The sequence below is a fragment of the Eleutherodactylus coqui genome, chromosome 10 (assembly GCF_035609145.1).
Source record: "Eleutherodactylus coqui strain aEleCoq1 chromosome 10, aEleCoq1.hap1, whole genome shotgun sequence".
Classification (NCBI taxonomy): domain Eukaryota; kingdom Metazoa; phylum Chordata; class Amphibia; order Anura; family Eleutherodactylidae; genus Eleutherodactylus; species Eleutherodactylus coqui.
In genome coordinates, this window is record NC_089846.1 from 56,167,753 (window position 1) to 56,437,002 (window position 269,250).

Genomic DNA, 269,250 nt, shown 5'->3' on the forward strand with positions numbered 1-269,250 from the left:
GCTCGGCCTGTGCCCACACCCTCACTTGGGCCTACGCGTCCTCGGCCGCGTCCACGTCCTCTAGGCCTACCCCTACCCCTCAGCATGCTGTATTACCAGTGATTTCCAAGCCAGGAAAGAAATTGGCGCAAGCCTGCAGCCAAAATAGAATTTTTTCCCTTGTTTTTCAAAAGGACAAGCCACACTGCGTGTATTCAATGAATACAACTAAGTTTAATAACTGTGTTGTGGCCCTGCAAATGTGTCAGAGAACTGCAGTGATGCAAAGTTATTCGCTACAGCACATCAGGGATTTCCCATGCAGGAAAGAAATTGGCGCAAGCCTGCAGCCAAAATAGAATTTTTTCCCTTGTTTTTCAAAGGACAAGCCACACTGCGTGTATTCAATGAATACTACTAAGTTTAATAACTGTGTTGTGGCCCTGCAAATGTGTCAGAGAACTGCAGTGATGCAAAGTTATTCGCTACAGCAGATCAGGGATTTCCCATGCAGGAAAAAAATTGGCGCAAGCCTGCAGTAAAACGTAGCTGGCTGCGTCTGATTTTTTTTAACGTTCTGCACGCAGCACACACGTACCCAGAGCCCTGAGGACTGTCAGAGGCAGGCGAAATAGAATTTTTTCCCTTGTTTTTCAAAAGGACAAGCCACACTGCGTGTATTCAATGAATACTACTAAGTGTAATAACTGTGTTGTGGCCCTGCAAATGTGTCAGAGAACTGCAGTGATGCAAAGTTATTCGCTACAGCAGATCAGGGATTTCCCATGCAGGAAAGAAATTGGCGCAAGCCTGCAGCCAAAATAGAATTTTTTCCCTTGTTTTTCAAAGGACAAGCCACACTGCGTGTATTCAATGAATTCTACTAAGTTTAATAACTGTGTTGTGGCCCTGCAAATGTGTCAGAGAACTGCAGTGATGCAAAGTTATTCGCTACAGCAGATCAGGGATTTCCCATGCAGGAAAAAAATTGGCGCAAGCCTGCAGTAAAACGTAGCTGGCTGCGTCTGATTTTTTTTAACGTTCTGCACGCAGCACACACGTACCCAGAGCCCTGAGGACTGTCAGAGGCAGGCGAAATAGAATTTTTTCCCTTGTTTTTCAAAAGGACAAGCCACACTGCGTGTATTCAATGAATACTACTAAGTGTAATAACTGTGTTGTGGCCCTGCAAATGTGTCAGAGAACTGCAGTGATGCAAAGTTATTCGCTACAGCAGATCAGGGATTTCCCATGCAGGAAAAAAATTGGCGCAAGCCTGCAGTAAAACGTAGCTGGCTGCGTCTGATTTTTTTTAACGTTCTGCACGCAGCACACACGTACCCAGAGCCCTGAGGACTGTCAGAGGCAGGCGAAATAGAATTTTTTCCCTTGTTTTTCAAAGGACAAGCCACACTGCGTCTATTCAATGAATAACGTATGTCTTCTGGCCCTGCCTACACAATTCTATCCCTGTAGTATTAATGCCGGGTGCAATGGTCTGCACAGCCGGTTTTGAGAAGAAAAAAAAAAAATGCAACACTGCTAACAGCAGCCTGGACAGTACTGCACACGGATAGATGTGGCCCTAGAAAGGACCGTTGGGGTTCTTGAAGCCTACACTCACTGCTAACACTCTCCCTGCCTAACCACCACTTCTGTCCCTATTGCAGGGCGCAATGCTCTGCAGATCCAGTTTTGAAGAAAAAAAAAATTACAGTGCTAACACAGTACTGCACACTATTAGATGTGGCCCTGAGAAGGACCGTTGGGCTTCTTGAAGCCTACACTAACTCCTAACGCTCTCCCTACAGCAGCTCCAGCACGATACCACTGTCCCTCAGCTAACTCACAAGGCATCTGAGCCGAGCCGCGGGAGGGGCCGACTTTTATACTCGGGTGACATCTGATCGCCCCAGCCACTCACAGCAGGGGGGTGGTATAGGGCTTGAACGTCACAGGGGGAAGTTGTAATGCCTTCCCTGTCTTTCAATTGGCCAGAAAAGCGCGCTAACGTCTCAGAGAGGAAACTGAAAGTAACCGGAACACCGCGTGGTACTCGTTACGAGTAACGAGCATCCCGAACACCATGATATTCGCACGAATATCAAGCTCGGACGAGTACGTTCGCTCATCTCTAATTGTAACATATAATGCACTGCAAAACTTTTTAAAAATTCTAAGTGGAGAGAAATGAAAAAAAAAACGTCTTGTTTCAACAGCGCACAAACTGCAACAAAAATGACAAGATAACTTTATTCTATGGGTCAGTATGATTACTATGATACCAGACATATATATATTTTTTTTGCTGTCATTGTGTGGCGTAAATGTTTTACTTTGATAGATCGGACTTTCATGGACGCAGCAATACCAAATATGTATTTTTGTTTTATTATTTAGATTTAAATAATCGGTGACAGCGCTCAGCCAATCACAGGCAGCGCTCAGCTGTCATTCAATGAATGGCTGAGCGCTGCCTGTGATTGGCTGAGTGCTCAGCCAATCAGACACAGCCCTTTCAGCAGGCGGCGATTTTAAATCCCCGCCTGCTGAAAGAGCTTCAGAGCAGTGCAGGGGGAACCAAGCGGCTAAACGCGCCGAGCCCCAACAGGTCGGAGAGGTGAGTATATATATATTTTTTTTACACATGCTAGGGATGATTTTCAGAGAAGGGCTTATATTTAAAGCCCTTCCCCGAAAATCACTGTGCGGGGGTGCCTGCAGCACATTGCTTTCAAAGCATTCAAAAGCATTTGGAATAGAGCTTTGTTAACGTGTTTTTCTGCACATCCATGCGCTTTGCGCAGCACGATGCGTGCAAAACAATGCTCGTGGGAAAGAGGCCTTACCTGAGTGTTAGTATGCATGCGGTGCAGATCTTTATTCTGTCAGTCTCCTTCTGGGTCTGCATGCATGCTTTTCAGTTTGGTTTCTGTCTGTATTTCTCTTGTCTTAATTCTGTCTGATGTTTTGTTTTGGTGTATGTCTGAATTCCGTTCTATGTATGATCCACCCGTCTGATGGTTGTCAGATGCCCGGTTCTTGTTTGTTTGTCCTACCCATCCGTTGGTGAGCAAACACCCAAGCCTTGTCCTCACCCCTTTGTTCATTGGTAGGCAAATACTAGCGCCTTGTTTTGTCTGTCTGTCTGTAGGATGCAAAAGAGAAGGCAGAAGCAGCTATGAGTTTTCTACTTGGGGTCCCCAACTGTATCCGACCGCTGCACACCCAACCTACTTTGGCTACATTGCAGGAGTAGGACCTTTAAACCTGCACTGTCTATTTACAGTGGTACAGGTTTAAAGCCCAGGACCAAGCCTGCATATTTATGGCACTTGGTTCTTATCGGGTCAGCTCCCCTAACAGAGTTATGGCGTACTGTAGAGCACTCTCCTAGTTACAGTTTTCAATATAGTTTCCTATAGGGACTGTTGATTAAACTGTGGTACAGTATAGAATCATCAGAGGGTCTCTGAGTCCCAAGTAGCAGACAGGGTAGGGATAGAGCTTTTACTTACATTTGATTAAGGGTTGAAAACCCGAATATCAGAAGAGCAAATACTAGAATTAAAAAACGCATAGATCAACAGAGGTCACAGAAAATTATGTTCCTTTCTGCTCAGGCTATAGCACCATCAAAGGAGCTAGAATATAGAGTGATGAGAGAGTGTGACATCACCAACAAGGGATATGAAACTCTATGCACTGGCCCTTTAAATCTAAGGAAACAATGGTGGACCGAGCATTGACATCAGAAGTGCAACAACAGCGGCTCTTAAACAAGCAAACACATGTAGACGCCAGCTTGCTTATTACACTTCTACATGCTCATTACTACACTTTATGCTAGTCTTGAGTTACACCAAATCCTGTTCCACAGGTACGTTCAGATCTGGATTCAGAAATATCAGAGCTGCCTCTTTGAATTAGTGGAGCTTGTGCTGCCATGCATGCCGATAACAGCTCACAATGCATTTCACTCTGTTACCTTTCCATTAATACTAGGTATGTTTTTCCATCAGATCAGTGGCCAATGAAAACACTTAAAGGGATTTTCCTAAGATTAAAGGGGTTGTTCATAGTCCACTGTCAGTGCATACAGAGACGGCAGTTGACAGCTCCTTACGCATTGCAGCAGCCTGGGTTGGTATTGAATCCCCCGGGACACTGCAATGTGTAAGGCATTGTCTGCTTCCGGCTCCGCACACTGACAACAGGCCAGATAAACTGATCGCTGGAGGTCCCGAGCGGTGGACTCCCAGCCGCTGATCAACTATCGATGCTCTATGCTGAGGATAGTTTGGACCCTGATAACTCCTTTCTGTCTCATGACACACATGTATGTCATGGAAGGGAAGGGGTTCCCATGAAATACCGTACATGTATGGTATATGGATAACGCAGGCTCAGGAGCTGATCCTAGGCAATCTGCAACAGCTGTGACTGACACCTGGGGTCCCACTGCAACAACAGGGATTGGAGGCATGTACAGAGTTAACAGAGGGAGGACCCTCTCTCTGTTATGTTAGCAGCCCTCTACTGTCCAATCATGGAGAGCCGATACGTTGCCATGGCTTTTAATGTAAATATATAGAGATAATACACTGCTGCCCCAAAGTACAGCAGTGTAATATCTGAGCGATCATAAATTCACAGGTTCAAGTCCTCAATATGGACGTAGACAAAGGTAAAAAAAGGTTAAATCAGTAACAAAAAATAGCCACATTAAAAAGATGTATAAAAAAAAAAATCTGTAATGACCTGTACAATAACTTCGGCACACTTTTTATCCCGCAGGGCAAACACTTCTAAAAAAAAAAAAAAGGGAAAAAATGGAGGCAAAATGCTTTCTTTGTTTACATTGTCTCCCAAAAAGGTAATAAAAGTGATCAAAAAAGTCCTATATACCCCAGAATTGTAGTATTAAAAACTACAGCTTGTCACGCAAAATACAAACCCTCACATACCTCTGTACATGGAAAAATAAAAAAAAGTTCTGGGTCTTTGACTGCAGTGATGCAAAACAAAAATATTTTCCAAAAATATTCCTCATGGATATTCCCTGAGGAATATTTTTGAAAAATATTTTTTTTAAATACTCCACCTCCAGCAAGAGATTACTGTGATTGGTTCAGGAATGCAGCCTCAGCCAATCAGAGCCGACGTTTGATGAACCAATTACAGCCATTCAATGATGTAATTCAATGAATGGCTGTGATTGGTTCATCGAGCACTGGCTCTGATTGGCTGAGGTGACGTTCCTGAATAATTCATCGCAATTTCTTGCTGGAGGTGGGGTATTTAAGCCCCGTTACCAGGAAGAGAATGCTCTCTTATCGCTGAGGACTACACGGAAGACTGCCAGAGGGCCGCAGCCCAGCCAGAGGGACATGAACGTCGCCTGCTAGGTGAGTATTGTTTTTTTTTCTATGTAGTGTAGCTAGGGCTTATTTTCATGGGAGGGCTTATATTTCAAGCCCCCCCTCCCCATCCCCTGAAAATGAGGGTAGGGCTTATTATCAGGTAGGGCTTTTTTAGATGGTTGGCATACAGGGCACCTATGTTCACAGCAGTCAGTTGTTTTATTTCACTAACAAGAACACCCTGTGTATCAGCTGCCTGCTGCAGCAAATAGCTGATTGTCTTCTGTGTGCTCAGATATACATACCTGTATTTCCTAATTAAATTGCGCCTCCTGTCTGCATGCTGCCAGGTGACGCCCTAGGTGAGTGCCTACACTTGCTTACCCTTTTCTAGCCCTGGTTCTTTGTAGCAACTTGTGACTATATAATGCAAGCTGCATAATAACTGACCAAGTGGTGAGGTGCGGAGTTCAAGGTGAGAGGAGGAGGACATGCCCTGTCCCTAGTGACCAAGCAAGAAATCCCAAAGTGGAGAAAGCTCCTGCGTTACTGAATATGCTTAGTAAAAAAGTATATAAATTTTAAAAGTAGAACTTACTTCACAGATGGGACTCGGATGCCACCAAGTCCCCCCAATCCGGCTTCGTAAATAAGAGATCACCTCTGGACGATGGGGATGACTTCCAGTATTTTCCCTCCCGCTTTCTTGAGTCTTGTCCATTCCTACATGGCCTGTCTACTCAGTCTCCTGCTGCATTATGTTTGCTATTGTGGGCAATGACTTGTGGTCACCTTGCTGCCATGGTCAATCCCAAACTCCAGCGGTTCCGTAGTCTTCCCCGTCCGGTCAGTAGAAGCAGCAGACAAGGTCCGGGGAAAGCAAATCCTTAGAAGGCCCGGAAGTTGATGGAGAGGTGCCCTTTCCTGGGCCAGTAGTGTCTCCTTGGCTTCTCCACCCAGGTGACCCTTCTCTTCCCACCTCAGCTTCTTACCGATGACTGGTTTTCCCTTCTCCCGGCCTCCGCCAACCAAACAGCCAGCAGCGCAGGAGCTTTCTCCACTTCATGATTTCCTACATTCTTTATGACTGAGGTCATATCGCACTGGTGTAACTATAGGGGTTGCAGGGGATGCGGTCACACCCGGGCCCAAGAGCCTTATGGGGCCCATAAGGCCTCTCTTCTCCATATATAAAGCCCAGTATAATGAATAAAACATTATAACTGGGGACCCTGATATAAGTTTTGCATTGGAGCCCAGGAGCTTCAAGTTATGCCTTTGCGTTAAGCTGTTAAGAGAAGTTTGGGCGCCCCAAGATAAACTTTTGCACCCTGGCCCATGAGCCTTTAGCTATGCCCCTGTCATATGTCCCTGGGTACCTCCGTTGCCACTCTCCCTGCTTTCTGACACCTGGCGGGATATTTGCTTGTGATGATCCTTGAAGGCTAACTTGGACCGTAGGTGTGGAGACCTGATATCCAACAGGCCGCACACCAGGTGAGTCCACCTCTACATTAATTGTATTCCACTCCTGTTAATACACTAACCCCTCCTCGGAGCGCAGACACTATTATTTATTTCTTAGTGACCAAGTGGTATGGAATCACATACGAGATGGTGGAGTTATTTGATTTGTGTATTCCAGATTATACAATGGTTTTACCTCCAACCTGATAATACAGTGTCTATTTTTAAAAGATTATGCATTACGTAAATCACCTAAAATACATCGAGTATAAGCATGCTACGATTTCTGAAGGACGATTGAATAATTGCCACCTTTTTATCACCTGCTATTTTCCCTTTTAGATGCTGAATAGAAAAAACGCTTCATAGAAATCAAATAATGTTCTGAAAAGTAAGGTCATCCTTGAAATTGTGTACTACTGAGAATTTCAAGCAATACAGGAGGACTCAAAACTGTGTCCTTCTGTCTCTTGTTTTCTGAACTTGCTGATCATGTCAGACAAGTCTCTAATGTTTTGTTAGGTGCACTGTTCAGACACTATTCTCTGCTTCTGTGTCTGGTAGACGTGGGCGTCGTCTCTGTTCACTGAGCATACATTTATTCTCTTCCAGCGCTCCTAGGGTTAATAGCTTCTGGGCCTCCTGCTCAGCTGATGCACCTATTCTAATCACCTCCCCATATAGCTGCCCTGGGTCTTTCAGACATTGCTGTAGTATTGTTGTGTGATTCGTGTCCATAACTCCATGTTTAGCTGCTGCTTCAGCAGTTTCCTTGCTACCTTGCCTTCTGCTCGTGTTCTGTTTCTTTCGTTCATGTATCCTGCTACCTGTTATCCTCATGAGTCTGTTTATCCTTGTCAGCCTGTACCTCTTTTGTTCCTGTACGCCCCGGTATTGTTCTGTCATTTGTTTTATAGTTGTTCTGTCCTGTCAGGGTCAGTCAGCGCCTAGAAGAAGAACATTGGGCCATTCTTATCGGGACGTGTGCTCCTCTTATAGACAAGGGTTTCCCTCTCCTGGTTATTAGTTCATTGCAAGATACTTTCCCTAGTTTCATCTGCATACTGGGTTCGTACATCCGGTATCTTACCTCACACGCTGGGGTCGGCTGTCAACCGTACTGGACTGGATAATCACCTGCCCGGTAGGTTGACACAGTGGTCCACATCCACAGTCGTTACATGTGTATAGAGGCAGCTTAACTTTCCCCGACAGATAATGTTGTGGCAAAGAAATTCAATACCCAATTCTTCTGTTTCCCAGGAAATAAGCCATCTCCAGAGCTGTTCGGCTGCGGCTTACCTCCCCAGACACATGAACTTTTGGACAAGCAGAAGATTTATGTGTATGGCGGAGACAGGGACATAAGCTGTCAGATGCACAATCGTTGATCTAAAGTTGTTGAAGTTGTATATACAGCTTTACTGCAGGTTAACCCAATCTATGACCAATCTGAAATGTGCACCAAGACTTGTACCCAATAAACTTTGACACCACTCATATATATAGTAGAATGTATAAACTGATCAGGGCATGACTCTCTGTGTAACTACAACCTCCGTATGTCTTCTCTCTTGCATAGGTGGCCACTCTCATTATTTCTACTCGACTCTAATCTACAATTCATCTCTCGTTTTATCTTCATTCAATTCAACAAGGACAATTGATGACATCACTCTGTTCCACTTTACTAGTGATGACGGAGTGGTAGAGCGTAGAGTTTCCTGGTTTAAAGCTGCTAATACATCTCTATGGGGTGCCAGTATTAATGAACACCGGTTTCGAAGAGTAATGCAAAACATTTTATATGCAGTCATGAATTATCTAAATGACACAGAGGGTAAGTGGCACATACTCAGAAGTGAAGACTAGTTCAACTAGATCAACTAGTTATATTTTTATAGTCCAGATAGATCATAAGTTAGAGGGGGGATGCTGTATAAATCAGCCCATGGTGCTGAAAACAAACAAAAGTGCGCCAAAATGTTTTTTAAATCCATGGAACATAAAGTGGTCTAAATATGAATTATGAAGGCTACAGGCTCAAACTGGAGTCTTGGCTGGTGGAAGCTCCAGCAAAATGAATAGGATTGCTCGATCCTTGCAGACAGGGCTTCTAGGTCTTGAAAAGGCCTCCATAGTACATCGGCATTCCACATTTTATTCCCATTTGGCAAACTACTATGTTCACATGAAAACTGATACATAAAGAGGTACAATAGTCTTCCACAGAAGTCATTGAGCACCATATTGAGGTAGTAGGGAGCCATTATACGTTCATGTGCATAAGGCTTCATTGTGCACAAAACATGGGTGTATACAGGAAGTGACAGGAATGGTGGAGTGCAAATGACGTGACCATTATGCTCCAACTTTAGCCAATATTACATGCATGGTTAGTAGTAGTATACCATATATAATGAGGCACATTTATCTAAAACTGGCATGCTAATCTTAAAGAAGTGCTGTTGTAAGTAAGATGCACCAAATATATTAATAGGCATAAGCTTCTTAATACATTTCTCACATCTTGGGTCACCCTTGCGCCTCCTCCTGAAATCTAGAGGTTTACTGCATGGACCTTTAAGCTAATAATTTTTAAAAAATTAACTTTTATTTAAATAACTAATTTTAAAAGAAGAAGAACGAAACACACATACATTAGATCAAATAAGGAATTATGATGCGAGAACACATGCCACTAATGTGTAATGACCAATGAAAGTTTGAATAGCACAATAAGACTCAGCTTATGTAAATCATTGGCCGTAAAACATGACTTAGTTAGTCCGATTTTGTCAAACATGTGTCAGAGCATAGAAACAATCTGGCACACAGACGGGTGTCATATCAATGGAAGAACTGACTCACGTTAGTTTTTTTGCGAAGGAAAAGGGGAGCGTTACCCTTTTCGCGAAGAAAAAAGAGCGTTACCCAACGCGTTTCCCCCACCTAGTGGGTTCCTCAGGGGTTGTGATACGCTAATCCCAGTGGTGTACTGGGTTGTGGCTAAAGAGATGGTTCTCACAGAGGCCTCTTAGGTATCCAAGGCTGGTGAACTCGGATCTGAAGGTCTCAAAATTAGATCTATCGGAATATAGAATTAATAAGATGCAGTCAAAAATTGCTTTCAAGTGCACTATATTCACGGACAGATCCAAACAGTGGCCCAGGTCGTGACAATGATAATCACAACTAGGGTCAATTTGAGAACATAACTATCCTCAAAATTCAAAATTTGGCCGGGATAATATAACCTAGTCCAATTTAGCCGTCTGATATAAACAAAGAATTCAGTCGCTAGGGTCCTATTTACTTTTCTATAGGTAAGTTAGCAGATAGATACTGCCTCAGGTAGTTATTTGATGAGCTAACCCCTGCAATAGGAACCTCAGATCAAAAACTGAAATCAAATAAAAGAAAAAAACGGCGGCATGTCAGTCCTAGTGCAGGGGTTAGCTCATCAAATAACTACCTGAGGCAGTATCTATCTGCTAACTTACCTATAGAAAAGTAAATAGGACCCTAGCGACTGAATTCTTTGTTTATATCAGACGGCTAAATTGGACTAGGTTATATTATCCCGGCCAAATTTTGAATTTTGAGGATAGTTATGTTCTCAAATTGACCCTAGTCGTGATGATCATTGTCACGATCTGGGCCACTGTTTGGATCTGTCCGTGAATATAGTGCACTTGAAAGCAATTTTTGACTGCATCTTATTAATTCTATATTCCGATAGATCTAATTTTGAGACCTTCAGATCCGAGTTCACCAGCCTTGGATACCTAAGAGGCCTCTGTGAGAACCATCTCTTTAGCCACAACCCAGTACACCACTGGGATTAGCGTATCACAACCCCTGAGGAACCCACTAGGTGGGGGAAACGCGTTGGGTAACGCTCTTTTTTCTTCGCGAAAAGGGTAACGCTCCCCTTTTCCTTCGCAAAAAAACTAACGTGAGTCAGTTCTTCCATTGATATGACACACGTCTGTGTGCCAGATTGTTTCTATGATCTGACACATGTTTGACAAAATCAGACTATCTAAGTCATGTTTTACGGCCAATGATTTACATAAGCTGAGTCTTATTGTGCTATTCAAACTTTCATTGGTCATTACACATTAGTGGCATGTGTTCTCGCATCATAATTCCTTATTTGATCTAATGTATGTGTGTTTCGTTCTTCTTCTTTTAAAATTAGTTATTTAAATAAAAGTTAATTTTTAAAAAATTATTAGCTTAAAGGTCCATGCAGTAAACCTCTTGAAGTCTGAACTTGGACTTATACTGCCTTTGTAAATTCCTCCTGAAATCTATGCCAGGAAAAACCTGGGGTATAGTGAACATAGGCTGGCACTTGTAACTGCAGGCACAGCTCCCATTGATTTCAATGAGAGCAGTGCCTGCAGTTACAAGCGCTGGCTACTACACAAAGGTTGGCGTGGAGGCTTCCACTTCGACCTCTGTGTATTTGTACCGCTGACAGTGTGCGCCCACTCAGCTGATCGGTCGGGGTCACGAGTAACGGACCCCAACTGGTCAACTAATGATGACCTATCCTGAGGATAGGTCATCAATAGTATTTCCCTGGAAAAACCCTTTAACATCAGACACCACTGTCCCTAAGTAACCTTCAGTTATCTCTCCTGACAAGTCCTGTCTGAAATACTGTCCCTGAGAACAAGAGGGCACTAGTACCCAGACAACAAGCCAAATGAGTAAGCTGAATAATAAACGAGGGCTAGGCAAATACAAACAGTGAATCAGCAGACAAAAAATAGAGACTGGGAAACAAGACTGGACTAGACAACCATACGAAGCTCAGTGACTAGTACAAACTAGATTGAACTAGACATGGCTATTGGAACAATACCACACTAGACTAGAACCGAAACTAGAATGTAAACAAGGAATCCTGAATTTAGACTCACATTGTTACTGCTATCACCAGCAACCACACCGCAGAATCCAGGGATACTAAAAGGGAGGCCATCGATGAGGAACTACTCCATAAATTATGCTGATCTGAGCTATGAGGTCAACTGACCCACTCCAATAGATCAACTGTGGGGACAGTTACATAGCAACTCACTCAACAACACACTAAAAGGCACGAGATAACGATCCAGCAGGAAAATTACTCTTGATTTTAAGAGGAATTTCGCATTGCTTCAACCTATGATGTCCTCGGGGGATAAAAAAAAATAAAGAGTTGTCAAAAGACAAATCCTTTAAAGAAGCTCTGTCAGTTCTCCTATGCCACCCTATATGAGGGCAGTATAGTATGGAGGGGGCAATGCTGTGCTTGGGGATATATAGTTTCCGAAGATTTGACTCACATCTCTGACTAACTTATCAGTCACACAAAGTTTATGTTTTTCCTGTTGCAAGGATATCACATACTTCAGAATATAGACGGATGTGCACTCCTTCCTAATGGCACAGTTCATCTGGTAAGGAAATACCATTATAATGGAAAACCTCTCATGGTTTTTGACTGGGAGACCAAAACATGGATAGCAGGATTGTCAGAGCATGAAAACATGGTGGAAGATTTATTTAGAAATATAACTATTGCTGAAGACGTAAAGAATATGTCATTGAATGAATGTATACCACACATCAAAGAACTGCTGGAACTGGGAAGATTCACATTTGATAAGAAAGGTGAGTACTATATGTGATAAAGTTTTTAAATGACACTATCTTATATATCTTGTGGTCATGGTGCTAGAAAGTACTGTAGCAAGGCTCAAGCAGGTTGGTGGTATGTGATGGTGATGGCAGACAGAGGCAGAGGCACCACCCGGTGCCACTATCAGTAAGAGGGTAGCCAGCAACTGCTCACCCAGTCTAACATCCCCCCCGCCCTCCCCCGCTTTAATATTGCCAATATTTTTTACCAGGTAGCATCACCTGTAAAGAAAAAGTAAGCCCTCAGACGTCTACCTCGATAGATAAATAAAACAGGGGGGAGTAAAAAAGGAAAATGGGGAAAAAAGGGCTGGTTTCACATAGTTAATAAAATCGTGCGATTTCCGCACAATGCGCAATTGAGTTAAAACGCATAATTATGAAACCAATGATTTTTAATGGTTTCCTTCACATTCGTGATGTTTTCACTCATGCAGTGTTGTGAGAGAAAGGAAATCGAGGCTTGTCCTATCTTTCTGCGATGTCCATTTTTTATACCTCCCGTGTTTCCTCATGGAGCCTTCTTTTTATTGCATCGTAATGCACGTGTGCGATGCAATGCGTTTTTAACATGAGAAAGTCCTACGGACTTTCGCGCAAAAAGAATGCGGCAAATCACATGAGAAAATCGCAAGCGGCAGCGATGTTTTTGTGAGAAAAAGCAGCGCTGGCGCTCAAAAAATCAAGGGAGAAATCGCCAGTATAAAAACACGATCGCCAGTATAAAAATGCCCTAAGGCTAACTTGCTAACTTCACACAGGCGAGCTCCATGTGGGGCTGTGAATCCCGCCCCCATGTGAAATCCCCAAGGATGCAAGGCGTTTTCATGTGAAAACAGCCTTGCATCACTGTGGGGATGCAGGGAATCCCCCGCTGTGGCTGTCACAACTGCGGCAGAGGATCGCAGAGTTCTTCCATTGCTTTCAGTGGGAGAACTTGCATTGCGTGCACCTAGCACGTGGTGCTATGCTGCCGCTGGCCCCATTGAAAATAATGGGGGCTGCGATGTGAGAGCACAACATGCCGCAATTTGTCTCCCGCATAGCATCGCATCGCATTGCTTATGTCTATGACTCCATTCAAAAGAATGGGGTTCATATTTGTGCCTCTCACGTGAATTTATCGGCCGCGTGAAGCTGGCCTAAGAGGTTAGTGACATGGCCCATTTTTTAGGACTCCACAAAGTATGAGCTTAGCACATTTAGGCCTTTTTCACACAGGCGATAAAATCGCATGATTTTCACGTCATGCGAGAGTGAGTGAGAACGCAGAATTATGAAACCAATGATTTTCAATGGTTTCACTCCCATTTGCAATGTTTTAACTCAAGCGATGTTGCGAGATTTAAAAATCGCTGCGTACCCTATCTTTCAGTGTTTTGCGATTTATTTCTTCATTTTTCCTTTTACCCTATGTTTCGCCATGGAGCCTGCTTTTTATTGCATGGTTTGAACTTGTGATTTTCGTGCGATGCAAAGTTTTTGTAAATATTAGAAACATGCGTTTTTAACATTAGAACGTTTTTGACTTTCATGTGAGAAAATGCGTGGTTTTTCACAAGAAAAAGCCTTGTTGATGCTCAAAAATTGCCTGAACAAAACTGTGATTTTTGCCACGTTTTTCCTGCAGCAATATCGCACTCGCCTGTGTGAAACTAGCCTAAGGCCCAATATCCATGAGCGCTTTGGATTCCGCATGCGGTAGCCCGCAGCAGAATCCGGCCCTGCCTGCGGCCGAGGACAGTGCTTACCCATTCAGGTCTTCTGCTTACTCATCTTCTATTTTGTGCACTATGGATGTGTGCAAAAGTGCCGGCCAGTGCACCGCCGCACATGCGCAGTGGAGATTTTTTTAACTCCTCCATTTTTTATGGAATCCGTGGCCCGTATGCAAATTAAATTGCGGACGGGGCCTCGGATTGGACAGCTTCCATTGACTTCAATGGAAGCTGTCCGTGTGGGAACCGCACTGAAATGGAGCGTGCTGTAATTTGTTTTCTGGACCAAAAGGTCTGCAAAACAAATCTGCATACTGTAATTCAGCTCCGGAATGCCATGTTTCTTTATGGGTGGCCTGAACTACAGCTTGTCCGCGCAGGTGCCCCGCACGGATTCCACATTTCAAGTTCACCCGTGGACATTGGGCCTAACTTGCAAATTTCAAGAGCTGATTTTTTAAATTTAAGGACCAATTCAATTCTGACGTGGATTTTAATAGCCTATGTATCAGAAAACCCCCATGAATCACACAATTTTAGAACCTGCGCCCCTCAAAGCGTTCAAAATGGTATTAAGGGCATGCATTAACCGTTTAGATGTTTCACAGGTATTACAGAACAGTGCATCAGAAATTAGAGCAGTTCATTCTTTTTTTTTTTTTTGCAGATTTCAATTTAAAACCATTTTTTTCTATTACACAGCAGAGAAACTAAACTCATAATTTATTACCCTGTTCTGCAGTTTTCCATATGTGGAGATAAACTGCTGTTTGGGCACACGGCCGGGCTCAGAAGGGAAGGAGTGCTATTTGGCTTTTGGAATGAATAATTTTCAGATGCCAAGTTATGTTTGTAGCCCCTGAGGTATCGGTACATTTGAAACCCCCAAGCAGTGACCCCATTTTGCAAACTACACCCCTCAGGGAATTCATCGAGGGTGGAGTGAGTTTTTTTTGACCCACAGGTGTTGTGAATTTTTTTTAACATTTGAATTTGAAAACAGGGTATAAGGGGTTTCCGACTCGCTTGATAATAAAGAAGATAATGTCAGAAAAGTTGGATCCTCCTCACTAGCTGAGTCTGATCCAGATGCAACAATTGCATAAGCTTCCACAGTGAACCTCCTGCAGGCGGTACTTTATATAAATGTATTACACACCCTAAAAAGCACCAAAAAAATTATTGCACCACAAGACACTTGAGGATCACTGGGAGAAGGTGACCACAGGACGGAATGCAGAACACAGCAGGAACCTTTTTGTTTTTTTTGGTTTGTCGCTTATTTTTTTTAACCCTAACAGATATTCTAACACTACATTGAGTAACGACATATTACACTACACTGATCATGGGATGGGTGACTATGAGACGGGATCATATCAGGAACCTTTTTTGTTTTTTTGTGGCTGTTTTTGTGTTTTTGTTTAAACACTGACGGATACACTGACTAACCGTGGCAGGACCGATGTTATTGGTCCCCCAATGGCAAGTCATGATTGACTGCTATCACTACAGTGTTACTGCTATTGCCACCATGGCAACACTTTAAACTCAGAACACTTTAAACTCAGGGATAATGCTATATAATACCGATAATGGTAAAGGTGGCCAAGATTCTATGGCAATCCAGGTCAATCTGAAAATGGTGACACTTTCTAGAGCGCAAAGCTCTTCTAATCGGGTTATTTGTGACTATTTTGTTTTTTTAAAAGGGAATGTATCACCTATATTTTTTTTTTACTAATTAAAACCAGATAGTGAAACATATACCAGTTTTCTAATCTGTTTTTATTTCTTGATTGTAGATTTTTATTCTATATTCTGTACATGATTATAGGGGCCGGCCATCTTCTCTGAGTGTCAGTTAACAGTATTTAGAGATATGCTTTACAGCAGTCTCAAGGGACATAGATACAATGGACAGGAGCTGATCCATTGCTTTCTATAGGAGAGTGTTGTGGGTATGCTGTGTTACTTGTGCAGGGAGCTGGAGGAGGTGAGCTGTGACCATCACCTATGGTAAATGGTGGATCCTGTGTTATCCATATATAGGTGTTTACCTTTTAGTGTAATCCTGCTTGTAATGATAATGAGATGACAGTCTGACATTTCCTAATCTGTAGAGAAAACTTTTCAGTTTAGGCTTAGTGGTCAGTTTGAAAATTGCAGGATTTCAGGATTTTTAAAATAGAGATTATGACATTGATAGTTTAAAAAAATAACCATCAAGGATTCTTTAAAAATATGTTTACACTAATACTTGATTTAACAATAGGCGATTTTCTGATGAAAAATAGAACCTTATCCATGCAGTTTACTCTGCGTTTTCCTCTTACAGAGGCACCAGTTGTGAGAGTGACACAAATCCCTATAGACAACGATGAGGTCAGGGTCAACTGCCTGGCATATGGACATTACCCAAAGAACATCTTCATGATGTGGTACAAGAATGGACAACAGATGTCGGAGGAGATGATGGAAAGGGTGATCCTGCCGATTCCCGGCTTGACATATCTCACTTCATTATCTTTCAGTGTCACATCTGTGGATGATGAGGTTTATACCTGCAGAGTCAACCACAGTATTATGCAGAGAGACTTTATCCAGCATTGGAGTAAGTGGAATAAACTGCACAGCACTACATTTAAAGGGGTTGTCCGGCCACACAGGGTAAAAATTTTTATAATGCTGCTGCTTCCCTTTCAGTAAGGATAGTAACACACAGCATACAGGGGCTCAAACCGGCCAGCAGATCAGCTGCAATGTCAGTTTATTACCTTAGAATCTGATCTTCACTGCAGCTTTCAAAGATGGCGCCTCTGTGCTGCCTTCTCACATGCTCTGCGCTCTCCCTCTTCTGTGTGTGCACTCCCGATGGCAGTAAGAGACATGAAAAGGCAGGATTTCATGGCCTCCCTCAGCTCACGTCCTAGCCCCGCCCACGACACGCCCACCTCTATTGAACTGCTCTACAGTCTCTCCCCGCCCAGGCCCCGCCCCCTGCTGCATACTATACTCAGAGGGGTTGTAGCCAGGGGACACTTATACACTCATGGTTCACAATAAAATCCTGGCATGAGTGTATAGTGAATGGAGAGGGGCTGGGGAGAGCCGAGAGAGAACTCTCCTGCAGCCCCCCACTGCAAGGCTACCTACTGCCCCCCCACCCTGCTAAAGTAAAGTAAAACAAAACATTTCCCCACACACACATGCCCTCATAGTGCCCCTCCCCCTTACAATGACCCCCCCCCCCACTTCTGTCAGCCGGGTCCCTGCACACACACACACATCACTGCACCCCCCCCCTTGCACACATCCATCCATCCATCCATTGATCTCTCCCTCTCCACCCCATTCCCCCTTCCCCCGGGACTTCTGACAGCCGGGTCTCCAGACACCACGAACACACACACACATCACTGCACCCCCCCCCCCTCCTTGCACACATCCATCCATCCATCCATCCATCCATCTCTCCCTCTCCACCCCCCCCCCCCTGCGAGAGCCCACCCCTCCACTAATTCTTACCTTGGAGATGAAGAGCCAGCAGCCACGCCTCCCCTGCAGGCAGAACTGAGCTTCCCAGCGGATGAAGTTCTTCTGCACATGCGCAGAGCTGTGCTGGAGAAGCGTGTCTCTGTCGTCCCGACAAGAAGAAGACAAGAGACTTGTCGGAACCCATGGCAACCGAGGAGCAACACAGGGGGGGCATCGTAAAAGGTAAGTGAATAACTTCTGTTTGCCTAATTTACAATGCACAATGTATATTACAAAGTGCATTGTAATGGGCAAACAGAAGTAATGAGACCTAATGTTTATGGCCGGACAACCCCTTTAAACTTCTCCTCACTGTGGTCAGGTAGATAGGAGGATTGAGTAGCTCAGGACCCCTGTTCAGAAGATTGTCATGGATCCCAGAGATTCCAATCCTGCTCCATCCCTAGGGCAGCAAAGGCTGTTTGCTTAAGGGCTTAACAAAATGCCTGCCAAATTACAATACACTGCAATACTGAAGTATTGCAGTATATTGTGTAAGCAATCAAATGAACGCCAATTCAAGTCCCTTATGGGGGTTAAAAAAAATGTACAAATAAGTTAAATAAAATGTTTTAATTATTACAAAAACAAAAAATGAAAAAAATTTATTCGGTGTTTCCACATCCATAAAAATCTAATCAATTAAAATAATGCATTATTTATACCACATGGTGAATGCTGTGAGAAAATAAGAACACACAATGCCAGAATTGCGCTTTTTTGGACATCCTGTCTCTAAAAAAGATTTTTTTTATAAAAAGCGACCAAAAAATCTTATCTACCCCTAAATTATTTTTAGCCGTTTTGTCATTTACAACCCTAAAGGCTCCTTCCCTCCATCCTTTCAGTTTTGCACCGCTTCTTTCAGTTGTGTGATATCCATTCCAGTATCAGCTTAGACAGTATCAGCTATCGTGTTCTTTGGCGGCCGGGTGTTCTTTTGCCACTGATCTGTCCAAGTATTATAGATCTTTCTAGTGACTCTGCTCGCATCACATGGCCAAAATACGTGAGTCTGGTCATCTTGCCCCCCAGTGATATATCGAGGCTTATACCATTCAGGACTTCTGTTTGTTACTTTTGCCATCTAGGGCATACGCAGCAGCTTTCGCTACAAATTAACCCTCAAAAATCAAGTTTTCACACAGCTTCATTGACCAAAAATAAAAAAGTTATAGTGCTCAGAACATGGTGATGGCAAGTTTTTTTTCTTAAAAACAAAGAGATTTTATGTTTTTAGAAGCAGTACAGAAAAATATAAGTTTGGTATCGCCGTAATTGCACTGACCAACAGAATAAAGTTAACAAGTCATTTTTGCTGCACAATGTGCACCGTAAAAGCAAGGTCCTCCACCCCAAAAAATTTTGCTACTACATTTTTTTCTATTTCACCCCACTTAGAAATGTTTTACAGTTTTTCAGTATAGTAAACAGTATAGTATACAGTATAGTAAATTGTACCATTGAAAAATACAACTTGCCTCCTAAAAAAAAAAATTAAAAAAACAACAAGCTCTCTCGACAGAAAAAAAGTTATAATTTTTTGAAAGCAGGGAGGAGAAAACAAAAATGAAAAACAAAAAATTGGCTAGGTCCTCAAGGGGTTAAAGTTATAAAATTGATTACCTGCCAGTCTACAGAGTAGAGATGGGTAATAAATGTTTACTATGTGAAGACCAAATAGCTTTAGTAATTACTAGTGCCTGCCAACGGCGGGCAGGGAGCTGTGGGGGAGAGCGGGGAGGAATGGAGGGGAGATCTCTCTCTCCCTCTCCCCCCCCCCCCCGCTCCCCACTGCTGACTGCCGCTACTCACCGCTCCCCGCGCCGCCACCCGAACCTTTTGTCTCAAGCGGGCAGGTACTCGCTAAGGGCAATGCTCGCTCGAGCAATTGCCATTAGCGAGTATACTCGCTCATCTCTAGTAATTACCCATCCAATATAGCACATTTCAGTTCCAAAATATTAATTTGTAGAAGCAGAATAGGAAAGTTACATTGTGCAGAGTGCAAACCCTTGTAGGAGTCTTTAACATTTAAAAGTCAAAATTACATGATGAGACCAAAGAACTTATGTTTGTACAGTACAGAACCCTAAACAGGTGGGGGGTAAGACATTTTGAACATGCAAACGGGCGAATTGGCAAACCATCAGCATGGCGCCAGCTATTTATGTTATTAAAGGGGCTGTGCCGAGATAGAAAGTTATCCCCTACCCACAAACGATAACTTTCTGTTTGGTGGTGGCCTGACAGCTCCTGAGAAAGCATGTTCTAGAGGTCCCTGCATGAATGGAGCTGCGGTTGTGTTTGTTCATTGTGACTCCATTTATTTCAGTGGGAGTGCCAGAGACTGCAGAGTGCTTGAACACTACTATTTCCACTACACTCACTGAAATGAATAGAGTACAGCACACATGGAGCTTTATTTATGCAAGCACTTTCATCTTTTCTGAGGAGCGGTAGGGACTTCCGACAGTTGGACAACCACCGGTTTGAAAGTGATCTACTGTCCTTTGGTTAGTGGAGATCTTTCTCTCTTGGCGAAACTCCTTATGGAAGCTACCATTATTTAATTAAAATGGGTTCAGTGTTTCTGTGACCATAGGGAAAGCAGCTTCTGGCCATAAGTTTCCTTTCCAGCAGTCTAGTAGCATTACATACACGGCCATTATGGAATAGCTCCCTTCGTAGAGAGCTGCAGGAGGCACCCCTCTATGCCCTAATAGGGCATGTCGTGGTGTTTTCATGAGACAACCCCAGTAAAACCCATATTGTGGTTTTAGTAGTAAATAATATTTTTTTCCTATGCAGGGGCTTATGAGAGAGCTTGTAGGAGAGACAAGATCTTTACCCCTCCAGTCCTATGACTACATGCCCTCCCTGTCACTTGATGTTTTGTATATACATTTAAGCACTCATTGGTCGATGCAGTTAACTTTTGACACACCTTGTAATACTTTGTGTTTTCTCTATGCAGGGATTTCAGGCGATTATGAAAATCTAAGCGGTCTGTCTTATATTCCATTTATTGGAGGGGTGATTGCTATCTGCCTGGCTGTCATCCTCATCGTAGCTCTCATAATGTTCGGTATAGTATCTTTTGCAAGGAACAAAAAGCAATGACAAAAGGGCGTAAATATCCAATGCCATGAGACTTATGGAGTGAGATGAAAGAATATATCGCAACCCCACTGAGCACTGGATGCGTGAAGCTCAGGATCAGCTCATCAAAGTGAAATTTCCTTCTGGGCAGCTAATGGCCCTCAGATACCTTTAAGGAGGATGTGCCATCAGAAAATGACCTACTACTATATATCATGATGTTATGTTAAACATATTATTTAAGAATATGCGGTGTTTTTTTTATTTCTTTACAATGACAACATCTTTATTTTAAAGAATCCTGAAATCCTGCAGTTTTCTCTCTAACGAATAAGCCTAATAATAGTCTGACAATTCCTGTTGTGTACAGAAAACCTCAGAGCAGTCACGTCATTATCATCACTGGCAGGAATAGGATGAGAGGTGACACCTGTATATAGAGTAAACAAGATTAACCATTTACAACAGGTGATGTCACAGCTCACCTTCTTTCCATCCCTGCACAGGTCATAGAGCATGCCCACAACACTCTCCCATAGAAGTCAAAGAATTAGCTCCTGTCTATTGTGTCTGTGGCCCATGAGGCTGCAATAAAGCATACTCTAAATGCTGCTAACTGCACCTCAGGCAATATGGCTGCCCCACAGTCATGTATAGAAAGTAGAACTACAATCAGAAAATAAAGAACAATTGGAAAATGGCAAATGTGTCACTGTCTGGTTTTAATTAGTAGGAAAGCTGTCCAAGATACATGTTTGCTCTAAAAATTACTCCCCCATGGCTGAAACATAACAGAGACTCACCTAGCTTACCGCCTGCACACAGTAGAGCCAGATTCTGCATGTGGAAGCCTGCAGTGGAATCCGGCTCTTACCCTGGCTGGCGACCCCGCATACCTGTCTTCTGTATTCTTCATCTGTATGGCAAATGGTCCGGACAGCGAGCCGTCGGACATGCACAGTGCAGATTTATTTTCCCAAATATTTATTTTTCCCATGCCATCGCTAGGCGATGATGCGGGCCCTGCGACCATTCCACGATGTCAACTGCGGAAGGGCCACAGGTAGAACGGCTTCCATTGACTTCAATGGGAGCCATCTGCACGGAATCCGCACAAAAGTAGAACATGCTGCGATTTTTTTTCCACGAGCAGAAATGTCAATTGATTTCCACTCGTGTGCAGGAAGCAGAGGTTCTTCATAGTATGTAACAAACGGTATTTGCTGTGGATTCGCAATGCAGATGCCGACCGCAGATTCCGCAATGCAAATCTGCCCGTCTGCAGGCGGCTTTATACTCGCCTCTCTCTGCTCCCTATAAGTCACCCTCTGGTGGCTCCAGGACCCCCGGGTGACATAATGTTTCCAGGTTGCAGTCAGCCTGTGACGTCCCATAAACCTGCTGCTGCCACCAATGACAGAGCTCAGTGATCATTGCTGAGCTCTGTCAGTGGCTGCAACTATCTGTTTATGTTATGACACAGACTGACAAGTTATGTCACCAGGGAGTCCCGGAGCCACCAACGAAGGACATGTAGGGAGCAGAGAGGTGAATATAAGTTCTTTGCTGTTTGTTGGCCATAAGGGAACCAAACGTTTATCTTGGACAACCTCTTTAAGAGAATTTGGTGGATCTGACGTGACAACAGTGACTCATCTCTCTGCATATTGCAACCAACCTATACATTATGTTATTATAAAGCTGTCAGATAATTGTGTGTTCTCCATTAGTAATGCAGCTTCCTTCTACCTTGGGAACCGAATACTAAAAAAGTGATGGAAAAGGGTGTTTTCTGAGTTGGGTGTAGCAACGTTTGAGTCTCTGAGAAGTCGACAGTATATAATCTGCTGCTGTTAGATTTATTATGCAGAATGAGTCACTATGACGAATATCTGAGGTAAAGCCAGTATACACACAAGCCAGCATGTGAGAATGTGCATTAATAAATATACAAAAATGCAAGATGTATGTACCATGTGTGTTTCACCAACAGCTTCATCTGGGGTGGATAGTGACTCGAAGTAAAAGCTATTAGTTGAACCCTATATGATGAATCACTGAAGTACAAATGTACATGGCCACTCCACAGCCCAAAAATGTGCCTTTTGCAGCGGTGTGCACGGTAAGCAAATGAATTGTAGCTGGTCCAATGTGTGCTTCAACTTGTCCGAGCTCTCTGTCCGATCATCAGCTCAAAATACGCCCCATAGCTCTTGTTTGATATCTCCAGCTCTCTTGAACTGGAGGCGCCATAAGTTGCACACACTGCGCATGCGTAATACTTCCACAATCACCGCATGTGATATCAGGAAGCCTGTTGAAATCTGGAATTGGCACATGCGCTTAGATGTTCTGTGCTGTGGCCATTGAGCTGGATGACATCATGCGCATGCACCGATCCTCAAAGTGTGGCGCATGCGCAGTGTGTGATATGCATGACGTCTCCAGCTCAAGTTAGCCGGAGATGTCAATCAAGTGCCAAGGGTGTGTTTTGAGCTGATGGAGGGGAAGAGAGCCCGAACCAGCCCTCCAACTGAAACAGGCATTGGACCAGCTGAAAATAATCTACATACCACATGCTATGTGAAAACGTCAATTCCAGTGCCATGAAATAAGTGAATCAGAAAATCTTACTGGTATTGATATTAATGAGAAATACATTGATAAATGAATCCCTATAATCTGTACACATATTGACTCCCAATCGTCATTATTATGTTGCGCCAAGTATTTTACACTTTTCAAACAGTATAAGCAGTCGTGACGTCAAATTGGCCTCTTCCAACTTTACAGCATATGGAATAGTCATCTCTTGGCTATATGTATCAGGCTGCTTTCACACGGGCAAGAAAATCACACAATTTTCTCGTGATGCGACAGTGCTACAAATCGCATGTATGTGACGCGCATGCTCTCCAATGGGTTCCTTCACATGAGCGATGCTTTGTAGGCTGCAACATTGCAGGAAACAAAATCGTGGCATGCTCCATACAGCCGTGATTTACGATATTTTGTAACCCATGTTTCCCTATGGAGCCTTCTGTTCTGTTGCATCACATGAAAACGTGTTTTTTGTGTGGTACGATGTAACTTTTACAATTGGAAATCCTACTGTTTGTTCCTAAAATAAATCCTAGGTGCATGAAACACACAAAAAAAGCAATACAACACCTAAGAGGCGCTGTCTGCTCCACCCCACTTCTCCTCTGCAGCTCCGGCTGTGAATTGGTTCATCAAGCGCTGCAGTGATTGGCTGAGCTGTGGCACTAGAGAACCAATCATAGGCAGCGCTTCCTGGGGGTGGAGTTTTGGAAACCCGTGACTTCGGAAGCGTTGGCTGTAGGCTACAAACAAGTGCCGGAGCTGCAGAGGAGACGTGCGCCAGAGAAGAAAATGCCTGTTAGGTGTATTGTTTTGGGGCTTTTTTTCAGGCAGCTAGGGCTTATTTTCAGGGAATGGCTTAAATTTCAAGCGCCCCTTCCCAAAAATCCCAACAAAAGAGCACTACAGAGTCACGTGACTTTGTAGCGAAACAAAATCGTGATATAGCACAGAACACAGATGCCATATTCCTGCGATTTTCTTGTGGCAATATCGCTGTTGCCCCTGTGAAAGAAGCCTTAGGCTAGTTTCACATGGGCAATCGCGATTTTGCTGTGAAAAAAACGGGGCAAAATTGTGTCTTTTTTCCAGAATTTTTGACCGGCAGTGCTGCTTTTTCTCGCAAAATCATTGCTGCTGCTCACGATTTTCTTACAAGTTTTTATCAAATGGGAGCTGTGCCTGCAGTTACAAGCACTGGCCACTACACGGAGGCTGGCGCGGAGGTTTCTGCTCCGCTCGCTGAGCTGATCGATCGAGGTCATCAATAGTATTTCCCTGGAAAACCCATTTAAATGCACTTTTCTTGGCTGGTTGTTGTATAGTCTATTGGGCAATGATCACTAGCTGCCCTCTTCTAATATGGCTCCAATATGCTCCAGCAGCCACTGGGCATGTTCATTGCTAATCAACGGGCCCACATGGACCCCTAAGTCCAGACTGAATTCATTAGAGTCCCTGATTGGTCAGTAATGCTCTCTGGCCCAACAAAGGATTACCTTCCATCACCTGGCTATATAACACCTGAGTGGGCCCAGCAGCTCATAGTTTCTTAGTACAGGTAAGTTGTGGAGTAGTGATGGTTTTGAGTAAAAGCTGGTACATGGGGGTTTTTAGATGGTCATGCATCCTTGTTAAGCATTTTTCCCCATTTGGTTTTATGTTCTGCAGGGAACTTGGAAACCCTCTTTTGTGGTGTTTTTGATTTTTCCATAGGCATCTCTATAGGAAGAAACATGTGCAATAAAAAGCTGTGTCATCCCCCCCCCCCCCAAAAAAAAAAGGCTGCAAAAATTGAATTGTATTCTACTGTCATTCTCCTGCTTCTCTATACTGTGGATGGTCTGCATGGCGCGCCATCGGACATGTGCAGTGCAGGGTCTTTTTTTAAAATTTACTTTATTTGTTTACACCATGCTTTTTGCGTGTTATCTGTGGATGGGCTGCGAGTTGGATAGCTTCCATTGACTTGAATGACACCACAGGACCATGCTGTGTTGTGTGTGGGTTTTTTTTTTGTCCTGGGTTGCCATTGCCTACAATTACTATGGTAAGCGATTAAGGCATTGCAGTACAGAAGTACTGCAATGCATCATAACTGTGTGATGACTGTTTTTTGTTTGTACTACGGCTATTTCAGGCGACCGTATATCGGCCTAGGGTGTCTCTCTCTGCAGGGGGGGGGGAGGCTGGAAGAGCCAGAAGCAGTGCACTGAGCTCCCGCCCCCTCTCTGCCTCCTCACTGCCCATCTACACTATTTGCAAGGAGAAGAGGTGGGATGGGGTGGGGGATAAGTTCTGTGAATTAGCCCCGCCCTGTCCTGCTTCTTCTCATTGCAAATAGTGCAGAGGGGCGGAGAGGAGTCAGAGAGGGGGCGGGAGCTCAGAGCACTGCTCCTGGCTCTTCCAGCCTCCTCCCCCTGCAGAGAGAGACGCCGTAAATCGGCCGGTGTGAATACCCGGTCGATATACGGTCATCTGAAATAGCCCTTAGTGTAACTTGTATAACATGTTGTGTAACATTGACTTGTCAAAGACCGCAGATAGCGACCAAAATGTTGTATGTGGATGCAATAAAGAAACCTGTCCTTTTTAGGATGTGCATATAGAACTTTCTTTGGCACCCCAGATGCTGCTCTAGATTTGCAGATATCATAACTGTTAGGCCGCCTGCACACGGGCGGAAATCCCGCGGCGGGATTTTCCGCGGGATTTCCGCCACTGAAAGCCTGCATGGGCGTGCATTACAATACGCACTCCTATGCAGACGCCCGCGTGAAATGTCGCGCGGCAAACAAACCGCGGCATGTCCTATTTCTGTGCGGGGCTCGCAGAGCCTCGCACAGAAACGTCACTCACCCGGCCGCCGGCTCCGGTCTGCGCATGCGCCGGCAGCCGGAACATGAAAGGGCCGGGGCCGTCGGGCGCGGGTGAGTACGCGCTCATCTCTGCAGGCGGTCGGGTCTTAAGGTTAAAGTCCCCCTACAGCTAATTTTTTTTATATTTCTTCTGCATAACAAAAAACCCTATTTGTATAAAAAATATTCCATGTATGTGGTATCATTTTAGCTATAACAACCTGTACAATAAGCTAAAGGCACTATTTATCCTCTACAGCTAAAAAAAAGTTTTGCCTCCCAAAAAAAATCACAAAAGTGAGCGAAAAGGTATCAATAAGTAAACTACAGCTCGTCACACAAAAGAACAAGCCGTCACAGAGCTCCATCCACTGAAAAATAAGTTATGGGACTCTGAATGCAACAATGTGAGGAAGAAAAGAAAATTCAAAAAATGGTTTTAATTCTACAAAAGTGGAAAAACCTAAAAAAACTAATTTGGTATAGTCGTCCTACCAGCCTGCCGGAAAAATATCATGATTAATGCTTTAAAGAGTGTCAGAATTTATATTCTCTCCCTGCTTTAAAAAAAATAAGCTTTACAATACATTATATGTACCCAAAAAAAGATGCCAATAAAAACTACAGTTCGCCACGTAAAAAAACCAGCTCACTTGCCTCAACACTAGTTGCTGCCTAAACACCCATGCAATCAGGTCTTTCTGGCATTTTCCCCAGACAGTGCTGATACCAAATGGGAGTCCTCGAGACACTTCTACTTCCTTCCAAGTAGGCCCATCCCAGAATCTGGCTGAATCTCCATATCTGACCGAGACTTATTAGTTAGGATAGTCAACATGATGTGTCTAAAGGATGTTGGGGCTGTGATATAGATATGAGCAGGGACTGTGACTGGAAGCTGGTGAACCAAAAGTACATCAAGTACCAAGGTCGAAATGGTGTGGGAGGAGAGGGAGACTCCCTTTCCGCCGTTTCCTGACCTAGAAGCAGAGTGGGTGTTGTAAAGTCCTGCGCAGCAGCTGCTGCATAAACGGAAGCGACTCACGGAGAGCCAAGATATGGTGAGTGGTCTTGTACGTTAATGAATCATGACAGCTGGTGTGTGCCACATGGACACTGGGGAGAAAATGAGACAAGCTGCTGTAAGATTAAACTAAACTGAAGTCTGGTGTGGAGTGCCAGTAACGGTTTAGTGCTCCTGTGTGTAGGACCAGAAGCAAGCTAAAGTTCAGTATGTGCAAGTGGAGGAGAGATGACCTGTGAAAGAAAGACTGACTGAGAGAATCGTTGGCTTACTGCTGTCAAACAATAAAGGGGCATGTTGAGAGAGAATGGCAGAGAACTAAGAGACTGTTGACTTGCCAATACCCTCTGGTCAGCCCATTAGAAATATATCCTTTTGGGCAACAAGCCCAGCTGTTGAAACTGCTCTGCAGTGCTAAACCTACATTACCAAGGGTACTGGTAGCTAGAGAATATTGAGAGAACTGTAATTGTCCTGTAAGCAATTAAACTTTTTCAGGATATACTGCGTAAAGGACCGTTGTAAGTTGTTCTGAGTTGGGGGAGCAAGTAGTGAAATGTAGTTTAAATATTCTGTCCTTCTATGGAAAGAAAAGCCAGACTCTATTAACTGGCTTGCAACATTTATGTATTTAACCCTCCTGTGGAGTACTGAAATGTAGCTAATAGCGTTTGTTTAGGAAGTCTTATTTTGCTACACTGTACCACTTCTCTCTCACCGTTACACTATTACACATCCTACTTCCTGTATCTTGTGCTGCAGCAGGGACCATGAGATTCTGTAGCGGCTAAGCAGGAACCTAGTTTTATAATGCCCAGTACCTGCTGAAGAACAGCTTTTTAAAGTCGAAGGGAGGCAGCACTTCATGTCAGTGGTTCTTACAGAAGAAGGGACAAATATGGCAGCTTCCACGGGCGTAAATTCTGTGAAAAATCCCGCCGCTGAATTTCCGCCCGTGTGCAGGGGGCCTAAGAGATAAGTGGTACCACTGAATGTGATGTTTCTGACTATTTCTTTTACCTAGTACAACCTTTCAGAATGTTGGTGTTATCCTTATTGGGATGATTATTGTTTTAGCATGGGTGTAAATTTCTCAAACTAACTAGTTCAAGGGAGGGCAGTCTGTTGATAATTTCTAACTAAATGTAATGTAAAACTTTTTTTTTTTCTTCTCTCAATTCAGGACTCTCTTTTTGGAAAGTTCTGCTTGGAAGAATATAATGGCAAAGCAACCAGTGAGTATTGCACAAAGTATCAGTTTATAATATATAAATGACTCTTCCTCTTGACACAAAATTAATCTTCCTCTTTATAGGTTCCACCACCCTCAAAGGGCCTCTCTCGTCAACGATCCACATGTTTTCTTCTAGAATCTCAACGTGTACAAGGCTCAGATTTTGTAGAGCTGCTTCGTCAGATTGATTACCCAAGCGCCAAAGATCTGAAGGGTGAAGACTTTGATTGGCTCTGTGAAGGCAATGAAGAACAAGAATTCCTTGGATGGCTTTGTGAGATGGTGGATCAACGCAATGTTCTAAGCGATGAACAGCTAGAGGCGTACAATGCCCTTTTAGAATCTGGGCAGCCAATCTTAGAAGCAGATGAGCTTGAAAACCTTTGCAAAGTGTGCGATAAGGGAGACCATGAATTGGAGACGGTAGAGTTGAGGAGTATTGATGAGCTTGAAGCAGAAGTTCAGAGTTTACAAGCTCTTAAAGCGCATAGAATTCAATCCCGCAACAAGTTGGAGTCCTTTGGTTTGACATTACTCCATAACCGTCTTGCCTTGGAGAAATATGAGAAGGAAATGGAAAAATCCTTCAATGACAAGGAGGAGGAACTGTTGACTCTAAACTCCAAGTGCAATTCGACTCTGCAGAGACTTGGAGATCTAATAACAGAACTTGGGCAATATCATTCAACCCAGTCTGTAGGTAAAATATTTCTTTCTTCCCTTGACTTGGACAGGTATACGAGTCTTGAAGATGCATGTTGGGAACAGGTGGAAGAGAATGGCAAAAAAATGTTGCCTGTTAATGAGGAAGATGTGGAAAAACAGAGAAAAGCCCAGGAGGAAATGGAGCGAGAAAGTGAGAGGATACGAAGAGCGTGGGCATCTCAGAGGATGCAGCTGAGCATTGCCTGTGGCACCTTGAATGGCAACAAAGAGGCCCTGGCCTGGCTTAACAGACTTTTTTCAGAGCAGGTAGGAGGCACATGGTCTCAGAATGGGTCAGAAAACTCATGTAGGACTCTTAGCCACTGGCAATACGATTTCCCTGCGATGCAAAAGTGAGTGAAAACACATGATAATGAAACCATTGATTTTTCAATGGTTTTATTCTCATTAGCAATGTTTTCACTGTAAACTAGCATCGCAAAGAAGGTGCGATATCGCCTATTGTTTTCAATGGGACTGCCAGCACCGCTGGCCCCATTGAAATCAATAGAGGAACGCAAAGCAGGCTAGGAATCCCCCAGAGGGGGGAGGCGGAGCTACTGGGGATCTCTGACATATCTTCCCATATTTGGGGAGATGGGAGGCGAGGCTAGTGGGTTTCCCCCGAGGATGGGACTAGAGGGGTTGTCATAGTAATCCCTCTCCAGCCAAGTAAGGGTGCCCCCTCAACTGGCTAGAGGGATTACTATAACCCCCCTAGCCCAACCTCACCAAATATGGGGAGATGTATCAGAGATCCCCTGTAGCTCTGCTCCACCCCCTCTTCCTAGCCAGCTTTGTGATCTTCTCCTACTGATTTCAATGGGGCCAACGCTGTTGCTGCCAGCTCCGTTAAAAACAATGGGCGATATAGCACACTCTTCTTTGCGATGCGAGGCTGCAGTGAAAACATCGCTAATGAGAATGAAATCATTGAAAATCATTGGTTTCATAATCATGTGTTTTCACTCGCATCACAGGGAAGTCGTATCGCCAGTTGGTAAGAACCCTTAGTTGGCCCATTGGAGTCTTAAACTAGTGACTTACCCAAAGTGCATTAACAACTCTCACCCCACATCCTACATATAATGTATGTTTCTACCTGTTGCCTATTAGACCATAGACCTATCACAAATATACATCAGTCTGCAATCAACTACTTCAGATTGTTTTAGGCTGAAACGAAAAATTTACAAATTTTGTTCTCGTGTAAAATTACTTTGTTTTGTTCTCAGGTTTGGGATTCTCCACCTTTGCGAATTACAGAGAGGGAAGTGCAGTGCTTGGAGATGGAGGTAAATACTCTCCAGAAACTGAGACTTCCTGTACTCGTGTGTGAAGCTTCAATTGGAGTGTCGTTGCCTGTACATCTGGGATGGGCACAAGCAGAAAAGCATAGACTATCGCAGCTGGTTCAAAACCAAATTCCAGTTACAGAAGCCGTCCTCGGTCAGTTTTCCCGTCTACAGATGGTAAAGATGTGCCTACAGGGAGAGATGCAAATACACCAATTTGTGGACCAGTCTTTTCAAAGACTAAAAGTAGCAATTGGTTGCCAATCATCTGATCTTGGAAGAAGGATCTTTAGACAGAGAGATCTGCGTTTTTCATCCCAGCGGCTGATACCTCTACGTGTGGACAGCAAAGACCACACAGCAGTCAGGTGAGGCTGTAGATCATCTAATCTCTACTGGATATTGTATCTTTAGTCAAATCTTCTGATAACTCAACTTTGTTAATGCAGTCATAGCCAAGGTTTTCAGACTGGCACAAACTCTGTTTTTCACAAAGTTCACTTAGTGTTTTTTTTTTTTTTCATTTTCTTTTATTAAAGATCTTAGATGTTTCTATGATATACTAAAGTATGACTCTAAACATGAGTTTCCAAACGTTTATTGACAAACATCAAGTTTGGGAAAAGACCCAATATCTACAGTGTTGACTTTGTTGTTTGGTTTTTTTTTCACCCAGCCACTTGGTTATCCCTCTTGCCTTATGGCAAGGTCACCCAACAATTCAGTAGAAAATCTCTTTCTAGCATGATGGAACTCAGTGTCACAAGGTAAAAGTGATAACCAAGTGGTTTGGCAAGCAAAACATTGAAACTTTGGGTTCATGGCCAGGAAATGCCCCAGATCTCAATCCCATTAAAAACCTACAGTCAATCCTCCAAAGCTGGTACACAAACACAGAAATTGTGATAAACTCCAAGCACTGATTGGCTAATGCTGGGTTACCATTAGTCAAGATTTGGCTCAGAAGCTAATATCCAAGAAGCCAGGGTGAATTGTGGAAGTCTATGGTATGGGGGGTAAAGGGTAAACTTAATATGTCTGTCAAGTGGAGTTTAAAAAAAACCAAACTTATGAAATGCATATAATTGTACTTCAGTATACCATAGAAACATCTGACACACAAATCCAAATCCTGAAGCAGCAAACTTTGTAAAAAACCAGAATGTATTACTCAAAACTTTTGGCCATGGCTGTGTAAAATCTTTTTAAAGGATAGGGAGTCGGCAAAGGAGCTTTTCTTACCATTCCCCAGTAGATTCCTGACTAACATGTCAAAAATCTTTGTTTTTCGTGTAGCTTCGGCCTCTGATCGTCCTCTGGTCTTTAGCATTACTTGAGTCCATGCATGGAATTCATTGCGTTAAGGTACCTTTTTTATACAGGATGGCTGTTGAACACAAGTGTCTGACGGCCATTCAACGGAGACTCGCTCCTGTTATTTCCACAGTAGCCATAGTAGTTCCAGTGAATAGCGGTGGAGCGGCCAGGGATTGTCCAAGCCACCCAACTACATTCACAGTCAACGGGAGTCAAGCGCTGAGCGGCTCCTGTTTTATATGACCCGACAGTCTTTTGGTTTTTAGTAGAGATGAGCGAATGTGCTCGGCCACGCCCCTTTTTCGCCCGAATACCGCGATTTTCGAGTACTTCACTACTCGGGTGAAAAATACTCGGGTGCGCCGGGGGGCGGGGAGAGGCGTGGCGGCGTGGGGGGTAGCAGCGGGGAACAGGGGGGAGCCCTCTCTCTCTCTCACTCTCCCCCACTCTCTCCCCCACTCTCTCCCCCACTCTCTCCCCCACTCTCTCCCCCACTCTCTCCCCCACTCTCTCCCCCACTCTCTCCCCCACTCTCTCCCCCACTCTCTCCCCCACTCCCCCGCTGCAACCCCCGCGCCGCCACGGCGACCCCCGAATTTTTTCGCCCGAGTACGGAAGTACTCGAAAATCGCGGTATTCGGGCGAAAAAGGGGCGTGGCCGAGCACGTTCGCTCATCTCTAGTTTTTAGTTCTGCTGAAAACTTATGGACTCCAATAGCAATTTCTCACTAGTGCTGTCGGCAGAGACATGTATATGGGATGATTATCCCTCGAATTCACTGCTTCCATTGAGAATTCAGTTGATGGTCGTCTGTGTAAGGTACCTTCTTTTAAGCAGAGCTCTACTCATTAAAAGTAGCATACTGGTTCTCCCTGGCCTGATAACAGGCCACTGGTCAAAATGGTCAGGTCTTGTTTCTCTCATACCTATTCATATTCATGGGATAACCTATGGGCACCACCCTGACTTGTAACACTCTACCAGTAAGATCCTTGTAACTGTATTGTTTGAGCTCAATGTTGTGGTCTGCTGGGGGCAGTCATAAAATGTTTGCTTTTTTTTTCATATAGATTTTTTTTTTCACCTTGCATTGTAATTTGTCTGAAATTTCCTATTGTGTAAAGTTGCATTTTCCTCTGGCTCCAAACTGCCTGGTCTTGGTCCCATGAGAATGGACCATAGCCTCTACACTGAGGTATGAAAAAAGGCTTCAGTGTTCTGTTAATGACTCTCAGTAAGCTCTGCTGCTCCTTTGTTCCTTTTCAGGGTGTTTGCTATTTTAATGTTCTAAAGTATTTCCTTAGGGCTCATGTCCACGGGCAAAATGTGATTTAAAATCCGCAGCGGATCTCCCGCGTGCGGATCCGCACCCCATAGGGATGCATTGACCACCCGCGGGTAGATAAATACCCGCGGATCGTCAATAAAAGGCATTTAAAAAAAAATGGAGCATGAAAAAATCTGGACCATGCTCCATTGTCATGCGGGTCTCCCGCGGGGACGGCTCCCGCGGGCTTCTATTGAAGCCTATGGAAGCCGTCCGGATCCGCGGGAGACCTAAAATAGGAATTAAAAGCATTTACTCACCCGCAGCGGACCGCGAAGCTCTGCTCTTCCTCACGGCCGCATCTCCCTTGCTTCGGCTCGGCGGATGTGCCCGGCGCATGCGCGCGGCACGTCGACGACGTGCCGGCGACGTGCCGCCGGCGTCAGGAATTCATCCGCCGGCCGAAAATGAAGATCCGGCCGTGAGGAACAGCTGACCTTCGCCGCCCGCTACGGAAAGGTAAATGCTTTTAAATTGCTATTTTCAGCGCTCATGTCCGCGGGGCAGGAGGGACCCGCTGCAGATTCTCCATGTAGAATCTGCAGCGGATCTGATTTTCCCCGTGGACATGAGGCCTTAGTGTTCCAGCATTTTTTGGATTCCTATGAAGTGCAGATTTTGGCTGGATTGATTCAGAAAAGGACGACTCATTATCCATATTTGTGTGACACAACTAGACATTATCCCTGAATTTCACTTCTGCAAATTCGGCCTCCAATACCAGATCTACGCTGACCACACCCAACTATACCCCTCTTCCCTTGAGATCCCTGAATCATTCCTCCAAAATATCACCGACTGTCTGTGTGCTGTCTCTAATACTATGTCCTTCCTTTTTCTCAAACTTAACCTCTCTAAAATGGACTTTCGCGTCTCTTTCAGTTTCCAATTGACCTCCCCTTAACCTCTCCATTTCAGTATCTGGCACCATCATAACCCCCATACAGCATGCCCACTGCCTTGGGGGGTCACACTGGACTATCTCCTTAACACCCTTCCAACACACACACACACTCTCTCTGGCCCGAGCATGCCACCTGCACCTCAGAAATATTGCTAAAATCTAGCTGTTCCTCACCACGAACACGCTAAAGACACTCGTTTTTGCCCTCATCCACTCCCAACTCGACTACTTCAACTTACTATTCATTGGGCTTCCCCGTAAAATCACAGGTAGGGTGCGACAAGGGCTGAGATACAGCAATGTGAATGGAGGCAAAGTACACAGCTTGTAATAAATCTAGTATTTTTATAAACTGCAAGAAATTCAGTTTAGAAGTTAACGAAGGCAATGTAACTGGAAATTTAACACATAACCCATAAATGGTGCAAATAACCCCCTTCTTGGCGAAGGCACTATTATGATCTGGTAAGAGCACCCTCTCCCCTTACTGTTCAGATAGATGCAGTAGTATTGTACTGAATACTGCTAGTAGCGTGATGCTTGTGTAGGAATAAAGTTCTGGAAAGCCACCACGTGTGTCCACCGATGATCAGAATGCTAGCACAGTCGTACTTACAGTTGGGGGTACCCCTTTCTCATCTCACAAGTGTAATGTCCTCACTGGAAGTTCCCAAAATGATCAGGCAGTGAATTCTGAAGTTAGCACTTTCTTCAACACTTAGTCTAGTGCAGATAGGTGCCTCTGCTGCTTCACAGTAAATGCCGGGTTAAGCTTTTTTTTCCCTTACAGATCTTAGCACAGTCCAGCACTCCGTATCAGAATCTCCGAATCTCCAGTCTTTATATCCCTTGTCAGGCTTGTCTAGCTTTCCAAGTGTGGTGATATGGTCACTTGTTCCTCATGGGGAGTTTCTATCTCTACGGCCCAAGCTCAGCACAGCACTCCAGAACACCACTCCAAAACTTCTTAAAACAGTAGAAAAACATGCCAAACAAAATGTCCCCTGAGCATGCTCAGTCCACTCTCTAGGAAGGCTGGGAATTAGTTTATAGTACATCAGGGAACTATGCATATAGTTCAGGTTTTCTTGTATCTCAAGCTACTAGTAAGGTGAGTCCCTTACACCTGCACCAGACTCTCACCTCTATAAACCATACTAAATGTGTCAGCTAGGCTCCTTTTTCTATCCAGCCGTTTGACACCTTTGCACTATGCCAGTCATTGCACTGGCTGCCCATCCACCGTAGAACTAAACTTAAACTCCTCACCCACAAAGCTCTCCATAGCACTGCGCTACTTTACATCACTTCTCTCTCCTGTCCGTACACCACCACGCCCGCACACGCCGATCGGCCCGCACACTCAGACTAAACACCCCTCTAATATGAAACTTGCATGCTCACCTCCCAGGACATCACCAGAACAGCACTCATCCTCTGGAACGTTCGGTATTAGTGTAGCTTGACACCACCGGAAGCTAGGGGTTTGACAGGAGAAACGCCCCTGTCACACCCCCCCCCCCCCCCAGCTCCCGATTGGCGGAATACTTAAAGGTCCTAGAAGCTGCTGCAGTGGATGAGGAGCAGAACCGGACTGTCATGTATGTGAGCCACAGACCCTGCTTTCCCTGTGGCTGTGCTGCAGCGCTGTTATCTATAAGCTTGTTCATGGATGAGGGGTAGAAGTGGAGTGCCATGTGAGTCAGCCGCGATTGTCCTGCGTCACACTGCGATCCCTCTTGTGCTCTTGAAGTGTGCAGCCGCCTGTCACGGTCTCTGTGGCCCCCGTGCTGTTGCCTCCCTGCTGGTGGGCGCTAGCTAAAAGTGATATTGGGAGGATGGTGGCCAGCTTCTGCTGTGCCGCCAGGAGGGGCTGGCCACCGCTGCTGCTTTCAGGGAGCCCAGCTCCCTGTGTGTTATCCGCGATGTGCTCCGGCGCCTACACACCGAGTGTCCCACGCTGCACTGGGATCCCTCCTGTACTCCAGCACTCTGCCTCCGCGGCTCTGTCTCTCTGCACCGGGCACTGTTGCCTCCCTGCTGCTGGCGGCTAGCTTACACTGACATCGGGAGTAGGGTGGCCAGCTTGTGGCCTGCCACGGGGAAGGGCTGCCGCAGTATTACTTTCTAAAACTTCTTTAGTGGCCTGCCGGGTCCTGCCTCCATACCACCTGTGCAGCCAATCACCTTCAGGGGTCGTCACCTCCTATCGATCTTGACTCCACCAGTACTTGCTGGTTGCATCAAGATACTAATACCGGAACCCTCTACCCCCCCCCCCCCCCTCCAAGGCATCCAGACAACTTCCGATGCACGAAATTTCAGATGCGTCTTAAAAACTCACCTCTTCAGGGAGGCATACCACACCCTCCACCCCTGCACCTCCTTACCACCCCCACCCCATTTGCTTCCTAATAACTGATTTTCTACATGTAATTTCCGTACTGCCGCTGTTCCCCCGTGCCTCATCTGCCCTCCCTGTACCTCCTGTATCACCCCCACATTGTTTCAAACTGATTGTATAGCGCATGTTGTATTGTCTGTGTTCTCCCATGCGTGAAAGCGCTGCAGAATAAGTTGGCGCTATACAAATAAAGATTATTTCTTCCAGAATTCAAATTGCACCACATTAAAGGGAATGTGTCCTAATGAACATGCTGTCCAAACTGCAAGCGGGAAGCGCTGAGCAGATTGATATTTAGTTTTATGGGAAATCATTCAGTATTGCTTGCACTTCATTTAGGTCTGCTCATTCTGAGTTGAATAATCAGGCACTTTTACGCCACGGAAATACGCCCCTGTGCACTGATGCATTATAAGCCAATGCATCAGAGGGGCAGCGTATATCGGCTGGGCGTGAAAACCGTCTTGATGTACGCCCGTGTGAATAAGCTGTATCCCAGTGAACAATTGTGAGAATATCCCCTGAAAGGGAACCTGCCACCAGGAATTAAACACCTAAACCACTGTAACATACATGTGTAGAGCATATTGAGAATGGGGTGCTCCTTCCTTCAGGTTTGAGGCACTCACCCATAGGTCTCCAGACACGAACACTGCCGACTGTGCCAAAACGAAACCTCGCTTTATCACCGAAGACAACCTGATTCAACTCCGTAGCCGTACAGTTTTGTCATTCATGACACCACCGTAATTAGTAGACATGGGTGTCCATCAGAGGCTATACACATAATGGGGGGGCCATCGGACCAAATGTCCTTCAGCCAAGTGCCTGGAAATGGTTCTGATAGACACAGGGGGGCCTGTAATGATGGCGCCACCTGTGTCTGGATAGCGGAAACCTAAATGGCTGGAGCTGCTTGTGCTTGTCGGAGGATCAGACTATCCTCTCGACTGATGGTCTGTCAAGGGTGTCTTGAGCCCGGTCGCAGTGTGTGCATCCAGAATGGCCCACAAGGCTCTCATGGCTAACAAGGCGCAGGAGACCTCATTCAAAATTATCTCTCAATGGTATCATGTGCCTGCAACTTTGCAGAGACTGTTGGAAACCAATGATGCAATGTGCTGGCGCTATGGGTGGGGCAACTGATACCATTTGGTTGGGCTACTAAGCCCTAAGTAGACTTTAATCCCAGGTTCTTGTGTTGACAGAAGAAATAACAGGAATCGATATCGAATACATCTGAAGCTATTTTAGTGGCCCCGAGTAAGTGCGAACCCTCCATAATGTTGTGTCTTGCGCCCTTGTCTTGGAAGTGTCTTATGTGTAGTATGCATTTGGATGATGTGTATTGCACCTCTGCAGGATTGAGTGGGTTATGTCTGGAAATGTATCATTGTGTAAGTCATGAGACTGTTTCAGTGTGTGCAAGGGTGAGAGTTCTTCTGCCGCCTTGCAAGAGTCGGTCTGTAGAGAGACTAGAGAAGCACTTCTGACAAGTTAGGTTAGCAAGTGAGAAGTTCTGAGTTAGCCACACAGATGGAGATTGGTCCGTGTGAGGAGAGAATGGAGGAAGCCAAGCAATTCCCTTCTACTTGGCCTGGGCCCAGTCAACCCAGGATATGACAGTGCTACCACTAAGCAAGAGAGAAGGACCACTGCTTGGCAAGAGAAGGGCACAAGTAACTTGAGTGTTGACCGGTAGAAAGCGAGTCACTATGAGCGTGATCACACAGATAACTTGGACTGTGGATCGTCCAGAATGGCCTAAGAATCCTTCCTATTGCACAACCTTATCTTGTTGTATTTGTGCCAAGCCGCTATTGTGAATTAGACTTTGATAAAATTACAGTAAACTGATACTACCGACCATTCCCAGTTTCCCTGTGTGTGGACTACCTTATTCTATTGTCAAGATTCACCGCAGAGGATGGAACTGTGGCGTCATGCGTGATATTTGGATTTCAGGTAACCTCTGGTTACTTTTCCCTGTGACCTCCCCCAGCAGTAACTTGGACGGGTCCCGAGCTACTCCCAGGGGAGGAGATGGTAGAGCCCCGTGACAAGGCCTTTATCTACCCAGCTAGCTGCTCGGACGCTGGAATGTTCTATTTGATTCCCACCAGCCTCCTTAAGCTTAAACACTCGCTCGTCAGCTTCTTTCTAAAGGCAGGAAAAAAGTACTCCCAGCCATTGCAAGATTTTAGAGCCCCCCCCCCCCCCTTCCTTATAGGAATTGCTAGCAGAAATCTCTATATCCTCAGTAGCATGGAGGATCTTATAGCAACAACCCCTCCCGTTCAAGATGGATATATCGCCATACGGAGGGCCAGGATGGATTTCTCTCACCTTAGTCCTATAGACAAAGTAAACTACACAGGTAGCCTCTTCTAGGCTGTCTTACTAACTGCCCCTGTGGTCTTGCCTTGTTTCGCTTGTATTGTATCTTGGAAGATTCAATAAACTTTGCCGTGTGTTTGTGGGGGAGGGGGTCTCAGTATGTCCCACCCACATGGTATGAAAGTTTGTGCCTAAATCCCGTTGACAGGTTTTGTTTTAAAGCTGGTAGCTTTGCCATTTATGTCAGAATTGGACTTTGACTGATCGTGTTTCCTAGGTTAACCTTTCTAACTTTAACATTGTCTTCGTATTCTGCAAAGTTATTCCTTTGTGCACTCTTCGCTTTCCTGCTCTATAGCCTTACCTCTCCATCCTCTTACTTCCCAGGCTCTTTGCAATGTTGGAGAAACCATCAAAGAAAAAAGAACTGTTCCCAAAGTATGATGTCCTACAGCACCTGGCAATATCTCTAGTGCAGGAAATTAAGTCACTGAGCGGCATCTGTCATGTGCCACTGCCACAAACTGTAGGTCTAGAGTATGACTGTGAAGCTCTTCGCCAGAGCTTGTGTCGTGGAACACCAACCATCCAGCTGCGAGATCCGGTAGGTATACATGGCTAAAATCTCCGTACAGGGAATATCTGGAAGGTGGGCCAGTTCTTCTAGGAGCAGCACCACTCTTGGCTGTGGGCTTTCTGGTATTAGTTTAGTCCAACTCAATTGAGGAGAGGAAATCTAAATTGGCATGGAATGTGTCTTATTGGACATTAAGTAGAAGTCTTGCAATGAAGAGCTTGTTGCACAAACTAACTGACCTGGGAGGACTGTTGCTGTTACTTGGCCTGTACGGCAGCATCATTAGCAGTTTTTGATCAGTAGATGGCACTATTTCAGCAGTGTGTTGGTTGCTGGTCTGCAAGGTCACATAAATGCTGTTGTACTGTAGAGGTTGCAAAATGCCATTGATCTTCTTGGCTGGAGGTAGGTAGTCCCCTGGTACTTGGCAGACTGTTTTTGTGGAGTGGTTTGCCATTGCCTTCCCCAGGGATTTTTTTTATATATATTATGTATGTTCTTAGGTTACCTTCACACTGGCGAGCGCGATGTAGGGCCATGAATCCCGTCCCCAGATCGCTCTCCCCACCATATGAATTCCCTGAAATTGCGAGGAATTTTCATGTCAAAACTGCCCCGCATCACTTCGGTGATTAAGCAATCCTCCTGCCACGGCTGTCAGGATCACGGAATTCCTTCCATTATTTTCAATGGGAGGCCTCACAATGATGCTGCCGCCGGTCCTGTTGAAAATGGGCATTGCGATGCGAGGGCATGCAGAAAGATAGAAAATGCTGCAATTGTTTTCTGCATCACATCGTGGTGCATGCAAGAAAACCTTACTCATGTGCGTGACTCCATCCAAAATAATGGGATTCAAATTGCAATGGACAAATCTCACATGATTTGCCGTCTGTGTGAAGGCAGCCTTACACTAACTATGTACTGTGGGAACTGGGTAGTCTGAAGATTGCATTGGCCATCTTAGACTGCAGCAAATGGGCATGGAACTGATGGATTGGAAGGACAGCAGACAAGAAAGGCAAGTAACATATCCACCTTGGTACCAGGACAGAATCTTGTCCTGAAACCAGAATGTTGCTTTAAATCCTAATTGGGTTAAAGGTGTTATCGCATTTAAAGACCTTTTATTCCCTAAGCCGCCTGCAGACGGCCAGGTCAGATCCTGCTGCGAGAATTCTCGCAGCAGGACGCGACCTGCCCCCTTGCAGGGACCAGTGCGGTTCTCGCCTTCCCCCGTGGCTCCGGCTCTCTGACGTGCCAGCTGCCGGCCAGCCAGCGCATGCACACAGTGGAGCCGGCGGCCCTGCGAGACCCACACAGAAGTAGAGCGTGCCGCGATTTGTTTGCCGCACGTGATTTCACACGGACAAATCGTGGCCGTCTGCCTAGGATTGCGTTTTATAATGCAATCCTATGGCAGCTTCCACAGGTGGGAATTTCCGCACGTGAGCAGGGGGCCCTATGCAGAGATCAATGTCTGATTGTTGGAAACTCCTGTGACTCCTCAAACTGGCACACTCAAATGTCCCCATGAGAATGCAATGGCAGTGTGCATGCTTGAAATAAAAGTATATGTACAGCTCACCTGTAACCCATCTGTAAATGGATGCACGGATTTTGGGTAGCACCATTTAAAAAATGAGAAATCGCTAAAGGATCCAGCATCCATTAAAAACTTTAGTTTTTTTTTTTTTCTTTAATAAAGCTGAAATCTCAGCAAGAGCAGGTGTCCCATATTCGTCTCGAGCTCTGAGGCCACCTTTGTGCTGCGTTTGTACTGAACGATTATTGTTCAGAAACTCGTTCAAACGAGTGAAACTGAAGATTAATTGTTCAGTTTAAGTGGAAGCCAACGACTGAATTACAAACAAGAATTGTGCGGTTCTCATTCTCACACATACGATCAGAAAATGCAGCTTGAAATCGCAGCGTTTTCGAGCGCATGTCACAGCGTTTGACAGTGCTTTTTATTATGCCCCATCAATGCAATGGGTGACTGAGGTGCGCTTAAAAAGACAGTGCTCAAAAATCTAATGCCATGTTAGAGCGCAGGTCTGCGAGGCCCCATTGATATCAATGGGAGCGTCCTACTGTGACTAAGCGTGGTACTTGGGACGCTGCATTAATTGTAGTAAAAAGCAGCTGGTGTGAACAGCCTTATACTATGACTAATGATCCTTTTTACATAAGCTGAGAATCTCATGACTCATGTATGCCCGAGCTGGTGACGCCATTACCAGCTTGTTCACGCTTGGGCAGGCTGTTAAGACTCCAGGTCTTCATAGAAATGTGAATGAGAATCGTGTAATGATCAGCGTGTAGACTGCCCCATGGGTGAACGATCAGGCACCAATTTTTATGACAGCTGAAACTGGATGAATTGCACAGCACTTTCCTCCTGTCCCGTACAACTGAATGGTGCAGCAGCCAAGTATGTGCTCCATTCCCATGAGGCATTCTGCTATGCCGGTTATTGGGACTGCTGAAGTTTTCAAGTGGTCGGACTTCAGCACTCAGACATTTATTCTCTATGCTGTTGAAGGAGTAAATCTTTAGCAAAACAACCTTAAGGTTCAGAGAAGTGAATGGTGTATTCTCCACTAATGATTCCAAAGAGGGTACTTGGTGAGGATTGGTCCTGAGTTAATAAAAGGTGCAAAAAAAGAGCCTGGTACATCTGGAATGGCCTGACTCTTTTTTTTTTTTTTTAATTTCCTCTTGCATTGGTCATGAGCTGCTGTTTGCATCACTAATACAGTGTATGGATTTTCATTCTTTACCCTTCATGGAGTATAGGAGTACAAATATTGCTCTTCAAAGTTTTGGAGATGTTGTAATTTTAGAAGCAACTAGTTAATGAGAAGTAACTTGAATGTGTTCTGTTCTGAATCCTATATAGGTGATGTCAATTTTGCCTAAACACCTTCTGTTTTAGCATCCATTGAGTATTTTCTCCTTGCCTTCTTTAGAACCTGGCTCGTGCTCTTGAAGCCCTCTTGGCCAGCAGCTCCAAATTCGCCGTCTGGTTTTTGGAATTTTACCGAGACTTGGAGCGCAAGAAGCTGTCCAGTCAGACATCTTATGTGGAATTGGCGAGGCGGCTCTATGTACTCTTCTTCCAGGACCCTTCTCTTATGATCCGTGCAGTGGAGGATCTTGAGCAACGAGTCAAGGATCCTTCTTGAAGCTATGCTATATTTTGTACGAAAATAATAAACTGAACATTTGCATACATTTGAAAGTATCTTTATACCTAATGTTCCAGCAACTACCCTGTGGAGCCACCACTGTAGGCTATTCAGTTTTTCAGAGGGGATTTGAAAGATGGCCTCACAATCTCTGTATTGCTAAATACTTTTATCTTAACCCTAGATCTACAGTTTGCCAAAAAAAGTATGCTCTGGTCTTAGTTGACTGCATTTCTGGGCTGGCTTGGTGACAAGCGATATAGCTGTCACTCAAGCTCTTAACCGCTGTGTAGTAAATCTGTCTTGCCATGCGCAATGTCAATATAAGGTACTTCCTGATCCTTCTGCACAAGGCTGAGCGGCTTTAGCTACTTCAACCATCTTGGCCACAGGCTTCTCCCATTCTTGATGACACAAGCCATGTCATGCTGAGCTCCATCCCTTTCCAGTGATGCATTACTCAGTAAGTCTTCAACATGGCTAGCCTCATCAGTGACTTCTAAAGGAGTTGTCCCACTCCTAGCTGTTGTACTAAAGATGGCGGGCAGCTTCATCCGTTGTACAGTGGCCTGGGTTGACACTGCAAGCAGAGTTCTATTCAAGTGAATGGGACTTGGCGTGCAGTGCCAACGTGGGCCACTGCAACGAATGGAGCTGTTCATCGGTTGCAGTGGCCCAGGTTGGCCCATTCACCTCAATAAAACTTTGCCTGCTGTGTCAACCTGATCCGCATGTGCAATGTACAGAGCTGTCTGCTTCCTGCAATAAAACGGCAAGCAGTGAGACAACCCCATTAAGTAGGAGGAGCCCAGTATATGAAGCTTCCAGTGGCCATCTTGGACCAGTGCACGTGCCACAGCTTAAGCTGAAAAGTGGTGGTAAAGGCTGTTGTGAGGATGCCCCTCCTCCCTGTGGGTGCAGATTATGTCTTTTTGCATGGGCTAAAGAGAGGGACCCAAAACTGCAAGTACAACATGAAAGTGTGGGGCCTAAGTAACTGTTGGAACCTAGGAGAGCAGGTCCATATAAGATCCAAGTGAAATGGGTTGTGTGTAGAATAAAACAGCCTTAGGGAGAGACTTTATACCCGTTAACTTGAACAAAAAAGTGACACTAAAAGTACAATAAATGTGGCAACAACTTATAACCGTATTATATGGGTACGGTGCAAACTGCTTTCTAGTGTTCAACTAACGCGATAACTCCATCCATTCCCCATGAATAGGGTGCCTTTACTACTGTGTACACAATATAGAACCCATCAGTTAATAAAGGCTTTACCTTGGCCAGGCATCTGAAGATGGTGGGGATTGAAGGATCTCAGTCCTGCAGGAACTTCACGTAGCAAATGACTAAATGTACCAATTGAAACATGCAGTCACTGGTCCCTGACCAAATTATTAGCACATTACCTTTTTTGAGGAGGCTGTAGAGTGTTGAAGTTAAAACAGTCAGTTTTATGGATTGAGAGCCTGGGCGGTAGTACTGCCGATTACACACCACCAAAACTTGAATATCCAGCTACTGACTGTCGGTCTCTCTGCTCTCTGGTGTCTCTCCTGGCAACAGTTTTGCATTTTGCAGCCAGTATCTGCAGCGGTTTCTCGAATCATGGACAGACCTACTCTAGCATTTGTTGCAGCATAACTGGGTAGTACCACTCCAGGAACATTAATTGCACCCTCTAGTACATGAAAAGCCAGCTCTCTAGTAGCACTGGGGGACTCACTCCTTACAAGGCTCTCTGCAAAAAAAAAACAAGAAAGTGATAACTCAGACTGTCCCTTTATACATGGTCCATTAGCTAATCAATGGGCAGCTCACGCCTAACCTTGCTGGTGGGGGAGGGAGAAATGGAACGTATTATGTCAGATGCATAGTATACAGTCATCTAGGGTGGGTAAGTATGTGCTGTCATGGTGGGCTTATAGAAAAAGAATTAACAGTAATATTAATTCTAGTTTTACCATACCATCCATCCTGACAGCACACATCAAGGCAATACCAGTTTACAACGGTACCACAGCCTGGAGGACCTTCTGCCCAAAGGCCAGCTGCCTACTAGAATGGAGATCCAAGCGATAATGCTTAGACATCATGTGAACGTTAGATCAGTTGCGGATTTGCAAATTTGCTCTGAGGCTTTGCTGCGTGGCAGCCCATGAGGTGGCGAGAGCCCTCGCTGAGTGGGATCGTATGCCCTTGGTGGGGGGGCAGGTCTATGGCTTTATATGCCTCCATGAATTGATGTTTTGATCCATTTAGCGATTGTTTTTTGAAGCTGCTTTCCCTTTATTTTGGCCTCGAAACTGAAGAAATCGGTTACCAGATCTTCTAAAGGTAAGTAGGTTAGAACGGCAAGTCTAACGTCTAGGTCATGTAGGCACCATTTCTTGTCATTTTTTATGTTTCAACGGGTTTTATTGAATTTAAATATTAAAGTTGGCAACACTCTGCTGCAATTACCCCACACAGGGGGAAATAATATGGTCTTTTCTTTGGAGAACAGAGAAACCATTTTTTCTTTAAACTATAACAAATAAAAGTAGATGAAAAAAGGGGTAAAATTTCTAGTTGTAAGTAGTAAAAATGCATCAAATTATTATGCATCTCCTATAATAAAAGGGGGGAAACAGATCTCGATCTCCTCGGCACCCAGCCTATTATAGATAGTGTGGAGCATAAGAGTTTAATGTTATTTAGGTGTCTTATTTGAACTCTTGATATGTTCTTGCGAAGTCTTCCATTTATAGTCTAATAAAATTGTATAGGTTGGGGATATTGGTGTAGGTTATCCAGGGACTCCATATTTTCTCAAATTGTAAAGTTTTATCTTGGCATATAGCTATGAGTTTTTTACATTCAGTAGGGTTCTGTTTATGCGGGATATGTGGGGCTCAAAAGGGAGTGTGGGCTTCCGCCACTGCTGTGCTATTAAAATTCGAGCTGCCATAGTGATATGTTGGAGTAGCTTGAAGGGGGAATTGCGTATCCCTGTGGGTTTATTACCTAGCAATAGAATAAATGGAAGAATAAGTCCAAGGCTTATCCCAGTCACAGAGGCTATGAGGTGAGAGACCCTTTTCCAGAAAGCCTGTGCTCCTTGTCATTTTTATAGTCCTGACAGAAGGAAGGCAGAATTATTTCCTGTTCTATGTAAAATGCTGATACCACTTTAGGAAAAAAGGAGGGATCAAGTCTCATGACTATTATATCATCAAGCACTTTTAAATGGGGTTCTCTGCAGGACAATGCCTAGATCTCCCCAATCTGTCTAGCAGTTGTAATTGCTACCAAAAAAAAAAAAAACACTCTGGTCAGGGTCTTTAGCAATATTGATTTATATGGGCTCAAAGGGAGGTTTGCAGAGACTAACACTAGGCTAAGGTCCCAGGAGGGGACAGATTTCCTAATGAATGGTTTGGATCTTTCTACTCCCCTGAGAAATCTGTGGACCCACTTGTTCTCTATTAGCTGGGTCTCAAAGAAAATACAAAGGGCCACAACCTGTACTTTCAAAGTTGTAGGGCTTGGTCCTTTTATCTAGGCCGCCATGTAGAAAATCTAGGATTTTTGTAAAGTCCGGGCTGCTCAGATCTGGTCTATCTGATCCGCACCAGCTACGGAATTTTTCTTATACCCTGGAGTATATAGTGGAGGTAGAACCCTTTTCGGCTCTATGAGAGCGGTTATTACCTGGGATAACTGTCCTTAGTCTCAATCTCTGCCTTTCAGCAGCCAAGCCGTCAACTTCATTCTTCACTTCATCTTTTGACAGAACACTGGACCGTGGGACAGAAGGTCCTGCCTGAGAAGGCGGCAGGATCCAGGTCTGAACAGTCAGTGAGGACAACAATGGGAACCAGGGTCTTTTTGTTCACACTGGGGCAGTGAAGATTACCTTGGTTTGGCAGTTCTGAATATTTTGTAGGGCTTGGGAGAGAGGGAAAACCATATGCAAAGTCCATGGCCCATTCTTGGGACAGTCTGTCCAGTGCCAAGGGCTTGTCTGCTGGGTGTAGCGAGATGAACCCCATGGCACATTGTTTCCTCCTTGAGGCAAAGGGGTCTATCTGGAGTTGACCCCACTGAGACGTTAACTGATTGAAAACTTCTGTGTTCAGAGACCATTCCCTTGGGTCTAGTTTGTCGGTTTAGAAAGTCTTATGTTTTGGGAGCCTTTTAGATGAATGGCCTTTACTTTGCCTTCCACCCAGAAGAATATTCTTCATGGCAGATGTTGATGTGGATGTCTGATGCTGCTCTAATGGCAAATAAAAGACACTGTTGAAATATCGGAAAATATTTGAACATGTTTTCCATGTATTATGTCCTCTTTTTCATCAGCATCTCCCATACTGCTCTAAGCTCTCTAGTATTTGAGGATTGAGAGCAGTTGTGGGAAGAACCAGGCCAGGAACCCTGAAATTTCCTATCTGCCACCTGCGCTCCCCCAAGCAGACTGGCTAGCATCGGCGGTTACTGAAATGAATGGGGATAGGGACCATTGAATTCCTTTTTAAGGTTTTGGGGTGACAGCCACCATTTCAGGCTTGAAAAGGACTATCTGGGTCGAAACGTTGCCTGTTTCTTTTAGGACATGGAGCAATAAAACTACTTTTATATTGAATGCACCACTGATGCTGCCACTTATTGCAAGCCACCATTCTAAGAATCTTTTCAATTGGGTGAATAATTTAAGCTTTTTGTTTAATGATTGTCTCCTATCCTATCCCATGTCTACAGGATTTTCTGCTGGCGGAGCCTAGAGTAAAATTGTGCTTAGTGGACCATCTGCAGACAGGTGGTCATCTGGCCCAGTACCCTCATAGCTTCTCTTATGGAGACAGTCTTTCTCCTTAAATCTTCTTCTGAGATCTTTTTGGTATGTCGGGTGGATGGGAATATCGTAGTATGCATGTTTGAGGTCAATCGTGCACAGATGCAGCCCTGATTAATCACGGGAATCGTAGATCTTACAGTCTGCATTTTAAACTTAAAGTCCCTAAATACATGTCTGAGTTTAAGTATGGTTTAAAAAGAACTGTGAAGTTTGGTAACTAGAAACGAGGCGAAATAACCAAAAAAAACTGTTACTTTAAAAGAAGTGGGATAACTGCTCCCAATTGTATTAAATCCTGAACTTCCTGCTCCAATCTCTCTTGGAGTAGAGGGAACTGGTCGGGCATAACTAAAATATTTTTAGGGAAAGGGACGAGAATTCTATTCTGCACCCCAAAGCATTCTGCAGTACACAGGGAGTCACATATCTGGTTCAATCTGCACAAGAATTGAGAGCGCCTACCCCCATGGGCCTCTACCTTTTATCTGGATTCAGGCTGTCTTGAGGTAAAGAGGGAGCTCTTACCCCCTTTAAGGTAGGACCATCTACCCATTTTGTCCTTGGCTTTCTGCTCCCTAGGCCGCTACGCCTACTTGCGAAAGGAAGGATTCCTCTTAGGTTTCCCAACTGATTAATTACCATTCTTATTCCCAGCTTTCTCCAGAATCTTATCTAGTTATGGCCTGAATAAATACTCTCCCTGGAAGGGAATGGAGTAAAGCTCATTTTTTGAGACCGTCTCTTGTCTAGGCCTTAAGCCATAAAGCACGCCTGTCGGAGTTTCCCAGCACCACGTTTTTGACTGAAAAGAGTATGCATCCTGCCAGGAATCTGGTGGCCATTTTAAACAACGGCACACACTTAATTTCCTCTCTGGAGGTCCTCTGCTTTAGATGGTTCTCCAGTGTGAGAGCAACAGGTACATTGGGCGTGCCACAGAGATGGCTGCTATGTTTGTTTCTAAAAGAGTAGATGTGGTCTCCCACAATTTTTGGAGAAAGTCTGCCTTTTTATCCATGGGGTCTTTCAACTGGGAGGAATCCTTGAACGGCAAGCAGGTCTTCTTAATTACTTTGGCTGCTTGAATATCTACTTTGGGCACTCCACGCTAGAGTTTTGTATCTTCTGGTGCGAAAAAAGCCTCTTTTTCTCTGCATTCTCCCATTTGTCTCTTATGATGTGGTGTAGCCTCTCGTTCACTGGGAAGACTATTTTATGTGACCATGACACCTAAGGAGGAGACTTATAAGACCATTCATGCTCCTCTGCGCAATATGCAAGTGGAAAGATGAAACCCTGCCTCTACTTGTAGGAATGCTGCCTTACAATAGGTGGCACTGTTCCATTTGCATATTTCCTAGAGGAGCATGGCTGGCCTTAAGTCTCCTCACACCTAGGTGCCCCCGCTAAAGGAGAAACCATACCCTTCACGACCAATGTCTATGGGCCTCTCACTAGCCAAGCGAGAAACCTACTGCATCTTCTAGGTTCTCTCTCAGGAGAAATGATACTCTTCCTGACCCAAGTCATGTGTTGTATTGTGCGACTGTACACAGAAACAAACTCTCAAATCACTACTGCTAGGCAGATATGGCAGGCAAGAGTCTAGGAAACTAGGTGCCAATTATGGTGGGAATAGTAATAGCCAACTTTTACAAGAACAGATATAGATGGGGAAGTGGCTGAAGAAACTTAAGTTGAGGCTTTTGCCCTTTATATGGGAGCTCTGCACATAATTGATAGAAAGGAATGCTGTAGGCATAGGTATAGGTAGACATGACAAGGTAAACTGGGAGGGAAAGGGTTAATCGAAAGAGGAGGAGCTGGGGGAGATAGGAGCAGGAAAATAATAAGAGGTGCAAGACTGGATCGGTGCAAAGGAGGAAGAAAGAAGGTGGTCGTGCTACAGGAGCAGAAGAGTCATGAATCACTTCTCCAAACAATGTGAGACATTTTACACCTCACTCCATCATTAGAGGAAGTTGCTGCTTTGCAAGTAATTTGGAATAATGTGCAGCAGTAATATTTCTGAAATAACCGACAAGAGCTAAAGAATTCCTGCATTTCTCCTATATTTAGCAAACTTATTTCACCCCCTCATTTGAAGTGAAAATCTGCAATGCTCCTGATCCAAGTGAACATGCGCTTAAAGCAATTCTGCAATCCTTGGATGTAATTTGTCTGAGGTCGGAGGCTGTTCAGCATATGTATGTTACGTATGTTACAGTATACAAGGCAGTGCTCTGATGTTGCAGGCTGTTTTCTCTATCCCTGACGGAGCGCTGTCCTGTATAATGTAGCATACATATGCAGAACAGCCTCTGACATTGGAGCACTGTCCTGCATACTGTTAAAAACATGTCGACCCTCATTCAACATCGGAGCTACGCAGGGAAATCTTAATGTCGGATGAGAGCCAACACTGGATTGGAAAAGGACCAACTCACTGAGAGGGAAGTTAACACTTAGAGTGCTGTCTGCATACTGGTGCACATCTTAAACATTAATATACATTATGTACTGGACACAGCAACACAGTATACCATGCACTTGATTTTCAGAAGACATCCACTGGTGGGGGGTGTACCACAACTGAGATATCCATGTTTGTACCGAAGTACATCAGACGCCATAGATGTGCATCTATAATCACAGGAAGGATAAAGAATGTCAGTTCATACACAGGATCATATATATTGGCCAACGCATAGATGGCCCAATGTAGAATGCATTTACTTAATCAGGTATGTTGGGGATCACACTTGATATCAGCAGTATCTATGCACGACGGGAACATTGAGGTTCTAGACTACAATCACCATAGTGTGTACATGTTATTAAAGTAGTATCAAATAATATATACACTATGGGAAATCCTATAGAGGGCCTACATAAAGGAACAATACTTAGTGAAACACATAATCATGTCCAATGAAGAAGAAAGAAGAGTGATAATAGGTGATGAATTGGACGATTGATTGAAAAGGTCGATATGTCAGAAAATCAGAATGGCTTTGGCATTGATCAGAAATGAATAAATTAAAGGGGTTGTCTCACGCCGAAACGTTTTTTTTTTTTATTCAATAGGCCCCCCGTTCGGCGCGAGACAAACCCAAGGGATGGGTTAAAAAAAAACAAAACGTTTATTACTTACCCGAATCCCCGCGCTGCGGCGACTTCTTTCTTCCTTTACCAAGATGGCCGCCGGGATCTTCACCCACGATGCACCGCGGGTCTTCTCCCATGGTGCACCGTGGGCTCTGTGCGGTCCATTGCCGATTCCAGCCTCCTGATTGGCTGGAATCGGCAGACGTGACGGGGCGGAGCTACGAGGACCAGCTCTCCGGCACGAGCGGCCCCATTCACCAGGGAGAAGACCGGACTGCGCAAGCGCGTCTAAAAACACCAGAAGACAGCGAATTTAGACGGATCCATGGCGACAGGGATGCTAGCAACGGAGCAGGTAAGTGAATAACTTCTGTATGGCTCATAATTAATGCAGGATGTATATTACAAAGTGCATTAATATGGCCATACAGAAGTGTATAACCCCACTTGATTTCACGAGACAACCCCTTTAATACCCATAACCTGTATGCACACTGGTGCTCCGACAGCATTACTATGTGATGTTGTACCAAGTATTTTACACTTTTCTAACAGTATAGGCAGTCCTGACATGGAATTGCCCACTTCCAAGATGTCTCGGACATCACAGCACATGTCTACTCATCTCTTGGCTCTGTGCATTAAATACCCTTTACTACTATGGCTGCAGTAGGCTCCATTGGGCATGCTCACTAACTGCCCTTTTCCAAGATGGCTGCAATACCCTCCAGGAGCCACTGGGCATGCTCCTTGGTCAGATGATCCCTAAGTCCACATAGAATTCACTAGAGTCCCTGATTGATCACCGATGGTCTCAGCCCCCAACACATGATTGGCTGGATGACCATCCCCTGGATATATAAGACCTGAGTGAAAGGACCGAGACATATGATAGTTGATGATACTTTATTAGGTAAGTTTTGAAGGGAAGAAATTAGTTTTCGTTTCTCTTTTAAACTGAAGCAGAGAGTTTTTGGGTGGCCTTTTTAGTCACGCAAATTTTGTAATGCATTTTCTTCTATGTCCTTTACTGAAATATATAGGAAACACAAGAAAAAAAATCCTCATTAAAGTTGTAATTTCATTATGTAGCCTTTACTTGGTTGATTTGTGTACAGCACTTTGTACAAGTCATTCATTTCCTCAGTAGTTTTAGTGTTCAGTGGAGATATAATGATTCCCTGTTGGGGTCACCATGCAGGCTCACTCTAGTATATCCACCCATAGGTCTGGCTTGTATGCAAACTTTTTTTCTTCTGTTTTTGCGGGTGGTTGGTAGTGGGGTTCAGGTCATGTATTGTAGTGACCTCTACTGGTGGTTGTCTGGCAATGTCCTTTTGATCTTATCTTAAGTGGTTTTTAAAGTTAGGTGTGTCTTGGTATTTACGGTATGTGTGAAACTTTAAGATTATCTGTTGGGTATGCCTCTATTGGTGTGATGCAGGATATTTTTTTTTTAAATACTGCGTCTCTTCAGTACTTGATGTTTTGTCACAAATTTTGCAATGCATCTAACTGCCTGTTTAGATGGACTGTCATCACCTACCATGCACAAACAAACTAAAGTAATGGGCTCACAGGTGATGTGGCTATGAGTCCGGGGATGCCTTCCTCACCTATTCGGATGAGATTCCCTTAACGTCTTAATGCTCCAGGATGTACAGTTAAGTCAGAGGTTTGGGTTTCTATGGAGGGGCTCAAGAGCTGATCCCACTCAATACACTGCAGCTGCATATTAGGCATCCATTATAGTCTCTGTTTAATAGTGGGGCCCCATTGACATGCTTGGAACGTTCCCAGCATACATGCTAAGTAAACCCATCCTTACTAGGAAGATTGCTGTCTGATCATGGGGTGTAAATCTCTTAAGTCAACTAGTTTTATGAAGGTTGGGGGAAGAGGGCCTGTTCACACAACTTCTAACTAAACCTAATGCATCTTATACACTCACAGCACTCTTTGAAAAAAAATATTATTTTTTTTTGGGGGGGGGGGGGTGTAACGTAATCAGTGCCAGTGCGTCTATGGCCCCCACCCTGGCTAGGGATTTAATATTACACTGCACTGGAAGAATTACTATACTCCTGCAGACACTGATCTGAGACCAAGGTGCTGTACTTTACTTCAGGCCCATAGTCATCAGGGCCCTCTAGTCTGGTTTTTGTCATGTGCTTTTGGCATAAGGTCATCAGGGTGCTCTTAGTCCTCCAGTCCCTCATCCTCACTAGGTCCACGTGCTATGCATGTCAGGCCCTCTCCTGGCAGATTCTTCGCCTGGGGGTGCTGCCTGCTCTGCTGCTCCAGAGTAGAAAGGCAGCAACCTTTTGTTTTTTTTTTTGTTTTTTTTAAATGGGTGGCTGCATTACCCACTATTGCATCTCTCTACTGTGTGCTGCTCCACTCTCAGTCCTAAGGCACTGTTTGGTACTGCTCTAATTTTCTTTTGTGGGTTACATTACTGTGCCTAGTGTCCCAGCATGTCTAAACCGCTTGCTAGTGGCTGTAAGCTGCTACTATCTGTAAGGGGGAGTGCAGGGCAGTGCATTCCCTTTTACATTTCATTCAGTGCATCTGTTCTGCTTATTACAGGACTCCGCTTCTTCCGCCTTGTCTGCTCAACTGCAAGCCAGCTCTTCACCCCAACACTCTGAACTAGCCCTAGTCTATCTGACCCAGACCGTTGATGACCCAGACCCAGACTGATGATGACTTGTCCCAGAACACACTCTTCATTCTTCTGCTACCCTGGGGCTTTACTCAACAGAGAATCTGTGCCCAAACAGTACAGATTTTGGTGCCAAATTTACGACTTCAAATCAGGATGTGAAATCCACATCAAAATTTGTGTTATGTGGATTTTTAGATGGATCTGTCCCAAAACCTGAAGTGAAAATCTGCTGTGGATTTTGGTGTGGCCATGCAGCAAAAAAAAATCCTCCTGTATGAACATAGTGTAATGCTCCACTCCATGCAGTCATCGTTATAGGTGCCTTCACACAATCCCTCTGTTCTTCCACTGTTCCCATCACAAAAATACCTGCTTCTGCTCCTCAGTAGTCCTCTGCCTGTTTCTCCTTGACCACCTTGTTTTAGGCTCCATTCTGATTTGTGTCATTCTTTGTTTAGTCTTGAATACATTGTTGCACACGTGACATGCCGGTCGTGCACATCCACGATCCTACTCCCCTGTACCACACTCTGGCACCTCAACCAGATAGAATAGCAAGGGCACAGGACTATGGATGCAAACTACCGGGATGTCGTGCATCATCACTAGAGTGACAGCATTAGAACAAGGCTAATTAAACACAGCAGACTGCTTTTTGCGCTCTCCTCCATCCTACAGAGGACACAAACACAATTGAGAGTAGCACCGCTGGCTGCTGTCGAGGGGGTGTGCTAGGTGCAAGTCCACCACCATTTGTCTTATGGTTAAAGCGACCCGGTGTAGGTTGTTACTCAGCTTTCGAATAGATGGGGGAACCATTGTAGAAAGTTTTTAAAAGTTTGAGGACTTTGTCAACCCTTTGGAAGTGGAAGTTTACATAGAAAGGGCAAAGTTAAAGGGGTTGTCCCGCGCCGAAACGTTTTTTTTTTTTTTTTTTAACACACCCCCCCCCCCCCCCCCGTTCGGCGCGAGACAACCCCGATGCAGGGGTTAAAAAAACAAACCGGGTAGTACTTACCCGAATCCCGGTGGTCCGGCGTCTTCATACTCACCTGCTGAAGATGGCCGCCGGGATCCTCTCTCTCTGTGGACCGCAGGGCTTATGTGCGGTCCATTGCCGATTCCAGCCTCCTGATTGGCTGGAATCGGCACGTGACGGGGCGGAGCTACACGGAGCCGGCATTCTGCACGAGCGGCCCCATTGAAGACAGCAGAAAACCCGGACTGCGCAAGCGCGGCTAATTTGGCCATTAGAGGCCGAAAATTAGTCGGCACCATGGGAACGAGGACGCTAGCAACGGAGCAGGTAAGTATAAAACTTTTGATAACTTCTGTATGGCTCATAATTAATGCACAATGTACATTACAAAGTGCATTAATATGGCCATACAGAAGTGTATAGACGCACTTGCTGCCGCGGGACAACCCCTTTAAATGTCTTCTCATACATGAGACATTTTACACCTCACGCCGATATTGTAGGTTTCTTGGAGCAAACTAAATTAACAGTAGGTCTAATGATCCACGGACAAAGCTTGCTGCATTAAAACTGATCAGATGGGTAACAAATGGGCAGTAGCGATATTTCTGAACTACCTGACTAGAGCTAAGTTTCCTACGTTTCCCATCATAAATGAAATATCTAGCACACTAATATTTCCCCTCACATCCCACCCCCTCCTGCTGGCTCGGTTCTCAGGCTCTCCCTATTGTCTGCAGTCAGGAAGTTAACAGGGTGCAGTTTGTCCTATAATGATATAGGATGGGGGGGGGGGGCACTTTCCTGCATCTGACCTCACTCATTCTCTTATTGTATGATGGGGAAGGAGTTGTGTGGAGCTGGGAGACGTAGTGGGATGCCCACATGTTGGTGAGAACCTTCCTGCCTTGGGATATAGGTCAAGCTGGAATGGGCACCCTTTGGATGCTTTTAGCGCTGCCTTTTCTAACGATCTGCAAAGGTAAGTCATGACGCATACTGGGCAGAAAGGTGAAGTGGCACAACCATGGGCAAGATGTCACTGGTGCAGTAATAGTCACACATTGCATTAGTAGGGAGAGCATTGGCAGAATGGAGGATTGTTAGTAGCATAGGAAAACAAGTAGCAGGATGAAGAGGTGATGGGTCAGGACAGGAATAGCAGAATGTGAATGCAGTTCGGAGGAGATGGCGGAAGAGGTGTTGAAAAGTTTTCAAGAGCAGGGTATTCAGGACCAGGAATATAGCATTATCCAAAGGTCAGATCTGTTCTAGTTCAAAGTAGAGATCTTGTGATGTGACTGTACTGACGTCCACGCTGAATCACCTCTGTGCCATTCTCATAGTCTAGGCTTTGAGAGAAGTCTTACTGTGCTATTATACAAACGCCATCCTATGGCGGCGTATTTCTGAAGCTTCACTGATTTATAAGTGTGCAGATGACTATTGAGAACACGGCTCCACGCAATCACTACTCTTAGGCTGCGCCCACATGGGGCTGATTTCCTGCGGAATGTCCACAGCAGATCAGCCACCTTCAAACCCATTTGGTGCGGGTTTGAAGTGGGTGTCATCGCGAATTCCTGTGCGAATTCATTAACAGCGGGTGAATTGCGCAGTGGAGACGGCGACATAATTGACATGTTGCGAATTTGAGATCCAAGCCACATGTCAGTTTCCGCACAGGTTTTTGCAAATTATGTCTGCAGCATGTGGACGAGGTTTTCATAATCTCATCCACTTTCCTGCTACTGCAAATGCAGCCGAATTTCTGTGCAGAGGGTCCGCACGGAATTTCGGTGGCAAATCAACCCCCAGCCTACATTCACAAGGGCATATGCTATTTCGGTGCGTGAAAATCGTACCCACTTCACTGCGCGTATGTGCATTTTAAGTGCGCATGCCTTTTTTTTTTTTTTGTACACGTGCGTTACATCTGTATTCGTTGCGTTTTTCATGCAAGCAACAAAAAAAAACCACGTGTAAGAAGGCCTCATTGATGTCACTATATTTTACCGACTGTCTTGGCAGCATGTATAAAAACACAGTGAATACGCATGCAACTCTGTTTTTGCTGAATTTTTACACGATCCTATAGATTTTAACCCTTTCCAATCCACTGTCTGACCTCTGAAGACATTATGATTTAAGGCTGTGCAGTTTCGATGTTGGAAGACATCCGTCGGGGTTCTCTTACTGTATATTACCAGCCTCTCTGCTGTCGGAGCCTATCCAACGTGTCACCTCATGCAGTACTTGCTTTAGCCAGCATATAGCGCCATTGTATAACGGCAGAAAAAGAGTAAGCCCCCTAGGAAAACCAGGATACAAATTGGATTGGAAAGGGTTAATGGCCGATATCGGTCCGTGATCAAATGTGCTGTTTTTTTCGTTTTGTTTTTTATTTTTTTATGGACCTAAGAAATGCACATCTGAATATTCTAATGCAAATCAGTTGGGTTAATGCTATCCATATTACACCCGTAAAAACTATGGACAGGAAATATGCCTGTGTGAATATGCCCTTATATTTTGATCATGGCAAATCTCCCAATTAACATGACATGTAGTATCACTTTGTATGTTGTATTAGCTGATCACTTTAGGAGGTTATAACGTAGCACTTGCATCGGGCCCTGGAGCCCAAAGACCATTCTACTGCGTAAGACCTCAGTATTCTAAATGGCACATCTGGTACGGACTTTGTATTGGGGGCCAGGAGATTGAAGTTCAACCTCTCTTCTGTATGACCGCCTTCTCTTGTAAATCCAAATGCCTGATCAATAGTGGCGCTAAACGCTGCATGATTGATATGTCTACCGGTCTTCTTCTGTTGATGCTGTAGATGAATTCAAAGTTTGACTTTTCTAGGCAGCTGCTATCTGTTCAGTGCAAAGTACCACTTTTATTATACAGCTCTTCTTTCACTATGGACATAGTAGCTGTTCCCTACCCAGTACCACTTCTCTTACTATACACCTTCAGGCTTTATTCACACAGGCGTTGGGATTTTCAGCCGCCTGCATCACAGCAGAAAATCGCATGAACGAGAGAAAGTCGCGGCTAAATCTCATGTTTTCTCACTAATTCACATGGCCAGGTGCAGGGCCAATACACCTCCCCCTGCCTTCGCCGGCTGATCGTGGCAATAGAAGCTCCCATAGAAGCCTATGGGAGCTGCTGGCAAAGAGAAGGAGCTTAGTAGCTCTGGTCATGCTAAACTCCCTCCCCTTGCCAGCAGCTCCTATAGGCTTCTAAGGTAGCTGCTGGCTGATCAGAGCCAAAACATAGGGCAAGACCTATCTTTTCCAACCGCATGTAAAAGCGGCCAGCCAGCAGCCTATGTGCTATCTTTTCCAGCTGGCCGGAAAATCGCATATCTAAACTAATGCATTAGAATCCAATGCTTCAGATGGCCATGAGATTAGGCCAACGTTTTATGACAGACTAAATCTAGTGTTTACTGCACTGTGTAATGGCCAAATGTAAGAGGGTAAACCCATTTGCTGTGCCTGCCTAGACATGAGTAGACTTCTATATGATCAAGGACCTTCAGAGACAGAGGTCACATGATTATGTACAGTGATTCCTGTGGAGTGAAAAGGAATCATTAGCCTCACCCCTTCCAGAAAGGTCTTGAAACTCACTTGGACTCCCTCCGTGCTGATATTGTGAATGAGGACTAAGGGCTCACTCACCTGAGTATTGTCATTGCATATAATGCAGTACACAGCAAATACACATATAACGTGCATTTGCTGCTTATATTAAATACCCCATAGACTCTATTGGTGCATGTTAAGCACCAAATAGCACTTGCTGCATTTTTTGTTCACGTGTGAAATAAATGCAGGTGCGAGTGACCGAAGAGAAATCAATGGTCTTTTAGCACTGCGTATTACTCGTGTGAAAAAATACACGCGTAAGACACAATGGCAATGCATCCGTGTTTGTGAGCCCTAAGCCCTGCTTCTGGGTGTTTTGATGGTGGCCATCTTGACCATATAAGTGATTCTAGTTGCATTCCAAGAGGACACAGAGCAGCAGCATATGAGAGCCTGCAGCATGTATGAGCAGTAGCAATGCCAAGAAGGGGACCAACCTCAGGAGCAGCAGCAGATATTGAGGCCTACTAGTGACGTGACGGCAGCCAAACAGCGGGAGCTAAAAGTTGTGTGCTGCCAGCGAGAGGGTCCTGATGATCTGGGGGCTGAAAACAACATCATGACATGTGGAGATAGAGGGTGTCTCCCTTCCCTAAGGGACTCGGTCCCAGTCTCTATTCATCCTAGTCCCTAGTGTGCACACACTAATGGACTGGCCTTATACATCCTGCAGCTTTGCTGCATCTGGGTCCACAACACCGTTGTCGAGTCCCCTTCTCTTACTATGCACCTGGTGTTCAGTGTATAGCCCACTTCTAGGATGAAATTGCTGCAGAATTTCCTCAGCAACTTCTGCATGAAAAACATGGATGGGAATGGACCCTTAATCAGGTGTATGTTCACTGCATAGTAGCACTTCTCTTGCTTTGCATTCACTTTGCATTATTGTGCACAGGTGCACCTACAGTACATGTGAGAATAACGGAGCTGCTGCGTAAATAATGTGGCCGGAGTACACAGGAACTGCAGACAGGACAGAGCAGGATGTAGCTGCAGAACATTGCGGCTATCCAGAAATAGTACAAAGCAAGCTGACAATAAATCAAGTGTAAGAAATGGCAGGAGGAAGTCATCACACGGAAGGTGCGGAGAAAAGCAAACGGGGATGAGCAGGAGCCAATCAAGAAAAAGATGGAAATCTATAAACCAAAAACTTAAAGGGAGAGATTTATTAAACTAACTAAAAGAAAAACTGTCTTTGTTGCCCATAGCAACCAATCACCAAGCAGCTTTCATTTCTTGTAATGCTCTTGAAAAATTAAAGTTACTGTGTGATTTGGTTGCTATGGGCAAGAAAGATAGTTTAACTTTTAGGCCGTTTCCTAAATCTGCCACTTAGGCCTCATGTCCACGGGATAATTATTTAAAATCCGCAGCGTTTTTCCCGAACGCGGATCCGCGCCCCATAGGAATGCATTGGACACCCGCAGGTAGTTAAATACCAGCGGATGTCATTTTCCCTTCAGGCGCGGATTGCGTGTTTGGGAATAAAAACGCGACCTGCTCCATTTTCATGCCGGTCTCCCGCTCGGACGGCTCGCGCAGGCTTCTATTGAAGCCTATGGAAGCCGTCCGGATCCACGGTACACCCACGCCTGAACTTCTGCTCTCCCGCGCTGCCGGCGTGCCAAGCACATCCGCCGGGCCGAAGAAAGAAGATCCGGCGGCGATGGAGGGCAGGTCCGCAGCGTCCGGATAGGTAAGTAAATCATCTTTTTTTAGCAACATGTCCGCGGGAAAGCAGGGACCCGCTGCGGGATTCTGCATGAACAATCCGCGGTGGGCCTCATTTTCTCTGGACATGAGGCCTTAGTCTTCCTATTTGATTTAGCTGGGTGGCAAGCATGGCGGTCACCCACCTTTCCTAAAGCCTCGAATGGTGACTCTGCTGGGTCATGAAGCCAAACGGTACTTTTATACGTCATGTGGCATTACATTCCCCATCATGCATTTTTTTTGTTTTAAAATTAAAGTGTTAAAAAAATTCACAAAACCCCTGTGGGGTGAAAATGCTCACTACACACCTCAATGAATTCTCTGAGGGGCCTATGAAAATAGCACATGGCAAAAAGCCACCTAGTGGAAGATGACTTCTCTATAAGTCAATGTCCGACCTTCTAATAGGCCTTGTAACATGACTAAGGATATATGCCAGAAGGAGAAGGAAAAGATAATCAACTACAGGCAGGCTGGTGCGGAGTTCATATTGCAGCGTCCCCTAGGGTGACCCCAGACACGGCATATGTTGAGGAGCTTGGAAGGAAAGATGGCAGCTTGTCACAGTGGCACTTACTACGCTTCCTCCCAGAGGGACGCATGTAGCCTCAGCCAGGGCAGCGCTGGGCCTATTTCGGACACCCCTTGGAGAGGGATGCCCAATAAACTTGTGAACAGGTATAGGGGTTGTCATGGGTGATGCCACCTTTCTGTTACCCACCGAAAAGACCCTCAGCGATAAATAAATGAACCGTAGACTTGTATAACGTACCTCAGGTCCCTGAGAACAGTCAGCGCCTGGCAAAACTTTACTTCTCGTCAAACACTGAGTGAAAGGCAGAAATAACATAGGACAGATGTGCAGGACAACAAGAATCTTCTTTAGTACCTCTACACGGTGATGCCAGGGTGCAGGACAGCCTTGTAGGATAGCTGAATTTTAGTATGTCTATGCGGTGATCCCAAAGTACAGGACGGCTGGGTAGGAAAACAGCACAAGAGTACCACTGCACAGGGGCTGGGCTTTCACTCACCATCAACACACTCACACTCTCTCTCTTTTGGGACTCACACAGTGACTCTCCACAGTCGCTGGCACACAGAAGATCAGGAACCGCCATTCTTCACCACATGGGAGTTGAAGGTACCCCCATGTTGCTGGTCCTCTCTCTCAGGAACCCAGAAGAATAGAGCCAAAGAACTCATCAACAACAACCAAAACACTCATATTTATAATCTCAATCATACCATGTGACAGGACATAAACGATACATTTGCAAGCATCTCCCAGGCTCATGCAACACCTAACCTCTCACTTGCTGCAGCTGTGCAATACACATAACAAAATGACTAGACATTTTTGCACAGTGCATCTACAAAAAACATTACATGTATTATATTATGGAGGGGGCCAGAAATAGATGTACTGGGCCACTAAAGTTCCCCCCTACTTAAAAATAAAACGACTCCGGCACCTCCAAAACAGAGTGTAATATCCGGAGTCAGACTACATTCAGTATATATTCAGTGTCCCAATTCATCTGTGAGGACTCTACGTAGTCACGGAGTGTGCAAGGCAAAACCTATAAACACAACTCCTAGCCCCTGGTTACCTATGTGTAGGACTAACCCACTCCCGGTGTACTGAGACTATCTGGTAGTGTCACTTTCTAAATCTAGCTTGGGTTTATGACAACATGTAAGAAATATGAGGTTTTCTATTAGGCTAAACAGAATTCAGGATTCACTAGTATAGCTATGGAGCACATACATAACTCTTCTCTCCACAGACAAAAGGAATGAGACAAGTGGAATGAACATCACTTTCTCGACTAAAGAACTGAAACACACTGTTGCTAAACTTCAAAAATAGAGAAGGACGTGTGGGGGGTCAAAACACAGACCGTTGAGCTAATGCTGTCTGCCTCCAAATTGGTTTCAGGGTTGAGTACTCAGACGACACAAATGGTCAGCCACATGCACAATGGGAATGCCATGAGTGAAGTGACAGTTTATTCAAAGTTACAGATGATATAGGAAAGGTTTGCTGACGTATTGATTTGATTACTGCGCATGCCCCAGGCATGCATAACATCTGCAGATTTTTAATTAGCATTACACATCTTTCAAAGGAGTCTCCTACATGAACAATGCATCAATGTCCGGTGACACCTGTAATAAAAACAAAACATTCCTGGACGCTTCTACTAGAAAGGAGTGAACTTTCTCAAGGGAAAGGAGGCATGAGAGAGAGAAAGCCGATAAGGATTCAAAGTCATTATTATAATTGGGTCTAACATTTTCTAGGTAAAAGGTGAAATTAATACAGATACATGATTGAAGCAAAACAAGCAAAGAGATACAAAATGGAGTCGCTGTAGTCTATTATTAAGCGTCGGCCCTTACATGTATAAGCTTAGACCTTTAGCAGAAGAAGACGCAAATTATAAACACATAAGTATTCTGTGAAATACACTTATCAATTTAAAAGGCATAAACGTGAATTAACCCCTCACAGACGACTAGCAGGAAAAACTGAAGAGACGAGTCGAAAAATCATCACTCTCCCGAAGAAAAGTAGTAGTCTATGGTACAGACAGTAGCTTACGTTAATACCACTGTCCGTGACTAAAGAAAAGGTAAAAGGAGGGCCCCGCCTACTGGGACAGACCTCCCGTGGCGTAAATTTGCAGAAAATAGAACATGCCGCAATTTATTTCCTGCTGCGTAAATCCACGATAAACTTCTGCGTGTCGGCATTGGCAGGCAGGAAAGCTATTAGGTTCAATAGAACCTAATAGCTGCGGAATTCCGCTGTGGAAAACGTGGCAGAAATCCGGCCGTGTGCATTAGCCCTTAGGCCTCATGTCCACGGGGAAAATCAGGCCCGCTACGGATTCTCCATGGAGAATCCACAGCGGGTCCCTCCTGCCCGCGGACATGATGGCTGAAAATAAGAATAAACTCACCTGCTGCGGTCCGTGCGTGTCTTCCTTCGCGGCCGGATCTTCTGTCTTCAGCCCGGCGAATGTGCTCGGCACGCTGTCTGTGTGCTGCACGCATGCACCGGGCACATCCGCCAGGCCGAAGAAAGAAGTTTCCGGCCGCGAAGGAAGGAAGACCTGCATCGCCCGGAGCAGGTGAGTTTAATTCAGGCGCGGGTCTCCTGCGGATCCGGACGGCTTCCATAGGCTTCAATAGAAGCCTGTGGGAGCCGTCCCCCCGGGAGACCCGCACTTAAATGGAGCATGTCCGGATTTTTTCCTGCACGCGGGACCCGCGCCTGCAGGGAAACATGACATCCGCAGGTATTTAACTACCTGCAGGTGTATAAACATGCATAAAAGTGGTGTGACGAAGGATTCACGGGTGGACAGGAGAAACCATAGTCCAGTTATCTGTGGGTCATGATCCTGACAACACACTCTCTTCTCTCCAACTCTCTACCAGTTGACACTCACATTTGGAAAAAGGGATGCACTGTATGGCGGCTCCTCATTTTCTCTCTCTCCTAGCATCGAAGGGATACTTTCATATCTTGGTACAGCAAGCCCAGGGCAGGCTGTAGATTCCTTTCAGCCTCTTCCATTCTGGGCCACACAGGCTGAAGGTGCCTGCATGGTCCTCTTGCAGCACTTCCAACACTCCTCTCTCTTACAAGCCCAGAACAGAAATCTTTTGCACACACCTTGCAATCACATATAAGAAGCATGGTCAGGTGACCACCAACTCACAACATAAAACAATGCATTTCCAGACAGACATCTCACATACTAGACAGTTAACTTTTTCAGTGCTGCAGCTATGTAATGCACATCAATCATTCAACAGAGAAGACACTGACATTACAGTTGACAAACGCATACACACTGTTATGGAGGGGCGCAATTGTTCTGGGCCATTACACTACCATGAAGGAAAGCCCCCCCGCACTTATCATCGCCCCACGGCTGCTTCACCAGGGATGTGATACGTGCGTGGGGGCTTTCCTTTAATAGGGAAAGTGTGTAGAGCAATTTTTGTATGCTCTTTGTGCTATTCTTTCGCATTGTGCACTTTGCACAGACTGTATGGTCACGGAATATGTCATCTGATTGATTAATTTTATTGTTTTACTCCAACAGGAAATAGTGTTGTATATTTTCCATTTGATCCTTGTCTATTTCTGTTGGCCTCTGACTGGATAGCATCCATGAGACTACTATGGGGATCACTATTACTACTGGGACCACTATGGGGGCACTGTTACTACTGCAGCCTCTATGAGGGTCATTATCACTATTGGGGCTACTATGGGGGTACTGTTAATACTGCGGCCACTGTAAACGTCACTATTAGGGCTCGTTCACACAGGTGTAAGTGCATTTCAGTGCTAAAAATACACTGCATATTTGCTTACACCCGCGTTTTTTGTGCGCTGCAATGTATTTTTATGTATGCAAATACACTGTATCTTTGCCAACGCAAAAAAACAAAACACTGCCAAGTTTATTAGAATGGTGCGCAAATGCACAGTGAATACACAGGTTTCCTGTGTATTCACTACGTATTTGCACCCGTCCAGTCACTTCTATTCCGCTGCCATGCTACATATTTTTTACCGTGATTGCCCATTGTGTGAAAAAATAAGCTCATGTGAACCAAGCCAGTGCAATCAATGAGTTCTCTTCACTGCATATTATGCGCATAATACGCTGCACAAATACGATCATGTGAAGGACTCCTTACTATACAATTACAGTTGGCCCTTTAAAGGCAACCATAAGGCTGATGTGGCCCCCGGTGAACATGATCTAGAACATCTGTTTCTATAGATCCTCTGTAGATCCATAGATACGTATAGCCACAGATCCTCCATAGATTGCCTGTATAGTCATAGATCCTCCATAGGTCACCGGTATCTGTTTATTAAGTTCCCTCACAAAAAAGGAAAACAACAGGAAGGTCTCCACCCTCCACATCCCTCCACATCCACCTCTCTTCTTGTCTTGTGCGCAGATCCCGGATTACATGTGCTTGCGTCATCATAGCACATCACTCACTAGTCACTCAGCTCTATCTTCTGATTATCTGTATCATCCAACTTTGCAAACTTTCTTCTAGGAGGATCTTTATGTCCCTCCATCCATCTGATATAGAGTAATGCAGAAACAGTATCTGGTCGAAGTGCAGCCTCTTATACATGACCAACCCGAAAATATACCTCACCTTAGGGCAAAAACTCATGGACGTGTTTATCTCCCCTTATACGTCCGTGATAATCACAGGACAAAACCAAACCACTGATTTTAATAGTTCAGTGGTTTCGTTTTCACTATTGAGATGTCTCTGACGTGAATACTACGGCCGAGAAAAAATATGACCCGCCCTATCTCCCCCGCACGATGTATTCACTAAGATCGGGCAGCACCTACCTTTCTGCAGTTATTTTCAAACTCCTGCGCTCTAGTGCAGAGTTTGAACTGCCAGCGAAGGGGAAGAAATTTCTATACCGGCGAGCGTAGTTGCGCCTATGGCAGTGTGTTTTCGCCCTGAGGTGCTATTACACCTCACGATTTATCATTTGGATGAGCGGATGATTTCTGACTTCACTCGGACAGCCTGTTTATACAGGCAGATACATCGCTGTTCGTTCATACAAGAAATCGTTCCGTCGTTCACATTTGCAGTATAAATGAATGAGACGGACCGAAAGACTATTTAAATGATTTTTTGAGGGACTTTACATGCATCACCTCATTAGCGCCTATTTGTTATTATGTGTTTGACAAAATGTAGATTACATATCTCGGCATACGAAGTCACATACCGTAGCAAAAATCTGAATACGGAAAAATATAAATCTGTTACGGACAGCTCCGTACTAGTCAGCAGAAGAGTATTGGGATCGCTACGATGAAATCAGTGATCTCAGGAATTTTTAAAGTTGGTATGCAAGGCCGAAAATGACATCCATCCAATTGAGCGTATTATCCCCAAATGTTGATCCAGAGGAAGGCAAGAAAACCCCAATGAGGTAGGAGCTAATTTTCCTCATTTTAGGAATAGAATTTCTTCCCAACTCCAATCTAGTAGTCAGAATAATCCCCGGATCACGGAGCCATCTGAAGGAATCACTGACTATAACCTGTAGTATCGTAACGCTCAAGAAATGTGTCCAGGCCTCCCTTGTACTTTTTTATCGAGTTCGCCATCACCACGTCCTCAGGCAGAGAGTTCCATAGTCTCACTGCTCTTACAGTAAAGAACCCCCTTCTATGTTGGTGATGAAACCTTCTTCCCACTAGATGTAGAGGATGCCCCTTGTTACAGTCACAGTCGTGGGTATAAACAGATCATGGGAGAGATCTCTGTATTGTCCCCTGATATATTTATACATAGTTATTAGCTCGCCCCTCGGTTGTCTTCTTTTCTAAATTACATAACTCTAATCTTGATAACCTCACTGAAACGCTGATTGACTGCACAAATTAAAAAGCGGTTTTCCAGACAGCGCCGCCGGGATTGACCCGGGTTGGAGTGGAAGCCACCGCTCTAACCTCCGTGTAGTGGTCTGCGCTCGTAATTGCAGGCGCAGCACTCACTGAAATCAATGGGAGCTGAGCTTATAATGGCAGGCTTGGGCTCCAATCCGACCCCAGTGTATGCCTGTGGTGCTGCCTGAAAATCTCACTGCTTGTTGTAAGCAGTATCTCCCCAATCCCAGCTCCGTTTTCTCCTTTCTAATCTACTAAGGCTAGATTGACACAAACGTATTTGCACAGCAATTTGCTCGCACAAGACGCATTGAATAGAACCCTTTGATTTCAATGGATTAGTTCACATTAGTGTATTTTGCACGCATTTTGTTTGTGCAAAAAAACATGCAGCATGCTCTATTTTCCTGCGCCGAGAAAGAGCACATATTGAGCTAATGGGGGCACACTATTACTACTGCAGCCACTATGGTGGACACTATTACTACTGCAGCCACTATGGTGGACACTATTACTACTGCAGCCACTATGGTGGACACTATTGCTACTGCAGCCACTACTGGAGTCACTATTAGGGTTTGTTTACATGGGCATAAGCGTATTTCAGTTGCGCAAATACGTCACATATTTGCATGACCAAAATTCGCCTATGTGTGCATTTTTTGGGCGCTCCGGCATGTTTTTGTGTGCCCAAATACACTGCATATTTCCAGACAAACAAGAGAATGCAGTTGGTCCAATTGAAATGGTGCACAAATACACAGGTTTCCTACGTATTTGCGCTGGCCCATTAACTTCAATGGCTTATTGTGATGCGTAATACGATCGTAAACGCTCATGTGAATGAACCCAGTGAAATCAATGGGTTGTATTCACAGTGTATTACCGCACCAATGCGCTCATGTTAAGAAGCTCTTACTATACAGTCTGAGGGCTTATTTACGCTGCCATAGGTGCAACTACGCTCGGCAGCACAAAGCATAGGTGCACCTGAAGGAGGGAGAATTCTTCTCCCTTTGCCGGCAATTCAAACTTTACACCAGAGCGTGGGAGTATAAAAAAAGAGGCGGGTAGATGGCGGCTGCCGATCCCATAGAGATCAGTGATTATATATTTTATTATATATATCCCATATAAGGGGATAAAAGTAAGTTTGTGTGAAATAAGCCACACAAAAACAATGGGCCCCTTGGAGGCAGCCAAAAGGTTGATGTGGCCCTTGGTGAAAATGAGTTTGGCACCTGATGTACGAGGTCATTAATAAACATATTTAAAATAACAACAAGGCTGCAGCTTTTATTTCTTATACTGCTGAGGTAAAATGAAAGCTGTGCTGTGATTGGTTGCTATTTCTTATACTGCTGAGGTAAAATGAAAGCTGTGCTGTGATTGGCTGCTATTTCTTATACTGCTGAGGTAAAATGAAACCTGTGCTGTGATTGGTTGCTATTTCTTATACTGCTGAGGTAAAATGAAAGCTGTGCTGTGATTGGTTGCTATTTCTTCTACTGCTGAGGTAAAATGAAAGCTGCGCTGTGATTGGCTGCTATTTCTTATACTTCTGAGGCAAAATTAAAGCTGTGCTGTGATTGGCTGCTATTTCTTATACTTCTAAGGCAAAATTAAAGCTCTGCTGTGATTGGTTACCATTTCTTATACTTCTGAGGCAAAATGAAAGTTGCGCTGTGATTGGTTACTATTTCTTCTACTGCTGAGGCAAAATTAAAGCTGCGTTGTGATTGGTTGCTATTTCTTATACTTCTGAGGCAAAATGAAAGCTGCGCTGTGATTGGTTGGTATTTCTTCTACTGCTGAGGCAAAATTAACGCTGCGTTGTGATTGGCTGCTATTTCTTATACTTCTGAGGCAAAATGAAAGCTGCGCTGTGATTGGTTGCTATCGGCAACAACAACAGATTTTCTTTTAGAGTGTTTCCATAAGGGTGTGGTGCCGGCCTACTTTTCCGTGGTGCACCCTGCATCCCTTACCCACACTTTCCAGCAGACCAACTATTTCATTTTCCAACCCTTCATGCGGCGCAGTACCTTCCCATGATCTTTGCTACAACCAGATCATACAAGAGACACTTCTAGGAGACGCCGATCCCTGGTGGAAGCTGAAGTCATGAATATTTCCTTTATGCATCTATAAAAAATCCTCCAGATTTGGCTGCCACAATAGGAAGTAAGCACAATTGTCAAAAGTTGCTGGCAGCGCGTCCGTATCCGGAGCTAGAGACATACAATGATGGGGAACAAAAGAGCTGTGTAGGTCCTCTGAGGCTCATGTAGTCTGCGCAGTGCCGCCATATTATATAACCGCTCTGCAGGTGCTTTATATACAGAAAGCTTCTGCTGCGCGGGGGGCTTATTGTATTTTTTGTGCCCACAAGACACGTTCATTTGCACACAACAAACAAAAACACACCAATTTAAAGGGCTAATTAGTCTAATGAGTTCCAGAATTTCCAGCAGAACTACACGGTGTATCACGCATCTCCTCCATATCACATGCATGCATTTTCGCACCCCTATTGGCTCCTATGGGGATCTTTGGTATACAAATGCGCAGGAAAATAGAGCACGCTGCGTTTTTTCTGCAACCACAATGTGCAGGAAAAATACATACATGTGAACAAACCCATCAAAATAAATGGGTTCTATTCTCTGCGTATTACATGCATAAATTGTGCACGCGCAAATATGTCTTACCCAGCAGGTTTTGATTAATTCAGGACTATTGTAAAGGATTCTGGGTAATTAGGCCTCCACCAATCGTTATTAATTTTCGCAAATAATTTCAAATTCCCTTTTCTAGAATTCTCTTTTTTGGATTACTTGTTGCACGCTTCTCTCTTATTTCAGCTTCACAGTACAAAAACGTACAAGAACCTTGCCTTAATGGAGGAAGAGCCACAACTCTACAGAACGGAACCCAATACTGCAGGTGAGTGGATGTGTAATATAGATCTTATCACATCATACAGCCTGGACTTTACCCCATAGATGTGTACTTCAGCCTCGGCACATGCCGCAGCGTAAGAATATGTTCTAGTTGACCAGCTTCAAGCATGACCTCCATTTCTGGGTTCCATACCCATAATTGGAGAGGTACTGATTGAGGGCATGTGGGGAGTGATGTGTCGGACGACTGCTGCTAGCCACATTGCTCTGTACTGTCTGCTTGAGAATGGCGGGATCAGAACTCCTGCTGTCACTTTCAATCAATGGCAGTGAAGCCGTTTATTACACTTCCGGCTCTGACCACCAAGGATACGTCCTTAGGCTGCATTCCCACGAACGTGTATCAGCTCGGTTTTAATGCCGAGCCGATATACGTCGTCCTCATGTGCAGGGGGGGGGGATGGAAGAGCCAGGAGCAGGAACTGAGCTCCCGCCCCCTCTCTGCCTCCTCTCCGCCCCTCTGCACTTTTTGCAATGGGGAGAGGCGGGGCAGGGGCGGGGCTAATGCACAGAATTTAGCCCCCGTCCCGCCTCCTTTCATTGCAAATAGTGCAGAGGGGCAGAGAGGAGGCAGAGAGCGGGCGGGAGCTCAGTTCCTGCTTCTGGCTCTTCCATCTTTCCCCACGCTGCACATGAGGATTACATATATCGGCTCGGCGTGAAAACCGAGCCGATATACGTTCGTGGGAATGCAGCCTTAGGCCTCATGTCCACGGGGGAAAATCAGATCCGCTGCAGATTCTACATGGAGAATCTGCAGCGGGTCCCTCCTGCCCCGCGGACATGAGCGCTGAAAATAGGAATTTAAAAGAATTTACCCATGCGTAGCGGTCGGGGAAAGCCTTCTCTTCCTCACGGCCGGATCTTCTTTTTCGGCCGGCGGATGAATTCGTCACACCGGCGGCACGTCGCCGACGTGCCGCGCGCATGCGCCGGGCACATCCGCCGAGCCGAAGCAAGAAAGATCCGGCCGTGAGGAAGAGAAGACCTTCCCCGCCCGCGCCGGATGAGTAAATTCTTTTAAATTCCTATTTTAGGTCTCCTGCGGATCCGGACGGCTTCCATAGGCCTCAATAGAAGCCTGCGGGAGACCCGCACGAAAATGGAGCATGGTCCAGATTTTTTCATGCTCCATTTTTTTTTTAAATCCCTTTTATTGACCATCCGCGGGTATTTATCTACCCGCGGGTGGTCAATGCATCCCTATGGGGTGCGGATCCGCGGGCAGAAAAAGAGTTAAAATCTGCTGCGGATTTTAATTCTTATTTTGCCCGTGGACATGAGCCCTTAATAGTAAATGCCCAGAATCCCCATTAATAATACAAACACATGACGCTTATACTAGACAGTCTTAAAATATGCTGAATATGTTTAGATTGTCGTGTCTAACTTTTTACCACCTATCAGTTGGCATAGTTTTTGACAAAAGTTGCAACAAAATTTTGGCTCAAATTTAGAACATTTTTTGGCATTTTTAGGCCAAGCTCCTTTCACAGGCCACCATTTGTTAAAAAAGTTGTAAAATGTGTCACACAGTTTCTAAAACACATTATAAATGTGATGCAAACCATGTAAGACAGGTTTCTAGTGCAATTTACAACAGAAAACTGGCAAATTTTCAACAGTAAATCTGCTCCACCACTTTCTCCCTGCATGTGTTTATACGGCCACACAAGTCATATATCTGCGCAGAAACAATCGGGTAAGCTGAGAATTGCCGAGGTACTTTGTACACTTGCTCAGAGGCCATATAGTTCTAACAAAACCAGGCTTCACAGTAGAGCTTGTTCCATTCACCAAGGAAGTCAATGGGCCCCAATGCAGCAATCAGCAGCATAACTGGATGAGGTCCTAGAAATACATATATATAATTTGAGCATAATAAAATAACTTTCTGCTGTAGTTTGTCAGTTAAGGTTACAGTAAAACATTTCTACTTTATCACAGGTGTCCAGAGGGTTTTTTGGGTGACCACTGTCAGCTCGCTGGACCACCTTGTTCACCATTTATCTGCCAAAATGGAGGTACTTGCTCACGTCTGTCTGCCACAGAGTATCGCTGCACGTGTGGGCCTGGATGGACAGGTGAGGGCGTAATCATCATGAAACTGTAGAATTTACTGAACTGAATGTTTGGACATAGTAACGTAGTATTTGGGGCTGAATAAAGAGCTGTGTCCATCCAATTCAGCCTTTTTTCCTGCATTGCTGATCCCGAAGAAGGCAAACATCCCAATGAGGTAGGAACCAGTTTTCCTCTTCGTAGGGAAGAAAATCCTTCCTGACTCCAATCTGGCAATCAGAATGAATCCCTGGATCACCGACCCTTCTGAAGGAATTAGTGACTATAATATGTAATATTGCTATACTCAAGAAAGACGTCCAGGCCCCTCTTGCACTCTTCTAGTGAGTTCTCCATCACCACATCCTCAGGCAGAGCGCACCATAGTCTCACTGCTCTTACAGTAAAGAACACCCTTCTATGTCACTGTAGAAACCTTTTTTCCTCTAGATGTAGAGGACGCCCCCTTGTTGCAGTCACAGTCCTGGGTATAACTAGATCATGGGAGAGATCTCTGTATTGTCCCCTGATATATTTAAACGTAGATAATAGGTCACCCCTCAGCCATCTTTTTTCTAACTAAATAACACCAATGTTGATAACCTCTCTGGGTATTGTAGTCCACCCATTCCATGTATTACTTGAGTTGCCCGTCTTTGTACCCACTCAAGCTCTGATATGTCCTCCTTGAGTACCGCTGCCCAAAGCTGTCCACATATTCCATGTGTGATCTGACCGGTGACTTGTAAAGAGGAAGAACAATGTTCTCAAAGTTCTACTGCCATTTTCCTTGAGGTCCTCCAGGATAGCATTTCTTAGAGACCCTTCAAACATTTTACCCAAAATAGAAGGAAGACTTACCGGCCCGTAATTTTCCAAGTTCACTTTTTGACCCCTTTTTGAATATCAACATTAGCTATGCACCAATCCAGTGGAACAGACCCCGTCACTTGGCTTCTGTTATATTTGGTGATCTATGGAAAACCCTTATGAGGATTTTATTATTGTTTTCCCACCATGTATCTCTACCCATAGAGACTCCACATGTTCATCTCCCTCAAGGTCCAGATAGTATCCTCAGCAAGTTCTATCAGCGTTAGATTTAGACCAGCCCTTGAGTCAGCCCAAGTTGTGACCCTTTTGAAGCTGATTTTAACCCCTCATTTGCTACCGCAGACAAATCTTGTTGGTTTTGCTCACAAATGACCCATGAGAATTTACTGTTGATACGACTTGTGTGTACAATCATAATATAATTAAGATGTGTGTCATAAAAAGTGGAAGTGCAGACATTCTGTAAAGACTAAGGGAGGAATGGCTTCATCTGGTGGAGACGTGGCCCATTATTCTCCTCAGTCCCATCCATAAGGACTCTTGTCTATGTCCTTACAGCTCAGATGCAGACAATGGATTACCTAAATTAGACAGCAGCTCTGTTCCTTCTTCCCTTCAGTGATCGTAGATATTACCACAGGATCTAGAACATGCATGTAAGCTATGTGACTGGCACTGTGTGGCTGGCATTGTTTTGGGGGCACTGTATTACTGGCATTATCACATGATCGCTTGCAACCCCTGGCTTATCCGAGCACCAGGGTCTTAGCAGACCACAGCCCAGTTCTTCCAGTGACAACTGTCACTATAGGGGTGTTTTCCCTTGTAACTGAGGCTCTTATGGATGCCACAGCTACAGCAGGAAACTGTGAAATTAAAAACAATGACAGTGTGAATGTCCTCCAGAAGTCTTGAATGACATCATGGGGGATATAGATATTAAGAAAGTTACAAAAATAAGTTTAAAAACTATGGAATAAAATACAAATAAATAAAAAATGAAAACGACCCTTCACCCCTGCCAACATAAAGCACTGCAATGTCCTCCTTGTAATCCAAGACTATGCAAATTATGTATCAAATAGTTTAAAACAAAGTGAATTCATTCTTGTACTTTATTTTAGTGTAAATATAATAATTAAAAAAATAAAGAACTATTAATTTAAAAAAGGTTCTTTTGTACTTTTTGTCCACATTAGCCATAAAAAAACAAACAAACAAACAAAAAATTTCAATGGAAAAAGAGAATTAAAAAGTAGTCACATTATGATGAAGATAGGACCCATCCATCGGTCATGAGAATGGCAGTGTTAAACAATACTAAGCTTACCTGCTTTTTTCTTCTTCTCTCTTTCTTGGCAGCCAAGAAAAATAAATAGGGCCATAAGACCACCACATGCATTTAGTCACTAAAAAGTGTCTGGTCTTTAGCGGGTTAAAAGGGAACTGTCACTTTGTACATGGTGTCCTATATGCATGGTATAGAGTTGGAGACATTGAGCAGATTGCTATAAGATTCAGTAAAACATGTGTTTTAGACATTTATAGCCTTGTTATTTCTATGTTTAGGAGTCTGGTGGGTGGTTCTATCAGTGACTGGTCCTGTATCACTGCATACAGTGGTAGTTGACAGATAGGACCACCCACTGGACTCCTAAGCATTCCCTGTGAATTTTATTTAATCCTTTAAAAACTGCTCTGTCTCATCCAGTAGAAAGACTTTCGGCTCTGACAATCTGTAGAGCAGAAGTTCCATTTTCCCTTTATTGAGAACTGCAGAGGCATTTTCATAATTTAACTATTCAAATGGTTTCCAAGAAAGACACAAATCAGACCAAACCCGACCCTATTTTTTCTGGCCAGTCATGTAATTCCTCTGCGTTACAACTTTATAAGGAAGTGCTATTGTTCTGTATTCCAGTAACGCTGTAATCGTTTTATTAATTGAAATTTGTCATCAGTCATCATTGTCTCTGGTTCATCCCTCAGACATTCCATTTTTCCTTACAGTTGCAATCAAAATAATTCAACCCCCACTGCAAATTAGGTTTAATTGCCAAATTTACAAACTTCCAAATTTAAAACAATCAAACAAGAACAATTTAAATAGCTCAACACAACTAATATAACAAGTGTCTTTTCCAAATTCACCACAAAATTCCACTTTTAATGACTATTGCAGTCTCAGGATTATTCGCCTCTTCATGAGAAGTGTCTTTAGTAGTTAGTAAAAAAATCTTTTGCTGTTATATCCTGCTGCAAACATGATACATAGCCAGACTTCAGCTTCTGACAGCAGTCCTGAGGAATCTTATCCCATTCTTCATGGCCTCCAGGTCACTAGTTTTCTTGGTTTTGCGTGCTACTGCGGCACGTCACAGGCCGGCAAGAGCAAGGGCAGTGGCTCTGCTACTCCTACTGTCCCAAACTGTGCAGTGCGAATGGTGTTCTAGTTTGGCAGTGGGTGCTACCTGTGAAGTTGGGCAGGGTAAGGTGGTGATTGTCACGTTTGTGACGCCAGGCTGTATGTAGACCGAAACCTACTCTGGTCAAAATAAGTAAAATGTAAAAATAAAAAGGGAAATTGTCCTATCTTCCTGGAGAGTAGTGTGGTACCTCAGTGCAGATGGTTTGGTGGTGGGAAGGGACTCCAGGAGACATAATTAAATGGTAAAACAACAGAACATTTTATTTGCAAAGAGAGATCTTCACTTGGGGGCAGTTACACAATTTGCATTACGCTTAGTTAAGGTAAATGATTACAGTTGAACGATTGGAATACTCCTTGATCCACATTGATTTATATTCCAGCTTTTCTCTCTAGGGGTTGTCTATAGAGTTCTTCTTCACTCTCTCTCTCTCTCCCTTTTTTAATTTTCCTGATTGTTAGATTATTCTTTCTATCTTCTCCTTTACTCAACCTTTCTCACTTGTTGTCTTCCTATACTCTCAACAATAACAAGTACTCACACTTTTCTTTCCTCTTTCCCATCGCACTGGCTTTCTATTGATTTTGCTTCCTCTTCCTTGACTTCCTTGATTCTTCTCAACTCCCTAACTTCTCTCCCAGACTTCATCACATCTAACCTTTTATCTGCCTCCTCTCACCCAACCTGTGCGGAGAGCTTTTCCTCCAATCATAGGCTCCCTACCAACTAGCTCGCTGGCTAGCCAATGCCTAGGCTATGTTGGGGTGATTGATACACATAACAGCAGGCTAGGGTGGATTACCAGTATAATGCAGGGTTATAAATATAACAAACAACTGAACATTTAAAGGCATATACACATTTCCATATGAAGTGACCACATAAGTGCTAAAGTGACCCTAATCCAGGACACTACACTGCAGCCACCTTCTTCACATTTTCAGGTGACTATGATGGACATACAAGAATTTTCCAGGACTTCTTCTGAAACCAAGCCTTGGTGAACCTTTAGGTATCCTTCGGATCATTGTACTTTTGGAAGCTTCAGCTTCCTAACAGAAGGCATGATGTTTTCTCCTAGTATTTTCCGATACTTGTTGAATCCATCTTGCCCTCCACACACTTCAAGTTTCCAGTGCTGAAGGAAACAAAGCAGCCCCATAGCAACACAAAGCCACCACCATGCTTCACTGTACACAGGGTGTTCTTTTCAGCCCATACTTCATTCTTGCTCCTCTAGACATACCACTGATCTATAGACCCCAAAAGATCTATTTATTTATATGATTTTGAGCATGTTAAAGCTGACATTTCTTTGCTTTTGGCTCAGTAGAGGTGTATGTCTTGGAGTTTGGTAATGAAGACCTTCAGCATTTAGTATGCGTCTTACTGTGTAAATGAAAGCCTCAGTGCTGCTACCACCAAATCTTGCTGCAGGTCATCTTTTGCAGTCACTCTAGGGTTTTTGGCCATCTGCCTCCTCAGGAACCTGGTGGCATCCAGTGATGGCTTTCTCTTTCTGCCATGTCCAGATAGTGTAGCCAATGTTTCTTTAGCTATGAATTTGCAAACTCTTCTTCAGGGCTTAGTCAGACGGGCGTTTTTTGCCGCGATTTGCGGATCGCATGACGGATGCGCATCCGCAAATCGCGTGACCGGTGCACGCAAGTCGCCCGCAAATCGCCCAAAAATCTGCTCCTAGCCACGTTTCATTAGAAACGGGCCGGAGCTGTCCAGCGCATTGCATTCAATGGAGACGGCAATACAGCCGTCTCCATTGAAAGCAATGCGCTGCGGGCGAGCCCGGGATGAATTGTCGGTAAGGGCTTAAATATATAAGCCCTTACCTGCAATTCATCCTAAAATGTGTTAAAATAAAAAAAAATTGCATACTCACATTCTGCCGGCAGCTCCGAGCGGCCGTCCTGCAGTGGGTGTGAAGGGGGTGTGAGTCAGACCTGCCCCCTGATTGGCTCAGCGCTGAGCCAATCAGAGGCATGCCTCACTCACAGCCATTCATGAATTCATGAATGGATGTGAGTCAGACCTGCCCCTGATTGGCTCAGCGCTGAGAGGCAGCAGTCACTCACCCATTCATGAATTCATGAATGGGTGTGTGAGTGAAACCGGCCTCTGATTGGTCAGGCTGTGACCAATCAGAGGCAGATCATTCAGCAGGCGGGGATTTTAAAGCCCCGCCGGCTGAATAGTGCCGAGAAGCAGTTCAGGAGAACTGACAGCGGCCGCGGCTGGACTCCGGCTGCAGCGGAAAGGTGAGTATACAATTTTTTTTTATTTTAACACATTTTAGGATGAATTGCAGGGAAGGGTTTATATATTTAACCCCTTCCCGACAATTCACCCCGCGCACGCCGGCAGCCCATTGCTTTCAATGGAGCGGCTGTATTGCCGCTCCATTGAATTCAATGGGCAAACATCGTTCTTCTCTGCACAGCTGTTACAGCTGTGGCAGAGAAGAATGATTTGTCTTCTATATGTTCTCAATGGGGTCGGCGCTGCTGCCGCCGGCCCCATTGAGCGCATATACAGAAGCGAACAGGAATCGCAGATCGCAGATAGGTGCGATCTGCGATTTTTTGTTCTATAATTTATCGGACGAGCGCATAAAAAGCGCTCATGTGTCCGATACCATTGCAAAGCAATGGTTTTAAAAAATCGCCGGACGCATGCGCATGCGCAAATCGCGGCAAAAAACGCCCGTCTGACTAAGCCCTCAAACTGTATCTCCAGGAACATTCAGTGCCTTTGTTATCTTTTGTATTATTTTCCTTGCTTGTACAAGGCAAAGATCTCTTCTTTTAACTTTTTGGAACAGTCTCATGACTTAACCGTATTTCTAACATGCAATTATACTTTACAGTCAACAACTAGCCAGTTCAGGTATTTGATATGTTTTATCTCAAGCACACCTGATGCAACTAATGCAGCACTTAAATAGATACATTATATGTACTTGAGACAATATGTGATTTGCAACTGTAAATTGTAGATCAGTCACTCAATTGTAAGATTAAAATGTCATAAATATCACAAATTTTGCCATTAGTTGCCGCCATAAAGCTATCAATAAAGCAACAACATTTTTGAGTAACATTTATAAGCCATATTATATAATTCTTGTAGGCAAGAACTGCATAGACCTGGACCATTGTACGACCAATCGCTGCATGAACAATGGAAAGTGTGTCAATAAGCCACCAGGATTTGAGTGCCAGTGCCAACTTGGCTTTGATGGAGAGGCTTGTGAGAAGGACATTGATGAATGCCTAGAAGCTGGGACCTGCAGAAATGGTGGAAAATGTATGAACTTCATAGGTTCCTTTGGATGTGAGTGCCTGGACATGTATGATGGCATCCACTGTGAAAGGAGACGAGGGAGGTGCTCCTCAAACAGCTGCTTTAATGCAGGAACGTGCCATCAAATAGACTCTACCTCATACCAGTGCGCATGCCCTCCAGGTTAGTGCATGGCTTCCATCTGTGTCATATGGCCTATGAATATTTTTGTGATCTTGGATCATTAATGCTTATCCACAATGATCTGGGCTCATTAGGGATTGCTGTTTGTTTGGTGTTGCTTATCTATGACTTGTTTTGTATTTTATATTAGGGTATACAGGTTCTCAATGTGAGGAGAACATTGATGACTGCATTAACCACAAATGTCAGAATGGTGGCACCTGTGTGGATGAACTTGAAAAATATACCTGTAAATGCCCACCTACATGGGAAGGTAAAGTCACAACCCTTCAATGCTCTATATCTAATCATACCCTCTTGTGTTGCTTGAACTTCCATGCCACGCTTCATTGCAATTCTCTTATCCATCAAGTTCTTATCATCACATGCACTGTTACCTAGACCTGAGAGAATAGATATATGGAAGTACGTAAGAGTGTATAAAACCATTACGGTCCAAGTGATTGACTTTTGGTTAAGTTAATTGGTCATGTCCACCTGGATCACTGTGGGAAACTCCAATCTGCCAAAACAGTAAAACCAATGACAAGTGGCAATCAGGGTAAAGTGGCCTCTATCGAAGGTTGAGATATCTTAGGCAGCAAGAGTCATTCCTTGAAGTTAATTTGTTCAAGGCAAGAAAAATGAACAAGTGTAAGGATGTGAGCGACTGTGATGAGCGGAAATATGATGTATCAGAGTATCTCCAAAATAGTAGGCCTTATGGGGTGTTTTCATATGCAGTTGTTAGTACCAACCAAAAGTGGTCAAAAGAAGGACAAATTGTCATGTGTAGTTGGCTGGGTCAGAGCATCTCCAAAATAGCAGGTCTTGTGGGGTGTTTCCAGTATGCAGTGGTTAGTACCTACCAAAAATAGTCTAAAGAAGGACAACTGGTGAACTAGCCACAGGGTATGAGTGCTCAAGACTCATTGATGTGCATTGTGAGTGAAGACTAGTATGTCCGATACAATCCCACAGAAGAGCAACTGTAGAACAGATTGTCTTCTAGCAATGATAGAAAGGTGAGACTGGTCCAAGGGAGGTCAACCAGTGAACCAGCGACAGGATCATAGGAGCCCAAGACTCACTGACATGTGTAGGGAGGGAAGGCTACTGTCTCTTGTCCGACGCCTTGCTTAAAGAGTTCCATGCGGGTGATGATAGAAAGGTGTTAGATCACATAGGACATCACAGCTTGCTGTATATGGAGCTGCGTAGTACTGTATACAATATTAGGCAGGTTGTTTTACTGTTATGGCAGAACGGTGCAATTAAGATCTATTTGGAGATGCATTTCACATTGTTGTAACGATTTGCAGATTATTGTTTTGCTGTGTTGTAACAGGAGCCTCGTGCGCTCGAGATGTGGATGAGTGCCAGTCTCCTGGCATATGTAAGAATGGAGGAACCTGTCAGAATATGCCTGGTGAATACAAGTGCGTGTGCGTCAACGGCTGGGATGGTGATAACTGTGAACACAACATCGATGATTGTGCCACTGCCACATGTGCAGAAGGAGCTACATGCATTGACCAGGTGGGGACGTACAACTGCCAGTGCCCACCAGGGAGGATTGGTGAGTTCTTGGGGACTATCAGCCAGACTATATGGATAGGTGTAATGCACAAATCTCGTACAAGGATCTCAGCTGTGTGAAACTGGCCTAACTGTTGTCATATTTCTGGACTATTGAGCCATGGGCGCTGCATGTGCTGCTGTAACGTTCCTCCTTGTAGTACTGAGCAAATATTAGAACACGCCTCTTAATAAATTTGGCATGTCTTATTCCAGCGCATTGTATATTAAAGACGTTGTCCCTAGATATCAACTTCTCCCCTATGTGTCCCATTTATGGGATAGCCAGACATTGTTGAGCGCTGTACTCTACTTCTCTTTGGTAGTCCCATAGAGATGAATGGAGTGGTATTTTTCTGTCGGTAGGGGTCCTGTGAATAAGTTGATATCCTGGGAAACCACCGTTCTTAATAAATCTGGGTCAATGTCTATAATATTCCTTATGTGGGTATTACATATAGTGTGTATCCATCTATGTGCACGGATCTCATCTGAATGTGTTCTTGAATCTTATCCATTCTTCAGGTCTTTTATGCCATATGGAGGACGGCTGTCTAAAAAATCAATGTCATCCAAATGCCACGTGTGACACTCACCCCTCATCTCACAGGGTATTCTGCCGCTGTCAGGCTGGCTATACCGGACCTACATGTTACGAAGACCTGAATGAATGTCAACTAGGTGAGAATAGTTACTTATTGTGTGCTTCATATGCCAATTCCCTAAAAAACACTAACCTCATCGACTCCTGCATCTTCTGCTCTCCTTACCAGTCCTTTATATATTCCATAAACTGATAATATGGCTCTCTCTCCAGGCCCGTCTCCTTGCGAACATGGTGGAGAATGTGTGAACACCGATGGCTCCTTCTTGTGCCGTTGTATACATGGCTACACTGGTACCCGCTGTGAAACAAAACGGAATGAATGCCAACCAAATCCCTGCCACAATGAAGGCACCTGCATTGACTTCTTAGGCAATTTCCAGTGCGTGTGTTCTTTAGGTAAGACTTGGCTAAGCAGCAAAAATGAGCTAAATATGAGCTAAATTAGACAATTCTCCTGACACTCAGTGGAAATGGGGTCAGTCTAAAACCTCTACATTTATCCATTCATCTCCAGGATATACAGGAAGTGTTTGCGAACTGGAGATAGATGAATGTTCAAGTTCTCCTTGCCAAAATGAAGCAAACTGCACAGATCTGCTAAATGGTGTTCGCTGTACATGTCCTCCAGGTGAGATAGATCTGTCATCACCCTATATGAAAACCCACCGCTAAACGCACTCCTAGATGATCTTAGCTATGCTAATACAGGCTTACATGATACACATCTGTGCCTACATGAGATCATCGTTACCTTATACAGTCACCTAAATAAGCTACAAACAATACATATATATACTCATCAGGAGGATGAGTTGTGAACTCCTCTATTATAATTGTGTGTCAGGAGCTGTATGATCATTATCAGTAACTATGACAGGAGTGTTTGTGTCCCCTTCTAGGCAGTTTCTGTGGTATGATTCATGCAACATCATTTCACAAACTGAGAATCTGACTAGAAACTGAATACATAAGCCCAAGTAAATATAAGCTAGTCAGGATTAAGATCACATGACCATCTGAAGAGAAAGAGGCCAGGAGCCTCAGACAGAAAAGAATAACTAAACAAGGTAACACTAGCTTACTTATAAACACTAGGGCAATAGCTACATAATGAATGGGGAAAAAAATCACAGAAATGGGCCTTTATGTGCAGATGCATGTAAGCCATAACTGCAACAAATACAGTAACAGAAGCACATGCCTCAGCATTAATATCTGAATAAAAATGTATAACTGCTTCATATATTATATAAATATATTTATTTATTTATATATATCCTCATAAAAGTGCAAAGGGTTTCTAACTCTAACTCACCTCTCTTTGGGCTTAGGCCTCCAAATGGATTTAGGGAAGGCCGGATACATGTCATAATGAATTGCTGCAGTTCTGAAGCACAGAAGACGACCAGCAAGCTACTACATTGGGGGCTCTAATAAAGTGGCCATTCAGTATATACGTCTATTTACTGGATCCACTTCTATTTTTGACTTTAAAAAACTGCATCACAAGCTGCTGTGGCATTTTTCCAAAAAAAGCTCTGTTTGTGTGAAGCTATCTTCATCGGTGCAAATAAAAACAAATAAAAAATCTTGTTATTTGTATAGCACCAACCTATTCCACAGCATTTTTAGGTAATTTATTTATTACCCCACCAAGCTGGGTACTCATTTTACCGACCTTGGAAGAATGGAAGGCTGAGTCAACCTTGAGCGGGCTACCGGAACCATGCAGGGATTGAACTCACAACCGTCAGGCTGTGAGCGAGAGTTTAAGACTGCATTTCTGCTGTCTTAGCACTCTACACCACACGAGGCTCATTAATGCAGATGAATGTCACTGGTGCCATAGGCATGGAAGATTTTTAAGTCTATTTACGAGGTGAACTGGCCATTTGAGCATTAGGACAGTGCCTTTGACCCGTGACCAAAAAGGGCCCACAACACGAGTCATATAAACCCCGAAAGACAAATGCTTCTTAAGGGCAACATCCTAACCGGGCTCAAGTAGACTATAGCTAGGGTGGTTTTACGAGACCTCTGACCGTTACTCCCTGTGGACCCAACACTATATGTTCTCATATTTTTTCATGTCGCTATCTCCTGATCCTCTGATTTTCTTTATGCAGGTTTTGAAGGCCAGCATTGCGAGTTAGATGTGAAGGAATGCTCCAGCTCCCCTTGTCACTTTGGTCACTGTGTAGACCACCCGGGTTTCTTCACTTGCGAATGTTTTGAAGGTTACACCGGCCTATGGTGTGAGCAGGATATTGATGAATGCCTAAGCCAGCCGTGCCACAACGGTGCCAAGTGTCTGGACCGGCAAAATGGTTATGAATGTTTATGTGAGCCGGGGATGACAGGTAACGCTGTGTTCCTCTTCCGCTGCCATTAGCTTCTAACACCTCTTGTTCTTTTTATCACCTGATGTTTTCAGTTCTTTTTCCAGCGGTTCTTTATCCCAAGACAAAGTCTGTAATGGAAGAGTGTGTTATTGCCTGCTATTACCATCTGTTCTTCTTTTGTAGGTCTCACCTGCGATGCCAATATTAATGAGTGTGCTAGTAACCCGTGTGTACGAGGACACTGCGTCGACCTTGTGAATGATTTCCAATGTCAGTGTGATTCGGGTTTCTCAGGTGACTTAAAGCATATGGAGATAAAAGTGTTCTCTTGTATTAAAAACTACTGATAAAAACTATTCTGAATTATATACATAGAGACGGAATGGCAACCTTATTAGAGCTCCTGCCTTTTCACAATTGGAGCTTCTCTATATAGAAATTCTCCCCGTGACCGCGAAGTGCAGCATAAAATCATCTGACAAGTTTTCGGTGGATCACTTTCAGTGTGAATCCTCATGAGATGGAAAACTCCAGTGAACTGAGTGACTTCCAACGAGGGCGGGTCATCGGTGCTAGACTAGTCGGGGCCGAAATTTCACTGCTAACCTTATGGGGTTTTCTTGGGCAACAGTGTGGAGAAGTATGGCAAGAATGGTGCAATCAAGGAAAGCATCCAGCGAAAGGGAATTCTGTGGTGGAAATAAGTCACTGATGAAAGGGATCAGAGGAGGATGTTAGGAATCGTTCTGATGAACAGGTGCTGCACAGTCAGGAGTAGCTGAGTACAACGCTGGTGCTCCAACTAATGTGTTCTAGCACACAACTCATCATATCCCAGCACTGATAAGATATAACAGCAGATGACCAGTTCTAGCTCCATTGTGTCTATGAGAAACAGAAAAGCAACTCTCCAGTAGGGGAAATAGAGCAAAAATGTAATCTTTGAGCAGTGGAAAAAACATTGCTTGGATAGATGGATCCAGATTTCTGTTGCACCATGTTGATGGGAGGTGCAAAATTTTGCGCAAGCAGCATGAGTCGATGACCCCTTCCTGTCAGCTGATCAGAACATGTGAGTGCCTCCTTCTAATCTGCAGCAACTACAAGAAACTTCCTGTCCGCAGAGGCCAATATTCTTGTAGAATGATTTAATCACCTAGTGGAATGTATGCTCATAATGAACTGCTGCAGTTCTAAAGGCCAGAGGAAGTCAAACGCACTACTAGGTGGGGGGCTCTTATAAAGTGGCCATTTAGTGCATGTGTCTATCTATATATATATATATATATATATATATATATATATATATATAAACAGAAATGGAGATCCCTGTCCTATAAACAGTGGAGTCATTGGGGAATTTCTCCTTCTCTCTGGTCCTTGAATTAATTCCTGTTCACTGATGAATGTATGATGGATGGAAGAAAGCTCTTATACTAATTTCATCGCAAAAACAGACACAGCGCTAAATTGATACAATGTGTCCTGTGTTTCATCTATAACTTGCTCTGAATCTCTTCTCCCTCTCAGGACTTCTATGTGACGTTGACATTGACGAATGTATGAGCAATCCTTGCCAAAATGAAGGGACTTGCATAAATGTAGACGGTGGCTTCCTGTGCAGCTGCCCATCGGGGACTGTCCTCCCTTTTTGCACTACTCAGAATATAACCTGCAGTAATGTTACCTGTCTTCATGGGAACTGTCGGGACAATAGGTGCGTTTTTGCTCTCTATATAGTAGCGAAATGGTTAATGTAAATGTATTGTCAGACTTGACCTGCTCATGTAGAATTTATTCCATAGAGGAGATGAAAAGTTGTTTTTTTCTTATGAGGATGTGATACCCATAATACGTAGAATTGGAATGTTTTTGATTTACCTAATTCCTTTCCAAAAAAGCTCCTCTTTATTCTGGAGCAACACCATTCATGCATCCCAACTTATCGGTGCCAGGTACTAGTCTTTAGCTAGAACTGCATCTTTTTTGCAAAAGGGCTTTCAGAAGGACAAACCTATCATTTGCTCGATGGATGATGGCGTATGTCACGGATGATGACTTATGTTTTCTGCTCTCCTTTGTAGTTCTCAGTGTAACTGTGACGATGGATGGATGGGACACACCTGTGACTCTCCCATTAATGACTGTGTGACCAATCAGTGCGAGAACGGGGGGACCTGCCAGCCACATCAAGATGGGTTTAACTGCAGTTGTGCTGCTGGATATACAGGTACCAAGCCTAACACAGAGAAGCATAGGTGTAGTATTCAAAAATATTTCCAAAAAATATCCACATATACAGCATTTATATATGTACAATAAAGCACAATTTTGGGTAGAAATGTCTATAATTGGATAATGCCTTTATTTATTCATTCTGCCATCAGCTGGTAACAAGATGTAGAGTTACTTTTACTACTAATCACAGCCAAAGACAAAATATACTGTCCTACCAAAAGTATTTGGACCCCGCTGTCAGTAGAATGGATTGTGTCTTATTAGCATGTCCTACACCATGCTATATAAGATGCAGACCCCCGGAAGTGTCAGCCATAGTGTTTGATGGGAACTGCACGCCATTAGATATACAGGTTATGCCGCTGTACACAAGCCATCCATTACAAAGCACAATGTATTGGCTGTCTACAATGGTGCGAGGAGCATTATCATTGGACAGTCGTGCAATGGAAGAACGTTCTATGGAGTGACGAATCATCCTACTCGATCTTCACATCAGATGGACGTACCTGGCTGTGGAGGATGCTGGGATACACCTTTTGCCTAGTGTGTTGTGTCAACTGTTAAGTACAACGGAGGTTCTATTACGGTCTGAGCATGTTTTACGTGGCATGGTCTGAGTCCGTTGGTTGTAGTGGCAAGAACCATGAACATGGAGGTGTACCATAACATTCTAGACAATAATGTGCTGCCGACAATGTGGCAATACTCTGGGAATGGTCAGCAATATGTCTAACAAGATAACGAGCCCTATCATAAATCCAATGATATTTTACGTTGGTTTGATGTTATGGATGTTCCACGATTGGACTGGCATGCAGAGTCCCAACCTGAATCCTATTGATTATCTTTGGGACAATGTGAAACAATGGGTTGGGAAATATGAACAGTGTCCATCTTCTTTGGAAGAACTCACCAGATGTTTGCAGGATGAAAGGAGGGAAATACCAGCTGAATTGTATCAGACGTTAATAGAAAGTATCCGATGTCACGTAGAGTGTCCGATGTCATTAGGGCCAAAGGAGCCCCCCTAAGTATTAACATATGGAAATAAATACTAATTTTGATTCTTGCTCAGACGTCCAATTACTTTGGTAGGATAGTGTATTCTAGCCATATAACACAATCACATTTCTACACATTGAAGACACTTATTTTTCATCTTCTTCTCTTAGGAATATATTGTGAGACCACCATATCACTCTGCCATTCAGACAGCTGTGAACACGGGGGAATCTGCTATGTGCACCCCAACCTTACTGTCCACTCCTGTCTCTGCCCTAAAGGGTGGAGCGGTAAGTGAAGTTATGGAACCATTCATCATTTTCATGTTCTTTCATTCTTATGTTCTTGGGTCACAATTCTTTTCTTGAAATGTATTACTTCCCCAATTTACTTTAGCGGGACCTGTAAACAGCAAAATTGGACACTTGGTCCCATCTGGTCCACAAGCCATGACGTTTATCTGGAAGATCTTTTTGGTTCTTTGTACCCTTCAGCGAATCTCTTACAAGACGTGCCCCTCTTTGATAAGATTGCTTCCTTATTCATCCCATCATGGTGACCTTTTGGTTAATTTGTCTTTTTCATAGACTGGAGCCTTTCCATTGTCACAAATATTTGGGACTTTTTGGTGCCATTAACTCTTTTGTTTTACGGGTCTGTAGCGGTTGGTCTTGCTTTGGAGCAAATGTTACCAATGGTTGCCAAGCAAGTTTACGTTCTATTATCTCATTGCAGGGTCCTCTTGCGAAGTTGATGTAGATGAATGTTTGGAAGATTCCTGTAAGAATGCGGGAAATTGTGTTAATAGTCCTGGGAATTACAGTTGTGTCTGTTCCCCGGGATACACAGGGCTACAGTGCGAGACAACACTTGACCACTGTTCAACAGGTAACGTAGACATATTATACTAGTGTTATAGGGACTTCCTGAATCTCGCCAATGTAGATGGGACGTCACAATCATTGAATTCATGGGTTGTTCCTCTAAGTAACAGGAAACATGCTCCTGGCTGATACCAGGGAATGAGTCGTGTATTCTTAGTCAGTAGTCCCTTCTCCAATCCTCAATTACCTCCAACAGGTCATGTTTTCAGGATTTCCTTAGCATAGCACAGGTTGTGTAATTATTGTCAGTACCAATGAGATTTCCACAGGTGTGCTCTCCATTGGATATCCTCAAAGTATGACCTGATGGGGGAGTTGAAGACTTAAAGGGGTGGTCTCGCGAAACAAAGTGGGGTTATACACTTCCGTATGGCCATATTAATGCACTTTGTAATATACATCGTGCATTAAATATGAGCCATACAGAAGTTATTCCACTTACCTGCTCCGTTGCTAGCGTCCTCGTCTCCATGGTTGCGTCTAAATTCGCCGGCAGCTTGCTTTTTTAGACGCGCTTGCGCAGTCCGGTCTTCTCCATTCAGCACGAGCCGCTTCAGTGTGCTCCCCGCTACAGCTCTTCTGCGCATGCGCAGACGAGCTGTCACTGCTCGGGAGCGCGCTGGAGCGGCCATTCTGTACCTTCCTCTGTTAGAGGAAGGTTCAGAGCTGCCGAGCTGTCCGGAGAAGCCGCCCAGCTGTCCCGCCGTCCAGCTGTCCTGGTAAGTGATGGGCCGGGGGGGGCTGCCGCTGCGCCGGGCTGCGCCGGGGGGGGGCTGTCGCTAGGCCGGGGGGGCTGCCGCTGTGATGGGGGGGCTGTCGCTGCGCCGGGGGAACTAGCGCTGGGCCGGGGGGGCTGCCGCTGCGCCAGGGGAACTAGCGCTGGGCCGGGGGGGGGCTGTCGCTGGGCCGGGGGGGGCTGTCGCTGCGCCGGGGGAACTAGCGCTGGGCCGGGGGGGGCTGTCGCTGGGTCGGGGGGGGCTGTCGCTGGGTCGGGGGGGCTGCCGCTGTGATGGGGGAACTAGCGCTGGGCCGGGGGGGGCTGTCGCTGGGCCGGGGGGGCTGCCGCTGTGATGGGGGGGGCTGTCGCTGCGCCGGGGGAACTAGCGCTGGGCCGGGGGGGGCTGTCGCTGGGTCGGGGGGGCTGCCGCTGTGATGGGGGAACTAGCGCTGGGCCAGGGGGGGCTGTCACTGGGCCGGGGGGGCTGCCGCTGTGATGGGGGGGGCTGTCGCTGCGCTGGGGGAACTAGCGCTGGGCCGGGGGGGGCTGTCGCTGGGTCGGGGGGGCTGCCGCTGTGATGGGGGAACTAGCGCTGGGCCGAGGGGGCTGCCGCTGCGCCGGGGGAACTAGCGCTGGGCCGGGGGGGGGCTGTCGCTGGGCCGGGGGGGCTGCCGCTGTGATGGGGGGGGCTGTCGCTGCGCCGGGGGAACTAGCGCTGGGCCGGGGGGGGCTGTCGCTGGGTCGGGGGGGGGCTGTCGCTGGGTCGGGGGGGCTGCCGCTGTGATGGGGGAACTAGCGCTGGGCCGGGGGGGGCTGTCGCTGGGCCGGGGGGGCTGCCGCTGTGATGGGGGGGGCTGTCGCTGCGCCGGGGGAACTAGCGCTGGGCCGGGGGGGGCTGTCGCTGGGTCGGGGGGGCTGCCGCTGTGATGGGGGAACTAGCGCTGGGCCAGGGGGGGCTGTCACTGGGCCGGGGGGGCTGCCGCTGTGATGGGGGGGCTGTCGCTGCGCCGGGGGAACTAGCGCTGGGCCGGGGGGGCTGTCGCTGGGTCGGGGGGGCTGCCGCTGTGATGGGGGAACTAGCGCTGGGCCGGGGGGGCTGCCGCTGCGCCGGGGGAACTAGCGCTGGGCCGGGGGGGGGGGCTGTCGCTGGGCCGGGGGGGCTGCCGCTGTGATGGGGGGGGCTGTCGCTGCGCCGGGGGAACTAGCGCTGGGCCGGGGGGGGCTGTCGCTGGGTCGGGGGGGCTGCCGCTGTGATGGGGGAACTAGCGCTGGGCCGGGGGGGGCTGTCGCTGGGTCGGGGGGGGGCTGCCGCTGTGATGGGGGAACTAGCGCTGGGCCAGGGGGGGCTGTCACTGGGCCGGGGGGGCTGCCGCTGTGATGGGGGGGGCTGTCGCTGCGCCGGGGGAACTAGCGCTGGGCCGGGGGGGGCTGTCGCTGGGTCGGGGGGGCTGCCGCTGTGATGGGGGAACTAGCGCTGGGCCGGGGGGGCTGCCGCTGCGCCGTGGGAACTAGCGCTGGGCCGGGGGGGGGCTGTCGCTGGGCCGAGGGGGCTGCCGCTGTGATGGGGGGGGCTGTCGCTGCGCCGGGGGAACTAGCGCTGGGCCGGGGGGGGCTGTCGCTGGGCCGGGGGGGCTGCCGCTGTGATGGGGGGGGCTGCCGCTGTGATGGGGGAACTAGCGCTGGGCCGGGGGGGGGCTGTCGCTGGGCCGGGGGGGCTGCCGCTGTGATGGGGGGGGGGGCTGCGCCGGTTACCTTCTGCCTGGCGGTGGGTGACAGGTCGGCCGTGTTCACTCCAGGGGTCCGGGCGGCGGCTGCGGGGCGTCTGGTTGCCATGGAGACACAGCTGGTAGCGTCTCGGGAGCGCGCACGTCGGGCTACAGCAAGCGATGCGAAAAGAGCTGGCGGCCATCTTGGGAAAAAGTTTTATAAGTTGCTGAAACGCTGGAATGGTAAGTAGAAACCAGCTAGGAAAGTAATTTACAGGGGTAATTAGTAATGTATGTTTAATTAGGGGGACTGGGCAAAAAAAAAATTCACTGCTTCCTCGAGACATCTCCTTTAATTTTGAAAAAAATACTACTTCAGTATATATGGACTGGACCCTAATATAATTGAAATCCTCATTGTCAAACAGACTGAGTGACATGTGGCTATAGTAAAAGCACATATAATAAACCCTAATGCAAAAACATTGCTAGAATTTTCATCACCTAGGGCAAGGGTTAAAAGGATGGGTGCCCATATGATATCTGATTCAAGCTGCACCCAAGGTATCAACGCTACATATTTTGCGAATTATACCAGTGTGGCTTTTTATTACTATATTTTGAACGTATCTCGATGACCTGCCATTAACTTATTGTTTCACACATTGGGGCTTATTTACTAATACTGTCTAAAAGTTAGACAGTGCAAACTTAGACAAGACAGTCTTAAAATGCGCCACTGAATGATAAATCTGTTGAATTTTTGGACTTTCTAGTCTAAGTTTAGAGCACCTATTAGTTGGCTACGTTTATGCCAAAAAACTGTCTGAAAGTGTCTGAAAACACATGATAAATGTGGCACAGGTATGTCATTTTGAATAGTGAATAAGCCCCGTTGTTTTTTCTTCCCCATAGACAGTTGCCAAAATGGAGGAACATGCACAAGTTTGATTGATTCATTCATGTGTGCTTGTCCACCCGGATACATGGGGAAGTTGTGTGAAGACAATGTGGACAGTTGTAAAAGTTTACCCTGCCAAAATGGAGGGACCTGCAGAAAGCAAAACAACTCGTACAAATGTGATTGTGCCAGAGGCTATGATGGAATAAACTGTGAGGTCAATACTCAGGACTGCACCAACAGGTAAGAGAGCCGTCAAGTACACAGGAGGCGAGTCGTTAAAGAGGTCCTGTCATGGCAGCATGGCTTTCCTGCACCCGGGGCAAAGATTCAGCTTGCCCCCCTCCACACACATACACATATATGAAGTTTGCTGTACCCCTCCCCAGCACCCCACCTTAATGACCAACTGATTTTTTTTATTTTTTTTTTAATTTTCATTGTCTCATTCCTAGAGCCACAGCTTGTTTAATTTTTCTGTTGACATAGCCTTAGGAGTTATTTTTTGCGGAACAAGTTAGATTTTTTTAATGGTATCAATGTATTGTTTAAATTGAATTCATTTTGGGGGGGATTGGGAAAAATAAAATTCACCATTTTTTTTTTATTTCATTTTAACGGGGCTCAGCATGCAGAATACATTTTTAAAGACTTGCATTTGTGTTGCCGCATTCCAAAACACTTTTATTTTTCCATCGACGGAGCTATATGACGGTTTGTATTTTGTTTGACGGGCTATACTCTTCATTCATCCCATTTTTGGGAAAATATAATGTTTTGGTCACTTTTTATTCCATTTTTTTGGGAGGCAAAGCTTTTTTACAGCGTTCACAATGCGGTATAAATAATACATTCATTTAATTCTATGGCTCAGTACAATTACCTTAATAACAAATGTATATAGCTTCTTCTTTTTGCAACTTTTACACACTTTTTAAAAAAAATTTTAAATATATGTTTTTCTATTTTTTATCACCGCATTCAAAGAGCCCCAACTTTTTTTTCCGTCAACAGCATTATGGGAGGGTTGTTGTTTTGTTTGCTGGATGAATTGTACTTTTTTAATGGTACCTTTTGATGTTCTGTATAATTTTTTGATCGCTTTCTGTTCCATTTTCTGTGAGGACATGCATAATTAGCTGTTTTTGCCATGTCTTTTTTTCACCATGTATGACCCATGTAGGTTAGCTAATATTCTAACTTTTTAATGTAAGTCATACGAACGCGGTGATACCAAATCTGTGGTGATTTTTTTTAGTGTTTGCTGGAGCTTTAATCTCATGGCTTATTTTTACTATGGCGTAGAATTGAAGCACAGGACCAAGCGCCATATATATACACTACTTGGTCCTTATCGGATTAAAGGGGCGACCCTCTATGCTGGGGACTGGAGAGCAGCATTATTTAAAGGGGTTGTCAAGTTAAAAATTAACTTTTTAAAAATAGATCCAAATGATTTAAAACAGCCAGTACTTACTTTTCTAAGCCCCAGCGATCCAACTCTGCCGCTCCACAATTCTACTGGTCTTTGTTGACTTATGAGACGCAGAGTGTTAAGGCAGCAGGAATACAGTCCTAAGCCCTCGATCACAACCTGAAGGTTGCAGGTTCAATCTTCGCTTGGTTCAGGTAGCCGTCTCAAGGTTGACTCCGTTGCCTTCCATCCTTCCGAGGTCGGTAAAATGAGTACCCAGCTTGCTGGGTGGTAAAAAGATGACTAGCAAACCACCCTGCAAAAACAGTCTGCCTAGAAAATGTCACGATGTGACATTACCCAAAGAGTCCTTCATGAGTCAGTGTTTGCACCAAGGGACTTTACCTTACCTAGTTGACAGCAGAAGCCAGGTGACCGCTACCTGCCAAACTGAGGCTGCAGCATTACTGCCCTTTCTCCTGGCATTAGCACTCACATCCTGGAGTTCAGAACAGTGATGCTCTGGCCTGTAATTGGCAGGCAGTGGTCACCTGACTTCCACTGTCAATACAAACCGGAAGGATCGCCGTGGCTGATCAGGGTAAGTACCCATTTGTTTTATTGTTTTAAATTATTTGGATGTAATTTTAAAAAGTTAGTTTTTAACTAGGCAGCCCCCTTAAAGTTGAAGGTATATAAATTTGGTACTTTTATAAACTTTATATATTTACATTTAGTTCCTGCCTTAATGGAGGTACCTGCGTCGATGGCATTGCCTCCTTCACTTGTCTGTGCCCAGAGAGATTCACCGGCAGCCAGTGTCAAGAGCAAGTGACATTTTGCAAACCAGAACCGTGCAAGAATGGGGGCACCTGCGATGATGTCCCTGCAGGGTACATCTGCTCCTGTCCTGAGATGTACACAGGGGACAACTGTGAGGTTAGTATAATCAATATTAGGCCAGGTGTTAAAAAATGGGGTCAACAAATAATTCTAAAGTCCACAGAGCAGGTCCATCAGAGAACATCTATGGCTTACAGTATATATCGTAGTAAGTCTGTTGAGCCTCATGCACACAGCCTGTATGGTACTACATGAAATCCCTACATCTCTGTCTTATGGACCCATAGTGCCTACATACAGTTATATATTCTTCTTTAGAAGCAACACTTCTAAGGGACGATACATCTATAAAACATTGAGATGATGCTATACATGGTCTTTTTAAACCCACATTTGCTTCTAATTTTGTCCAAGTGTTCGGGTTTCTTCAGCTATGCAAGAATGTTCTTCACACCAAGTTTCTTAGCAAACAAAACCCTCATAAATCCCCTAGCTGAAAAGCACTGAACATCTATATCACACCAATAGAAAGGTATAACCTATCTATAGGTAGATAGGAATGGCCTATCCATGGTCCCAAGTCATTGCTCTGCATTCGACAAGCCCAGGTTATCTACATTGCCTGATAACAGTTTCCTGTGTATCCAGAACACCGTAGATTTCTGTGCTCGTAAACCATGCGAAAATGGCGGCTCCTGCTCTCAGAAAGGGACCAACTACCATTGTTTTTGTACTCTTGGATGGGGTGGAAGTCACTGTGAGATCGCTCTTCTGACCTGCATGGCCACAGCCTCCAGAGGTATCAAGTGAAAAGTATAATTTAATATAGACCACAAACTATTGTACATACATGTATGCCTAAACTCTTGAAGGAGCTCTAGAAATGAATGTAAAAGTAAATAAGAAAGTTTTGCCCTCACTTTTTATCAGAAATAGTCTTGCAGAGAACACAAGGGATGTTGATATGCTGCTGATCTGCTCCATTTTCTACTGTTGGTTGATTGGGAATTTGGGGTTTTACCAAGGGGCAGAGCTTCTTCCTGTTGCAGATAGGACACAGGGGAGGCTCCTGCTGCAGCCAGTTCTCAGACACAGGACTGTAAAGGTCCATTTACACCAGCCAATGATCGCTCAAACGACAGTTTGAGTGACAGCTTTGAGTGATCATTTTCATAAACTATTAAGTGGCTACTCAGCTACTTAAGAGCAATTAAGTGTGCAAATAAAGCCTTCCCTGAATGCAGTTAATAGCCCAAGGCTACTATCTGTCCTCTAATCCTTTGTTCTCCACAGGGAAACAATGCTATCAGAACTCCCTGTGGAGAACTGCTGATAAGGCTGAATGCCGATTATTAGGATGGACTGAATTTAACCATCAGCAAGCAGTGCCCGAAAAGCGCATGACGGGCGCGCATTTAGATTCCCCGAACATCGCTAAAACGATCGCCTTTTAGCGATTTTTTTTTTTTTTAGCGATCATCGGCTGGTGTAAAAGGAGGAGGAGGGAGATATGGCTGATCTCTTGAGACACACAGAAAATTTCTTAAAACATTTCTCAATTTTCATTGTAATATGAGACAAATAGTATTGTTTAATGTTCCATTCCACTAATCTCCACTCTCAAAGGAATAAACCCAGATTCACTATGTAACGGACATGGACACTGTGTGGACTCTGGTGCATCGTATGTGTGTCACTGTTTTCCTGGTTATTCTGGTGCTCTTTGCCAAGAGAAGATTGATCCATGCCAACCAAACCCTTGTAAAAATGGTGGCCGATGCCGGGAACTTTCTGGGTCACCTTCCTGCCAGGTAAAATAATATTCCTATAAAATGCACAGATAAAAAGAAATGTACTCGTCTATTAGACACATAAAAATAAAAAATATTTTTCCATTACTCTTTGCTCTGCAGCAGGTGAATGAACTCTATTTTCCTTGTTATCAGCTTTCCAGCTGTAGTGTTCTTGTTTTAATGCCATGACTATCAGGGAGCTCAAGCAGTGTCTGCCACCATGATGCTCCAAAATCTAATATATCTTTAAATGAACTGTTGGAAAAAATGAATATGACAATGATACCCTGTTTCCCCAAAAATTATCCCTACACTGATACATTACATTACCTAGCAGGCTAGGTCCGGGTCCTCCCGCTACTCTCCGGAGCTCCAGCGTGCTTGCTGCAGTCATTGGCCGCACACAGAAGATCACTTCCTGGTTATGGGATTCAAAAATACCCGCTTCCAGGAAGTGATGGCTGTGGTTGGTCCTTGAGTGCTGCTAAGCCAATCAGTGCAGCAATCGATGAACCAATGCAATGGCTGTAATTGGTTCATCGAGCGCTGCATTGATTGGCTGAGCAGCGCTCGAGAACCAATCACAGCCATCATGTTGTGGAGGCGGGATTTATGAATTAGCCAATCAATGCCGCAGCTCAGCCAATTCATAAATCCCACCTCCACAACACGATGGCTGTGATTGGTTCTTGAGCACTGCTCAGCCAATCAATGGAGCGCTCTGTGAACCAATCACAGTCATTGCTTCCTGGAGGTGGAATTTATTAATCCCGTAACCAAGAAATTATCTTTTGTGGGTGGCCAAGGACTGCAGCAAGCGTGCTGGAGTTCCGGAGAGCAGCAGGAGGGCCAGGATCTAGCCTGCTAGGTCAGTATAATAAGACATCCCCCAAAAATAAAACTCAGTGCCTCTTTTGGGGCAAAAATTTATATAAGACCGGGTGTTAGTTTTGGGGAAACATGGCTTAAACAGGCTGGACTAGATGGACAAACAGGCTGGACTAGATGGACACTGTCTTCATTCGGCTTTACAAACTATGTTACTATGTTACTATGTTACTATGGTAGATACAAAACCTTTTAGAGGATATGTAAGGAAAGTCTCTAAGTTCACCAGGACTTTCCATTTTTTTTCAATCTTCTACTTAGCCTGTTGCAACATCATCACATAGGAACCAGTACAGCAATGAAGGAAACATTGTATCATCATACTGATGCTAGGCTGTCAGCACTTACAATTTTCCTTCATTCATTCATTCAATATTAATTCATGTTCATTTTCCCCTTTTAGTGCCCCCTCGGTTACTTAGGAAAAACCTGCACAGAAAGAGACCCATGCCAACCACAACCGTGCCAACAGAATGGAGTGTGTGTGCCCCAAGGCAGCAGCTATCACTGTGTATGTCCTTTAGGAACCCAAGGTAAGGGCAGACATTCCTTTAATTCACTAATTTTTGGATTAAGGGCCATAAAGAGTGCAAAGAAGGAGCAGTAAACTTTATTGAGAATGACCAGCTTAAGCCAAATCCCTATACATTGTCATATACTCAAATCAGGCAGAGTAGGAACTGAGGCAGCACCCATAAGTTTCTACGACTAAACTAGCCACAGACCTTAGTCATATTCTGAAAATATTGGTGGAACATGCTCGTAATAAGATACTCATGGGGACATCAATTGACTTACAGGGTAGCTATCTATAGGTGGCACTAGAGGGACAGTTTTCTGGAGAACAGCTATTTTGCATACTATGTCCCAGGGTACATTGCACTAAAGACTACCTACCAGCTGAGGTGTCTCTAAAATATGAATCCGTACCTATATACTCTATAGCATATGAGACTTGTCACTATTATTTTTGCATTTTCAACTCAAAATAAATATAAAGAGGAAACGTAAGTAAATATTTTTGCCCCCCACCCATGCTGTGATCTGTTCTGTTTTTTGCAAAACATACATGCGAGAACACAGAAACCAAAGATGGTCATATAAGTGAGCCCAGTATCTCTGTGGATGCCTACATTTGTTTCTCAGCCCTGGGTGAATGTGACAAAAACAACTTAAAATGGTTTTCTGTAACTGTAATATTGATGATGATGACCTATCCTTAGGATCATTAATATCTGATTGGTGGAGTTTTTCCATGCGGGACCCCACAACCTTCCCGATCAGCTGCTTGCAGAGTCTTGTGGCCTTTTCACATTGCCGTACATTTTGTAGTGGCTATTCCTGGTATAGCAGTTCAGTCTCATTCACTTAAATGAGCTGCTCTTAGGCTGTGTGACAAATGAACATGACATTACTGGCTTGAGAAGGGGGCCACAGCACTCACTTCAGCACTGCAGTCTGTTCAAATGGCTGATCGGTAGAGGTCTCCAAGTGCGGATCCACACCAATCAGATATTAATGATCTATCCTGATAGACTATAAATATTGGGGTCCCAGAACACCCTTTTAAGTGTCAGGCACAGTACCCACTTATTAGTGGCATCCTATGTGCCCCCCAGCCCCCCCCCCCCCCAAAAAAAAGTGGCAACTTTTCTGCACATCACAAATGTGAACAATGCTTTAAATAAGGGTAGCTTCAAATAAGCGTAAGTGCAAAAATGCAAGTTTTTTTGCGCCATGAACGTCACGCTATAACGCACATATCTGTGCATTTTGCTGTACTCTTTGCGCTTTCGGTGACCGTTGATTTTCTGCAAAATTGCTCAAACCCCCGTAGACTCTTAGGGAGCCTTTGGTGCACAAATGCACACTAAGATAGACCATGCTGTGTGTTTTCTTGCGCGTGGGAGATGAGGATGAACCCATTGTAAATAATGTGTTCTATTCTCTGCGTATTGCGCTCAGTTTTGCGCACAAAAACACGCTCTTGTGAGTCCGGCCTAAGAGGATGTTAAAACATAATAAGCTTGAAGATGTAAGGAGACGAGTGTCAGCTCTGCGGTTCATATATTCCTTCTCTTTTATCAGGAGCTCGGTGTGAAATCAACATTGATGACTGTGCCACCCACAAACCTCGGTGTTTTCATGGGGGCACTTGTGTGGATGAGGTGGGTGGTTTCACTTGCCTGTGTCCTCAAGGCTATGTAGGAGACCGCTGTGAAGGGGATGTGAATGAGTGTCTCTTCAACCCATGTGACCCTCGAGGAACACTGACCTGCGTCGAGGTGGCCAATGGCTTCCATTGCCAATGCCATCAAAATTACACAGGTAAAGCCTTGTCACATTTCATTTCCACCAGCTGATTCTGTGTTCTCCGTGTAATGGTGGGCGGCATTTTATCAGTTTTCCCTTTCTTGGGTATATGAAAGGTTTACATACTAAGAAAGAGAGACGACTGTAAAGTTGTGCCACTACAATGGATATACTATTTATTTATGGTGCTCCGTGTGCCAATTTCTCCCCCAGTGCAACATCTCCCAGATTGATTTATAGGGGCTTTCCAAAATTTTTTAAGCCGCGGTCAGACGAGCGGTTTTCTTTTTGCGCGCCTATGTGTGCAAAACAAATTGCATCTATTAGAACCATTGGTTTCCTATGCAGTGTTCACATGTCCATTTTTTTTTAGTGGCGCAAAATACTCGCACCAGCAAAAGATAGGACATGCGTGCCTATAATGCACACTGGTACGGTCCTTTCTGCGCATAAAGAAATCGTGGGGCCGGCGCTGCTGCCATTCAATTTATTTCTGAGCGCTGTCTCTGATTGGCTGAGCTCTGTGACCAATCACAGCCATTCAATAAAAGGCTGAGCACTGCCTCAGATTGGTTACAGTGTTTAGCCAATCAGAGGCAGCGCTTCCTGAAGGTGGGGATTTTTCAATCCCTGGCCACCAGAATACAGATGAAGACTATCGGGGAGGGGAGAGGAGCCGGACAGCGCTTTTAGGTGAGTTAATTTTTTTTTTTTTAACAGCTACGGATGATTTTTGGGGGAGGGCTAATATTTCAAGCCACCCCCCTGAAAATCCTCGCTACAGCGGTTGCCTTTTTCCTCCCATTGCCTTCAATGGGGCGGCAGCAGCGCCGGCCCTATTGAAAGCAATGGACTAGCATCGCGGTCCTCTGTAACAGCAGTGGCAGTGGATTCTTTCGTCCGTGCTGCAGTCCCCTCATTACTGAACACCGTGACAGTGCTGTCACGGTGTTCAGTGATGAGGGGACCTTCATGGAGCAGATGCACATCTACAAGCACAGCTGCTCCAGTAGCACAGAGCTTCGTTCATGTGAGTTTTGCACATCCATGGGGAGTATTTTTTTTGCGCACATAGGTGCGCAAAAAAAGGACGCTCGTCTGACCGAGGCCTTAGGATGTTCACAGATGCAGGCTTTGTTTAGGTTTGCTGATGTGGTTTGTAAAGCCAAAATTAGGTGAGGATCATAAAAGGAGAGAATAAATAAAAGGCAGAAACAATTTCTTCTCTTTTTTGGATCACCTTCTACTTTTGGCTTCAAAAACTGCATTAAAAAACCTGAACCAAAACAGTATGTGGGAACACACCCTTAGGGCTCGTTCATACGAGGGACCTAATCGTGCAAAAAATTTGCGGCTAACTGTGCAAAAAATTGCGTGAATAGACGATTTTCCTTGATTGAGTCCTGAGTGTCATTATCGTGAAAATAGCACATTAAAGCAATTGGAAGCTGCATGTTGCAGAAAAAAGCGCTGCTGTTCGGAATTCCCTCGATTGATAGAAATCCTCCTAATGACTTACATACAGGAACCCATCTTCTTTTCCGGCCATTGGACGCAGCTAAACGCCTGTCTATTGACATTTCTGTGTTTTGCGCCTCAAAGATAGGCCAAGACCTATATTTTCGTGCAGCAGAGAATTTTAGTTGCTAAATTTCAGTCACTGATGTCCTATTTTTTTTAGGTGTGATTTTTTAAAAATGTATTTATTTTTTTTGTGAGCCTAAAATTCCTTTGTCTGATTGTTTCTATATGAAACCATTGTTTCTAATAGTTGCAATTTTTTGGCTAATTTAGCTGCGCAAATTCCCTTGTGTGAAGGAGCCCTTATTAATCACCTATTCTAAGCTTACTGGGAACAACCAATCTTTTACCACACTCTGTATCGGACTTTCATCCTGAAGAACTTTCCTAATAATTTCCATTGTTTCAATTGACAACCCTCTTCTTGGGACCATAGTTGCTTTTAATTAGTCCCAGTCCAACAGCTCGTTAAAGGCCACATTTACTCCCTTGGGGCTCTGGCAGACGAGCATTTTTTTTTCTCGCAACTATCTGCGCAAAAAAAGTGTGCTGCACAGATGTGCAAAATTGAATGCCAGCTGAGCGCTGCCTCTGATTGGTCACAGCGCTCAGTTAATCAGAGGCAGTGCTTTCTGGAGGCAGGGATTTTTAAATCCCTGGTCAGAACAAAATGCTGAAGAACACTGCCGGTGACTTAGAGAGAAGAAGCACTAGAGCCCCGACAGCGCCGGTAGGTGATGTATTAATTTTTAAAAATGTTTTCATTCAGCTAGCACTTACTTTCAGGGAAGGGCTTATATTTCAAGCCCTTCCCCGAAAATCACTTGCCTGCATCCCATTGCTTTTAATTGGGCGGCAGCAGCTGTTGGTTATTGATGTCCATGTAGTTTACCTAAAAATACATAATCATGAAAAATCATGCCAGTTAAGGGCGCCCACCCACTGGCGTTTGCGATTTTCGTGCGCGAAAAACGCAGCGTTTTTGGCGCGTTTTCCGCGTGTTTTTCGCGGCTTTTTCGTGGCATTTTCGCGGCTTTTTGCGTTAATTTACATTGACATTCATGGGTGCATTAAGAGAAAAATAAGGACACATATGCAACTGACAGTTCCTATGTTAAAAATTGCAACGGACTGAAAAAAAAAACGCCAGTGGACAGGAGTACATTCAAAACTAATTGCTCTTGAGAAAAAACGCAAAACGCAAAGGAAAAAAAATCGCCAGTGGGTGGGCGCCCTAACACTCAATTCATGTGCAAGACGCATTTGCATGACTGTAGGGCTCTTGGCCACAACCCCTACCCAAACTGCAGGGTAGTTTGCAATTATACAATTGTTCAAGTGAACCAGGTTGGAGGATGGGCCTTTTGGGTGATTTGCAGAAACTAGGCCAGCAATATTGGCGTCTATCTTGGGCAGGAACACCATCTGGGAGACGGTCTATCAAATTTCTTGGAGCAGCGGTGAACAGGTAGGAGATGCTGTGGAGGCAGATTTCGAGGGCATCCGTACCAAATTCAGTAGCAGAACAACTGAATTTGGTACGGAAACCTGGTAGACCAAAATCCATGCCAATCAGAAGGCCAGTGCCGTCTTTACAAATATCTCATTCAGTAGCAACTTTGAACCATGGCAACATTTTCTACACTGACCTGGCTGAACACTAAAGCCTAGACAGACTCTCTCTGCACACCAACCTTTACTTGTGCGTCATAGCTACTCATACCTCAGCAGTATCTTATATAGCATCTTCTTTTCTTTTTGACTGCCCAATGACAGCCCCTCCTACTACACCAAGTGAGAGCGCTCTCCCATTCAAAAAACCATGGCTACTGCCTTAACACAATAACTTATTTAACTATTTAAAACATAGCAATAAAGGTGGAGCGGTTAGTCACCCATGTTACACTGGTACTGGTTTTAGAAATGTGAATTGCAATGTAATTACATCATTTTTTCCTGGTCTGGAATAAGATATTCCATTAATTAAAATAATTTACATTCATTGATTTGAGATATATTTCATAAAGCTGCAGTTGCTATGAGCTCAACCCATAGTTGCTACAGGTAAAATGGCCATCCTCTAAATATGGTGATCCCACCATTTTTGCCAAGGGTTGTAAATGGAGCAAGGTAGTGTGGGATTGTTTCCTGTTCGTCTGAATCTCCCTTTTCTATGTTCAGTTTTCTTATTATTATACCTCATGCACATTTTGTACTCTCCCTAGGTCAGAGGTGTGAAAATATAATCAATGTTTGTGACAATAACCCATGTGAGAATGGCGGAGTCTGTGCATTGGCCATAAACACTCGTCTTGGATTTACATGCACTTGTCCAAAGGTAATTAATTATCAATAATTAAGAACTAGAGATGAGCGAACGTACTCGGTAAGGCCGATTTCGCAATCGAGCACCGCGATTTTCGAGTACTTCACTACTCGGGTGAAAAGTACTCGGGGGCGCTGTGGGGTGGGGCGTGGCGTGGTGGAGCGGGGGGTAGCAGCGCGGAACAGGTGGGAGCTCTCTCTCCCTCTCCCCCCCCCCACTCCCCTCTGCAACCCCCCGCTCACCCACAGCGCCCCCGAGTACTTTTCACCCGAGTAGTGAAGTACTCGAAAATCACGGTGCTCGATTGCGAAATCGGCCTTACCGAGTGCATTTGCTCATCTCTATTAAGAACATGTTAAGAGGAAGAACACTGATCTAAGCAAATGTATTTGACGAAAGCAATGTTTTTGCCTTCTTGACCAAATAGAACTACCAGCATCCCATTAGGTGATTGGTAAATGTTAATGTCACTTATTGTTTTATCATTGATCATCTTTGCTTACATTGGGCAACCACCATCCATAACTGCAAGTCACTTGGAATAAAGGTTTCGAGAATATCAATGGGATTGTCCAATCATCTAATGTACATGAGTAGAGTCAACAGTCTCCCGACAACAGAAGTAGAGTGATAGGCCACCAACAAGGCCAAAACGTTGCTTTCCCCGGAAACGAGCCACCGTTGGAGTCTACAAGCTGCTTATTCGCCGTTCTCTATAGAAATAAGCACACACTCATGTTAAGCCAAGCATGTTTATGGACATCTGCAGAGATAACTGTAAATTATTGTTATCTATAAAGCTGCAACCAGCAGAGCATTTCCATTGCAGTAGCAACAACAGAGAAAATGTATCACACAGTGGCCATTTAGATGAATGGTCCTATATGGACAGCTCAAGTCTGCTACAATGGGAGCCACTCTCATAGAGCAACTATTCTAGCTTATAGATGGGTTGGTTACATCCATTAAATCCAAATGAGACAACTTTTTTAATGCTAATTTTAAATTCTGGCAAAAATAAGCTAAAAGGAAAAAAAAGTGATGGTATATTGCATAATTACTGTAAATTTAGCCTTGCGGTACATTGAGATTCCTGGGTCAGTGTCTGACCCCATTACGGTACCTATGGTTCTTTATGTTGTATTTTCCTCTTGTTTTGTTTTTTTTTTGCTCAGGGATATTTGGGACCCACCTGCAGCACCAACATGTGCTCCTCATTCACTTGCTACTCAGGAGGAACTTGTGTCTTGGGAGTGGATGGGAAACCACGTTGTAATTGTTCACATGGTTTTACTGGACCAAGGTGCCAACAGTATGTGGGACCAACCTCCTCACCTCCCCAAGGGCCTTGGAAACAATGTCCACATGCTGATTGTCGGAGAAACTTCCGAAATGGAATCTGTGATAAATATTGTAACAACAAGGCATGTCTGTATGATGGATTTGACTGCAACACTACGGGAATCTGCAAGTAAGTCATAAAGATTGAAGGATCTCTTGGTACAAAGTACCTAAAAGGGGATGTACCAGAATTCACTGATCGATGGGAATCTCATTGCTGAGACCTCTACTGATCCCGGGAACAGAGGTCCTATGCTCCCCCTTCCTCAATAAGGACTTACTGCACACCCCACAGTGAAAAGGAAATTGACTGGAATGGCAGTCATGTATGCATGGTGCCGCTCCATTCATTTTCAATAGGACTGCTGGAGATAGCGGAGCACAAACATTTGGTTATTTCCATCAGCCCTATCAAAATGAATGGAGTGACAGCTGTGTATGCGCAAACACAGTTCCATTCAATCTGACATCACTGTAGGTGGGAGACGTGACCCTGTAGTGACAAGAAGAGGGGGACACAGGACCCTGTTCTCAGGATCAGTAGGGATCTCAGTGGTGAGAGCCCCACTAATCAGACTTTTACATCCTTTTCTCTCTCCCCACAGTCTTCACTATGACAAGTATTGCCTTGATCATTTCGCCAATGGTCACTGTGAGAAGGGATGTGATAATGCAGAGTGTGGCTGGGATGGAGGTGACTGCTCAGGACACGAAAGCCCCAGGGGAATACTGATCCTGGTGCTGAGTTACAATGCCTCTGTACTCCACCGCTACGATGTCAGTAAACTATTGCGCTTTCTGTCCGTGCACCTTCACGCAAGGTTACGACTAGCAAAAGACAACAATGGAGATAAGTTGTTCAGGTTGTGTAAAGGAAATGATCCTGAAAACCTGGTTGCAGAGACGTTGGAAAGGTGGAAGTACGAAATAGCCACTGACACAAGGGAGGAACATGGGGAAAAGGAAACTATTGGGTAAGTGGGATGACAAGGAACTGAGATGAAGATGAAGAGCAAAACTAAACCATTGAGTGCAATGCCTTCTGTCTCCCAGGTGTGTCCTGCACATAGAGATACTTGGCTCCAACTGTCCATTTTCTTCATGTATTGACACCTCGGAAGAGGCAGCAAACTTCTTGGAAGCTCTGAATGAGACAGAGAAGCAATATACTTTTTGGGGAGTTAGTCCTATGGGTCCAAGTAAGTACATACCAGATGATGATTTAGCAAAGATTGTTCCAAAAGTTGCTCAGATAATAACTTTGCAGGGCCGCAGCTAATTTTCAAACTCTGCACTGTTGGCCACCTCAGTAGTAAATAGAAACCATGTTTAGCAAATTTTAGGCAGCTATTTGGAGAAGCTTAAAGAAGCCATCACATTGGATTGTGAGGAGTCTATAGACAGAATGAAATAATGATGATATGACAGATGTTTTTCTGGATCTCTTGCCACTGGTCCCATTAAAGAACACTATTGGTGGTCTGTGCCAAGACTTAAACGGCTCATAAAAGGGAACAATGGATTGTATGCAGAGAAGGAAGACCTAACGTTTATTGCCCCTAGACTAGGCACTATAGGTGGCCATAAAGTAGATTGATGGTTGAACAACCATTGAATGAATGATCATTATGTCAATACAAATATACATATTTTGGCTGTTACAGTTGTTCAAACTGTAAGTGACAATGACAAGTTCAACGGCAACAGATGATGGACGAACAATCTTTCTGGGAATGTCTATTCAAGGAAAGATCATACATGAATGAAAGAGCCTTCATTCTAACATCGGATAGAAATTTTGTCTCTGCCTGACTTCCTTCTAGATGAGAATCGCCTGTTATCAGTTGGTTAAAATGATTGTTACATTTTATTTGGCGAACGATCGTTTTGGTTAAAAATGTTTGTTTTCATCAACTTTGGTCTAAAGTGTTTGGGCACTTTTACTTCAAAAGCTGAAATACTTGTCAACTATTAACCACATCCATCTCTCCCACTTTTAATATCCTTCCTTTTAATATCCACCTCCTGGTAAGTCCTTCCATTAAAAGGACAGTCTTTGGGGGAAAAAAATAATTTTGAAACCTGCTCAGCACTGCATAGAAGTCATACTCACCTTAGAGATGAGCGGGCTTTTCACAAGTTCATTTGGTTCACTGAATTAGTTTGGATTGAACCGGAAGTTCAATAAACCCTCAAAACAAATACTGAACATGGCAGCGGTGGTTGTTTCCTCAATGGATCTAGTTGAATACTGAGGTACTAAGTTCAAATCTGGACTACATCTGCATGGAGTTTTCCAATTCAATGCAGATGTTGCCTTTGGTCACATTTGAACCAAAGACCTCCGCACTTCAAAGCAATAGTGCCAACCACTAAGTTGCATCCATTCCACCACCACCAGTTACCTCATCTGATCTCCTGGAGCCAAAGGAATTGTGTAAAGAGAGACCAGACACCTTTGGAATGAGAGCTGCGTGGATCGGGTGAGGGGAATGTGACTTTGTTATGTTATATAGCACTGAGCAGATTTCAAAGTCCCCAAGAATACCCTTTTAAGGTGCCCTAACAAAAAAAAGAAACCTGTTATTCTTATTTTTCTCTGGTTCCCAATAGACTTGAAAGTAGTCTGGGCATGCATGTTTTTAAATGGAAAAAGGGAATAAGCTGTTATTAGACACTTCTAGCAGTGGCTTATGTTCCAGAAAACCAAAGTATCAGGCATTTTTAAATCCAACATGTCCAATCCTTCCTTGATATCTGCCATCAGGAAAGAGTTGGGTAACCCCCATGCACATTATATCTATGGGCTCAGCTAACATATCACATATTTTGGAGTGCTGCCTCATCTTTTTAATATGTTGGACTTGTAAGGTGTAAAAGGACCAATCTGTTAGAAAACACGCGCTCCTTCACTTATATCCTCTGTTATAAAAAAAGTTGTCTGAACTTCAAGCTAGGAATGCCCCAGGTTTAGGCTCTGGAAGCAGTAATCTGCATTATAGTTCTACCCAACAGTTGGTCAAAACTATGAGAACCAGATAAAACTATGAGATGTCTATGGTCATTATCATGTCCTAATCCTCCAAATTTCTTCCTGATCTCCTTATAATTATATTTTTATATTAGATGTAAACCCCAGCTCTTCCCCAAGCACTCCAATCCCAGTTCACCAGGCACCGTGGTTTTTGCCAGTAAGTGTTGTATTTGCAATGATTGTGATAGCCATGGTAATCATCGGGGTGAAAGTCAGCAGGAAGCGTCAGCATGGCACCTTATGGCTACCGTCCGGCTTCAACCGTCATCGAGCACAAGAGGGGAATAGGAGGCGAGAACCTGTGGGAGAAGATTCTGTTCGTCTTAAGTAAGTATATTTGCCATTTTGTTGGTTTCTCTGGCTCAATAATCTATGTATTTGCAGCAAATAATAAACAGTATTTAGACATGCTGAAGCAAAAATGAATTTATAATATTATAGATGGCAAAAAACAAATATTTGTATGGGCCAAGGAGCCCATGTTACGGTATACTACCCTTGATACGCCAGCCCGGGTGTCCTAGATCTCACCCACAACCCCTGTCCCTGCCTACTTGCCTCCACTCCTGGCTAACCCCAGGCGGGCAACTGGGCAGCAGTCCCTACTCTCCCTAGGGACCGAAAAGGGACACTGGCGTACCAGGATGGAAAGGGTAGAATACCGACAAAAAAGGCAGATGTAAATAACCAACACGAACAATACTAAGCAGAACTGAGGCAGATTGAAAAACCTGGCGGATAATAGCAAGGTATAGCAGACAAGATGACAGAGGCAGGAGACCAACAGAGGAAGACTATCTAGCACACTGAGGAAAACCAATAACTGGCAGTGATTGCAAGTCTCTGCCCGACCTTTAAACGAAAGCCTCTGCCCAGGGGCGGAGAGAGGGAGACAGCCAACTCCCAACAGAACACAACAAAAAGGGAGCTCGTGCATGGCACTCACAGGTGCGCACGCGCCACCAGCACCATGCTGCCCACGCCGACCAGGCACCCGCGCCCTCAACAGCCAGACAACAAGCCGGGGGACGTGCTCCGACCGTGAGACCCCGCACACCACCACCCCGAGAGGACCAGCAACTGCCACATGGTAACAGCCCACTTCTAAAATTAAAATACGTCCACTTTCCCTCTTGTGCTGGTTTATACACCACCCCTGAGTGGTGTTGTTTCCTTAAAGGGGTTATTCCAAGATTTTAACTTATTCCCCATCCACAGGGAAAATCAATGTTAGGTCAGTGGGGGTCCTACCGTTGGAACACACAAATAATAAGATCAAGGGTCCCATGTTCCCCAATAAGAAAGGTGTAGAAGTCAAGCATGCAAACTGGTGCTCCATTCATCTCGATGGAACTGATGGAGAGAGAGTATTGATCGGCAACCCCTAGCAGATCCAGAGATCAATGGAGCAGTAATACACTTGCTCAACTGCTGCTCCATTTATCCAAGACACAAGATCCCTCTTTCTTGTGATTGGTGCAGGTTCCAGTGGTCGGATCCCCACCAATGAGACATTATGAATACTAATGAGTATAGCATTTATCACCAACCACCAGGAAAAATAATACTGCTTCACAGTCTCCCACTTCTCCTCTCCCACAGCAAGCACAGCAGGAAGTTGCAGCTTCATCCTCCTTCCAGTCTATAACTTAGGCTCCTTTTACATTGAATAATTATCGTTCAATTAATTGTTGGATTGTGCAAAACTCAATGATAATCATTCAGTGTAAATACGGCCAGCAATCGAATGATAAATGATAATTCATTGACTTACCATTTGTCGTTCTTTTCATTCTTGCAAAAAAACCAAATGATAATTGGCCCATGTAAACAGGCACACTGCTCCTCCATTTAGTGAGTGATTATCGCTCTTGTGTGAAAACATAGGAGTGATAATCTTTGGGATGACTGTTGCGCACTAAAGTACCTGACTGTCATCCTGTGTAAAAGGATCCTTACTCTATAAGTACAGATAGATTTGTGTCTATAGATCCTAAAGGAGATATAGGGGTCTATAGGCTGCTTGAAGGTGAGGAAGATGTCGTAAAAGGAGGATTTGGTTGGGCAATGTACTTTTCTACAGTGTTCTTTAATCACCCCATTTTCTAACTCTCTTTTAGACCAATGAAACATGATTCAGGTTATGATGATTCAGGCCCAGACAAAGAAATCGTGCCAGCTAAATCTCGAAGACTAAAAGTAAGACAACAATCAGTTCACTTCTCCCCGGTTCAGCCCTATGACATTTCCTGTTTTCAGTCGGCTGTCAACGACTCAACTTCTTTGTTTTGCTTTTCCAGCTGAATACAGACCCAAGCATTCTTGATCATCGACAGTGGAGTCAACAACATATTGATGCTGGAGTTCGTTTCCCACAATGCATTGCTTTAACTCCACCACAGGAGGACCCTGACGGCAGAGATATTGATGTGAGAGGTCCAGGTGTGTTGAGGATTTTTTTTTCTCAAAACTCATTTATTTAACTTTTCTCACCCCAACATGTTGTTAGGCGTAGTTAAAAGTGCTCCCATCCACTGGTACAAGTGGTCTAAGTTTTAGTCATTTTCAAATATCTTCTATTCTATTACAGATGGAGTGACTCCACTAATGTCAGCTATTTGTGCGGGAGGAGGACTGGAACCTGTTGGAGGTGGTGTAGATCCACCGGAGGTTGAAAGTTCAGCAAGTGTCATTGCAGACCTAATAGTCCAGGGTGCCAGTCTCAATGCCCAGACTGATTCTACTGGAGAGACAGCTCTTCACCTAGCTGCTCGTTTTTCCAGACAAGATGCTATTAAGTGTATGTTGGATGCAGGAGCGGATACCAATGTTCAGGATAGGCTAGGAAGGACCGCACTTCATACAGCTATTGCTGCTGACGCTTTGGGTGTTTTCCAGGTAACTTGACGGTCACAGATATTACAGACTGTAGACAAATAGCCATGGTACATTAGATTGTTTCATGACCGTTATGGGAGATTTTTACTCAATAAATTGTCTTCTTTCATCCTCTGCAAGACCCTCCTTAGATGTCGTCAGACAGATATTGACGCTCGAATGCATGATGGCTGTACACCTCTAATCTTGGCTTCTCGTCTCCCTGTACAAAGTATGGTGGAAGAGCTTGTTGCATGTGGTGCAGACATTGGAGCAACTGATAATAAAGGTATGTTCTTGCACATTCCTGCTATATGAGTGTGGCTAAGGATAATGTAGACTCAGTGCTGGGCTTTACAATAATGGTAAATGATGATAGTAGCCATATTGTTTCCTTTTACAAACTCTTCTCTTGGTTGATCTCCGCATCCATTTTTGTCTTTACTACTTGCTCTTTCTATAGGTAAATCTGCACTTCATTGGGCTGCAGCAGTGAATAACGTCCCAGCAATGAAAACGCTTTTGAGCAATGGAGCAAACAAGGACCTTCAAGACAAAAGGGTAAGAAAGCCGAGAAAGGCAAATACATCTAGGGTTTATTGTTTTTGTACAATAATCCTTGTGCACAGAAGAACTTTACTTGATTACATCATTTAACGTCATAATCCGGCATTGTTGGCCCATTTTCATCTACTATGTTAGTAAGTTAGTTCTAACTAGTAGAAGACTAGAAATCCCAGTGTTACCATCATGCACGTGCTGTATACAGGTTTTCAGATTTTCTTCTCATGTTTAAAAATAAAAATTGAGCAAAAGGGTCCAAAATAATACTCAGTTTTTCTTTTCTTACAAATGATAAAATAGGATCAAACCTCCCTATTTCTTGCTGCACGTGAAGGAAGTTATGAAGCTGTTCGACTACTCCTGGAACACCAGGCTAATCGTGACCTATCGGATCATGTAGGTCATCAACCTCGACATGCAGCTAGAGATCGTGGCCATAGAGATATCTTACGACTTCTGGAAGAAAGCAGCCAATTGCTGAATAGGAGCACACCTGCTGTCCCAAACACTGGAGCTCCTCAGCTAAAAAAGACTCCCAGACCTCGACCCAAGGAACCTGTCAAACCACCTCCTTTACCTCACATAGACCTGAGCACTTCTTGTTATCATAATGCTCCACCTAGTTCGGCTCCCCCTTATCTACCCGGAACGCAATCAGAAACCAACTGCTGTCAGTCACATCTTGCTATGGTAAATTATGGAGGAAATTGCCAACCGTATCCCCGAAGCGGCTCATTCTCCTCAGGTGTGGCACAGTGCCAGTGGGGTGGTCATAGAGGTTGGAAGGTTCATTTTTGTCCAACAGGTTGTACAGTGCCAGAAGCTTCATATTCAGGTAGAGGACAGCAGATGTCTCCTCATGCCCACTGGCTACCAGAAGCTCATTATCCTAAATCACCAAACTGCCAAAATACTGTGTCCGGCTATTGTTCTACCCCACATATGGAAAATCCACCTAACAAAGATGTATCTAGTCCTCATACCGACCAGGTTGGGCATAACGTATATTTAACCCCTCCTTCATCTCAGTATGGTTACCCTTCTCCTGCCAGTCCGGAAGAAACACAGTCAGCACAAAAGACTTGTATGCATCACCATCCATTTCTTACTCCCTCCCCTGAGTCCAGGAACCCCTGGGGTATTGCTTCACCGTAAGGTTGATCTGGAATTTTAGTGAACAGAAGGGACGAACCTACAGGCACTTACTGAAAAACGGTATTTTTATACTCTGAATGCTTATGAGCCAAAATATCTCATTTCCTGTTCTGGGCTTACATAGAGGCAGTACTTTTCTTAGAAACTGGAGCTGCAAGTTTCAGCTAAGACTCAACTTTTAAGATGAATGGGACTAGACCAAAACAAGTGTGGAAGGTTACACAAATGTTCCAAGATTAAGATTTTGTAATGTACAGTATGTGCAAGTTTAGTGAAGGGTATACATACCATGTGACTGCTACGGGTATCGTTGGAGAGAGAAGGCCCAGCCTTGGTTGGTCCCATTCCCTTTGCTTTTGGGTAGCAAAAACTCGTGACGGACCCCCCATCTTAAGAGGAACCGAGGCAGGAATTGGGTGAAGAGCACAGAAATTGCACAAAGGGAAAACAAACACCAGAACCTTCTGCACTGAGCGGCAAAATGCAAAACCACAATGGAGTTTGTGCAAGGAGATAAAAAATGTGGAACACCCCTTGAGAGGGTTTGGATGCAGGCCTCAAATGTGTGGTGATCTGTTGGTGCAAGAGAGTTCAGATGGAATAATGGAGGACGCTCCCAGCCCAGAAGAACACCTTACTAGGGAGGTGGGCGTGATGAAAGCTGAGATACACAAAACACTCAGGTTACCAAGCAAACTTTTAAACTAAAAATTATGAATCCTCTTTTATTAACCCCTTACGGCCTCCTTCACATGGGCATATTTCTCATTAGTATTTTGTAAGCCAAAACCAGAAGTGGAATGTATAGAGAGAAAGTATAATTGAAAGATTTGCATTTCTTCCGTATTTTGGAACCGCTCCTGGTTTTGGCTCACAAAATACTGATTAAAAAATATGCCCGTGTGCAGAAGCCCTGAGGATGTGGGTCTTTTTTTCCCCATTTTTGTTTTTCCTCCTCACATTCCAAAACTCTTATTTTTCTATTGATGGGCTTGTTTTTTGCAGAACGAGTTGTATTTTTTAAGGTGCTATTTAATGTACCATATAATGTACAGAAAAACATTAAAACATTTTTAAGTGGTGTGAAATGGAAAAAAATTGCAATTCCGACAACTTTGGAGGGGGGAGTCTTGTTTTCACGGCATACACATTGCCGCAAAAATGACATGATAACTTTATTATATGAATCAGTATGATTACAACAATACCAAATTATATAGTTTTAGTTTTGCTGTAGTATTTTTTAAAAAATAAACTATCTTTGGAAAAAAATGTAAATTATTTTCTGCCACTATTTTCTAATAGCCATAACTTTTTTATTTTTATATCGACACAGTTTTGTGCAGGCTAGTTTTTTGTGGGGTGTCCTGTAGTTTCTATTGGTATCATTTTCAAGTTAATTCTTTCTTTTAATGGGGCCCGCACTGCTGCCACCCCATTGAAAGCCATGCGATGAAGGCAACCCCTGCAGCGATGATTTTTGGGAGGGGGGGGATTGAAATATAAGCCCCACCCCAAAATCATCCATAGCTTTGGAAAAAAAAAGTTAACTCACCTAGAAGCGCTGTCTGGCTATTCTCCCCAGTCCCCAGCAACCTTCTGTCTTTCTGGTGGCCAGGTATTGAAAAATCCCCGCCTCCTGAAAGCGTTGCCTCTGATCGGCTGAGCGCTGTAACCAATCAGAGGCAGCGCTCAGCTGTCATTCAATGAATGGCTGAGCACTGCCAATGCAGTATTTTTTCCAGTAATTAATAAAACTCTTTCACAGACAGCTGGCCACCAGCCTTGTATTTAGCAGGATCGGCTCGCGATCTCGCTCCGTATAAACCCTGCACACCCAGGACATTACTGTACATCCTGTGGCGTTCAGGGCTTAAAGATAATACCAGCACAATAGAAGCATTTCGAGACAACAAGCCTCCTCCTCAGTGCACCTCTGCGGCCCCAGAGAAGCTGAAACGTGCGCCAGATTTGTTCCTCTTCAGTGATGCATCTCCAGCACCACTGAGGATGAGGCTTGTTGCCTCGAAACGCGTCTGTTGTGCTGGTTTTACCTTTAATAAAAGAGAAGTCAGGTTTAATTTCTGACTCCATGTTCATTTCAGACGTTTAGGCTGTAATTCCAGTATTTTTTCCTTTTTGCATTTTTTAGCACCACAATGGGTGGCTTTTTTGATCTTTGTTATAGGGGCCCAAAGGAACTTTTTTTTCTGTGTACACCCCTGGGCCTAGTCCTATATATCGGGGATATCCTTTGCAATCAGTTGGTTCCGTATCTTGACACCTGTTTGATTCCATTAAACTTGACTGCTTTTCAACATATTACATTGTAATTAAAATAAAGGCCTCTGTATATATGTATCTGTAGAGCAGACAGAAATGTGTGTAACCTATAGATTTTGTGGTCTATTTTCTTCCCTCTATACGTTTCCTCTCCATACCTAATGGGCAGTTCTTCCTGGTGTGATGATGCCAGAGCTATGCTTGGTGCCCAAGTCAATCCTATCTCTCACGCCAGCTGCTGCCAATACAATCACTTTTTATGTTGTGTCATTGAAGCACTAAGTGAATAACTGCAGCTGCATCTCCCTCCTCCCTTTCTTTCTTCTTACGACTTTAGACTACATGGATTTTTTGTGGACCGAGGAGGCTTCTGAACATTTACAAAAAGCCAACAGGCAGGGAAATAGGATGCTGGAAGCTGAGGATGACGCCACTTCCCCCAAATAAGATATTCACCAGTATTGTTGGTCTATGCAAAGAATTGTAGTGATAGATAACAATACGTCTGTAAGGATTCCGGTGCCCAGAGTTTTTGGGAATGACAGACAATAAGGATAGCACTTAGATATAAGCCACTTGCACTTTTCTTTGCAGGCAGCCATTTGAAAACTTCTTGTTGTTCTAATTAATGTGGTTTTTTTATTAAAACAATGAGAAATTCTGTATAATTTTGCCGTGTTAGGACCAATGTGTAACACTAAACCAAAAAAGTCAATCTGTAGACGACCTGACGTACATTGTGCCTTGGTAGTTTCACATTGTACACTTCTCTGATTGGCCAGCACTACTCATGTGGACAGCCCCGACCAATCAGAAAGCAGCATGCCAAGGGTTATTATTAATGCTTTGTGCATCGGGTAGTCTAAAAAGAAGAAGAACCATCTTGGATCACCAAGATGGGGCCACAGGTGACGGTGGATCAGCAGCTGTGAATAAATAAAGGTGGGCACCAGATAATATAAACCCTAGTCCCTGTGGTCCCGGGACAGACCAGAGGGTCACTTTAAGGGCTCGTTCAGATATGCGCTGTTTTTGCGCTGTTAGCAGTGCACAGAACACGTCTAATAAGAACCAATAGGTTCCTATAGAAGCGATCACATGAGAGAATGTTAGGCGCGCTGAATAGGACATGCGAGTGCAAAGTTGCATGTAGGCTCCGAGGTGTGGGAAAGATAGAACATGTCCTATCTTTGTGGTGTGCTTTCCATAGGCTCCTACATGGAGTACCTATGGCCCCGCAGTATATGCATGTGCCTTTACCCTGATAATCTGAGTGGCGCACAAAGCTATAATAAAAGATAATGAAGCACAGAATGTGATCACATAACATATTAAAACGTTTGCGTTTATTCATAAGACTTTATAGCAGATACAAAACGGCACGTTAGAAAGATGGTGTCATTTGTTGTGAATTATTAATGACAAGTCCTTAGCTCATTTACTTACAGCAATTACTGATACCCCTGAAAACAACCACAAGGGATATGGATGAGAAATGGAACCAGCTGCGGCCTTCATGCAACTGTCTGTATAGCAATAGGAAACCTTATAGTCGCTCCTAGTGCAGAAGTGAAATGGGCCCCCTTATGTACAGAGGGGTTGTTCGCTTAGACCACCCTTATTCTATGACCGTTGGGCCGTATTTCTGTGTATTTCAGTAGGCTGACACAAATACAAAAAAATCAATTTTTTTTCATTTTAGGTTTCTTCACATTTGCACAATAAAAAAAACTTTTTGTAGGATTTTTTTTTACATCATTGCATTCAATGTCCTATAACTTTTATTTTTCCAAGGATCTAAGCTCTATGAGGGCTTGTTTTTTGCATCACGAACGTTGTTTTTACCAACAAATGTTTTTATTGGTATCATTTTGGTTCTTGTGATCACTTTTATTGCGTTTTTTTGGGAGGCAAAATGAATAAAATAAGCATTTTGCCTTAGTTTTTTTATGGTTTTCTTTTACGGTTTTTCCATGCACGATAAACAGTGTGTTGATTTTACGGTATTGATCGTTATAGATATGTTGATACTAAATATGTAGGTTTTTTCATACAAATGTGGGAAAGTGCACAAAAAAGATTTTTTTCTTCTTTTCGTTTTCTTATACTATTTTTATTTTATTTTGCATTTTTTAATGTCCCTGTAAGAGACTTGAACCATGAAAGCTAAGATCACTATGATAATAGGTTGCAGTATCTGCCATCTGGTAGCCATGGCAGCCAAATGGCCCTCCACCACTGGCGTAACTATAGGGGATGCAGTTGTACGCAGGCCCAAGGAGCCCCAGGGGGCCCAAAAGGCCTCTCTTCTCCATATAGGGAGCCCAGTACTATGAATAAAGCATTATAGTTGGGGGCCCTGTTACAGGTTTTGCACTGGGGCCCAGGAGCTTCAAGCTACGCCTCTGCCCTCCATGATTACATCACAGAGGGCCAATGACATCACAGAGGGAGCATGGTCCCACTATGACCCCTTTACATGCCGCAATATACATTGATTGCAGCATATAAGGGGTTATCAGTGGGGATCAGTGTTCTCATCGATCCCCGTTGTTTTAGTGTGAGGTCAGCTATTAGTCACAGTCTGCTTCCACTTCTGAGCAAGTGCCATCCAGAGGACGTAAATTTATGTCCTGTTGCGTTAAGTGCCCCCCAGCCAGGACGTAAACTTACACCCGCTGGTGTAAATAACAGCTGAGCCAGATTAAAAGGACACCTCCTCTTTGGTGGATGAGTTTTGTTCTAATGAGTAGTTTGTACCGGACTCACTAGTCACTCATTGCAAAAACTATTAAAATATGAGGTTATGGTTATATTTCTCCCTTGACTGACTGTCATCACTGGAATGGAAAGGAAGTCAGTAAAGTGATGGCTACAGGTGGTGGTCCACTGCTATATATGATACCACTAAACATCTCTGTCCTCTCTGATTAGGACAACGGATCATATTAACATCAAAATCATGAATATCTTCAAGGGAATTTAAGTAGGTTTCATTTTTATGTTTAGGACTCTCGACTTAAAGGGACTTTTACTGTTGACAACATATTCTCAGGATAGATCATCAATAGCTGATCAGTGGGGATCCCACTGAATTCAATGAGAGCTTGGCCTGTAGTGCCAAACTGGACCACTGCAATATGAACAGCGTCATCTACTTCCGGCGCTGTCCGCAGCGGTAGCAGCCTGGTGATCAGCTGATCGTACAGGATCCCAAATGGCAAACCCCATCAATCAACTATTCATGACCTTTCCTGAGTATAGGTCTTCAATAGAAAAGTTCTGAACAACCCCTTTAGGTTGGTTTAGTACCACAATTCATATCTAGAAGATGTACAAAAAGTGCGTTCAATTTAGAAAATCTCGTAATGCTATATTAATCAGATTTCAGTAAAAGTATATATTTAGGTAGAAACTTTTATAGGCTAAGGTTGAAAATGCAACTTTCAGAATGAGTTAGGTGTGATGAAGCCTCACCAAGAAATCTGCCATGTTTCCATTACTTCCATTTTCAATCTATTCCCACCAATAGGTAAGGTTATGTTCACATGTGCATTCTGATTTCCATTCCCTCCACACTAGGCCATAACCATTGTATGAAGGATCTCAGCAGTGCAGTGCCCGATGGACCCCATTGACTTATAATTTGGGTTCAATCACAGTTTCTACTGCTCACCTTCTTTCCGTCAAACCTGACAAAAGTGCTGACCAAGCCTCTAATGCTAATTTGAAAATAGCCTAGGTTTGCTACATGTAAGCTGGCGCTAACTGATATATCCTAGCAGCATATTTGAGATTCTATGGTGCACTGCATTCTAGGCAATATTTTTCTTCTACGTTAACTGCTACAAAAACTACAGCCCCCTGCACATAAAGGAGGCTGGTGGGGGATAGGAGACCAGCAGAATTCTGAAAGAGAGAAGAGGCCGGGACCCTCGTCAAGTATACTGCCAGCCGGCAAAGCAAAATTTTAGTTCAGTGCAAAAAGAAGATATATTGATTTATGTAGCTAGACGTAGTGGTCAAAAAGTAAGAAGGAGTGGTTGATTTGAGAAGAACATAAAGATAATGTGTAAAATTTGCTATCGTAGGATTATTAATATTGTCTCATGTCGTGAAAATCATTTTACAGTAGTCTCATACAACATACGAATAGCAAAGCCTGTGCAGCAAAGAAGGCAGTGTACTATGCATCAGATTGAATATCACGTGACCATGTATAGGTCAATGGTGGCCATATGGTGATCACAAGACATAACTTGAAGTAATACAGATTGCAGAATACACCTAGAGTATGCTCCTCAAATACATGTTATTAACTCTATAGTTTAGAGGCCCATGGCCTTTAATGCCTAGGATCCCAGATCGCTTTTATCCTGCACATGGTCTAGGGCCAAAAAACATTTAGAGCGAGACTTAAAATGGCCCTCTCCATTCTTTTATGGCAGACTCATAATCCTCCATAAACAAGAAAAAATTAGCAACCAAAATGTAAAACGTTTACTGCCCTCTAATATTGCCGCCTTGGGCACTTGCCTCGTTTGCCTACATGATCAAGAAAACTCTATAAGCTGCAAGCCAATTAATTTATGTTTCTTGATGGTTGGGTTAGGATGTCTCCTCTCTGGACACCATGGTAGATCTTCTTCGGAAGATCCAAGGCAGATATAAGGCTTTTCCTCATCAGGTCATCGTATATTGAGGTTTAGCTCAGCTCTACCAAATGTCTCCTAAAGATAAAGATGTCACGTGAAACTAATTTTGACCCCAATTGGAAAAAAATATATTTTTGCCCATCAAAAAATTGGTTCAATTCCCTTTTGGCTTCCACTTCGCACTTGTATGGTCTTTTGTAGCAGTCAAAATAAAGGAAACCGTCTTCTGTTCGTTAAAAGACAACTTTGTGGTGTAGACGTTGGATACAATGCGGACTGATAATAATCATTTCACAAGATAGTGGAGTAGACCCTTCACCTCATTTCTTTAAGAGCACGCTCCCCCCAGTGCCTCAGGCAGTTCCACTCTTTGTTCATCCAACCGATTTCCCTGAAGGCGAAATAAGATCTCAAATAGATCCGCAGCAGCTTGAGGAATTGGTGGAGAGCTGCGTTGGTCATTCATACGCTGAGACTGTAAAGGAACCAGAATACCAAAAGATTTAAAAGTGTACACTACATTAATTACATTACTTTCCATTTATGCTCCCTGATGTTTTTGGATATTTGCAACCACTTTTATTGCTCCAAATGCATTCAAAGTGACTAAATGAAGTGATATTACAGGCAGTCTTGAATAAATGATTCCTATTGTTTTGTGTATACAGCCCCCATTACCATCTATGTATCTCCATGGTTACAGACAGGTGAATAGGCCATGTATTCCATCAAGAAACGGCCAGCTCTGTGTGTAATGAACTGCAGTGGTCAAGACGCCCAGCACATCACACTCTCCACCACTGCCGGAGAGAGGAATGAGCATGAGTCAAAGGCAGAGCAGTAAGCTCTTTCTTCTCCCTCTGTCCACTGTATCAACGAGCCTCATTGTCTAGTGGAGTAGCATTCAGTTTGCTGCTGCACCACTCATAATAGAGCACTCCTGTCACATGGCGCCCCGCATAGGAGGCCTAACTGGGAGCAGAGAATAGAGCGGGAGCTTGCCCCTTGCATTGTCGCTCCCACTGATGTCTGGATGCATCTTCAATATTTGGGGCATTTAGTAGACTGTATATGTATGCGAAATGTATATATGTACGTAAAAGGGCCACTATGTGTGTGTATGTATGCTTAAGACTGTGCCTATGTGTATGAGGATAGCTTCACACATAGCGCAAATGGTGTCGATTTTGCACAGTGGGAAATCCACGCCAAAATCTGCATCACAAACCCGTGTAAACATTCACACCATTGGTGCGGAATATGTTGCGGATCTGTAGCAGGTTTCATGCCTTTGATTGAAATGCCTAAAATACAGAGCTATACCTGATACCAGCTTGAATGTGTTACCTGCAGTGGCACCATATTATACTGTATGACCTTCACCACAGCATATTCCGTAATCTATAGCATCCGCCAGTGTAGACCCGACCCTTGATACAGTCTACTTTTATCATTTTTTGGAGTGAAAAAGTTAACAAACTTTTTCAGACATAAACAGTGCTGGTAAATTCCTTGTTCATTACCTCTATCCTCGATCTCTGTATCAGCCACCTCTTTACCCCTCCCTCACTAACCTCGGATTTGGCTGGGAAATTGGAATTCCAAATACAAAAAAATTGTCGTTTCCTGTAGTACTTCCTGGAAATGATTTCAATTGAATTTTGCACTAAAAACCTCACCCATGACCTAATTATTAAAGAATCCAGTCATTGACCCTCTAATATACAGAAATCCAGCTTCAGACCCTGCATTTCATAATGGATCTACCTGATTATAATATAACTTATCACAGAATGGGCACTTTATTAGAGACCCAATTTAGTAGTGCGTTGGACCTCATTTGCTACCTCCCGCTTCTATGTCTACTGGAATACATGTACTTAATACATGGTTCCTCTTTACTATGCGGAAGTGCAGCTCTACAGCTAAACAAACTCCAACTGCTCAGATTCCCGGGTGCCTTCCATGAGTTTCTGGGCAGAGCTTAATGAAGCAACTCCTTGATAATAGTAAGAACTGTGCAGCTCTTAATGGTGTATTTGTATCCTGGCCAAACATGTCCATGATTGAATCACTGCTCTGTATGAGGTGGCCGGGAGGATGGAAATAGACAAGCTGGGCTATGCTGTTTCCGTAACTCCCATAGAAGTCAAGGAGAATTACGTAAACAACGTAGCACAGCAATTTACCCAATTTCTGTAACTCAAGAGTCATGGAAATAGTGTCACTCCCATGGAGTTCTCTGGGACTTACTGAAACACCATAGTGAAGCCTGCTCAGCTCTTTCCATAATCCTAACCCTTTCCCGCCCCATCAACTTGTAGAGCCAGGCCCGTGGATATGGCATAAAAGTCTGAGATAGGAATACACCTTTAAATCACAGCTGTACTGTCCTCTATTCTCTCTTTAATCAGTGCAAAGGAGTGAGTGAAAGCAATTTCCCTGGTAGATTAGGATGGTGAAGGTATCATCCTGGTGGAATAGGACAATGAAAAGATTATTGACAGTATTTCTCGTGGTCTAAGGCAGAAAAAAGTTAACACTTCTAATACCCTAGACCACCGGGGATGCTAACAAGACCTTTTCATTGTCCTAGACCACCAAGTATACTCTCACTAATCCTTTCGTAGCCCTTGAGCACCAGGGAATCTGACATTAATCTCGTTACCCTTCACAACAAAAAAATGCAAAAATTATTTCAGATTGCTCTACATGTAAAAGAAAGGTAGGGCTGTTAAACCGCCACATTCAGAGGCGCCATAAGTAAAAACTTCTATAGACATAATATTGCACTGATGAGCAGTCTGTGTTCCGCTTGTGAAGCCAGATAACAGCATACCCGCACCAGAACAGCTCAATGAGTAAATTATGTACTAGAACCAAGCTCATAACATAAGCACAGCACCAGAAGCAAGCTCTTTCTATGGAATAGCGAAGTCTTCTCCATTGTTCCATACAATAAAAAAGGTATATTGAAGTATACTGACCTGATGTGGGCCAAGAGGTCATCATACTTCCAGCTCTGTCTCCTCCCCTCTGCTGTTACAAGGCATCAAAGGGGAGGAGATAGAGCCAGGGGGAGGATGTAGCTTTGCAGGACGATCATCTGGCCGGATAGAACTAAGGGAGGTGATCACTTCCAACATAAATCTGCCGGTGCCCCCTAGAAGCTGGTGTTCTGTTTGACCACATAGGTTGCACATAGCTAAGACCAGCCATGGCCAAGTTCACCAAATCCCATTAGTCATTTAGGACTAGAGTACTCTGATCACTAAGGAGTTAATATCAGTTTGCAGTGGAATTATATGGTAAATGTTTAAATTAGACCATATAGTATCAGTTTATAATTCAGTATGGTTGGAAGGTGCAAAGCAGCCTGTACCTGATGGCCTAGAATGGTGGTGTACAGCTCCTCCTGGGCGGGTATCTTGATTGATGGAGGTTTCTTCCTGCGACTCCGCCCAGCCCAAGATGACCTCCTTCTGCGCTGCAGTTCTGTGAGGATTCCTTTGTCATCAGATGGGAGAGAAAACTGACGGTAATTGGGCACCGAAAAGTGTCTCTTGGGTGGAATGATATGTTCAGGCAACAGCGCTCTCTGCTCGTCCAGACGCCTGGTCGTGGCAGTAGAAAGCAGCTCGAGAAATTCTTCTGTGTGTAATGAGAGGACAGAGGCGGAAAGACCTGGAATGGAAATAGACTGAGATTAAAAGGCGTAATATAACTGAATTCAGAGTTAGCAGTCACAACCGGCTCTGGAGGGGTCTCTATGCCCCTTGAAAGACCCCATTATTATAAATGCTATATGTTGGGGCCCTGTTACAGATTTTGAATTGGAGCCTAGAAGCTTCAGATTAACAATGTGATATGATATATCATAAATTACTTATGTGTGGGGCTCTGACCACTGAACGTTCATGTGATTGTGCTCCCCCACCACACTCCATCCCCCATCCGCCATGCACTTTCGTCACTGTTGGTCTTACATCCCCCGTTCACAAAGGGAGATGTACTGCCCTAAACGATGATTTTTCCAGCTGCACGAAAAATGCATCAGCCAATGAGTGTTTCCTTCTTGTTGGTTGATCGCCCCCTGTTGACACAAGGCAATGATAGGGTGGATGAACTTTCTAACGAATGTTTGATCACGACTATTAGCCTCTGTAAAAAGACCTTAACCACCACAGTTACAATAAAATAGGAAAAACCCTCCTGAAGAGGTCACTTTATTTTTTATTGTAGATTTTGAACTTATGTCTCATGGTGCAGAACTCATTTGTCGGAAGTTTATTTTTAACGCCTTGGTGACATAACTCATTTTAGCCTTCAGAATTAGTAAAAGGGGCGTCCAGAGAGGGTGGATTTGCCACTAAATTTTCGTGCGGACCCTCTGCAATAAAACCTGCTTCAAAATCAGCACCAAATGATGAGGATTTGGAGGCAGGCATTCCATGGCTGATCTGCTGCAGATCATCCCCCATGTGGACCCACCCTAAGAGGTTTCTCTTTTGTGTTCCAGCAATCATAACTTGTTTATTTTTTGGCAGTGTAGCTGCAGGACATCTTGTATTTTGCAGGACAAGTTCTAGTTTTTATAGAAACCAACTTAGGGCTCCTGTCCACCGGCGTAGAGATATCCCGCGGCAGATCGCTGACAGATAGGCTCATCGCAGCATGCTGCGATTTAAATCCTGCGAGCGGAGAATGGCTATGATTCTCCGCTCGTGGACAGCAGGGTTGCGCTTTCCATAGTAAGTCTCTGGAAAGCGTTCACTGCGTTCCCCGCGGTCGGATTATCGGGAACGCAGTGAATATTCGCCCGTGTACAGGAGGCCTTAGGGGACATATAATGTATTATTATTTTCTACAGAATTTACCATGATGGATAAGTAATGGTACGGGTTGTTTTGGATGTGGTGATACCAATAACATTATGTGTAGTTTTTTTATTTGTTCTTTTCATTTATTTTTGATATTTAAAAAATCATTTTTTCAGTAAAACCACTTGGATGCCACGATCAGCATTGACTGCGGCATCAGAGGGGTTAAAAGGCGTAGAGGACTGATTAGATGGGCAAGTGCTCATCTTGTCACTGTTTTTCTGGGAATAAATGTCCCCATATGTAGCAAGCACATTCTCTGATTGATGACTGAGTGATAACATAAAAAAAGGCCACGTTACGCCTTCCATGGGACAGGCAAACAGCCAGGAGAATGACAAATCTTCTGTGATGCCTGTTCATCCCCTGCTGTCCTCCTACCCCATTCTGCAAACAGAATGATAGAACAGCTGTAAATTCATTAATCCCAACCCCACTTCACACAGCTGTACTTCCAGTTCTAGACTTTAAACTAAGACCACATGCATCTGTAGCTCCAATAGAACTGGAGCTACAGTTGTTTGAATTAGAATGAGCTCTCTTCATCCAAGCCTGTAATCTTCTCTACCTATTGAATGAACAGAGCTCGGGGGAATCAGTAGGGGGTTTAAGCCAGCAACTTTGGCTGCCAACTGTCTTTATTTTCATAGCCTCCCCCAATATGCCCATTGGTTGTAGCAGGCTATATATGCCACTAGATGGCAGCACAGCAGCACTAATACACGGCACAAAGTCCCCTTCACTTAATAATATGCCGTTACATATCATCATGCAAAACTGATACAATTCCCCTTTTCTGCTATTTTTATTGCGCTGTAAATAGCAGTTCCTCTGTGCATGAGTACAGCATCTGTAAAACAATGAGAGGCGACAGCGGGATTTGCGCCACTCCCCAGGGACTCTACACAAGTTAATTGTCGTTTTGTTTCATGTGCGATAACATTTATTGAACTGTGGTTCCAAAATCTCATGTTATCTTCTAGTATCTAATTATAAATAGTTTCCATGGATTAGTGGAAAGAGGAAGTGAGCGTTCTGCCGAACTGTAATATCTATAAAGCGGGATGTGTCAGTGAAGTCAATCATATAGATCTCTGGATGAGCCTCAATTGCAAGCAACTTCTATGAAGCATTCAATGATCTATGGTCCAAGGAAAGTCGGGTGACAACAGCATTGCCAACATTACAGCTGACAGTTGTCACTCTTTTCCAGATCACTAAATAGCAAATCAGCGTAGTTAAAGGATTTTCCAGGGAAATACTAGAGATGACGTATCCTCAGGATAGGCCATCAATACCCTGGTTCCTTTGAAAATAAGCCCTCCCCTGATTTTTCAGGATTTTCAGAGAGGCTTGAAATATAAGCCCTTCCCTGAAAATAAGCCCTAGCTGCCTTACATTAAAAAAAAGAAATACTTACCTAGTAGGCTCAGTCTGGATCCTCCTGCTGCTGTCTGGAGCTCCGCCATGCCTCCTGCAGTCCTCGTTCACCCACAGCAGATCACTTCCTGGTTACGGGATTCATAAATCCCACCACCAGGAAGCGATGGCTCTGATTGGTTCTCGGATGCAGCTCAGCCAATCAATGCAGCGCTCTATGAACTAAAGCGAAGGCTGTGATTGGATCATTAAGCGCTGCATTGATTGAATGAGCAGCCCTCGAAGACCCAATGACAACCATCGAATTGTGGAGGCGGGATTTATGAATTGACCAATCAATACCATGGATTAACAGCTGGGAGCTCCGGAGAGCTGCGGGAGAGACCTGGACTGAGCCTGCTAGATAAGTATTATAAGACATCCCCTGAAAATAAGACCTAGCGCCTCTTTTTGGGCAAAAATTAATTTGCTGATTTTAATGAGAGTGTGCCTGCAGTTACAAGTGCTGGCCACTACAGAGGGGTTAGAGCAGCAGCTTCCACTCTGTACTGTCGTGTATAGCAGCAATGACAGCGGACGCCCGCTCAGCTGATATTTCTGGATCCCGAGCGACGGACCCCAGGCAAACAACTATTGATGATCTATCCTGAGGACAGGTCAGCAATAGTATTTCCCTGGTAAACTAATTTAACCCCTTCTTTCCTTCAGCCATTTTTTGTTTTTTACAGTTTCATTTTTCCTCCCCACTTTTTAAAAAAATCATAAGTTTTCTTTTCCAGTTACATGGCTATATGAGGGCTTGTCTTTTGCAGGACAAGTTGTACTTTTCAATCATACCATTTAAGGTACCATATAATGTATTGGAAAACTTCCAAAAATGTTCAAAAGTGTAAATGCAAAATTAAGAAAAAAAACAGAGTTGCGCCATTTTTTTTTAGGGAAAGTTTTTTTATGGCATTCACAATGCAGTACAAAATGAAATGTTATGTTTATTCTGTGGGTCAGTGTGATTACAGTGATGCCAGATTTATATAGTTTTTTATGTAGTACTACTTTTATTCTAATGTTTTCTTGGACAAAGGGTGACCAAAAATGCGCAATTTTGGCATTGCAGGTATGTTTCTGCTGGTGTTCACCATGAGGGATTGATATTGCGATATTTTAATAAGCTGAACTATCATAGATACAAATCCGAGCAAAATACTTTTTTTTATGCCCCATCATCAACTATAATGGGGTCCATTAAGTTTCCAATCGGCTATCTGGCATTTTCCCAGAAAAAAATGTCCGGCATTCAGGACTTTTTCAGCTGGTATTTCATGCTGGATCTGCGATAGAGCTTTTAAACGGAGGATCCAAATGCTGATGTGCACACAGCCTTAAGTCATATTATGGTGCTGCATTATACTGTATTTTCACCAGCAGGCATACATGGCAGCCTGGGGCTCTACAGAAGGCCCCAGGCTTCCATGATATTCGGAGGGCAGTCTGCGATCTTATCGCGGGGGGTCACTAGGACCTTCTCAGTCCTGATTGGAATATTAAAATGCTGCTGTCAGAATTAACAGCAGTATTTAGAGGGTTAACAGCTGCAATTGAGTTATCTCTGATTGTGGCTGTTGTGGGCTGGTGTCAGCTGTCAAGGATGGCTGACACCCGCCGTGTATGGAGCAAGTTCAGCTCCCAAATGTGCTCCAAATAATGACACCTGATGTGTGCTATACATGCCAGGAAGGGGCTAAAGGGGTTGTTACCACCAAGGCCAGTTAACCCCTATCCATGGGAAGGGAATAACTTGCTGACTGCTGGGACCCAGATTGCTAGGACACCCACCTATCCCGAGAATGATGAGTCCTAGTGGTCAAACCTCCACCAATCGGCAAGGTATCCGCTATCTTGTGGATATCCTGTGATTAGCGGATAACTTGCTTTGGTAGGACAACCCCCCTAAACTGTGATGTATTATTGTACTAGACAGATCTGCCATTCAGAGAGAGCTGCGCAGTGGGCTATATAGGGTCAGGGTTGTAGATGATAATAAGGGTCACCTTACCTCTCCTTTCACATGATGGAGATGGTGGAGCAGATCTCCATGGCCTCTGACCATCTCCTACAATCTCTGTAGATGCGCTTGCGTTATCTAAGAAAACGCTCTCCATTTCCTCGAATTGTGGAGACATTGGGGGAGACTGGAAGAGATAGGAGGTCAGTGTTGTCATCATTAGCACTGAATTAAGACTAAAGTACTACGGTAACTTTTTAAAACGGGGGTTATTACAAACCAGACCTTATAATTAACATTTTGCAAACACAAATATAGAAAAGGTAGCAAGTGATTAACCATAAACTAAAGTCTTAAAGGGGGTCTATCACCTACTTTTAGCCCTATAAACTAGGCTTTGGGCTGAAAGTAGGTGACCTATGGAGTCCGGGGTTATAAATTTTATGCTTGCCTTCCCTATCGTTCCCCTGGTGTGAGCGCTGAAAGCTGCTACTAAATGCATTGAGCGGTGCTGCTAAGTAGTTTGCCCGTTCTGATTTTATAATAGGACAACTTAACAGCGCCGCTCAATGTACCACAGCGACTTTCAGTGCTCACACCAGGGGAACGACGGGGAGGTAAGTGTAATGTAGTGGCCCAGAGCTAACGGGGCCCCTCCATAAGTATGAGTTTGTCTTCTGCATCTGTATTGTCAGTGTCTTCTATGTGAGTGAATTTGATGTGTATTGCACCTCTGCAGCACTGACTGGGTTATGTCTGAAAAATGTATCTTGTTGAGTGTCACATATGTTTTATATATTTGTATGCAAGGATGTGAGGTGAAGAGAGTTAGTCAGTGCTTCTTCTTGCAAAGGTTAGTCTGCAAGTTGGCTGGAGTATGAAGAGCTGAAATACTTCTAGTGAGTGGGAGAACGTGCTTTGTCCTACGACGAGCCCCAGGATGGAAGAGGCTGAGCCCTTACTGCAGGAAGAAGACCGTACTTCAAGACGGATGTCTCTCTGCAGCGCCGGTGGAAAGAACATGTGACCGGCTTCATTGCCGGTCATGTGTTCTTTCTTCAGCGCTGCGGGGAGTCGTCCGTCTTCTTCCTGCAGCGAGGACTCAGTCACACTGGCGCATCGGCGCCCCTGTACGGGTGCCAATGCGCCCGTGTGACTAAGCCCTAAGGGTGAATGCACACAGGCGAATTTGAATTTCGAAATCCGGAGCAGGCGACCACCTCTGGATTCCGCAGCAAATACCGTCCATAGCATGTGATGCAAAAGTGATTCTTCATGCATACGAGCAGAAACCAATTGCGGTTTCTGCTCATGGATGAAAAATCGCAGTATGCTCCATGTGCGTGCGGGGCCCACACGGAAGGCTTCCATTGAAGTCAATGGAAGCCGTCCAACTCGCAGCCATTACGGAATGTCAATTCCGGATTGGTCGTGGGACCTGCGTCATCGCCTAGCGACGGCGCAGGGAAATCTGTAATGCACATGTGCACTGGCGCGACGGCCAGACCATCTGCAGTACAGATTTTAGAAGAAAAAGACAGGTACACAGGGTCACCCGCTACGGTCAGTGCCGGATTGCGCTGTGGGATTCTGTTGCAAGAAATCAGGAACTGTCGTGTGCATGCGGCCTAAAGCTGAGAAAACTTAGTGGATGAAACACTGATCAGGTATCCAGTCTAATGAGCATAAAAGCCTACAATCTATGAGGAAAAGGGGTGACACATGAGGAACAAGTACTAGTTCTGTATGATCGTCTATGTGAGCTGGTCACCAGCCAATGCCTAGGTATGTTTCATATATATGGGATGACGTTAGGGCTACCTCCTGGACAGTGACCCACCGTCCCAGTCGGTAATTTACTCTGGAGACAAGTGCCAATATTTATTTTTTACCAGCCATATTAAAGGCCGGTAAAAAATAATTACCAGGAGAACCACCGGATAAGCAGTAGCCTTGTTATCAGGCACTATAACTCACACTCTAAAGCTCTGGTTAGGATGTCACTGCACAGAAGATCCTCCACTGGGTTCTGCGTTGCCCTATTACTACTGGTCCATTAAGAGGGGGCACTATTACCATTGGGGCTAGTAAAGGATCTCTAATACTACTGGACCCCCATTAAAGGGGCCACCATTAGTACTGGTGCAACTAAATAAGACACGAGTACTACTGGGGCCACTAAGAGGGGGCGCTATGACCACTGGAGTGACTAAAGGGTCCCTATTAATACAGGGATCCACTGAAGGGGCCACTGTTACTACTGGAACATCTCAAAGGGACACTATTACTACTGGAGCAACTAAAGGGGCCACTATTACTACTGGGGGTCAGTGAGAAGGAAGACTATTACTACTGGTCCACTAGAATAATGGAGGTAAAAACACATGTAGTGATAAGCCACGCTCCTAACCACCCCACTAAACCACACACCCCTTTTACATTAGCCGATAATTGTGTGGCGACAAAGGTGGTAACCCTAGGTGAAGGGGTTAATGTGATCAAGTTTGGACAGAGAGGGCAGAAATAGGATAGATGGAGAAGAGTTAGATTACAGTATGTGATAGATCTCCTTAAATAAATTTCAGGGCTCGATTAAAATTATGGATATTGAGGATAAACCTAATAGTCTAGGGTAGTGCATTCAAGAGAACTGGAGAAGCTCAGGAAAAACCTAGGAGATGGGAGGTTTGGACTACAATGGAATCTTTAAACAGTATGTGCCCATAATCCCATACAAGAAGAGCGGTCAGACGTTGTCACAGGAAGTCCTACATATGGAGATGCAGTTAAACAGAACCAGATGTAGTCAGAAGTAAACAGATACAGCCATACATTAGAAGCTGCAGTCATACATGAGCGGATGCAGTTACAGACGAGCAGATGTTTTACTGACAATAACGGTTGATGAAACCAGTGTCCAACCTCAAACCCAGAAGCCCCCAACGCTCTGCCCGTACAGATATAAAGCCCAGGTGCAATTTTCATTTTCCTTCCCTCTTTTGCATTGTCTGCTCACCTCAGTTTGAGGGTCACCGTGTATTTGTTTGTCTGTAACCAGCTCCGTCTCTGCCATCTTTCTTCACAATTACGTTCTGTATCTTCTCTTATCTACATACGTCTTCTCTCTCCTGGAATGTTCTGCAAGTGCAGATCCTCTTTATGCTTATTCTTTGTCTCTCTCATGCAGAAGCTTTCAATCTGTAGAAGAAGTGAAAGGATGAGCTACCATGTCTCGGACAATACGTGACCTTTAGGACTTATGCATACAGTACAAAGCACCATGTAGACTGCAGTAAACCCATATTGCAGTCTCTTGGATTCCATGTTGTACCTCTGTGCAGAGCGCCATAATATTCTGGAAAACCGAGAATAAGCTAACAAAGCTATATGAGAATTGTGAGACCACCTCCACAAATCTGGTACCCATAATGTGTGACATTATATTTTTTAGAAAGGCATCACGGTCCTTCTTGAATTTGTCCGATGAATCAATCATTACAACATCTTGTGAAAGAGAGTTCTATAGCCTTACTGCTCTTACAGTAAAGAATCTCCATCTATAATGACGCTAACATCTTTTTTCCTCTAGATGTAGAAGCTGCCCCCTTGTAATCGCTAGAGGCTTAGGAGTAAAAGTTCCATAAACCCTTTGCAATCCTTCTACACTAGGCCTCCACTGTCCAGTAGAAGCTCTGCAGGGGTGGGGTTTGATGTGAGCATGGGTGTTGGCTTGTCTCAGATCTGTAAGTGGTTTACATTGATAGCTATCCATATTTTGAGTTCAGTTTTTGAGTTTACTGATTTTGAAATATTTGGTGGCAGAAGGTGGCTTCCTCTTACTAGGCAATGTATTACACAATGACTTTCCGTAATGATGACTACTTTGTTTACAGTTGGTCTCATCAGTGTCACTCGTGACCAAGCAGTATCAACCAAAGTACAAATATCCTAGCCTGAGATTGCAAGATGCATGTAGTTCAGGAGGAGGTTCTCAGATGTGCACAAGGGCATTTTGGATATGAGAGCTATTTCTGATTTGTTGGGCTGTTAATGGAGCATGTTGATTGCTGGTAATGACACTGAAAATACATTTTTTCGCAGTGATGGCAGTCTAAGGTCACTTTCACTCAAAAGGTTAATAAGGATGCATTTTTAAGGCTCTTTGGTACGGGTGGAATTGTCCACCAGGATGCAGCAAAGTTTGCCGTTTCAGAAAACCACACCAAAATCTGCATGGCTAAATGTGTATTTTGATGGGGAATTGCAGGCAAATTTGAGCCACAGGGCTGTAAATTCCACCACATCTGTTACTTTCATGCAGAATGCAAGTATGGCACCCAAGACCTAATCAATGTCCATATAAATTATATCACCAAAACACGGAGAACACAAAATAGGGCAAATAATGGGGACAGAAATAAGATATGGGAACACTACCCCTAACCAACTTTACTGTGGCTGACCCTGCTTAGAAGCAGGGTGATCACACTCAGAGGGGTGGCCCCACGCCAAGGACATAGGAGGTCTGGTCTGTCCCTAGACGCAGGATAGGGAAGATGTGTAATGCAGATGGAAAGAGCATTTTATGGAAAACAGTATAAGGTAGAAGAGAATAAGCCTACACACAATAAATAACTACAGGTACTTAGCACACCGGAGTCCGCTGCCTCACCAAACAACTCAGACAGGACAATAACTGGCGCCCATGTAGAGGCGGACCCACAATAAACACACTTCCTTTATGGCTGATTGGCCAGCTAGGGAAAATGCCTCCCTGTCAGCCAATTAGTCCCTGCACCGCAGGAGATGATGGAGCAGGATTGTGAAAAAGGCAACATTATACACTGAGCACACTGAGGGATGTCCAATGGACGGCTCCTCAAGAACCTTCTGCAGTGACAAGAAAAAGACATTCATCAGCATCCAGCGCCGATTGAGAAGACACATGCGCCAAAGGTGTGGTCACATGGGCCGAGGCTGACATGCCAACATCACCCCTCTTCCACTTCTGCACCACAACAACGTTCTGGCAGAATAATTCCGTCTGTGTGAAAACCCCTTAATATGGCCTCCAAACTCGTATTTCTACCGATCGATCAAAGCACATTTTTTGCAGTGGTTTTCTCTAAATCGCGACCTAACATGGTGGTTTTCAAAAATTGTGACAAAAAACACAATAGCATGTGAATATACCCTAAATAATACATTTAGCCACACAGGTGATGATTGAATTTCAAACATATATTGTATAGATTCATCAACATCCGGCAAAGTTCAATGTGCAACCAAATAAAAATAAAATAAAGCAAAATTGGACACAACATGCATTAAAAATCTCAATCCATTTTCAGTTACGTTTCTCCATGGTTACGGACTACCAGAAAACCTTGTCACATCCTGCAGTCATATGTTCCTCTACACTTTTTTCTACTTCCTGTAGGTTAGCAAAAAAAGAGGGGGCGGAAACACAGAACTGCATAAGGCAGATTTCACACAGGACGGGATTGTCCAAAGGACGCAGCGCAGATATGGATTTTGTCAATTAGTGAGGATTTTGTTGTGCTTTTAACTGTGGAATGCGTTCTGCGGAATTTCTAGCGCTTTTTTGCATATATTCTTTATTCTTCAATTTTGGTAGGGAGAGAGAGGTTACAACAAAGGTAGAGGTGAATCGATGGATAATCACACTGCAAATCGTTCAACCCTGTAAACCACAAGGAACAGTGACAGCGCTGTGGAATTTCTAACGTTTTTTTACACAGACTATAATTGTGGAATTATGCTGCACGATATGCCGCAGGATACTATATGGAACCTGTCTGCCTCCATGCCCGCCAGTATCACATCTTATATCCAAGCTAGAAGTGGTACAACAGGGTACTAGAGCCTCCATGCCCACCTGTATCACATCTTGTATCCAAGCTAAAGAAGGTACAACAGAGTACTAGAGCTTCCATGCCGCCTGTATCACATCTTGTATCCAAGCTAGAGGTGGTACAACAGGGTACTAGAGCCTCCATGCCTGCCCGTATCACATCTTGTATCCAAGCTAGAGGCAGTACAACAGGGTACTAGAGCCTCCATGCCCACCTGTATCACATCTTGTATCCAAGCTAAAGAAGGTACAACAGAGTACTAGAGCTTCCATGCCGCCTGTATCACATCTTGTATCCAAGCTAGAGGCGGTACAACAGGGTACTAGAGCCTCCATGCCTGCCCGTATCACATTTTGTATCCAAGCTAGAGGCGGTACAACAGGGTACTAGAACCTCCATGCCCGCCCGTATCACATCTTGTATCCAAGCTAGAGGCGGTACAACAGGGTACTAGAGCCTCCATGCCTGCCCGTATCACATCTTGTATCCAAGCTAGAGGCGGTACAACAGGGTACTAGAACCTCCATGCCCGCCCGTATCACATCTTGTATCTAAGCTAGAGGCAGTACAACAGGGTACTAGAACCTCCATGCCCGCCCGTATCACATCTTGTATCCAAGCTAGAGGCAGTACAACAGGGTACTAGAGCCTCCATGCCTGCCCATATCACATCTTGTATCCAAGCTAGAGGCGGTAGGTAGAACAGGGTACTAGAGCCTCCATGCCCGCCCGTATAACATCTTGTATCCAAGCTAGAGGCGGTAGGTAGAACAGGGTACTAGAGCCTCCATGCCCACCCGTATCACATCTTGTATCCAAGCTAGAGGCTGTACAACAGGGTACTAGAGCCTCCATGCCCACCCGTATCACATCTTGTATCCAAGCTAGGGGCGGGACAACAGGGTACTAGAACCTCCCTTAAAGGGGTCAGTTTTCTGCAATATAGTTTCCTTCTTCTCCGATACAGTAATCACTTATATCAATGTTACAATAAAACAGAGAAAGTTTAATTTGATTGCAACAACGTCTAGGTGCTTGTTTTTTTACAATGTGTGTATTACAGCAACCAATGGTGTAGCTTTACATAGTAGCATAGTATGTAAGGCCAAATGAAGGCAATGTCCATCTAGTTCAGCCTGTTTAACCTCCTTGTTGATCCAGAGGAAGCCAAAAAACCCCAAGAGGCAGAAGCCAATTAGCCCTTTCGGGGAGAAAATTCCTTCCCGACTCCCTAATGGCAGTCAGAATAATCGCTGGATCTGTAGCTTTTAATAATCCCTGGATCAACCTCCAATAGTTCCTATTTGTCTGTAAGACCCTGATCAACAACCCACAGGTCGTTTAAAATTAATTTACTGTAATATACTTCCGCTCTAGAAAGACGTCTAGTCCCCTCTTAATCTCCTCTATGGATTTTGCCATCACCAGATCCTCAGGCAGAGAGTTCCACAGTCTCACTGCTCTTACAGTAAAGAACCCTTTTCTGTGTTGGCGATGAAACTTGCTTTCTTCTAGACGGTGTAAATGTTTAGGGTGTAAATGTTGCAGTCTGATCCGAGCGTCTGAGGAGCCCAGAACCCTTTGTTACATAACAAACAGCAGTATTATAGATCCTTAAGACCTATTTCACATTGGGTAAAGCAGCTGTAAGCTTCACCCCCCTACCAGCCCTACTACACAAACTGCTTACAGAACTTCTCTTCCAGACGTGTTGCATAAAACTGGTTACTGCGAACCACATTATACAAATCATATTGCACAAAGCCACATTGCACCACCACAAACAGAAATTATTAATCTTTATAGCCAAGCATTTCCTCAGATCCCTCTGCACTTCTATATAACGCTTGCTATATGTGGCAACCATGTGCTCCTAACACATGGGAACGAGAATGGCTTAAAGGGAATGTTCATTCTTGATCATGATTTCACCATTTTGTTATAGTAATCTAAAAAGGTCCAAAATTCGGTGACCAATAATTTTATGATTCACCTTTATAGCAGTCAGTTATTTTTAAGGTACAGAGCATCAAATTCTACATAGAGTTACAGATAAAATGCTGTTTGCTGGCAGCCACTGCTAGGGGGAGCTCAGGAGCCGAATGTATACTGAGTATGTGTTAGTAAATATAACAATAATGCCATTTATGTTCTGTGCCATTGTTGTTTGTTTGTATTGCATTGTCACAGCCATGGCATCTGCACATTTATGTCGTTTTTAGGAAGTGCTGACTAAATTTGGCTTTTTTTTTTGTTGCATCAGCAATATCAGACACAACCCATAGACAGTTTTGAAGTTGCTTCTGGCTATAAACAGTCATGTCTTCCTTACCCCTGGACAACCCCTTTGAGGTCACCATAGATGTACTAATAAGGAGCGAGCAATCAGAGGTGTTATTGCTGCATCTATGGTGACAAATCAATTACTGAATCTCTAATATTCTTTAAAATCTTGGACCTACTTAAAAATTACCCAATGTTATGGCCAGCCTTAGCTGCATGCAACCTGGGTGGTCGCACAGGGTGCTGGCCAACATCTGCTGGGGAAGGGGCACAAGGCAGATGTAGGCTGTAGGTGATCTTCCCCATTAGGTTCGCCTGGGCAGATGATCTTCCTCCACGCGGCAGCAACTTTTGGAGCTACATAAATTATCCTCCTCTTGGCTCTGTCTCCCTCCGGGCTCTTTTACACGTCCACTAGCGTTTTTACGTGCACCCGCCGGCGCTATAAAAAGGTGTGAACGGGCACACAAATCTAATGTTTGTTCACCCGTTCAAACGGCACTGGCCCAGCGCATATATGCCAAGCCCACAATAGCGTCGGGCTGGGGGAGACAGTTTAGCTCTGCTAAGCTGTTCTCCCCCTCACCGTCTCTCTGCAAGGGGAGGAGACTGGGCGGGAGCTAGTGTGCTTAGCTCCACCCCTTGTCAGCAGCTGGCAATGGGAGGGGCGGAGCTAAGAGAAGAGAAGGGGAGGGAGTTTAACAGTCATGCTTCTAAACTCCCTCCCACCTTCCTTTTCCCCTCCGCTGTCATTGGCTCCCATTGGAGTCTGTGGCAGTGGCCATATTCTGTCTGGGAAAGATAGTTCTAAGACTATCTTTCCTGCCCAGCGTAAAAGCGCCCAGTGCTATATTGCCCAGCCGGGCGCTTTTACACCGCGGTAATACACCTATGGGATCTGATGCGTTGGAACCCAATGCATCAGATGGTAACGTATATTGGCCAGCCGTGAAAATGGTGCCTGATATACACCAGTGTGAATAAGCACTCCCTCTGATGTTTCAAGGCACCACTTCAGCCCATCAACACCCCTGCAACACAATTGCTTAGTTCTGCTGCACTATTTTTGTTCTGAGCTTCATTCTGGTGCTGTATTTATGGTCTGAGCTTGGTTTTGGTGCTTTATGTATTTCTGAGCTTGGTTCTGGTGCCATATGTATTTTATGAGCTTGGTTCTGGGGCTGTATTTATATGCTGAGCTTGATTCTGTAAATAATTTATTCACTGATCTTTTCTGGTTCGGGTATGCTGCTGTTTGGCTGCTTTCTGCACAAGCAGAATACCGGCAGACTGCTCATCAGTGCAATATAGTCTTTTTCTTATGACAGGGGGGCACATTATGCCATCTAATCTAAGCCGAGCATTGCCCAGGGTCACACTGTTATAACATTTAGAGTAGGAGTTCCCCCATGGTAATAGGTTTGAAAATCACTATTTTAGAGGGGTATTCCTATCTCGAGAATCCTACTTCAATGTTCAAAATTACAAAACAATGCACTCACCCAGAAGATGCTTATTCCCAAAATGCTCCGTTCCCCAATATGTTGCAGCTGTTGATTCTTCTGTCCTCTGGTTGTTTACTGCTCATTGCCAGGGAGACAGACCCTCTATTCTATGGAAAGAAATAGCAGAGTACAGCGGTAGCTGGTGGCCGAGCCCTGCGCTCCTGAGATTCCAGCCGACAGATTAAGATAAAAGAAATGCGCAAGCGCCCGCCTCCTCTGCCATTTCGTTCTATAAAAAAGTGGTCTGTTTCCCTGGCAACAAACTGTAAATAACCAGAGGAATCAATAGCTATAATATCTGGAGAACGGAGCATTTTGGTAATAAACATCTTATGTGTGAATGCACTGTTTTGCAATTTCAAACACATTGAAATAGGATTCTTCAGATGAGACTACCCCTTTAACCCTTTGCAATCCAATTTTGGATTCAAGGTTTCCTAGGTAGGGGGCTTTCTCTTTCTACCATTATACAATGGCGCCATCTGATGGCTAGAGCCAGTACTGCGGTATGGGACATGCTGGAGAGGCCCCCGACAACAGAGCGACCAGTAATATACAGCAAGGATACCCTGCCGGACGTCTTCCGACATCGGAGCTGTACAGCCTTCAATCAGAAAGTCTTCAGACATCAGACAGTGGATTGGAAAGGGTTAAGGGGTGAATTAGGCTGGCGATAAGCAGAATGCAGCCACTACTCCTTAACCCCTTCCTGCTGCAGGGCGTAAGTTTACGTCCTGGCAGCCTGGTACTTCCAGCAACAGGGCGTAAACTTACGTCCTGGAGATAGCACGGATCACATATGATCTCGTGCTATCCCGCAGCTGGAGCCGGCTGTCAGTTACAGCCGGCGTCCCGCTGCTACAGTGGGGGGGCATCGGAGTTGCGCCCCCGCTGTTAACCCCTTCCCTGCCGCGATCTAAGTAGATCGCGGCAGGGAAAGAGTTCACAGAGGGAGCGGACTCCCTCTGTGTCTCCGGCCGGAACTCACGATGTCATCGCGAGAGCCCGGCCTGTCACCATGGCAACAGGACGCCAGACACTGGCGTCCTGTATTGCCTATGCCTAGGATCGCTGTATAAGCGATAAGGCATGGGAGAGCAGTAGCTCTGCCATGCCTTATAACAGCGATCATCAGGGCAGTGATTAAAGTCCCTCAGAGGGACTCAAATAGTGTAAAAAAAACAAAGATTAAAAAAATGAATTAAAAAAATGTAAAAAAAGAGTAAGAAAAAACATTTTTTTATGCTTTTTCTCAGATTAGCATAAAAAAAGGTAAAAAAAAAAATAAAATCCCACATATTTGGTATTGTCGCGTCCATAACGACGCATACAATAAGTTGCACATGCTTTTGACTGTGCACGGAAAAAAACGCTAAAAAAAACACTAAAAAACTGAGGCAAAATGCTAATTCTTAGCATTTTGCCTCACTAAAAACACAATAAAAGTGATCAAAAAGACATATGTACCCCAAAATGGTACCAATAAAATCTACAGCTTGTCTCGCAAAAAATAAGCCCTCATAGAGCTCTGTACATCAAAAAATAAAAAAGTTACAGGACTTTGAATGCAGCGATTTAGAAAAAAAAAAGATTTCCAAGAAAAAGGGTTTTTATTGCAGAAAAGTGGGAAAACCTAAAAAAAATGTAAGAATTTTGGTATCGTTGTAACCGTACCGACCCGCAGAAAGAATGGAATGTCTCATTTATGCTGCATGATTAACGCTGTAAAAAAAAAAAAAAAAATCTATGGCAGAATTGATGCGTTTTCTCTCCCTGCTATCATTACCTTACAATATAGTCTATGTACAGAAAAGTGGCACCGATAAAAACTACAGTTCGCCACGCAAAAAACAAGCCCTCATACGGCCGCGTCGACGGAAAAATAAAAAAGTTATGACTTTTGATAAACGGAGAAGAAAATCCGCCAAAAATTGTTGCGTCCTTAAGCTCAAAATAGGCCATGTCATGAAGGGGTTAAAGAGCTGGTCGGATCTGTAGGTCTCTGGAGTCTGTTGGTCTCATGACGTTTGCACTTTGTGGGATTCGCAGCTGTCTGGGGCAAGTGAGAAAACAACATTTGGGTCATGTGGAAAGTTGCTTTTCTTTATGGCTTATGGTAAAGGAAGCCTGAATAATCCAACAACAGCAAAAAAGACCAAAACAAGAGTCGTGCCTGCCGCTCCATAGGACTTACAGTCATACACTACGTAATGTTTATGACCTGCAGGGCAACGAAAAGGAAGTTGATATCCCTAAAAGCCTACTAATAAATCATCATTGCATTTACTCAAAAACCTAATGGGACAAATTTACTAATACAGTCTAATAGACAGTGCAAACTTAGACGGGACTGTCTTAAAGTGAGTCAGTTTATCACTGTAGCTCTGCTGAATGATAACTCTACTGAATCATTAGAGGGTCTCGGCTTACATGATACAACCTGTTTGTTAGCTTAGTTTATGTCAAGCACAATCTTTGGTACACAATGATCAGGAGATAACTGCTGAACAGTTTTCTCTACAGAACAGGAAGTTTCAAACTATTATTAGGCTTAAGGTACTTTTACACAGTATGACAATTAGGCACATAAGCAATAGTCGTTCAAGAGAGCAGGCCAGGGATCACTGGAAGCAGGCAGCCCCTCATAGACGGAACGACTCCTACTCAGCAGTCGTTCCTTTTCAGTGAAGACGGAGCGACTCCTACTCAGCAGTCGTTCCTTTTCAGTGAGCTGAAATGGAACGGTTAGTAACGACTAAGCGACTTCTCGCTCAGTGCCCTGTCGCTAGCCATATGTATGGGGGCTCACAATTGCCCAAAATCGCTCAAGTACCTTAAGTAGTCACTGCAGGATTTTAGGATTCTTGTAAGATACACATTATGACATCAAATATGTAAAAAAAAAAATACAAAAATGTGTCAAAAATATGTTTAACCCTTTCCGATCCAATTTGTATCCTGGTTTTCCTAGGGGGCCTACTCTTTTTCTGCCATTATACAGCCACGCTATCTGCTGGCTAAAGCCAGTACTGCATGAGTTGACATGTTGAATAGGCTCCGACGACAGAGAGGCTGGTAATTTACAGTAAGAGAAACCAAACGGACGTCTTCCAACATCAGAGCTGTACAGCCTTAAATCATAATGTCTTAAGACGTCAGACAGCGGATTGGAAAGGGTTAACATAAAAACTTGATTTATACAATAGGCCATTTCCGGCCATGCATCATAGAATGTGAACACCTTGGCTCCTTCTTTACGTAGGAGCTCTGCTTATTCAGATTGGCTGCTGTGTGTTAGAGCAAGCCCACCGCCACAACTCAAAAGAAAACCAGTACAGAAAGAGCTGATTGCTATTATAGCAAGAACAAACATATTGTAACCCATCAGTGAGAAAATGAAGATTATCAGATGACTGCCACATCTGGACTGTTAATGGGCATACAGTTCACCTGGAAAACCACGCAATCATTAACCCTATCCAATCCACTGTCTGACGTCTTCCTACATTCTGATTGAAGCTTGTACAGCTCCAATGTCAGAAAACGTTGACAGGGTATTCTTACCGTCTATTGTTGGAGCCTCTCTGGCACACACACTCTGGCTTTTGCGAGCAGATGGCACCATTGTATAACAGCAAAAAAAAAAAAGCCTTTTAGGAAACCCTGAATCCAAAACTGGATTGGAAAGGGTTAAAAATCAATTTAAAGACTATTCTGTTTGTGATAAAATCGCATGTCAGTGCATTTTTCATCCATGCTGTGGTTGTTGTGTTTGATCTCTCCCCTTACAGGATATGCCATAAATGCCACCTCTGGGGTCTGCACCTATCAGGTTAACAGAAGCCTACCAATTCCCGCCCAGTGCATTCTCTATACACTTCAATGCAAATAGGGCATTTACGATACCGTACGTGTACTATGGGTCCTCAGGAGGAATTTTACTGGTGGGCACTAAGTATCCGAGTCCGACACTATTCGCTATAATTAACAACTGACTACTAATTACATTTCCATGTGACTGATGACATGTGGTAATGATACTGTGCTGATGAAAGTTACTTCCCTTTGACATTTGCTGGCCGTGGTGCCAAATGTTACATGACTACAGCCCAGGTGCCAAGTGATAAATATAGTCCATAGCCTGGCACCTATGACATCCCTAATGATGTTGGTGCACATCACTATCTGCCATCAACTAGGAAACCACATTTATGGGCTTGATAAGCATCGTGTAACACACTAGTTGGAGAAAAAAGTTATTTACAGGGTACCACAAAAATAAGTTAGCCAGTAAAGAAAGTTTTAAGGGTACTTTCACACGTTGCTGATTTGCTGCGGATTTTGGTGCAGATCTGCAGCAGATTTTAATTGATGGAATTCTAGGGAGATTTTGATTGATGGAGGTCCAGCTCTCTGCACTCCCAACTAGTGACCTGAATGATGGTGCTGAAATGATGAGGATGATTGCTGGGACTCACACCACCATGGGTCAAATATGGATGCTGCTACTTTTGAGGGGGGCTTAGCTCCAAAAATGCTCTACCACAAGTTTACAGCTTTAGTTTTAATACAAATATAGATTTTGCTGATCAAAGAAACAAAAATTCCATCAGTTTTGAGTCTGAGGGCCACAGAGTCAGCTGTGATAGTCACAAGCATGGAAAGACAAGCGCCCGGGCTTCAGTGATATCTTGTTACATTGTCGATTTTAGCTACGTGTGACCCATACGAGGAAACACCAGGAGGGTGGAGGCTGCGGGTGATCGCCTCCACCCCTTGAGTCCACTAGGCCAAAAGCTCTTCTTCCACTGTGTGGCAGTGTCCTGTGGAGCTACATAAATCATCCTCCTCCTGGCTCTATCTCCTCCTCTCTGATCTTCCACGGCACTGCTGTAAGCCCATTGGTGCCACAGCAACACAATCGCTTAATTTTCCTAGTATATTTAGGATATAAGCTTGGTTCTGAGGCTGTATTTATGTACTGAGCTTGATTCTGGTGCTTAATTTATATACAGAGCTTGGTACTATGTTTTAGGACTATATTTTTCTTATGAGCTTGGTTATGGTATTGTAACTATATATTGCTGTTGGTTTGTGCTGTATTTGTGTTAGGAGGTTGGTTTGTGCTGTATTTATATACCGAGCTTGGTTCTGGTGCTGTATTTGTGTTATGATCTTGGCTCTAGCACAGTGTTTTTTCACTGAGCTGTTCTGTTGTGGGTGTGCTGCTATCTGCAGAATACAGGCAGACTGCAATATACTGTATATAATTTTTTTCTTATGACGACAAAAAAAATTCCACAAAGGTGTTTTCTAACCTAAAGCTGGCACCGTCTTGTCATAAATCCTTGAAATGAGCACGTGGCAGGCTATACACATTCTGTATACTTAATTATCTAATAGTATAATTCAATAAAGAAAGAAAACTGGTGAGAAGATTCTATTTGCCTTTTGGAGGTTTTTCAGTACCTTTGATGCTGCTCTGCTATTACAATTATACTTTATGGACAGTGGATGACGGGTCCTCATCTATTTTGAGCTTGCATCATTGCCCATGAGTGTCCCCTACTATTGAAGGTGGATTGATTGAGTGCTGCAACCATATATCTTTTAATTATCTGATAGGACTCCTATGACTATATTGTATATGTACAAATGTCTACTTCTTTATCTTCTTGCCTGTGTCAAAATATCCCATGATAAGTGGAGCAAGTAAAGGCCCATTTAGACACAACGATTATCGCTCAAAATTCGATCAAAAGCCATCTTTTGAGCAATAATTGTGTCTAACTGCACTGACATCATACAGTTTTCGTTAATGAATCGCTGATCGTTTAACAGCTGAGCGCTCCGAGAAGAGAACAGCTGAATGCAGTAGACAAGCGGCCCCGTTTGTCTTCTGCATTACCCGCTCGAAGCGCAAAGTGATCGCTCAAAACTGTCAATCGAACTGCGGTTTGAGCGATCACCTTGTCCTCTAAATGCACACAATGATTATCGCTCAAAAGTCTATCAAAAGACATCTTTTCAGTGATAATTGTTGCATCTAAACCAGGCGTAACACAATTTATTTTTTTCAGATCTGGTCATCTCGCACCACTTATCTCAGGATATCATGAACTTGAGTAAAAAGGGTAAAGGTACCTTCCGATTATAACAAGTCAACAGCCAATGACCCTTCTACTCTTATGAACCAGTGCACTAATTAATCCCCTAGTTAACCAGCGACTGATATGATCTTAGATGTTGGTGTAGATGAGGAGGTTGTATACGTCAGTCTCCAGCTCTACATCCACAGATAAGTAGATAAGTTCTTGCTGTGGTTACATGGGACACTACACTATACAGTAACTGCATTGCTTTCGGCTTTGTAAATATGAAATTCGCTCACCTCTTTACATGCATCGCCCAAGCCAGGAGCAGTCTCCCCCGTGTCTCTGCTTCTTACTAAGCTGTGACTTCCCCTCAACGCCTCTTCTTCCGTTCATTCTCTTCCTCTTTTCTTCCTGTCTTCCTCTCTCTGCTTCTCTTTCTCTCTAAATTCGCTCATTAACCTTCCCCAGCTTCTTTTCAGCTTTGTTGTCAAGTCCACATATAGACCGATCCCATCATAAAAACCCTTTAACCCCATGAAATGCACCCTCATATGTTTGTCCCCCCAACTTTATACAGCCCCCAGCTCTGCTCACCAATGTCAGCGGCTCCTCTGATCCCGCAGTGGCTGCTTACAGGAGGTCTCCTGCAGCCTGTCTAGACCTCTGGCGGTCTCTGAGGTTGTTCTGTAGAGCTTGTATAATGAATTAGCCACTTCCTGTGTAGTCTGCACAGAGCCCTATACACAATAGGTGTGTGTGTGGCTCTATGTTGATTCCCACACACTCTCACACAGTTTATTGCAGATACATTATGGCATGTCATTTTTTTTTTTTAAAGGTGAAGCTTCTTATAACATAGCATGTACGGCCAAGAAAAGACATATGCCCATCCAGTTCAGCCTGTTACCCTCCAATGTTAATCCAGAGGAAAGCAAAAAAAAACAGTGAGGTAGAAGCCAATTTTCCCCATTTAAGGGAAATAAATTCCTTCTTGACTCAAATTCGAATAATCCCAAAATCACCAACCCTTTTGAAGTAATTAATGATTATAACATATACCATTGTATCTTTACTCTTTTATAGAAATTGTCATCACTACATCATCAAGCAGAGAGTTCCAAAGTTTCACTGCTTTTACAGTAAAGAACCCCTTCTATGTTAGTGTAGAAACCTTCTTTCCTCTAGATGTAGAGGATGCCCCCATGTTACAGTCACAGTCCTGGGTATAAACAAATGATTAGAGAGATCTCTGTATTGTCCCCTGATATATTTATACATAGTTATTAGGTCGCCCCTCAGCTATCTGTTTTCTAAACTAAATAACCCCAATTTTGATAACCTCTTTTGATGACCCCCCCAGCCCCCCCCCCCCCCCCCCCCCCCGATGATCCAATTTGCCTTGGCAGCAGCTGCCTGACACTGGTTGCTCCGGTTAAGCTTACAGTTAATTGAAATTCCCAAGTTCTTTTCCATGTATTCCCCTGCCCATGTGCATAACCTTAGATTTATCAGTCTTAAACCTCATTTCCTACTTTTCTGCCCCCAACTTATCCAAATCCTCTTGTCTTGTGTCCTTTCTTGTGTTAATTACTTTACAAAGTAAGGGTGCCTGTCCAGGGGCGTGATTTCGCCGGTGGTAAACCGCCGGCGAATCATGCCAGCCGAAGCTTTCCATAGCGTTGCTATGAAAAGCATCATCCCCGTGTCCACGAGTGGAGAATCATTGCGATTCTCCGCTCGCGGACGGCAATTTGCAGCATGCTGCGAATTGCCCCGATTCTCCGTGGTCAGCCTATCTATCATATTAGGCTGACCGGAGGAGATTCATGCGCGGCTCCTCCTCCCGGGGGGCAGCTCTCGCGGCGGAGATCTACCACGGGACTTCACAACGCCCGTGGACAGGGGGCCTTATGTGCCATCTGCAAATATTGATATTTTACTATTTATTCTTTCTACTAGGTTATTAATAAATATTATTGTATATTAAAAAAATAAGGTCCAAAACCGACCCCTGTGGTATCCCACTAGTAACGGCAACCCAATCAGAGGATGAACCATTAATAACAACCCTCTGCTCTCTATCATTGAGCCGATTACTAACCCACTTACACACATTCTTGCCCAGACCAAGCATTCTCATTTTATATACCAACCTTTTATGTGGCACAGTAATAAATGCTTTGGAAAAGTCCAGATATACGAGATCTAATGAATCTCCCCGATCCAGTCTAGAACTTATCTGCTCGTAGAAGCTGATCAGGTTGGTTTGACAGGAGCGATCTCTCACAAACCCTTGCTGATATGGAGTTACACAGCTATTTTTCTTGAGGTACTCCAGGATAGCATCTCTTAGCAACCCTTCAAACATTTACCCACAATAGAAGTAAGACTTAAGCCTTTTTACACACAAAGATGATCGCTCAAAATTCGTTCAAAAGAATGGGAGAATGACAGTTTGAGCAATCATTTTGAATAAGCTGATAAGCTACTAATGAGCATTAGTGCCCATTATTAGCTTCATTTGCATGTAAATGAGCCTCCCTTTGTTGTATGCAGATAACAGTAGGTGGTCTGTTATCTGCATACAGCCCCTTTGTTCTGCCATGGGACTGCAGCTGATGTTATCAGCTCTCCCATGGAGAAAGAATCACAGCGTTCGATCCCTGCTTTTAGCTGGATGGATTTTAAACTCAACATAAAATCATTGTTTGGACGAAAAGCAAACGATGGTAGCATATACACACAACGATTATCACTCAAAAGACATTGTTTGAGCGAATTATGAGCGGTAATCATCCCGTGTAAATGGTGCTTTACCTGTAGGTTCACTTTTTGGCCCCTTTTTGAATATTGGCACCACATTAGCTATGTGCGAATCCACTGGAACAGACCCTGTCACTATAGAGTCTTTAAATATCAGAAACAATGGTCTGTCTGTCACATTACTTAATTCCCTGAGAATCCGGGGGTGTATATAGGACCTGGTGATTTATGCATTTTAATCCTTTTAAGATGGCTCTGCACTTCTTCCTGGGTTAGTGACATTTAGTGTAGAGTTCACTTTATTACTCTGCATCCTATCTGACATTTCTTTTTCTTCTGCTATTTAATAGATTTTCTTTCTCCTCATCAGCCTCTACAATTTCTCCTACATTATTTATTAAAGGGACAACACTTTCAGTTTTAATCTTTTTACTATTTATATAGTTGAAGAACAGTTTAGGATTAGTTTTACTCTCTTTGGCAATACGTCTCTCTGTCTCCATCTTTGCTGCTTTTATTTACTTTTTACATAATTAATTTTTTTCCTTATATGTTGTTTGCGCTTCTTCGCTGCCTTCTTGTTTTAGTAGTTTAAACACTTTCTTTTTGCTGTTTACTGCCCCCTTTATATCTTTATTGAACCCCATTGGTTTTCCCCTATTACTAAGGCTGAATGCAAATGGGCATAAATTCACGCAGAATTTCCACCGTTGCACACTGCTAAAGGATTGCATTACTTTATGCAATCCTATGCAGACAGCCACGATTTGGCTGCATGAAAACTTGCACGGTAACTAAATCGCAGCATGGCCTATTTCAGTTCAAGCCTTGCAGAGGCTTGCACTTTTGCATCATCGCTGACACGCCGGATCTACACTATGCATGTGCGGCTGTGTGCCAACCAGCATATTCGCAGAGCAGAGCAAAGACGCCGGACAGGTTAGCCGGGGGTCACTGCAGAGGGAATGGGTCACATGCCGCTGAGAGAATTCTCACAGTCAGAATCCAACCCGCCCATCTGCATTCACCCTAAGTCTTTTATTCCTGTAAGGTATGAACCACTCACAGTAAGTGATTAGGATGTTTTTAAACATTTCCCACTTATAGTTTGTACTCTTATTTTTGAGGACATTATTCCAGTCAATTCATCATTAAGCTGATTGAACTTGGCCTTCCTAAAGTTTAGTATTTCCATAGCTCCCCTATAAAACTTTCTCTCTTGAAAGACAAGTTGAAATGTATTATATTATGGTCCCTATTTACCAGGTGCCCCCCAACCTGCACCCCTGTTATTCTGTCAGGTCTGTTGGTTAATATTAAGTCCAAAATGGCTGTTCCCCTAGTTGGGTCCTGTACAAGTTGGGTAAGGTAATTATTATCTTTAGTAATCTACAGAAAGTCGTTACCCTTCTGAGATCTGCAGGTTTCGGCTTCCCAGTTTATATCCGGATAGTTAAAGTCTCCCATAATGATTACCTGATTGCTATTTCCTGCTTCATCTATTTGGTTCAATAATAGATTTTCAGTGGCTTCTGTTATATTTAGTTGGCTTATAGAAAACACCTATTAGGATTTTAATTGTAGTTTTCCCCTCTATGTATCTCCACTCATAGAGACTCCACCTGTTCATCTCCCTTACATATATCTTCCCGTAATGTGAGCTTTAAACAGGATTTTACATAAAGACACCCCCCCTTTCTGTTTTTTCCAATCTCTTCTGAATAGACTGTAACCCTGTAAGTTCAGTGCCCAGTCACAGCTCTTATCCAACCAGGTCTCTGTTATTCCCGCTATGTTGTAGTTTTCCTTTGACATTATTACTTCCAGTTTGTCTACTTTATTGGTCAGACTTCTAGCATGAGTCACCATACAGATTACAAGGTTGTGCTTATTTTTTATTTTAAGTGTATCCCTATTAAATATTCTGCCAGTTCTAACTATACTAACCCCTCCCACCGCTCCACCCCCTATTACTTATTCCCAGGACACTGTCCATCCAAATTTCCTGCTGAATGTGCAAGACTAGAACTACACTGCTCCACATCAGATTCATACTTTCATGAAACATCAACATCTTCTCAAAAAATGTAACATGCAAACTGTGAAAAGTGTTAAAAAGTTGCAAAAAGTGAGGTGAGCTGCAATATATTTAACTACCAGAAGGTGGTGCTGCAGCACTGTGTGTATTGAAATTTTACCTTTTATATGCACCTATGGATGTCTATAATATGTGCCTAAGTAGAATTGCAAAAAAAAAGTAAGTGAACCTTTTGAAATGATCTGAATTTCTGCATTGAATACTAGTAATATGTGATCTGATTGTTATCAGAGTCAGCATTGTAGACAAATACAAAGTAATTACACACAAACAGTATAGGGAGAGCTCCCCCCTGTTTCCCGCTCCACCCCGGCGCCCCCCCCCCCCCGAATCTTTCCGTCTGAGTAGGCAGTTACTCGAAAAAAGCGATGCTCGATCGAGTAATTGTCCTAAACGAGCACGTTCGCTCATCTATACCAGAGAATCATCTTGGCACTATATGTGCAGATTATTCCGGATTTTTGTAATAGTGGAAAAGTTGACACAATAAGAAGTGGAGAAAACAATTGTTGCTAATGCATGAATTAGACAAATAGACAAATAATTAATTTCCAGATCTGCTATCTGTAATGAATTTAGCCCTATTGATAATCTCCTTGGAAAATCCCCAAACGCAGATTAAATAAATTGTGATTCCGCTTAATTACCCTGTACAAGGGAACAAGCCCTTCTGGCTCTAACAAAACCCACCCACAGGTAGGTTCACAAGTAGTGTGGCAACTGGTGGCAAACCATAACATATTGCCAGCGCTGTGTCCTATTTAACCCAGATTCAACATTGCCTTTGTCAATATTACCTGTAAACCAAATATCCTACAAAAAGGGGTGGATCCCTTATGCTGTTTCAGGGAACAATGAAATTGTCATCATTAATATAGTTATTGAAATCCGATATAGATGGTGAGCGCCAGATTAGGAGGAGGTCATCTATATACCTCCCATACCACCCAATATGGGTCAAAATGAGATATGGCAGGTATATAGATAACACTCCTCCCACCAGTTGGCTAACGAAGGGGACAAGGACAAGCCCATCGGGCAGCTGCAGACCTGCAAATAAAAACCATTTTTGAATGAATCCATTGAAGGAATATATTCCTTCAGATGAGCAGAATAATTACTGCTTTATCATGAGGTATCATGGAATATAATGACTGCACGTCATATGTTACCCTGAAAAATCTCTGGACCACCTGATTTTATCCATAGTTTGTAACAAGGGCTCGGTGCCCTCTATATACCCTGGTACAAGGGGCTGCAGTAGTCCACCCAACCAACTGGAGAGTCTCTCCCACAGAGATCCACGGCTGGCAATGATTCATTTGAAAACAGGGGGAGAGGGGGGAGAACCAAAAATTTTTATGAAATTTGGGCAGAGCCTTGAAAATAGGAAACACTGGAAACATTATTCATCTGCTTGCCAGTAATTACACCCAATGCACATCCTTGCTGCAGTAACCGACATAATAGATATTTTAAAAGTATCTGTGGGGTTATTATTTAGTGGTCTGTAGGTGGTAGTATCAGACAACATCCGAACAATCAAATTACATAAAGTAATTCATCTGGCACCACTATTGAACCTCCCTTGTCTGCTGAACGTATAATAATGTTTGGATGCAAAGACAGTGCATTGAGAGCTCCTCTCTCCATAGGAAAGATTAGAATGTATAGGAGATTGTTCCTCCTCTACCTGGATTTGGAACTGGTCCATGACTTCAACATGAGAGTAATATTTGCAGTTGTAGTAACTGGTGTAGAATTACATAACGATTCACTGTGGAGATCGATGAATGGAAACGGTAGAATACTGGTCATAAAAAAGCATGTCAGATGGGACAACTGCTGACAAAGCTACTAGTTGAGAGTTATTGGCATGGAGAAGGTGCTTAGTCCCATTCGAGGTGGCAGTTGGTTCCATAAACGTCTCGCCAGAATAGAATTTGGGATCTGAAAACTAGTTTCAAGATTTCCAAAAGTTCTCAGTTCTAGACCTGACCTTATGTATTTTCACTGATTCGATTAGGTGAACATGCAGGTATTTTGCAATTTGCATATTTTGGGGAGGTGCACATTTCTATTCACTTGCGTCATATCCTTGTCTGTCTATTATTGTCTGTATCTGATATAATGATGTAGGCTCTGAGTAAAGCCCTATTGACACGGAACAATTATGACACAAAATAAGCTCAAACTATGTCTTTTGAGCGATAATCGTTGCATGTAAATGCTACTGTTTGCTTTTCAGCCGAACGATGATTTTATGTTAAGTTTAAAATACATTGTTTGGCCAGCCAGCTGATAGCAGGGATCGCATGCTGTGATTCTCCACGCCAGCGCTGATAACATTGTTTTCAGCTGCAGTCCCATGGACGAACAAATGGGATGTATGCAGATAACAGACCACCTGCTGTTATCTGCATACAGCAAAGGGAGGCTCTTTTACATACAAATGAAGCTAATAAGCTACTAATGGGCATGAGTGCCCATTCGCAGCTTATGCAAAATGATTGCTCAAACTGTCATTCTCCCTATTTTTTGAACAAATTTTGAGCAATCATCTTTGCATATAAATGGGGCTTAACCCCTTCCCGCTCCTGGACGTACCTGGTACGTCATGGCAGCCTGGTACTTCCCGCAACATGACGTACCTGGTACGTCCTGGAGATAGCACGGGATCACATGTGATCCCGCGCTATCCCGCAGCGGGAGCCGGCTGTCAGTCACAGCCGGCGTCCCGCTCCAACAGCGGGGGGGCATCGGAGATGCGCCCGCCGCTGTTAACCCCTTCCCTGCCGCGATCTAAGTAGATCGCGGCAGGGAAAGAGTTCACAGAGGGATCGCGATCCCTGTGTGTCTCCGGCCGGAACTCGCGATGTTATCGCGAGAGCCCGGCCTGTCACCATGGCAACAGGACGCCAGACACTGGCGTCCTGTATTGCCTGTGCCTATTATCGCTGTACAAGCGATAAGGCATGGCAGAGCAGTAGCTCTGCCATGCCTTATGACAGCGATCATAGGCACAGTGATGTAAGTCCCTCAGAGGGACTCAAATAGTATTAAAAAAAAGAAAAGAAAAGTGTAAAAAAAATAAAAATGTAAAAAAAAAAATGTAAAAAACCCCTTTTTTATGCTTTTTCTAATATTAGCATAAAAAAAGGGAAAAAAAACTAAAACCCCACATATTGGGTATTGACGCGTCCGTAACGACGTGTACAAAAAGTTGAACACGCTTTTTATTTTGTACGACAAAAAGCGTAAAAAAAAACGCTAAAAAACAGAGGCAAAATGCTAATATTTAGCATTTTGCCTCACAAAAAATGCAATAAAAGTGATCAAAAAAGCCATACATTTCCCAAAATGGTACCAATAAAAACTACAGCGCGTTTCGCAAAAAATAAGCCCTCATAGAGCTCCGTACATAGAAAAATAAAAAAGTTACAGGACTTTGAATGCAGCTATAGAGAAAAAAAAAAGATTTCCAAAAAAAGGGGGTTTTATTGCAAAAAAGTGTAAAAACCTAAAAAAAATATAACAATTTTGGTATCGTTGTTACCGTACCGACCCGCAGAAAAATTTTAGTGTGTCATTTATGCTGCATGATTAACGCTGTAAAAAAAAAAAAATCTATGGCAGAATTGATGCGTTTTCTCTCCCTGTTATCATTAAAAAAAAAAAAAAAAAAAATTTACGATATTGTCTATATACCCAAAAGTGGCACCGATAAAAACTACAGATCGCCACGCAAAAAACAAGCCCTTACACGGCCGCGTGCACGGAAAAATAAAAAAGTTATGGCTTTTGAAAAATGGAGATGGAAAAATACCAAAAAATCGCTTGGTCCTCAACGCCAAAATAGGCCATGTCATTAAGGGGTTAAAGGGGTTTTCCCGCGCCGAAACGTTTTTTTTTTTTGCATAGGCCCCCCGTTCAGCACAGGACAAACCCAAGGGAAGTGATGAAATTAAAAAAAAATGTTACTTACCCGATTCCCCTGTCTGCAGCTTCTTCATTCTTTTCATCCAAGATGGCCGCCGGGATCTTCACCCAAAATGCACCGCGGGTCTTCTCCCATGGTGCACCGTGGGCTCTGTGCGGTCCATTGCCGATTCCAGCCTCCTGATTGGCTGGAATCGGCACACATGATGGGGCGGAGCTACGCGATGACACGTAGAAGGGGGCGGAGCCAGAACACCGCTCGTGCCCGGACCGACCAGAAGGGAGAAGACCCTTCTGCGCAAGCACGTCTAATCGGGCGATTAGACGCTGAAATTAGACAGAGCCATGGAGACGAGGACGGCAGCAACGGAGGGGGTAAGTGTATAACTTCTGTATGGCTCATATTTAATGCACGATGTATATTACAAAGTGCATTAATATGGCCATACAGAAGTACTTAACCCCACTTGCTTTCGCGGGACAACCCCTTTAAGGCTCTGTGCTAACAAAACGCATTGGCCTTATTTTTAATTTCTAGTCATGTGCACATTGGACTTTTTGTGCAGTTTCCATTAAAGGATTGATTTTCAAAGAAATACCTGTATATTATATTACTGTTGGATGTCATTTACTACTGCTCTTCTTCAATATCGGGACCTGGCTCAGCACATATGCTTCCATGCACCTCTTGAATATACAAGTGAGAGCTCATTTTGGCTTTCTCAACTACTGGTGAATGCAGAACGGTGAGCTGTATTTAGTTTTGTTTTTTACTAGTGTGAACCAAAAGAAACAACTTTAAGAAGACCTCAGAAGACATGTTTTAGAGCCGCATGAAGTTGGAAAAGGTTACAAAAGCTACAAACTTACGTGCACATCAATCAACAGTTAGACAAATGGAGAACATTCAGGGCTGTTCTACTACCCCTAAGTGTGTCTGTGTATATAACTCCAAGAGCACAACAACCAATGCTGAAGGAGGTGATAAAGAACCCAAGGATAACACCAAAAGACCTACAAAAGACTCAACAAACTGCAGAAACACTGACCAAGAATGGTTTTCATGGAAGGACACCAAGAAGAAAGACCCTGCTGTCTAAAATAAACACTGCAGCTCGTCTCAAGTCTTCCCAAGACGACCTGAATATTTCAGAATTCTTCTGGGAAATGTTCTATGGACAGACAAGACAAAAGTGGAACATTTCAGCAGAAATGTAGCATGTAATAAGTCACCTATACAAGATCTCCTGCACATCTGTATATCTCCAGTTTCATGCCATGCTCCATCAAATGCTGTATTATTGAGATATTATCCCCTCTGCATGAAGACCTACTTTTTCTCTAGATTTGCAGAATATAGATGGTTCCTTTTAATCAAGCCTCTGAGATCTATGCCATCCAGTCTCGACCAAACTTCGCAGATCATGACATCTCAATAGCCGTAGATGAGACCACCCACCTGCCACCCCAATCACATTTCTATCAAATGACACATCTACATATGGTAACACTTTTTCCATAAATAGCAATTTTGCATGTCTAAAAATGACCCACAGCCCCACTCCTAAATGATGAAGCCCTCAAGATTACGGCGTATAGTTTTACAAGCACTGATGGATGTGGAGACCTCCAGGAATTCTGTTATTTTATGTCATTTAACGTTCTAAAGGCTCAAAACCCATGAAATGTTGTAATATAACCAATTATAGTGATAGCCTTCACATGGGTCATTAAAATGAACTGCTGAGCCATCAGCTAAAGCTGGCCTCATATATTGTACTTTGTACAAGGGTGGAAATGTTGTATTTTGAAAGATGGGATTGTATCTTGTGTATCATTGTAATTGATATTTTTCAGTTACACTGGAGAACATTTAGCATTGTCACAGCTATAGATAGCATAAACTCTGCATGTGTATCGGGATTCAGTTGAAATTTGAATCTTCAACGCCCCCACCTACTATAATAATTATATAATGTCATCTTGTTTGAACAAAGGCCTTAGCACCCTGGCCCTGTTCAATAAATTTAGGATCTGCAAGAGTAATCTTGCTGCATCGTTGTTTCCTGCCAAGTTGTTGCTTGGGCAGTTCCTATGACCCATTGTGGGGGACCAATGGACCACGCTGCTCAGCTTTGTTACAGAGAAGTGTATCTGATTGGTTCTCCGCTCCATAAATACTTTTTATTTCTGCAGTGTGGTGCAGTTGATAGTTGTAGTAATGTGTTTTATCCAGTATTCTTTGTTTTAGATCAAAGTACCTTGTTTTAGTACAGTCTTGTCTAGTCTGGCCAGTCAGTGTGTCTTGCTTTTTGGTTTTCTAGTCTAGTCTGTGTTTCCTAGTTTGTGGTTTCATAATTCCTCCTTTGTCTGAGTAAAACACCATTCCTAAGAATAGAAAGGCACTGGGGCCCAGACAGAAGGCTAAATAAGCAAATATTGAATAACCAAACAGACAGAAACAAACAAGGAAAGATTAAACAAACCACAAACTAGGAAACAGATGGGACTAGAAAACTGACTGGGCAGATGACACAAGACTGGTATGGAACTATCTTTAAGTTGTCCTTATAGATAACCTTGTCTAAAACACTATTCCTGAGAACAGGAGGGCACTAGGACTCAGACATGAGGCTGAAAAGCAAACATTGGCACGACCCAGGACAGACAGAAACAAACAAAGAAAGTTTAGACAAACCACAAACTAGGAAACACAGACTGGACTAGAAAACCAAAGAGCAACATATAATGACTAGAGATCGCCATTTGGGTGTCATGGCAGCCAGGGGCCAGTTTGCCTATTAAGACATGCCTGTGGCTGTATACTTGTCAAAATACAGTATACTGCCATGCTATAGTATGGCAGTGTACTGTATAAACAATTAAGCAAACGGACATTCAAGTCCTGACTAAAAAAAGAGTAAAAATAAGGGGGGAAAGTTTTTTGTTTTTTTTTATTATAAAAAATACTAAATATTAAAAAAACATTTTAAAGTCTGATATATTAAAATAACAGTTATTTATACCACATGGTGAACACTCTCCATGAAAGCGCCTTTTTGGACTGCAATCACTGACCGTCAGATGCCATATTTCGGTCGGCTGCAGAGGGTCTTACACTTGTTCAAAATGGACACCAATTAAATCTAATTTTATACTTTTTAGATGGATGCGATAAACGGATCAATTGCGAAACGCATACATCTGACATGGGTGATGACATAACCTTATACATGCAGATTCATATTTTCTTCAGCACTTCACATTATATTGGACCTTTAATACATAATATTTGAGAGCCTGGAAGAAAAGGTGAAGGATAAAGGAAGGAGAATTGGCATGAAACGGGCACAAGGCATAAGAGAGACATGAGAACAGGCGCACAGGCGGCTCTGGATGGAGCGATAGAGGAGAGGATTGTCTCCATTTATCTTTGGATAATTAGAACCTAATTACCCGCCTGCTCCGTTTAATTAGAGCCGCAGAGATGGAGCCCTCCCCTCCCTTCTGCTAATTAATATCCATGCTTAAACGAGCAGGCTAATGAAGTGTGTGAGGGGGAAAGAGCGAAGGGGTTAATGGAGCAGAGCTTCATAATCTCTGGCAGATGAGAGGTTAATGGGGCAATATACTGCTGGGTCTGCCTAGCAGGGAAAAGGTTAATGGAGCGGGTGTTGTTGTGAGTTTGTGCCAGAGGGTAGGGCTAATCATGCAACAGTTTGAAAGAGTTCATTGGCAAGGTAGAGGTTAATAGTGCAGCTTTTTGTGGGGGTCCGCTTAGATTTCATACAGAACAAGTTAAACAGGCAGCACAGAAGCAACAAGCAGAAGTTCAGACCAGAAATGGGCGAGATACTGGAGGCTGCTAATGATCAGAAGTCCTTAGGCTGCGTTCACACTTGGCACTTTTGGTGCATTTTTAGCATTTTTCAGCAAAATAAAAAAAACATTAACACACATACGTTTTTTGAAAACAGCATTTGTTTTTTTATGCTTTTTTCCTGCAGCTCAGAAACGCATTAAAAACGCCAAGTGTGAATGCAGCCTTAGGCCAGATTTACTCGAGCGTATGCATATTTGTGTGAGCATTTGCGTTACGTTTTTGCACATCGGGTGTTGCGTATTTGCGCACGCAGCTGTGTTTTTTTCTGTATAGTTTGTGCCAAATTTTGCAGCAAATTTTTGCACAGCAGACGCTAGTGAATAGGTGAGGCTGTGCTAAGAAAAGGGCAATTTCTGTGTTAAGCTAGAGGCGCTGCCTTAGAGTCACTGGAGACTGCAGGGAGCAGCAGAGGATAAAGTGACCGCACTATTACCCAAATCCAAAGAGGACAACCCAATTAACACTCCTTCCCTGAGGCACCCTGGGTTAGTTTAACAGTAAGTGAGGCCTGAACTCCAATACTAGGTGTGCACACCGTAGGGACATAGCAAACCAAATGGCCCGTTGTGTAAAACAGCGTTATGCCAAAGGAGCGGGACTAGTCAACAAAGTGCATTGCGGACTGAGCTAGTGATACAGGAGTGCAAGTCCATATATAAGAAACCTGGTGATTGGAGTTCGGACGTTGTGTTTATAATTGACTGCCTGGATAATAGCAGAGTGTTAAAGGGGTTGTCCCGCGAAACAAAGTGGGGTTATACACTTCTGTATGGCCATATTAATGCACTTTGTAATGTACATTGTGCATTAATTATGAGCCATACAGAAGTTATTCACTTACCTGTTCCGTTGCTAGCGTCCTCGTCTCCATGGTGCCGTCTAATTATCAGCGTCTAATCGCCCGATTAGACGCGCTTGCGCAGTCCGGTCTTCTTCCTTTCTGAATGGGGCCCCTCGTGCCGGAGAGCGGCTCCTCGTAGCTCCGCCCCGCCACGTGTGCCGATTCCAGCCAATCAGGAGGCTGCACCGTGGGTGAAGATCCCGGCGGCCATCTTACTTAGGTAAGTAAGAAGTCGCCGGAGCGCGGGGATTCGGGTAAGTACTGGCCGTTTTTTTTTTTTTATTCCTGCATCGGGTTTGTCTCTTGCCGAACGGGGGGGCTATTGAAAAAAAAAAAAAACCCGTTTCGGCGCGGGACAGCCCCTTTAACTCTTTGTAAGATGAACTCTGCATTACGTTATGTGACATATTTCTGTCTTACAGGATTAATCTTTGTACAGTGTTATTGATAACGATCTGACGGCCTTATTCTGCCTTATGCACAAAGTATTAATAACCCTAGGATATAGTTAGCCGTAGCTAGTGTTAGGTAAATCTATGGTAAAAGTTGATTGTTTACTGGTTAATAAACCAGATTCTAGCTCCCCCACTGCATTGTCCTATGATGGCCTGCAGTTCTCCCACACCCAATAGATCGGACGACAGGCGCGGCAGAGGAATAAGCATCATCCTCTCGCCAAACTGTATCTTCCAGGTCATTCCCTCGGCTTCCTCGCTTACCTTCCAGTCGTTCGAAGTCCACACCCTACGACTTTTCTGCCCACTGTCCCTGCGTGTCGCAGTTATTTACCAGCCTGCAGGTCCCACCCACCTGTTCTTAGACCACTTTGCCGCCTGGCTCCCTCACTTCCTATCCTGTGAAATCCCAACCCTCGTCCTTGGCGATTTCAACTAATGACCCCAGCTCCTCATCTTCCTCCCGGCTTTTAACGCTTACCTCCCTCTTTGGCTTTTCACAACTCTCAAACTCCCCTACTCATAGTAATGGCAACACTCTTGATTTAATCTTCCTCTGTCTCTGCCCTGCCTCTCGCTTTACTAACTCCCCCCTTCCAGTCTCAGCTCACAACCTCCTCTCATCTCCATCATGCACCCTAGCATTTCCCTTGACCCTCCTATCTATCGCACCTTTAGGAAACTCCAGTCCATCCACACCCAACAGTTTGCTGAGACCATTCAGTCCTCCCTGTCCCCTATCTCTCTCCTCCCCTGCCCAAACCTGACAACCGAACACTACCACACCACCCTCAGCCATGCCCTGGATGAAGCGGCACCGCCCGTAACTCGAGCCGTCAACCGCAGACCACGGCAACCCAGGCTCACGTCCCAAACATGCTTCATCTGGCGGTGCTCTAGGTGCGCCGAGCGGCAGTGGAGAAAATCAAAGCTGCCCGCTGACTTCCTCCACTTCAAATTCATGCTTAAAACTTATAACCTAGCCCTTCACCATGCCAAACAAGTTTATTTCACCTTCACCTCCCTTGTCTCCTCACTATCCCACAACCCCAAACGACTCTTCAACACCTTCCACTCCCTCCTCAGCCCCAAAGAACAGGCCCCCATGATGGATCTCAGTGCTGGAGAACTAGCCGCCTATTTCAAAGAAAAAAATCAACATCTGAAAAGTGATTTCCAAATACTGCACGGCTAGCCCCGATCCCGGTCTCCTCAGCACTGCATCCAGCAGCTACTCACTCTCTATGTTAGAACCAACGACAGAGGAAGAAGTCTCCAAGCTGCTTTTCGCTGCCCGCCCCACCACCTGCGCTAGCGACCCTCTCACTTCCTCCGGTCCCTTTCCCCAGCTCTCATTACTCACCTCACCACAATCTGCAACCTCTCCCTAACCTCTGGCACTTTCCCCTCCTCATTTAAACACTCCATCATATCACCTCTGCTTAAAAAACCAACCCTTGACCCGACTGATACTGCCAACTACCGATCCGTCTCAAACCTCCCCTTCATCTCCAAATTACTAGAACGCCTGGTCTACTCCCGCCTCACATGATTTCTCTCTGACAGCTCTCTCTCCTCGACCCCCTCCAGTCCGGTTTCCGTTCTCTACACTCAACCGAAACTGCCCTCACAAAAGTATCAAATGACTTGATGACAGCAAAGTCGAGAGTCGACTACTCTCTACTAATCCTCCTTGACCTGTCTGCTGCATTTGACACTGTCGACCATGATCTCCTTCTCTCTATGCTCAGCTCTATTGGCCTGAAGGACATTGCTATCTACTGGTTCCCCTCCTACCTCTCTGACTGCTCTTTCAGCATCTTCTTTACTGGCTGTATCTCCTATCCACTTCCTCTCGCTGTCAGGGTCTTGGTCCCTTTGTCTTCTCTATCTACACAGCCCCAATTGGACAAACCATCCTCAAATTCGGCCTCCAATACCATCTCTACGCTGACGATGTCCAACTGTATACCTCTTCCCGTGAGATCTCTGAACCATTCCTCCAAAATATCACCGACTGTCTGTCCACTGTCTCTAATACTATGTCCTCCCTTTTTTTCAACCTTAACCTCTCTAAAACTGACCTCATCTTTCCACCTTCCAACCGACCTACGCTTAACATCTCCATCCCAGTGTCTGGCACCATCATAACCCCCAGACAGCATGCCCGCTGCCTTGGGGGTCACACTGGACTCTAACCTCTCCTTAACCCCCCCCCCCCACATCCAATCTCTGTCCCTAACATGCCACATGCACTTCAGAAATATTGCTAAAATCCGTCCGTTCCTCACCACAAACACACTAAAGACACTCGTTGTTGCCCTCATCCACTCCCGACTCAACTACTGCAACTCACTATTCATTGGCCTCCCCCGCACCAGACTTGCTCCACTCCATTACATACTAAATGCGACAGCTAGGCTCATTTTTCTATCCAGCCATTACTCAATGCCTCTGCACTATGCCAGTCATTGCACTGGCTGCCCATCCACCACAGAATTAAATTTAAACTTCTCACCCACAAAGCTCTCCATGGCGCCGTGCCACCATACATCGCCTCCCTCCTGACTGTACACCACCCAGCCCACACAATCCGATCCGCTAACTCACTCAGAATAAATACCCCTCCAATACGAACCTCACATGCTCGCCTACAGGACTTCACCAGAGCCGCACCCATCCTCTGGAATGCTCTACACCAAAACATCTGGAGAATTCCCGATGCACGAAATTTCAGACGTGCCTTAAAAATTCACCTCTTCAGGAAAGCATACCACATCCCCTGACCTAGTCCCCCTGGCCATTGCTATGGCTCTCCACATCTTCCACCCTGCCTATAGCATACGCCCTGTACCCTTGCATCTCCTTACTGCCCTCACCCCGTTTGCTTCCTAATAACTGATTTGCACATGTAATTCCCATACTGCCTGTGTTCCCTCATGCCTCATCCCCCCCTTGTACCTCCTGTACCACCCCAACCCCATTTATTTCAAACTGAATGTATATCACATGTAATTGTTGTATCGTCTGTGTTTTCTCCCAAGCGTGAAAGCACTGCGGAATAAGTTGGCGCTATACAAATAAAGATTATTATTATCTACTTGCATTTCTATGTTCCTAAATAAATATTACGTAATTTTGGTACTCCTCCTGCTTCATCGCGTTCTGAATCTGCATTGCAACACTACCACCGGCAACACCGGCAATAATTAGCTGCGAGGATGAGCACACCAACCCAATGAACAGCTGATTGGCACATAAGGGGGATGAAAACGTTAGCCTTGTATAGTCGGGTAAATGCTATAGCTACTGAAGTTTATTGCGCAATTGCTACTGTTTATCCACGCATAACAATAGACAATGAAGAAATTTAATCAGTCCAAGATTTCACTTTCCTTGGATCCAAGATCAACCGCAGTGGCAAATTGGGCCTGAAATCAAATGAAGAAACAACCTTGGCCGTAGTGCAATGCAAGAAATGGCGAAGATATGGAAGAGCAAAGACATCAGCATTACAACAAAGATCTAAATAATCAATGCAATAATTTTCCTAATAACTACATATGCAGCGAAAGCTGGACACTCAAGAAAGTACACAGAAGAAGGATGGAGGCCTTTGAGCTGTGGTGCTGGTGGCATATGCTGCACATACCATGGGCAGAGATGGTCACAAATAAGGCGAAAGTATCACAAGAAAGCAAAATCACCAAGTAACGGCTTTCATGCTTTGGTCGTGTCATACGAGCCAATTCTCTGGAAACAAAATTAATGCTCATCACAGTCAGTGGGTCAAGAAGAAGAGGACGCCAAAGAACATGCTGGCAAGACACAACCAAGGTTGACATGAACATGACTGCGGAAAATCTGAAGGAAGCGGCCAAAGACAAGGAAGCATGGCGTATGCTGATCACAAGGTGACCGAAAGTCGGCAACAACTGGATAGATTAGTCATGCTCCTGCAAGTGTGCAAGACGATTGTTGTTACAGGTGCTGTTGTAGCCCTCTTGTGGACATTGTGAGGGTGGTCTTGATCCCAGGCCGGTGACCATTCTAGGGCTTGCATAACCAGTTACCATGCTGGCTGGGTCATGTGAGTGAATGGTAGGGTACTACTGACCTCACAGGGATGTGCCGATTAGTGGTATAAATGGTGGGGCGTGGCATACGCGTCTGAATGCAATGTGCAACAGTGTAATTGGCCACTGCAGTGAAATGCACCACAGAAGTGAACTTAACTGCTAAGGTCAAGTGAGCCGCTGCTGAAAAAGTGAGCTGCTGAGTCGGATGGGCTGTTGCAGAACAAGTCACAGTTGTAAAGTGAGGACAGAAGTAACACAGGTCTGAAAGAAGCTGGTTGCTGCCAAAGAGTATGAGCTGTGGGGGAACCCTGTAGTCTCCAGGCCGTACAAGCAGAGCCTGCAACGGTCTGTCACCTGCTGAAACCAGAGACTGAGTGTATATTACCCACCGGCTGTACGTTCATGTCCCCGGAGCCACAACATGCCTGCTGCATGCTAAGAGAGACTGTAACTTGATCACCTGTGGACCAATAGACCGTTACTGTGTTACCAAGTTCTAAAGACATTGTTGCCAAGCTCGAAAGATTGTACTGGCACTTTGTAAAGAATGTTACTGTTCACTGCATTGTGTGTTCATTGTCTCTTTATCTACCTACCTGTAGGAGTCCTATAGGTGGGTATCTGAGGCAGTGGACCCCCAACGATCTACTATGGATAGTAAAAGGCTGGACAACACCTGTAAGACCTTAGACAGAGCCGTAAGCGTGGAACCTGTATTTAAGTACATGGAGCCAGATACTGGAACAGTAGAGCCCCATAGATTTCTATAGGTGCCGTGTTACTACTCCATACAACTTGGTGAGTGTACAGAATCATTGGTAGTGTGCACGAGCCCTAAGACTATGGCCAGACAAATCAGCCATTTCAGACTTCGCAGTGCATCGGGCAAACTCTTCAGCAAATCCGTGATAATGGTATAGCTAGAACTCAAGGTTTGCATGAGAATGACTTGCTAGAATGGGACACTGGACAATGAAGTCCTAGTGAACTACTGTGTTAAAGGAACGGTGGTCTGAAAGAAGTCTCAGGAAGGCGATGGGTTAATTAAAATGATTACCTCCAGACTGGACAATCATGTTACGCTCTGCAGAACTCGCTGTTACCTTCTCCTGTCTGTAATAACATAACCTAATCCTGATAAACCCCCTTACATTACTCTTTGTTGTTCTAGCCCCCCTCTCCTCCTATCCCCTTATCCATATTAAATCCGGCTTCTAACCCCTCCTCTTCTCATTACCTCTTTGTATAATATACCCCTCTCCCCTCCCCCAGTCCTTAGGGGATTCTCCATCTAGAGTGGGGGTCTAAAAGTGCAGAATGGAGTGAATTACATATGTAATTGCTGTATATTGTAACATATATATATATATATATATATATACACACACACACACACACATATACATACACATACACACACACACACACACTGCATATATGCAATAGTAGTATCATTGGTTCTCTGGCGTGAACATTATAAGGTTTAAGAAATCACTGATGATCAAATACATCATTTTTGGGATCTCCATAATACACTGTGGTGGATCTGTAACTATTAGTGATGCGGAAAGTAAGAAATCAGTTCACTTTCTCCCACACTTTCAAATCTGCATTTGTTTCTAAATTCTAGAATGCACAATTTTTATTTCCAATGGAAGGCCAAATATACAATGGTAAGCTGCAAACGAATACAATAAATCTACTTGGGGGTCCCTGAAAGAAACTTACCTGGACCAGAAAGAAACTTTCAAACTCCATGTACATTTTAACTGGAACAGAGTTGTCTTCTAGTCCCCTATAAAGTGTAAGAAGCATATACTGTACATATTGATGTTTATTATGCGATATAAGCAGAGTCTGTCTTGCTTCAGAGGACCCAGCATGTCTATGCATTGCACTGACTTCAACTGATTTGTTGAATTCAATGAGAGTATTGCTTAATTGCTCCTGTGCTGGTGCTGCAAGGAAATAAGAAACTTGCAGTCATATTCCTCCATAGGTTACAGTATTGGGGCACCTTCTGATCAGCTTATTGTTAAATGACCCTTTCAAGATTGCATGGAGAACCTCTTTAAAGATCCAACTATAGACTAAGACTGGTTACAACTGATGAAACTTTGATCCAGTGTAGAAATTTTGATATGATTACAATTAAGAAGTTCAAATGCAGAATATAATTCATCTTCATAAAAATTGGGGCTATAAAAAAACCCCACTACAAAATGTAAGAAAGCCATAATTTTACAGTTAATTGCTGAAAAATCCACCATATGGGCATCATTGGGTTTTACCACCCATATATAAAAATAACTGCTATAACTGCCCCCCCATATACAGGACTATAACTGCTATAACATTGCCCTCCTATGCAAAAGAGTATAAGTACTATAATACTGCCACCTATGTACCAAGAATATAACTACTATAATACTACCCCCTATGTACAAGAATATAACTACTATAATACTGCCCCCTATGTACAAGAATATAACCACTATAATACGACCCCCTATATACAAGAATATAACTATTATAATACTGCCACCCATGTACAATAATATAACTATTATAATACTGCCTCCTATGTACAATATTATAACTACTATAATACTGCCTCCCATGTACAAGAATATAACAACTATAATACTGCTCCCTATGTACAAGAATATAACTACTATAATACTGTCCCCTATGTACAAGAATATAACTACTATAATACTGTCCCCTATGTACAAGAATATAACTACTATAATACTGCCTCCTATGTACAAGAATTTAACTATTATAATACAGCCCCTATGTACAAGAATATAAATACTATGATATTGCCCTCCTATATACAAGACTATAACTACTACAATACTGCAGCCTATGTACAAGAATATAACTACTATAATACTGCCCTCCTGTATGCAAGAATATAACTACTATAATGCTGACCACTATATAGAAGAATATAACTACTATAATACTGCTCCCTATGTATAACAATATAACTACTATAATGCTGGCCCCTATGTACAAGAATATAACTACTATAATACTGGCTCCTATGTACAAGAATATAACTACTATAATACTGCCCTCCTATATGCAATAATATAACTCTTATAATACTACCTTCTATGTACAAGAATATAACTACTATAATACTGACCCCTATGGACAATACTATAACTACTATAATACTGCCCCTATGTACAAGAATATAACTACTATAATACTGCCCCCTATGTACAAGAATATAACTACTATAATACTGCCTCCTATGTACAAGAATATAACTACTATAATACTGCCCTCCTATATGCAAGAATATAACTCTTATAATACTACCTTCTATGTACAAGAATATAACTACTATAATACTGCCCCTATGTATAAGAATATAACTACTATAATACTGGCCCCTGTGTACAAGAATATAACTACTATAATACTACCCTCATAGTATAAGAATATAACTACTATAACACTGCCTCCTATGTACAAGACTATAACTACTATAATACTGGCCCCTATGTACAAGAATATAACTACTATAATACTGCCCCCTATGTACAAGAATATAACTACTATAATACTGCCCCCTATGTACAAGAATATAACTACTATAATACTGCCCCTCATGTACAAGAATATAACTACTATAATACTTCCCTCCTATATGCATGAATATAACTCTTATAATACTACCTTCTATGTACAAGAATATAACTACTATAATACTGACCCCTATGGACAATACTATAACTACTATAATACTGCCCCTATGTACAAGAATATAACTACTATAATACTGCTCCCCTATGTACAAGAATATAACTACTATAATACTACCCTCATAGTATAAGAATATAACTACTATAACACTGCCTCCTATGTACAAGACTATAACTACTATAATAATGCCCCTATGTACAAGAATATAACTACTACAATACTGCTCCTATGTACAAGAATATCACTACTACAATACCGCCCCTTATGCACAAGAACATAACTATAATATTGCCTCTTATGTACAAGACTATAACTACTATAATACTGCCTGCTATGTACAAGACTATAACTGCTATAATACTGCCCTCCTATGTACAAGAATATAACTACTATAATACTTTCCCTAGCCTACCATCTGGGCTATGGACACCAACTTTTGTTATTTTCATCTTGTATCCATCCTTTTCTTCTGTCAATTCTGACACTCTGGGAAAAGAAACTCGGGCGGGTTCTGTTAGATAAGCTCCTACACGTAACAGGCTAGTAAATCACTAGTCTGTTTATGTGATAGCTAAAGAAGCAGCAGATTGGTGAACGGGGTGTTCTCTATAGAGAAGCAGGGGGCTAGTGCTTCTCTCCTTTTCCTCACCTGGGGATATGTGTCCTGAATAAGCACAGGCACAAAAACCCTTGCGATACCGGCTTAGCGTCCCAGTATGCATATTGCATAGGACGAACCGGCTATCCAATCTCTGGACAGAGACGGATTGCTCCAATACTACTTTACTCACAGCATAATACTGCATCCCTATGGTATGTTTCTGTGAGTAGTAGCAGCTTGAACATTCCCGTATCAGTCCTGAACACCCCACGCCAGACATTCGCATTCAAGGCTGATTTGGGTCATTAGGATACACTATCACTGGCAAATCTCAAATTATTGCTTTTGTCAATAAGAGAAATTTGAGTATCGAACTTTCTACCCAGGCTAGACCCGATCCTTTGAGAAACCTGCTGCATGAACAGGCCCTCCAAAAATTAAGATATTCGTTTCTTTATCAATTGGTCTATTGGTGACCTCATGATATCATCTATACTGTCTCTACTCAATCCCGATTTATAATGCTCCTGATGATCCACGAGAATTGAAGTGGTGAAACGCGTAGAGCAATTAAATACGAGAATCAGCATACTAAAAAGGGAAATTCGAATACGCTTGGGTCAAGTATTTACACTACGACCCTTATCTATAGAGGCGAGGCCGTCCTATACTAACCGGGAGACTCTCTCTGGAGGTTGGCATCATACATATCTAGCAACCTCGGGAGATGATCCCTACGGCCAAGGCCAATTCCGACTATCCATTTAGGAATTGGTCAGGTACCTCTACCCTCCTTTGAAAAAAAGGGGGGGGGGGGCAAAAAAGAATTGTGAAGAAACGAACGTTCAAATCACTAAAAATTGCATCCATCTACGGTGTGTGGGCTTTATAAATAAAAAAGACCAAAACAACTGGGGATAATCTTACAAACCCCAAGTACCAATATACCCCTGCCTCATACATTACCGGCTTTAAGCAGGACAAAAAAACTTCGTGGTCGCCGGTGACCAGATCACACAAACACCCACACACACAGCACAATTGGATGCCCATCTTTAGTGACGGTGTGGTTGGATGGTATTTACCACGCCCCTTACTTACTTTTTTTGTTTTTGTTGTTTTATGTGTTGTGCCCCTATATGTGCATTTTTAAAAAGTTCAAAATAAAAATTATATTTTTTAATTCAAGTCACCACTGTGAAAGGGCTACTCAAGTTAAATTTGGAGACTTTTTGCTCTGCCTACTCTGTGAAATATTGTTGACCCCTATGGACAATACTATAACTACTATAATACTGCCCCTATGTACAAGAATATAACTACTATAATACTGCTCCCCTATGTACAAGAATATAACTACTATAATACTACCCTCATAGTATAAGAATATAACTACTATAACACTGCCTCCTATGTACAAGACTATAACTACTATAATAATGCCCCTATGTACAAGAATATAACTACTACAATACTGCTCCTATGTACAAGAATATCACTACTACAATACCGCCCCTTATGCACAAGAACATAACTATAATATTGCCTCTTATGTACAAGACTATAACTACTATAATACTGCCTGCTATGTACAAGACTATAACTGCTATAATACTGCCCTCCTATGTACAAGAATATAACTACTATAATACTGCCCCCTATGTACAAGACTATAACTACTATAATACTGCCTGCTATGTACAAGACTATAACTGCTATAATACTGCCCTCCTATGTACAAGAATATAACTACTATAATAATGCCTCATATGTACAAGATTATAACTACTATAGTAATGCCGCTTATGTACAAGAATATAACTACTATAATACTGCCTCTTATGTACAAGAATATAACTACTATAATACTGCCTTCTATGTACAAGAATATAACTTCTGTAATACTGCCCCATACGTACAAGAATATAACTACGATAATACTAACTCCTGTGTACAAGAATATAACTACTATAATACTACCCTCTGTGTATAATAATATAACTGCTATAATACTGCCCTCTGTGTATAAGAATATAACTACTATAATGTAGCGGCTTGTTAATCGCGACAGTGTCGTGGCATGGTGGCCTCGGAGCAGGTCAAGACTTGTCGCCTTGTTATGCATAATACGGGCTAATGCTCCATGTGCAAAGACTGCTGGTGCTGTCTCTCTTTGCTGCATGATGCATGCTGGGTTAGTCATGCCTGGGAGAAGGTTGGAGGTATACTTCTCAAATTGCTGTGCTAGTCCTCAGGTGTGGAGTAGCTTTATATTCTCATCCCTCCTTGTGCTCAGTGCTGCTTATTCAGCTCCATAGAGGAGTATTAGAATTTGGAGTTCCTCTGTGTTGGGTGTACTGCTACGATCACTTTTCAGTTGTATTTCTGTTTTGCTTTGCTGTTCAGTTTGTTTCTCCAGGGATCTCTCTGGGGAGAGTCAGGGCCCTGGAAGAAGACTGTGGGGCTGCCTCTATTGAGGTGATTGCTCTTCTTCTAGGCAGGGACCCTTCACCCCCCTGCTAGGTTAGAACCAGGCTTCCTTCTCCCTGGAGTGGTGCTACTGTTCAGCATAGTGTGGTGTGCACTGTTCTACAGTGCATGGTATATTCAACTGTATTCAACTGCAGTGGTTGTGAACGTCACCCTGCGTCCGTGGTAAACATGGTGCTTTTGTGCCACACGGACGTGACATATAATACTGCCTCCTACATACTAGACTATAACTTCTGTAATACTGCTTCCTATGTACAAGAATATAACTACTATATTACTGTCCTCCATGTACAAGAATATAACTACTATTATACTGCCCGTCATGTACAAGAATATGACAACTATAATACTGCCCCCTATGTACAAGAATATAACTACTCTAATACTGCATCCTATGGACAAGAATATAACTACTATAATACTGCCCCCCATGTACAAGAATATAACTGCTATAATACTGCCCCCTATGTACAAGAATATAACTACTATAATGCTATCCCCTATATACAAGAATATAACCACTATAATACTGCCCCCTATGTACAAGAATATAACTACTATAATACTGCCACCTATGTACAAGAATATAACTGCTATAATACAGCCCCCTATGTACATTAATATAACTGCTATAATACTGATTCCTATGTACAAGAATATAACTGCTATAATACTGCCCCCTATGTACAAGAATATAACTGCTATAATGCTACCCCCTATGTACAAGAATATAACCACTATAATACTGCCCCCTGTGTACAAGAATATAACCACTATAATACTGCTCCTATCTACAAGAATATAACTACTATAATACTGTCCCCTATGTACAAGAATATAACTACTATAATACTGTCCCCTATGTACAAGAATATAACCACTATAATACTGCTCCTATGTACAAGAATATAACTACTATAATACTTCCCCCTATGTACAAGAGTATAACTACTATAATAATGTAGTCTATGTACAAGAATATAACTACTATAATACTGCCTGCTATGTACAAGACTATAACTGCTATAATACTGCCCCCTATGTACAAGAATATAACTACTATAATAATGCCTCATATGTACAAGATTATAACTACTATAATAATGCCGCTTATGTACAAGAATATAACTACTATAATACTGCCTTCTATGTACAAGAATATAACTTCTGTAATACTGCCCCATACGTACAAGATTATAACTACGATAATACTAACTCCTGTGTACAAGAATATAACTACTATAATACTGCCCTCTATGTACAAGACTATAACTACTATAATACTGCTCCTATGTACAAGAATATAACTACTATAATACTGCCCCCTATGTACAAGAATATAACTGCTATAATACTGCTACTATGCACAAGAATATAACTGCTATAATACTGCCGCTATGTACAACAATATAACTACTATAATACTGCCCCTTATGTACAAGAATATAACTACTGTAATACTGCTCTATTAATTTAACAGTACACACTAAATTTTATATACTCTTAAAAGAAGGAACAATGAGAATTTTTTTCTCTTTTGCCCTTGATGCTGTTTTTCATCTTGGAGGTGGATTTTCTCTCTGTATAGATACTTATTGTACATTTCGTGTCCTACGGGTGGACGTTGTAAGAATCTCTCTCTGTGGCATATAATAATATTCTGCATTGTGCCCCATCCAGTGTCAGCCTCCTTATCACCTTCCTCCATTCTCTGGCCCTATAAAGACCTCTCTATCTGCACTACCCCAGGTGCTCTCTGCCGCTCCCCCCATACATTGTGCCCTCTATCTGGCGGAGACATCACCTTTTAATATTCTAATGTCCCCTGAATCCTGCATTATATGGCGGGAGGAGAAAGCAGTCATATTCTCCTTTGTAGGACCTGGGGTGCAGCTGTTTATCTCTAAAATTCCCCAGATAATACAGACCCTGCGCCCTCCTCCCCAGCCCCCTCCAGGTTATTTCAAGTGTAAATGGACGGTCGCTGAGGGTCTCTTCCCCTTTTCACACAACCGATAATTAAACTAACAGCTTGAAAAGCAAAGGAAAATAAATGAGCAGATAATGGGATTTGGAGGGAGAAGGTATCTGCCCCCTCCACCCATAGAGATAGAGGAGGCCTCATATCAGCAGCAGATCATTATCGCTGAGCTCTGATTGTCTTCCACTTCTCCAATTCATTTATTGTACAGTATCATGTACTGCATCAGGGTAAAGGTCATATGCAAAACAGTCATTTATAACAACACGAGAGGCGATCATTAAAAAGTATCATTATGTATTTGGGACTAAAGCGGATAATTCAGCTCAATGCCAGTCTGCTCCTTCAGGCTTGTCATTGCAGATATTTTGTTGTGCATGTGCCTTTAAAAACTAGGGCAGACGTTAGTAATAAAACTGCACCCCCAATCATAGAGTGTAAGCTGATTCTAGGATTGGGTATTCATGTCGAAACGGAATTACTATATAATGGTCATTGTGGTTGCTATAGCCAGGGGTTCCTTATTACAGGGCACCAAAATATATGAGTTGAATGTATTCAGGCAGTTGCTTAACAATGGATTTAAGAAAAAAAGTGATGTCCATTAATACGCGCCACCAAACATATGAATATGACTGATAGTCCCCTACATAGATAACTTTAAGAGCAACCCTCCCATTTCAGGCAAAATTCTGTCCTGGGACCGAAGGTTGCCTTTGCATTTTTCTAATTAGGTAAAGCAAGCTGTGCATTGGCCTCTAATTGGCCAGTGCTGATCACATGAGCAGTTCTGGCCAATCAGAGAGCAGGTAGAATGCATTGCACTCCCATTGCACTGTGAGGATTAGGTAGTCTGAAGATTGCGTTGGCCAATTGGACAGTGGAAAAGAAGACCTAAAACTGACAGGTCAGAGGGGCAGCAGAGAAGAATAACTGCAGGTAATATACCCCTCTTCCCCTCTGGTCATGGGACAGAATTTTGCTCTGAAACTGCAGGGTCGCATTAATGGATCTGGGAGCACTAGCAGGTGAAATTCTGGTCCTACCGCTAAAGTACATCTCTATACGAGGGGCTGCTGAGAAGTCTTTGGCCTTACCCAGAAAGAAACGAGATAGGAAGATGAAAATTTACATTTATTCCACATACTCTCCACTGATGTCAACACACTTCTTACATCGGTATTCCAAGTTCTGTAAGCCTTGCAAAATAAAGGATTTCAGTTGTGCCTCAAACCAGTCATCCGTAGCAGCCATGGCATCAGAAATGGTGTGAAATTTGGTACCCTTGAGGTGTTTTTTCAGGTTTGGAAACAGATGATAGTCGAAGGGAGCTAGATCTGGTGAATAAGGTGGGTGGTCAACCAGCTGGAAGCCTAGCTCCAGCAGTTTTGCCGTGGTCGATTGAGCAGTGTGAGCGGAGGCGTTGTCTTGAAGGAACAAGATTCCATTGGACAGCTTGCCGCACCTTTTGGCCTTCAGAGCTGCCTTCAATTGGTCCCAAAGTTCAATGTAATACCTTGCATTGATGGTGGAACCATTGTGAAGGTAGTCCACTAGCAGCACGCCCTCCTTATCCCAAAACACAGATGCCATCACCTTAGTGGCTGATTTTTGCACCCTGAACTTCTTTGGGCGAGGAGAACCACTGTGCCGCCCCTCTTTTGACTGCTCCTTGGTTTTAGGGTCATACAAATAAATCCAGGTCTCATCCATAGTGACCAGTCGATCCAGGAAGTTCTTATCAGTCCGGAAACGCTGACAAATGGACCGGGAAGTTTTCACTCGCATGCTTTTCTGATCTGTTGTCAAACATTTGGGGACCCACTTTGCAGATAGCTTCTTCATGTTCAAATGTTCATGGATAATGACACAAACACGTCCACAAGAAATCCCCATGATGTCTGCTATTCCTTTAGCTGAAATTCGCCGATTCTCCAGTATGAGGTTGTGCACAGCATCGACAATCTCCGGAAGAACAACCTCTCTCAGTCGTCCAGGACGTTCCTCATCATTGGTGCTGAAGTGGCCCATTTTAAATTTGTCAACCCAGTTCGTAACTGTATAATATGAAGGGCATTGATCCCCTCGAATATGGTATTTCTATGACTAGTAAGAAATGACTTCATCGATTTCCCCCTTCAATTTGAATTTGATTGAAATGGTGAAATCTGCAGCAGATGTGCACCAATATCTGCGACAAAATCAGCAGCATGTGAACGCACCCGTAAAGAACGGATCCATAAAGTAACAATGTCAATTTGTATGCATTTACTCGTTTGTTGAGTGATTAGCGGAACCATCACACGTCTCAACGATTGGGCAAACAAACGCTCCTAGGAATGTCCTTGCCCCATCACCCGTGCCGTGTAAAAGGCCCTTAGCATTGTCATGTAGGGCACCTTGGTCACAGCAGTTCTGAGTGACCGGCGGTGTTCTGTACTGGACCCTCTTTCTCTTCTATGAACACTAGAAGGAATGTCACAACATATCAATGCCATGATCTAAACCATGATCCGATTCCCACAATCCATAGAGAAAAGAAAGCGTCAGAGCCAAAAATCCGCTACGGTCCTTTCAGATGTTCGGGGATTGTGTCATGTGGCCTAATATGACATCATCAATGTAACATTATGTACAGCAAAACAAATTAGAGAACCAATTTTATAGAGTTAAATGCTATCCCAGAGCAGTTACAGCGTAATTGTCTGCTAATGAGGAGGTTTATTGCGGCACAACATTTGATTATAACCAGGAAGGTAAAAGTTCAGCTTCTTTACCTGAAACACACATCATATCCCGGATACTATGTATATGATTATACACGGTGGGCCACGGAAAAGTAGCCCAGCATTACACTCTTATGAAAGCTGTCTAAGGGCCCTTTCACACGGCTGCAAGCGTTTTTTCGTTTTCTCTGCAGCGCTGTTAAATTGCATGAACGACTGTTTTTCCGCACTCACGGATAAAACTTTCTCACCCATTCACATGACTGGGAGCAACGTTTTCTAGCAAAAAAATACGTTGCACCCCAGAAAACCCTCGCTCTGTCAAAATCCTTGGGGTACCTTCCAAAGCCTATATAGAGGCACCAGTAAGCTTTTTGAACGCTGCTAAAATGCCTACCCCTCTCTTTCTTTGTCCAGCTCTCATAGAAGTCTATAGGAGCCGCCGCCGTATATTGGGCAAAAGATAGTTCCAGAACTATCTTTTTGCCCACCGTATATGCGTCGGCGCGTATTTCGTTCGCATATGTTCCATTTTCCACGGTCCAACGTATTTACGCGCCTTATATTCACCCGTGTGAACTGATGCATTGGATGCAATGCCTCAGATGGTCACGTATATCGGTCGGTCATAAAAACACACCGTTTATGCGCTCGTGTGAAGGAGCCCTAAAAGAAAATCTGTCTATAAATGCTGACCACATCTTCTGGTCTCAATGTGGCAACATTTTAACATCTGCACTGAATATAGTAAAACCATATTGTGATCCAAGTTCGATTTACATGGGGTCTTGGTGGTAAAATCTGGCAATATCGCCGCACTGTGACACTAGTCTATGGCCTCATGCACTCCATATATGACCCTGTATGGTGGCACACAGACTCTCAGGAATATAATACAGGTCCATAGTTACTCCATGTGCCACCATATAATGCCTTCACATGGCATTGTGTTCTCTCCCAAATGTAATGCTTCCACTGCTGGTTAAATTGCACCCTGTGTGGAATGTCATTTGGCACCCCCCGGGTAGGGGGTATCATAAGAACAAAACAGAATATTTTAGAATGATAGGTATTCTGCTTGGGCAGAAAGCAGCAAGATAGCAGCATACCCAGCAGGACAGCTCAGAAAAAAAATATTTTACCAGAACCAACACGATATGCACAAAATTGAATTGTAGTTCCAGCTCACATAAATGCAGCATAAACTAACTTTAGTACATAAATACATTACCAGAACCAAGCTTATAACATAATTACAGCCCCAGAACCAAGTTCAGTAAATAACACAATTTCAGAACTAAGTGATTTTGTTGCAGGGGTGCAATGGGCTGACATCAGTGCCTCAGAACATCAGAGGGGAGGAGACAGAGCCAGGAGGAGGATGATTCATGCAGCGCCACCACCTGGTTCCACACAGAGAAAGATCTGGCCAGGCAGGTCTAAGGTGGGTGGTCACCCCAGTCTACAACTGTAGTACCCCAGAGTTGGGGTCACTTCATTAGCTACTTCATGTAGTGTATGTCTGTCTGTGTCTTAGTGTTTTGTTGTGTGTATTGGCCTTGTCCGGGTCACTAAGAGTTCATGTCTAGTTGTCTTTTCAAGGTAACCCTGCATGACTGTGCATAGTTCAACCTAACCCAGTCTGTTCACTGTCAATCACCCCTAACTAGGACTGGGATTTGGTAGGAGATTTCCCCTTAGCCCAGGATTGGTTAGTGGGGAGGATATAAAAGACAGAGCGTGGGTGGGGTTGAGCAATTTAGTCTGGGAGTGGAGTCTGAGAGTAGACAGAGAGAGATCAAGAATGAGAAGGAAGAGTCTAGTTTAGGCTGGCCTGGCCGTTAATGCATGCTGGACCTGTTTCGGGGAAGAGGAGCTCAGTGATGGAGGGAGCCTGACAGTAGAGCCAACAGGAGGGGAGTGCAGGATGCAGAGAGGAGTCTTTTTCCACTCTGCCAGCAGGAATATGAGACAGGGCAGATCCCGTGGAGGTTGGCAAGAAGACGAACACCGTAACAGTGAGTTATCCTGTCCCTGCAAGGTCAGAAGTCAGTGTGTCACTGGAGAGCCAGCACTATTCCCTCAATTCCTCCACAAATAACCCTACAGTCCAGCGCCCACCTCAACCCAGCCGGGCAGGTTCATTCCTCAGGGAAACTTAAGGGAAGGAGTGTACGTTATCTTGCCTGCACCAGAAGTTAAAGGTGAACTTACTGTCTCTAGTTCGGAAGATTTATGACTGTTATTCTTGTTTGGAATTCTAGAAAACTGTGTGCCTTCAGTTTTACTGATGCTTCAGTGGACTGGTCTCTTCATTTCATTGCTATGACACCCAATGTTCAAAGGCAATGGCGTCACATGAACATTACACCAATTGCTAATAGTTATCGCCAAGAGCCCTGTTGCAATCCACCTGCTGCACGAGCCATCATTCTAGGAAGAGAAGCAACCACTGTGACAAAGTTAGAGTTAAAGGGGTTGTCCCGCGCCGAAACGTTTTTTTTTTTTTTTTTTTTTTTTAACCCCCCCCCCCCCGTTCGGCGCGAGACAACCGCGATGCAGGGGTTAAAAAAACAAACCGCTCAGCGCTTACCTGAATCCCGGCGGTCCGGCGTCTTCATACTTACCTGCTGAAGATGGCCGCCGGGGTCTGCTCCCTCCGTGGACCGCAGCTCTTCTGTGCGGTCCATTGCCGATTCCAGCCTCCTGATTGGCTGGAATCGGCACGTGACGGGGCGGAGCTACACGGAGCCGGCATTCTGCACGAGCGGCTCCATTGAAGAGAGCAGAAGACCCGGACTGCGCAAGCGCGGCTAATTTGGCCATCGGAGGGCGAAAATTAGTCGGCTCCATGGGAACGAGGACGCCAGCAACGGAGCAGGTAAGTATAAAACTTTTTATAACTTCTGTATGGCTCATAATTAATGCACAATGTACATTACAAAGTGCATTAATTTGGCCATACAGAAGTGTATAGACCCACTTGCTGCCGCGGGACAACCCCTTTAACACAACCACTCGAGCTACTCTCGCTGACTTCTGCTCACTGCACATCTGTCTCATGCCCTCCCCTTTCCCCTCCTACAAACTGGAGGTTGGCATCCTGTGTGAGCACATAGCTAAGGTCCGCCATAAATGCTTGCAGATGGGAATAATCACAATGTAATTCATGCACCTTTGTAAAAATTGAAGGTACATTGAGGTATAGTGTAAGAGGGGAGAGACATGCTATGCCCCACCACTTGCAGGGGAAGCCACTGGGGAGACAGAGAAGAGGCGCTTCAAGTGCCAGCACAGTAGATGAGCAGGAGAAGAGGGGAGAGAGAGAGACTGGCACTGTAAAGCACTGAAGAGGAGGCTCTGCCCCTCAACAATGTCAGCATGGCTAGCATGATTAACCAGCCCTACATAGGGCATAGTCTCGTGGGCATAAGGCCCGCCCCCATAAGTGAAGCGGCCAGCACGTCAGAAGGGGGATATAAAAGCAGCAGCCATGTTGGAGGGGTTGTTGTGACACAGCTTTCAATTGTAAAGCAGAAGTAGTAGCGGAGGGCAGCCACTCCAGCAAATAGAGCCTGGAGTAAGCCACAGGTGAGCAGTTCTGTAGAAGGGTCTTGGATGCCATTAGCGAGAGACGTGTGTGGTGCAGCCATAGAGGAGACATGACGGGGAGCAAATATGAGACCCCTGCTTTAAATAAGTCAGAACAAAAACCCATATAGCACCTGCTGTACAAAAGAAGATGACATGCTACGTGGAAGAAGAGGGAGACTCCCTTCCCACACGGAAGTTGGCCTCAGAAGCAATGACAGCACCATGAACCTGGACAAGGATCAAGCATCGGGACATGTGAGACCGGTCTCCACCAATTCAGTGTGCACACTATAAGGAAAATGGTGGACAGGCAGACATGGGCTGGGGGAGTACCCCCCCCCCCCCCCAAAAAAAAATAGACTGCAGTAAAGCGGGGATTTCAGCGCACTGTTTATGGTTACCTGAGTTAGTAAGAGAGGCCTTGTGCAGATATTTTGTAATGGGTGACAAGTCGCTTTGTATCGGTGTTATGCGCCGATAAGAACGTACGTGAGACGGCAGTGATGATCTGCACTCTGAGTTATACTTTTGCACCTACTGTGTTCGAGTCCACAATGTCGGTATGACGCTACAGATCTCTGAAAATACATTGAGCCGACTTATGGAAAACGATGATGGTTAGCCACCAGTAACGTCCGATAAACATGGTGCCTTGTTGTTGTGATATAGATATGTATGTATGTTAATTGCTATTAAAACTAGAAAGTTTAAATAACATACACCCTCCTAGGGAGTGAAGCAAAACCATGAGACATGTTAAGAAAGTTAGGAAAGTTTATGAAAAAAATACTGTGTGTCTGAGAGCCGCTGCGTCATCACGTAACCTGCAACTCGGCACCAAACCCCCGACCCGTTTCATACAATATAGACCTATAGTATAGCGGATATATAGTACGCCCTAGGGTTATGCCGCACTAATGACAGAAGTGATTGCACTTTCTGTATTTCTGTCTTCCTCCATTAACAATGGCTGACGCCCCAAAAAAAAGACACGATTTATTTTTATAAATGGCGCATAGTAGGTGTGGGTCTCATCATAGATTTTGCACTGGGGCTTCACCTTACACCTCAGATACAAAGTAACAGAAATGTAATGAAATGTCAGTCCAACAATAAACATACACATTTGTTATCATCGAGGATGTTTGTTGTTTGAACTTATAGATAGAAGGTGACTGATGAGGTGGGAGATAGCCAAAAGGAAACATGAGATAAGGGAGAGAGGGGTTAGAAGGTGTGCCGGTGGGGGGCACGCCACCCAGAGGGGAGAGCACCAGGAAACAGAAAAGTCTACAATATATATATACTGCTCATCAGCAGCCAATCAAAACATCTTATATTCCAGCACCTTGAAGCAGAAGGCCATGGGATCGAGAAGTTTTTGGAGAACCTCTTTTTATACAGTGGGATCCCCCAAAATATCCTGATCACCACAGGTTTAGCAGTATACTTGCCTACTTTTAAGAGAGTACTCATGCTCCACTTCTTAAAAGTTAAACCACACCCCAAATACCATCAACCTAATGCCCTCGAACACATAGTGCCATATAGCCATTGTGCCTCCAAGCTATCCTAGGGTGGCTTTACACTAATGTTGCTCGTCTTGATCAGCCGGGTGATAAAATCGTCCTGATTTTCGCCAAATTGGTAAGTCCGAATCAGTTTTTCCATAATACCTGCTATATAGGTCAGCATGGAGCCAAGGCACATTGATGTCACCAAATGTGTCCTCCATCTTGCATATGGGTGGCAGTTTCATTGGACACTTGTATCACACGATCTAGCCATATATAACATAGGCATAGTGTAACCAGCAGCCATTTTACCGCTGAGCACAGGACAGAGAAGCTGTATCATGTTTATATGGCAATATAACACATGGTCTGTTGTTACTAGGGCAAATATTCTACAGAGGATATATTGCTGCTGGTGTGTAAGCTCGCATACCAGCAGGGAATTTGAACAGGGTTCTATTGGAGGGAGCAGAGAAAGTTCCTGTATCATGTTTATATACCTATACAAAACATGGTTTGTACATTGGGAGAGGATATATTTCTGCTGCTGTCAACGTATATAGCAGCAAAACAGACCAATAATCCACGCTTTGGGGAATATTACACATCTCGGTTTATGGCCTCAGACATCGTTCAAAGTCGCAGTCCAGCCACTACAAATTATTTGCAGGCATTATGCAGCTAACAGTTGCAGTGAGCAGAGGTCAGCAGGGGGAGTTCGAGTGGGTGTGCCACCTCTGCCTGGGTCACGGTGGTAGCTACTCTGTTTAAGATGGTAGGTTGTGCGGCAGGTGGGATTTCAAAGGGATTCTTAGCAAGAGCAATTGGTAATTTGTGTAAGTTCGTTGTGACGCCAGTGCCTTTGAATGTATGCGCAGTGGTGATAAAATGAAGAGACAAGTCTATAGAAGTATTAGTAGAACCGAAGGCACACAGTTTACTTAAACTTGAGGACTGAAAACAATGTTCATACGTTTCAGCTAGCAGGCAATAAAATCTTCCATAACTTCTTGAGCATAACAAATTACATACATTTAATCCATTAACTCTTCCTGAAGAAGGGGATGAACTGCCACACTAAGTTAGTGGTTACTGAGCTAGAAGGTTATTTATAGAGGAATGATGGAAAAAGTGCAGGCTCTCCTGAGGACACACAAATCCCAGACTGTGTAGGGAGCAATTGAAATCACAATTGTGGTGGCTGATCTCATTCCACTGTCTCAGTCCCACTTGGATAAGTACTCACACTTTGTGCTATTCATCACCTCCAAACTAAGACTTTACCCATCCAATCTTCAGACTACTGTCCTCTTTCTCTTTTTCTTCCTCATCTTTACACATTTTCTCACATTCACTTTAGGACTCCCTCCATGGCTGGGCTCCAGGACTAGACTAAACTACTCCTCCACCCCACCCACTCCCTCTCTTTTATACCCTCTCCACTAACCAACCCTGTGCTAAGGGGAATCTCCCTACTCAATCCCAATACTAGTTAGGGATGACTGACAGGTGTGACAGCAGGTTAAGGTGTACCGTGCTGAATCATATAGTGTTAGGTGGTGGAAACATCAGACATTAACTATAATAAAATAATTTTATATATATATATATATATATATATATATATATATATACACACACACACTTTACAGCGGACAGCGGGTAGCTTTAAAAGTGCTGTAGGACCCCAACTCTGGGTTACTACAAAGTGGGTTTGGGAATTCAATTACGCTGCGCCAAACAGGGACAGTGCACAAATATTCAAGCTGTACTATGCGGCCTTCTGTTCTCACATATCATACCTTCCAGGGGTTCCAGCTTAAGGCCCATTTACAAGCAACAATTATCACTCTAAATTTGTTAAAACTATGGCATATGAGCGATAACCATTGTGTTTAAATGCTCCTATTGTTTACTCTTCTGCTGAAGGATGATTTTAAGGTGAGCTTAAAATTCATCATTCAGCCGGAGAGTAGATAACATCGACTGCATGCTGTGTTCTCCACAGGAGTGGCTGATTACATTGTATTCATGCTGCCAGCCCATGACAGCCCATGTGAGAACAAAGGAGCTGATTGCAGAGCTCAGACCACCTGCTGAGTTCTGCAAGCAGCTCCTGGAGGCTCATTGCACCCAAATGAAGCTGATAAAGTGCTAATGTGCATTAGTGCCCATAAAGGCCCATTTACATGCAACGATAAACGTTCAAAAGATAGTTTTTTTTAGCAATTGTTTTGCATAAACTGCTAATGGACACTGATGTCCATTAGCAGCGTATCCCCTTCATCTGCATGTAAGTGGGCCTCTGGGACCTGTATGCAGAGAACAGCAAGTGGTCTGTTCTCTGCATTCAGCTCCTTTGCTACGCCATGGGCTGCTGCAGGCTTTTTGCAGAATACAATATAATCAGCGCTCCCATGAAGAATACAGCACCATGGACAGCAAACACAGTATGAGGTCTGTGTTATCTTCTCTCTGGCTAAACGATGGATTTTATGCTCCCCTAAAAATCATCGTTCAGCCGAAGACTGAAAGATGAAAGCATTTACACACAACCATTATTGCTCAAACAATGGCTTTTGTGCGAATTTTGAACAATAATTTTTGCATGTAAATGGGCCTTTAGTATTTTATGCAAAATGAACACTAAAACTGTCAATCTTTCAATCATTTGATAGATTGTCTCTGCGTGTAAATGAGCCTTTAGTTTATAGTGATATTTTGTGTTAACATAAAACAAAAAGAAAACCAAATAGGAAAACAGCAAATACACACAGTGCGCATCAGCATCCTCAGGCATTGTTCAGTCACGAGTCAGACCACTACAAATTATTTGCTGGCCTTAAGCAGCTAGCAGTGGTTTTCTGCAAAAATCAAAGTTAGCTGAAAAGTTATATAAAACTACACTAAAAACTAAATTAAAAAAGGACTAAGTGAAACAATTAATAAAAAGAAAACAGGAAGAAAGCAAGGGGTAGGGGATGTGTCAGTGGTGGTTCTGCTGATCGTCTTCTCCTGCTTCCACCATGTTTACTTCTCCTAATTCTCACCAAATGAAAACTATGTCAATTTGGAAATATAGAGCGACAACACTCATGTTTCCACAAGGAGAACACTCTGCCCTCAAGGTACTGTTGCTGGTGTTGGTTGAACTGCTGTTGCTCTCTTTCTCATACCTCCACCATGTTTCCTCCTCGTCCTTTTAAAAAAATTTCTAAAGTACAGGAAACAGCTGTAGTTCTACAGCTTTTCCTTGGAGAAGGCCCGTGCTTGGCTGTTCATTCCACTTGGTAGAATTTATTGTTTGCAAAATTTATGACATTGCTTTTAAACCAAGCAGCCCGCCTGCTATCTTCTGTGGCTCTTTCTGTGATCCAGAAGACCCTATGTGGGCCTTGTATTGTTTTCAGTGACACCCTTGTGCTACAATTAACCTTTACCAACTTTCACAGCCATGAATCAATCTGGTGAAAGTTGCTAGAATAATGTTTTTTGATTCTTCTGCCTCAGTGAATTTGTTTACAATTGACCCTTACACTACTGTACACTATTTTGACCAATTTTTGGGGAGGAGTGCAGTGTTCCCCAGTTGTGTGGCTGTGTCCCCACGCAATTTGGGGGCCTTTGGCTGCATTGGGGATCTTCTGGAGGGCAAATTAGTGAACCTGATTTTTACTCCCACTGACCTTAATGGGAGTCGGAACCGGCTGTCCCGATTCACAATGATTTTCATTAAAATAATCTGATACCGATATGAACCGATTATTTCACTAATCGCTCATCACTATACAGGACGACTATCATCCGAATAATTGCTCGCAAGAGCAAATGCAAACAGTTTTTCCTTGGCAATTTAATAGATTATATGAACACTATCTCCCTAGGCACATCCACATTGGAATAGAATTAACTGAGGACATGCGCTTGCTTCTATGTCTAACCAATCTGGCAGGAAGCTGGTAACCTGCCCAGGGAGACTGCCCAGCATAGCAGTGGTTCCTAAGGGTTCCTTTATGGCTTTTACTAATGTTATAGCCTATCCCTATAGCATAACCATATCAGGTGAGATTATATGATTCAGATTGTATTCCCAAGTTGGGCTGTAATCACCCTATGTGGCGCTATTTTTCTCTATTTTCAAGAGCCATACTTTGGATTGTAGCAGCAACATAGTATATACATAAGGCTCTGTTCACATTTTGCAAGATGCGACTGGGACCACACCACATGCAAGTTGGCATGGTCTTCTAATTCAGCGCAGCTACAAGCAGTTTGATAGTAAATGGTCGCACAGTATGGCGGGTGTAAGCAACATTAACACATGGACATTTTCAATCAAACTAATGTTAGCTGCTCTCCAATAAAAGATCACGCCAACCTACATGTGGCGCTATTTATGACACACTGACTGCAAAGTGTGAACATAGCCTAATGGGAAGCAAATAGACAGGGCTGTATTTTAAATGGTCTGAAAATGTAGTAAGTTTTGAGATGACAACATAGCCCAAGAGTTGGAATAGATATTGAGATGCGGTGTAGCTGAGCACCAGACGCATTATAGATGTCAGATGAACGACTTCACTAACGGCACTTTATACCCGCTTCATTTTCATCAACGGAAAATGATAATTTAGTGCATAGACTGGACTATAATCGTTACAATCACTTGGAAACCAATGAATTATTGTGTGTAAATGGGCCTTTACCAGGATACCAGGAGCAGGAGGATCAGGGTTTCTGAGTAATTAACACCAAAATTGCCCGAAGGGCATGAACCCCCACCCCCCTTCCCCCTGGTTGAATACTGTCATCAAAATCTAACTTTTATTGGACTAAATTCCTAGTACCTGTAGAATATCTCAAGCAGGTCACGGCCGCAGACTAATGACACTGCCTACATAATATCGCCAGGTCTGCGTGTTTGAGCTAGAGGAAACATAGAACCCCCAACATGATTCATCAATGTACTGGCGTCCTCAGGGGTCTGGGGTTACTAGAAGCGCACCCACCTAAATCACAGCTGTTATATAACATGAGGGAGGGACTCTGCCAATTGACTGACCAGTGAGAAACACTGCATGCTGAGTGGCCAATGAAGAGGAAGCTGACGATGCAGGACAGATCCTTAAGCCAATCATACAGAGCGCCTCCCTCATACATGGCCGATCCAGATGTGTGATGATGTCATCAGCCCAGCGAAGGGCAGTTCAGCCATTCTGAGCATGCTCAGTGTGTCCCTTCTAGGACTTTCATACTTTTTCACTTCACTTTGTAGTGCATGCTCAGTATATGAAAGCTCATACTAAGGGCTCATTCCTATGGGTGTATGAATAAAATGTTGCATGGGGTCACGCAGCTTTTTATCACCCAGGGAGCCGGCTATCACTGTGTATGGCAGCGTATCTCATGCAGTGTTTTGTGCATATCCATACGTATACTTGTGCACCTCCATAGACAGTGGGGACCTGTGGTGCACAAAAATAGTGTCTGTCACTTTTTTACACACAAGCAAAATGTGGGTGCAAAAAAGAATTAACATAGTAACATAGTATGTAAGGCCAAATGAAGACAATGTCCATCTAGTTCAGCCTGTTAACCTCCTTGTTGATCCAGAAGAAGGCAAAAAACCCCAATAGGTAGAAGCCAATTAGCCCTTTTGGGGGAAAAATTCCTTCCTGACTCCCTAATGGCAGTCAGACTAATCCCTGGATCAATCTCTAATAGTTCCTACCTGTAGTTCACCTAAATTGTGAGAAGGAACCCATTGAAATCAATGGATTTTATTTCCTGCGTATTGTGCGCAAAAATTTCGCACACAAATAGACCCGTGTGCGGCGAACCTTATAGAGAATGTCAGTTTGCAGGAGTCCACACTTTAAAAAACTTTCTTGTGGCCTCAGTGCTATAAAAAGGGATTCTACAATGCTCACCATCTATGGAGTGCCGTGTGTTACTGATTGGATATTCAAGGCGTTGAATCAATAGATGAAGTTCTTATATTAAGTTAAAAGGAGAGAGGTATGTTACACCAATACATATATATTTTTTCCAAATGTGAGTATAAACTGTCCAAAATATACCTATGACTAAAAATGATGTCAGTATGTACCAACGGTGCTGCGGGGGGGAAGGGGCACCAACATTAATGTAGCAATCTCTGAAGGTATCCTGTAATATAATGCATCTTCCAATCTTAACTGTTACTCATGTAGCAAAATTCAATATAGCTTAAAGGGGTTGTCCCACGCCGAAACGGGTTTTTTTTTTTTCAATAGGCCCCTCGTTCGGCGCGAGACAAACCCGATGCAGGGGTAAAAAAACAAACAGATAGTACTTACCCGAATCCCCGCGCTGCGGCGACTTCTTACTTACCTTGCTAAGATGGCCACCGGGATCTTCACCCACGGTGGACCGCAGGTCTTCTCCCATGGTGCACCGTGGGCTCTGTGCGTTCCATTGCTGGTTCCAGCCTCCTGATTGGCTGGAATCAGCACACGTGACGGGGCGGAGCTACGAGGACCAGCTCTCCGGCACGAGCGGCCCCATTCAACACGGAGAAGACCGGACTGCGCAAGCGCGTCTAATCGGGAGATTAGACGCTGAAATTAGACGGCACCATGGAGACGGGGACGCTAGCAACGGAACAGGTAAGTGAATAACTTCTGTATGGCTCATAATTAATGCACGATGTACATTACAAAGTGCATTAATATGGCCATACAGAAGTGTATAGACCCACTTGCTTTCGTGGGACAACCCCTTTAAGCCTGTGGGGTATTTCTGCTGCTACCCACAAGCACCTACATGCATCCCAATAATTAACTCCCTAGAAGCCACAGTCAATAGTGACCACAGCATCTAGGTGGTTAGACAAAGGGAGGGGCTCCTTCTTACCCTATTGAATCCACAAATGCAATTGCATGATGCCAATAGGCAACCATGGCAGCCTGAGGCCTAGAAAAGGCCTCTGGGCATGTCATAGCTGTATGCCTATTATACATCAACCTAGCTTGAGAGGTTGCTTTGTAGGTTTAGACTCACAGGGAATAATTCTTTACTATACTGAGTCTACAAAGCATTAACACAGTGATCAAATGATCACATTGAGAGGTCCCTAAATATAGAACAGAATAAATGTTAATAAAGTTTAATATGAAATGTAAAAGCGCTCCGGAATAAATTGGCGCTATACAAATAAAGATTTATAGTATTATTACTGTTAAAAAATGTTTTATTTTGTAAAAGTGGAAAAAAACACACACAATATCTCTTCAATCAGGGCCCATATAATTCCCTGCATGCTGTGTCTGTACAAAAACCACAATACCAAGACTAACTTTACCAGTAATAACACTATATAAGGGCTAAGTAATACCACCACACCATGACCATATATTACCACCGCATAGTGATTACAAAGATCAATATTACTAACAGTAACATTATGTGAGGACTAAACTGTACCGCCACACCATGATCACATAATACAACATAGTGATGGAATAATACTACCGTACTGTCACTGAATAAAGACCTCTTCAAAGATCAACATTACCAATAACTCTGAACGAGGACCGAACTGTGACCAAATAATACCTCCATTGTGTTACTGAAAAAAGCAATATGCAAAGACCAGAATTTCCCCCATACAGTAACCATACAGTGGTAGATACCAGTTTACCCAAGCCCCCAACTTACCCAGATCCATTTGCAACTGACTGTTAATGGACAAACAGTTTTGTGGGTAAAACTGATGTTCACCTGGAAAACCCCACAACCATTACAAATCAATTTTAAAATAATTCTGTTTTGCATTAAAACCGCATGTCAGTGCACTTTTAAGCCATAGTGTGGTTGTTGTGTTTGATCTCTCGCCTTACAGGATGTGCCATAAATGCCACTCTGGGATCTACACCTATCGGGTAAACTGGAGTCTACCAATTCCCGCCCAGTGCATTCTGCATGCGGATAGGGCCAAGACTAGATAATTTTTGTATGTACAGTACTGTACCTTTACTATGGGTCCCCAGAAGGAAGTTTACTGGTTGGCCCTAAGTATCCGACACTGCCCCTGCCTACATTTACAGCCAACAGGCAGTCTTCAATTGATGAACGCCTGCCTGTTTATACTGTGTGAGAACTTGCTCATCAGTCATTTCATTTCAGTGAGCTGAAGCAGAACAGCTAGTGACTTCTCGCTGAGTACCCTGTCAGGTGCCATGTTTACACTCACCTGAGCAATTATTTGGATGACTATTGCTCTGTGTAAAAGTACCTTTAGACTTGGTCATTAGCAGAGCAGAGAGCACAGGTAGGGTGGTAGACAGAGATGAGGGAGGAGATATAGGGCGGTGCAGCACTGGGGAGAGCTTTATGGATAAGAGTGATGAGTTTAAAATGTATTCTATAGTGAATGGGCAAGCAGTATAGTTCAGGATTCATTTGCTTCTATTCCGTCAGGTTTCTGTTCAGAATCAGAGCACATGGAAGCCTTTCCATTTGCTTTCCATTTTTTTTTAAACCCTATTGAAATCAGAAGGGAAAAAAATTAAATATTTTTTTCAGTTTCTCTCTTCCAAAAATGGAGCAGAGAGATGGAAACCCTGAATTCCTGAACTGGGCCCTAAGGGCTTATTTAGACATGTGTGAGCGCAACTATGCTCAGCAGCATAGAGCGTAGTTGTACCTGAACGAGGGCAGACCCTTCCCCTTCACTGGCTTTTCAAACTCCAGGCCAGAGCGCAGGAGTTTCAAAATAACCGCGGGAAGATAGGTGCTGCCCAATATGTCCTGCATGTAGTATTCACTATATGCAGGAAAGATATGGCAGGTCCTATTTTTTTCTTGTCCGTACAATTAACGGCCGCGAAAAGAGCTAGTGAAAACGAAACCACTAAAATCAATTGAAATCAGTGGCTTTGTTTTGTCTGAATCCACCCTAATGGCTAATTTCACACAGGATGCGTGATATCAGGCCGTAAAACTTGGCCTGATATCACGCTCCTGCAATGTCCCTGTGGATGCGGGGCATTTTTGTGTCAAAACGCTTCCCATTACTCCAGTAGTTGAGTTCCTCCAGTGTGGCTGAAAGCTGTGTCGGAGGATTAGCAAGTGTTTCCCATTGGTTTCAATGCAAAACCTCGCATTGCATGCGCAAGCATGTCGCACGCTATGCGATGTGTTTTCCAGCCCTATTGAAACAACGTTCAAGGCATTCTGAGGGAACACCCAAAGATAGCACATTCCAAAATTTTATTCTCTCATGTAGATGAAAAAAAATTAGGTTCATATTCATGTGTCATATGCGAGTCTCGTATCGCACAAATCTCACGCATATTTCATGGCCATGTGAAAGCGGTCTAACACAGATGTGAAGGCAGTCACATTCTTAGATATGCAGGAGGGGGTGATGTGTGAATGGATACAGTGTAGCTGGAGATATGTAATAAGTTCTTGCTGGGGTAGAAGAAGGTGAGAGGTGGATGCAATGTAGCAGCAGGGATGTGACAAGTTCAGGAGAGAGTGATATATTGATCCAATTTAGCTGGAGATATGTAATAAGTTCTTGCTTGATTTAGGAGAAGCTGATGGGTTGATACAATGTAGCAGTAGAGTTGTAGTTATTTCTTACATGATACAATATTGTTTTCAGTTCTAAGTTGATACAAGGTAGTAGTAGAAATGTAACACCTTCTTAGATGTCCAGGAGGGGATGACTTGTGGATACAATGAATCTGAAGATAAGTAATAGTTCTTCATTGGGGTAGGAGGTGGGTGATGTGTGGATACAATGTAGCAGTGGGACTGCAGTAAGTTCTTCCTTGGTGTAAAAGGTGACATGGGGATACAATGTAGCAGCTAGGGATGCGTCAACTTCTTAGATATGCAGGAGAAGGTGATATAGTGATACACTGTATCTGAAGATATGTAATAAGCTCTTGCTTGGAGCAGGAGAGGGTGATAGGTGGATGGAATGTAGCAGTATAGTTGCAATTATTTCTCAGACGATATAATACAGCAGGAGAGATGTTTTTGGTTCTGAGTCGCTACATTGGAGCAGCAGGGATGTGACAAGTTCTTAGTTGTGCAAGAGAGGAGGTTATATTGATACAGTGTAGCTGGAGATCTGAAATAAGTTCTTTATTGGAGCAGGAGAGGGTGATAGGTGGATACAATGTAGCAGAAGAGTTGCAATAATTTCTGAGATTATACAATGTAGCAGGAGAAATGCTTTCAGTTTTGACTTAATGCAATGTAGCAGGAGAGATGTTCTTGTTTGGTCCAGGAGAGGGTGATAGGTTGATACAATGTAGAAGCAGCATGAATGGCAGGCAGTGAGGGTATCACATGAGGTAACATTGTAGCCACTAGGGCTGTGAGTGAATGAAGGTGCCTCCTGCAGAGAGGGAGCTCAGAGGGAGGAATGTGACAGTCAGGAGGCAGCAGAGAGCTGTGAATCCTGCATGAGGGGAGAGGCACCAGGGCCACATTCCTCCCTCCTCCTCCTCCTCCTCCTCCTCTCTCCTCCCCCCTTTCCCCAGCTATTCACCATTTTACACTCCTCTCTTCCCAGCCTGGAACATCGCTGCTGGATCCTGGGTGACCCATTAATAAAGAAGGAAGAAAGAAAGAAGAGAGGGGTGATCATCCCCCTCCTGTACAAGTCGCCGGGTGTGCGCCCCCCAGCAGGAGCGATCAAGATCTGTGCAAGAAGCAGAGAAGAAGATCGGAGCAGAGGACGAGCCCCACCACCCCAGAGCCGGTTATAAATAGCAGCCAGGGGCCCCCCGGAGCCCCCAAGGATCAACTGTCCATAGTGAGAGTTCCAGGAGGAGGGAGAGACTTGGAAAACAAGGAGAAGGAGGAGAACCAGAAGAAGAAGAAGGAGTTGTGTGAAGGACAGTAGTGACTTCTACAAGGCAAAGAAGCTGGAAGGAAGAAGAAAACAGATCAATACCTAGGAAGAGAGCCATTACATCCAAGACATCTTAAGACAGAGATGGATGAACAAGGAAGGCTTCTCCAGACCAGGGGGGTGGGCATTCCAGGGCTCCCTATCCATGGGGGACCCCAAACCCTGACCCCCCATCCCATGCACGACACCCCAGCAGACAATGGGGAGCCCAGGAAGCAGGACATTGGCGATATATTGCAACAGATCATGACTATCACTGACCAGAGCCTGGATGAGGCCCAAGCAAAGTGAGTGCAAAAAAGGGGAGGGAAGGGGGGTATTGGTGATGGGGTGGGGGGAAGAGGCCTGTGTGTGTACATAGGATCCAGTATTGTGTGTTCACCTTATACAGGAGCCTACAATATGCTATTAACCCTATAAACCCATCACAGCCTCTTTTCCATAATCCTAAACACAAGTCACCCACTCAGTCCCTTCATCAGGTTATAACATGACACAAAGGAACCTTATTGCCCTTGTAAAGGTCTCATTACATCTAGACAGCATGATTCTAATAGGCTGCATTACATTGTGAATGGCTTTTATGATGTTTATTTGCCCTTCTAAACTTGCAGAAGGCATCTGTTTACCCAATGAAAGTGTTAAAAGTTTGTAAACCCCAGCCAAGAAGAAGAAGAAGAGCCACACAGTCCCATTGCCTACATATAATTATAGCAATTAGCATTTTAAATTAATCCATACAACTCCCAAAGGAAATCATAAGAACCAAATTAGTTTTGTATTAATTTATCAAAATGGAACAATGCACAGTTTTGTACCTTTGTTACTAGAGTTCTGTTTTTGCTGCATCATATTTTTAGGCATTTTTTTTACTATAGGGTTACTTTTATTTTGCCTCTGCTGGCTGTCTATATTTTGGATATATACTGGATTAGGATACATATTGTTTTCTGTTTACACTAGATTGTCACATTATGTCACAATAAGTATAAACCGTAAATAACAAAAGCTCTGATACCTGCCTATATTTTATGTGACTATAAAGCACGTGGCCCGTGTTGTTCAGGCTGTTTTCATTACACTTCTGGGTTTTTGGGACTATATAGTAGTACATTCTAGTCCTCAGCATTATTTTAATATCATTATTATTAGTAATAGTTATTATTATTATTAGGCCAATTTCAGACGACCTTATAAAAACATCTGTATCAAAATAGATCATGCTGCGTTTTCGAAAAACGGATGTAAAAGATATGGACATGTGATTAGCCCTATAAATTCACTTTAGGTCCGGATCATGATTGTCTGAACATAGACCTAATATGGAGCAAAAATACACTCGGTCTGAAAGTGGCCTTACAGTGTAAACCAGGCCTACATACAGTTAGAAAAAAAAAATTAAAATTTTTGTTATGGCTTACATCTAAACAATGACTAAAGTACGTTTTTATTATTACTATATAAACCAATATGATTTTTTTTACTCCCCCCCCCCCCCCCACACACACACACACTTTTTTACTCCAATTTCAGTTTATCAGCTGTCCTGTAGGTCTCATTTCTCAAATACCAAAATGTAACTCACTAGTACTATAGTATAAAACACTGGGGCACATTTATTACTGTTGTTGCACCAAAGAAAGTGTGCAGAAAAAGGGGATGAATGGGGTCTATACGAACTTAAGGGGTTACTCCGGTTGCTGGACAGTTTTTTAATTATAGGTGTAAATGTGTCAGGGTGCTTTCACATGGGCGGATTTTTTTTTTCACAAGAATGTTGCCGAATTTGCATTCTTGCAGAATATTCAGCACCACAATCTATACTGCTAACATGTGGATGGTGATGCAGAATGAAAAATGGCAGAACTCTGCCACAATTCCGCATTAAAAATCCACATTAAACGTATTTTGGTGTAGAACTCTACAATGTCAAATTCCGCAACGTTCATGCGAAATAATCCCATCCATGTAAAAGCACACTTAAAATAACAAAATCAGGGGTACTTACCCACCATGTGCCCCAATGATCCAGCGCTACAGTCCTGCGGTCCTCCTGGTCTTTGTTGTGAAATGGCTACCACCTAACCGCTGCAGCCAACCAGAGGCCACAGTGGTCAAGTGCCATTCTCCTAGTATCATGGCTCCCAGCATCTGATGCCAAAAGAATAGCACCTGACCACTACGGCCTCTGATTGGCTGCATCGGTCAGTTAGTAGCTGTTGCACAGCAAAGACCACGGGGCTGCAGCGCTGTATCACCAGGGTATCGTTACTTATTTTAACACATTTGCACTTATAGTTAAACAAAATCGTCCACCACTGGACTAAGAATTGCAACTTTTTAAAAAGTCGTAAAACTTGTCGCAATCTCACTCTGGTAGTTGGGTGGTGTACAAAGTGACTCCACATCTCTAGACATATTTAAACTAGTGACAAATTTATCAACATTGTGTGATATTCGATAATTTGGTCACAATTTAAACTGGATAATTAAAAATAGTTACCAGAAAACTGGAGTCAAAGCTTCCCCTGATGATCAGTTCTCCCCATTGTGTGTAAGTAAACTTCTAAAATTAAGTTTGCGGTGCAGAATAGTGCAGCTCCTGGTTCTTGGGGACAATAGTTCTTTGTGTATCCCTTTAAATCCCTGAAATAATAAAACCGCATACTTTAACCCCTAACCTTTATATAGCACTGGGCTCGGGCCGACTGGTGCTCCAGGTATTTAGTTGCATAATTATTGACATTTAATTCACCCTATAAAAGGCCTCCTGATGACAACACTGCTAATCCCATAAAACCGTGTTGTTCTAAGCGCCCAGGCAGACCTCGGGTTTCCATCCCTCGTGGAGCATGGAGATTCATTTACCCTATAAACCTCAGAATTTGCGTTGATCCTCCTCACACGTCTCTGGAACCACCAGTGGTTTGCTATTTATAGCGGAATGCATGTCATATATTTTAATATCATTTATTGCAATCTCTTAGTGAGCATGTTGAGTACTAGGAATTTATGGTATCTCCTGGGATGTGTGGATTTGTAATGCTTGTGCAATGTTTAGGAAGAGTTTCTATGTAGACAGTACTTGGGGGAGGGAATGAGCGTACATAAGACTTTCCTCTGCTTTTGGGAATCATGGGTGGGCATCTAGGGCATGTGTACAGATACGAGGCTCGTGGCGTGGTTTGGAGGAGGCCACCCTAGGTTGGTCTCATTGCATATGAGGTGTTGGGAAATGGAACCCCAACAAGTGATTATGGAGGGCAGCTAAGTGTTTCAGGTTCAGGGTGGTTGCTATCAAGTAGTAATGGTATTCCGCTCCTCTGTACAGCGCCCTGATGTGCAAACATCATATTGAAGACCACTTTATCTTTTAGGCCTGGATCATCTGCAAACCTCACATGTATATTAGCAAGTGTGTATGGGGACATCCCTTAAGTGATGCAGTAAACCCTAATTGCTTGCTGCACACATGTCCTCAGAGAGGCATCTCATTTGCATGTATAGGCTCAGTACTCTGTGGGTCGGCATACATTAAGGGCATTTATGAAACCTGGTGCACAACAAAAGCTGCTATAAGGGCACATTCACTTGAACAGATTTTCCGTCCAATTTTTCTGTCCATAAAAATTGGACCGAAATTGGATGGAAATAAAGCATATCATTTTATAGGGCTATATTCACACATGCGATGTTTTAATCAGACGAACAGAGCAAAAAAAATTGCAGCAAGTCCTATTTTGTTGCGAATCGCCCATTCATGTCTATGGGGGCATTAAAAAAAAACAGATTGCACTTGTGTAATGTGATTGTGATCCGCTTTTATCGCATGTGACCATGGTAATCTTAAAAAAAAAGTGCGCAGAACACATCATGCGTCATCTTTACGCATATAAAAATCAGATGTAAAATGGATAATCACGCAGAAAAAAAAAAAATCACACAGTAAAATCATTCCAAATTTTCAGGACTAAAAAAAAATCACCCATGTGAATATACACTAAGGCCGGGTACGAGATTCTTGCGTGCCATCCGTGCCCATGCATGGATAGTGATCTCAGTGTCTATGCGCCAAGATTTGTGCATCATGTGATTTTTTTCATGTGAGTAATACGTGCACGAAAGAAAGGCGCAGGTGTAAGTGGCCCAATAGAAGTCAGTGGGCTATTGGTGTCGCGTGTCATATGTGGGGAACTTGCGAACACAAGGTGTAATGACAATACACCCATGTGGGAGCGCCCTAAGACAAAATGAGGGACAGTTGTCTCATAGAAGCACCTTCTGTGGCCATTGAGGGGCAGTTCCAATATTAAGGAGGTCACTTGGTTGTACTTTGCTGCTACTAAGTTGACTTTTTTTATTGATGCAAGTCAGTGACTTGGAAGGTGCCATAGTCTTTAATATCAGTCTTGAGCAAACATCTGCACACATGACTAGTCAGAGCTCTTACGACATTTACAACATGACGATAATTAATAGGGGATAACAAGTCCGATGAATAATTTGTAGTGTTGTGCGGATTGCCTTCACAAGGCTTCCTCATATTATTTACCATGTGGCCACTAGGGGTGCAATTCCATTTGGTGTCTATTTGGAAGCTCCATATTATTTTATTCTAATTAATGCAAATTATGTAGAAATGCAGTTCTGCGCCTACAATAACAGGCACCCGTATGCTAAACGTTCAGGGTACAGAAGAAACGTCTCCTTTAAATGCCCAGGAACAATTCCAGTATCTATTGTGATAAGAGTAATTGCACTGAGTTTATTGACTCCATAAAACCTTCTTTATAAGTGTAGTGTGATGCTCATTAAAGGCCTATTTGTAGCACGCCGGGGTGAGAAATCCCAGCCATATAATATTACCATGTATAATTCTGCAGTGTCATTAATAGAAAGTTTCTGGACGGGGGTTGGCGTGGTAGTTGGCGCGGTAGTTGGCACTGCTGCCTTGCAATGAGTCCAGGGTTTAACATCATCTGGCTGATGTTCTCCATGTGATGTGTGGGTGTCTAACCATAGTCCAGTACCAGAGCTGTAGTTTAAGTGGTCTTCTGTGTCATTGTCAGTGTGGGGGCAAGTTCATGTGTCTGGCAGCTTTGATTGTAAGCTCCTGGTAGTCGTTGCCATCCTAGGGAATCACATTTCACAGCGGATCAGTCATTCATTAAAGGGGGATCCACTCTCAGCAGGTAGAGATTAACGGACGGAGTATCTCTAGTTTCTGAGTTATGGATATAGGGGACTGTAATTGTCTACCGTGTGCAAGCGGTTTTTAAGGCGCTTTTAGGCAGAACGATTATTGTTCAAAAAATCGTTCAAACGAGTGAAAGTAGACGCTAATCATTCAGTCTAAACGCAAGCCAACGGCAAAGATAATCGCTCACTTTTCATTAGTCGGGCATAAAAATCATCATTGGCTCATTCACTTCCGCTTTCACACAGACTACAAAATCGCACAATTTTCCAGCGATTCAACAGAGCTACAAAATGTATGTTGGCGAAACCCATGGTTTCCTTCACAATAGTGATGTTTTCACTGATGTGAGCTAGCGGTGACATCACACGCTTGTTCAAATGATAATTATCGACTTTTCCAAAAGGACCCTTACCCTATAATGTCTTTCTTATGTCCCTGCGTGACTCTTGAGTTTTTTTCTCCCGTTGTCCATACATGACCTGGACATGGAGGTTTGGAGAAGCAGATAATGGCAATTTACGGATATGAAATTTGAACAGCGCCACTTTCTTGCATAGGCTGTGTTAGGTACTGCAGCTCATCCCCCTTAAAATAATCACACATGTAATGTAGACTAAAGGCCCTTTTATACAGTCCCATATTCAAGCACAAACTTTTCATATTCCGGAAAAATCATTGTTGACTGGGCGCACATCTTCGCGGGTGAAGAGGTGATGTGCTGTCAAAGGCAATAATTCCCTATGCAGGATGAACGATCACATAAACGATATATACACAGGCGATTTCCTCGCACGCGCTCCATCTCATTGCAATATGGACTGAACTCACACAAGAAAATGACCCGCCCCCACGGGCGATATTTCTCTCAAACTGATATCACCCATTATTTTGTATGGGGCAAAAAAAACCTGTCATGATTTTCATTCGAGTGCGATGCAACGCGTTTTTCTCCCAAATCATATCGCAATCGCAGCTGCATATCTGTATAATGGATTTTATCGTGGATCAGCACGCGGTTTTTGCCCTATCGCCAGAATAAAGCTATGTGTGACTTTCCAAGATGATTTTGCACTGATTCACATGAATAAGTGACGTCACTTTTTCAAGTAAATCTGCACAGAATCGTAAAGTGACGTCACTAATTCATATGGATCCATGCAATATCATCTCAGAAACCCGCAAGCGAATTCTGCCCATTGACAGAGCTAAAACCGTGTGCAGATCTGCGATAATATAAGCCCTAACACAGGTGTGAATGCAGTCTTAGGGCTTATTCAGACGACCATATTTACGCAGGTGTCAAATATTTACCATATTTGTTCGGCGTGTCAAAAAAAATAAGAAAATCGCTCATAAAACGTGACTCTTCTGGCGACCGTTTTTTTTTGCAGCGTAATCTAATCCCGCCAGGAAAAATAGCACCTACGCAACCATTTTCGGTCGCCAGTTATAAGCACCGCGTGAAAATATGGGGAGGGGGATGGCGTCACCCTGCGTACAACGCTGGAACAAGAAGACAGCTGGCCCTAATTACCCATTAATTGTCATTCCGTGCATTTTCTTTGGATCGTTGCTTACCATCGCTTCTGCGTATTTTTTTATATTCACCCAGCAGTTTGAAATATGTAAATAAAGATCGAGACTCGATTGCGTCAAATCTTCATTCATACAATTATGTGGTGCGTACAGGCGAACATAAAAACGCGTATGGTCGTTTGAAGGAGGCCTTAGCCATTGATTCCTGCCGCCGCTTTACAGACCGGAACTATGCTGAAAAATCTTTGTTGGCTTCCACTGTGTGGACATATTGTAAGGGCTCTTTCACACGGGCTCTGCGATTTTCGGCCGCCCATATCACGGGTGAAAATCGCATGTACAAGAGGCAGCCGTGACCAAGTCGCGGCTGCATCTCCTGTTTCCTCGCCCATTCAGAGGGCCGGGCTGCGGCTTAAATAAGCTGCAGCCCGAAATACTGTCGGCAGCGGGAGAGACTGCCGGCAAAGGGAGGAGGTAAGAGCTTAGCAGAGCTAGTGCGCTAAACTCCCTCCCCCTCTCTGCCCCAGCCTATAACAGCTGCCGGCAAGGGGAGGGGAGGAACTTTAGCAATGCGAGCCATTGCTAAACTCCCTCCCCCTTCCCTTTTCTGATGGCTTTCATAGGCTCCCATATGAGTCTATGGGAACGGCCGGCGTATTCCCGCACCATATGTGCCATCTTTCCTGGATGGACTATTTTACGCGCCAGAAAATCGCCTATCTGAATCCAATGCTTCAGATGGTCACGATTTTCAGCCGGCAAACTAGCCGCGATAAAATGCTCATGTGAAACTAGCTTAAAGGTGGCTATGCAGTTTAGATAGCTGTTAGCTTTCCGACCCAATTCCCCATTTACATGTATGCTCAGCTTGGATGAGCATGTATGCGGTCTCAATAGGAAGAGGGAAGTAAGCCGCTGTCAGACAACACTGGCAGTAGCTTATCTCTATTAAGACCATGATTGCTCATGTTGAAATCTGCTGAAATCCAACATGTCCAATCCATTTTTCCCGATATCTGCCATTGGAGAGAGTCACCATACACAATTGGTGGTTGGCCAGTCCCACCAAATCGGCAGATTCAGCAAAAAGTCATCTAGTATGTATGACCCCCTTTCGGACAAGGTTCTGATTCTATTTTTTGAATTGTATTATAGATCAAAATGTGTGACACCCTTGTGTCCCGGCACATTAGATAGTAGTTGACCATAATGACCAATTTTGACCAGTCCAGCCAGTAGTTGAAAGAGAATTTTGCTGAGAAGATCGTTCCTGATGCTGGTCATATCTGATGAACATTTGGTTGGACGGGTTGGATTTTTGTCATGGTGCCATGTTACGTTTATGGCGGCAGAATCAGACAGAATGGCGCTGTTGTGTAATATTAGAATTGCCACAAAAGTTGGTACATGCATGCGCCAATTGTCTCATGTAACAACCAATACCCTCTGACATGGCCGGTGGTTCATTTCCATTGGTTGATGGTCTATCTTTCGTATTTTAGTGTTGATGGCCACCTACATGTCGGACTTCAGTTCTCATTGGACGCACACAAAATGTCCGCCTATGCTGCGAGTAGGAGATGGCTTTACTTGAATTTGCTTTTTTTTTTATCGTGAACCGGTCCATACAGGATTGATGTAATAGCTCAAGACTAGAATGAAAATGGAGATTATTGATCAGTACGAAATGGGATGAGCTTTCTGCACAGAGAAAACTGATGACAGAGCGGGATGAAGCGGCACCAATTCACTCAATGTAGAATCTCATGTAAGGAGGGGAGTAATGAGGACGGCGGCGCCCGCAGAATAATGTCATGGTAAAGAGGGGGTAGTGTATAAAGCAAGTGCTATCAATATACTACATGTCCCAGCCAACAGGTGCATGGAGTGAAGAGCATCTCTATTGTTTGCTGTTATTAGCTGGAAAGAGGCTGACTGTAGACTTCTTCAATGAGAGGAGTTCTAGAAAAATATCTGCCCCCTTCCCCTCCATCACTGCTTTATCTCGTATCCTTAGTTTGAGATATATATCGCACATTCATATGTGTGAATGATAACTGGAAAGGCCAAAATCATGGCCGGCCTTAGCTAAGTGTGATGCATGTGGCCAGCCACCAGTATGCAGGGGTAAAACCAAGCAGATGTAAGCTGGGGGCAATTGTTCTTCCTTAGGTGTACCTGGCCAGATGATCCTCTTCCTGCATGTGGAACTACATGAATCATCCTCCTCCTAGCTCTACCACCTCCCCTCTAAAGTTCTGAGGTACCGTTGTCAGCCCATCGGTGCCCATGTAACACAGTCACTCAGTTCTGCTACTATGTTTATGTACTGAGCTTGGTTCTGGTATTGTATCTGGTATTTATGTTATCAGCTTGGTTGTGGTATCGTATCTTATGTACTGAGGTTGTTCATGCTTTGCTTATTTTATTAGCTTGGTTCTGTTGTTGCATTTATATGATGAGCTTGGTTCTGGCGCTGTATGTATGTACTGAACTTGGTTATGGAGCTGCATGTATGTACTGAGCTTGGCTCTGGGACTGTATTTACCTTATGATCTTGGTTCTAGTATTGTATCTATGTACTGAGGTTGGTTTATGCTGTAATTATATTATGAGCTTGGTTCTGGTACGGTATTTATTCACTGAGCTGTTCTGGTGTGGGTATGTTGCTATCTTCCTACTTTGTTTATAAGTAGAATACAGGCAGAGTGTCTATCAGGGCCATAAATCATATCTTATGATGAGGAGGGCACCAAAAGAAATTCAGCACACAGTGCCATCTAACCTGAGGCCAACACTGGCCAGACCTTTCATACTGCAATCCTCTAGAATATGGGAATATGCTTATCCCCGCCCAATCATATTAATATTACCTTTTATGCACATTGAAGGGGGGTGAGCTGAGGTTTCTGGCCAATCACAAGCCAATACATGTATTTACTAGCCACAGGCCTTGGTGTCACGCTGTATAGAAATGATGACAATTGCAGTGGCTTTATCTGGACATGTGATTAGATGTTAAAGGAAGCACCAGGTAAAACATAGAAACGCATAGGCCTTATTTATCAAACCTAGGCCCAATGCACATGGCCGGGTCCGATTCTGCATGCGGAATCGCACAGCGGAATCAAACCCTGAGCCGTACCTCTCTGTGCTGTGAATATGCCGGCTGGCGTTCTGGTGCAAATACGCAGTGCAGAGAATGCCGGGCTGGCAATGACGCGGTTCCGCAGCAGTTTCGACATTGACATTTCTGAATCGCTGTGGGTCGGCCAGCTTCCATTGGCTGCAATGGAAGCCGTCCGTGCAAGTCCTGCACAAAAATAGAGCATGCTACAATTCTTCCTCTACGAGCAGAAATCGCAAGTTATTTCCACTCGTGTGCGTGGAAGAATCATTTTACATTGCATGCTATGGGCGGACATTGCTGCGGAATCCACGGCCAGATGCCCACTGCGGATTCCACAGCAAAAATCCCCAAAGTGTGCATTGGACCTTAACAGTAAGACGGTCCTTGTTGCCCTTCGCAACCAATCAGAACGCAGCTTTCATGTTTTTCAGAGCAGTTTAAGAAATTTAAGCTGAGCTCTGATTGTTCTATATGGGCAACAAGGACAGTCTTAGGCTGGCTCAATATGCAGAGAATAGAACCCATTGATTTCAATGGATCCGTTCAAATTTTCGTATTTTACTCCCCCCCCCCCCAAAAAAAACAAACAAACTATGCAACATGCTTTATTTTTTTCTACGTATTTGCGCACCGTAGGTCCCCATAGAAGTCAATGGGAGGTGCAGAACCTCAGGGGACGGTGCAGGAAACAGTGCTCTTCTCATTGGTTATCTTGAAACCAATCGTGTTCCGCTGCCCTTGGGCCCCGCACTAAGCCTGTTTTGCTCCTTTAACCCTTTCTGAAGAAAATGTTTCATCTCAATCTGCATTCAAAGTAGAGCCTTCCCCATCCGGAAGCTCTGTCCAAGGACGCTGACCTAATTATACATTGCTACAAATGCCGTCCTAAATAAACCTCGTTTCCCATAGTACTCTGCTTATGGCAGCGGTTTTCAATCCTCAAGGTAGTCCTGACAACCCGAGAATCATCAGCAGTCAACATCATGGTTATATAGATACGGAGAGATAATTATCTTCACAGCTGCTGGAATAGATTTATTAGTCATTGAGGGGCGATGCATACGGAGCGCAGCGCATAATGTGTTACGTCTATAGTATGGGGTCTGCTGCGCGCACTGTATAGGGGGGGTCATGGGTCAATATGGTGGCTCTCAGCTCATCCTTCTTGGGACCCACTGATAATCTCATCAGCATAGAGGCTACCAGACATTCCCCAACTTCTACCGGGGAGCGGTGGGTCCCAGGACCCTGGATTCTTCTCCGTCCAATCATTTGCCACCGAAGCTGCCGTACAACCTCATAATACACACCAAAGTTATTGCAGAACACCATCATGAACACCTCAGCTGCTGCAGAACCTCATAGAACACCTCAGAGCAGTTGGTGCAGAACCTCGTAATAGACCTCATATGCTGCAGACCTTTTTTTTTTTACAGGTGAGGACATTTCTTAGCAATTAAACCCCCTTCACACGGTCGTATTTGCGCGCTCAATACACAGAGAATAGAAATGGGTTCTTGTACATATTGCGGCCACGCAAAAATAAAAGCAGGATGTTCTATTTTTGCTATGTATTTGCGCACCCAAAGCCTCCATAGAAGTCAACGGGGATGCGCAAATGTATGCGCTATGGAATGCATGAAACACTGCGGAATTGTGCAGGAAAAAGGAACACATTAGATTAATCAGCAATTTCAATTGGTGCGCATTTTCTTTCCTTGCCTTATGGGCGCAAAAAGGACAGTAAAATACGCTGATGGTCACACACACAAAAGCATCGTTCATTCTGCAAATACGCAGCACTCTGGCATGCGAAAAACGCATAGGCTCAAGTGAAGGGGGTCTTAATGATGAACAAGAATTACTTTAGCAGCACTGAGTCGTCATCATAAGGAATATTCCCTTATATGGTTTATACTCCAGTAACGTCCTCTGTCTTTTCCCTCCGTACAGGAAACATGCCTTAAACTGCCATCGGATGAAACCGGCGCTCTTCAGTGTACTATGTGAGATAAAGGAGAAGACAGGTGAGACCCACAGCCTCCTCCAGCAGCTCTACTAAACTACTAGCATCGTGTACGGTGGTCGTAGGCCAGTCACATGTTTCTTGGGTTCCATTCACACTGGGCCGTAGGGTTGCACTAAAAACGGCCCCAAAAAGTGCATTTGCAAAACTGCAAACGTGTTTCACCACATTTTACGTCAAGCATAGTAAAAGCTCACATGGTTTCACCAATGCACTTTTTGGTGCGGTTCTTATTGCAATTGAACTGCCCCGTGTGAAAGGAGCCTTAAGGGCATTTAGGCGGAACGGTGATCCTTAAAAAAAAAAACGCTCAAACAAGCAAAATCGAATGATAATCGTTTGGTCTAAACGCGAGCCAACGACTGAACGCCAAATGAGAATCATTCGCTTTTCGTTTGTCGTTCCTTTCATGCAGGCTTGAAGACCATCGTTGGCTCATTCGCTTTAAACAGCAATCATTCATTCCTTCTCATTTGCCTGTAGAGGGACTGAATGATTCTCGCTTGAACGAGCCAACGATGCATTATGCCTGTCTAAACAGAGTGTGAACGAGTTAGCGGTGACGTCATTCGCTCGTTTGAACAAGAATCAGCTCATCTGAAAGGACCCTTAGTTAAATCTATTGATGGGAAAGTCGAGTCCAATATGGCAATAGGTGTGGCTTTAAAGAGATCTGTGTGGTTGATTTGAGGGGCACTACCTGTTCCTATTGAAGGGATCCATTGGTCCTGATGACCTGGGCATACTCGGATGCACGCTAAGAAGCCAAAACTGCAGAAAGGAATCTACCCAGGATGCAGCTACATTCCCAGGTTTATTGATTGGGCAGTGTTATTTGGACACTGCATGAGTGTGTTATTTTGGCACGGTATGCGCCGTAGCGGCACGGTATCAGTGTGTTATTTGGACACTGCATGAGTGCGTTATTTGAGAACTGTTAGACTATTACTTGGGCTCTGTACGACTGTGATTTTGGCACTGCATCAGTGTTATTTGGACATTGAACAGTGGTATTATTATGGCACTGCACGGGTATGTTATTCTGGCACTGTATGAAGTGTATTTTTTGGACACTGTATGAGTGTATTATTTGAGCATTGTATGAGTGCTTTTTAGGAACTGTACAACTGCTTTTTAGGGAACTGTGTTTTATTTGGACACTGCATCAGGTCTCTTTCACACGAGCGTGTTTGCACAGCTAAGTTACAAACGCAAAAAAATTACAACTGTTAGAACCAACGGATTCATGTGGAAACGTTCAGACGAAAGAATTTGAAGTGTGTAGAAATATTGCACCTAAAATAATAGGACATGCATGAATGAAATCCCTTAACTGGAATTCCCCGTTGTGCGAAAAGATAGGACCTGACCTATCTTTGGTGCGCGCTGCGCAGCAGTTTCCGTTGACTACTACGGGAGCTGGATAACATGTAACACACAACTCCTGATCGTGTGAATGGGCAATTTCACCACTAATTAAGCTCATGGCTTGATTATGGGAGATTGCTTGTTCACGCTATTTTTCCGCGGGTAACTCCAGCGTAATTTTTACGCTCGTGTAAAAGAGCCCTCAGTGTGTTAGGCCGGTTTCACATCTGTGTTGAACTTCTGAACGGAGATTCTGTCGCAGATCTGGCAGAAAATACCAGGAGAAAAAGTGCTGCGTGCAATGCTTTTTCTTTTGTCCAAAAGCTGGGCAACTGAGTGGAAACCAAACGGACCCCATTTTAGTTAGTGGGGTCCGTTCGATGGTGTTTGGTTCCATCCCGAAACTGAGTCGTTCTACCGCGGGGATTACAATTTCCTGCTCCCTGAATTGAGCGGGAGAGCAGAACCCCGGGCACAGATGTGAAACCACCCTTATTTGGACACTATGTGAATCTGTTATTTGGACACGGTATGACAGTAATATTTGCGCACTGCATGAGTTTAATATTTAGGTGCTAGACAGAACACCATAAGAGGGGGGTATTAATAATTGGTGCTCCATAGGGTACCAACCAACTAAAGGCCACCCCTACTCTGTATGACCACCATTAAAGCCCCCTCCAGCTTTTTCTGGTACCCTGAATAGCCAGTCTGCCTGGTTCTTTTACGTGACGAGGTGGAGAATATATATAATTTATGACTTGATAAATGTACCACTCAGGAATCTGGGAAAGCTGGGTGACCGGACAAAAGTCCATCCAGCACCTAGGATAAAACAGTATAAACTTTATTAGATTCACTTTAAAACTTGATTCCAGGTGCAAAAGAGTAAAACTCCTTAGACACTGAACGAGAATGAAGCTATTCTCATTCACTGTTCAGCCATTGGCTACATTTAAACTGAAGGATGATCATGGAGTTTTGCTCATTTGAACAATTTCATGAACGATCATCGTTCCGTCTAGACGTAGCGTAAGAGACAACCGCTGACATGTTTTGAGCACAGGACACACTCTTGTGACACCCATGAACGTTTCATAGCTGATGGCCGAGTGTCTATGTGTTTTGCGGAGAAAGCTGTAGCCAGACACCTCAGACAGCGGTGGCTTACCTCCAGGGTAAACTAAAGGATCAGCGTTGACATTCAGCATGCCCAATTCTTCTCCCCCCCCCCCCCCCCCCTCCTTGCCAAACATCATCTGTAAGGAGGAAGTTCAGAGTTCCCCATAGACATTCGACAATCGTCTGGTCCCGTTAAAATTGGTGGGTTAGGACAAATAAAGTCTGATGTGTATAGGGGCCTTACATTCTAGCAAAGCAGGACGGCAACCTCAGTAGAAGCCGCAATGGCCACCAGAGTAGAAGGGAGAATTGCTCTATTTCTAGACAGATACCCCATAAACATAGGATCGGTTTGTGATGTCCGCCAGCTTCAGTATTTGCCCTTTGGAACTAGCCGGTGATGGTTGTCCATTGTAGCTCTTCGAGGACTTAGCACCTCTCCTCCCTTCCCCGGTATTGGCATTTCTTCAGCTAGTGTTCCATGGCAGGCAGGGGACTTGGGGTGCAAGCACGTTGCCCTCTACTGTTGGCTACCATGGTAACCGAGGCGACAGGCCTGCGCCCTGTGAAGAGCGGAGCGCTGAGCCAGTTAGTGGCTATTAAAGACTACACTGGAGATGGCCAATATTATAAGATCATGAGGTCTCATCTATTAAACATTATGGCTACCAGTATATAGAATAGGAGAGACCCCTATGATAAGTTCTTTTTACATGGAGCTGTTAATTGTTAGAACGAGCTAACGGGCAAACGGTGACCAAGGCATTTGCTTTCACACTATATCTGTTTACACACACAAATAATCGCTTACATTTATTCATCATTTTACTCGTTCAGTCAATCACTGGCCGTCTCGGGCCTGCATGCGAGTGCGATGCAAGGTTTCCCATTGAAATCAATGATAAACACATCCAATCCGCTATTGCGTGTGAATCTCGCACGAGAGGATTGGAATTTCACAGAAGTGATGTGAAGTGTTTTTGCCTGAAAATCACCTTGTATCTACGGGTATGACACACGTTGCCGAAAGTGATATCGGGCCAAGTTTTCTGGCCCAATATCACTCTCACCTGTGTGAAGGTAGCCTTAGGCCTCATGTCCACGGGCCCACACGGTTTTTCTGTGCAGAATCCCGCAGCGGATTCCACCCGGCCCGCAGACATGAGGCCAAAAAATATATTTTACTCACCTGTCTGGACGCTGCAGGGCTCTCCTCCATTGCGGCAGGATCTTCTTTCTTTTGCACTGCGGATGTGCTCGAGACACCGGCGACGTGCCGCGCGCATGTGCCATGCCTTCTTTTAGTTTTTTTAAACTCCCACTTTATTGCGGATCCGCGACACAGCCACAGTGTCAACCGCGGCTGTGTCGTGGTTTGGACGTCTTCCATTGATTTCAATGGAAGCCGCATCTGCCATCCGTGTGAGAAAACCGCATAAAAATGGAGCATGCTGCGGTTGTTTTCCTGTGTGTGCAGATTTTGTAAATCAATTTATGCCATGGATACTGACGGGCAAGGAGGCTCTAATACCCTGTTGTACCACCTCTAGCTTGGATAACAGATGTCATATGGGTGGGCATGGAGGCTCTAGTACCCTGTTGTACCGCCTGTAGCTTGGATACAAGACGTGAAGTAGGTGGGCATGGAGGCTCCAGTACCCTGTTGTGCGACCTCTAGCTTGGATACAAGATGTGATATAGGCAAGCATGGAGGCTCTCATACTCTGTTGTACCGCCTCTAGCTTGGATACAAGATATGATGTAGGCAAGCATGGAGGCTCTCATACTCTGTTGTACCGCCTCTAGCTTGGATACAAGATGTGATACGGGTGGGCACGTAGGCTCTAGTGCCCTGTTGTACCACCTGTAGCTTGGATATAAGATGCAATACGGGTAGGCATGGAGGCTCTAGTACTCTGTTGTACCGCTTCTAGCTTGGATACAAGATGTGATACAGGCAGGCATGGAGGCATACAGGTTCTGTATGGTATCCTGCTACATATCGCTCCACATTTGCTGTAACTGAGCCTCTAGATCCTGCAAATTCATAGGTTGTTGAAGTTGGTGTCCCAGATGGTCCCATACATGTTCTATTGGTGATAAATCTGGCAATGGAAGCGTGACAATGTTGTGGGGACATTCCTGTGACCCCCTTGTGTGTGCGGCCGAGCATTATCCTGCTGGGAAATGCCTCTTGGAAGCCGCTATTAGAGGAACACATGTGGCTGCAGGATGTCCTGATCATATCGCTAAGCTGTCATTGTCCTCATACAACTACTAGGAAGGACTGACAGTTATATGTGATGGCCCTCCGACCACGACACCAGCAGTGGGGACAGTGTGCCACTCCACAGCGAAGGCAGGATTGGGTCGCTCACCCTGAGGTCTCTAGACACGAACATGGTCGTCATCAGCGCCCAAACTAAACCTGGATTTGTTGCTAAAGACAACCCGGTTCCACTCCGTAGCATCCAGTTTCGTCGTTCACAACACCACTGCAAGAGGAGGCGATGGTGGGTGTCAAAAGCCGTACATGTAATGGGCACCGTGAGACCAAATGTCCTTCAGCCAAGTGCCTGGAAATGGTTTCGACAGACAGAGGGGCCTGTAATAATGGCGCTACCTGTCTCTGGATCGCGGACAACGGAACAGTTGGAGCTGCTATTGCTTGTCAGGCGATCAGATGATCCTCTCTACTGGTGGTCTGTTGAGGTCACGGTTTGTGTTCCTACTCTCACGCATCCACTGGTTCCAACACCTCCAACACCTCCTAACAGTCTGGTCAGAACGGCCCAGGTGGCGGCAAATGTCGATATGACCATCCAGCTTCTCACATGCCAATAATGCGCCCCCTCTCAGACTCTAGTAACTAGATAAAATCTCTTTGATTAGGTTGTAGAGGCTTCTAGTGGTCAACAAGCTCCAACCAGGAGGAAAAAGAGGTCACTACAGAAGGAGCCTCTGGAAACCCTTTTGGGGTACTTTCACACAGTGCAGAATTATTCCATAAGACACAGAAAATTCTGTCCAAAATCTGCATGTATAAATGTGGGAAATGGAGCAGAAATCTGCACATTAACATGCGTCTTGCGGTATAATTCTGCACTGTATGAAAGCACCCTTTAAGGCCAAGGGTGGAACAACTTTTAGGACCTCAGCTGCAGAACCATTCAACTAATTACGCCTCAACTCCTTCTAGGTGCTTGTTTTTTTTTAACGAAGAATACACATACACACATATATATCCCTCGCTCTCCATTATGAGGCACACATGTGTTTACGTACGTGCAGGAGGCCTCTCATGATGAACAGGGGGCGGCTTATAATTTGTATAACAATAGAGGATCATGGCCTCCAGATCTCCCCTCCTCCCCCTCTTCGCCTATTTAATGAGTGCCCCCCCCCCCCCCCCAGGTTGGTAATGGAGCGGGGGAGGGCAGGAACAGATCAAATGTCTGACAGTGCACACATATAATCTTGTGCGGCCTCCATTTCCATCTCCCCTGCCCCGTCCCTCGCCTCCATTGTCTGCAGCTCCCTCTCTCTCATTATAATAGAGACATGTATTATATGTATTGATATATTATCCAGTTTCTCGCCATGAACTTTACTTCAGGACGTTGGATACTGTAGGGTGAACGTAACCAAATCTCATTACTGGTAAAGGACTATAAATATGCCCTGCCGCAGCACCCACGGATTTGGGTTCCACATCGCACCCCTATTTATAAATGTGTGACCTATAGATAGAATGAAATGCATGTCTTCTACTGGACTGAGCCGCTCTCTCCAGAGACCCCAGAGCAGCGGCACGGTCTTCCTCTATAGTACGAACTGTCTTGGTCGCCCTTCTATTCAGTTACCCCTGTTTGTAAAGCCAATGATGCTTAGAATAGTCACATTAGGTAATTGCTACTTAAAGGAATTCTCCACTTCTCAGCTTTCGTCAGTCCTTATTTGTTAGAAGAATTCCTTATAAAAAAACAAATCAGAATGTGTGTCCCTGCTTGGACCTCCATCAATCAGCTATGGGGAAACATGGTAGTAAGGCCGGGCTCACACGAATGGATTTGAATTGCGAATTCCGCTACCGGCGTCCGCATGAAGAATCCATGGCACAACGCAAGCATTGAAAGACATGTATTTTTAAATTTGCGTTCACATTCACGGGCCGAATTGCGTATTCCGCAAGCGGAATAAAAAGAATTGCAGCATGCTCTATTTTAGCGCGTATTCTACGTGGACGGCCTTCACTGAAGTCAATGGATGCAAGGGTTCTGTCACCCATACGCAATTAACATTGCATATGAGCAGTGGAAACGCTCGCAACTACATAAGAAAATAGATAAAAAAGGCGGAATGCAGGGGAGAGAGAAATCTTTCCTCCGTGCGGACAATACACTGTACATACACATACATCCGTGTGGAAAAAAAACACTTGTATCCATGATCTTCCACGACCATTCATAATTACTGTCTCAGGATGTGAATACAGTTAAAAATTGATGCCACTGCCAGGTAGCCTGGCGCTACCAGTGGGCCTGATGCGCCATTTGCCCTATGGTCACTATGGTTAAAGCAGCCCTGTATTTGTCACTCAGAGCTCTTTACAATCATTAGGCCATGTAAAAGGGCCCTTTCTGTTACATTGTCGGAGAAGATAAGCCCATGGGGCAAATCTAGAGAATGTGACATCAGCGCACCGCGTACAAGTGATCTCACTGACTGTGGAACGCTCGTCTCCTCTAACAGACAGGAAATATGTGGGTTGCCTGGTGCCATTATCTGTGTGGGTCAGAAGTGGTTCCCCCTCAGCTGCCGGACCCTCAGACCCTACTAAAGTGTCCCTCCAAGACGAAATGAAATCTTTAATGACCAGACATGTATGGATATACCGGGGGACAATAGAGACGGGGGGGTAAGAACCCTCTCACTACAGTCTGCTAAAATAGAACTTGGCAGGCAGCGCGCAGTGCTGTTATGATGGGCGTAAACACAATTAGTTTCTCGGTTGATAGGACAATAATCCAAGCGGTTCTTGGAATAATTTCTAGTGTATCTGTGTAATGAGCAATTACAAACAAGGGTTTCTGGGCTTAAAAAAAAATCAGTTGAACTGGTAAGAAAAAAAAAAGAAACTGCAGCCTGCGGAATAATAACATATCTGGAGCCACGTGTAAAAGGGATTAGGAAAGTTAACCTACAGTCAGATATATAAGATACTTGCTATACTTACTAGGGTTTATGGCCCTTTTACACACAAGAACTGCACGATTCTCGTTTGCATGAGTGAATGAGCTGGTGACATCATCACCAAACCGTACGCGCTCGTGCACCCTGTTTAGACAGGCAGATCACTGTTGAGAAGCATGAACTTCTCATTTAGCCTAGGGTCACACGGGGCGGATTGCCGTTGGAAATCTCGCGGTTTGGCCGCAGCAAAAACCGCGAGATCTCCGCCGGCAGAGCCGCCGCGGTTTAAGCCGCGGCGGCTTTGAAGCGGTCCGGCCGCTTGCTCTTCCATTGCGGCCAGCGCTCCCATAGAGGAGAGCGCGGCCGCAGCGGAATGCAAAAAAGAATGAGCATGCTGCTTCTTTTGAAACCGCGGCTGCGGCCGCCGCAGCCGCGGTTTCAACCGGATTTACCGCAGCGGATTAGCCGTCCCGTGTGGATGAGATTTCTGAGAAACCTCGTCCACATGGCTGGCTAATCCCGGGCTTAGCGGCCGCGGGCGGTTTTGCCGCGGGCGGATCTGCTGCGGCAAAACCGCGGCAAATCCGCCCTGTGTGACCCCAGCCTAATTATTGTTTCACATTCCTATGTGAAAGACTGAATGATCGCTGTTTAAATGCAACGAGAAGCCAATGAGCCGATGATGATTTTTATGCTGGTTAAGGGCTCTTTCCCACGAGTGTATATCGGCCCGCCATTTTCACGGTCGGCCGAAATACGCTATGATCTGGTGCATTGGATTCCAATGCATCAGATCACATGCCCATATTCCTGCAACGTAAAAGTGCCCGGCCAGGCCAATATAGCGCCGGTCCTGGAACTATCTTTTGGGCTGGAATACGTCGGCCGCAGCATGGGCTCCTATGCGAGCCAATGACAGCGGCCCGAGAAGGGAGGTGTGAGAGAGTTTAGTAGCGTGACTGCTAAACTCCCTCCCTCTTCTCTCCTCCCCTCCGTCTGATTGTAATTGGAGGGGCGGAGCTAAGCACCGCTCCATCCCACCTCTTCCCATTGCTGGCTGCAAACAAGGGGAGGTAGTGGGAGTTTAGCCCCACCCCCTTCCCATTGCATACAGCGAGCGGGGAGAAGAGCGGAGGAGAGCCAACGAGGGGGTGGGAAGAGGCAACAGCATGGCGGCCTCAGCCTATATGTGCCGGGGCCCATGCCGCATGAACGAGTGCACAAATTTAGATTTGTGCACCCCATCACAAGTTTTTACACCTTAGATCATAGCGTAAATCGGCCGGCTGTGAAAACAGACGCTGATATGTGCTCATGTGAATAAAGCCTGAAACTGAGGGCTCATTCACATGGGCTACAAAAACACACAGAAGCTAACTGCGCAAAAAAATCACAGCTAACACTGCAGACAATCGCAGGAATGGACGATTTCCCACCTACCAGCCCCGAGCTTAATTAGTGGTGAAATTGCCCATTCACACTATTGGGAGCTGCGTGTCGCTGAAAAAAAAGTGCTGCAGCCCTGGGAGAAGAGAGATGAAGGACAGCCCCGGGGGAACCCCCTTCTCCCCAGGGCTTCCCTTTATCTCAGCAGGGATGGAGGAATATCCCCAGCAACCAGGACAGAGGGGTTCCCCTGCAGGGGAGAAGAAAGAATTCCCCTGCAGTGGGGAGAGAGGGGGGGAGACCTCTCTCTCCCCGCTGCTGGGGAATTCCTTCTTCTCCGCTGTAGGAGAAGCCCTCTCTCACCGCTACAGGGGAATTCCTTCTTCTTCCCTGCAGGGGAACCCCTCTCTCCCCACTACGGGGGAATTCCTTCTTCTCTCCTGCATGGTAACCCCTCTCTCACTGCTACAGGGGGATTCCTTCTTCTCCCCTGCACAGGAGCACCCTCTCTCTTCGCTATGGAGGAATTCCTTCTTCTCCCCTGAAGGGGAATCCCTCTCTTCCCGCTAGGGAGAATTCCTTCTTCTTCCCTGCGGAGGAAACCCAGCATCTGCACTGCTGGGGAATTAATCACCCTTTGCCGGCCGCCTCGCATAGTCTCCCATAGGAGTCTATGGAGGCTTCTGCGATTTTTTTTTGCAACAAGATAGGTCAATACAAATTCTACAATACAATTCTACAAATCGTTCATCTGAAGGCTTCCATAGGAAACTATTGGTTCTATTAGACGCGATTTTTTGACGCATGTAACTTTGCTGCAGAAAATCGCCCATGTGAAGGAGGCCTCAACGACGAACAAGAAATGAACAATTTTCTTTCCTTGTTGGCTCATATTTAAACTGAATGATTATCATTCACTTTAGTTCATTTTAACGAATTTTGAACCATAATTGTTCTGTCTAAAAGCATTTTTTGCTAGAGAGATTGTTTAGGATGCTGCTAATTACTAGAAGCATGTTATTAATACTCGTGTATATTTCGGTTGTGGTTGTTGTGTGTATATATACTGATGCTTAGTAGGAGAAATGCTATAATGATTGATAATTAGTACATAACTGACGGGGATATTATACATTATTAATGCGTATTATGCAACTGCTAATTGCGTGTAACTGTGCCGTTGGCTTATTGAAACAGTCTCTGATAATGTGACCTCCGTGGGTGGTTCCGATCCCAGATGGTGGCCGTTGGAGGGGGTACTTCACCAGACCACCATAATGGGAGGGACATGTGTATCTGATGGACAAGTGAGAGGACAGGTCATGACCCACGGGGTGGTCCTAGTTTAGGTATAAAAGCCGAGGTGTGGCACGCACCTTGGTTGTTTTGTTGCCACATTGGTGGAGTGAGCAACAAGTACATGAAGGCATGGAAAGCTTGGGTATGGCCTGAACCAAGAGGAAAGCCCTGAGAAACCTGCGTGAAGAGGTTGGGTATAGCTGGAACAAAGATACCGCCCGTATGTCACAATGCGTTTTGGTCAGAGCAGTAAGTGGTCAGTCAATCGGATCATTGTTGATGTGCCAGCTCATTATCCCACTGTATTGCTTAGAGTATGGAAGACCACCATTAAAGAGACCCTCAGTTTCAGGACAAAATTCTGCCCTGGGAACACGGGGTATAGTACCAACAGTTGTTCTTCTCTACCATCCCTCCGATCCACCAGTTCTAGGTCCCATTGGCTGCCGTCCAAGATGGCAAACACAATTTTCAGACTACCTAATCCCCTCAGGGCATTGGTAGTGTTAGACTACCAATACACTGTATCTGCTCTCTAATTGGCTCATGTGATCAGCACTGGAAAATCAGAGAGCAGTTCACAGTGTGCATTAGGTAGTTGGAATATTGCTGCAGCCATCATGGATGGCTGAAAATGGGACATGGAACTGATGGATCGGAAGTGCCGAAGAACACTTCGGTAATATACGCCCCTCTTTGTCCTATCCCAGGATAGAGTTTTGTACCAAAACTGGAGGGTTGTTCTAAGAGACTGTGAGTGTAACAAAAAAAAGGTGTGTTGAGTGTCCATGGAGTTGCGCCAAGTCTACGTAATAGTCTAAAGACTGTAAGTAGCCAAAAGGCCAATGACTATGGGACTGTGTAGCTTAGAAATAGTCTGTAAATCTACAGAGACTGCACTTGCAAAGAGTCTGCTGTGTAGAAGAGAAACTGAACTTGATTCTGTCGTGGCCAGCAACAGTGTTGCCAAGATTCTAGAGTCAGTATTGTTGAGTACTGCTGATTGCTCTGCCAAACTATTTGAAACTGTTTTGCAACATTCTGAAACGGTGTGCCAAGTAAGGCAACTCTCACACACAGCGTTTTGATGCTACTTTACCACTTTTTAACGCACCCCATCATTGTGATGGGTCATGAGGTGCATTAAAAAGAGCGAAAACGCTGCAAAATAGAGCAGACAGCGCTCGAAAGCCGCATGTGGCTAAGGCAGCAGAAGTGCAGTCCTAAGCTCTCTCTCACGACCTGAAGGTTGCAAATTCAATCTCTGCATGGCTCAGGTAGCTGGCTCAAGATTGACTCAGGCTTCCAGTACCCAGCTTGGTGTGTGTGTATGTGTGTGTGTGTGTGTGTGCGCGGGGGGGGGGGGGGGGGGGGAGGGGGGGGGGAATACATAAATCACTTGAAAGCGCTGCGGAATAAGTTGGAGCTATACAAATGACATCATCTATTTTAATTATTTTTTAGGTCTGCAAGGCCCCATTGAAATCAAAGGGAGCGTTCTAGCGCGATTACCGCAGCGTTCAAAGTGCTGCAGTAAAAAGCGCATGTGTGAGAGTGGCCTTAAAGTGACTGTACTGCTAATTCAGCTGCCAATTAAAGACTGTTATTGTTTACCACAATATGTACTCCATCTCTCAACTAGCCTACACATGAGGGGGGGTCCTATTCATTGTGGCCACTATTTCTAATTGGGGCCACAGAAAGGGATTCCTATTACTAAGGAGAACTTATTCCTAATTAAGGCCACAGGCGAGCTCTTATTACCAAGTGGGGCCATACTGGGGGCAGTAATACTTGGTGGAGCCACAGTGGGGGCATTATCACTTAGTGGGGCAACAGCGGGCATACTGCTACTCAGTGGGGTTACAGCAGAGGCACTATTACTTAAAAGGATGGCTCAAGTTATATTTTTCCATTACAAGTCTGTTTCCCATACAATAAAAAAACTAACCAACATATACTTACCTCTCCTGGCTCCTGCTGTGCCCCATGGTGCTGTGTGATCCTCAGCTGTTTGTTTACGGGCTGCAGTACCGCCCGGTTTACAGGACATTACAGGCGCTAGGCATTACCAGTGGCTGTAGCGCCTACGTCGTCCTGTAAACAAGCTGGGGCAGCCTGTAAAGGTGACTTCAAAGGGGAGACCCAGAGTAGCACTGCAGGGCATCGGGGAGAGGTGAGTATATGCCAGTTAGTTATTTTACTGCATGGGAAATGGACTTAAAATAGAAAAATTGAACTCGGACCACCCCTCTAATAGGACCACAGCAGCTACATTATTACAACGGAGGGCACTGTTAAGTTATTAGGGCTTTTGTCAATAGGATAGGAAGGTGTGCAGAAGCGAGTCATGGCTAGAAGAAATTTTAGAGGCAGTCTGGACCAAGAGAGAAGAAAAGTGAATACAGATGACTTCAAACAGATACCTGCACTGTAATCACTATCACTGTGTAGAGCCAGAATTTGAGTGCATTATATATAGGGAGGGAGCACATTTTGAGCTTTGCTATTGGGCCCCATGATATAGAGCTCTATCATACTATGAGTTTGAGTCAGTAGACCTTTGGTTGGGTTGGTATACTCATCTGGAAAAAGCATCCCTAATATGCTCATCTGAAACCGGCCATAGCAAGAAGAAATATAGTTCCATTTATAGCATCACCTTGGTTCTAGTGCTGTATGTATGTTATGTGTTTGGTTCTTATTCTGTATGTTATTACTCTGATTCTCGTATTATAGTTATGTTATCAGTCTAGTTCTTTTACTGTGTTTCTATACAGAGTTTTTATGTACCGAACTTGGATCTAGTATTATATTTAATTTATGAGCAAGGTTCTGGAACTGTATTTATGTATTGAACTTGGCTCTAGTGCTGTATTCATCTACTGAGGTTGGTTCTGCTACTGTATTTCTCTGTTGAGCTTGATTCTGGTGCTGTATTTATCTTGTGAGCTTAGTTTATGCTGTATTTATGTTATAAGCTTGGTTTTGGTTCTATATTATTGTACTAAGGTTCCGGTGCTGTATTTTTGTTAAATAGCTCAACTTAAAGATGAAAGGACATGGTGTGGCTAGCCGCACACAGCCAGATCATGCCCATTTGTGGCAGTCAATGTTCACACAATTTTGCCAATACTTATGTGGCCATGGTTTTACTGGGTGTGTGCAACTGCACCATGTGTTTAAACCATTAGGGTGGGCCGCTACTTATGTATCAGTGCTGGGTGCTTGCCCCACAGGCTAAAATTTGCTAGCAAGCCCTTGGTCTTCCTCTATCTTGTAGCATCTTGTGGAGCTACATGAATCATTCTTGTCCTGGCTGTGTCTCATTCCCTCAGATGCCCTGAGGCACCACTGTCAGCCCATGATGGCCTGGCAACACAACTGTGGTTTGAACTAGGTTTTGTGGCTGTATTTATGTTACGAGCTTGGTTTGCGTGTTGTATTTATGTTATGAGCTGGGATCTGGTATTGTATCTACATACTGAGGTTGATTTGCCCTGTATTTATTTTATGCGCTTGGTTCTGCTGCTGTATTTATGTACTGAGCTTGGTTCTGGGGTGGGATTTATGGTATGAACTTGATTCTGGTGCTGTATTTAATGTTATGCTGTTGTGGTACTGCAGTTCCTTCCGGTACAATATTTATTCCCTGAACTGTTCTGGTGTGAGTATGCTGCTATCTTGCTGCCTTCTGCACAAACAAAATATAGACAGACTTCCTATCAGTTCCCTAACTTCCTCTGTTTACTTATCTTCATTTAAAGATTCAGTTAGGAAACTGGTCCTCCTGATCTATAAATCTCAACTGAATTACTTACCATGTCATAAAGGTAGGGTTAGGTTCCCTGTTGGGGTCGCCCTTTTTGGGGTTGTTACTCTGCTTTTCCATCTATATACTAGTTTTTGGGATGGTTTAGGGTGCAATCAAGTTTTTTATATTCTAATCAAGAAACGTTATATATTAATTTATGATACAGCACACTTTTCTGTGAACCTTTGTTGTTATTGTGTCTGTAATTGGTAGCTTTTTGACAGAACGCAGCTTGCATTCCTGGTAATTCTGTGAGATTTTTGCCTTCTGCACAAACAAAATACAGGCAGACTTCCTATCAGTGCATTATATATATAATTTTTTTTCCTATGATGGGGAAGGATGCCAAAAAAAGTTCCGCTCAGGGTGCCATCTAACCAGCACCGGAGATAAGCAGCTGTCAGACACATAAGGCACCGCCTATAGCTATGTGAACTAAGAACTAGATGGGTAATATCCAACAATTCCTACTCTTGTGTCTTTTGATGAGAGATGTCAGGCTGTCCCCATAGATTCGAGTGTATTAGTGGATCCCAGGGGCAGGATCTGCATCATGTCTACGGGCAGCTGCAGTGTTGGTTGTTCTGTGCGGTGCATCAGCCAGCATGTTATTTACTTATGATAATAACGTCCTGTTTATATCTGAAGAGCAGCCAGTAATAATACAAGTTCTGCTAAGTTAGAAAGCCGTGAGGTAGTTGGTGAATTTAGACGTCTGCTCAGGAAAATTTTCAGTTGCTCCAGGTTTGGTGATTATTATGGAGGTCTTGAATTTATTTGGTTTCTGCCCGGTAGAAATGGGGCAGGGATAGGTAGAAGTGTAGACATGAAACTTACATCATAGTTTGTGCTTCACAGCTGTCTTCATACTGCTGTGTATATCAGTAATCCATCTGGCGACTCCATTGAAGCTGATTTTAATGGTTCCCCAGACCTGCTCGGGCTTTGGAAGTGAATTTAGAACTATGACCTATAGAATACCTCAGGCCAGACTGTATTATAAAGTTGGTACAAGAGCCACAAGCCCTGGGAGCCTCCACCACCCATCTTCCCTGCCTAGGCTAGATCTTCTAATGTAGTTCTTAAAGAGGTTGTCCCACTTCTAGCTATGTTGCTGCAGGAAGCAGACAGCTCTGAACATTGTACAGTGGCCCAGGTTGGTACTGCAGGATGGGTCCCATTCATTTTAATAGGACTCTGCTTGCAGTACCAACCCAGGCCACTACACAATTTACAGAGCTGTCTGCTTCTTGCAGCAAAACAGATAGAAGTGGGATAATCCATTAAGATCAAGAGCAAATCAGGAGAGCATATTCTACAACATGTGGATGGGATAGTTGGGTTAGATGTCCCAGTGGTGGTATAAGCCCCCCCCCCCCCAATGATAATTTTGCCAAACAGTGTCCACCAACCTTAATCTGGCCCTGCTTAAAGAGGTATTCCCATATCAGGATTTGCCATTACCTCCTGATTGGGGGGGAGGGGGGTTGACATCTGAAATGATGATTATAGAGATGATTTAGCACAGCGGCCCTTTCACACTCTTTCTCTACATTGCAGTGCCTCAGCAACCCGCTATAATTCCCTGCAATGTCTGTGACCCATGCATATGCACATTGCACTCATTACCAGCTTGTAGGTGAAGCACAAGGCAAATATAGGCTGGAGGTGATCGTCCCCTTTACGTCCGCCTGGCCAGATGATCTTCCTCCGTGCCGCAGCATCTTGTGGAGCTACATCAATCAACCTTCCCTAGTGATATGCTAATTTATGTTACAAGCTTTGTTCCTGTGCTGTATTTATCTTACAAGCTTGGTTCTGGTATTGTATCTATGTACTGAGCAAGTTTTTGGTGCTTTACTTATATTGAGCTTGGTGTATTTGTTATTGTATTGCTGTATTTGTTATGAATTTAGTTCTTGTGCTATAGTTATGTTATGTGCTTGGTTTTGGTGCTTCATTTATCTTATATCCTTAGTTCTCATATGGTATCTATGTACAGATGTATTGAGCTTGGTTCTGTTACAGTATTTATTCACAGAGCTGTTCTGATGTGATAATGCTGCTATCTTGCTGCTTACTGCACGAGCAGAATATAGGTAGATTGCCTATCTATCTATGACAAGGAGTTGTAAAAAAAATGCTTACACACCCCTTATGTCCACCCTGCCAGATAAACTTCTTGCTTCATGGACCAGTAGAGCTACATAAATCATCTTCCTCCTGGCTCTTGTCTGCTCCTCCTTGATGTTCTTAGGCGTTGCTGTCAGCTGATTGGATGATTGGAGCTCCACCACCACCACCCCACAATGCAATCACTTAGTTCTGCTGCTGTTTTTATGTTATGAGCTTGGTTCTGGTATAGTATTTATGGACTGAGGTTGGTTCTGGTGCTGTATTTATGTTTTCAGCTTGGTTCTGGTATTGTATCTATGTACGGATTCTGGTTCTGGGACTTTGTAAGCTTTGTTCTAGTTCTATATTTATGTATTGTTCTTGGTTCTGCTGCTAATTTATATACAGAGCTTGGTTCTGGTATTGTATCTTTGTACTGAGGTTGGTTTGTGCTGGCCAGCACTGTACGTGCGAAAAGGGCTTTTTAGTAGTGCAATCAAGTTACTGAAATTGTCAAGAATATTAGTTCACTGTACAGTGATGGACTACAATTATATTCCTAGAAAGTACAACCAAACATGGGAGATTGCAATACTGTAGTGATAAAATTATAATATCACCCTTTAGCCTATGCCTAAAACCGGCAGATATTTCACGGGCCTTCGGTGTGGATGAGACATCTGGCTGAAAACACAGAACAATAGACCGCACAGCGAATGGAGATAAGACAGACATCATTCTATTACCTATTTGGTGGAATAAGACGCCAACTACTGCCACTTTCTAAACCGTAGGAGTAATTAAAAGCATTAGTGTCTCACTGAGAGGCCGGAGGGTTTCACAAAATGAGCAGACGCATACAATGGGCATTACCTGGCATGCCAGTCTGTGTTGTGTGTGATATCTGCAGGCACAGCTGTGCCCCCGCCGCGTGTGTGAGCACTCCGGATAATATCTGTGTCACACCGCTGCCCAGCCTCCCCATTAATATCTTGGTGTTAATTACATAATTGTGACAGGGTTGTGGGGGGTGGGGGGGCAGCGTAATTATCCGTTATGAATCTGGTTCATCTGGGAGAGTAAACAAGGAGGCTCGTTAATCAGGTCTCGTTAAGCACTGGACAGCCCCCTGCACATAGAAGCACAACCTTCTATGTGGCCAGCTTCTTGTTCTACTCCGTGTTTCCATAAGGGAACGTCCGCATCACCTTCCACAACCGCTGTCCTCGACCGTTCTCTAATTTCAGTGTAAATTTAGTTATATATGTTTAGCGAAATATACAATTTTTTATCAATCTGTACAATACATGGTTGGGGTAGATATGTCCGCCAAGTTGTTCTGAGACTTGTAGTCCCACAGAAGCAAGATAACCTTAATATGTATTTAGAGATGCCGGCATGTTCCGCTTCTCATTACAATGGATCCGTACTGACTAGAGATGAGCGAACGTACTCGGTAAGGCCGATTTCGCAATCGAGCACCGCGATTTTCGAGTACTTCACTACTCGGGTGAAAAGTACTCGGGGGCGCTGTGGGTGAGCGGGGGGTTGCAGAGGGGAGTGGGGGGGGAGAGGGAGAGAGAGAGAGCTCCCCCCTGTTCCACGCTGCTACCCCCCGCTCCACCACGCCACGCCCCGCCACACAGCGCCCCCGAGTACTTTTCACCCGAGTAGTGAAGTACTCGAAAATCGCGGTGCTCGATTGCGAAATCGGCCTTACCGAGTACGTTCGCTCATCTCTAGTACTGACACCTCTTTAAAGGAACTGTACAAAATTTAGCATTAACGAATGTAACAGTTCGTATCCTTCCCAACCACAGCAAAATTCTTGCTCATGTGGCTGCGACCAGTACTTGGCGCCGACTCCAGTTGTATGCGGAACCTTGGAAACTGTCACAGTTGGCCAACTGTCTACTGCCTTCTTGGTCTAATAAGCATGAGCATGTTTATCCTGATCACCATGGGTCCCCAATATCTGCCCAGGGTGGGTTGTAGCTGGCACCAACTATACTGGTATCATACTTGAGCATGGCCGCCTTATCTACATGTCAGCTGCGTGGTTGCACAGGATGCCAGCCACTAGATTGTAGGGGGCACCAGGTAGATGTAGGTTGGGGGCGATCATTCCTCTTAGGTCCACATGGCCAGATGAACTACTTTCTCCATCTTGTGGAGATACATGAATCATTTGCCTCTCCTCCCATCTGATATAGCAAGGTGCTGCTCTCTCATGTGGTGCCGAGTGTGCAGTGTGCAGTATGCAGTATGCAGTCATAAGCTCTTGCTCACAACCTGAAGGTTGCAGGTTCAATCCCCACGTTATTCAGGTAGCCAGCTCAAGGTTGACTCAGCCTTTCATCCTTCTGAGTTTGGTAAAATGAGTACCAGCTTGCTGGGGGGTGATAAATAAATTACCTTAAAGCTAATACGTTGGCACTATACAAATAGCATGCTCCTTTCCTGGAAATTTACAGGATTTCTTAGTTCTGCTACGATATTTATGAGTTTGGTTCTGGTACTGTATCTATGAAGTGGTTTATTCAGCTGTATTTATTCTATGAGGTTGGTTCTGGCGCTGTATTTATGTTATGAGCTTGGCTATGGTATTGTATCTATGTACTGAAGATAGTCCTGGTGCTGTATTTATATGCTGAGTGTGGTTCTGGTACTGTATTTATTCACGAGCTGTCCTGGTGTGGGTATGCTGCTATCTTACTGCTTGCAGAATACAGACAGACTGCCTAACAGTGCAATGTATATCATTTTTTTCATCCAAGCTAAGGCTGGCATTATACTTGTGTTCTATTAATTTGAATGGAGCTTAGCTGCAGTATCTCACACAGCCGCATGGACAAGATGGTTTCCATGTAGTGTAGGGACAGTTGCCTCTTAGCTCTTCTTATCAGTGGGGGTCCTAGACTTACCACATTGATTGTCCCTTCAGTGTTAAATCCCTTACTTTTCTGTGCTTTTCTTTGAGTCTTTCAAGTGCAAGGAAACAAGGAAAATACTCCTTAATTACCCATAAATGTTGAGCGATCTTGACAGTTTTTCACGTTTTTTTCTCCATGCAAGTATGCAATAACGCACAACTTCCGTCTGTAGCTGGTTGTAACCTGAACTTTATGGTACTACTTGGTTTTTGTGTTTTCGGCTAAACATAGTCAGGTGAGCAGCATATGGCAACATAACGCCTCAAAACTGCAGACCTGCTATAACTGACGGTCACTTGGGACCTTCATCGGCTGTCACCCAAGGGCCCGGAGACTCCGAACACCGCAACCTTTACAAATTAGCTAAGAAATTTCGCCATAGCCTGCGGCTGCTAATTTTTCTACTCTTTTATCAGTCATTTTTTTTTTCCTTACGGTCCCTTAATCCGGCATTTGATAATCCGGCATGGAACTTCCCAATAATCTCGAATTACCAAGGACCAAAGCAGTCGACGGAGCATTGAGAGCCGCCTTCTGTGATTGGGTCGTAGTGCCATCGAATGGAAGTGTACTGTATATATCTAGTATTTCTATATTTGTTGCAGCATTCCGGTAGTTCGGCCATCATGCTCAAAATATTTGGGTTTTCTGGACTATCGGACACTGGGAGCGCCAGGTTTGTTTACATCATGGCTCACGTGTCAGGCTGGTCTCACATGACCGGATTTGAATTGCGGATTCCGCGATTGACATCTGCACGGACTTTCCGTGGTAAAACGCGGGCATTGAAAGGCGGGTATTTTCAAATTTTCCCTTCACATTGGCGGATACGAATTGCAGATTCCATGAGCGGAATCTTTACCACGGAATCTGCGCAGACAGCCTCCATTGATGTCAATGGAGGCGTCTGACCCGCAGTCTGTACGCAATTAACAGTGTGGATAGGCTGCGAGTACCCGCGTCATTGCTAAGCGACGGCACGGGAAATACAAGAAAAAAAGGACACGTACTGCGCGTGACCGCCTGCGAGCCTCCGCGGTCATACGCAATACAGGTTAGCGCCGTCCGCAGGGTCACAGGACGGAATCCGCCGTGGGCCTCCCGCATGCAGGATCCGACCCGCTCGCGTGCAGCTGGCCTTAGACTGCGTATAATGAAAAATGGTGCAAACACGCAGGAAATACAGTGCTCGGCCATGTTTATCAAAGCATTGCGGTTCTCACATTTCTCGTACAGGCTTCCTGTAAGCAGAACATGCGCCATTTTTTGTGACATCGCTACACGTCATACAACACTATTGACACGCAATCCTCAGTGTGTGTATATCATTACATTCCCTCCTTCCTACCATTATCTGCCCCTTCCCTACTTCTCCCCATTTTGTAGAGCCCATCTTGTGTGTCCCCCACCCCCGTTGCTATGGCAGCCATGTTTCCTTTGCTGTTGCTGTGGCGGGAGAAAAGGTCGTCGCTAGGTCGTCTCCACAGCGACGGTGGCTGGGAGCCTCTGCTTGTCTGAGTGTGTGGATTGGCTGAGAGGGGGGAAGGGCTGGAAAGACAGGAAAGGCTGCATCCATGGAGTGTATGTGTTCACCGTGCTGTAATATACAGATTATCGCCTCGTGTCACACGGCGTATATATATATTACACTGTAGGAGACTCAGGCCTCGCCCTGCGCCACACATCGTTCCACAATGCTGGCAGGGCATGCTGGGAGTTGTAGTTCTACAACAGGTTGGAAATCACCGATCTACAGCATGCAAATACGAGCGTAAAAATAGAAATCTACATTTTAGATCGTCATTGCGCCTCCGATTAACACTTTCCGAAAATATCTCTTTACGTTATGATGAATTGCGCCGCGTAAGAGGCAATGGAAATTAAGGTCCAGGCTTGTTTAACATGGCTGTGACTACGATTTTTTTCCGGATTTGTGTACAGTGTGCCTCCATTAAGGCTACATTCACATGGGCGAGCGCGATATCGTGCCAAGAAACTCAACCCGATAACACACTTGCCAACGTACGTTTTTTTCACGCTAATGTAAGGAGGTTTTTGTTCAAAAACGGCTCACATCACTTCTGTGAAATTGCGATCCTCCGGTGCACGGTTCACGCGCATCAAAGGATTGCAAGTGTTTGCCATTGTTTTTAATGGGAAGCATCATATCGCACTCAGGCGAGGCGTTTAATAATAGAACACGCTGCGAGGAAAAAACAAAACGCTCATGTCAAAAAGTATGTTCAAAAGAATGGATTTCATATTTACGCGAGTTTTGTGCGCATCGCCCAAAACGCACACGAGAATATCGCTCGTGTGAATAAGTCATTAAGGTGCTGGAACGATTATCGTTCAAAAACCTGTGCAACAAAGCGAAAGTGAACGATAATCGTTGAGTCTGAGCGCGCCCCAACGACCGGACGATAATCGTATACTTTTCACTCTGGCATAAAATCATCGTTCGCTCATTCGCTTATCTTCTGTTTAAACAGCGCCCATTCGGTCCCTGTCATTCACTTATATAGTGAGCGATTCTCTGCCTGTATAAACAGGCTGCCCGTGCGAACCGGACGCCATTCGCTCATTCAAACAATGGCCCTTCCCTGTGGGGTCAGTAATGAGTGAGGCGTAACTAGAAGCACCATGTGCCATCTATAAGACTGCTGGCTGCAGTTGTGGTAGAGGGGCCTCTAGGCCCCCCTAAGGCCGAATACACAAGGCCGGGTTCGATTCCGCATGCGGGATTTGACCCTGTGCCCGGCTGGTGACCCTGCGTACCTGTCCAGATTCTTGTTATCTGTGCTGCGGATGTGCCTGTTGGCACGCCATGACTAGGCAATGATGCAAGTCCGGCGGCCTTTCCGTAATGATGATTGCAGAAGTGCCACTTGTCTAAATGCTTCCATTGACTTTAATGGAAGCTGACCACACGGAGTCCAGCTCAAAATAGAGCATGCTGCGATGTTCCCCCTGCGAGCGGAAAATCACAATTGATTTCCGCTTGTGGGCATGAAAACCCGCTTCTGTAAGCTTATGCCAGGTATTTGCTGCAGACGCTCGCTTTGTATTCCGCAATGCAAATCCAGACGTGTACATTCGGCCTAAGGCTCAGGGGCCCGGTGGCGACTACTGCTGCTGCTCACCTTGCGCTCCAACTAACAGGTATTTCCAACTGTGTTGGAACTTTTTTGATACTTTACCACCCCCCTCCCCCAATAAAGAATTACTAGTTTCCACTCCCTCCCCGCAAATAAAGAATATTGGGACCGCAGTTTGCTAGCAATTTGCGCGCTGCTTGTAGTCACTATGTAACCTGCATTTTTACAATATTCGCACTGTGAATTTGTGTTGTGTCCTCTGGTTTTATTGGTTTCTTGGCACCAGCACTTCCTGGGTTTTATGCCAGCCACTTAATCCAATGATTTAATTATGTGTTTTTATTAAGTATTTGATATTAGATTTGTATCATTCCTTCCAAAACGCAAAACATCCGGGAGCCTCGGCACATCGTGGTGCAAGAGCATCATTCCTTTTCCAGTCAGCAGTCTGCAGGATTGTAGATACATGTAATCCCCTTTATAAGATCCTAAGAAGTATGTATGCCTGGGCATAAGTCTGAGACAGTATGGATGATGACTACATCTTCCTTCTAAGCCACCAGTATGTATGTTGTGTGTACGTGTAGTAACTTGCCTGTTTTATTAAACCCCGAAGTATTTCAGATACACCCACAATATGAGATGAGTCTAGGAACGCTCATCGCATTTGGCATACTCTTGGCTATTGTTTTGTTTTTTTCATCATGTTCTCTGAGAAATCACCCAAGCGTGACACCATCCGACTCCGTCATTGTCTAACCTCCCTGCAACTTGGATACACACAACACCCACTCCTGCTCATTGATCAAGGCCCATTTACACTTAACGATTATAGCTTAAAATTTGTTCAAAGAACCGAAAATGAGCGATAATCATTACATGTAAATCGTGCACTTTTCATTTGAACCATGATCTTAAGGTGAACTTAAAATCCATCGCTCAGACACTGAGAGATAAAGTGTCTCTCAATAGACTGCACACTGTTACCTCCATGGGAGCCAGCAGATAACATTGTAATCTGCCGGCAACTGCGAGCAGAACAATGCAGCTATTTGCACAGCTGTTTGTGTGATTAATCACACGCTGGGCTCTGCAAACAGCTTTTTTAGAGGCCCTTTTACATGCAGATGAAGATGATAAAGTGTTAATGGCCATCAACACTTTATGCAAATAGACCACAAAATCTTTTGAAAAAATATCTGGGCATGTAAATGGAGCTTAAGTCTCAGTCCACTTTTTGTATCTTAGTTCCCTATTAACACCCTATTTGTAAATTGATCAATGTTTTTCCCTTTCTTTCCAGGTCTCAGTATCCGAAACAATCAGGAAGAGGAGCCTGTCGACCCTCAGTTGATGCGCTTGGACAACATGTTGTTGGCAGAAGGTGTAGCAGGACCTGAAAAGGGAGGAGGGTCTGCGGCGGCCGCAGCAGCCGCTGCAGCGTCCGGTGGAGTTTCTCCAGACAACTCTATAGAACACTCGGATTACAGGAACAAACTCTCTCAAATCAGGCAAATTTACCATGCAGAGTTGGAGAAGTACGAGCAGGTGAGGTAGATGAAGACTAGGAGGTGGTCATACGTGTAACATAACCATGCTGAAGAATTTTAAGGATGGTTTAATAAAAAACGTTCTTGTTTCTCAGGCATGTAACGAGTTCACCACACACGTCATGAACCTTTTACGGGAACAGAGTCGAACAAGACCCATCTCCCCCAAAGAGATTGAGAGAATGGTTGGGATTATCCACAGAAAGTTTAGTTCAATCCAAATGCAGCTCAAGCAGTCCACGTGTGAAGCAGTCATGATCCTTCGCTCTCGGTTCTTAGATGCAAGGTAAGTAGAGAGAGCGGATTGCCATCCATGAAGATTTGGACATTTGTGAAGGGCAGTTCTTACGGGTGGTCATGAGAAATATATGGTACAATTATGGCTGTTTTTGTTTTTTAGACGAAAGAGGAGAAACTTTAGCAAACAGGCAACGGAAGTCCTCAATGAGTACTTCTACTCCCACCTCAGTAACCCTTACCCTAGTGAAGAGGCAAAAGAGGAACTTGCAAAGAAGTGCGGTATCACTGTATCACAGGTAAATAAGGTCACTGTATGATAGTCACATATAGGGCAACTTTCATCCACTGGTTGTTCGACAATAACATATTTGCTTCACCTTATTGTCTTTCTGTTTAATTTATGTTGAACAATCCATGATATTAAATATAAGCATCGTGTACAATGTTCCCATTTTACAGGTGTCCAATTGGTTTGGGAATAAAAGAATTCGGTACAAGAAAAATATTGGGAAATTCCAAGAGGAGGCCAACATCTATGCAGTGAAGACAGCAGTCACTGTAACGCAGGGAGGCCACAGTGGAGCCAATTCTCCAACAACACCAACATCTGCTGGTAGGACACCCTTAATGGTCCAGGGCAATTATAGGGACTTTTCAATAATTATATGTTCTGGAGATTCCACGTAAAATTTTATTAGGTAAAACGCACTTTAGAAAATAGTCATTTTTCACCTGGGTGGATAGTTAACTGAGCCGTAACTTTAGGCTACAGTCCCATCTAACTACTGTTCTTTGTTCCTTCTCAATTTTCTGCTTTTCCATTCTGTCATTTCCGTCCAATTTCTTCTTCTTCCTCCCTTGTTCTGCAAATTCTTTACAATTTTCCCTTGGATAACTGAACCTCAAATTCCCTCCCAATTCTGTACCCCCCACATGGTCTGACCTTGATCCCAAACACAACCCACACTACTCAAAACTGTCTATGCCAAAATGTTATCAATTCTTCACCCCTGGAACTCCCTCTCATCAACCCTTCCTTCTATGTCTTCATACATTTATTCCACTTCATCTCAACTTTACATTCTGCTCCCATTCCCCTCAACCTTGGACTATACTTCTCAATGTCTTCATTCCCCTCCACCTTGGACTATACTTTCTGAAACCGCATTGATTCAACTCTGATTTATTTTTTGTTGGATCTCCATCCCTTTTCTTTCTTCATCTATTTGTCTTCTTGACTCCACCACTGTGCTCCTTCAATCTTCTATATTTTCTCCTCTGTCTCGTTCTTCTCTCAGGTTCTGGTGGCTCATTCAACTTGTCTGGATCTAATGACATGTTCATGGCGATGCAGGGCTTAAACGGGGATTCTTACCCCCCCTCACAGGTCAGTTTTAGGTCCCCTTAACTGCTATTATTTTTTTTTTATGTTTGTGTTTTCATTGCTCTATGCATAATCTGCTCAGTATTCTCCATCGTGTACATTTCTTCTCCTGTTCGCTATCCAGGTGTATTTTCCCATCACACTTTTTTAATTTCTCTCCATGTTTTATTTTACTTGCCTTTCTACTTTTTTTTCCCTCAATTTTCAAATTGCCCTTATACTGTAACATACATTTTCCCCCAAGGTGGAGTCCTTGCGTCACACGATGGGCCCTGGTTACAGTGACAGTTTATCAGCAAATCAAATGTATAGTCCTCGGGAGATTCGGGTGAGAATATAGCACATTTATCTGGACAGTATAATGTATATGCTTAACTTATGTATCATCAACAACTTTTAATTTTCATTGTTTTCAGGCCAATGGAGGGTGGCAAGAAGCCGTCACTCCTTCCTCTGTCACTTCCCCAACAGAAGGACCAGGCAGTGTACACTCTGACACCTCTAACTGAGCACTCTCCTCCTCTCTATGCTTCTCCCCTATCACCCCTCTAACAAACTATGGTCTGTCCATAAACTGAACTCTGTAACTTGGGTCTAAATAGGACAGAGTGTTGGGACCTCCCTTTCTGTTCTCTCCAACTCCGACCCAGGCTTCCTCTCAACGCTTTCTTGAAACAGGCATCGGTTCTGCAAGCGTGAAACAGTAAAGAGCTGGCTGGACATCCCCATGAGGGTATATTCTTGGAAAAGGAGCTCTGAAGCAGGAAACGTTCCCTTCATGGTAAGGTACCAAAAAGGTGGTGGCTCATTCCTTGGGCAATTTTAACAAAATTACGGAGAGAGAAGACGACAAAAGATCAGAAGACGATGACTTCCTGTTTCCAAAAGAAATGGACATTTCAATATTATCTTGTTTAAAAGGTACCCATCACTTAAACTGTGTGGTGGACAATATGAATGTATTACATAACCATATCTTCATGGGCTGGAAAAAAAATATGTAAAAAAATATTTTAAAAAAGGTAGGTGGTGGGGACATCCAGTATAAGTAAAGAGGAGGTGAAAGAGGGGAGTTGCTAGAAAGGGACATCAAAGAAAAAGAGTGGATTAAAGAGGGCAAAAGAATGACACAGGTTACAAAATGTGGCAAACCTAAGGATTAAAAAAACTGAGGGAAGGAGATGGTGCGGAGAAGCAAAATGAGGAGGAGCAACATGAATACAGGCATCACAAAAAAATCCAGAAAATACAAAAGAGCTACAAAGAGGAGGGAAAGCAAAAAGTAAAACAGGACTTTAATTCTCCTCACTCCTTCCCTCCAGAGTCTACCCAGAATCCTTTGAGGCTCAGCCAATCAAAGAACAGCGTTATTACCTCATAGCGGCTCACATAACCAATAGAGAAGACTTTTTTCTTTTTTTTCTGAGTTTTCTTTTTTGTTCACGCGTTCGCAAGTTTGACTACCTCCAAAGGGAAAAATAAAATTATATATATCTCTCACTTCTGCACGGGGGGGGTGGCAGTGAGGTGTGTGAGAATTTTGTCTCCCTCTAATCCCCTTCACACCCCCTTATTTTATTTTCTATTTTTTGGGGTGCTGGGTTATAAATATGGTTGGTTTTAGAAATTTTTGTGTTTTTCGGGGAGGGATGTCTTTTGTTTTCATATTGCTTTTGGAGAAAAAGTTACAGAACTGGAGAGGGAGCTACATGTGTGTTGGTGTACATATATATTAAACTACATTCATGGGTATGGATAGGTGTGTGAATGAATGCTCAGGAATGGGTGTATATTTGTATAGACACAACTGTATTTTACACGGGGACGGGACGACTACTGGTACTTGACCTAATAAAAAGAATTTAGAAAGCCGAAGAACATTTATGGTAACTGTTGAGTGGGATAGCCGTGCTATGACCTGTGGAATGATGGCCCCTTTTGTTGGCTTACAAATACCTTGTTAATTCGATCAGCATATTTTTCTTCTCAGGGAGATATTGCAGTATTTCGTTACTGGCCATGGACGTCGGAGAGCAATCTTCCCCCAATGACTTGTGTATGTTGAATCTATGAAGGGAGGTAAGCGTCGTCCAGCCACAGCTGGAGCTGCTTACATCAGGAGGGGTAAGGAATTATGTTCCAATCCCCCATAGACATTAGATTTATCTCTGGGTGCTGTCAAAATAAGTGTTTTCCACCAACAAATAGCTCATATCTACAGAGAAATGATTTTGGGTAGTGATTAGTCGAATAAGATACGTGGGGCTAGCTAAAACTCATACATGTGAAAACCTTGCAACTTTTTATCCAACACCCTGAACAGACAGGTATACAACATTTTATATCAATGTGTAGGTTTTCATCTCCAAGTTGATGGTGGAGTAGTTCGAGAACATCTGCTGGTCCATAGAGATGACATTCCTGACATTTACCTCTTGTTACTCAAGGTCCCTTTGATCTGAGCTGGCCAGGTTGAACTCTATGGTTCCACGAGTGCTTTAGTGAACAGAATGATATACTTCTCACGTGAAGCCAGCTGTGGACAAGAGTACCAATTGCTTCTGATTGTGCCTCACATCCAATAACGAATCTATTTGTAGTCAGTGTACGTATACTCATTGTACGTCACCGCGTGTAAAACAGGTCCTTGAGATTAGAAGCCAGTGTCTGAGAACAACGAGAACTCATGCAGCCATTGAGGAAATCTAGGACCAACTTGACCTCAAAGGGACAACCAGCAGTTGGGTTGAACATATGACGACAGTGGATTCAGTTAGTATTTGAAGACCTTTAGGTGGCCATGCATGTTTGTTCTGGTCCAGAGGTAATTTGGTCATCAATGGTTTTCTAAAAGCCAACTTATAAATAATTCGAGTGCCTGGAGGTCGTCATATCCATCACTATTCGGAGATATGGATGTTTCCTTTCTCTCACTGGCACCAAACAGTAGGCTCTGATGATCCATAAAGATGAGCAGATACCCTACTGTGTACGGTCAGTCTTAGACAATCTGAACCATTTAGAGTTTAACCTGGTGACCAATTACATTGTAGCTTGGCATATTTCTATACCAGACTAATACCACCCATATCTACTGCATGTTCATCACTTTTGTAATAGTTAAGGACAAGATACAAGATAGGCTTTCCAAAAATGTTCACTCTTTATAAGTAATGAATTTGCTCATTAACTGTACCTGACACCCCCATGCAAAGGAGGCATCCACTTTGTTGACCATACAACATTGACAGTGATGGTGGGACACAAATATATATGACCCATAAGGTCCGGGCTTGTAAATTGTGCTGTATTCTCATAGATAATGGTCACAATATGGTTGCCTCTATTACTGTAAAAGTGACCAGTCCACTGAACGGGACAGTCGTGAGCACAGTGTATGAATGTGTGTATGTATGTATATACATTGGTATACGTGAGTGCATGTTTTCTGGCGGTTGAGCGTGTACGTACACACAGCCCCCTCTCCCCCTGTACTCTCGGCTGTAGGATGCTATGTCTAGGGGAGACATTGTGTTGAGTGTATTATCATTATTACTTTCTACTCCTCCCTATTTTTGTTGGGGGTCTCTTCTTGGTTTCTTTCAATTGTTATTTTTGGGGTTTTTTAGAATCAGATTTTTTTCTCCTTTCACATTTATTAAAAGGAATCACTAAGAAACTGTGTCTTCGTCTCCTCTGTTATTACTCTTCTTGTCTGTGCCCCCTGCACTCTTGGACCTCCGTGTCCCCTTATTTCCATTTAACTTTGTCACAATGTATCACACAAGGTCTTTTTTTCCATTTTTCACCCCCACCTTCTCTTCCCGGCTCCTTTTTTCTCCATCTCTGTCAGTCCCTCTGTTTATTCCTCTCCCGTACCCCCCACCCTCCTCCTTGTATCTTCTAATGATTTTAGAAATTGCCTCCCTGGTTTCCATGGCAACTGTCACTGTCTTTAGATTCCTTTGTATAAAAGCACCCCTCCCCTCCTATTAACCTCTTCAGAGCTGTAGGCCTGAATGCTGCATAAGTCACTATTCGGCACGACCCGTCTACCCATTTAACATGCACTACGGGAGCACCATGTGTACTATGCGCAAGAGCGATCGCAACCGGGATGATGAAAGGGATGGGCGGCTAGATTAGTAAACAAAAAAGCCCCCCAAAAACTGTTATTATAGCGAGGGGCTATTGAGGAAAAGTTTGAAATATTTCCTAGGGTATCCAAAGACAAATCAATTGATCGATCAATCTGCCGTCTTGGTGGCGTCTAGATGAATTTACTCAAGAAATAGTCTTATTCTGCTCACACATGACAAACTGCTGCGATATCGGACTGCGACCCAATGGGACTTGGCGTGTGGTCTCCGGTAAATTTGATAAAAATCAATGAGATCAATATTAGACATATTGGTAGGAGCCGCTCTAACACTGACCACAGATGGCGGCTGCAGAAATTGATCAGAACTTAGACTTGATAGTAATTGCTGCTGAAAGATGTACGATGATGGCCAACCACGGTCTGCGTCTGAGCAGACAACAAAGCCCATGAGACACAAGATGTCCGTCTATGTGGCCAGACTTGGTCACATCCTATTCGTATGTGTGGGGACAGAGCCGTGATCTTGCACCTTGCCTCGTGGGTATTACGGTAATATTTTGACGGAGCAATCATATAGATACCACAGTGTGATGGAATTATGGAGCATCGAGGAGTTATAGAGGTAAAGACGCCACTATATTTAAGCTACAGTCAGATGTGACCATTTGGTTGTGGAAAACCAAGTTCACGTGTAGAAGAAAAAATGTTTGCAGATTTCAGTTTTTGCACTATTTAGGCAATCTGCAGCGAACGAGCAACAAACTCTACATGTAGAATGTGGATTTGTAGCAAATGCTGCTACATCTGATTGGAACCTCCGAGCTTTGTGGTCAGAGGCTAAATACTGAACCCAAGAAGGTGCTACACCAGACGGCACTGGGAGCGGACTACTTACACAAATGTAACAAGGACACGGATCTATTTCGAAGGCCTTTATCACAGCATGCTAAGGCCGCTTGCACACGGACGGGTCAGATTCCACATGCGGAATCCCGCAGCAGAATCCATCCTTGGCAGCAGCGGCGTCCGCGCGTACCTACTTTCTTGAGTCTCCATTTGTATTACGGATGGTCAGCATGACTCGCCGTCGGACATGCGCAGTACAGATTTTTTTTTTTAACTCCTGCTTTTCCCACGTCATTGCCTAGCGATGATGCAGAATCCACAACCTTTCCTCAATGTCAATTGGGAAAGGGCCACGGATCAGACGGCTTTCATTGAACAGCTTCCTTTGACTTCAATGGAAACTGTCACCATGGAATCCGTGCAAAAATGGAGCATGCTGCAATCTTTCATCCGTGAGAGGAAACCGCAATTGGTTTAGTGAAAAATTACTTTTGCATAGCATGCTTTGGACAGTATTTGCTGCGAAATGTGGAAGCAGACGCCCGCTCCGGATTCCGCAATTCAAATCCACCCATGTGCATTCACCCTTAGACTAAGGACCGACACAGTCCAAAAGACATCAGTCCTATATGGCCGCATGCTAGGATTAAAGACCAAGCACAGCGCAAAAGTCTTCTATCACAGCATGCAAACATCACAGGACTCACATTCCAAAACATATGATTCCTTTGTCACAGTATTCTAGGACTAAGGGCCAGCACGTAGTTCTATATCACAGCATGCTGGGATTAAGGGCCAGTACAGAGTACAGTCCAAAATGCATCAGTACTATATCGTTGCATGCTAGGAGTAAGGACCAGATAAGAACCAGTACTATCCAAAATACATCAGTCCTTAGTCACAGCATGCTAATACTGAGGGCTAGCACAGTTCAAAATGCATTAGTCCTATATCGCTGCATGTTAGGACTAAGGACCATCCAAAATGCATCAGTCTTTCATCACAGCATGCTTAGGATTAAGGGTGAGTAGATTCCATAAACGCATCAGTCCTTTATCACAGCGTTCTAGGATAAAGGACAGACAGTCTAAAATACATCAGCCCTTTATCAAATCAAGCATCACAGAACTGACAGCCCAAAGCACACCAGTCCTTTATCACAGCACACTAGGTCACCATGTCCTCCTTTTCAGAAACTAATTGGGATGTAGTTGTCACAGGAATCTGTGCTAAGGCCCCTTTCACCGGGGCTGATGACCGGGAATGAACAGTCGATCACCAGATCATTGTCCCTTGTGATCAGCTGACAAACAAGCAAACGTTCGGGACCCCCCTCTATACTTGGAACCCGTTCGGGGTGGACAATGTGTGAATTCGGGCCAATAGATGAGGATTCTGAACTGAGAACCCCCCCATTATTTCACAAGAGGGAACATAAAAATGTGTTTTTTTTATGAACACTTCAAGAAGGCAGCAGATAGGGATCTCCAGCACAAGGCCTCCGATTTTGATAGGGGGTCTATATAATCTGGGGCAAAATTCGCAAAATGTAATGCATTTCCATAAGTATGTGAACCCCATCGAACAGAAAAATTGCAATTACATTTATATTTTTGGTTCCGTCAGTATACAGAACCATCAATGCTATAGCTGGCGCTCAGCTTACATAAACCGTACAGCAGCGTGTATATAGGTCTCCATACAGATCTAACACATAGGAGACGTCTCTGGATGAGGCACCTGGGACCTCTCCTCTCTATAGCTCTAAGGGGACCTGTCTTCTCTGGCACCAAACAGCTTTCTAATGAATACTAATTATTGCAGAAATTCGTCATCACTGGTCTTCTAATTGCATTTTAATTAGGCATGTTAATTAGTCTAATTAGCAGCAGATAGTGTGACACTAGTGAGAGTAGGAAGTGATGAGTGGTAATTATAGCACATATTGCCCTGTATAACATATATCACATACATTTCTACATAGTTATCAACTAGTCAATAAGATATAGGTCGCCTGCCTGGGAGCTGAGCCTCTCCAGCTCTTGCACAACTACAACTCCCAGCATGCCATGAGACTTCTGGTTTTTCAGCTTACAGCCATGGATGATGTAGGTTCCTGCTGCATCTTCAACGGTGGATGAGGTTTTGCATATTTAATATGATTTATTAACATAAATTGCAATTTGCCGACTCGGCATCACTGGAAAATTTACATTCCACCAAATATATTTGTAAACTATTTTAAATATGATCCATATATTTCCATACATGCATGCGTAATGTGCGCGCCGTACGGATGAATGTACGAGATCTGTCACACCAAATTAAGACTGAACCCAAATGCAAAAACCCAGCCCTCAAAGCGTACTTCGGGAACGCTGGGTGAAAGCAATATGGCTGTCATATCACAGCTCCGTCACCCCTTTCCTAGAGCCCTGAAGGACAATCTTGCCTGGTTTGTAGCAGAACAGAATTTCCATTTGTCATTCAGGAGTTTAAAGGGTCCCTTCAGGGCTCCTTCACATGGACGTATTTGCATATGCAATATACGGAAAATAGAATCCATTGATATCAATGGGTTCGTTCTCATTTTTATTATTTTTGTGCACAAAAGAAATGCAAAGATATTAGAACATGCTCCATTTCGTGCCCATTTACGTAAAAAAAGGGCTCCATAGGTGCCCAAATACGAATGCAATACGCAACAAGATGCGCAACATATGACGCAAAACTGCAGGGAAAAGAAAACATCTCAACCTCCTTAGGCTAAATGGCATTTTAAATGATGGTGGAGTGGCGTCCTGTGCCCATGTGAACATGCCCTGCAAGCGCAAAGAGTACAGGAAAATGTGCCGATACATACGCAAAAGTACTTCACTCATGGCGCAAATGTGTTGCGCTGAGGCACGTTCAAAAACGCATATGCTTATGTGAAGAGGCCCCTACATGGAGCAATGCACTCCCAATAAGGAGCGCTCATCAACGACTCTTCGTATAATGGTTCGTCATCATTGTTGGCAATCTTCCGTTCACAGAGGTAGATTATCTGTCAGTGCAACGAGCGCTGACTGACGAGGAACATGTCATTCGGCGCTTGTTAATACTACTTAGGGCCCATTCACACCTGCGTTACGGCATTCCATCACAATTCCATCTCCCTGTTGCATTTTTGGGGAAGAACTGAATCAAACGTTTCCATCTTTTCCCCATTACCTTCCGTTTTCTGCCGTCAGTGTGCTTCCATTCAATGATCTGCAGTATGGGCGGCGTGGAGAGATCGTTAATATGATCATTCGTTCCTATTTTTGGTTGGTACATATCTCCCCCTTCACACAGAGATGTGTTGCTGCCCAGTAAGTATTTGTAAGCGGAACGGCCAACAAACAAGTGTGCCCATTCCTCCAAGCTCTTTGGCCATCATCTGCCAACAAGGGCAACTAAAACCTAATGTATTTGTTAGCTGCTGGCAAGGGAATACCCATCATAGAGCAGGACCATGCGACTGCTATTGGGTCCCTGCAATGAGGAGGCTCCAGCTCTGATTGCACCATCTGGGCAATGAGGATATATACAGGGTAATTACAAATAATCTTCCTAATTTGAAGCCCTCATTACTCACATTTAATGACACTCAGAAAGTTTATATAAATGGAAACAGAAACTCAAAACGTTTTGCACAACATCAAAAATGTGTTCCACATCAGAGGTGATCAGTTTGGTCCCCTTTGTCACTTGACCCACATCAAGCCTGTAGTCAAGTTCCTGCCGTACACGTTGTGCCACGGATCATCCATGGTGGGTGGTTGGGGGGGGGGGGCATGTAGACTCTTAACACCCCCATAGAAAAAAAAAAATCACAAGGCATAAGATCCGGGGAATGTGGAAGCCAAGGAAGAAGTTCACCATCATGATGACGACCTGAGCGGCCAATCCATCTGTTTGGTAGTCGCCTACTGAACTCACTTCTGACCTTATTGTGAAAATAGAGGAAGTGCCCCGTCCTGTTGGAAAACGAAACCTGAGGTTTCCTGTTCTAGCTGCGGCAGAAGCAATATCTGTAGCCTCCAGGTATGAGGCCGCGGGTTTTGGAGCGATTCGGCCGCTGACATTCCGTTGCGGCTTTCTCTCCGGAAAAAAACTAAAAGAATTGACATGTTGCGGCTGTTAATTCTGCGCCACAGCGCCAGCTCAGTGCGGCTTTGCTGCCCCGTGTGGACACGATTTTTGCAAAATCTCATCGCCATGGCTGGCTAATCCTGGGATTAGGAACCGCGGGTGGATTTGCACCTCACGGAATTTCCACGGCAAATCCGACCCATGTGAACCCAGCCTGAATGTTTAACGGACAGATGATTTTTACTTACAGATGCAACCTTTTTGCTTAAAATTGGAGTACTACTTACGAATTGTGCGCCCGCTGGGTGGATCTTCACCAAACTCTGTGCAGCGTCATTTTTGAAGAGACAGGTAGACGTGAAAATCATGGACACAAAATGCTCTTCTGTCCTCGTTAGCAGCCATTTTGTCTCGTGTCCCCCCAGTGAGGAGCGGCAGATAACTTTTGGGACCTCATTTAGCAAAACTGTCTCACAATAAGACTGTCCTTGTCCAGAGCAACCAATCACAGCGCAGCTTTCATTGTACCTGAACTGCTTGAGAAATGAAAGCTGTGCTGTGATTGGTGTCTGTGGGCACCAGGACCGTCTTACTGTCAGACAGTTTTGCTAATTGAAAATTTTTAAGTTACTGTTTCCAAAGTCATAAAATTTATGTATTTCAGTGTGACTATAGGGGTTTTCCGGGCCCAAATGACAATTCTGAAAATGCTGAAATCTGGGGGCTACAGCGAAGTAGCGGCAGCTGTACCTTATCTGTTGCTCTGGACCCGCTTCTTCATCCCGTGTTGCCGCAGATCTGCCGCTGTGTTTGCATGCATCACTTCTGCATTATACACAACAGACTGTTCCCTACAACTTCCATCATACATAGAGCTTGTTTACCGGCCAGCTCCGCCCCCAGCTCTTAGGTCCTACAACTTACCAGCACCAACCTCCCTCTACCTCAGTGGGCAGATAGAACCTCCCAGCACTCTGAGCTGCACATGGGCAATACAGCGTGGTGTTTCCGCTCCTGACCTCCCATCATGCACTGCTCACAGGGTGTTGGAGGCTATGGACAGGGAGGAAGAGGGTCATGTGACATAGATAGTAGATGAAGAAAGTAGCTGGACATTACATGTACATTAGATCTTAATATTTTAGTTTGTGGCCGGCTGCCCCTTTAAACACAAGTTATGAGTGTTTCAAATTGGGAAGATCATTGGTAATAACCCCATGTAGGGCAGAACCTCCCTCCGAAAAGGAACTACTTTGTTAGCAAACAAGGAGGTAGAGAATTGTCCCAAATGTCATTGTAATGAGAATGGGAAACGAACACCAGGCCCTCCTGTCCTCGGTGGGGTGGCCAAGTGTGCCCATGCCAGTGTGGCCATCTCTTCTCTGTAAACATACCCTTCGTGCGAGCAGCGGATGACCCTCGGGGCTTCGGCACACGACCGGATTTGTGTATTTTGCACACAAAAAAGTAGGATCTGCTCTACTTTCCAGCGTTTGCTGCAGCAAAGTCCCAATGGAAGTTCATGAGAGGTGGGCAAATACGCAAGGGGAAGTGTGACACACTACGCAAAACACAGGGGGAAGAACACATCTGGACCTCATTACCTAATTAGCCCTTTATTTCACACAAAGTGTGTGCTGTGTGCGTGAACTGGCCCGGCGAGCGCAAAAACTACAGTAAAATGCGCAGATACCTGCGCAAATCTACCTCATCCTTCACGCACAAATACGTTGTGCTGCAGTGAGTGTTTTTGCACATACGCCTGTGTGAAGGAACCCTTAGGCTGCCATGACACAAGCGTATTTGCAGAATGAACAATGTTTTGTTGTGCGTGTATCAGCGGGTTTTACTGTGCATGTCGCACCCGCTAGCTCTGCTCATTTGCGCACAACCAACAGACGCATCGGTTGAAATGACTAATTCCAGATGTGCTCCTTTTCCCGCAGAATTGCGCAGTGTTTCACGCATCTCCTTGTGGAATGAGCACGCATTTACGCCCGCCCCGCCCCCCCATTGACTTCTATGGGGACCTATAGAAAAATAGAGCAATCAATGGCTTCTATTCCCTGCATATTGCACACCCAAACACGCCCGTGGAACGCCAGTCCTAGGGTGGTTTCACACCGCGTTTTCAGAGAACCGCTGCTGCAGTTGAAGTGAGAAGTAGTACAAGACCCTGCTTTATATTTCTCATTCGCTTTGAATCCACTTTCTGTTTTGGCCCAAAAAACGGTGCAATTTTTCCTAAATTGTACGTTCCTAACGATTCGTCGTATAGTGAGAGGGGCTGTAGACCAATAAACAGAAACAAACGATTTCCTGTCCCCCATTGGCCGTTTTAATGCGCGCTCATGCAATAATCTGCTTTTAGCATCAGGCCTGGCCCATCTGTAACCACAGGAAGAAGGGGAGTCTATAGACGGCGTTCACGGCTTGTCGCTGACTGCGAAGGCGAGGGCAAAGTATAAGACACAGGAAGTGTTCCTCCACATTCAGACGTCAGACGCACTGCCGCCTCCCTCCCCCAACCCTACGTTATGAGATCATCAGGGGAGGCGGGCTCAGTGCTGCCATCTGGTGGCATAAATCACACACAAGCCACATTTGGACAGCAGGATTTGGTCAGTATTTATAAACCAAAATTAGTGGGGTCTCCAAAATCCAGAAGGGTTACAAATTTTCATTATCCTCTCGGTGGGTTCGGGCCTAGTTTTGGCTTTCGACTGTTGAAGCAAAATACCGCTGTGTGCATGAGGCCGTAGTTAATAGATTTCGGACCCGTCTGACATCACACGACTCAAACCAGGGATATATCCGTCACTTGCCCCGACTGGAGCTGGGGAATGAGATTTTTCACATTTAGGACACCGGGAAATTATCAGGTGGCTTTTATTTAGCCTGCGAGAAAATTAGTGATGTGTTCTTAATATTGTTTAGTTATTGGTATACATTTATTTTACATGGACGTGCCAGAAGTCATGGGACAGCAGTATGTAAATGGATCATGAAGTGGCGTTACCTGAGATGACGGCTTTGGCACGCCCACACCTGTATAAGTGTTATCTGATGAGCTTGAACCCAGGCCAGCGTGCTCACTCTTCACCTAAATACCGCATCGATCAGTGCTTTTCACTGCTCGGTGATCATTTGCAGCCCTTCCCGGACCCCCCCCCCCCCCCCCAATGATGGGATATGCCATTTCAAACTAACCGAACTCATGTCATGGATCAGGTAGGCCTGGGTTGCCTACCATGTAGAAAGGGTTAAATTTATTAGGAAAAAACCATGGCTGCTTTGTTCCGGAAGCAGCGATGCTAGCGGTCCGTGGGTTGTGTCCGGTACAAAAATGAATGAAGCCATCAGTTTTTTTTGTTTTTTTTAAATAGCATGACCTTCATTCTTCTCTGTTTGTCAAAGACTGATCTGTATTTGCCCAGTAATTAATACCAGCATCCAGTTCTGGTGGATTCACACGTGGCGTAAAGATCTGCCTGCAGTAAAGTGGGGGTTGTCCCATTTGATGCGATTTCTGGTGCCGTTTTCATGCACAATTTGCACCACACTCCGCCCCATTTTCCACTCTGTGGGGACCTGCCCTTTTACATGGGACAACTGCTAAGTGCCTAAATGCCCAATAGTCATCCCAACGATCATTCATTTTTTTTTGCTTTCACACAGAAGCGATAATCATTCACTGCTCGTTTACACTGGCCGATCAGAGATTCACGCATAATAAGCGAAAGAATTATCATTCACCGCTCAATCGGTAGCCGTGTTTACGCTGAATAATTATAGTTCCGTTTTGGACAATTCAATTATTAGAATGAGAATTATTCTGTTAAAGGGTCCGGAGGCTCTGATCACATCCGCACCTGATGACCCTGATTCTACGCCAGAAGCTGGAAGGAACCCATTATAGTAAACAGTGTTCATGTGATGTCATTCAGGTCAGGCATGTGCAACACTGTGGTGTGAACAGGGCCTTTCATGCGACTTTTGCTATGGATTATGTCCCTTGTATTGCACAAACCGTAATCTGCAGCATCTGTGAACCCACATTAACCCTTTCCAATCCACTGTCTGACAACTTCCTACATTCTGATGGAAGCTTGAACAGCTCCAATGTCAGAAGACGTCCAACAGGGTATTCTTACCGTCTATTGCCAGCCACTCCGCTGTCAGAGCCTCTCTGGTGCACACACTCTGGCTTTACCCAGCAGATGGCACCAATGTATAACAGCAAAAAGAGAAAGCCTTTTAGGAAACCCTAATTCCAAAATAGAATTGGAAAGGGTTAATACATGTTAATCGCCCTTACAGAGCTGGACCAGTGAACCAGATGGAGCCTGGCAAATTCTTGACCTACCACGCCCCACAACCCTCATGGCTGTACAGAAACATATGCCGCACACTTCCAATAGATTTGGTTCCATTTTAATGACTAGTAACAGGGCGGCTGTACAATACGTTGTGCCCGCAGCAATATTTACAAAGAGTCAACAAAGTAAAATCTGCACTTCTACATCGAAGGTCAGCAGTGAAGGGTCTGTAGAAAATGGTGAAGACTGAGTGGAAGTGATGAAGAGATCATCCTGCTGGGCGTCACGTCAGCACAGGACCCAAGATAGTTACTCTACAGGTCAGTGGTCTGAAAGCTGCGGCTCCCTATCCAACTACAATTCCCAGCATGCCCTGATAGTCTACAGATCGTTTATCATCAACCCGTGACTCTCCAGCTGTTGTAAAACTACAACTTCCAGCATGCTGGGGAGATAAGGGCAGTCACAGACGGAGCCCCTCCTGATGCAGCGACCCCAGAGGGTTAGAATATCTTCACTATATGCCCCCTGAGCTCCAGGCGTCTGCCAGGTCTTGTTCTCACATACAAAAGAGGTGTAGATCAATACAAAAGGTAACAAACCTATACTGCAACCCTCCAGAGGTTCCCATCAGGTCAATGGCCAGAAGGATACATTTACCCCAACATGACGCAAGAGATCCACAGTTACTGGAGGGTTATATCCAGGTCTCCAAGGCTCCCATCCTGCGGCCATTATTACTTACGCATAGATTGTGCGCCAACCAGGATTGTATTCACGTCTAGGAAACTGGTAAAACGCTTCCCAAAACCGTGAACTATAAAACAGATGGACTACAGCCTGAGGCGCTCAGTGCATGCTGGGAATTGTAGTCTGTGGACTGATAGTATTCAGTTCCCAGGAAAAGGAGTGTAATGAACATGAGGAACTTCCAGACAGATTAGGTAATTTAAAAGGGATGGCAGGAGGAAAAAAAAAACAAAACACATTGCCGCTTTTCCTCCCAAAATTAAAAGTGCAGCCCCTGTCCATAGGTTGTACTTGGTATTGGAGATCAGCTCCATTAGGGTGAATAGGACTGTGCTGCAATACCACACACATCCTGTAGGCAGGTATGATGCCACTTTTTGAGAAAAGCAGCAATTTTTTTCTAATGGTGTACTATAGGGGGCGCTCATAATAGGATTTAGCCAACCTCCAACATTTTTAATATTACATTTCTCCCTAGCTTACACCCAGGAGGACGTTGTATAAAAACGCTCATGACCGAGATCCTGAGGATATTCTATAGTTCTTTTAAAGCGCAAGTCCAGGCATCATATCCTGTTACATCAGAATGGATCTCATAATGATACAAACAAGTCTGGTTTTTAGTTGTTGGTGGCCATTCTGAGGTCTGTGCCAAAGGAGTCGGAGCCAAGTGACAGAACGCCTTTATACATCAAAGTACTGCGGCGCAGGACAGAAAGGGTCACATCCGGCTCAGAAAGGTCTGAAGTGCACTAACATAATACAGGAAAGTGCCTTTACTTATTAAGGACATTTATTGTAACGATGGCGGGGAGCGATCCCGAGACCGATGCACCTGAACGTCCTATGTGAATGGCGCAGCGGTGGGGATGTGTGAGCACTGGTCCGTTTACTTTTATGGAAAGGAGGAAGATACCCAAGTGCATCAATCTCCATAGAAGTAAATGGAGAAGTGGTCTAGCATGTGTGCCCACACTCCATTCTCATGGGGCATTCAGGACTCCCTGCCATCCCCAGTGGTCCAGCGTGTATACCCATGTGAAAGCACCCTTAAAGTTTGTTCACATTTGAAGGAACCACGACAGAAATCCAAACATGTCTGCCATCGATGTCCTGCGAATCCGCACAAGTATTAGCCCGTTCAATAGGGCAAGTTCTAGTGGGACTAATCTGCTGACTTTTTCCTGGAAAGTCTGTAATAAGTTGTATTTTGTCACCTGTTCTTGCAGACTTTTGGTCCTGTGTATGTTAAGGGGGTTCCAAAAACCTCAGCATGTACAATAAATGGGAGCCCTGATCGGTTTCAGCACAGAATCTGCTCCGAAATCCAAGTCTCATTCTAAACCTATAAATGGCCGTGCGGCCTCGTGCACACGCTGGCATTCTGCACCATAAACCGGTCTATACAGCGGAGATTCTTTCCACTCGTGGATTTGAAATCTGCATGCAGGGGACATAAAAAGACACAGTAGTAACAGGTCACTTACTCACAGATCTCTCCCAATGAGCTGGGCTAAATCTGCAAGTGGATCCGTAGAAGCTTCATATACTAATTGACGGCTCAGCCACAGATCTCTGCCAGTCTATGCTGTGGATCCACCTTATATACAGCCACGTGAACATAGCTTTAGGGTGCATTCCCATGTGGCGCAGCATATTTTGCTATTTCGCCGAGATGAGAGTGCCACTTTATCAGTAAGAGCGCCATCATATATTGTGGATTTGGTGCCGATTTTCTGTAGTTGAAATGAATCACCGAAATCTACACTATTTACTAATTTCTGCTAAACAACATCAGCACCAAAGACAAAGGGGTACTTGTACCCCAACGAAACACAAGGTGTTTAGCAGTGTGGAAAGAGGCAAGTGGGCTGTCTTAAAGTTCACATGTAGCAGATTTTGGTGCTGGTTCCTAAACAGACATCACCCTTGCAAGTGAATTCACATTGAAAGAGTAAAATTTGCAGTAAATCAGCTGTGTGATCGCACCCTTAAGCCCCTATTTACACACAAAGATAATCGCGCAAAAGACAGTTTGAATGAGTTTTGAGCGATTATTTTTGCATAGCTACTAACTACTTAGTGCCCATTAGTAGCTTATTAGCTTCATTTGCGTGTAAATGAGCCTTCCTTCGCTGTATGCAGATAACAACGGGTGGTCTGTTCTATGCATACAGTTCCATTGTTCTCCCAGGGGACTGCAGCTTAAAGCAATGTTATCAGCACTCTCGCAGAGAACCACAGTGCGCGGTCCCTGCTATAAGCTGGTCGGCCAGAAGATGGTTTTTATGCTAAACTAAAAATCATCATTCGGCTGAAAAGCTAACGATGCTAGCATTTACACGCAGCAATTATATATCAAAAGATAATTGTTTGAACGAATTTTGAGCAATAGTCGCTGCATGTAAATGGCCCTTTACTGTTTCAGTAAATCACATAGAAGTGGATGGGAGTTTTGAAAACCAAGATTCCTAATCGCCACATACAGCCAGGCGGAGGGTTCATCAAGAGAGATGCCGGTCCCAGAGGAAAGTCCCACATCGATCAGACTTTTATGGACATATCCTGTGATTTGTCATAAAAGTCCAGATCTGAACACCCCTTTAAGCCTTATATACTTTTCCATGACGACCAATAATCTGTAAGAACGAGGAATCCGGCACATGCCAGGTCCCATTGATGCCAGTAATAACCAATATGCCATATTACATAAAACTTCATGGCTGCACCCGCTGATTAGACTCTGGAGTTGCGCTTTAAGTTGTCATTGTGTTGTCATCATCAAGTGCACAAGAGGAAAATTTTGCAACGATCTCTGAAGATTTAAGATATTTCATAGAAAAGACATTCAGTATCAGTACAAGGAGCGGACATGTCCGTAAATCTGAGAGGGTATTCATACATCCGGGAATTCCAGATTTGCATCATTTTCAAAGTCAACCATTTACAAGGTGCAAAAAAAGAAAAGCAATCCAGGCGGACGAATACTTACAAAACGTAAAAAGTTTTAACAATCCGGAGAGGCGATACGTAAAGTGCCCATAGAAAAAGATATGATTGGATGAAATTTAGGGAGAGGAGGGGGATGTGAAGGCATAAGAAAATTGTTTTGTAGGCCATGAAGTGTTTGCAGGGAGAAAAATGGAGAGTGGCTCATAGCAGAGCCTGGAGTGTTATAGCTGAGGCCCCCTGCTGGTGAGTAGCATGAACTGCACACCTCACACGCTGATTAACCAGAGGAAGAAGAAGGCAGCGATGATGAGGAAGAGGGAGTCAGGTAGTCCAAACATCCTTCCCTGGGGGAGTCCATTGTCTACAAGATGAAGAGAGAAGGTTAATCTAAACATGTTCCTGCACCCACATAAAATGAAGGGGACAGAGATAACCCTGGCTGAAATTCAGGACCATATAACAGTGAGCCAAACATGATTTTTATGCCTGCATAAAATGAACTAAAAGTGGACAATTCTTGTTCGTCGTTCAGTCGTTGGCTCGCGTTTAACCCGAACAATTATCGTTCACTTTCGCTTGTTTGAATAATAATTGTTCAGTCTAAATGCACCATTACGCCAGATCCTGGTTGTTCTACGAGTTAAAAAACATACAAATTGGCACCACAAAAATAAATACAACTGGGATGCAACCACAAAGTGTCAAATCATTCAAAACCAAAAAAGCTGACACAGAAAAAGAAGAAAAAAAAATGGCGCACACCGCATACAATATAAAATACATTGTATGCGGTATGCACTAGTTTCTCTTTTTGTGCAGCATCAGTGGGGGAAAGGAAGGGGGGGTAGTCATGAAAACATAGGGGCCTGTGACCCCTGTCGTCCTCACTGCAGGTTACTGCACCCCCAACAGCAAGAAAGACTGAATGGAAAACTGGTCGCACAAGCACACTAGTGTTCAATGTAACTGCTGAAGATAGAGGAGTGGCAAGTACTCAGGTATTTAAGCTAGCCCCCTTGAAATGCATGGAGTACCAACTGCACATGCTCGGCCAGTACTACAATTATTCTGATGTTATCGTGGGAAGAGAATGAACCGTGCAGTGACAGGCAGGGGGAGGGAGGTGAGAAACAGGACCCCAATGGTCAAGATCAGTTTGGGTCTGAGCAGGGAGACCCCTACCAATCAACAAGTTATTCCCTGTAATATGGATAGGGCCTAACTTGCAATTCTGGTACAACCCCTTTAAGACAGACACATGAAACGATGGGCTTACTTAACCTCCAAAATGTGTAAAACGACAAGTTTATAGTACCCAAATAGAGCAACAGCGCCACCAAGTGGCCACATGATAGTGGTGAAGATAGTGTCTCATGACCTTGATGATGCTGTGATGGGGCTGATGTCTTTGGGTCATTCCTGGTAAAAAAGGCTTGTAGAGGGAATCTGTGGGCAGTTAGTGAGAACCCCACAGTGTGGTTTCTATTCTGCTACGATTAGTGGGGTGAAGTTAGAGAACTTACCTGCACGAGGCGCTGACTGGAAATCATTAGTGTTAAAGACTGTAGTAAAAAAGCCAAAAGGGAAAGCGCCGATGCCGAAAGACATATGGAAGCCGGTATCTGTGAACCCCGGGATCCCCTGCAAGAGAGATATGCAATTAACTAACTATATACCATATAGATCCTTCCCTGCCGTTCCCCTGCTGTGAGCGGTCAAAGCCGCTGCTGGAATGCATCTGGTGGACTACTTGGCATGTGCATGGAATAAGAGGACTAGTGCTTCCATTCTATGCATGTGGCCATGTATTCTGCTGAAAAGTATAAGGCCTACCTCCCCAGAATCTCTTGGGACATATGAGCCCATATGTTTAGTTTATAGGGTTAATAGGAACCGGTAGACTCCCTTTAATAGGAATTACAAAGAGTGTCCTGTGCAACAGCACCGCCCTACCTGCAACAAGTATGAACTGCACTATACAGAAGTGGAATTATGTTCCATTTCCCCAATTTATATGGAGACTGACCAAGTGTAAGAGCTCCCTGAATAGAAGCAATAATACCATATAATGATGGAAGTACCGTCCTTGGGGAATCATACAGCAGGAAAAAAAAATAAAAAAAACACATGAAAGTGTAACACATACCACCTAAGAAGTCAGGCTTCTTCCAGACTGCACTCGTCTCCAGCGCTGGTTCAGTCCCCCATAACAGTCTTCTATGCAGACATCCACATATGGACAGAACAACAGGGCAGAATATATGAGACGGACAACTCTCTGCTCTCGTTTTCTGTCCCGGTTATACTTTTAAACTGGGAAGAAAAAGTTCTCAGTACTTTTCTATTCAGTTTAAAAGTACTACAGGGAGAGAACACATGTGGAAAGGAGACCAGAGCGTTCTCAGTGCCATATATTCTCCACTATGGTCCGGTCCATATGCAGTTTTCTGTATAGAAACCAGAAAGCAGAGGTAGAATCAGCGTTGGGTACAAGAGCAAGCCTTCTATAGATTATACCCATAAAGCATATCGCTGCCTAGGGAATGCATGAGCTTGAGTGGCTTTGTGCCACAGGCTAGTGGGGAACATTTCTGATCGGTGGGATCTGACCACAGATACTCCCACCAATCTTTAGAAAGAGGGTCTCAAAATTCCCTGTGGCTTAGAATGCACACAGCTGCTCTATTCATTTCAAAGGACTGCTGGATACAGCCAGCTTCCAGTGCAGGATAGGAGGCAACTTTTACTTAAGGCACCCCTTAAGGAAGCAGCACTTTCTGACAGTGATCACCGTGCGGGGTAAATAATGCATTACTTTGATAGATGTAGTGATACCAAATAGATTTTTTTTATTGCAAATATGGCAAAAAGGTTTTTTGATTTTTTTTTAGCTTTTAATAACTTTTTAGTAATTAACAAAAAAAAAAAAAAGAAGAAGAGGAGACAAGAACTTGCAATGGTTTGAGCGCTTTTGCAGTATAACGTAATGCCATAGCATTACATTATACCGCGATCTGACAAGCAATCTATCAAGACAAGCCACAGGCACAGCTTAATAGGCTATCTGCAATTGCAGCCCTGGGTTCTTTCAGAAGGGCCCCGGCTGCCATGGCAAATCTCGATCTAATTACAGGGGGGCAGAAGTGTGGGACCCCAAAACAGGGCATATAAATGCTGCCGTCACAACTGAAGGCGGAATTTAAAAAACTAACAGCTCCGATGCGTGGCGCTGCTTATCAGAGCTGTTGTGGGCGGGTGTTGGCTGTAAGAAACAGCCAGCACCCGCACTGTATGGGGCGGGATCCACTCCTGATCCTCCTCCATAGAAAGCCCTGGATGTAAATGTACATCCTGTACTGTTAAGGGGTTAAAGCAGTTCTTCTGGACTTCAAAATTGATGGTTCGGCCAGCAACATAAGATTCTTGGTTTTCGACTCTCGGCATCCCTGCAAATCGGCAGTTTGAAGAGGCAGTGGCACCATAGCACTGCATACAGTTCATTGTTGCCCTGGAACAGCTCCATAATCGCGTGTAGTGGCTGCACCTAGTATTACAGCTCAATGCAGAGAGATGCGAATGGGGCTGAGGTATACTACCAGCGATTGCACAAAAATACAGAGCTGTGTCCATTAAACAATGAAAGGAAGGCAACATTGGAGCACTACAGCCCTTTAAAACAGCTGATTGGGTGGGGATACAAAGAGTTGAGGCCCCCAATTCTAATATTGAGAGCCTTGAAGCAACCCTCTGATCCTGTAAAACAAAGATGGCTGCACCACTTCTCTGACTATCTGAAGCACACTGTCTATTAAAATGATAGTGGATCCATGGGAATACGGACACATCAGATGATTTTTCTTTGCTTTATTCCTTTGTTATGCTCGTACAATCAGGTACATGATACAAACAAGAACGCGTTTCGGCGCAATGCCTTGTTCACCTCAATCTGTGTTGTATAACTTCCTGATTTATAGGTTAAAAACAATTATCTCTAATTACAAACTACCCGATTCATTAACTCCATCACATTTGGTTCGTTACTAGTGCTCTTCCCTCAGAACATGTTACTTAACCCTTACTAGATAATTGATCTGTACAGATCATTATATATTAATCATAAGACCCTTGCGGCACTTATAAATCTTCCATTAACATATTATTCTGCACCAAAAATCCTATATGATATAGGATTTTAATTAAAGGAGATGTCCCGCGCCGAAACGGGTTTTTTTTTTTTTAAACCCCCCCCCCCGTTCGGCGCGAGACAACCCCGATGCAGGGGTTAAAAAAACCACCCGCACAGCGCTTACCTGAATCCCGGCGGTCCGGCGTCTTCATACTCACCTGCTGAAGATGGCCGCCGGGATCCTCTGTCTTCGTGGACCGCAGCTCTTCTGTGCGGTCCACTGCCGATTCCAGCCTCCTGATTGGCTGGAATCGGCACGTGACGGGGCGGAGCTACACGGAGCCGCTCTCTGGCACGAGCGGCTCCATAGAAGACTGCTGAAGACCCGGACTGCGCAAGCGCGGCTAATTTGGCCATCGGAGGCCAAAAATTAGTCGGCACCATGGAGACGAGGACGCCAGCAACGGAGCAGGTAAGTAAAAAACTTTTTATAACTTCTGTATGGCTCATAATTAATGCACAATGTACATTACAAAGTGCATTATTATGGCCATACAGAAGTGTATAGACCCACTTGCTGCCTCGGGACAACCCCTTTAATTAATAGACATTTGTCTTTTGTATTTAATTTGCTGCTTGCCGCAATATAATCGCATTACAGTCACATGGAAATCACACAAAAGTGAAAACTCCCTGGATCTTCTCTGAAACCATCTCCATGTCTTAGTTCATAAATAGACACTTATTTCCTACTAATTCTATGTACACTGCATCATAACCGCAATAAAATCGCATAAAAAAACGCATGAAAGTGAAAATTCTCAGAATTTTCTCTGAAACCATCTCCATATCTTAGTTCATAAGTAGACATTTATTTTCTGCTGATTTTATGCTTATTGCACTATAACCGCAATATAATCGCATAAAAAACGCTGTCTATTAGTATGCATCATTAGACGCTGCATCAGTTTCGAATGGTTAGTGCGGCTAACATGAACAGTACTGGCCAGTCAGTCTTGTGCCCCCTTAACACGGGACGAGAATCTCAGGATTCTCGTTTGCCCAAGCGAACAAGCTAGTAACATCATTACCAGCTCGCTGACGCAGAGTGTTTAGGCTGCACGGAATGGTGCAGTTCTCATCCACTAATCACTCTGTTTAAATTACACAATAAGAGCAGCAGCCGGACTTCTATGCCGGGTGACACTGGACAAGATGTGCATGAATCTCATCCATCAATCAGTTAGTGGCTCGTGTTTAAACTGATCATTCAGTTTCGCTCGTTTGAATGCTAATCATTCCGTATGAATTCAGCATTAGACTACCGATGCATACTAATACACAATGTGCATTAGGTAGTCAGAGAAGTGGTTCAGCCATCTTTGTAAGTCCCAGAAAACCCCTGGGCGGCCTGCATGATGTCACACAATGTGATGCTTGGCACTAATCCCACAGAAGGCAGTGGAAAACGCCAAAAAAAAGAAAGTTGTAGAGCTTTCCAAGATTTGTATCACATGAATCACATCTCGTTACACAAGTCACATTGTATAACAAATGGGATTGAAGAGCTGTGAGGTGAACAACTTACCCCTGCGGCTCTATTCTCTGGTTCTGGCCTCTGTCCCTGAGGTCTTGGAGGAGTCTTCAACCTGGAAAAAAGATGCAACATTGTATAAGACCTGTGGACATTAACAACTCAACAACGAAAGGTCAAAAGGAGATCAGGAACCGTTCCGATGAGCAGGCACTGATTAGGACATGTCAGCACCTCCATCTTATCTGCAGCAACTACAAGAAGCTTCCTGTCCGCAGGGGCAGATATTCCTGCATCCAATCTATGCTGCAATGACTTGCTGCGGTTCTGAAGGCCAAAGAAAGTCCAACGCACAACTAGATGGTGGGCTCTAATAAAGTAGACATTAAAGGGGTTGTCCCGCGCCGAAACAGGTTTTTTTTTTTTCCAATAGCCCCCCCGTTCGGCGCAAGACAAACCCGATGCAGGGGTTTAAAAAAAAAAAACAAACGGATAGTACTTACCCGAATCCCCGCGCTCCGGTGACTTCTTACTTACCTTGCGAAGATGGCCGCCGGGATCTTCACCCACGGTGGACCGCAGGTCTTCTCCCATGGTGCACCGTGGGCTCTGTGCGTTCCATTGCCGATTCCAGCCTCCTGATTGGCTGGAATCGGCACACATGACGGGGCGGAGCTACGAGGAGCAGCTCTCCGGCACGAGTGGCCCCATTCAGAAGGGAGAAGACCGGACTGCGCAAGCGCGTCTAATCGGGCGATTAGACGCTGAAAATTAGACGGCACCATGGAGACGGGGACGCCAGCAACGGAACAGGTAAGTGAATAACTTCTGTATGGCTCATAATTAATGCACAATGTACATTACAAAGTGCATTAATATGGCCATACAGAAGTGTATACCCCCACTTGCTTTCGCGGGACAACCCCTTTAAGTGCACCATGTAGTGGTCTCCAACCTGTGCAGAACTACAGATACACATTACAATTGTGCGCGATAATTGTGATGTCTAAACGCAAAGCCATCGTGCACGTTTTGTTTCTCACTCAGTTTCAGCCTGCAAAAACAAAATCATCACTTCATTACATTTGAACACTCTCTGCTCGTAGAATGAAGCGCGGAACACCTGCGTGTGAGTTAGCGGGGACGTCACTCGCTCGTTCAAACGAGAATGAGCTTGTGTTAGAGGAACAATAGAGGGAGGTGAGCTTATTGGTCAGTGTGTTATCAATCTTCACCTGGGGTCCTCCTGGTTGGTGTCCCCTCTGCCATATATAGGGATCACATTCTCTCGGCTGATCCCCGCCTTACACACAGGGCACTCCTGACGCTCGGGCCGTGTCTCGAACCACTGAAAACAACAGAGAATGGATTACACTCATTAAAAAGCCTTGCGCACAATAGGATATAACACATCAATGTAACGCTAAATACAATCAGTTGTAAAACGATATATGGCCGCCCTGGAGACCGGCACTGAATCCGAGCTCTCAGAGGCCAAAACCGAAGAGTCAAATTGTGACAGGGATTCTGGAAGTCTAAGCAACTGCTGATCTGTGACAGAAAATTCTTCTTAACCCAATGTATGACCCGCCCACCTCGTTGTGAGCGCAACAGGCATCAGAGTTACCCGGCAGGGCTCAGAGTATAACCAGACACCTGGGTGCGAATGCAGTGGGCATCGCAGTAACCTGGCATGGCTCAGTGTATGACCCGCCACCTGGGTATAAGGGGATCGGGCATCACAGTAACCTGGCATGGCTCAGTGTATGACCCGCCACCTGGGTATGAGAGCAGTGGGCATTAAGTAACCCGATATAGCTCAGTGTATGACCCGCCACCTGGATATGAGTGCAGTGGGCATCATAGTAACTTGGCAAGGCTCAGTGTATGACCCGCCACCTGGGTATGAGTGCAGTGGGAATCATAGTAACCCGACATGGCTCAGTGTATGACCCGCCACCTGGTTATGAGTGCAGCTGGCATCATAGTAACCTGGCATGGCTCGGTGTATGACCCGCCACCTGGGTATGAGTCCAGTAGGCATCATAGTAACCCGGCATGGCTCAGTGTATGACCTGCCACCTGGGTATGAGTGCAGCGGGCATCACAGTAACCCGGCATGGCTCAGTTTATAACCCGCCACCTGGGTATGAGTGCAGCGGACATATCACACATACTCTGGGTAACTAGCTGCTGGATGTTATTAGCTGATATATTCCATCTACAGCATTCAGGACACACTAACTACACGCATGTGGAAAGCTTCCTGCTCCTTTAAGAACAGTGATGGCTGATGACTAATGGCTGCAGGTGATCTCATGAGAAGGATTGCGAAATGTTCTGCGGGAGGAGATTACATAACATCCTGTAACACAGAAGCTGCAGTCTTAGGAGAGACGTTACTATGATATGGTACATTCTGCTGCTCCAAGCCGTGTAGTGGCCGGCGCTTGTAACTGCAGGTTCAATCAGACCCCAGGCTGCGATTACAAGTGCCGGCCATTATACAGGGGTCGGAGCAGCATCTTCCGCTCCGCCCCCTGTGTACAGCGCTGCGGACAGCATGTGCTCGCTCAGCTGATTGGCGAGGTTCCAGGCTGATCCGCTATCGATGACCTTATCCTGCAGATACGTCATCAGTAGTATTTGTGCCTAGAAAACCCCTTTGAATGTCGTTATCCATTTACATACAGGGCCTATTAATATACAGAATGTTCGCTGGAACTCGTTCCTTCTCTGTTGTCAGCCACTATAGGCTGGAAAGAGACTGACAAGAATCAGATCTATGGACTGAAAACTCTTCGAGAGAGAAATTAGCATTGGCCCAGGTATTGGGGGTCCCTGTACTTTACTGCAGCCCTGGCACGATGCGCACATGTATATTGGCAGAGTTTTCGCCAGCACTGCATTAAATCACGTCACTGCAGAGCCGCCAATTGTTTTAAGGTCATTTCTAATAAACGTGTGACTTCTAGTAATAAAATGGATTCTGTTCCTCCACATCCACAGAGTGGCCGCCCCGCACTTAGTTTCTGCTGGCAGCGGTTACTTTCTTACTTTGTCCTGACACGTTAGTTATGCAGCTGCAGTTCCGCCTTCAGCACGTCTCACACTGGATGGACGACTGAATTCTGCATCATTTTATCGCGTGAAGCTTTACCTCTGATATAGCAAACTCATATAAAGTGCCAGGTTTAACTTTCAGTTTGTTCTGGAAACCATCAACAAGCAGGAAAATGGATAATCCCCAGAACAGCTTAATCATGACTGACACAGGAAGATAAATTTTTGTAGGGGGTATTTATTGTCTGCGTCCTGCATGTCACATATCAGTACTCTACCCAACAAAGTGAATAATCCCGCATCCGGGTACACACAGGCGCCCCGTGTAATCCCGCATCCGGGTACACACAGGCGCCCCGTGTAATCCCGCATCCGGGTACACACAGGCGCCCCGTGTAATCCCGCATCCGGGTACACACAGGCGCCCCGTGTAATCCCGCATCCGGGTACACACAGGCGCCCCGTGTAATCCCGCATCCGGGTACACACAGGCGCCCCGTGTAATCCCGCATCCGGGTACACACAGGCGCCCCGTGTAATCCCGCATCCGGGTACACACAGGCGCCCCGTGTAATCCCGCATCCGGGTACACACAGGCGCCCCGTGTAATCCCGCATCCGGGTACACACAGGCGCCCCGTGTAATCACACATCCGGGTACACACAGGCGCCCCATGTAATCACACATCCGGGTACACAGACATCTGTAAAATGCTGTAACTCACCTGATGAAGACACGGCCAGCTGCAGAAGAAAGGAAGAAACAGTCAGTAAATGCATAATCCATCTGTGAGACGATGCACATGGCAGACAGTATGGGTATGTCACTAGTAATGTCACCCCTTCTATATACCAACCTAATGCTATCCCATAACACAGCACCTATTACCTACCATGTACATTCTGTGCCACATGTAAGGAAGTATAAGGTCTGTACATCCCGTCTGCCTCAGGACTTGAACAATATTCTTACTCAATGACAGCAAGCAGAGATGTTGTAAATGTGACAGATTGAAGTACAAGAGATCCAACAAGTTACAGAACTTTTCATTATACAACAATTAAGATCAATTTATGAACATCCCCTTTAAGAATGAGCGCCAGGGCCTGCGCCATCTTCTTGGGGTTGCTGGGTGGCACATTTACTCCACTAAGGGGTCAAACTTCAGGGAACCGCAGAGAGTGATTAGCAGGAAAATGGCACAGCGCTCTGAGAACAAGTGCTATCACATAACGGGAACCCTAGCACTTACCTCTAGGTTACCTAGAAGAAAAGCCACACCCAATTTTCCCAAAATGACAAGTGCAGCATAAACGATGGATGATGAGTTGATCGATGATCATTCAGTGTAAACGGCGGCCGTTCAGTACTGAACAGCCACTATATTAGGTGAATGGAGGGAGGCGGGGGAGTCCAATGAGTGAAATCTCCTGCACTGCCCTGCCCCCTGCTGGCTGAACCATGAGCGAGCCAGCGATACTGGCTCCCATGTGACAGCACAGGAGCGTGGACACACAGGGACGAGTTTCGGGCATCGTTTCCCCGACATTCGTCCCATGTAAATGGACCCTTCCTTTTCCTATTTACATACCGAATTTCAAAGATGGATCACAAATTATCGCGGTTTGTCAATAAGTTTCTTGAAGGTGGTGCGTGTGCAACAAATCGTTGCCCTAGGCTTTATGGTTTCTGAGAAAAGAACTCTCATGTATCGCAGATTTTCACACTAAGCATTGAATAATCGAGTTGTGACCCTTTACTTTTCCTATTCAGGACCTAAAGAATGCTCCTGCCAAATTTCACGTTTGTACGACATCGGGAAGTTAGAGAACGTGTCTGTAGGACTAATGTACAAGTGGATCATCTCCTGGAAAACCCCTTTACCCCCAAGTACATAGTTGTACGCCCTCTGGGTGCGTATGGAGCAGGACTGTGAGTGGATCCCGCTACATACACTGCAGCTGCCGGTTGTTGTTGACAGCTGACACCCACCTGCAATAGCCACTATCACTAATCGCACCCGTTAACCACTTAAATGCCTCAGTCAATTCTGCCAGCAGCATTAAAATACCCCTTGTGATGTGATTGCGAGGTGCCGTTTAGTTGTCAACACGATAAAAAAAAAAAATCCTATGAACTCCGAGAGGGTACCAATAGAAACCACAGACTGACCCGCTGAATGAGGTTATCGTGACATTTAGGCCGTATTCACACTGGTGACACAGCATCGCCACGAGAAAAATCGCAGCGATATCGCATCGCTGCTCCATCTGATATCACTGCGGTTTCTCGTGGTGATAACACAACTTTGTAGCGCTACAAAGTCACATGTGGTGCTACAAAGTCACACGACTTTGTAGCATCACATGCAAGGATTTTCAGGGAAGGGGGGCTTGAAATATAAGCCCTACCCCGAAAAAAATAAGCTGTAGCTGAAGGGGAAAAAAAGTATACATCACCTAGAAGCGCTGTCCATGGCTCCGCTGCAGCTTCTCCCCGGCACTGGTCGTCTTCTCTTCTGGAAGTGCTGGCTGTGATTGGCTGACGCTTAACCAATCACAGCCAGCGCTTCCAGGAGGCGGGGATTGAAGATGACGAAGAGAAACAGTACCGGGACCAGAGCAGCCAGGGCTTAGATTATAGCTTTGACGGTAGGATTTCCTACTGTCCAAGTTGTACCGCACAAAAAACACATTTTCGTGCGATGCAACAGAAAGGAAGGCTCCATAGGGAAAGATGGGCTACAAAGCCTCACGAGCTGCGTGCATATCGCCGGACCAGCGAGGTTTTTGTGTCGGGTCGTCGCATGCTACAAAACATCGCATGTGTGAAGTAACCCATAGGAAAGCCTGGGCGCCACATACATGCGATTGGTAGCAGCGCGACTTTGCCGCCCGAGTGAGCGAGGCCTTATGCCACAGTTTGTACTCCATACAAACAAGACACCCTCCACCCCCTCCCAAGATGGCAAAGATGCATTCCCCCCACCCTTTCCCCTAGTAAGGCCACTTTCACACAAGCGCTTTTTACCGCAGCGTTCTGAACGCCGTGGTAATTGCAGTATAACGCTCCAATTCGCGGGGCCTCGCAGACACGCACTCAATCGCAGCACTGACGGCGCTTTACAGTGCCGCAATTTTCGAGCGCTGTCTACTCTATTTTTCAGCATTTAGCGCACCTCATCACCCATTACAATGATGGGTGCGCTACAACATGATGTTCCGCAGCCAAAAACTAAGTTAAAGTCGCAGCAAAGCGCTGTGATCTAAATCGCAGCGCTTTGCCGATTGTATGTGTGACACGGGCCCCAGACATGTAGAGGTTGTCAGTACATTAAATAGTAACACTGAAAAATAGAACTTGGCCCAGAAAAAGGAAGGATAAAAAGTTGACATTTTCTGAACATGTGAAAGTAGGAAAAAAAAAAAAAAGCTTTGTAGCAGATCCGCACCAAAAACCAACAGCGTCCTAAACTGCACCATTTTGTCCGGATTTTGATGCAAAAATCCACAGCAGATTTCACCCTTTCAGTTTAATGGTGTTTTCCAGTGAAATACAATTGATGACGTATCCTCCGGATCGGTCACCAGTTGATCGCCTGGGGTCTGTCCCGATCAGCTGAGCAGGCGCATGCAGTCAGCGCCGCAATAACACAGAGGTCGGAGTGGAAGCCTCCCCGTTGACCTCCGTATAGTGACCGGCGCTGGTAACTGTAGGCATGGCTCTCATTGAAATCAAGTGGAACTGTGCCTGCAGTTACAAGCGCCGGCCACTATAAGGAGGTCGGCGCCGGAAGTCTCCACGCCGACCACCCATTTAGTGGCTGGCACTTGTAACAGCAGGCACAGCTGGCATCAATTTCAATGAGAGCCATGCCTGCAGTTACAAGTGCTGTCCACTACATGGATGTCGGCGCAGAGGTTTCCACTCTGACCTCTGTTATTGCGACGCTGACTATCCTGAGGATAGGTCATCAATTGTATTTCACTGAAAAACCCCTTTAAGTAGTAAATTCTGCTGCGGATTTGCATCAAAACCTGCGACTCCACCTTCAAATCCATGTTTGACCCTTTATGCAGGTAAAGGAATGCTGCCCATCAACAGGTGGCGCTGCAGAGGTATTGTTCCATCTACATTATTTGCATATTACCCAGAGGAGCATGGATGACTCATAAGTCTGGTATTATTGTACCTTGATGCCACCATGAAGTAGAGCTGGATAGAGCACTGACAGCCCGGTGACACCCCCAGAACCTCATTGGCTGCACAGATGGCTCCCCTGCAGGTCCTGGAAGGGGAGTATTATTTTCCACTCTGCTCCCAGCCCAAAATTGTCATCCCAGCTGCTGCTGTAAGTGTGCCCGGCAACATGTTAACCTCCCCGATGCTGCTTTCACTTTTCCAGGTGGCCTGCTTTCAGTTTTCCAGCCTCCCCGGCCATTATGTAACCTCCCCGCTGCTGATCATCCCCGGTGTCCCCACAGTTGCTGCTGATCCACGGGCTAGGTCTCCCGAGTGCCGCCGGCAGGACATGAACTCTATACTCAGGCAGCGGTGAGAGGAGAGTGGCGTCGGCCCCTTCCCTGCTGTTTCCACAGCGGTGGATGCAACACACATGGACATGATGCTGATGCAGTGGGGGCAGAACAGTGCAGTCCGGCCCTTCCTGGGGGCTGCTGCTCCCCGCTCTCCGTCTCCCTTCTGTCCGGAGCCAGTAGTTGGGTAGGCGACATGGAAGGGGGACCGCACATTGTAGCGTCGCATATCAGCACAGTGTGTAGTGATTGTTGTGGGCCCTGGACTGTTAGGGGTTATTTTCCAGTGAGGGTTACATTAACTGTAAATGCTTGCATGTTACACCTCTAAGATGGAAGTGTTTACAACGAGCAATGTAACCCTCCATGGATAATAAGCCCTAACCACCCATAGCCAGCCACAATCACAACACACTGTGCTGCTAGGACCTTACTGACGACAGCCTATCAGGAGCTTGGGGTGTGACAGGGGCGTTCCTGCATGCCAGCCCTGTTAAACCCCTAGCTTCCTGGTGGTGTCAAGATACAATACTACCCATAAGTCTCCTCACTCACCTTCTTGCTGCCCCCCCCCCTCTCTCACCAGCCAAGCCAGGATGCTACTGCATACTAATGAGGGAATTCGTCCTTTCAAGTCAATGGGTACGTTAAAAAAATAAAAATAAAAAAAAAAAGGCCTGTGCCAGCGTGACGCCCTTGTGATCTGTTCTTAACACACGGAAGCAAGTGGATCACACAAAATGTATAAAAAGAGCCAAGAGACGCAGAGCTGAGCCGTCTCACACACTATTTTCGTTAGACACACGTGAAAAAAAATGGGTGTAGAACAGATGGAAGTCATAGGTGGGGGAAAAAAATTGCAAAAACCTCCTGAAAATGAGACGACGGCACAAGATAAATCACAGGTTTTATTTTACGAATCAGAGATCCCCAGTCCCCGTGGGGGTCTCCAGGCTGGATTCACACAGGTGACCGCAAACTTGGTTCATTAACCCTTTGCAATCCAATTTTGGATTTAGGGTTTCCTAGGGGGCTTTCTCTTTCTGCCATTATACAATGGCGCCATCTGCTGGCTAGAGCCAGTACTGCGGTATGGGACATTCTGGAAAGGCCCCCCGACAACAGAGCGGTCATTAATATACAGTAAGAATACCCTGCGGGACGTCTTCTGACATTGAAGCTGTACAGCCTTCAATCAGAATGTCTTCAGATGTCAGACAGTGGATTGGAAAGGGTTAAAAGAGGTTCAAAAGCTTTTGTGCAATTTTCATGTGTTTTAGCGATTTTCAAGCACAATTTCTATCCATTTTTCACATACGTACAATAACGTACAAAAGTAGCGGCTCTGCTTTTTTTAATGCTCCCCGTGGTTACATGTGTTAAAAAATAGATCACACATGGCGTAAACGCAGTCCGTTTTTTATGCACCCATGGATTTGGATGGGCGGTTCTTGTTAAAGGAAAAAGAAAAAAAACAAAAACACACAAAAATAGGGCAGAATGCTTTTCCCCCCCCTCTGTTTAAACTTGGACTGCCCCGGAAAAAAAAAAATAAACACAGGTGGCTATGTCCCAATTCAAAACAATGGGCTTCATTTTTTGCGCCATTTCAGACCTAAAATTGCATGAGGGGAAAAAAATTTAAAAAACCCTCCATGTGAATAGCGCCCAAGAGGGAGGTGGCCGCAGTGCCCTCCTTGCCACCAGTAGGCTCTGCTGCCATGTATCAGGTGTTAAGCCCCTGTGAATATCTTAGAGACCCTCATAGAGAACAATAACCCCCTGACACTCACCAGTACAAATGTCCGCACACGCTGACCACCGGCTCCCGGGAGGTCTCCAGGCAGATATTACATTCAAAGGCCGCTCCGGGGCTGCCAGCAGCCGCCGCCATGGCAACGGAGAGACCGGAACCTAGCCGGGCAAGGGCGGAGCATAACGGGAGAGATCAAGTAACTGATTGGAGAAGACGATAACCCAAGCCGACGTCTGATTGGTCCACACGCCTGTACTTCACAATCACAGACGCTGATTGGACAGGCTGTGTCCCGCCTTGGTTGTTTGATGCAATCAGGTGTAATCCGTGAAGGGAAGCGTTGATTGGCTGGAGGGAGTAACCTGAGGCGATGAGTGGGCGGGACAGCTGTCTGTACAGAGGAGCCTCGCCCTGTTTATATGCCGTTTACATAATCACATGGCTGCCAGACGCAAGTGTGTGGGTTGTTTTTTTTATTTCCCTATTGAAATAACTTTATGGGCAAACAATAAAAATCACAATGAACAAATTTTGTTTGTAAACAAGAGCAAATTATTAACCGCTTAATGACCAACCAATTTTTCTGTTTTTTTGCATCGTTGCATTCTACGGGCTGTCGACACAGCTGTATGAGGGCTTCTTTTTGGTGGGACAAGTTGCACTTCTTAGTGGCATAATCTTGGGGTACATATAATGTATTGTTTAACTTTTATACATCTTTTTTAGGTAAATTTGAGAAAAAAAATCTGCAATTGTTCTTTGAATTTCATTTTTACAGAGTTCGGTTCGATTTAGGCAGGACAGTCACGCTTTCCCCAGGGTCCCTGAGTAGGACAGCCATTTCTCCCACTTTTGGGACACGTCGGGTCACCATGAAGGTAATTACCAGCCAGGGAGTATTGCAGCTCCACATCTGGTAATCCCTCTGTGTGCACCCGGGATCCTCCTCCCTTGACCTCTCTTCCTTGGTTCCGCAAGAGGAGAGGAGAAGGGATGGAGAGTCCAGGTGCACACACTTTCGGCTTTATTTCTACTGGGGCCACTGTGGGGGGTCACTGTTACTATTGTGGCCGATGTAGGGGACGATATTAGTAATAGTGTTCCCTATATCAGCCCCAGTAGTAATAGTATTACTACTGAGGCCACTGTTGGGATCACTATTACTACTGGGGCCACTGTGGGGGGTCACTGTTACTATTGTGGCCGATGTAGGGGATGATATTAGTAATATTGTTCACTATATCAGCCCCAGTAGTAATAGTACTACTACTGAGACCACTGTGGGGATCATTATTACTACGGGGGTTGATATAGGGGGCACTATTACTACTGATGTAGTGGCCCAGAGTTTAGGGGTCCCCTATAGCACCTCAGAATGCATGTTTTAAGTTTGTCTTGTATGTGGAATGAATCAGAGTTTTGTGTATTAGAGTTTGCAGGCATAAAAAGGGTTAATATCTGGTCATGTCTGGAAAATGTATCGTTTTGTCCTGTGTGTAGTATAAAAGATTGGTCATGTGTTAGTAAAAGAGTCCTAAGCTCCTAGGTTCCGAGAGTCCTGGAGTCCAGATTTAATAGGTGCAGAGAGTTAGTGAGAGGAGTCAGACATGGAGGAGACTGAAAAGTAGTCCACTGTCCCTGCCTAGGCCTAGCCAATCCAGAGATAATCACCATAGCCACTAGCCACAAGGAGTGTATGAGCCCGGACAAGGGAAAAGCTGCCGCATGCGTCTGGAGAGAGAGAAAGAAACTGCCAGAGTGCAAGAAAAGCATGAGTGACTGACTGGTGAGAGAGTGTTACCGGGAGAGAGACCCGACAGATAACTTGGACTGTGGATGTGCAATGCCCCAAGAATCCTCACTGATACAGCACTATTATAATTGTGTTTTGCATAAAGGCCTGTTGTATTGTTATTACTTAAAAAGAGTTAAGTAAACGGACAATACCGAACGTTCCCGCTTCTTATCCAGAAAATACACTCTGTATGTGTGGACTACTTTATTCTACGGGATTACATCAGAGAGATCCACCGCAGAGGATGGAACGTTGGCGTCATGAGTGACTAACAGTACTTCAGGTAACCACGGTTACTAATCGTGATCTCCCCATCGGTAACGAGGTCGGGTAACGAGCTACGCTTAGGGGGGAGATGGTAGAACCCCATGACAAGGTTATCTCTCTACCCCCCTGTCTCTTTGGATGCTGCACTGAGGGGGAATACAATTACTACTGGGGCTAATATAGGGGTCACTGTTACTACTGGGGCTGATACAGGTGCCACTATTACTACTGAGGCCACAGTGGGGGGCACTATTACTACTGAGGCCACAGTGGGGGGCACTATTACTACTGAGGCCACTGTGGTAGACACTATTACTACTGAGGCCACTGTGGGGGACACTATTACTACTGAGGTTATTGTGGGGGACACTATAACTACTGGGGCTAATATAAGGGACACTATTACTACTGAGGCAAATATAGGGGTCACTATTACTACTGGGGCTGATATAGGGGACACTGTTACTATTAAGGCCACTCTGCATGTGGCAGCATACCTCAAGCTCATATAGGGGGGGTCACTATTACTACTGGGGCTGATACAGGGGACACTATTACTACTGAGGCCACAGTGGGGGACACTATTACTACTGGGGCTAATATAGGGGTCACTTTTACTACTGCGGCCGATATAGGTGTCACTATTACTACTGAGGCCACAGTGGGGGGCACTATTACTACTGAGGCCACTGTGGGGTGCACTATTACTACTGAGGCCACTGTGGGGGACTCTATTACTACTGAGGTCATTGTGGGGGACATTATCACTAGTGGGGCTAATATAAGGGTCACTATTACTACTGAGGCAAATATAGGGGGCACTATTACTACTGGGGCTGATATAGGGGACACTGTTACTACTAAGGCCATTCTGCATGTGGCAGCATACCTCAAGCTCATATAGGGGGGTCACTATTACTACTGGGGCTGATACAGGGGACACTATTACTACTGAGGCCACAGTGGGGGAATACTATTACTACTGGGGCTAATATAGGGGTCACTATTACTACTGCGCCCGATATAGGTGCCACTATTACTACTGAGGCCACAGTGGGGGGCACTATTACTACTGAGGCCACTGTGGGGGCACTATTACTACTGAGGCTACTGTTGGGGGCACTATTACTACTGAAGCCACTGTGGGGGACTCTATTACTACTGAGGTCATTGTGGGGGACATTATCACTAGTGGGGCTAATATAAGGGTCACTATTACTACTGAGGCAAATATAGGGGTCACTATTACTACTGGGGACACTATTACTACTAAGGTCACTCTGCATGTGGCAGCGTACCTCAAGCTGATATAAAGTATTTTACATGTGGTGGAAATGCTGCGAAATTTCCGCAGCCGAAACTTCGGCGGCAAATTCTGCATCATTTCCACATTCAAAAAACATTCCCAGTGGCTTGGTCATGTGCGACGCCGCTGTTCAGGTGAAGCCCTTACAGGCCACTGGGAACCGGAAGCTGGGGAGCGCTGACAGCGGGAAGCTTTCGGAGGTGATTGGGAGTGCTGAATAGTATGAAATCAGCTGCGTATACATAGCTCATTGCCCATCACAATCTGCACCACTGCTTTTTCGATGCAGAATTTGCTCCGTGTCTTTTTTGAAATGGCCATGTATTTTTTATAATGACGGAGGTAAAATCATATGTTGTGATAAGCCACACCTCTCACCCACACCCATTTGTCCCGTTTTGGCCTTGGGAAAATCTGGTCACTGTAGCTATTAAAAAAAAAAAAAAAAAAATTCATCGACTCAGCTTTATAAGGGCTTGTTTTTTTCGGGATGAACTCTAATTTTCATTTACGCCATTTTTAAGCACATAGAACATTTAGATCAATTTTTTATTCTATTTTTCTAGAGAGGAGATAAACAAAATCTGCAATTTTGATATGATTTTTTTTGCTTTCAGCATATACTGTGTGGTATCAATAATATTTATATATCCTTTTTCACCCTTTCATTTTTTAAATCGATTTTATTCTATCGTCGCATTTATAGACCCCTAACATTTTTCTATTTTTGTCGATGATGTGTGTGGTTGTCTTTTTATTGCGGGACGAGTTGTGCTTTTTAATGGTTCAATTTTGTGATTGCTTTCCATTCCATATTTTTTTCCCTTTTTTGCACTATGCAGGATGAATAACATACTGACTTTTTTTTACTTGAGTCAATACGAACACAAAGATACCAAATATGTGGTGCGTTTTCAAGCCTCCAGGTGCTCTGAATAGAATAATGAAAAATGGTTTTAGTGTGTGAAAGCAGACAAACAAAAAAAAAATCTATAGAAATTTGGCTTTGCTGTAATCTTACTAACTTGCGGAATAAAATGAAGGGCTCTTCCACACTTGTGTTTTTCTTGCGCGTATTTTTTAACGCGAATGTCAATGGGATTTTTTAATGTTAAAAACGCATCGCACAAAAATCGCAAAGCACAAGTGTGGGGGGAAAATTTAACTCCTCCCCCTAGCACCTTACTCATTCCATACAGGTGTGACTTAGGGAGGAATGCTAGGGGGAGGAGTTAAGAGTGAGTGGTAGTCGGGAAGTGGGAGAGAAGAGGTGCGTGTAAGCTATTGGAGAGCAGCAGAGCCGTGTGTTGCTCCAGTATGTGAGAAAAGATGTGATTGTGAAAGGAAACCATGTGATAAGACAGGAGATCTGATGTCTTCGTCATGTGATCAAGAATAAAAATGTTCAACCAACAGCACTAATGGCATCAGTACCGTTCTCAGGGGAGGTTGTATAGCTGCAAAGCTGTTTAAGGAAAATAGACTCCAATTTCACAGTAAGTCAATGATCCAGATATAGATGTAAACAGCCTTTGGTGCATAAAATCCAGGTTTTATTCCTTCATTTCAAATAAAATGACCACGCAACATTTCGACTGATCACCGGTCTTTTTCAAGCATGAATCCTAAATAAAACAACCATCTTAAATACTAAGACATATAACAATGTGACCAATCAAATAGCAGCCAGGGATGCCTACACAAGTGCAGTAGATTGTGTGAGATGTGCATGTAGCAGAGCTGTGTGTGTAACGTGTATAGCGGAGCTGTGTGGGATGTTTGACTCACATGGAGCAGAGCTGTGTGTGGTGTGTGTGATGCACGCATGTAGCAGAGCTGCGTGTGACGCACATGTAGCAGAGCCGTGTGTGACACGTGCATGTAGCAGAGCTGTGTGTGTGTGTGATGCGCATGTAGCAGAGCTGTGTGTAAGATGTGTGTGACACACGCATGTAGTAGAGCTGTGTGTGTGTGACACGCGCAGGAAGCAGAGCTGTGTGTGACACACATGTAGCAGAGCTATGTGTGGTGTGTGTGACGCACCTGTAGCAGATCTGTGTTCAATGAGTTACATGTGATGGTGCCATTCACTTTAGTATATTAAATGTGGCGCATTGCGCCATCAGAAACACTGGTACTATAAATAATATTAATAACTAGTGCTGTAAGAAAGATCACTTGTCCGTCTCATTGAACATTTATGGCCAGTTTAAACTGTGATGGCCAATATGAACTAAAATGTGTACGGCTGTGTCTATGTAATGAGCGTTCAGAAGCTGATGGTTTGTTCAATGGTTGTTCAATTAGCAACCTACTTTTATCCTGTGTATGACCAGTTTAAATCTATTCTCAGGATGGGTCATCAATAGTTGGGTTCCACCGATCAACACCCTGACAATCAGCTGATCAGGTGTCCACAGCAAAATACACAGGAGTCGGAGCTGAAGCAGATGTTTCCAATTGCTGTGTAGTGGCCGGCGCTTGTAATTGCAGGCACAGCTCTCATTAAAATCAATGACACCTGCAATTACAAGCGACGGCCACTACACGGAGACATCTGTTCTGCAACGTACCCTGTGTGTTGTGCCATTGAAAGATGGTGCCTAGCAGTGGACCCCAGCTGATCAACTATATTAATGACATCCTCAGAATAGGTTTTGCTTGGAAAATCCCTTGATATGGGGGTTTGCAGAAATCCATACACCAGATGCAGAAATGCTAATTCCACTACAAGTTTTTATGATTGTTGTTCTAGTGATAGAGATACCAAATACATCTATGATATTTAGTATCTTGGGAGGCAATTTAGTTTTTTTAATTGAGTGTTTAACCCCTTAACGCCAAATGATGTCAGGTTACGTCATAGCAGCGTGGTACTTAACGCACCAGGATATAACCTTACGTTATGTGGATAGTACGAGATCAGAAGAGATTAAAAAACAATGGCAGAATTGATATTTTTCTCTCCCTGTTAAAAAAAAAAAAAAAAAAAAACTAATAAAAGTTTTACAATACATTATATGCACCCAAAACTGGTACCAATAAAAACTACAGCTCACCACGCAAAAAACAAGCCTTCATACGGTCGGGTTGACGGAAAAATACAAAACGTTATGGCTCTTGAAAAGTGGAGATGAAAATCCCCCAAAAACTGTTGCATCCTTAAAGGGGTTGTCTCATGAAATCAAGTGGGGTTATACACTTCCGTATGGCCATATTAATGCACTTTGTAATATACATCATGCATTAATTATGAGCCATACAGAAGTTATTCACTTACCTGTTCCGTTGCTAGCGTCCCCGTCGCCATGGATCCGTCTAAAATCGCCGTCTTCTGGCGATTTTAGACGCGCTTGCGCTGTGCGGTCTTCTGTGCGGTGAATGGGGCCGCTCGTGCCGGAGAGCTGGTCCTCGTAGCCCCGCCCCATCACGTGTGCCGATTCCAGCCAATCAGGAGGCTGGAATCGGCAATGGACCGCACAGAGCCCACGGTGCACCATGGGAGAAGACCCGCGGTGCATCGTGGGTGAAGATCCCGGCGGCCATCTTGGAGAAGGAAGAAAGAAGTCGTCGCAGAGCGGGGATTCGGGTAAGTAATATATATATATTTTTTTTAACCCATCCCTTGGGTTTGTCTCGCGCCGAATGGGGGGCCTATTGAAAAAAAAAAACCCGTTTCGGCGCGAGACAACCCCTTTAACTTTGAACCATTTCATGTTATTGCTGGACTTGAACTATGTTAGGGCATTTCGGTAAAATGCTGTGGCTGTCCCGGCGGCCATCTTAGTAAGGTAAGGAAGAAGTCGCCGCAGCGCGGGGATTCGGGTAAGTACTAAACGTTTTTTTTTTTTAACACATGCATTGGGTTTGTCTTGCGCCGAACGGGGGGCCTATTGAAAAAAAAAAAAACCCGTTTTGGCGTGAGACAACCCCTTTAACCCCAAAATAGGCCATGTCCTTAAGGGGTTAAGGACATATTTACACGGCATGTTGTGTAACTTTCATGGCACAGCACATGGCCACCCAGTCCGTGTTGCGTGCTATGTGTGAGACACCAACCATTGCAAGTCCTATTTTTGTGTGAAAATAGGCCCCGCTTCAGTTTTTCCATCTCATCAGTGCAAAAGAAAAAACACCCATGTAAATAATCTAATAATGGGTTATTCCAACACGCAAGTTCTGTGCATCGTGCAATCACACAGAACTCGCACGATTTTCTCACCCGTGTAAATAAGTCCTTAGTGTTATTTTTGTATCAATTTTTTATTTAGCAATGATTAATTACTGCTACACATCTATAATGTACATTACCAAAGTGCAAAGACCGACCTCACAAGCTGGAAGACACAGGCCATAGGTGTACATACCATATAGACAGACTATGGGGCATCTGGGGAGATGAAGGACCAGCAATAGTTGGTCCCATCACCTTTGCTACTGGATTTCTAGAATCTGTGCAGAACCCTCATCTCCATAAGAAATTAACCTAATGGGCATGGAAAGGGGCAATTAAGCACAAGGCCTTTCTATACTGGGTAGAAAAACCTGGCACTATAATGACGGGTGCATTTTGACCTTTCCTGTTGGGGGCCTCTTATTGTAGGTCTAGGTCAGACTTCTACAGAAGGAAAGCCAGAAAAGTCAAACCTTCCAAAAGTTGCATCATGTGATTGGAGCTTTATAACCCGCTGATACCAGACACAATCACTACAGCCCTCACCTTGAAATAATACATTGTAATGAATGAGTTCAACGTGAATAATAGATCTAATTACTATTCTCCTAGTAATTATACATGTAGTTACGCACGAACGGCTGCTACGTAACATCACTCACATATGTAGCAGCTAATGACGTTGTAGGACTTGGTGTGTATTTTTATCCTGCAGCTACAACATTTTAACCATCTGACTTAACATCCTTATGGTCAACACACTTATTTTTCGGGTTGCTGATTCTTTATGGACCCCTCTGTATAGTGGCTGTAGCATTCTTTAGCTTAGTAACCTGAATTTCAGTGACTGCCTAGTCCCCAAAGACCATGCGATCAGTCCCTTGATCCCAGGGCTATGTGGGCCCTTGGTCAGTGCCAGGCTTAGGTCAGATGGCACCCTGCTTGATATACCAAAGATGTGACATTTTGATTCATCAGTCCATAAGACCGTCTTCCACTCTTCAGCAGTCCACCGAAGGGGTGTTGCTTGGCTCAGACAAGTCTTTTTTTAAATTTTGCAACCTTAGGCCTAAATTCACACAGGGCGGATTTGCCGCGGTTCTGCAGCAGCAGATCCGCCCGCGGCAAAACCGCCCGCGGCCGCTAATCTCGGGATTAGCCAGCCATGTGGACGAGGTTTCTCTAATCCGCTGCGGTAAATCCGGTTGAAACCGCGGCTGCGGCCGCCGCAGCCGCGGTTTCAAAAGAAGCAGCATGTCTGTTTACAGTCGGTTTTTTGTTTATGTTATGGCCGCGCTCTCCTCTATGGGAGCGCCGGCCGCAACGGAAAAGCATGCGGCCAGACCGCTTCAAAGCCGCCGCGGCTTAAACCGCGGCTGTTCTCCCGGCGGAAATCTCGCGGTTTTTGCTGCGGCCAAACCGCGAGATTTCCGACGAAAATACGCCCCGTGTGAACCCAGCCTAGCAGTGACTTTCTTACTGATACGCTACATCTTGCAGATAGAAGTCTTCTCTTCACAGTTGAAATGGGAACTTGTTTACTTTATGCTGCATTAAGCTGTGCATTAAACTATTGACTCTCAAATACTTGTCATCGGATTTTGTAGTGACCTTTAGTCTGTCAGACCTCTTCCTGTCAGAGTTTCCTGCAGTTTCTAAGTGCATTTTCATGGCATAAGAAACTATACTGACTGCTACCTTCGCTTTCTTGGCAGTTTTTCTGCAGGATAGACCTACACTTCTAGGGATTAGAGTTGTCTGTCTTCTTTGGTTAATTGTCTTTTTCTTGCCATTATGATAGCAATGTGTACGGCCCTGAAGAGAAAAACTTCCTAAATTGCTTTAGAGGGTGTAGTACAGTCTGTTCCAACACTGGTTATATATGATTAGACTAGGGTTTAAGCCTAGGGTCACACGGGGCGGATTGCCGTCGGAAATCTCGCGGTTTGGCCGCAGCAAAAACCGCGAGATCTCCGCCGGCAGAGCCGCCGCGGTTTAAGCCGCGGCGGCTTTGAAGCTGTCCGGCCGCTTGCTCTTCCGTTGCGGCCGGCGCTCCCATAGAGGAGAGCGCGGCCGCAGCGGAATGAAAAAAAGAATGAGCATGCTGCTTCTTTTGAAACCGCGGCTGCGGCGGCCGCAGCCGCGGTTTCAACCGGATTTACCGCAGCGGATTAGCCGTCCCGTGTGGACGAGGTTTCTGAGAAACCTCGTCCACATGGCTGGCTAATCCCGGGCTTAGCGGCCGCGGGCGGTTTTGCCGCGGGCGGATCTGCTGCGGCAAAACCGCGGCAAATCCGCCCTGTGTGACCCCAGCCTAAAAGTCATCTACAAAAGTTGAGACACTTGTAGGAATAATTTGCATCCAATTTGAAACCATAATTTATTTTCTCTGCTGCAGATCAGCTGTTCTTGATGTGTTCCCTGAAAAAGACCCTTGGATAAAACCATAAATTCAGACTTGTGTTGCATCTCAGGCTACAATTTCATAATATTTTTGTTTTTAACTTAAAGGGGTTGTCTCGCGGCAGCAAGTGGGGTCATACACTTCTGTATGGCCATATTAATGCACTTTGTAATATACATCGTGCATTAATTATGAGCCATACAGAAGTTATTCACTTACCTGGTCCGTTGCTAGCGTCCCCGTCGCCATGGATCCGTCTAAATTCGCTGTCTTCTGGCGTTTTTAGACGCGCTTACGCAGTCCGGTCTTCTGCCTGGTGAATGGGGTCGCTCGTGCCGGAGAGCTGGTCCCGCGTCGTCATCGTAGCTCCGCCCCGTCACGTGTGCCGATTCCAGCCAATCAGGAGGCTGGAATCGGCAATGGACCGCACAGAGCCCACGGTGCACCATGGGAGAAGACCCGCGGTGCATCATGGGTGAAGATCCCGGCGGCCATCTTGGAGAAGGAAGAAAGAAGTCGTCGCAGAGCGGGGATTCGGGTAAGTAATATATATATATTTTTTTTAACCCATCCCTTGGGTTTGTCTCGCGCCGAATGGGGGGCCTATTGAAAAAAAAAAACCCGTTTCGGCGCGAGACAACCCCTTTAACTTTGAACCATTTCATGTTATTGCTGGACTTGAACTATGTTAGGGCATTTCGGTAAAATGCTGTGGCTGTCCCCGTAGTGTTTTACCGGTGTCTGTGATGCCGACTCAGCTGGCAGAGCGTGTACTGCGCATGCCCACATCTCACGCAAGTGGTCATGAGCAATGTGTGTCTTTTTTTAAAAAATTCCCTGCTTTGTGTCATAGTGGGGTTGCGTATGAATTGCATCAACGCCCATATGCAATGTATTGAGCATGGACAGCATTTGCATATGTTGTCCATACAAAAGCATAGGACTCACGCTGCATGGTACACCGAGAAATAGAGCATGCTGCGATCTATTTCTCACGCTTAGCTACACGCAGTGTCTACATGCTCATGTGCATCGATCAATGAAAATTTATTGACCATCATTGACCATATAATACGCAGCCGTGCATCGTAAACCTACTACGTGGTGAAAAAACACCTGTGGACATGAGCCCTTAATGCCTAAAAGAACCGAAAAAATTGAGGCGTTCTAAAACTTTTGGCCAGTAGTGTAGCTCCACAAGATGCCACCACTGGGATTGAGTAGATCATCTGGGCAGTGGAACCTAAAAAGGGGGCCCACCACCAGCTCACCTCGTCCACCTGGTGCCCCAGGTGGTGGCTGGCGCCCTGTGTGACCACGCGGATTGTATGTAGATAAGGCAGGCCATGCCCTTGGGTAACAGTCACAGTGTGCCTCACATCTATCTCATCCTCAGCTTGACAATTATACAGCATGTTGAGCCAGATCACCAAGGGTCTCCTGGTAGGCCCTGGCATCTATGTTAGATAGTCATCCTAGTCCTGCCTGATCTTCAGGGGAAAAAAATAGATGTAGAATTGCTTGTTCCTGTCCTTTTGTAGCAAGTTATTCATGGGTCTGGGATCCATGGTGATAGTTGGCTGAAATTTTTTTCATTAGTCACTCGTTACTTTTTTGCTCTATAGGCAAACATTAAAATCATTTTGCGGTCACAGTAATTCCAAGCTTTTAACCATGCTTCGCACTACTAAATGTCGCCATAAAGCCTGGGACACATTACGTGCCACTGAGATCAAAGAACTGATCTCTGATGATGCGGACTTTGTATGATGAGAGCTGTTGGGTCTACTCAACTCCTGGCCCACAAACATGGCGGCTCAGGTTATCTGTATGTTGTTTCAATTGTGGGGGTAAGGAAAGTCTCCACAAATAAATAAAAGTTGCTCACTATAAAAACTTTCTATTGGCAGTAGGTGGACATGTGATCCAAAAATGACCTTTTTTTGATAGATCCGGTCATATAACCTTTGTCCCGTTCTAGTACTGTAATTGTCTGCAGTCCTCTATACTACATATTGGAAGCTTTCACTCATACCATGGAGGATTGGAGAAGTTCAAAACCAGAGGCAAAAGGGTTAACATGATCCTGAACCGTGAAGAAGGAATTTCAAGAAAATCAGGACTGCAGGGAGTATAATACCTAATGTGCTGCAGAGAAAATGCTGGGGAAGGGTTAACGGAGTGAGCAGGAAACTGAGTAGATCCAGGGGTTGAGCTGTATAAGGGTGTATTTACACAGGCAGTTTTCACGTACGAGTTGTGTGTGTTGCGAGGCGCACAGAACTTGCACGTGAATAGATCATTTTCAGTAGATTAATTTACATGAGTGATTTTTCAAAAAAGGAAAAAAACACAGCATGTCGTATTTTTGGGCGATCCTGTTCAAGAATCAGCCATTATTTCCTATGGAAGCCTAAAAAAATTACATCACACTTTCATCTAAATGTGATTTTCATGGAAGTGCAATGCCTTTTTTAATTTTTGCCATTTGAACAAATGCAATCTTCGCATGTGTTAAAACACCTCGTACAGCGATGTGATGTTTGTCTCGCAAAATGCATTGCAGTTGAGTGCAGAATTGGAGGTTTAGAAGTGTGATATTGATAATCAGCAGGCGTACAATCAGCTGATCTGTCGGGGTCCCGAGTGGCGGACAACAGACGATCAACTATTGATGACCTACCCTGAGATCATCATTAGTATTTTACCCAGAAAACCCCTTATAAGTAACCTTAGGGTATGTCAGCTGCTGCAGGAAGGGTTAATGCTCTGGGTTGAGTAGCTGTAAAAGTGTGGAGCAGGAAGAGTTACTACTCTGAGGCCAGTATCAAACGAGCGTATTGTAACACGTCTGTAATATGAATCCATATCACAGATGACATCACAACCCCGTATACAACATCAGTATTTGCTGCATAATTTATTTTCTATAGGGCAAATACTGATCCGTATTGACTCAATAGAAAGGAATAGCAATGCAGAGATAAATACACCAAAAATAGGTCATGTGACTAGATACATAGATTTACATCAGCTCCATATTACGGTCCGCAAAACACAGACCAAATACCAGTTAAATTATGCTCGACTGAAAGTGGCCCGAGGCTGAGTGAGCAGCATCAGATCTGTGGTACAGGAAGGGTTAACCTCTGGTTTGAACAGTTATAGAATTGTGGTGCAGGAAGAGTTAATGCTGTGGGCTGAGCAGGTCCAGGAAGGGTCAATGCTGCGGGATAAGTACATGTAGACCGGTGGTGCACGAAGGGTTAATGCTCCAGGATGAGCACCTGCACATCTGTAGTACAGGAAGGGTTAATGCTCTGGGCTGAGCAGGTGCAG

The 269,250-nt window shown here is 44.3% G+C and overlaps 6 protein-coding genes across 10 annotated transcripts; 4 read left to right on the plus strand and 2 right to left on the minus strand.

Annotated features, from left to right (window-relative positions):
• The first annotated feature begins 8,514 nt into the window (after positions 1-8,514).
• On the plus strand, positions 8,515-21,109 carry LOC136579750 (major histocompatibility complex class I-related gene protein-like). The gene is made up of 4 exons (XM_066579810.1): positions 8,515-8,649; positions 12,204-12,479; positions 16,563-16,838; positions 20,739-21,109. Exons 1-4 carry the CDS (start codon positions 8,601-8,603, stop codon positions 20,882-20,884), a joined length of 747 nt encoding a protein of 248 aa, XP_066435907.1. The 5' UTR covers positions 8,515-8,600; the 3' UTR covers positions 20,885-21,109.
• A 7,354-nt stretch (positions 21,110-28,463) lies between these two features.
• On the plus strand, positions 28,464-42,736 carry LOC136579751 (HAUS augmin-like complex subunit 3). Its single transcript, XM_066579811.1, has 5 exons — positions 28,464-28,581; positions 28,662-29,552; positions 30,521-30,948; positions 39,258-39,474; positions 42,420-42,736. The coding sequence occupies exons 1-5, from the start codon at positions 28,567-28,569 to the stop codon at positions 42,633-42,635; spliced, it is 1,767 nt and encodes a 588-aa protein (XP_066435908.1). The 5' UTR covers positions 28,464-28,566; the 3' UTR covers positions 42,636-42,736.
• Positions 42,737-55,083: 12,347 nt separating this feature from the next.
• On the plus strand, positions 55,084-112,252 carry NOTCH4 (notch receptor 4). 3 transcript variants are annotated; one of them, XM_066581031.1, is made up of 32 exons: positions 55,084-55,218; positions 68,958-69,039; positions 71,004-71,140; positions 77,525-77,860; positions 78,012-78,134; positions 79,209-79,439; positions 79,964-80,119; positions 80,256-80,441; positions 80,560-80,673; positions 82,172-82,405; positions 82,571-82,681; positions 83,918-84,104; positions 84,472-84,617; positions 85,801-85,920; positions 86,366-86,518; positions 89,854-90,082; positions 91,991-92,192; positions 92,745-92,895; positions 93,723-93,907; positions 95,181-95,310; positions 96,866-97,105; positions 100,837-100,949; positions 102,113-102,408; positions 102,884-103,252; positions 103,332-103,477; positions 105,405-105,639; positions 107,433-107,511; positions 107,613-107,754; positions 107,903-108,210; positions 108,331-108,478; positions 108,653-108,750; positions 109,054-112,252. In XM_066581031.1, the coding sequence occupies exons 1-32, from the start codon at positions 55,122-55,124 to the stop codon at positions 109,906-109,908; spliced, it is 6,339 nt and encodes a 2,112-aa protein (XP_066437128.1). In that variant the 5' UTR covers positions 55,084-55,121; the 3' UTR covers positions 109,909-112,252. The 3 variants fall into 3 exon arrangements, with proteins under 3 accessions (XP_066437128.1, XP_066437129.1, XP_066437130.1); XM_066581032.1 differs by lacking the exon at positions 86,366-86,518; XM_066581033.1 differs by lacking the exon at positions 79,209-79,439.
• Positions 112,253-113,517: 1,265 nt separating this feature from the next.
• GPSM3 (G protein signaling modulator 3) lies at positions 113,518-189,014 on the minus strand. 2 transcript variants are annotated; one of them, XM_066581038.1, is made up of 5 exons: positions 188,976-189,014; positions 128,125-128,306; positions 125,160-125,295; positions 120,229-120,530; positions 113,518-117,321 (listed from the first exon to the last, which is right to left on the minus strand). In XM_066581038.1, exons 2-5 carry the CDS (start codon positions 128,179-128,181, stop codon positions 117,175-117,177), a joined length of 642 nt encoding a protein of 213 aa, XP_066437135.1. In that variant the 5' UTR covers positions 128,182-128,306; positions 188,976-189,014; the 3' UTR covers positions 113,518-117,174. The 2 variants fall into 2 exon arrangements, with proteins under 2 accessions (XP_066437135.1, XP_066437134.1); XM_066581037.1 differs by lacking the exon at positions 188,976-189,014 and adding an exon at positions 141,164-141,315.
• On the plus strand, positions 186,100-227,545 carry PBX2 (PBX homeobox 2). 2 transcript variants are annotated; one of them, XM_066581035.1, is made up of 9 exons: positions 186,100-186,759; positions 198,292-198,365; positions 221,996-222,240; positions 222,338-222,528; positions 222,643-222,778; positions 222,942-223,095; positions 223,781-223,869; positions 224,111-224,194; positions 224,283-227,545. In XM_066581035.1, exons 1-9 carry the CDS (start codon positions 186,557-186,559, stop codon positions 224,373-224,375), a joined length of 1,269 nt encoding a protein of 422 aa, XP_066437132.1. In that variant the 5' UTR covers positions 186,100-186,556; the 3' UTR covers positions 224,376-227,545. The 2 variants fall into 2 exon arrangements, with proteins under 2 accessions (XP_066437132.1, XP_066437133.1); XM_066581036.1 differs by lacking the exon at positions 223,781-223,869 and having other exon boundaries at positions 224,283-224,421.
• Positions 227,546-237,348: 9,803 nt separating this feature from the next.
• RNF5 (ring finger protein 5) lies at positions 237,349-256,137 on the minus strand. The gene is made up of 6 exons (XM_066581039.1): positions 256,003-256,137; positions 250,399-250,417; positions 247,847-247,959; positions 246,666-246,726; positions 242,475-242,592; positions 237,349-241,312 (listed from the first exon to the last, which is right to left on the minus strand). The coding sequence occupies exons 1-6, from the start codon at positions 256,101-256,103 to the stop codon at positions 241,218-241,220; spliced, it is 507 nt and encodes a 168-aa protein (XP_066437136.1). The 5' UTR covers positions 256,104-256,137; the 3' UTR covers positions 237,349-241,217.
• Between the last annotated feature and the right edge of the window lie 13,113 nt (positions 256,138-269,250).

Coding starts and splice junctions, on each gene's coding strand:
- PBX2 (XM_066581035.1), top strand. CDS start 186,557: ATGGATGAACAAGGAAGGCTTCTCCAGACCAGGGGGGTGGGCATTCCA. Junction 198,366..221,995: donor TGAGATAAAGGAGAAGACAG/GTGAGACCCACA, acceptor CTTTCTTTCCAG/GTCTCAGTATCCGAAACAAT. Junction 222,529..222,642: donor TCTCGGTTCTTAGATGCAAG/GTAAGTAGAGAG, acceptor TTTGTTTTTTAG/ACGAAAGAGGAGAAACTTTA.
- GPSM3 (XM_066581038.1), bottom strand. CDS start 128,181: ATGGCAGAGACGGAGCTGGTTACAGACAAACAAATACACGGTGACCCT. Junction 120,531..125,159: donor TCCATCATGTGAAAGGAGAG/GTAAGGTGACCC, acceptor TTTCCATTCCAG/GTCTTTCCGCCTCTGTCCTC. Junction 117,322..120,228: donor CCACCATTCTAGGCCATCAG/GTACAGGCTGCT, acceptor GTTCCTTTACAG/TCTCAGCGTATGAATGACCA.
- LOC136579751 (XM_066579811.1), top strand. Junction 29,553..30,520: donor ACAGACTTTTTTCAGAGCAG/GTAGGAGGCACA, acceptor TTTTGTTCTCAG/GTTTGGGATTCTCCACCTTT. Junction 30,949..39,257: donor AAAGACCACACAGCAGTCAG/GTGAGGCTGTAG, acceptor CTTACTTCCCAG/GCTCTTTGCAATGTTGGAGA.
- NOTCH4 (XM_066581031.1), top strand. CDS start 55,122: ATGTTGGTGAGAACCTTCCTGCCTTGGGATATAGGTCAAGCTGGAATG. Junction 55,219..68,957: donor TTTTCTAACGATCTGCAAAG/GTAAGTCATGAC, acceptor CTCTTATTTCAG/CTTCACAGTACAAAAACGTA. Junction 107,755..107,902: donor TATTGATGTGAGAGGTCCAG/GTGTGTTGAGGA, acceptor ATTCTATTACAG/ATGGAGTGACTCCACTAATG.
- LOC136579750 (XM_066579810.1), top strand. CDS start 8,601: ATGCAAAACATTTTATATGCAGTCATGAATTATCTAAATGACACAGAG. Junction 8,650..12,203: donor TTATCTAAATGACACAGAGG/GTAAGTGGCACA, acceptor TCCTGTTGCAAG/GATATCACATACTTCAGAAT. Junction 12,480..16,562: donor ATTCACATTTGATAAGAAAG/GTGAGTACTATA, acceptor TTCCTCTTACAG/AGGCACCAGTTGTGAGAGTG.
- RNF5 (XM_066581039.1), bottom strand. CDS start 256,103: ATGGCGGCGGCTGCTGGCAGCCCCGGAGCGGCCTTTGAATGTAATATC. Junction 246,727..247,846: donor ACCAACCAGGAGGACCCCAG/GTGAAGATTGAT, acceptor TCTTTTTTCCAG/GTTGAAGACTCCTCCAAGAC. Junction 242,593..246,665: donor CAGAGAATAGAGCCGCAGGG/GTAAGTTGTTCA, acceptor TCTCTCTTGCAG/GGGATCCCGGGGTTCACAGA.